The sequence below is a fragment of the Moschus berezovskii genome, chromosome Y (assembly GCF_049115385.1).
Source record: "Moschus berezovskii isolate FMDL1 chromosome Y, NW_MosBer_1.0, whole genome shotgun sequence".
In the NCBI taxonomy this organism is placed as follows: Eukaryota; Metazoa; Chordata; class Mammalia; order Artiodactyla; family Moschidae; genus Moschus; species Moschus berezovskii.
The window spans coordinates 70,471,024-70,759,381 of NC_142489.1; positions in this window are offsets into that span (position 1 = coordinate 70,471,024).

The following is a 288,358-nucleotide window of genomic DNA, read 5'->3' on the forward strand; positions in this document are numbered from 1 at the left end:
TGACATGTACTTTCTAGGTCCACACCGCTCAGATTCCTGGTTGATACAAGAGGGCACAGTCCCAAGTGGGCCCTGTGTTACATGCACTTCCCAGCCAATCAGGCAGTCAGGTGCTTGGCAAGGGCCATGACCACGATTGGCTATGTGCTTTGTGCTCTTCCCAAGTCCAAAATCTCGGGTGACTGGTTGGAGGCAAGGCACAGTCCCAGGTGGGCCGTGCATTTTATGCAGCTTTCTGGTCTCAGCCAATCAGTTTGCTGCCTGTGCCAGCGGCAGAGTCTCAAGTGTGCCATGTGTCTCCTCAAGCTAACTGACCCCAGGCTGTCATGTTCCTGGCCTATGTGAACTGTCCATGAAGTGAGGTATTCATCATTAACAACTCTCAGCCAGCTTAGAACTTGGTATGGGATGTCTCTGGGGCCAAGATTCTAGTAGCCTCTTTCCTTCTGCCTCTGGCAGTCGTACACATTTCTCTCTCAATCCGTGGAGGAAAGGGTCTTAAATGGACACTGACTTGGTCTCCTTTGGTATTTTCTAGTGCACAATCTTCTGTTCTGTGTGTATGCCATGGTTCAATGTGGCCTTAGAGCCTTCTCACAGGAAAGGTCCTTTCTAAAATTTCTGTCTCCAGTGTCCCCATGGTTTAGGTTTGTGTGTTATCTTAGCTTCGTCACATTGTCCTCAGGGCACTAAAGCCTGCTTTTAACCATAATGTGTTTGATACATCCCAGACCTGCCTTCAATGCCCCATGTATGACAGTGGACGAGAGCATCTGAATCATTCCTTGGCTAGTGATCGGATTTATTGGCATAATCTGTGTTTATGTTCTTCCTCTGTCTAGTTCTATTTCTTCCCCGAATGACACCTATGAGAGAGGGTTTCCTATTTTGTGCAAATTTCTCCTCCTTTAAGACTCCTTCTCCAAGGAGAGTCTCGATCCCTAAAAACATTTCCTCCCTTTCATCACTTATTTTTTCTTACCTAGTTTTAAGAGACTGGTTTTCCTTTATCAGTTTCTAGGGCCCATCAACATCGGTCACAAATGGATTTGTGTGGGAGAAAGTGGACTCAGGCTCCTATTCCTCTAACACAATGAGACCCCCACCGCAACCCTGGAAGGTCCATTTTATTAACTGAAATCTTGTTGTTGTTCAGTCACAAAGCCATGTCAGACTCTTTGTGACCCCTTGGACTGCAGCACACAGGGCCTCTCTGCCCCTCACCATCTCTCAGGGTCTGCCTGAGATCATGTCCATGAATGGGTGAAATGATACAGCCTTCTCTTCCTCTCTAACCCATTTGTCCTCCTTATTTCATTACTTCCTACGAATTAGGGTCTTTTCTAGTGAGTCAGTTCTTTGCTCAGGTGGTCAAAGCTTTGGAGACTCAGCTTCCGTGTCAGTGATTCTAATGCATCTTCAGAGATGATTTTCTTTATATTTGACTAGCTTGATCTCCTTGCAATCCAATGGACACTCACAAGTCATCCCAAGCAGAGCACTTTGGTGTTCTCACATCCATACATGTCTACTGGAAAGACCATTAGTGTTACTCAATGTGATTCCTTTGATCAAGTCAACTCTTCACTTTTTAACACACTTACTAAATTTGTGAGCACTTTTCTCCCAGGAAGCAACTGTCTTCAAATTTTATTGCTGCCATCACCATCACAGAAATATAGATCCACAAAGAGGAAATCTGTCACTGATTCTGCTTTTCCCACCTTTATTTCCCATGAAGCAGTGGGACCAGATACCATGATCTTACTTTGTGTAATACTGAGAATTCAAATGTACTGTTTGCCCTGTTTTCCTATCAAAATTGAGAATTATTTTATTCTTTTACCTTTGTTTTCCCCTCAGTGTTTTGGATAAGAAATTATTTTCTAAGAATATTCTAAGATGGTTGCTACTCATTATATATAATACTTCTGGTTTTTAGTTTCCTGTTGGAGCATTTGTGTCATGCTTTTTTGACAACCCTGTTAAATGTTGACAAAATGCACAGCCTATATTACATTTCTCTATTAACATAATATATTGAGCCTGTTCATGTTATCTAGTTAGGTTTTCTCTAATGTGGCAACTGCTAAAATAAAAGAAGGACAAGAAATAAGGATATAATGTGGAGGGTTGCATGAAACTGAACCCCTGTGGCATGAAGGGAGATAAATTTTGATAATCAATGATTTCTATTGAAATATTTGGTACCAGAAGTTGAAAGGGATGAAAGAAAAATGTACACACTGAATAATGGAGAAGCGATTTTAATGTACACATCATATAATTTGAATGTTCAGCAGTTCATTTGAGTTCAGATGCTCAGTCATCACCGACTCTTTCATCACCCATGAATCACAGCATATCAGGCCTCCCTGTCGATCACCAAGTTGCGGAGTTCACTCAAACACATGTCCATCGAGTCGGTGATGCCATCCAACCATCTCATTCTCTGTCGTCCCCTTTTCCTCCCACCCCCAATCCTTCCCTGCATCAGAGTCTTTTCCAGTGAGTCAACTCTTCTCATGAGGTGGCCAAAGAATTAGAGTTTCAGCTTTAGCATTAGTCCTTCCAAAGAAAACCCAGGATCAATCTCCTTTAGAATGAACTGGTTGGATCTCCTAGCAGTCCAAGGGAATCTCAAGAGTATTCTCCAGCACCAAAGTTCAAAAGCATCAATTCTTTCTTCACAGTCCAACTCTCACATCCATACATGACCATTGGAAAAACTATATCCTTGACTAGACGGACCTTGTTTGGTAAAGTAATATCTCTGCTCTTTAATATGTTATCTAGGTTGGTCGTAACTTTCCTCCCAAGGAGGAAGCGTCTTTTAATTTCATGGCTACAATCAGAATCCACAATGATTTTGGATCTGACACTGTTTCCTCTGTAACACGTTTTATTTCCCATGAAGTGATGGGACCAAAACCATGGTCTTTGTTTTCTGAATGTTGAGCTTCAAACCAACCTTTTCACTCTCCTCTTTTGCTTTTATTAAGAGGATTTTTAGTTCGTCTTCACTTTCTGCATTAAAGGTCGTGTAATCTGCATACCTGAGGTTATTGATATTTCTCCCGGTAATCTTGATTCCAGCTTGTGCTTCTTCCAGCCCATCGTTCCTCATGATGTAATCTGCATATAAGTTAAATAAGCAAGGTGACAATATATAACCTTGACGTACTCCTATTCCTATTTGGAACAATTCTGTATCTCTAAGTAAATGAGAGTTGTGGTTTTATGTGCTCAAGGTGTCCTCTTATGTATGAACCCCATCTCTTATACAAAGAATAGTGGAAGATAAGCTCGATTAAAGGATAGTCTTTCAGCAATAGGATCTATATTATTCAGCCAGAAAGTTATTAAGTAGTGTTGGGGTTCCCAAACAGTTCATTTAAGATCTTGGAAGTAAGCAAAGATTTTGACCACACAAATAAAGTTATCTAAAATTATATTTTGACATGTACACGTATATACATATACTTGCATATTTGTATGTATGGGTGTGTGTATAGAAAAATGTACAATGGCTTTTAATTCCTGTTAGACAAAGCAGCAATGGAAAAAAATTCAAACCCAAAAGCAGAATGATTCAAAAGTCTACTCGGTTATTGAATATACGTGTGGAAATACTTCCAAATATGTTTCTTTGGCTGCATCTAAAATATGAGGACTCCTTTATATCACTCCCCTCTTTCGTTTTAATAAATATCTACCAATTTTCAAATGTTTGTCCAGGTTTAATGACAAAAATAAACACTTATGGAAATATACATATATACATCATAGATATACAAATATCTATATAAAATAGACAGATATGTTTGCTTCACAGAAAATATTGATACCAAATTTAGATGTCAGAATTATTTCCAACTCCATGCTCCATCTCATCATGAAAGAGCCAAAGCTGTTGTTGACTCAAGCACTCCAAGAACTGGGGATCCTGATTAAAAATCGAACCTGGAACTGGGATTCTCAGTCACATATGATCACGCTCTAAATCCAACACTTTATTTCCTTTCTTGTTCTAATCAGTCCCTTCTTAAGATTGAAAAGTACGAAAACCGAGAGAGAGAAATAGGAGATTCTAGACTTCCTCGTGTTTCAAGAGTCATATTAATCAGAGAAAATAGAAAAGACAGAAACAAAGGAAAATAATCAAGCGATATAGAATAATATTATTTTAGCCATTAAGCAAAGTCAAAGATCTTTAGTTCATCCTCAAGGGGCATAATTAACATTCTGAGCAATATCCTGTGAACAGTTTTAGAAATACTAAAAATCACTGCAGATGCTGATTGCAGCCATGAAATTAAAAGACGCTTACTCTTTGGAAGGAATGTTATGACCAACTTAGATAGTATATTAAAAAGCAGAGACATTATTTTGCCAACCAAGATCTGTTTAGTCAAGGCTATGGTTTTTCCCGTGGTAATGTACAGATGTGAGAGTTTGACTGTGAAGAAAGCTGATCGCCAAAGCCAACTCTGGGGACATGAGTTTGAGTAAACTCCGGGAGTTGGTGATGGACAGGGAGGCCTGGAGTGCTGTGATTCATGGGGTCGTGAAGAGTCGGAATCGACTGAGTGACTGAACTGAACTGAACTGAACTGAAAGCCCCAACCAGGCTGAAATGTAAGTACCTAGACCACAGAGCAGTTGGAACCAGATGGGCAATGATGTTGACTCCCAATATCCTCAGTAACAGGCCACTAGTAGAATGTCCCCAAACTATATCACACACCCCATGCCCAACCTCACTGTGTCATTAAAATCATTCCCCTGAAAATATTCGGGGAGTGTGGGTCTTTGAAGGACCAGCTGCTAGGTTCTACAATAAACTATTGCACAGAAGTGAGTAATCAAAGTTTAGTTGGATTCAGTTCAGTTCAGTTCAGTCGCTCAGTGAAGTCCGACTCTTTGTGACCCCATTTATCACAGCATGCCAGTCTTCCCTGTTCATCAGTAATTCCCGGAGTTCACTCAGACCTGCCTCCATCGAGTCGGTGATGCCATCCAGCCATCTCATTCTCTGTCGTCCCCTTCTCCTCCTGCCCTCAATCCCTCCCAGCATCAGAGTCTTTTCAGTGAGTCAACTCGTCGCATGAGGTGGCCAAAGAACTGGAGCTTCAGATTGAGCATCAGTCCTTCCAATGAACATACAGGACTGATCTCCTTTAGAATGGACTGGTTGGATCTCCTTGCAGTCCAAGGGACTCTCAAGAGTCTTCTCCACCACCACAGTTCAACAGCCTCCGTTCTTCGGCGATCAGTTTTCTTCACAGTCCAACTCTCAAATCCATATATAGCCACTGGAAAAGCCATACCCTTGACTAGATGGACTTTTTTTGGCAAGGTAATATCTCTTTTCTTTAATATGCTATCTAGGTTGGTCATAAGTTTTCTCCCAAGAAGTAAACATCTTTTAATTTCAAAGCTACAATCAGCATCTGCAGTGATAAAGTCTGACACTGTTTCCCCATCTATTTCCCAAGAAGTGATGGGACCAGATCCCATGATCTTAGTTTTCTGAATGTTGGCTTCAAGCCAACTTATTCACTGTCCTCTTTCACTTTCATCAAGAGGCTTTTTAGTTACTCTTCACTTTCTGCAGTAGGAATGATGTCATCTGCATATGTGAGGTTATTGATATTTCTCGTGGTAATCTTGATTCCAACCTGTGCTTCTTCCAGCCCAGCATTCCTCATGATGTACTCTGCATAGGAGTTAAATAAGCAGGGTGACAATATACAACCTTGAAGTACTACTTTTCCTATTTGGAAGCTGCCTGTTGTTCTATATACAGTTTTAACTGTATTTTTCCTGACTTGAATACAGGTTTGTCAAGAGGCAGGACATTTGGTATTTCCATTTGGTATTTCTGGTATTTCCATCTCTTTCCGAATTTCCCAGATTTTATTGTGATCCACACAGTCAAAGGCTTTGGCATAGTCAATGAAGCAGAAATACATGCTTCTCTGCAACTCTCTTGCTTTTTCCATGATCCAGAGGATGTTGGCAATTTGACCTCTGGTTCCTCTGCCTTTTCTAAAACCAGTTTGAACATCTGGAAGTTCACGGTTCACATATTGCTGAAGCTTGGCTTGGAGAATTTTGAGCATGACTTTACTAGCCTATGAGATGAGTGCAGTTGTGCGGTCATTTAAGCATTCTTTGGCATTGCCTTTCTTGGGATTGGGATGAAGACTGACCTTTTCCAACCATGTGGCCACTGCTGAGTTTTCCAAATTTGCTGGTGTATTGAGTGCAGAACTTTCACAACATCATCTTTCAGGGTTTGAAATAGCTCATCTGGAATTCTGTCACCTCCACTAGCTTTGTTCATATTGATGCTTTCTAAGGCCCACTTGACTTCATATTCACTTGACTTCACATTCCAAGATGTCTGGCTTGAAGTCATTTATCACACCATCATGATTATCTTGGTTGTGAAGATCTGTTTTGTACAGTTCTTCAGTGTATTCTTGCCACCTCTTCTTAATATCTGCTGCTTCTCTTAGGTCCCTACAATTTCTGTCCTTTATTGAGACCATCTTTGCATGAAATGATCCCTTGGTATCTCTAATATTTTTGAAAAGATCTCTTGTCTTTCCCATTCTGTTGTTTTCATCGATTTCTTTGCATTGATTGCTGAGGAAGGCTTTCTTATTTCTCCTTGTTATTCTTTGGAACTCTGCATTCAGATGCTTATACCTTTTTATTTCTCCTTTGCTTTTCGCTTCTTTTCTTTTCACAGCTATTTGTAAGGCCTCCCCAGACAGCCATTTTGCTTTTTAGCATTTCTTTTCAATGGGGATGGTCTTGGTCCCTGTTTCCTGTACAATGTCATGAACCTCTGTCCATAGTTCATCAGCCACTCTATCTATCAGATCTAGTCCTTTAAATCTATTTCTCCTTTCCACAGTATAATCTTAAGGGATTTGATTTAAGTCATACCTGAGCCACAGTCAGCTCTGGTCTTGTATTTGCTAACTTTATAGTATTTCTCCACTTTGGCTGCAAAGAATACAGTCAATCTGATTTTGGTGTTGACCATCTGGTGATGTCCATGTGTTGAGTTTTCTTTTCTGTTGCTGAAAGAACTTGCTTGCTATGACCAGTGTGTTCTTATGCAAAACTCTATTAGCCTTTGTCCTGTTTCATTCTGTGCTCCCAGGCCAGATTTCCCAGTTACGCCAGGTGTTTCTAATTCCTATTTTTGCATTCCAGTCCCCTAAAATGAAAAGGACATCTTTTTTAAGTGTTAGTTCTAAAAGGTCTTGTAGGTCTTCACAGAACCATTCAACTTCGGCTTTTTAAGTGTTACTGGTTGGGGCATAGGCTTGAATTACTATAATATTGAATGATTTGCGTTGGAAATGAACAGAGATCATTCTGTTCGTTTGGAGATTGCATCCAAATTCAACATTTCGGAATCTTCTGTTGACCATGATGACTACTCCATTTCTTCTAAGGGATTCCTGCCCACAGTAGTAGATATAACTTTCATCTGAGTTAAATTTACCCATTCCAGTCCATTTTAGTTCACTGATTCCTAGAATGTCTACGTTCAACCTTGCCATCTCTTGTTTGACCACTTCCAATTTGTCTTGATTCATGGACCTATCGTTCCAGGTTCCTATGCAATATTGTTCTTTGCATCATCAGACCTTGCTTACATCACCAGTCACATCCACAGCTGGGCATTGCTTTTGCTTTTGCTCCACCCCTTCATTTTTTTTTTCTGCAGTTATTTCACCACTGATTGCCAGTAGCATACTGGGAACCTACCGACCTGGGGAGCTCCTCTTTCAGTATCCTATTATTATGACTTTTCGTACTCTTCTTGTGGTTCTCTATGAAAGTATACTGAAGTGACTTTCCATTCCCTTATCCAGTGGACCATATTCTGTCAGACCTCTCCACCATGACCCGCCCATCGTGGGTGGCCCTACACAGCATGGCTTAGATTCATTCAGTTAGAGATCAGTTAGAGAAAGCTGTGGTCCATGTGATCAGATCGATTAGCTTTCTATGATCACGATTTCTGTGTGTCTGCCTTCTGATGCCCTCTCGCAATTCCTACCATCATATTTGGGTTACTCTTACCTTGGTTTTGGGGTATCTCTTCACGGCTGTTCCAGCAAAGAAGAGCCACTGAACCTTACCTTGGACGGGGGTTATCTCCTCACGGCTGCCCCACCTGATCTTGAATGTGGAGTTGATCCTCACGGCCCTCCTGTGCCTGCACAGCCAGCGCCACTTGGATGTGGGATAGCTCCTTTCGGCTGCTGCCCCTGGCCTTGGGCATAGGGTAGCTCCTCTTGGCCGCTGCCAAGAATCACTTTTATTTCAGAAACCAAATGGATTTACTGATTTGATTTATACATATAAAAATTCTTTAGGAATGAGATTTGCAGGCTCATGGTTTTTGTTGCTATTTGTGTAAGGAGCCTGTATTTTAAGTTGATGCTGAAGTATAAACACTGGTTGAACATTGCCCATCAATTTCTAGGAGACCAGTGACGTGATGTCACAGCTACCCTTCACTTGCTAGGAGACCAGTGACTTTGTGATGTCACAGCTACTCTTCCATTGCTAGGAGACCAGTGCATTTTGGAACCACTGTGATGGTCTAGGGAGTTTCCCCCTTAGGCCAGCCAAGCAGCATTTGAATTTGTTGTGTGTAATATCAGAAAAATGAGAAAAGTATCTGAAGAAAGATTTTTCTGAGATGGCACATATTTCTTCAGAAATTCAAGGTGTGCCTCCTAACGATGAATCCACTGGTTCAGAAACCTCCATCAGACCTTTGTATGATTATACACTTTCTGGGGACTTGGTTTTGCGATCTCTTATTGAAGAATATGCTTTTCAGGCTTTGACTGAGGAAGTTCTGATGAAAAGGCCATGTTACACATTTTCTGTCTCTGAAACAGGTGAGCTGAATGATTTTCTTCCACTCACTTTTCCACAAAAATTGTGGAATATAGTGGAAAATGATCAATTTCAATCTATTTGGTGGGATGAGAGAGGCACTTGTATAGTGATCAATGAAGAACTCTTCAAGAAAGAAGTCTTGGAAAGAAAGGCGCCTTTCAGAATATTTGAAACCAATAATATGAAAAGTCTAGTTCGACAGCTGAACCTTTATGGTTTTAGTAAAAAGCAACAACCTATTCAAAGATCTGCTTCACTATCTGACTTTCTGGAAGAAGAAAACAACATCTCTCTTTTGAGCAAGGTATCCCAAAATTTTCATTTATTAGCAATATGTAAGATTAAATCATGTGACCAAGAAAGCATGTTACCATATGTAGCTAAAACAGAATTCAAAACTGATATACCAATTTGTTGAAAAAGCTTTATTGTTTGAAGTTGAGACAGCTGGGGGATACAATATTTGATATTTAACAAACTTTCCAATCAACTTGAAGTAAGATACGAGTCTTGAAGCTACTTATGGTATTTGCTATATATATACAACATATTTTTAGTTGAGGAGCACATTTGTTTCTAACATGTTAGCTGTTAAAACTACTATGGAGGGGTTTAATTTGATGGAATTTAATTGGTATCATTCAAGGAATTATTTTTTCTTTTCTAATTTTATTTATTTTAATTGGAGGCTAATTACATTATTGTATTGGTTTTGCCATACATTTACATGAATCTGCCCCAGGTGTACATGTGTTCCCCATCTTGAACCCACTCCCACCTCCCTCCCTCCTCCCTCCCCATCTCATCCCTCTGCTTCAACCCAGTACACCATCCCCAGGCATCCTGTATCATGCATCGAACCTGGAATTGTAATTCGTTGCACATATGATAATATACGTTTCAATGCCATTCTCACAAATCATCCCATCCCTCTCCTACAGAGTCCAAAAGACTGTTCTATACATTTGTGTCTCTCTTGCTGTCTCATATATAGGGTTATTGTTATCACCTTTCTAAATTCCATATATATGCGTTAGTATACTGTATTGGTGTTTTTCTTTCTGCCTTAATTCACTCTGTATAATAGGCTCCCGTTTCATCCACCTCATTGGAACTGATTCAGATGTATTTTTAATGGCTGAGTAATACTCCATTTTGCATGTGCACCACAGCTTTCTTATCCATTCGTCTGCAAACGGACATGTAGGTTACCTCCATGTCCTGGCTATTATAAACTGTGCTACGATAAACACCTTGGTGTGTATGCCCTGGAGTGTGATTGCTGGGTCCTATGGCAGCTCTATTTCCAATTTTTGAAGGAATCTCCACACTGTTCTTCATAGTGGTTGTGCTGTTTGCATTCCCACCAACAGTATAGGAGGGTTCCCTTTTCTCCACACCCCCTCCAGTATTTATTGCTTGTAGACTTTGGGACTGGCGCAAAATGGTACCTCATTGTGGTTATGATTTGCATTTCTCTGATTATGAGTGATGTTGAGCATCTTTTCTTGTGTTTGTTAGCCATCTGTATGAAGGAATAAACTTTTATAGTTTAGCTTTTATGGCAGTTTTACCTTGGTTTATAAAGAAACTAAATAATTTTATCCTTTGGCTTATTTACAGATCTACTATAATCCAAATTTCAAAAGAAGGTATCCTTAACTTTTAGTAAGAATAAAAAGAAGAGTTGGGATTAACAATGTGTCTGCAATATATTCATTAGTTCGAGATTGCAAGAAGAAGCGTGTTAAAACAAGTGTCAACATAGATGATCGTAACTCTGATTTTCTTCCTGAAACTAGTGGAGAGAGTACATTTTCAGCCTCCACCAGTTTAAGTGTGCCTTTCATACAAAAGCCTCACATCAGCCAGACAGTCGCTAATACAAGAGCTCTAGCTCTGTGTGACTTACCTTCCCCATCATCAATATCAGTTAGCCAAACAGAACAGATTGTGGGAGATCAACCTGCTGTTTTGAATCAGTTGAGCATTTTTCAGTGGCACTCACATAGCAGCTACACTCAGGTAAATGGCCACGTTGAGGACTTGCCTATGACAACTACATCGAATTCTCAGAACCACATGCTATCTCCATTACAGAGCAGTTATTCTAGACTGATGGTGGAGCCTTCTAAGTTTCCAGATAGATATAGTGATATGTCAGCCCATGACAGTCCTTTCCGTGACCTTCAAAAGAGAGGCAACTCATGGCCTTCAGTGCCAAAGATCACTTATACATCTGCCTCCTCTCTTTCAAGTCAACTCATCAAGAATCATCGTTTTGTGAAAACCATGCTAATTAAAACGGACCTATCAAATAAATGTCAGATTATGGAGCCTAATGAAGATTGAAATTTTTGTTGGGAGATGTCAACAAATACCTACAATTCTTGCATTTGAACAATAAAGTTGCATGTTCATCTTCATAGTTTCATTTTATTTTTCAAACAATGAAGAGAAAAATGAGGCTTAGTTTAATGTCTGGATATTTTACTGTACTGTTTTATAAACTCTTCAGGACAAGAAAACATTCATTATGCATCCTAGGTCAATGACACTGGATCAAATATTTGTAAGCAAGAAAATGAGAACAAAGGGAAAAGAGGTAATGGATGTAACGTGATTTCTGAAATCATCCCTGCTGAAATGAACGGGTGTCTACATGAGGAGTGTATGGGTGAAGGAAGAAATACAAATAAAATCAAGGAAATGGAAATGCACAGTATGCACCGTAGTGCATTCACAGTTACATTATATTCTATTAGATACTGGTAGAGTGTTAAAAGGGTAGAAGGAAGGTTATCTTCAGTATAGAAATTCATTATGTACTTGAAAATATAAAATCATGATCATCAAAATCATGATCACCACTGTACTGACACTGTGATACCAAAGAAAACATGACATAACCAGTGACTGGCAAATGGTCAGCACAAGATATGTATTTTACAAGTGATAATGTATAGGGACATTTTTGTTCTGCTGTCCTTAAGTGAAAGCCAAAGTGAAGTAGCTCAGTCGTGTCCGACGCTTTGCGACCCCTGTGGACTGTAGCCTACCATGCTCATCCATCCATGGGATTCTCCAGGCAAAGATAATGGAGTGGGTTGCCATTTCCTTCTTCAGGGCTCTTACTGACCCAGGGATTAAACCCGGGTCTCCCACATTGCAGGCAGACGCTTTACTGTCTGAGCCACCAGGGAAGATGCTGTCCTTGAGGCACACCTTTATTTCCTGAAACCAAGATTCCACCCTATATTTCCTAATGCATGTTTAGATGTTGGTTATCGGTTCACACAGAGACATAATACATTCCTGGTGGTGATTGCAGCACATCAGTGTGATGAACAAGTTCTGTGAAGACATGGTATCTTTTTTCCTTAATAATTTCATTATCTTTCTCTTATACTGTGCTTCCGGAGCTACAATCTCTCAACCTAATTTCAGTCATGCTAAGCCCCTTCTCACAATTTTGTCTCAACTCTTTCTTGGGGTTGGAAGGAACTGCCATTCAGGTCTTCCATGTGTTTTGGGTCTACTCTCTTTATGTATCTTTCACATCAGCTAAAATTAGAGCCTGCAAATGATACATTTTTAGTACTTACTAAGTTATCAGTAAAGAAATGTCATAACCAATCAAATGCTATATACATTACTCAACATATTCCTATAACCGTCAGTTTTATCATAATTGGCCTTTCCTCTTTACTGATAACTTTTTCCAAGTTGATAAATATTTATTATATTTACACAAATGTTAAATGTGGGAATTCAAACTATAAAATGACTGCTGCTATCATGAAGTTTACAGTCTATAAGAACCCCTTCTAAGCATGTAGTTTCAGGACCCAGTACCTTAAAATTCAATAGTAGTTGTGGAGACATGAATAAAAAAAAAAGAATCATTAATTTTAATAATCTAGAAAAGTCATGGAGTAAGCAGGGATCAATATCAATGGTTGACCCCTAATATATTTCACAACGAAATACTCTGAACAAAGTGTCTGCTTGTTGGACTATCCAGATATCATGAACACTACCTAGAAATCTTTGTAATCTCAAATTTGGGTTCATTCCTTTAGATGTTGGTGGCAACATCAAGTCAGATCCCTGTTTTGGGATGGTTACCCACATAGGACAACATCAAGTTAAGTTGACCACTTTCATTCTTGCAGCTAATGAACAGCGAAATCTGTGGAATATCTGTGTAAATGAATGGTCAACAAACACACTTTTTCTTTCACTGAAAAATTACATTCAAGAGGTGAGCATTTTGAAGCAATGGTAAGTGTTATTGAAATTGGTTTCCTTAGTTATGATTTCAAGCCCAAAGTTCAATGCTCTTGTTTTAGATTTCAGTTTTTTTATGAAACTAAAAGACACTTACTCCTTGGAAGGAAAGTTATGATGAACCTAGATAGCATATACAAAGCAGAGACATTACTTTGCCAACCAAGGTCTGGCTAGTCAAGGCTATGGTTTTTCCAGTGGTCATGTATGGATGTGAGAGTTGGACTGTGATGAAAGCTGATAGCCGAAGACTTGAAGCTTTTGAACTGTGGTGTTGGAGAAGACTCTTGAGAGTCCCGTGGACTGCAAAGAGATCCAACCAGTTCATCCTAAGGGAGATCATTTCTGAGTGTTCATTGGAATGACTGGTGCTGAAGTTGAAACTCCAATACTTTGGCCATCTCATGTGAAGAGTTGACTCACTGGAAAAGACTCTAATGCTAGGAGGGATTTGGGGCAGGAGGAGAAGGGGAAGACAGAGAATGAGATGGCTGCATGGCATCACCGACTTGATGGAGATGAGTTTGAGTGAACTTCAGGTGTTGGTGATGGACAGGGAGGCCTGGTATGCTGTGATTTATGGGGTCGCCAAGGGGCAGACAGGAGTGAGCAACTGAATTGACATACTGACTGACGATGTAGTCCAATTTGCATCCTTTGAGCAATATCACCTTAAAGGTGATTCCATTTGCTATTTCATTGCCATGTACTGATTATTCGTTCTCAGTCCCTTTTACTTCTTTTCATGTTCTGCTTTGAGTGTCAGGTCCTTCTCATAAAGAACAGGAATAATCCACTTAGTACTCTGTGATAACTTAGAAAAGACATGGACAAGGACATTCAATATATCATGTTGAAAAGCTACAGTACTAACCTGTACTAACAGCATTAACCTGTACTTCAATTGTCATACCAAGGGAAACCTGGTAAGATGGTCCATTCCCTTTGTTATCAATTCCCATATGGCTTTGAAATATCAGTACCTGTCATTCTCCAGAGCTTATAGAGAAAATAGCTCAATACCTTAGGGAAGCATTGTACATGAATTCAATTTTCTTTCCTTTATGTATTTACTTTATAATTCGTGCCTAAAATTGCAAAACTGAAAACAAAAATTAAGTGAGGTAAATACAGAAGACTGGGGCAAAAAGTAGAAAAATTTGATGGGACAAGATCAGGGGATGAAATCGGATACTTAAAATATAACAAGCAAATGTGTCACTGAAGGGCCTAAAGAGATCAATATGACTTCAATATTGTTACACTACAACTTTATTTTCATCAAATCACAGAATAGTTTTCCATGCAAATATTCTAAGATCCCATGGGATGTAGATCAATGTTCTATCTTTTGAAACATTCTGATTTAAAATGTCACTAGAGTGAAATCATTTAACTACAAAATAACTTCCAACATTAGGCCTAGAAACAGATATCAGAGAACTCTGTGAATTTCATAGGTGTCCCTCAGTGAGTATTTTGGTTTTCTTTTCCTTTCATAATTGTGTTTTGTGCATGTAAGAATGTGACTCTCCTTGTGTGTGTGTGTGTATGTGTGTGTATCAGATTAAGAATGTGATTGTGAGTGTACGTCTGGGTTCTCTTTTGGACTTTCATGTTAGAGATTTTGGCTGAAGAAACGGCTAATTCAATAGTATAAAGAGGTACAAATCAAAATGTCCATTCAAAGGTCTGTTTTAGTATTTCAAAGTACAAGACAAATGGATGAGTCTCAGAGATTGAAAGCATTTCGATAATAACCAAGCTACTCCACCCTAACATACTTAAAATCTATGGCACTGTCACAATCAGCCCACCAAAGTTGAGAGGGGCCTTAGAAGTCTGTGATGTCTGACAATAACAAAAACACCCACCTACTAATTTGGCAATACCAGAGAAGCTAAGTAGGTGAGTGGAGTTTCAACCACGCCTTCCTGTAATAGGATAATACGTTCCTATAGGAGGTGGCACACTCTCCATTATGAATAACATTCTTAGGGATCAAAGAAACTAATGATGAAATCTGTAATTCTGTTCCCACATGGTAGAAGTGGCCTTCCTCTTTCACAAGTGTATCAGTTAAAATAGACAATTAAATAGAAGGAAGTGATAACATGGCCCACATACTTCGTAGATAAAATCTTCAATATCCAAGCCCTACCACACTGATAAGATAGTGACTATACATGAATTCTGGTTTCAGCTCTGTGTGGCAAACATCATATAATGGCACTGAAACATGTATATGATCATATGTGCAACGAATCTCCAGTCCATATTCGATGCATGATACAGGATGCTCAGGGCTGGTGTACTGGGATAAACCAGAGGATTTGGTTGGGAAGGCAGGTGGGAGTGGGGTTCAAGATGCGGAACACATGTGCACCCGGGGCAGATTCATGTCAATGTATGCCAAAACCAATACAATAATGCAAAGTAATTAGCCTCCAATTAAAATAAATAAATAAATAAAAAGAATGTATGAATATTTGAGATGCATTGATAGTGAAAATCGATTAATCAAAAATCTTGAGATCTGATTCAAAGAGGAAAACTGTGTACTCCCTGTCTTCTGTTTCATGGGACTTCAGATACATTCACACAGTTCCACAATTCTCAACCCTCATCTGAAGACAAAAACTGTGACACTAAAAGAGGAATGGTCTATGTACAGAGAAGGCAAGTAGCAAAGTTTAAATGAATCCAGTCTCCTACCTACATCCTTGCTTAGTAATGTAACCCCTTGTAAGCTTTCCTAAGGGTAACTAGAATACACAAGTCAGAGATGCTTCTCCCAGGATTACAGAGTTTGATTGAGGACATATAAGTTTGCTTAACTCTCACCTCATCCTTAAGATCAAACATCAGCCTGTTAACACATCAGAAGATGGGCAGTTCTAGAAGACACTTACAGACAATACCTGCTTCTGCCTAAGACCAAGCTTGTAGATCCAAGTGGCTGATGCGGTAAGGTTTCTGTCTCAGGATACCACATGACTCCGCAGGAGTTCTCCTTTTCTGGGAAGCTCTCCAAAAACATTGTGAGAAGTACAATGTGAGGGAGGAAAGGAAGTAAACTGACAAGAGCTTTGTTCTTTCTAATTGTCCTGAATATCACTTATCATCCCAGGTACAATGACAGGCTTACCATTCTATCTGAACTATCTCTGAGCACTGCCAAGACTAATTTTTTGATGTAGTTCAGTCACTCACTCTTGTCTAATTCTTTGTGACTACATGTACAGAAAGAACCCGGGGATTGCCTGCCCTTCAAATCTCCCAGAGCTTTCTCTAATCCTTGACCTTTGAGGCAGTGATGCTTTGCGGCCATCTTGGCCTCTGCCCTTCCCTACTTCTCCTGTGACCAATCTTTCCCAGCATCGGTTTCTTCCCAGTGATTTTGCTCTAGGCCTCATGTGGCCGATATATTGGCTCTTCACGTTCAGCATCAGTCCTTCTGAGACAGTCAGAGATGGTTTCCTTCAAGCTTTTCCAGTTTGAACTCCACACTCACCACGGAACTCTCACACATCTTCTCCAGGCGTTGTTGCAAAGCGTCAATATTATGGCACTCAGTTCTTGTGGTTCTGCTCATTCCTCAACTCGTTCCTCCTGAAAATCAATGATGACTAGTCAGGTCTTTCTCAGTAAGCTTTCAGCTTTTTAACATGGTGTCTAGATTGGTCACAGCTTTTCATCAAAGTGCAAGTTGCTTTAAATTTCATGGCTGCAGTCAATTCGGCAGTGACATCGGGGGTCAAGAAAGAGAAACCTGTCACTAATCCAATTGTATACCATCGATATATCTCAAAATGATGGGACCAAATTCCATGAGCTTATTTTTTGTGAGTGTTTGTTTTTATATTGAGTTTTAATCCAGCTTTTCCACTCTCCCCTTTCACCTTCATCAGAAGGCTCTTTACTTCCTGGTATTTTTCAGCCATTTGTGTGTTGTCATCTTATAACTCAGGTTATTCATTCTTCTCACAGTAATTTTGTTTCCAGCTTCAGATTCTTTCAGCAAGTTACTATCCATGATGCACTCTGCACAGAATTCAAATGAGCTGGGTGACCATATATAGCCTTGATGTATTTCCTTGCCTATTATGTACCAGTTCATTGTTCCTTGTCCAATTCCAACTGTTGTGTCTTCACCTGCATGCATGTTTCCCAGGAAACAGGTAAGGTGGTCCCGTATTCTTATCCCTTTGAGAATGTTCCACAATTTGTTGTGACCCACGCAGTCAAAGGGCTTCCCTGGTGGCTCAGATGCTAAAGCATCTGCCTGCAATGGGGCAGACACAGTTTTGATCACTGCGTCTAGAAGATGCCCAGCAAAAGGAGATGGTAGGCTACTGTCCAGTGGGTCACAAAGAGTCAAACACACCTAAATGACCTCATTTTCACACGCAGTCTATGCCAGTAACAGAGACAATAAAGAAAATGTAGATAACTTTATGAAATCCCCTTGCTTTCACTATGATCCAAACTCCAATTAAGATTTTCCTTAAGATTAAATGACTAACTACACCTCCCAGTTTTGCTTTGTTTTGTTCTGCACTTTTTTTCTCTGTTTCTCTCTTTTAAGCTATTATCTACCAATTGTCACATTCCTGGGCCCTTGCCATCTTCCTATACAAGAATTAAATTATGCCCATGCCACTCTCTGACCTTTGACACCCATTTAAAACAGTTAAGTTTCCAGAGCTGAAATAAGGAATCTGTGCTCTGGGAAAATGTCAGGACAGCTTGACAAATAGCTAGATATTTTCAGGGACTGACTTTTTGAGCCCAATTCCTGTACCAATTCTCATCCTGAAAAGATCTATAGTTTCTTGGTGAAGTGAAGTCACTCAGTCATGTCTGACTCTTTGCTACCCCGTTGAGTATAGCCCACCAGGCTCCTCTGTCCATGTGATTTTCCAGGCAAGAATACTGGAGTGGGTTGCCATTTCCTTCTCCAGGGGATCTTCCCAACCCAGGGATCGAACCCAGGTCTCCCTCATTGCAGGCAGATGCTTTCACCTCTGAGCCATTAATCAGATGAAAATTCCTCATTAGCAGAAATTTCAAGAAAAATAAAAGAGTTTATTTGCGTGTTCAAAATCAATGATATAACAATTACGTAACTATGTATGTAACCGCCCATCAAACTGATTAATTCATGTCAGCTAAAGTTTGTTGTTTCACCGGCATGCATAAAGGAATTACAGAGCTTGCCTAGAAATAAGATCAGAATTTCTGATTTCGCAGAAAATAAGAGGACATTGAGTGCAACTCTCTTTACGGAGGCATGACAAATAATATTTCTATCAAGACAACACTTCCTCCAGAGCATCAAATGGATATTAGCAGAAGATCTTGCTCAACAGTGAGGTATATATGGAAAGTAGACATAACTGAGAAGAATGGAGGGAAGATGGGAGGAGGACGAGAGGAATAGAACCAAGCCTGTTTCTTGTGGTGGGAGATGGAGAATCAGGGAATAGATTGAGGATTCAAGCAAGCGACCTCACTAAACTTAAATTAATTTTGACTAAAAGGAAGCAAGGTGAAGAAGCTGATGAAATATAGTTTGCCTCTAGTGAAAATCAAACAGAGAATGTGTGGTGTGGTCCTGCATGCCCTAAATGGCAGGCCAGGTCAACTAGTGTACAAGGGTGTGGAAGATCAAGCATGGGGTTAGAAAGGCAACTTGTGAGGGAACTGATTGACTATGTGGAGATGGAATTATGCAACTGGGATGACAAATTGTGTAGAAAGGAATGCCTTTGAAAAATCCCAAACTGAAAAAGTGGGACCTTAGTACTCAGTCACAGAGAGGATGTGCTGAAAGCATTGAATTTCCCCCTCATGCCACATGCTGAGACCTACTACAGACAATAGAAAAAGACCAACTGGAACTATCACACATGCTTCTGCCACCACAGGCTAGAAAACTATCCCATGAGGGCTATAATTTTTCTGCCCATGGTCGCTGGCTCCTCTGCAAAACTGACACCACCAGGGTTCCTACAGTCCCAGCAGCTTTACCTCTTTATCCTGTGCTCACCAAGGCAGGCCCAAGTGTTCCACAAGGGCCTTGGAGACAGCATTCTCTGGTGACCACACGGAGAGGTTGTTATCAAACTACATCTGAGACTCAGGATCAGGGAAATGAAGGAAAAGGATTGAAAACTTTCCCACCAGCTGAGCAAGCCACAGATTAAATACATGCAATCAACTCTGCAGATGCTTTCTCTATGGGATAAAAAAGGACAATAGATTTCCAACGAATGAAAATATGCAGGCTGTTGCAGCTCTCAGAACAAAGGAGTAATCCCAGTTTAGAGTCTGACCTGTCCTTACTGAAGATCCAGAGTTAAGTTCTGCCCACATTTGGTGAGTTTTCTAGAAAGGTGAATTTGTGCTGTGGCACATGTTCAGGACCAAAACCCAGGGACCCTAGGTAACATTCATTGTACTTCCGATGTTTTGCTATGATGCGTGGTGGTTCACTCTCTGTCTCACTTAAAAGCTTTCTAATTATTCTTGCTTATTTGGTGTTTTAAGATTTTTTATATTGGTATGTATCTATTGTGCATTTTCTTTTCCTGATTTCTGTGCCTTTTGTTGATGTTGTTTGTTGTTTCTTGTCATTTTTGTTTTAATAAACATATATATCCTTATTAACTGTGATTTTCTCTTATTCTGTGGGAAAGCTCTTATCATTTTGTCAGAGTTTTTTTCCTATATTCTTCATATGGCACTCTGCTCTGGTGTTGTTTTATGTCTTACAAGATATTTGCTTAGTTCTCTTGATTCTGTGTTCTTCCCTATTGTCATTACTGCTTCTATTATTTTACTTGTGGTTTGATTTTGATTTCTTACCATTTGTCTGTCTTCCTTTGTTCCCCTGTCTAATCTTTTACTATGTGATCTTGGTTCTCTGACTGGAAGTTGGGCCTGATCACCTAGGGCTTCAACAATGTATCATGGACCAACAGATAATTCCCAGTTCTAATGAATATTAATTGGTGAGAGTCTCTATGAAGGCCTCCATCTGAAACGAAGAACCATTCCACCCAAAAGCCTATACTACCCAGAGATGCTGCCTCACACCACACACAATGTAAGACAGAAACACAAGCCAAATCATTCCCAGATGGACTGTCTAAAGTACACTAAACCTATACACACCTGAAAAAGACTCCTCTGACACGGTCCCACAATGAGAGAGAGAAGCATCAGCTATGGCTACAAGAATGTAGTTGCCAGTCCCTCCCCCTCCATGGACACACAAACCACTGGACCAAACTTATACATGCACGATATAGACTGGAAGCAAGTACTACCATCCTATACCCCGGGTAGGAAAGACTAGTTACATAATAATCTAAGCAAATATGAAGACAATAAAGCATTTTGCAGGCAAAGAAACAAGGTAAAAATACATATGTCATAATTAAAGAGGAAATAGAAATTGTCACTGAAAAAAAATTGAGAGGAACGATAGGAAAGATGATCAAACCTCTCCGAAAATAAATGGAGATCATGCAAGACACATTTACGAAGGTCATGGAACAGCTAAATAACAAGAAATGGATGATAGCACAATAACTGCCATATGTGTATTCTAGGTTGTTCCATGCCTTTGTACAGCAGAAGCCAGAACAACATTGGGAAACAATTATCTTTCAATTTTTAAATGAAGTAGTACAAATTTAAAGAACAAGCAGACCTGACAATTCAGTTGATACTGAAGTAGATTTCACCCAAAACCCTCAGAGTGCAGTTTCTTCGCAAGGTCAAAAGAAATATTTCTGAATAAATAAAAAGCTGGATCACTAATCAGGACTTGGTAAATTTAAAATAATCAAAATTGTATCAGACTTTTTTTTTTTTTTTAACCACAGCGTTATGATTTATATGTCATTCATGGGTGGGAGAGAAAAAACAAACAAAGCATAAATAACAAAGAAAAGAAAAAACTGAAAACCATGAATACATTGAGGTTCATGTATGCACCTCTTCATGGCCAAGAAATCATTGAAGAGTCAGAGAGAAAATATATATATATGTGTGTGTGTGTGTGTGTGTGTGTGTGTGTGTGCATGTGTGTATCAGTTCAGCTCAGTCGCTGAGTCGTACACAACTCATTGAGACCTCATGAATCAGAGCATGCCAGGCCTCCCTGTCCATCACCAACTCGCTGAGTTCACTCAAACTCACCTCCATTGAGTCAGTGATGTTATCAAGACATCTCATTCTCTTCCTTCCCCTTCTCCTCCTGTCCCCAATTCCCAGCATCAGAGTCTTTTTCAGTGAGTCAACTCTTTGCATGTGTTGGCCAAATTATTGGAGTTTTAGCTTCAGCATCTGTCCTTCCAATGAACAACCAGGACTGATTTCCTTTAGAATGGACTGGTTGGAACTACATGCAGTCCAAGGGATTCTCAAGAGTCTTCTCCAACACCACAATTCAAAAGCATCAATTCTTTGGCGATCAACTTTCTTCACAGTCCAACTCTCACATCTGTACATGACCACTGGAAAAACCATAACCTTGACTAGACGGACCTTTGTTGGCAAAGAAATGTCTCTCCTTCTATTATGCTATCTAGGTTGGTCATAACTTTCCTTCCAAGGAGTAAACATCTTTTAATTTCATAGCTGCAGTCAGCATTCGCAGCGATTTTGGAGCCCCCCAAAATAAAGTCTGACACTGTTTCCACTGTTTCCCCGTCTATTTCCCATGAAGTACATATTCATACAAACTAATGACAAGGAAATTGTGATTGCATAAAACACATGAAACAGGATAAAACACTAATTAAACTTACAACTAAAGCAATTAGACAGAAGAATAAATACAAAACCAAAAATTGGTTTTGGGAAAAAAAAAAAAAACAGAGAAGCGTGGGGGGAAAAAAAGATGAAAATAGTAGCAAAGATCAATAATACAAAAAGGGGGCTCTTGGAGAGAATAAAGAAAATACATAAAACATGAGCCAAAGCCATCAACAAAAAAGGGAGAACACTCAAATCAATAAAGTCATACATGAGAAAGGACACATTATAACCAACAGCACAGAAATACCAAAAGATCATGATAGATTACTACAAAGAACTTTAAGCCAATAAAATGTAGAATCTGGAAACCGCAGATTACTTCTTATGAACGCAGCTAAGAGGAACCAGCAAATTTGAACACAACATTACAACCACTAATATTGACACTGCTATGAAAAATTTGCCAGCTAACAACATTCAAGGTCCAGATGATGTTAGATGGTGTTTTATAAACCTTTAAGTTAAATGTTAACATACGGGCTTCTTAAACATTTTCAAAATACTACAACGGTAGGAAACCCCACAAACTCATCCTACGAGTACAGCATCACCTGATAGCAAAGACAAAGTTAACACAGAAAAGGAAAATTATAGACCAGTATCACATAAACAAACATAGAGGCAAACATCCTGAACAAAATCATCCCAAGAAAATTCCATCAACACTTTAAAATTATCGAACAGTTTAACATTGAGGTTTTTCCCCGGATATGCAGACATTCTCCGGTAACTGTGTATTAATCCATGAGATGCATTATAACAAATTTCAGGATTAAAACCATATGATCACCTCAGTTCAGTTCAGTTTCTCAGTCTGTCTGACTCTTTGTGATCCCATGAATCACAGCACGCCAGGCCTCCCTGTCCATCACCAATTCCCGAAGTACACTCCACTCATGTCCATTGAGTCAGTGATGCCATCCAGCCATCTTATTCTCTGTCGTCCCCTTCTCCTACTGCCCCCAATCCCTCCGAGCATCAGAGTATTTTCCAGTGAGTCAACGCTTTGTATGAGGTCGTCAAAATACCGGAGTTTCAACTTTACCATGAGTCCTTCCAATGAACACCCAGGACTGATCTCCTTACTGATTGCATCACCTTGCAGTCCAAGGGATTCTCAAGAGTCTTCTTCAACACTACAATTCAAAAGCATCGATTCTTTGGCGATCAGCTTTCTTCACAGTCTACCTCTCGCATCTGTACATGACAACTGGAAAAACCATACCCTTAACTAGAAGGACCTTTGTTGGTAAAGTAGTCTCTACTCTTTTAAAATGCTACCTACTCTGGTGGTAACTTACCTTCCAAGGAGTAAACATCTTCAAATTTCATGGCTGCGATCAGCATCTTCAGTGATTCTGGAGCCCCCAAAAGCTCTCACACTGTTTCCACTGTTTCCCCACCTATTTGCTATGAAGTGATGGGACCAGATGCCATAATTTTAGTTTTCTGAATGTTGAGCTTTAAGTCAACTTTTTCCCTCTCTTCTTACACTTTCCTCAAGAGGTGTTTTAGTTCCCCTTCACTTTCTGCCATAAGGGTGGTGTCATCTGCATATCTGCGGTTATTGGTATTTCTCCCAGCAATCCTGATTCCCGCTTCTGGTTCTTCATCCCAGCATTCCTCATGATGTACTCTGCATATAACTTAAATAATCAGCGTGACAATATTCAGCCTTGACGTACTCCTTTTCCTATTTGGAATCAGTCTGTCCCATATCCAGTTGTGTTGCTTCCTTACCTGCATATAGGTTTCTCAAGAGTCAGGTCAGGTGGTCTGTTATTCCCATCCTTTTCAGAATTTTCTAGCATTTATTGGGATCCACATAGTCAAAGACTTTGACATAATCAATAAAGCAGAAATCGATGTTTTTCTAGAACTCTCTTACTTTTTCCATGATCCAGCGGATGTTGGCAATTTGATCTCTGGTTCCCCTGAATTTTCTAAAACCAGCTTGAACATCTGGAAGTTCACCATTCATGCATGCTGAAGCCTGGCTTGTGAATTTTGAGCATGATATTGTTCGCGTGTGAGATGAGTGCAATTGTGCGGTATTTTGAGCATTCCTTGGTATTGGCTTTGTTTGGGTTTGGAATGAAAACTGATCATTTCCAGTCCTGTATCCACTTCTGAGTTTTCCAAATTTGCTGGCCTATTGAGTGCAGCACTTTCACAGCATCATCTTTCAGGATTTGAATTAGCTTAACTGGAATTCCATCACCTCCACTAGCTTTGTTCATAGTGATGCTTTCCAAGTCCCACTTGACTTCACCTTCCAAGAAATCTGGCTCTAGGTGATTGATCACACCATCGTGATTAACTTGATCTTTTTTGTACAGATCTTCTGCGTATTTTTGCCACCTTTTTTTTAATGATCACCTCAATAGAAAAAAAATGAAACTTTAATAAAATCCAACAAGCATGTGTGATAAAAAATTTTTCAGAAACTGAGCGTAGCAAACATTACCTCAACATAGTAAAGGCATACAAATCCAGACAACTGTGAGGTATCATACACTATTGTGCACGGTGATCATCATAAAAATCGACAGTAGGGTCCTTCCTTGATGGTCCAGTGGCTAAGACACCATGATTCCAAATCAGGGGTTCCATGTTTGATCCCTGGTCATGGAACTAGACTCCATATGCAGAATTTAAGGCCTGGTGTAACCAAATAATGAAGCAAATGTGTGTGTGTGTGTGTGATGTGTATATTTATATATACATATAAAATACAATTTAAAAATATAATACAAATATAATTAAAATACAAAAATAAAATTAAAATAATATACAAATGTATAATATAAATATAATATGAAAATATAAATTAACAAACATTTTATATATATACACTGGAGAAGGGAATGGCAAACCACTTCAGTATACTTGCCTTGAGAACCCCAAGAATAAAATAAAATTAAAATAATATACAAATTTATAAATATAATATGCAAATATTTATATTATAAATTAGCAAACATTTTATATATATATATATACACACACACACACGCATACACATAAACCTTAAAACAATGAATATAGGAGATGATGTAAAAGAAAGGCAACACTCTACAGTGTTTTTCAGATCAGTTCATTTCAGTTCAGTCGCTCAGTTGTGTCCGACTCTTTGTGACCCCATGAATCACAGCACACCACTCCTCCCTGTCCATTACCAACTCCCACCAAGATAGAGCAGAGTATAAATATTCTTTAGAAAATTATTAATAAAACTACCATGTGTCCAAAATCCCACTGTTTGACATACACACAGAAGAAGCCACCATTGGAAAAAGAAAAAAAAAATGTGTATCCCAGTATCCACTGCAATACCATTTACATTAAACAAGTTATGTAACAATCTAGGTGTCCATCTACGGATGAATGGATAAAGAAGTTATGGCACATCCTTAAGTTGGAACATTTCTCATCTATATAGAGGAAAATCGTGGATTAGTTCTAGAGATATGGATGTATCTACAGCCTATCATATAGAGTGAAGTAATTTAGAAACAGAAAGTCCAATATTGTAAATTAACGCATATATGTGGAATCTAGAAATCTGGTTCTGAAAAATCTATCTGAAGAGTGGGAAAAGAAATGCATAGTTTAAGAACAGACTTGGACACAGAAGTGTAAATGGAGTGTGGCACAATTTGAGCAGGATGCCCTGACATATGTACAATACCAAGTATGAAGTAGTTAGCTGGTGAGAAGCTCCTCCTCAGGGCTCTGGGGTTCCCTAAAGGAGTGGATTGTGGGGTAGCAGGGCAGGCTCAAGAACAGGTGGGAGGGCTGCTCAAAAGGGAGGCTCATGTATATATACTGATAGCCGATTTACATTGTGGTAGAGCAGAAAGTAACAAACATTGTAAAGCTATTATTCTCCAATTTCAAATTGTTTATTAAATTGAAAAATGAGTCAGTCCTTGGCCATCTTGGGCAAGTGGCAAGAAATGCATCACAGTGAACATGTCAAGTAAAATATGTACCAGGGCATTTGTCAAGTAAAATCTGCACCAAGGACTGCTTTAGTATGTGCAGACAAACCATAAAGCAAAAACTTAAAATTCTGAGCTAAAATAGAATAAATTCAGACTCTAGACATAAATATTCCTCACTTCATTTGATTGCCATTTTTTTCTTTTATGTTTTTTAATATTTTAAAAATTTATTTAATTGGAGGCTAATTACTTTACATTATTGTATTGATTTCGCCATATATTGACATGAATCTGCCCCAGGTGCACATGTGTTCCCCATCTTGAAACCACCCCCCCCACCTCTCTTCCCATGACATCCCTCTGGTTCAACACAGTACACCAGCCCCGAGTGTCCTGCATCATGCATCGAACGTAGACTGGCGATTTGTTTCACATATTATAATATACATGTTTCAATGCCATTCTCCGAAATCATCCCACCCTCACCCCCTCCCACAGAGGTTCTGGGTTGGATGCACATCTCTGGCCTGAGTCACTCAGGTTCAGGTACTTGGGTATTGCACAAAGGTGCACACTTGATTGGGCCTGAGTTTTGTGCCCTTCCCTGATCTGAGCAGTTCAGGTGACCAGGTGTTTGGCTATCACAGTCGCTGAGACTTATGACCTCTGTGGTCCCTGCTGCTGGGTCTTCTGGGTGTACAACCAGTGCACCTTTTCAGGCATATGTCAACCAGCCAGAAAACCAAGAAGTCCTGGCCAGTAAAGAAACCTGCCTGCAGTTTGGAATCGGACGCTTTTCTGGGGACACGATTGCCCCCTTCTGGCTCTGACTGCCCTCCCCTGCCTGTCTCAGTGGGGGATAGGTTTTCGCAGCTAGTTAGTTCTTCTCGGTCCTTTGTTCTGTGAGTGGGTCTGGTGGAGTCTTAGGTTTGGGCTTTTCGCCTTTTCCTAGGGTAGCTATCCCACAGTCTGCTTTTCTATCTCCAGTTAGCTCTCAGATTGCCCTGAGGCATTCAGGCCGGGTCCTCAATGCAGCCTGCACATCCTTGCCCAGCCCCGACTTGCTATTGGTGGATGCAGGCTTCTGTGTTGCTTCTCTGCTAGGAGTTTCCATTGGGAGAGTAATCTGTGGGTTTTGATTGTTTCTTTCTTTTTCCTCCCGGTTATGTTGCCCTCTGAGTTTCCAAGGCTCTCCACAGACTTACAAGTGAGAGTGCTTCCTGGTGTTCAGAAACGTCTCTTTTTTTTATGCCTCCCTTCCCGGGACGGAGCTCCCAAAACTACCTCTTTTGTCTCTCTTTTTATCTTTTGTTTTTTCCCAACTCTTTAGAAGACAATGGGCTGCTTTTCTGGGTGCCTGATGTCCTCTGCCAGCATTCAGTTGTTTTGTGGAATTTGCTCAGTGTTCAAATGTTCTTTTGATGAATGTATTCAGGAGAAAGTGGTCTCCCCATCCTATTCCTCCACCATCTTCTTCCCTCCCTCCATTTCGCTAGCTGCGAAAACCTTTCCCCCACCGAGACAGGCAGGGGAGGGCAGTCAGAGCCAGAAGGGGGCAATCGTGTCCCCAGAAAAGTGTCTGATTCCAAACTGCAGGCAGGTTTCATTGCTGGCCAGGACTTCTTGGGTTTCTGGCTGGTTGACATACGCCTGAGAAGGTGCACTGGTTATTTTTTCTAAAAGTAAAGGATTATCAGTTGATGTCACCAATTTATAGAAACATGAATTCCTTCAAATTTTAGTACCTAATAGTAAGCCTCTGATATTCAGGACTATCCTAAGTAGGAAATTAGACATGTAGTTTGAAAGTTGAGGTGCTCTACAAGGATCAGTTATTTTAAATTCCTGGAATTTGTTCTACTGATTGGGAAAAATGCACAGCCAAAAACTTGAGAATTGTGTTTTCTTCAGCCAGACTTAATCCTGAGGGGGGCTCAGGATTGGGAACATATTTAATCCCATGGCCTATTCATATCAATGAAGGGCAAAATCCACTACAATACTTTAATTATACTACAACTAAAACAAATTTAAAAAATGTTGTATAATAATATTGAATGCCATTTGTCTCAAAACATTTTTGCTTAAAAGACTTATTTGTCTACTATTAGTATAGCCACGAGGGTTCCTTCATTGTTTATTGCTTGGATGTAATTTTACTTGCACACTAATTCTTTTACTTATTTTTATTTATTATTATTATTTTTTATTGGTCACTAATTCCAATATTGTATTGGTTTTGCAGTACATTGACATGAATCCACCCCCGCTGTGCATGAGTTCCCCTTCTTGAACTCCCCCTCCCTCATCTCTCCTCCCATTATACTCCCTCCGGCTCAATACCGTGCACCAGCCAAAAACGCCCTACATCATGCTTCAAACCTGAACTGGTGATTCACTTCACATATGATAATATACATGATTCAATGTCATTCTCCCAAATCATCCCTCTCCCACAGAGTCCAAAGGACTGTTTTATACCTGTGTCTCCTTTGCTGTCTTGTGAATGGAATGACAGAGAATGAGATGGCTGGATGGATTCACCGACTCGATGGACATGAGTTTGAGTGAGTTCCGGGAGTTGGTGATGGACAGGGAGGTCTGACGTGTTGTGATTCATGGGGTCACAAAGAGTTGGACATGACTGAGCGACTGAACTGAACTAAAGTGAACTGATACAGGCTTATCGTTACCATATTTCAAAATTTCATATATATGTATGAATACACTGTATTGGTGTTTTTCTTTCTGGCTTACTTCACTCTGTATAATAGGCTCCATTTTCATCCACCTCATTAGAACTGATTCAATTGTATTCTTTTTAATGGCTGAGTAATACTCCGTTGTGTATATGTACCAAGGCTGTCTTATCTATTGGTCTGCAGATGGACATCTAGGTTAATTCCATGACTTGGCTATTATAAACTGTGCTGCAATGAACATTGGAATACATGTGTCTCTTTCAGTTCTGGTTTCTCAGTGTGTGTGCCCAGGAGTGCGACTGCTGGATCGTATGGCAGTTCTAATTCCAGTTTTTAAAGGAATCTCCACAATGTTCTCTATAGTGGCTATACTAGTTTGCTTTCCTACCAACAGTGTAACAGGATTCCCTTTTCTCCAAACCCTTTCCAGCATTTATTGCTTGTAGACTTTTGGATAGCAGCCATTCTGACTGGTGTGCAATGGTACTTCGCTGTGATTTTGATTTGTATTTCTCTGATTATGAGGGATGTTGAGCATTTTTTCACTTGCTTCTTAGCCATCTGTATGTCTTCTTTGGATAAATGTCTGTTTAGTTCCTTGGCCCATTTTTTGATTGTGTCTTTTATTTTATTTTATTTTCTGGAATTGAGCTACAGGAGCCGATTGTATATTTTGGAGATTAATTTTTTTTCAGTTGTTTCAGTGGCTATTATTTTCTCTCATTCTGAAGGCTGTCTTTACATCTTGTTAATGGTTTCCTTTGTTGTGAAGAAGCTTTTAATTTTAATTAGGTCCCATTTGTTTATTTTGCTTTTAGTTCCAAAATTCTGGGAGGTGAGTCATGGAGGATCCTGCTGTGATTTATGTCGGAGAGTGTTTTGCCTATGTTCTCCTCTAGGGTTTTATAGTTTCTGGTCTTAAATTTAGTTCTGTAAACCATTTTGTGTTTATTTTTGTGTATGGTGTTAGGAAGTGTTCCAGATTCATTCTTTTACAAGTGCCTGACCAGTTTTTCCAGCACCATTTGTTAAAGAGACTTTCTTTTCTCCATTTTATATTCTTGCCTCCTTTATCAAAGATAAGGTGTCCATAGGTCATGGGTTAATCTCTGGGCTTTCTATTTTGTTCCATTGATCTATATTTCTGTGTTTATGCCAGTACCATACTGTCTTGATGACTGTGGCTTTGTAGTAGAACCTGAAGTCCAGCAGGCTGATTCCCTCGGTTCCGTTCTATTTCAGGATTGCTTTGGCTTTTGAAGGTTTTTTTGTATTTCCATACAAATTGTGAGATTATTTGTTCTAGTTCTGTGAAAAATACAGTTAGTAGCTTGATAGGGATTGCATTGAATGTATAAATTACTTTAAACAGTATGCACATTTTCACAATATTTAACTTCTAATTCACGAACGCAGTATATTTCTCCATCTATTACTGTCCTATTTTGTTTCTTTCACCAGTGTCTTACAGTTTTCTATATGAGTCTTCTGTATCTTTAGGTGGATATGCAGGTCAGGAAGCAACAGTTAGACCTGTACATGGAACAACAGACTGGTTCCAAATAGGAAAATGAGTAAGTTAATGCTGTATATTGTCACCCTGCTTATTTAACTTATACGTAGAGGACATCATGAGGAACGCTAGGCTGGAAGAAGCACAAGCTGGAATCAAGATTGCTGGGAGAAATATCAATAACCTCAGATATGCAGATGACACCACCCTTATGGCAGAAAGTGAAGAGGAACTCAAAGGCCTTTTGATGAAAGTGAAAGAGGAGAGTGAAAAGGTTGGCTTCAATCTCAACATTCAGAAAACGAATATCATAGCATGTGGTCCCATCACTTCATGGGAAATAGATGGGGAAACAGTGGAAACAGTGTCAGACTTCATTTTTTGGGGGGGTCCAAAATCCCTGCAGATGCTGAGTGCAGCCAGGAAATTAAAAGACGCTTACTCCTTAGAAGAAAAGTTATGACCAGCCTAGATAGCATATTAAAAAGCAGAGACATTACTTTGCCAACCAAGGTCCGTCCAGCCAAGGCTATGGTTTTTCCCATTGTCATGTATGGATGTGAGATTTGGACTGTGATAAAGCTGATCGTCGAAGAATTAATGCTTTTGAACTGTGGTGTTGGAGAAGATTCTTGAGAGCCCCTTGGAATGCAAGGAGATCCAACCAGTCCATTCTAAAGGAGAACAATCCTGGGTGTTCATTGGAAGGACTTATGCTAAAGCTGAAACTGCAATACTTTGACCACCACACGCGACGAGTTGACTCACTGGAAAACATTCTGATGCTGGGAGGGATTGGGGGTAGGAGGAGATGGGGACGACAGAGAATGAGATGGCTGAATGGCATCACCAGCTCGATGGACATGAGTTTGAGTGAACTCTGGGCATTGGTAATGGACAGGGAGGTCTGGCGTGCTGTGGTTCATGGGGTTGCAAAGAGTCAGACACGACTGAGCGACTGAACTGAAGTGATCCCAAACTATTTTATTCTTTTTGTTGCAACAATGTATGGAATAGTTTCCTTAATTTATCTTTCTATTATCTCATTATTAGTGTATAGGAATGCAAGGGATCTCTGTGTGTTGATTTTAAAATCTGCAACTTTACTTTATTCATTGATTAGCCCTAGTAGTTTTCTGGTAGAGTCTTTAGGGATTTCTGTGTGGAGGGTCATGTTATTGGCAAACTGTGTGGGATTTACATCTTCTTTTCCAGTTTGGATTTCTTTCTTTTTTCTTTTTTTTTCTTTTTCTGCTCTGACTGCTGTGGCCAAAACTTCCTGAACTATGTTGAATAGTAGTGGTGAGAGTGGGCACCCTTTTCTTGTTCCTGACTTTAGGGGAAATGCTTTCAGTTTTTCACCATTGAGGATAATGTTTCTTGTGTGTTTGTCATATATAGCTTTAATTATCTTAAGATATGTCCCTTCTATTCCCACCTTCTGGAGGGATTTTATCATAAAGGGGTGTTGAATTTTGTCCAAGGGTTTCTCTGAATCTTTTGAGATAATCATTTTTTTTCCTTCTTGTTAATGTGCTGTATTACATTGGTTGATTTGCAAATATTGAAGAATTCTTGCATTCCTGGGATAAAGCCCACTTGGTCATGATGTATGATCTTCTTAATGTGTTGTTCGATTCAGATTGCTAGATTTTGTTAAGGAATTTTTCATCTATGTTCATCAGTGATATTGGCCTATAGTTTTCTGTTTCTGTGGGATCTTTGCCAGGTTTTGTGATTATGGTGATGGTGGGCTCTAGATGATTTTGGAAGTTTACCTTCATCAGCAATTTTCTGGGAGAGTTTGAGTAGAATAGGTGTTAACTCTTCTCTAAATTTTTGGTAGAATTCAGTTGTGAAGCCGTCTGGCCCTGGGCTTATTTTGCTGGAAGATTTCTAATTACAGCTTCTATTTCCATGCTTGTGATGGGTCTATTAAGATTTTCTATGTCTTCCTGGTTCAGTTTTCGAAGGTTGTACTTTTTTAAGAATTTGTTCATTTCTTCCAAGTTGTCCATTTTATTGCCATATAATTGGTGATAGTAGTGTCTTATGATCCTTTGTATTTCTGTGTTCTCTGTTGTGATCTCTCCCATTTCCTTTCTAATTTAAATGATTTGGTTTTATTTTCCCGTTGTTTTCTGATGACTCTGGCTAGTGGTTTGTCAATTTTATTTACCATCTCAAAGAGCCAACTTTTGGCTTGTTGATTTTTACTATGGTCTCTTTAGTTTCTTTTGCATTTATTTCTGCCCTAATTTTAATGTTTGTTTCCTTGTACTAAGCCTGGGGTTCTTCATTTCTTCCATTTCTATTTGCTTTAGGTGTAGAGTTAGGTTATTTAGTTGACTTTTTTCTTATTTATTGAGGTATGCCTGTAGTGCTATGAACCTCTGCCTAGCACCGCTTTTACAATGTTCCATAAGTTTTGGGTTGCTGTGTTTTCATTTTCATTCATTTCTATGCACATTTTGATTTCTTCTATGATTTGTTGGTTATTTAGCAGTGTGTTTTTCAGCCTCCATATGTTGGCATTTTTAATAGTTTTTCCCCTGTAATTGAGATCAAATCTTACTGCATTGTGGTCAGAAAAGATGCTTGGGATGATTTCAGTTGTTTTTTTTTTTTTTTAATTTACCAAGTCTAGAAATATGGAGCAGGATGTGATCTATCCTGGAAAATGTTCCATGTGTGCTTGAGAAAAAGGTGAAATTCATTGTTTTGGGGTGAAATGTCCTATAGATATCAATTAGTTCTAACTGGTCTATTGTATCATTTAAAGTTTGTCTTTCCTTGTTAATTTTCTGTTTAGTTGATCTATCCATAGGTGTGAGTGGGCTATTAAAGTCTTCTACTATTATTGCATTGTTGTTAATTTCCCCTTTCATATTTGCTAGTAATTGTCTTACATATTGTGGTGCTCCTATGTTGGGTGCATATATTTATAATTGCTATATCTTCTTCTTGGATTGATCCTTTCATCACTATGTAATGTCCTTGTTTGTCTCTTTGCACAGCCTTTGTTTTAAAGTCTATTTTTATCCGATATGAGTATTGCTACTCCTGCTTTCTTTAGGTCTCTATTTGCGTGGAATATCTTTTATAGCATTTCACTTTCAGTCTGTATGTGTCCCTTGATTTGAGGTGGGTCTCTTGCAGACAACATATATAGAGGTCTTGCTTTTGTATCCATTCAGCCAGCCTTTGTCTTTTGGTTGGGACATTCAACCCATTTACATTTAAGATAATTATTGATAAGTGTGATCCCGTTGCCATTTTCTTTATGTTTGGGGTTGGAGTTTATATACCGTTTCTGTGTTTCCTGTCTAGAGATGATCCTTTAGCATTTGTTGGAGAGCTGGCTTGGTGATGATGAATTATCTCAGTTTTTCCTTGTCTGTAAAGCTTTTGATTTCTCCTTCGTATTTGAATGAAATCCTTGATGGGTATAGCAACCTTGGCTGTAGGATATTTTATATCATCACTTTAAGTATGTCTTGCCATTCCCTCCTGGCCTGAAAAGTTTCTGTGGAAAGATAAGCTGTTAATTTTATGGGAAACCCTTGTGTGTTATTTGTTGGTTTTCCCTTGTGCTTTTTATATTTGTTCTTTGTGTTTGATCTTTGTTAGTTTACTGTTTGTCTTGGAGTATTTCGCCTTGGGTTTACCGTGTTAGGGACTCTCTGTGTTTCTTGGAATTGTGTGATTATTTCCTTCCCCATTTAAGGAAGTTTTCAACTATTATCTCCTCAAGTCTTCTCTCATGGCCTTTCTTTTTGTCTTTTCTTCTGGGACTTCTACAATTCCAATATTGGGGCATTTAACATTGTCCCAGAGGTCTCAGAGATGGTCCTCATTTATTTTCAATCATTTTTCTTTTTTCCTCTCTGAATCATTTATTTCCAAAATTCTATCTTCTAGGTCACTTATCAACTGTTTTCTGCCTCCATTATTCTACTGTTGGTTCTCTCCAGAGTGTATCTGATCTCATCTATTGCATTATTCATTGTATATTGACTATTTTCTATTTCTTCAAGATCCTTATTAAACCTTTCTTGCATCTTCTCGATCCTTGTCTCCAGGTTATTTACCTGTAACTCCAGATTGTTTTAAAGATTTTAAATCATTTTCACTATCAATATTAGAAATTCTTTATCAAGTAGATTCCCTATATCTTACTCTTTTTTTTTTTTTTTGGTGCGCATTTACCCTGTTCCTTTACTTTTTGGATATTTATCTGCCTCTTCGTCTGGCTTATATTGCTCTGTTAGTGGTGCCATTACCTTCTTCTGGCAGTGTGTGGATTTTTCTTTACTGTGTAGTTTCATCTCTGTGTGTGGCCTTGGAAGTGTAGCATTTCAAGATTGCCTGGTTCGGGAAACTTGTGTCGGCGTTCTGCGGGGTGGAGCTGGATTTCTTCTCTCTTTAGTGCAATGAACTGTCCAGTAATGAATTATGAGATGTCATTGGGGTTGGAGTGGCTTTGGGCCACCTTTATATTGAAGATCATGTCTATTCTCCTGTGTTGCTGGAGAATTAGCTTGGTATGTCTTTCTCCGGAACTTGTTGACCCTTGGGTGGTGCCTGGTTTCAGTGAAAGTATGGAGGCATTTAATGAGCTTTTGTCAAGTAATGTTACCTAGAACAGCAGTTCTCTGGTGTTCTCAGGATTTGGACTTAAGCCACTGCCTCTGGTTTTCAGTCTTATTCTTGCACTAGGCTCAAGACTTCTCCATCTGTCTCTTCCAATTCAGTTCCTTCTGTTTAATCTTCTTCTGTTTGATGGTTTCTTCGGTGTCTATTTCCTGTCCTGACACAAGGGCAGTGGTAGACACTTTTTTAAGCTCACCTGTTTGGTAGTACTGTGGGGAGGGAGGTAAGCTGCAGACAAATATCAGTGGCATCAGTGGGGAGTGCTTGCAGTATCTTGGATACACTGGGTTTGCCCCCGCTCACAGCGTGTGTGCTGTCCCAGTTTACACTGCACAGGCTTTAGGTTGCTCTGCTGGGAAGCGTCCGAGGCCGGCACTGGGTTGGATGTACATCCCTGGTCTAAGCCGCTCAGGTTCTGGTTCTCAGATACTCCACAAAGGTGCAGATTTGGTTGGGCCTACGTTTTTTGCCCTTGCCCAGTCCTAGCAGCTCAGGTGACCAGGTGTTTGGCCAGCACAGTCTCTGTGACTTATTGCGTCCCCCGTCACTGTTGCTTGGTTTTCTGGGCGTACAATCAGTGCACCTTCTCAGGTGGATATCAACCGGCCAGAACCCAAGAAGTCTTGGTTAGCAAATAAGCCTGCTTACAGCTTGATATTGGATGCCTCTCTGGGGCCGAGATTGCCCGCTTTCAGCTCTGGCTGCCCTTTCCGGCCTGTCTGAGCATGGGATGGTGGATGGGCTGACCTCAGCTGGGTAGCTCTGTTCAGTCCTTTTTTCTATGTGTAGGTCTGGCATTGTCTTAGCTTGGGGCGTTTCGCCTTTCACGGGGTAGCTATCCCAATTGTCTGCTTAGCTATCTTAAGTTAGCTCCTTCATATTTCCCTCAGTGCTTTCAGGACCGGTCCTTACTCTAAGGGATGCAGCCCGCCCCTACCTTCCAGCCCCTGCTTGCTAGTTGGGGGTGTGGGCAGCTGTGCTGCTTCTCCCCTGGAGTTACTGCTGAGCATATAGTCTGTAGATTTTAATTATTTATTTATTTTTCCTTCACGTTATGTTGACCTCTGAGGTTCCAAGGATTGCAGATTCACCAGTGAGTATTTCCAGGTGTTTGGAAACTTCTCTGTTTCTTAAGCCTCCCTTCCCTTGATGTACCTCCATCCCTCCCTCTTTTGCCTCTCTTTCTATCTTTTATGTTATTTCTTACCTCCTTTCCAAGACAATGGACTGTTTTTCTGGGTGCCTGATGTCCTCTACCGGCATTCAGAAGTTGCTTTGTGGGATTTACTCAGCGTTCAAATGTGCTTTGGATGAATTTGTGGCGGAGAAAGTTGTCTCCCTATCATATTCCTCCTTCATCTTCCTGTTTCCTCCCTCACACTAATACTTAAAATTTATTAAATTCTAAGCTTTGTTTCTTTCAGAATCTACAGTTCCCATATTTTAAAAAAAATCATTAAACAATCTTCTATTATACCACCTTAGTTGTTATTTGTTACTACTTTCTTTAAGTATATTTAGAGTGATTTGTAGAAGTAATTCTAGAGATATTGAATGCCATTGTTCAGTCAACAGGTTGTCTTCAACTCTTTTTTGACACCATGGACTGTTGCACAACAGGCCTCTCTATCTTTCATTATCTTCCAGAGTTTGTTCAAATGCATACCCATTGTATTTCTGATATGGTCCAACCATCTCATCCTCTATTACTCCCTTCTTCAAATGTCATCAATCTTGAAGAACATCATAGACTTTTCCAGTGAAGGGACACTTTGCATCAGCTGGCCAAAACTGAAGTTTCAACTTCATCATTAGGCCTTCGAATGAATACTTAGGGTTGATTTCTTTTAGGATGAATTGATTTAATCTCCTTGCAGTCCAAGGGACCCCTAAGAGTCTATTTCTTGGGGATTCAATATCATTGCAGATGGTGGTTGCAGCCATGAAATTAAAAGACGCTTTCTCCTTGGAAGGAAAGTTACAACCAACCTAGATATAATATTAAAAAGTAGGGACATTCCTTCGCCAATAAAGGTCCATCTAGGCAAGGCTGTTGTTTACTCAGTGGTCATGTATGAATGTGAGAGTCGGACTCTAAGAAAGGCTGAGAGCAGAAAAATTTATGCTTTTGAACTGTGGTGTTGGAGAAGACTCTTGAGCGTGCCTTGGACCGCAAGAAGATCCAACCAATCCATCCTAAAGGAGATGAGGCCTGGGTGTGCATTGGAATGCCTCAAGGTGAAGCTGAAACTCCAATAGTTTAGACTGCTGATGCTAAGAGCTGACTCATTGAAAAAGACCCTGATGCTGGGTAAGGTTGAGGGCAGGAGGAGAAGGCGATGGTAGAGGATGAGATATGTGGATGGCATTGCCTATCAATGGACATGACTTGAGGTGGTCTCTGGGAGTTAGTGTTGGACAGAGAGGCCTGGCGTGCTGCGGTTAGTGGGGTCGAAAAAAGTTGGACACGACTGAGCGACTGAACTGAACTGAAGTATCTTCTGCAGCAGCACAGTTGAAAGCCATAGATTGTCCTTCTCTCAGCCTTCTTTATATCCCAGCTACCATACCTGCACATGACTACTGGATAAACGACAGGGGTTTGTGAAGTGGAGGCCTTTGTAACCAAGGTGAATGTCTCTTCTAAATACAATGTTTATGTTTGCATAGAGTTTTCTCCAAGAAGAAATTGTCTTTTACTTAGATGACAGCCCTTCACCAAAGTGGAAAGAATGTGGTCCACTGGAGAAGGGAATGGCAAACCACTTCAGTATTCTTGCTTTGAGAACCCCATGAAAAACATGAAAATAAACAGAAAGGACACTGAAAGATGTACCATCGGTAGCTCCCCAATATGCTTCTAGAGGTCAGTGGATAAATAACTCCAGAAATAATGAAGCAATCGAGTCAAAGCAAAATCAACAATCAGTTGTGAACGGGACTGGTGATGGAAGCAGGGTTTGATGCTGTAAAGAGCAATATTGCAAAAGAACCTGGAATGTTAGGTCCATGAATCAAGGCAAATTGGAAGTGGTCAAACAGGAGATGGCAAGAGTGAACACTGACATCCTAGGAATCAGTGAACTAAGAAGGACTGGAATGGGAGAATTTAACTCACATGACCATTATATCTGTTACTGTGGGCAGGAATTCTTTTGAAGACATGGAGTAGCCATCATAGTCAACAAAAGAGTCCAAAATGCAGTACTTGGGAGCAATCTCAAAAACGACAGAATGAACTCTGTTCTTTTCCAAGGCAAACGATTCAATATCATGGTAATCAAAATCTATGCTCTGATCAGTAACACTGAAGAAGCTGAAGTTGAAAGTTCTGTGAAGACCTTCAAGACCTTCTAAAACTAACAAAAAAGAAGATGTCCTTTTCAGTATATGGGAAAGCAGAACTAGGAAGTCAAGAAACACCTAGAGTACCAGGCAAATTGGCTGTGGACTACAGAATGAAACAAGTCAAAGGCTAATAGAGTTCTGCCAAGAGAACGCATGGGTCAAGCAAACACCCTCTTCCAACAACACAAGAGAAGACTCTACACATGGACATCACCAGATGGTCGACACTGAAATCAGATTGATTATATTCTTTGAGCCAAAATAAAGAAGCTCTATACAGTCAGCAAAAACAAGACAGGAAGCTGACTGTGGTTCAGATCCTGAACTCCTTATTGCCAAATTCAGACAGAAGTTGAAGAAACTGGAGGAAACCACTAGACCATTCAAGTATGACCTAAATCATATCCCTTATGACACTACACTGGAAGTGCAAATTCGATTTAAGGGACTAGATTTGATTGACAGAGTGCCTGATGAGCTATGGATGAAGGTACCTGACAGTGTACAGGAGACAGGGATCATGACCATCCCCAGGTAAAGAAATGCAAATAAATAAATAAATAAATGGCTCTCTGAGGAGAGAGTTATTTATTTATAAATAACTTTGAAAACAAGGGAAACAAAAAGCAAAAGAGAAAAGGAAAGATATATTCATTTGAATTCAAATTTCTAAAGAAAAGCAAGGAGAGAAAAGAAAGCCTTCCTCAGTGATCAGTGCGAAAAAAGAAGGGAAACAATAGAATGGGAAAGACGGGAGATCTCTTCAGGAACATTGGAGATCCCAAGAGAACATCTCATGCAAAGAAGGGCTCGATAAAGCACAGAAACGTTAGGGAAATAACTGAAGCAGAAACTATTAAGAAGTGGTAGTAAGAATACACAGATCTGCACAAAAAAGATCTTCACAACCCACATAATCACAATGGAGTGATCACTCATCTAGAGCCATACATCTTGGAATGTGAAGTCAAGTGGGTCTTAGGAAGCATCACTACGGACTAAGCTAGTGTAGGTGTTGGAATTTCAGTTGAGCTTCTTCAAATCCTGAAAGATGGTGCTTTGAAAGTGCTGCACTCAATATGACAGCTAATTTGGAAAATTCAGCAGTGGCCACAAAACTGGAAAAGGGCAATATGTTTTCAATCCCAAAGAAAGGCAATGCCGTAGAATGTGCAAACTACCACACAATTTTGCTCATCTCACACACTAGTAATAGTAAAATAATGCTCTATATTCTCCAAGCCAAGCTTCAGCAGTACGTGAACTGTGAACTTCCAGATTTTCAACCTGGTTGTAAAAACAACAGAGGAACCAGAGATCAAATTGCCAACATCTGATGGATCATCGAAAAAGGAAGAGAGCTCCAGAAAAACATCTATGTCTTCTTTACTGACTATGCCAAGCCCCTGACTGCGTGGATCACTATAAAATGTGGAAAATTGGAAAGAGATGGGAATACCGGACCACCTGACCTGTCTCTTGAGAAACCTATATGCAGGTCACGAAGCAACAGAACTGGACATGGAACAACAGACTGGTTCCAAATAGGGAAAGGAGTACGGCAAGGATGTATAGTATCACTCTCCTAATTTAACTTATATGCAGAGGACATCATGAGAAATATTGGGCTGGAGTAAGCACAAGTTGGAATCAAGTTTTCTGGGTGAAATATCAATAACCTCAGATATGCCGATGATACCTCCCTTTCAGCAGAAAGTGAAAAATAACTAAAGAACCGCATGATGACATTGAAAGAGGATAGGGAAAAATTTGCTTAAATCTCAACATTCAGAAAACTAAGATCATGGTATCCAGTCCCATTGCTTCATGGCAAATAGGTGGGGAAACAGTGGAAACCGTTGCTCACTGTTTCTTAGGCTCCAAGATTGCTGCAGATGGTGATTGCCGCCATAAAATTGAAAGACGCTTACTCCCTGGAAGGAAAGTTATGACCAGCCTAGTTAGCATATCAAAAAGCAGAGGCATTACTTTGCCAACAAAGGTCCATATAGTAAAGGCTATGGTTTCTCCAGTGGGCATGTATGCATATGAGAGTTTACTATAAAGAATCTGAGTACTGAAGACTGTGGTGTAGGTGAAGACTCTTGAGACTCCCTTGGACTGCAGGGAGATACAAAATGTCCATCCTAATGGAGATCAGTCCTGGGTGTTCATTGGAGTGATTGATGTTGAAGATGAAATTGCAATACTTTGGCCACCTGATGCGATTAAGTGACTCATTGGGAAATTTCCTGAGGTTGTGAAATATTGAGGGCAGGAAGAGAAAGTGATGACAGAGGATGAGATAATTGAATAGCATCACCAACTCAATGGACATGAGTTTGCATAAACTCAAGGAGTTGGTAATGGACAAGGAGGCCTGGTGTGCTGTGGTTAATGGATCGCAAAGAGTCGGATATGACTGAGTGATTGAAGTGAGCATTACATATAATTTAAATAAGCAGAGTGACAATATGCAGCCTTATCATAATCCTTTCCTTAATTGGAAACAGTCTGTTGTTTTCCATCCGGTTCTCACTGGTGCTTCTTGATCTGCATACAGATTTCCTAAGAGGCAGGTCGGCCGATCTGCTGTTGCTATCACTTTCAGAATTTTCCACCGTTTGTTGTGATCCACACAGTCAAAATCTTTGTTATAAACAATGAAGTAGAATAATACGTTTATTTTTTTGTTTGTTCCTGGAACTGTCTTGTTATTTTCATGATCCCACAGATTTCGGATATTTGATTTGTGGTTCCTCTTACCGAGAACATAAATACTGGACATACTGATTTATACAAGGAGCCCTGAGGGAAAATGAGTGCCACCTGCTCATGGTCATATTTCCCACCAACACGAAGGTGACATAAGATCTTCAGCATCATTAACGTTTCTATGAAGTTCTGGGAAATGAGTTCTTTAAAAACAAACAAGCAAACAGGCAAGAAAACAAAGGTGAAACCCTTGAAAACTGACTGGGTCATATACAGAGATTTCTGTCCCACTTCTCTGAGCTCTACTTTGTCTATCTACCTATTTCTCCAACTTTAGCTGTTAAAAGGAGATAAAGAAGGGAAATTCTGTTATTTGTTTAACAAAAAGTGAGCTTCACTGAATTATAAGGTAAGCCAGGTTTCGAGGTTTATCTTTTCCTTTAATTTGTGTCTGCCTTGCTGTGATCATGAGAGTCCAAAATATTTTAACCATTTCTCATTCACGATGGTATCTTTGGAATTTCAAAAAGATTCGCTGGAGCAAAGTGCCTGTATAATTTATTTTGTGTTGAAAGAGATGCAAGAAAATCATGGATAATATTTTTATTCATTGTATACATCTAACAGTGGAGTAGGAAATGGCCACAGAAAGCAACTATCTTGTCTGGTAAATCCCATGAGCAGAGGAGCCTGGTGTTCTACATTCCATTTCTTTGCAGAGTTGGACAAGACTGAACATAGAAACAAACATGTAACTTAGAGTCAGATGCAATTGTGTTCTATATATTATCTCATAGGACTTTGTGTCACTCACACTGAAGTGCTTAACATTTTTCTAAATTATCTCTGTGACTTTATTCAAGTCCACTGGCTGTTTCTTTACCTTCAAAAAAAGAGAAAAAGAAGAAGAAAGAAATGAAAATATATCCTATGTAGAGAGTCTTATGCTTCTTTTTCTCCTTCCAAGATTTGAAACTTCTTTCCTAGTATATGAAATAAAGACACTGTTTTGACTTGATAGAAATTGGTCCACTGGGACATTTATTTCCAATTTGGGAATGATAAACTCTAATTTAAGTTTTCCCTTGTCTAGACCAGTAAGGAGCACAACGGAAAGATCTGGCACTGAGAGGAAATGATAATCTTGATACCCATATATATATCTTCCTTTCTAGAAACAGGCTGCTTTAGGCATTGAACAAGTCTGTCTTAGAACAAAAGAACCCCAAGAACTTTGCACCCCACATATGTGTGGCTTTCTGTGCTGTCTTTCCCATGCTGTCTCATCATTTTTAAAGTCATATGTGAAAGGGCTTATTAGTTCCATCGTATTACCCACTTCTTTCCATAGCAAGAGTGAGCATATTCCTCATATTCTTTCCCACGAGTTACATGACGTTACCAAGCATTTATCAGGAAGGCTGAGACTCCCTTTTCTGATGGCGTTCTCAGTATTAGTGAAGTTTTCCAGGCCTTTTTAACACATTTACCTGTTTCACACTTTAATGAGATTGATAAGAGGTCATGAGGTCATTATATTTTACTGTAATACAAGTGAACTACTTTCGTGGTTACTGAATTCTCATCAGAGCTTCCTCCACACTACTATATCAGTCAACCATCTCATGGACTCATCCTTCTGGGTTGTCCCACAGCAGCAGTTTTCCATGCCTTGCTTCATGTAATGAGCTTCAACTGGTTATCTGTTCTCCATATGATAATATACATGTTTCAGTGTTTCATGCTTCAATGCTATTCTTTCCTAGTATCCCACCCTCGCCATATCCCACATAGTCCCAAATTCTTTTCTTTATATAAGTGTCACTTTTATTGTCTCGCTTATAACATTGTTGTTACCTCTTTCTAAATTTCATATATAAGGTTTCATATACTGTTTTGGTGTTTCTCTTTCTGGCTTGCTTCCCTCTGTATAATAGGCTGCAGTTTCATCCATCTAATAGCACTGACTCAAACATGTCCCCTTTTTAATAGCTGAATATTCCATTGTGTATAGGACAGCTTCATCCTTAACCATTGACCTTCGAAGTGGACATCAAGGTTGTTTCAGTTTCCAAGCTATAGTAAATAGTGCTGCAATGAACATTGGAGTACATATGTTTCATTGAACTCTAGTTGTCTTGGTCTGTATGCCCAGAAGTGGGATCACTGGGTCATATGGTAATTCTATTTCAGTTTATTATTTTTTTTTTTTTGTAAGGAATCTCCACACTATCCTCCATAGTGCCCATACTAGTGTGCCTTCCCACCAACAACGTAAGAATGTTCCCTTTCTCCCCTCCCTTTTCAGCATTGCTGGATTGTAGAGTTTTTTGATGGTAATTTTTGATGGTAGTTTTTTGACCAGTGTGAAATGGTACCTCACTGTAGTATTGATTTGAGTTTCTCTGATAATGAGTGATGTGGAGCAGATTTTCAGGTGTTTGTTAGACATCTGTATGTCTCCTTCTGAGAAATCTCTTTAGATCTTTGTCCCACTTTTTGATTGGATTGCTTATTTTTCTGGTATTGAACTGAATGAGCAGCTTGTATATTTTGGAGACTAATTGGATGTCAGTTACTTTTTTTACTATTATTTTCTCCCATTTGGAAGGCTGCCATTTCACCTTGCTTACTGTTTCCTTCATTGTGTAAAACTTTCAAGTTTAATGATGTCCCATGTTTGTTTTTGTTTTTATTTCTGTCACTCAGGAGGGTCACAGAGAATCATACTGTGATTCGTATTAGAGTCTGTTCTGCCTATGTTTTCCTCTGAGAGTTGTATAGTTTCTAGACTTATGTTTATATGTTTAATCCATTTTAAGTGTATTGTGGTATAGGGTGGTAGAATGTTTTTTAGCACCAATCTTTTACAGTTGTTAACCATTTTCCCAAGCAGCGCTTTTTAAAGTGGTTGTCTCTCCTCCATTATATATTTTTGCTTCCTTTGTCAAAGATAAAGTGTCCATATGTGTGTGGATATATCTCTGGGCTTTCTATATTGTTCCATTGATCTGTATTTTTGTCTTGTGCATGTACCTTTCTTTCTTGTTGACTGTAGCTCTGTAATATAACCTGAAGTCAGGCAGGTTGATCCCACTATATCCATTCTTCTTTTTCAAGATTACTTTGGCTATTAGAGGTTGAAATTGTTTGTTCTTGTTCTGTGGAAACAACAACAACAACAGCAATAACACTGGTAGATAGCGGTGAACCTATTGTGTTTGGCTAGTGTACTCATTTTCACATATTGATTCTTCTGATCTAAGAATCTGACATATTTCTCTGTCTGTTTCTATTATCTTTATTTCTGCAGTGTTTTAGGTTTCGCTATATAAATACAGGTCTTTTGTTTCTTTAGGTAAATTTATTCCTAAGTACTTTATACTTCCCTTTTCAATGGAGAACGGGATTTTTTCCCATTAAAATTCTGAAGCATTATCAATTAATGGGTCAGAGAGTTCTTTAACAGTTTCCTTTCCCTGAGAAACTGGGTATGAACAGTAGGCTTCTTTTGAACTTGAAAGCTTATTTTCAAGTGATAGTGGTGTATGTCTTTTCAAGGTTTGCTGTAACAGCATGACATAAAGCAGGTAGCTTCAGTAAATGTTTTCTCATACTTCCAGGATCTAGCCAGTAATCAAAGGGTTACCAGATTTGCTTTTTCTGAGGCCTCTTTTGGATGGTGATACATCATCACATGGCTTTGTCTTCACATATAAATGTCTCTGTGTTTTTTGTGTCTGCTCTCCTTTCCTGATAAAAACCTTGTCCTGTATATCAAAATATCTACCTAAAAACCCTGTTGGCAAAAATGTTCAGAAAAAAAATTACACATTGCTCATAATTTTGACTCTGTACAAAGTACAGTAAGTTCAGTTCAGTCACTCAGTCATGTCCGACTTTCTTTGACCCCGTGAATCACAACATGCCAGGCCTCCCTGTCCATCACCAACTCCTGGAGTTCACTCAAACTCATGTCCATCGAGTCGGTGATGCCATCGGCTTCAAAATACACATTTTGAGAGGACAACATTATTCTACAATATTGATTTTCTTCTTTTCACTTGTTACTGCTCTATACTAATCTGTCTCTGAGTGTTCACCCCACTAATCAGATCTACCCAATTCAGAATGCAGATTCTTAAGAAAAAGGGGTTCTTTGGGACTAATGCAATTGGAAATAAGACTCAGAGTTTCTTGCCAATCTCCATATCCTCTCCATAAAGTCATTAGATAAAGAAAAAAATTAATTTTGTATAAGTATTAAACCAAACTGTGATGCATATATACAAACTACAAAATTGATGTAAAGTCAAAATACTATATATTATATATGTATACTAGCAAAATATAATATATGTATAATAGCAAATCAGGTCATTATAATATTTTCAAAGTTATAAGTATTCTTCAAATAGACCTGATTACATCTGTCACAGTAATTTGGTCCTTAATTAGCTTGATAATCGGGGTAGCCATCAGGTTTTGCTAATTTGTTTTTATTATTATCATTATTTTAAATTCATTTATTTTAATTGGAGGCTGATTAGTTTACAATATTGTATTGGTTTTGCCACACACTGACATGAATGCGCCTCGGGTGTACATGTTCCCCATCTTGACCCCACACCCACCTCGCTCCCCATGCCACCCCTCTGGTTCATCCCAGTGCACCAGCTAATTTGTTTTATACTAGAAAATGATAAACTTCTCATGTACACATGAGAGAAAGTGGTTTTGAAATGAGGCACTCTCTCATCCACCGAACTGAGACATAAGATGCTACTGCTAATAAATACCTATTATTAGACTAAATTATTTCCAAAGATTGGGGTTTAAATACTAGAGGTTTTCATTGCAGAGCAATGCAAGATGTGTGGCTTATGCCTTTAATTACAGCAAACTCCTCAGCTTTCAACACAGTTCAGTTAGAGGAAAGGTAAATGAGGGTTGTGAATAGGTGTTGCAAATATCTTGCTGTCAGATCCTTTTATTGAGGTAAGGTCACGGTTAGGTAATACTCTTTCTATAAACCTGTACTGAAGCAAGTATCAATTTGCTAAAAGGAAATATCCTAAAATGACTTTCATCATCCAACATCCTGCTTACGAGGAGGGTTTCCCTCTGAAGTCTGGTTATCCTGTCTGGGCCCAGGCTAGATCTCAACATCTGGTCTTGGGTCTCCCATCAGTGCCCAGGCACAGCTGAAGGGGAAGCTGTCTGTTCTCCGTGTCCTTCTCTTTCCAAGGTTCTCATACATTGTCCAGTCATTTTAATGAGGGAGTCAAGTGCCCGAAACACAGTTGGCCCTCGGTATTCTCATACTATCCGAGAGGGGGCTGGGTATCATAGACTGTTACCCCTACGGTTTGCCACAACCATTAGGTCATGGAGGTGAGCATCAGCCATGTTGGCTACTTCTTCGAACCCTGGTGAAGGCCAGTGAATGGCTCCATCAAGGGATCTGGGCCTCTGAAATACATAGCCTTTTGCCTGTCCTGAAGTTCTGCCTTTCACTACCCGGCCCTAGGGTAGAAGGCCTAGAAGGTCCTGAGCAATGGGAGCAATATATATTCTACTACACACCATTGAGAGTGTGACTGTGGTTGGAGTTGTATTTCCAACTTCACTAATAATCTTGAGCTAAGATCTGCAGATCTATGTCCGTCCTGTCTCTATTAGAACATCTTCCTTGAAGAAATATTTGACCTATGATACAAGTTGGTAACTTGAACAATCGTGCTCGATTTTGAATAAGCTCAGATAACAATTTTCAACTCACTTTTCCTGAATTCACATGTTTTAACTAAAACCATCAGGTGATTGAAGTTTCTGTTATCTTGTAACTGAAATATTTCACTTATCATCATGTTCTCAAGGACCAAAATATTGCAAATGGTGGAACAATTTATTTGTTCACTGCTTGAGGTACAGTTGACTTGTAATATTGTTTTAAGAAATTTTATTTTATAAAAATTATACAATCTTCTCTTATTTTTTGTAATATATCAAAACGAATGACACTTCTGTGTACATAAATCCCTGAATTTTTAGACTTCCTTCACATTTAGGTCATCAAAGAGCACCAAGTAGAATTCTTTTATTTTCTTTACTCCTTTTTCATAATTTAGTTTAAAAAATTAAGTGGACGATAATCATAATCGAATATTGGGATGGTTTTTGTAATATACACATACTAATGATCCATAATTTTATACAAGGAGAAGGTCAACTAGCATTAAAGAAAGACAGTGCCAAAGAATGTTCACACTACCACACAATTGCAATCATCTTACACACTAGCAAAATAATGATCAAAATTCTCCAGACCAGGCTTCAGCAGTACATAAACCATGAATTTCCAGGTGTTCAAGTTTGATTTCTGAAAGGCAGAGGAACCAGAAATCAAATTATCAACAGCTTTTGGATCAGCAACACAGGAAGAGAGTTTCAGAAGAAAAAATTCTACTTCTGCATCATTGACTACACCAAACCTTTGACTACGGGTCACAACAAACTATGGAAAATTCCTCAAGAGATGATAATACCAGACCACTTGACCTGCTTCCTGAAAAATCTGTATGCAGGTCAAGATGCAAGTTAGAACTGGAAATAGAAAGACAATCTGAATCCAAAGGGAAAGGATTAGGTCAAGGCTGTATACGGATATGCTGCTTATGTAAATTATATGCAGATTACATCATGAGAAATGCCAGGTTGCATGAACACACCCTGGAATCAAGATAGTCAGGTTAAATATCAGTAATTTCTTATCTGGAGATGGAACCAAGTTTATGACAGAAAGGGAAGATGAACTAAAGAGCCCCTTGATGAAAGTGAAAGTGGAGAGTGAAATAGATGACATAAAACTCAAAATTCAGACAACAATCATCATGGCAACCGCTCCCATCACTTCATGGCAAATAGAAGGGGAAACAATGGAAAGAATGAGAGTTTTTTTGTTTTTTTGTTTTTGGCCAGGGGTGGGGTTTGGGGAGTGGAGTGTATGCAAAATCACAGCAGATTGGGAATGCAGCTGTAATATTAAAAGATGCTTTCTCTTTGGAAGAAAAATATGACCAAACTAGACAGCATATCAAACATCAGAGAGATTACTTTCCAAAATATTTCTGTCTAGTCAAAGTTATGGTTTTGAAAGTAGTCATGTATGGATGGGAGATTTGGACTATAAAGAAAGCCAAGGAATTGATGCTTTTGAATTGTGATGATGGAGAAATGGCTTGAGAGTCTTTTGGATGGCAAGGAGGTCCAAGGAGTTCATCCTAAAAGAAATTAGTCCAGAACAATCATTTGAAGTCCTGATGTTGAAGCTGAGACCCGATATTTTGGCCACATGGTGTGAAGAACTGATTCATTTTTTAAAGACCTTGATGCTGGGAAAAGTTCAAGGTGGGAGAATAACAGTAGACAGAAGATGAGAAGATCGGAGAGCATCACCGATTTAATGAATATGAGTTTGAGTAAACTTGATGAGTTGGTGATGGACAGGGAGGACTGGCATGCTGCAGTGCATAGGGTCACAAAGATTTGTCAATGAATGAGCCATTGAACTGCACTGAACTGAGAATGGCTCTACCCATCAGAACAAGAACCAGTTTCCCTTAGTCAGTCGTTCCCATCAGGAATCTTCCACAAACTCTTGACCTTATCCATCAGAAGTAAGAGCGAATGAAAACCATAATCTCAGAAAGCTAGCCAAACTGATCACATGGGATACAGCCTTGTTTAACTCACTCAATGAAACTATGTGCCATGCTTGTAGGGCCACCCAAGATGGACGGGTCATGGTTATGGTTTCTGACAAATTGTGGTCCTTGGAGAAGGGAATGGAAAACCTCATCAGTATTCCTGCCTGAAGAACTCCATGAGCAGTATGTAAAGGCAAAATATAGCATACTGAAAGACAAACTCCAAGGTTGGTAGCTGCCCAATATGATATGGGAGATCAGTGCAGAAGAAACTCCAAAAAGAATGACACGATGGAGCCAAAGCCAAAACAGTACCCAGTTGCAGATGTTACTAGTGATGGAAGAACACCTGATGCTGTAAAGAGCAAGATTGCATAGGAACTTTAAAGGTTAGGTCCATGAATCAAGGAAAATAGGAAGGGGTCAGAACGGCGACATCAAGAGTGAACATTGACATTTTAGGGATCAGTGAACTAAAATGGACGGGAGTGGATGAATTTAACTCAGATGACCATTATGTCTACTACAGTGGGAAAGAATCCCTCAGGAGAAACGGAGTAGCCATTATAGTAAACAAAAGAGTCTGGAATGTAGTATTTGGTGGCAATCTGAAAACCGGCAGAATGATCTCTGTTTCTTTCCAAGGGAATTCATTCAATAGCACAGTAATCCAAGTCTGCCCTGACCAGTCATGCTGAAGTGGCTGAATTAGAACGATTCTATGAAGACCTACAAGACTTTCTAGAAGTAACAGACAAGAAAAATGACTTTTCCATCACAGGGAATGGAATGCAAAAGTAGGAAGTCAAGAGATACCAGGGGTAACAGGCAAATTTGGCCTTAGATTACAAAATGAAGTCTTCCAAATGTTAACAGAGATTTGCCAAGAGAACACACTGCTCATGGTAAGCACCCTCTTCTGGGAACATGAGAGAATACTACAAATGTACCTCATCATATGGTTAATACTGAAGTCAGATTGACTTTTTCTTCACAGCCAAAGATGCAGAAGATCTGTAGAGTCAGCAAAGCAAGACTGGGAGTGGACAGTGGCTCAGGACATGAATTCCTTATTGCCAAAGCAAGAGTTAAATTGAAGAAAGTAGGGAAATCCACTAGATCATTCAGCTATGTCCTACATGAAAGCTCTTATGATTACACGGTGAAAGTGACAAATAGACTCAAGAGATTAGATCTAATACAAAGAATGCCTGATGAACTATTGACAGAGGATTGTGATCTTGTACAATAGGCAGTGATCAAGACCCTCCTCAAGAAAAATACATAAAGGCAAAATGGTTTGCTGAAGATGCCTTATAAATAGATGAGAAAATAAGCTAAATCAAAGGAAAAAATTAAAGATAAAACAATCTGAATGTAAAGATCCAAGGAATCGGGAGGAGTGATAAGAAAGCCTTCTTCAGTGATGAATGGTAAGAAATAGAGGAAAATAATGGAATGGGAAAGACTAGAGACCTCTTCAAGAAACTTAGAGCTACCAAGGAAGCATTTCATGCAGAGATATTCAACATAAGGGATAGAAATTGCATGGACCTCAATGAAGCGGAAGATATTAAGAAGAGGTGTCAAGGTTACACAGAAAAACTATATTAACAGAATCTTCATGACCCAGATAACCTCGATGATGTGATCACTCACCTAGAGCCAGTCCTCTTGGAATGTGAAGTCAAGCCATCCTTATGAAACTTCACTATGAACAAAACTACTGGAACTGATGAAATTCCAGTTCAGCTATTTTATATCCTGAAAAAATGATCGTCTCTAAGTGCTGTACTCAGTATGCAAGGAATTTGGAAAACTAAGCAGTGGCCACAGGACAGGAAACATTCAGTTTTTATTCCATTCCAAAGAAAGGCAATTCCACAAACTGTTCCCACTGGTAAATAGATGGGGAAAGAGTGGAAACAGTGTCAGACTTTATTTTTTGGGCTCCAAAATCACAGTGGATGCTGATTGCAGCCATGAAATTAAAAGACGCTTACTCCTCGGAAGGAAAGTTATGACCAACATTTATAGTGTATTAAAAAGCACAGATATTACTTTGCCAACAAAGGTTCGTCTAGTCAAGGCTATGGTTTTTCCAGTGGTCATGTATGGATGTGAGAATTGGACTGTGAAGAAAGCTGATCTCCAAAGAATTGATGCTTTTGAACTGTGGTGTTGGAGAACACTCTTGTGAGTCCCGTGGACTGCAAGGTGATCCAACCAGTCCACTCTAAGGGAGAACAATACTGGGTGTTTACTGGAAGGACTGATGCTAAAGCTGAAACTGCAATACTTTGGCCACCTCATGCGACGACTTGACTCACTGGAAAAGACACGGATGATGGGAGGGATTGGGGTAGGAGGAGACGGGGACGACAGAGAATGAGATGGCTGAATGACATCACCGACTCGATGGACATGAGTTTGCATGAACTCCAGGAGTGGGTGATGGACAGAGAGTATTGGCGTCGTGTGATTCATGGGGTCGCAAATGTCGGACACGACTGAGCGACTGAACTGAACTGATACTTTTACACTGGAGAAGGAAATGGCAGCCCACTCCAATATTCTTGCCTGGAGAATCCCAGGGATGGCGGAGCCTGGTGGACTGCCTTCTATGGGGTCACACAGACTAGGACACGACTGAAACGACATAGCAGCAGCAGCATACTTTTACATGCAAATATAGTGATACCAGTATTATTCCATGATACTTGTATTTTTTTATTTCACTCTGTGAAAATCTGGGTTCTATTTTTCTTATGTGAAATGTGGAATTCTCTATTAGTCATGTATGAAAATCTGCATGGTGGTTTTCTGGTATGTAGTGTGGAATTCTGTGTAGTTCCCATATGGAAATCTTGGCACTGGTTCTCTGAAGATATGGAGAACCAGTATGGATTTGGAATGCTCTCTCTTTCACAAATGAAATTAGGGCCCCACTGTTTCTTCATCAAGTTTAGAGTTTGTTGTATTTCTCAAATATATATCAAAACAGAAATTTGTCCATGAAATGTGAAATGCTCCTTATTGACTCTATTCAATCTTAGGTGACAATTCTCCACTTTGGAAGTTGCACACCTCTATATTTCATATTGGAGTTCAGAATGGAGACTTCCCTTGGAGAAATAGGGAAATCTCTAAATTTGATACGAAGAACTGGTTTTTCAGCTACAGAAACACTTTTGTTCCCTGCTTGCTATGTTTCCCTGTGCCTCTGAACATTTGTGTATACATGCGGGGGTAGACATGGCTCTGTTTGTGTGTGTTTCTGTATGTGGCTGTGTGTCCAACTACAGCCGAAGTAGAAATGAAGATGAGAGATCACGAGACATGCAGCAAGCAGAAGGAGGCATGAGGTGGCCACAGAGTGGGGAAGACTGGCCCATGCATCTCTGAGGTGCTCCTGTTCAGCACAGGAATGAGGAAAGGACAGTCAGTGACAATTCAGGAAAGTGGGTCCACAAATCTGGGTTTACCTCAAGAGACATAAAGAAACTCACAGTTTGTGCCACGTTGATGTGTGTATTTCTACCAAGAAGCAGATGGGAAACTTTGAGAACTCACCCAGTGTAAATTCAATGGTGTGGGTATTTTAAAGCAAAACTTTTGGACCCTTTAGTCTATGGGAAGTGGGGTATCCTGTGGAAATGGTGGGCATGGCTATAACAGGATCCAAGACTTTAAAGAGGTCAAGGTCCTTCCGAAACGAACAGAGACTGGAAGGAGGAGGAACAGAAAGATAGCCTACTGCCCTGGAGAATTTTTACACATTAGAGGAAGGCCCTGGCCTACTGCTGTTTCAGACCCGTCCATCAGGCAGCATACTCCCTCTCTGATGTGGCCAATGATAGCATCATGTGAGACAAATGACATGATCATGTAGATTCCTTCATTGTGAAACCACAGGCATCCTCGGATACAGTGTGTGAGCATAAAATCCATTCAGATGCTCCTTGCATAACCGGCGGTGTAGAAAGGTGAAGAAAGTGCAGCTGTGGGGTATATGATTTTTCCCCTTTGTTAGTGTGTGCCTGTGAGGGAGAAAAGATGGCCAAGCAGAAGGGTTTTCACTTATCTTTTCCTGAGAGAGCTCCAAAATTGCAGCTTGCTACTGAATGTTGATGGACAAAAGAATGTCAAGTCCCACCAAAAAGATGTACACCATGTCCAGGGAGGACGAAGAAGTCCCAAGAAGACTGTAGGAGGGGTGAAATTGTGTTTAGAAGTAATACCTTCCAGCCACACTCAGAGAACGCACAGAAAACATTTGGTGCACCGATAAACAGAGACTGACAGACCCGGAGTCAGACCTGTCTTTCAGTGATTGCGTGTCTCCTGCAGAGGCATGGGTCAGCAGTGGCCTGACAGGGGAGAGGGTCTCTGGCTGCTACAGACCTGGGTCATGCAGTTTATGGCATATGCCCTCTTGGAGGAGTTTGCCATTTAATTCACAATAAAGCCAGCTAGCAGATATCAACAAATTGAAAAACAATTATTCTGAATGAAGTCTCGTACTGTTAAGGAAGTTCTAGGAGCACTGCACACTTCATCACCTGGGGGTCTGGCAAAGGGTTTGAGAACCCCAGAGGAAATTTGACTTTGGAGGTCAGTGGGATTTGATTACAGAACTTCCACAGAACTGAAGCAGACTGATGGAAGGCACAAACAAAATTTTGTGTGAACCAGGAGACAAAAATAAGGAGTAGTGTCCCCACAATAGACTGAGCCAGATTTGCCTGTGAGTGTCGAGGAGTCTCTGGCAGAGCCGTGGGCAGAGAGTGGGCTGCAGCAGGATGAGGGGCACTGAATGCAACAGTGCTTGCACAATCCCTTTTGAAGATCACAGTTACTTTCATTACTCATATCGGAGTTTATCCTCAATTTAAACAACAGGGCTGGAACACAACAACCCGCACCCCACCCCTCTGCCACAGCAAACAGAAAATCGGATTAAAGATTTACTGAACATGGCCCCACCTATATAAAAACGACTCAGGTTCAATCACAGTCTGTCCCTCCCATCAGAAAGCTTCTATAAGGCTTTTATGCTAATACATTAGAGGGCAGACAGAATGGAAACCACAATCACAGAAAACTAACCAAACTGATGAAGTGGATCACAGTTTTGTCTAATGTAATGAAACTATGAGTCACGCTATGTAGGACCATCCAGGATGGATGGGTCATGATGGAGGGTTCTGACAAAACGTGGGCCAGTGGAGAAGTGAACTGCAAATAGCTTCAGTATTTTGCCTTGAAACACCACGAACAGTATGAAAAGGCAAATAGATGGGACACTGAAAGATGTACTCCCCAGGTTGGGAGGTGCTAATGTGCTTCTGGAAATCAGTGGAGAAGTAACTCCAAAAAAAAAGAAGAGATGAAATCAGAGCAAAAATAACACCCAGCTGTGGTAGTGACTGGTGATGGAAAAAGCCTCACTCTGTAAAGAACAATAGTGCACAGGAACTTAGAAAGTTAGGTCCATGGCTCAAGTAAACTTGGAATTCGTCAAACAAGATATATCAATGATGAACATCAACCTTTCAGGAATCAGTGAATTAAAATTGACTGGAATGGGCAAATTTAATTGAGATGACCCTTTTATCTACTATGGTGAGCAAGAATTCCTAGAGAAGAAATGGTGTAGCACTCATAGTCAACAAAAGTGTGTGAAATGCAGTTCCTGGGTGCATTCTTAAGAACAGCAGAAAGATCTCTGCTGATTCTCAAGGCAAATTATGCAACAGCACAATAATACAAATATATGACCTGATCAGCAATGTTCAAGTAGAAATTGAGCTGAAGGTCAGTGAGAAGCTGAAGTTGAGTGATTCTATGTTTACCATCAGGATCTGCTAGAATTAACAGACACACACACATAAAGATATAATTTGCATCATAGGGGACTGGAATGCAAAAGGAGGACATCAAGAGATACCTAGATTCACAGACAATTTTGGCTTTTAGGTACAAAATGAACCAGGACAATGTCTAACACAGTTTTGCCAAGACAAAGCACTGTCATAGGAAACTTTTTCCAACAACAAATGAGACGACTCTACACATGCACACAGTTCAGTTCAGTTCAGTCGCTCAGTCGTGTCCGACTCTCCACGACCCCATGAATCACAGCTTGCCAGGCCTCCCTGTCCATCACCAAATCCTGGAGTTCACTCAAACTTATGTCCACAGAGTCAGTGATGTCATCCAGCCATCTCATTCTTGGTCGTCCCCTTCTTCTCCCGCCCCCAACCTTTCCCAGCATCAGAGTCTTTTAAGAAGATGGTTAATACCGAAATCAAACTGATTATACTCTTTACAGCTGAAGATGGAGAAGCTCGATGGAGCCATCCAAAACAAAACTTGGAGCTGACTGTGGCTCAGATCATCAGCTCATATTGAAACATTCAGACTTATTTCAACAAAAGTAGGAAAATCCCTAGATCATTCAGGTATGACCTAAGTAAAAGCCCCTTTGATTATCATTGGAAATCTAATAGAGTTCCTGGAGAACTAAGGGCAGACGTTCGTGATATTGTACACGGGCAGCAATGAAGACTATCCCCAAGACAAAGAAATGCACAAAGGCAAAACGGTTTTCTGAAGACACCTTACACTAGCTGAGAAGAAGAAAAAAAGAAAAAAGAGAGAGAGAAGTGGAAGTGAAACGAGAGTGGCAAAGATATACCTATTTGAATATAGAATTTTGAAGAATAGCTAGGGCAGATAAGAAAACCTTCGTCATTGATCAATGCCAAGAAATAGAGGTTAAAAATATAATCAAATAGACTAGAGGTCGCTTCAAGAAAATTAAAGATACCATGGGAAGATTTCATGCAAAGAAGTGCTCAATAAAGGTCAGAAATATTAGAGACCTAACAGAAGCAGGAACTATTAAAATGTGTCAAGAATACAGAGAACTCTACAAAGAAACTCTTCATGACCAGATAACCAAGATGGTGTCATCACTCAACTAGATCCATGTCACGATCTTCGTAGACCCGGACCTGGTAAATGGAGTTAACAGAAAAGGATGCAGGGGACAGAAGTCTCGAGTGAAACAAGGGTACTTTTTTTTTTTTTTTTTGCAGAAATACATGCTTATATGTCGTCAATAAAATCATTATTCTGCCACCAAAAATAATAAAATTCCACCAGTTGCAACAAAATAGTTAATCCTTTGAGACACTGAAGGGAATCCAAGCAGGTGTCCTCTCCCATGATCCCAGTCGTGAGAACTGCGTGCAGATCTGCTCATCCCTGTTTTGCAGGAACTGAGAATGAACAGAGAGTCCTTGAGAAATGGTACACAAGGGAAGAAAACATATTGGAACCCTTTAGTTGAATGTCCCCTGACTATTCTCCCTGTTTTATTTTTTCATAATTGGGGGTGACTGCATATGCTTCTGTGAAAAACGCACTGACCAATTGAGTTTGCCTGTTTAGTCTGAACATTTTAGTTGAAAGGCATCTGTATACTACAAATATAATCACCGTGATAATTATCAGCATTATGGCTCCAGATCCAATACGACATGTAATGCTTTGATGTCATCCTCAAGTGAGTAGCCCAGATAATTGATCAGCTAGCTGTTCAGCTAAGGTTTCCAAATTTTTGGAAGAGGATAGACTCTTAGAGGAGATTTCAAAGATTTTCTTTTGGAACAATTGTATATTTAAGGAAGCATTTTTATGGATATCTTGTAAATGAAATTTGGTTTGTTCGCAATTGTAAGCACTATTGTTGAACCAAACAGGAGTAACGCAAAACTGTGTAGAAATCCAATCACATTTTAATAATCTTTGCATTTTAAAATCTATTAATTGTTCTCTGACCAATTGGATGCCCATTTTTAATTCTTGTATTTTATCCTGAACGTCCTCATCCGGCTTAGGCTGGGTGGCCCACACAGTATCAGCATCTTTAGTACACATTTGAATAAAGTTTTGGGTTTGAACTGAGGTTTGTAAAGCAATGCCTGCAACTCTGGCAGTGATGCAAATGGCTATTAGTCCCAAAATGCCAAGAATTAGCCACTCAATGAATCGCTTAGATCGTTGGAGTAATTTAGAGAGTAACCGGGAGGCAAGTCCTACCATGGGACTTTCTTCCCAGGGCCGTCGGAGATCTACTTGGCAACCACAGACTGTTCCGAGAATGAAGCATCAAAAGGGATTCATTTTTTTAGAGAGAAATAGAGGAATTTAGACAAGTATGCAACTTGCAATCTATACAAGTCACAGAACATACAGTCTCATTAAATTATGTGTTCCCTATGGCTATAACAAAAGGAAGGGGGATGCAAGCTTGTATAAAATATGAATGATTATAACGGAAGGAAGAGTTACTATGACAACGACTGGTCCCTGTGAGATATCAAGTCCATGTTCCAAGTATTTCAGTACGTACATCAAGTTTCCAGATGTCCCATTGTTCAGGTCCAATTCATTTATTGAGGATGATTCGAGAGCGAGGAGTTGCCATTTTACTGTCAAGCCAGGCAAAGAGTCCTATGACATGGAAGTTTTCCATTGAACTGTTGGTAATATTCCATTCTACTTGAGTAACATAATCACACAGTGTATTATTAAGATCATCTGAGCAATTAGATAGCCACATTCCATGGGTTCCCCAATCAACAATGGTGTAAATGGCCAGAAATATTAATTTCCATGATTTAGCTTGACATCTACCCCAGTAAAGAGGAATATATGTAGAGTCCTTATACATAAACCCCTTACATTTCAACTTTTGTCCTTTTCCGAAAGTTTTATATAGTATTCACATGGTTTTCATAAAAGGACAGAGCAGGAAGCAGTCCAAGCAATGAACAGAAATTCTTTTTTGGAGGCAGGATGAAAGCCCACTTTTGTTGACTAACATTAATACAGAATTCTGCTGGGACCATGCATAAAGGAAGGATTTCATAGCCTAGCGAAATGCTTATTAGTTTTCCATCTTCCTCCGGAAGAGAGGGCACCTCCAATCTCCAAGGAGAATGCATATGTACTGTGTCATTAGTGGATATGATTCGTTCTATATCTGTCCATTGTACAACTTGCAATAAAGGAGGCCTAGGTATATAAGTCTAATCAGTTCAGTTCAGTTCAGTCGCTCAGTTGTGGCCGACTCTCTGTGACACCGTAAACCACAGCACGCCAGGTCTCCCTGTCCATCACCAACTCCCGGAGTTCACTCAAACTCATGTCCACAGAGTCGGTGATGCCATCCAGCCATCTCATTCTCTGTCGTCCCCTTCTCCTCCCACCCCCAACCTTTCCCAGCATCAGAGTCTTTTCCAGTGAGTCAACTCGTCGCATGAGGTGGCCAAAGTATTGCAGTTTCAGCTTTAGCCTCAGTCCTTCCAGTGAACATCCAGGATTGATCTCCTTTAGAATGGACTGGTTTGATCTCCTTGTAGTCCAAGGGACTCACAAGAGTATTCTCTAACACCACAGTTCAAAAACATCGATTCTTTGGCCATCAGCTTTCTTCACAGTCCAGCACTCACATCCATTCATTACCACGGGAAAAACCATAGCCTTGACTAGACGGACCTTGGTTGACAAAGTAATGTCTCTGCTTTTTAATATACTATCTAGGTTGGTAATAACTTTCCTTCCAAGGAGTAAGCGTCTTTTAATTTCATGGCTGAAGTCAGCATCTGCAGTGATTTTGGAGCCCAAAAAAATAAAGTCTGACACTGTTTCCAAAGTTTTTCCATCTATTTCCCATGAAGTGATGGGACCAGATGCCATGATCTTTGTTTTCTGAATGTTGAGTTTCAAGCCAACATTTTCACTCTCCTCTTTCACTTTCATCAAGAGGCTTTTGAATTCCTCTTCACATTCTGCCATAAGCGTAGTGTCATCTGCATATTAGAGGTTATTGATATTTCTCCAAGCAATCTTGATTCCAGCTTGTGCTCTTCAGGCCAGCGTTCCTCATGATGTGCTCTGAATATAAGTTAAATAAGCAAGGTGACAATATACAACCTTGACGTACTCCTTTTCCTATTTGGAAACAGTCTGTTGTTCCATGTCCAGTTCTGACTGTTGCTTCCTGACCTGCATACAGGTTTCTCAAGAGGTAGGTCAGGTGGTCTGATATTCCCATCTCTTTCAGAATGTTCCACAGTTTATTGTGGTCCACACAGTCAAAGGCTTTGGCATAGTCAATGAAGCAGAGATAGATATTTTTCTGGAACTCTCATGCTTTCTCCATGATCCAACGGATGTTGGCAATTTGATCTCTGGTGCCTCTGCCTTTTCTAAACCCTGCTTGAACATCTTGGAGTTCATGGTTCACATATTGCTGAAGCCTGGCTTGGAGAATTTTGGGCATGACTTTACTAGCGTGTGAGATGAGTGCAACTGAGCGGTTGTTTGAGCATTCCTTGGCATTGCCTTTCTTTGGGATTGGAATGAAGACTAACCTTTTCCAGTCCTGTGGCCACTCCTGAGTTTTCCAAATTTGCTGGCATATTGAGTGCAGCACTTTCACAGCATCATCTTTCAAGATTTGAAATAGCTCAACTGGAATTCCATCACCTCCACTAGCTTTGTTTGTAGTGATGCTTCCTAAGGCCCACTTGACTTCACATTCCAAGATGTCTGGCTCTAGGTCAGTGATCAAGATTTCGTGACTGTCTTGGTCGTGAAGATCTTTTTTGTACAGTTCTTCTGTGTATTCTTGTCACCTCTTCTTAATATCTTCTGCTTCTGTTCGGTCCATAACATTTCTGTCCTTTATCGAGCCCATCTTTGCATGAAATGTTCCCTTGGAATCTAATTTTCTTGAAGAGGTCTGTTGTTTTTCCTATTCTGTTGTTTTCCTCTATTTCTTTGCATTGATCGCTGAGGAAGGCTTTCTTATCTCTCCTTGCTATTCTTTGGAACTCTGCATTCAGATGCTTATATCTTTGCTTTTCTCCTTTGCTTTTTGCTTCTCTTCTTTTCACAGCTTTTGTAAGGCTTCCTCACACAGCCATTTCGCTTTTTTGCATTTCTTTTCCATGAGGATGTTTTTGGTCCCTATATCCTGTACAATGTCACAAACCTCAGTCCAGAGTTCATCAGGCACTCTATCAATCTGATCTAGTCCCTTAAATCTATTTCTCAGTTCCACTGTATAATCATAAGGGATTTGGTTTAGGTTATATCTGAATGGTCTAGTGGTTTTCCCTATTTTCTTCATTTTAAGTCTGAATTTGGCAATAAGGAGTTCATGATCTAAGCCACAGTCAGCTCCTGGTCTTGTTTTTGCTAACCTTATAGACCTTCTCCATATTTCGCTGCAGAGAATTTAATCAATCTGATTTCGGTGTTGACCATCTGGTGATGTCCATGTGTAGAGTCTTCTCTTGTGTTGTCGGAAGAGGGTGTTTGCTATGACCAGTGCATTCTCTTGACAAAACTCTATTAGCCTTTGCCCTGCTTCATTCCGTGCTCCAAGGCCAAATTTGCCTGTTATTCCAGGTGTTTCCTGACTTCCTCCTTTTGCATTCCAGTCCCCTATGATGAAAAGGACAACTTTTTTGGGTGTTAGTTCTAAAAGTTCTTGTAGGTCTTCATAGAACTGTTCAACTTCGGGTTCTTCAGCGTTACTGCTTGGGGCATAGGCTTGGACTACTGTAATATTGAATGGTTTGCGTTGGAAACGAACAGAAATCATTCTGTCATTTTTAAGATTACATTCAAGAACTGCATTTCAGAATCTTTTGTTCACTATGATGGCTACTCCATTTCTTCTAAGGTATTGCTGCCCACAGTGGTAAATAAAATGGTCATCTGAGTTAAATTCATCCATTCCAGTCCTTTTTAGTTCACTGATTCCTAGATTGTTTATGTTCACTCTTGCCATCTCCTGTTTGACCACTTCCAGTTTGCCTTGGTTCATGGGCCTAACATTCCAGGTTCCTATGCAATACTGCTCTTTACAGCACTGGACCTTGCTTCTATCACCAGTCACATTCACAACTGGGTATTGGTTTTGCTTTTGCTCCACCCCTTCCTTCCTTCTAGAGTTATTTCTCCACTGATCTCAAGTAGCATACTGGGCACCTACCGACCAGGGGAATTGCTCATTCATTTTGCCATTTGATACTATTCATGGGGCCTAATAAATGTGATTAGTCAAGTCAGCCTCAGCGGGCAAAGCCAAAGCAAGCAAAGCAAGTGTAGCGACAGAAATATTCTCAGAATTCCAGGACATTTCCTTTTCAAAAGCCAGGTTTTCAGCCTGATTATTAAGAGTTTATATCTGTATCTGAGTAGGGAGATCATTAGGTCAATGACGTCAAGTTTGGCATTTCTTGGAAATTTTTAAGGCAGCCATGGCTTATACTGGAATGTCCTCCTTCCGGGGATTTCACATTTTCCTCTCTATCTTAACTCCTTTGGAGTGGATCTTCTGAAGCGGGAGCCAAATGACTTCGTTAGTCCCTCTGGGAAATACAATCATGCCCCTTTCCCGCTAATATTAATTTTCCACATCCGTTGTTTAGGCATCCGTCTTGATACAAAACAGGCAGAGGAAGAAAAGTGTCCTTCAGTTCCTAGAAATGGTTTTCTGCTTTTGTCACAATATCTCCTTGTGGTAAGTTTAAAAAATTTAAAACAAACAGCTGTATTAGTGATAGTTATACTATTAGAGAATACATTGCATTGGATTCTAGATAGCATATTAAAAAGCATAGACATTACTTTGCCAACCAAGGTCCGTCAAATCAAGGCTGTGTTTTTTTCAGTGGTCATGTATGGATGTGAGAGTTGGACTGTGAAGAAAGCTGATAGCTGAAGAATTGATGCTTTTGAACTGTGATGTTGGAGAAAAGGCTTGAGAGTCTTTTGGATGGCAAGGAGATCCAAGCAGTCCATCCTAAAAGAGACCAGTCCTGGGTGTTCATTGGAAGGACTGATGCTGAAGCTGAAACTACAATATTTGGCCACCTCATGAGAAGAGTTGATTCACTGGAAAAGACTCTGGTGCTGGGAGGGATTGTAGGCAGGAGGAGAAGGGGATGACAGAGAATGAGATGGCTGGATAGCATCATCAACTCAGTGGACATGGGTTTGAGTGAACCAGTGTACCCCTTTACAACATCGAAGGCAGATTCCTGGAGGCTTTTTAGTAGTTTTATTTTTTTCTGTGTGTTTTTTAGGACAATCAATTTTTTTTTTCAATAGCTCTTATCCCCACAAACAAAAAACCCTTCATTCCCCTTTTTAAAGGAAGTAGCCAATGGGTCAGGTAATGTTTGCATTTTCTGAGTTTCTGACCCTAAGTTACAACAAGAGCATTCTTAGTCTCACGAATGAGTGTGATGGTTCTCTGACATTCCTGATTTTCATTCTCCATATACAAACAGTTTTTCACATTGCATTTTGGCCTCCTTTCCGACAGCACCACAGGAGAGAGCAACTCCCAGTGTATCTAAAGAATAAAATAAAATTTCCAATAGAAGATGCCATAATGTATAGAAGTTCTTTAGCAAACGGAGAAGGAGGGCTGTACATAGTTACAGCCTTTTTCATTTGTTGTATGTGAGAAAAGTCAATGCCTTTGTATTGAGGCATTAGTTACCCTTGAGCATTACCATTTCTTATCACAGAATAGAGAAAAAGATCATCAGCCTCAGGGACTCGAGTTTTCAAATCCAGTAAATCAGAAAGCCTTTGTCGTAAAAGAGAATGAGTGGAGATTCTGTTTTCATAAATATGAGTGCGTTTTAGGAGCTTATCATTTTCATACACCTATCTATATATCTATATCTATATCATCTACATCTATATATCTATATCTATAGTTGGCTTTAGTGTCAAAGAGAGCATCAGAAGTATAAACATTAGATTCATCTTGTCCTCGAATCGGGGGAGCTTCGGTTTCGTGTCCATTACAAGAGGAGGAGGAGCGCTTGGGACAGCCAGAACAGGGATGTTGGGAAAGTTTTGAAAGATTGTATGTTGCTCTAATTGGGCTTTATGTAAAGTCTCATCATCTAATTTATATTCGTATAATGAGCACTAGCTTGTTGACGAATATGGAGGTTGCAGTTAGAATTGCCTTGAAATGAAACTGTCACGGCTTTAATGATGTTCCACAAGGGTCAGAAATTTGTTGGACTATTTACTCCCCATCTTGTGGCTCGTTCAACATTTCCTTTAACCCAGTTTCAAATTTCTAAATCCAAACTGCCTTCACCAGGGAACCACAGATTCTATTCAGTCAGTGTGTGGAGATGAGCCTTTATCTGCTGATGTGAAACCAAATGTTGTTGAACCTTAAATAAATGATGAAGTAAACTAGAAAGGTGGTGGGGATTTCCAGCCGTTTCTCTCATAATCCCGCACTTACCAAACTCCCCAGGACCTAACAGTCACTCCGTCTGCTTACCAAGAATGTTCACCATGTCCCTGTTCAGGCACCAGTTGTCACAGTCAGCATAGACTGGGATCTGGGGACTGGACTTGGTGATAAGGAAGCAGGGACCCAAGTGTTGAGTGAAACAAGGGTACTTTATTTGAAGAAACACGTGCATATATATCTTCAGTAAAATGATTACTCAGCCATTAAAAACAATGAAATTCCACCTGTTGAAACAAAATGGATAGTCCTTTCCATACAAAGTCACTGAAGAGAGTCACCGAAGGGAGTCACTGAAGCGAATCTAAGTAGGTGTCCTTTCCCATGATCTCAGTCCTGAGAATTGTGTGCAGCTCTGATCGTTCCTGTTTTGCAGGAACTGATTAGGAAGAGAGAGTCCTTGAGAAACAGCACACAAAGAAGACAACATATTGAATCCCATAAAATTGAATGCATCCTGACAGACCCAGACATCCTGGAATGCAAAATCAAGTTGGCCTTAGGAAACATCAGCAAGAAAAAGCTGTTGGAAGCAGTGAATATCCAGTTGAGTTATGTATAATTCTAACAGATGATGCTGTGAAAATGCTGCAATTTGCAGGCAAATTTGGAAAATTCAGCAGTGGTCAAAGAACTGGAAAAGATCAGTTCATTCCAATCCCAAAAAAGCCAATGCCAAGACTGTTTGAACTAATGCACAATAGCACTCATCTCACACAGTCAAAAAATAATGCATGAATTCTCCAAGGAAGGAGAATGAAGAATTTCCAGAGGTTCAGGTTGGATTAGGAAAGGCAGAGCAACCAGAGACTAAATTGCCAACACCCATTGTTTGACTGAAAAAGCAAGACAGTTCCAGAAAAACATCTATTTTGGCTTTAATGACTATGGCAAAGTCTTTGACTTGTGGAACAAACATGAAAAACTGGAACATTCTTCAAGAGATGGGAATCCTAGGCCATCTGACCTGCTTCCTGAGAAATTTGTATGCAGGTCAAGGAGCAACAGTACCATGGACTTGGAAAAATAAACTGGTTCCAGAGTTGGGGAAAGTGGTACCTCAAGGCTCTATATTGTCACCAGTTTATTCAAACGCAGAATACATCATGTGAAATGCCAGGCAGGATGAAGCACAAGCTGGAATCAAGTTTGCTGGGAGAATTGTCAATAATCCCAGATATGCAGATGATACCACTCTCATGGCAGAAAGTGAAGAGAAAGTAAAAAGCCTCTTGATGAAAGTGAAAGAGAAGATTTGAATAGGTGGTTTAAAACTGACCATTCAATAAATGAAGATCATGGCATCTGGTCCCACCACTTTATTGCAAATAGATGGGGAAACTGTGGAAACAGTGAAAGGCTTTGATTCCTTGGGCTCCAAAATCACTGTAGATGATGACTGCAGCACTGAAATTAAAAGACGCTTGCTCCTTGGAAGGAAATCTGTGACAAATATAGACATTATTGAAAATCCACAGAAAATATTTTGCTGACAAATGGCCATCTAGTCAAAGCTATGGTGTTTCCAGGAGTCGTGTATGACTGAATTTTGGACCATAAAGCTGAGCACTGGAAGAAGTGATATTTTTGAACTATAGTATTGAAGAAGACTCATTAGAGTCCTGCACTGCTTGGAGATTAAACCAGTCAATCCTAAAGGAAATTGGTCACGTGTATTCAATGCAAGGATGGATGCTGAAACTGAAAACTCAATATTTTGTACATTTTTGTGAACAACTGACACTGTAAAAGACCCTGATCCTGGACAAGATTGAAGACAGGAGAACTGGATGACAGAGAATCAGATGGTTGGACGGTATCATAATTTTCCAAAGAATAGCAACAGTGATATTGAATCATCACTTGATGGACATGTGTTTGAGCAAGCTCTGGGAGTTTTAGATGACCAGTGAAGACTGGCATGCTGTAGTTCATAGGGTCACAAAGTGTCAGATAAATGAGGGACGGAAGTGAAGTGAACTGAATTGTGGAGGGCTGTTTGCATGAAGTGACCCTGGGCCAGCGGGAGTATTGATGCCCATGGCAGCAGTTCAGGCTTAGGGACTAGGGAATAGCCGTTTGATGAAGACGTCCCATTGCTCATGCCCAAAATCCTGACATGAATTCTTTCCTTTCTTTTTGTATTATCCTTGGTTGTGGATAGCAAAGGAACAATGTGGGTCTGTCTGCACATGAGTGATGGTTCTCACAATCTCCTTGGAGTAGAATATCTGATATTGTCATGGTAATCTTTAAGGAGATATGCACTATGAGACATTCACAGGTACCCTTGATTTGAAGTGGGCAACCTTGGACGTTCCCAAATCCAACCTTTAGCTGCATTTGTGGTATGCCAACTTCTCAGGCTAGCAAGGATCCTGAACTATAGGCAGATCTACCACAGTCTGATGAGGGAAGCAGAAAGAGAGTGTTGACATTTAGCAAGTTAGTGAGTCCTGGCCTGGAATCAAGCCCTCTTGGAGCATTTGGGAGAGGAATGTTGCTTTTTGCACAATAGAGGCATGAGCTGTGGGTCCAGGGAAGGCAAGCTCCTCAGGGGGTAATCCGTGTGGGAGCTATGGGTATGAGTGGGCAGAAATAAAGTGTATTGGTGACAAAAAGGGAGGCCACTGGACCTTTTTGACCTCACATTCAGTGCCTTGTTTCAGCAGAGGTCCTTTGGATCTGCGTGCACATTCTTCATGATATTGTTTCAGACACAGGCATGTCACATTTTCTTTGCCCTTTTGGAAGTCGAGACATCAGATTGGTCTTTCCCAGCTACAGGGAGACAACCTTTAGGGGAAAAATGGAAACAGTTGCAAACAGCCTATTACACAGTTGGGAGGAGCAGGATCACCTTGATCAGAAGGTCTTGGGCCTGATTGGACACTGGACCTGCCTCAAGAGCCCAGCATCGACTAGGAATGGTTTTGAGAGGTGTAGGCTGAGATTGGTAGTTCCAAGTCAGTGCAGTCCCAATCCACTTGATATTTATTGTGTCATTCCTTGAAGGAAAGCACATGAATTGGAATCATGCCAAAATGATTGGCACTGTGAAACAGTCAATGTGATGAGAGAATACATGACATGAGCACCCATCAATCAGCTATTCACGACGAGCACTTCAAGCCCACCGAATGTCTTTCCAAGTCAGTCCTTTTCACGAGTAAATCCCCAAATTTGTAATCTTCCAGAATAAAGTGTAGAGATAGAACAGGACACTAACTTGAATGACAAGTTAGTAAAAGAAAACAACCAGAATTTATTCCAACAACACAAAAGAAGACTCTACACATGGACATCACCAGATGGTCCTAAATCAGATTGATTATATTCTTTGCAACCAAAGATGGAGAAGCTGTATACAGTTAGCGAAAACAAGACCAGGAGCTGACTGTGGCTCAGATCATGAACTCCTTATTGCGAAATTCAGACTTAAATTGAAGAAAGTAGGGAAAACCGCTAGACAATTCAGATATAACCTCAATCAAATCCCTTATGATTATACAGTGGAAGTGAGAAATAGATTTAAGGGACTAGATCTGTTTGATAGAGTGCCTGATGAACTCTGGACGGAGGTTCGTGACATTGTACAGGACACAGGGAACAAGACCATCCCCATGGAAAAGAAATGCAAAAGAGCGGAATGGCTGTCTGAGGAGGCATTACAAATAGCTGAGAAAAGACGAGAGGCGAAAAGCAAAGGAGAAAAGGAAAGATATAAGCATCTGAATGTAGAGTTCCTAAGAATAGCAATGAGAGATAAGAAAGACTTCCTCAGTGACCAATGCAAAGAAATAGAGGAAAACAACAGAATAGGAAAAACAAGAGACCACTTCAAGAAAATTAGAGATTCCAAGGGAATATTGCTTGCAAAGATGGGCTCGATAAAGGACAGAAATGGTATGGACCGAACAGAAGCAGAAGATATTAAGAAGAGGTGACAAGAATACACAGAAGAAATGTACAAAAAAGATCTTCATGACCAAGATAGTCATGATAACGTGATCACTGACCTAGAGCCAGACATCTTGGAATGTGAAGTCAAGTGGGCCTTAGAAAGCATCACTACAAACAAAGCTAGTGGAGGTGATGGAATTCCAGTTGAGCTACTTCAAGTCTTGAAAGATGATGCTGTGAAAGTGCTGCACTCAATATGCCAGCAAATTTGGAAAACAGCAGTGGCCACAGGACTGGAAGAAGTCAGTCTTCATTCCAATCCCAAAGAAAGGCAATGCCAAAGTGCTCAAACTACCACGCAATTGCACTCATCTCACAAGCTAGTAAAGTCAAGCTCAAAATTCTCCAAGCCAGGCTTCAGCAATATGTGAACCGAGAAATCCCAGATGTTCAAGCAGGGTTTAGAAAAGGCAGAGGCACCAAAGATCAAATTGCCAACATCCGCTGGATCATGGATAAAGCAAAAGATTTTCAGAAAAACATCTATTTCTGCTTCATTGACTATGCCAAAGCCTTTGACTGTGTGGACCACAATAAACTGTGGAACATTCTGAAAGAGATGGGAATCCCAGATCACCTGACCTGCCTCTTGAGAAACCTGTATTCAGGTCAGGAAGCAACAGTCAGAACTGTGCATGGAACAACAGACTGATTCCAAATAGGAAAAGGAGTACATCAAGGTTGTATATTGTCACCTTGCCTATTTAACTTATATGCAGAGTACATCATGAGGAACGCTGGGCTGGAAGAAGCACAAGCTGGAATCAAGATTGCCGGGAGAAATATCAATAACCTCAGATATGCAGATGACACTACCCTTATGGCAGAAAGTGAAGAGGAACTCAAAACCCTCTTGATGAAAGTGAAAGAGGAGAGTGAAAAGGTTGGCTTGAAGCTCAACATTCAGAAAACAAAGATCATGGCATCTGGTCCCATTATTTCATGGGAAATAGATGGAAAAACAGTGGAAACAGTGTCAGACTTTATTTTTTGGGGGCTCCAAAATCACAGCAGATGCTGATTGCAGCCATGAAATTAAAAGACGATTGCTCCTTGGAAGGAAAGTTATGACCAACCTAGATAGTATATTAAAAAGCAGAGACATTACTTTGCCAACCAAGGTCCGTTTAGTTAAGGCTATGGTTTTTCCAGTGGTCATGTATGAATGTGAGAGCTGGACTGTGAAGAAAGCTGATCGCCAAAGAACCAATGCTTTTGAACTGTGATGTTGGAGAAGACTCTTGAGAGTACCTTATACTGCAAGGAGATCCAACCAGTCCATTCTAAAGGAGATCAATCCTGGGTGTTCATTGGAGGGACTGATGCTAAAGCTGAAACTGCAATACTTTGCCACCTCATGCGACGAGTTGACTCACTGGAAAAGACTCTGATGCTGGGAAAGGTAGGGGGTGGGAGCAGAAGGGGACGACGGAGAATGAAATGGCTGGATGGCATCACTGACTCTGTGGACATGAGTTTGAGTATACTCCGGGAGATGGTAATGGACAGGGAGGCCTGGGGTGCTGTGATTCATGGGGTCGCGGAGAGTCGGACACGACTGAGCGACTGAACTGAACTGAACTGAACTGAACCAAAGTCCATTACCCTGGAAAACAAAGCTATGACAATTTGCATATTATCTTATGCAAATGTGAAAATTTCCTTTTAAAGTTGTATGTATATATGTGTGCATGCCCACCAGCAGAAATGTGCATATGAGGTGTCAGAACTGGCCTGACTGAGGGAAGGATAATGAATACCGAAAAAATGAACAAACTTGTGTAAACTACATTAACCGTGGGGCAGCCAAAGCACTGACGACAGGGAATCAAGCCCAGGGATATGATCGAGAAAGGATGCTCTAAGGGTAGACATGCTGCTGGACCCTGGATCACTAAGCAGAAAGGAGCAGCAGGCAGAAAACTTTCAGGGCCATACAGGGAGATGGAGATGAAAAGGAGCAAGAAACAGAATGGGTAAGATTACCATGCTCAGAGATGGGGTATGCACAGTCCTTACAAACAGTTTTCTGTCCTTCTCCAGTACAGCAGTATTCTTTCTCCCACAGGACCAGGCACATGAGCACATCTTGCCGTTTTTGTAAGGTTTTAGAGACTGACGGCACTATAGCATAAGCAGCTGCTACCTGTAGAGTATGCCGGTTTGAAATACCCTTCTTTAAGGTCTTGGCAGAACGCCTGAGTTATCAGGACTCTGAAAAGCATGGCTTAGGATGTTCCTCTAGCTACTCGCAGCCCCTCAGCCCTGGGATGACGGGGTAGGGTGGCATGTGTTCTCACCAGTAAGCAGGATGAGAACAGAACCACTTTGAAATGGCCTCTGTACAGGAAATGAACAGACTTCAATTCCTCTGACAATGATGAGTTAGGTCCCTTAGGCGGATCCTGACCATAGCATCTCTTATTTAGAGATGCTTTATCTGTAAATCTCTTTATATCGAGAGAATTTCATATCTAAAAATGGAGTTCTCTGTATTTCACATCACCTATCCAGTTGCCAAATTGACTACTAGAAATATGGAATTCCTATTTTTCACATAGGCAAATCAGTGTCAATATTCATATCTGAAATATTAATGCTCTACACTTGACGTATGAATATTGCTGAAGATTTTCCTTCATGACATATAGAATTATCTGTATTTCACAGCTGATATTCAGGATTTTTTTTTTTTTCCTACAAGGAATGTGGAGTTCTCTCTCTTGAACATGACCATCTGGTTGCGGATTTTCCTACATGAACAATGGCAGTCTCTGCGTTTCACTTCTTTACCAAAAGCTACCAGGGAACTTAACCAGTTGTAGGAAGACCTTCAGGGCTTTCTAGAATTAATAATGAAAAAAAAAAAAAAGATGTCCATTTCATCATACGGTTCTGGAACGTAAAAGCAGAAGGTAAAAGATACATGGAGTAACAGGCGTATTTGACTGTGGTGTTCAAAAAGAGGTAGAGCAAACAATAGCAATGTTTTAAATAGAAAGGGTAAAAATAGAAAGAGTGACAGTTTTCTAGGGCTCTAATATGACTGGGAACAGTGATTACAGCCATGAATATAAAAGACACCTTCTCCTGGGAAGAAATGTTCAGAGAAACCTAGACACAGGTACTGAAAAGAAGAGACATCTCTTTGCCAACAAAGGTCTACATAGTCAGGACGATGGTTTTACCAGTACACATGTACGGATGTGCTAGTATCACTAGAAAGAAGGCTGAGTGCCAAGGAATTGAGGCTTTGCAACTGTGGTGCTGAACATGGCTCTTGAGAGACCCTTGGACAGGAAGGAGACCAACCCCCTCAATTCTAAAAGAAACTAACCCCAAATATTCATTGGAAGGGCTGATGCTGATGCTGAAGTTCTAATCCTTTGGCCACCTGGTGTGAAGAAGTGATTCATGGGAAAAAAAAAAACATGAGGTTCTGCCTTGTCTTTAAAAAAAGAGAAAGAAAATCATTGGCTCGATGTGGGTAGATGGAGGGCAGGAGAAGATTGGGGCTACAGAGGGTGAAATGGTTGGACAGCATCACTTGACTCAATGAACATGAGTCTCAGCAAAGTGTTGGAGGCAGTAAAGGATAGGGAGGCCTGGAGTGATACAGTCCACAGTGTTGCAAATGGTTGGACATGACTGAGTGATTGAATGTCAACAACTTTATTTCACATATATCAATCAAGATGATATTTTTGAACCTGGAACGTGGAATTTCCTATATGTCCATAGAAAAATTAGATATTTCTACATGAAATAAGGAATTTTCTCTGTTTCATTAATGAAATCTGCATGCAGAACTTCCCTCTGAAACTATAAGTGTTTGAATATTTCATGCATCAAAATCAGAATAAAAATACACTGACAAAAAATATGGATAGAAAAAATGACATGAAATATTTTACATTTCAAATGTGAAAATCTAGGGGTACATTTTCTAATACCAGAACACCTGACCTGCCTCTTGAGAAACCTGTATGCAGGTCAGGAAGCAATTGTTAGAACTGGACATGGAACAACAGACTGGTTCCAAATAGGAAAAGGAGTATGTCAACATTCTATATTGTCACCCTTCTTATTTAACTTATATGCAGAGTACATCATGAGGAACGCTGGGTTGGAAGAAGCACAAGCTGGAATTAAGATTGCTGGGAGAAATATCAATAACCTCAGATATGCAGATGACACCACCCTTATGGCAGAGAGTGAAGAGGAACTCAAAAGCCTCTTGATGAAAGTGAAAGAGGAGAGTGAAAATGTTGGCTTGAAGCTCAACATTCAAAAAACGAAGATCATGGCATCTGGTCCCAACACTTCGTGGGAAATAGATGGGGAAACTTTGGAATCAGTGTCAGACTTTATTTTTGGGGGCTCCAGAATCGCTGTAGACGATGATTGCAGCCATGAAATTAAAAGACACTTACTTCTTGGAAGGAAATTTATGACCAACCTCGATAGCATATTAAAAAGCAGAGACATTACTTTGCCAACCAAAGTCCATCTAGTCAAGGCTATGGTTTTTCCAGTGGTCATGTATGGATGTGAGAGTTGGACTATGAAGAAAGCTGATCGCTGAAGAATTGATGCTTTTGAACTGTGGTGCTGGAGAAGACTCTTGAGAGTCCCTTGGATTGCAAGGAGATCCAACCAGTCCATTCTAAAGGAGATCAATCCTGGGTGTTCAAAGCTGAAACTCCAATACTTTGGCCACCTCATGGGAAGTGTTGACTCACTGGAAAAGACTCTGATGCTGGGAAATATTGGGGGCAGGAGGAGAAAGGGACGACAGAGTGTGAGATGGTTGGATGGTATCATCCACTCGATGGACAGGAGTTTTTGTGAACGCCGGGAGTTGGTGATGGACAGGGAGGCCTGGTGTGCTGTGATTCATGGGGTCACAAAGAGTCAGACACGACTGAGCAATTGAACTGAACTGATGGATGCACTATCGATTTTATGTTTCATATATTGAAATCTAGTATTACATGAAAGACGAAATTCTCAGTTTCACATATGAAATTCTACATGCAGATTTTATTACATGAAATATGAAATTCCATATTTCACAAAAATCTGGGGATATCTGTATATCATATGAAAGTATGCACACAGAACTTTTGGCATGAAATATGAAAATATTGACATGGAATTATCTTAATGTATTTCAGTTCAGTTAGGTTCAGTTCAGTCGCTCAGTCATGTCCGAGTCTTTGTGACACATGAATCACAGCAGGCCAGGCTTCCCTGTCCATCACCACCTCCCAGAGTTCAATCACAAAATGTAATTATAATGTAATTTTCATATTTCTCATTTGAAAATCTATGTGTGGCTTTCATTTATGAATACAGAATGCTGCAGATTTCATATTTGAAAAACGACATTCATTTTGCTACAAGAAATACAGAATCTTCCATATGATTTCAGAAAATATGATTTTCATGCTGAGCTATAAAATTTTCTATATTCCACCGTAAGTTCTTCCAACATGAAATATGGAATTCAGTATATTTCATCTTTGAAAATATGAGGATAGATTTGCTCATATGAATTCAGAGCCTCTGTTATTAATGTTTGAAAACGTGTGTCAGAATTTTCCCACATGAAACTTTAATTGTCTGTGATTCAGAAATTAAGATCTGGAACAAGCAATCAAATATAGGATCAACTTATTTCTTGTATCACTGTCTGGTCCCTGATTTCCCTATTGAAATTTACATTTCTCTGGATTGCTCTTATAAAAGTCCATATGAAAATTTCAAACATGAAATAAGTAATATTTATTTAATTTTATTTCACTTAATTTAATTAGAGCCTGATTACTTTATATTTAAAGAAATACATAAAGCACTAAAAAAAAAGTAATATGTAATCAACTATGTTTCACACCAGAAAATCTGGGTGCCATATTTGTACATGAAAATATGTACATAGCTTTAGTAACAGTTGGATTTCTAGCTGTTGGATTTCCCACATTCACTATGGAAATCTGTATATTTCACATACGAAAAAGTGGATGTCATTTTCCCTGCATGAAATATGGAATCATCCCTATTTCTCATTTGAAAATTTGAGCGAAAGATTTCTCACATGGAATAAGGAATCTCTGTAATTCATTCAGGAAAATATGGGTGCAGATAGTCTCATGTGCATTTTGGAATCCTCTAAATCTCACGTATAAAATCAAGGCACATATTTTCCTACATGAAATATGGTATTCTTTATATTTCATATTTCACTATTTAGGTGTAGCTATCTCTAGCTTATATATGGAATTCTCTATATCCCACAATTTAGATCTGCAAGCAGATTTACCTGCGTGCAATATGGAATACTCTATATTTCACATTTGAAAACTGTCCACACATTATCTACATGATATATAACATACTTTCTATATCACATACAAAAATATCTGCTTAAATTTTCCTAGATGAAGACTGACATTTATGTACATCACATATGAAAAACCATTTCCACATGAAATGTAGGATTCTGTACATTTCAGACACCAAAATCAGTGCAGGCATAGTCCTGCATAAAATATGGAATTCTTTATATTTCACATCTGAAAAAATTATGGTGACAATTTTACTTAATTAAATCTGAAACTGTATATGTTACATATGAAAAACTTGCTGCTGATTTTAGTATACAATACAGTGAATTTTCTGGCATTTCACATTATAAGCATTCGGATGCTACTTTTCTTACCCGAAACGTGGATTTCTCTATATATCATATATGAAAATCTGGGTGGTAATTTTCTTAGATGAAACATGCCATTAATTATATTTTACATATGAAAAACTTGGCTTTGTTTTTCTCTCTTTTTTATACATGTTTTATCATATTCTTTATTTTTAATTTTCATTTTTAATTTTAGTCAGTTCAGTTCAGTCGTTCAATCATGTCCCACCCTGCGACCCCATGAATCACAGCACACCAGGCCTCCCTGTCCATCTGCAATTCCCGGAATTCACACAAACTCACGTCCATCGAGTCGGTGATGCCATCCAGCCATCTCATTTTCTGTCGTCCCTGTCTCCTCCTTCCCCCAGTGCCTCCCAGTATCAGAGTCTTTTCCAGTGAGTCAACTCGTCGCATGAGGTGGCCAAAGTATTGCAGTTTCAGCTTTAGCCTCAGTCCTTCCAATGAACACCCAGGATTGATTTTCTTTAGAATGGACTTTTTGGATCTCCTTGCAGTCCAAGGGACTCTCGAGAGTCTTCTCCAGCACCACAGTTCCAAAGCATCAATTCTTCGACGATCAGCTTTCTTCACAGTCCAACTCTCACATTCATACATGACCACTAGTTCCTTTTATATTACTGTATTGATTTTGCCATACAATGGCATGAATCTGCCCTGGGGTCTACATGTGTTCCCCATCTTGAAACCTCTCCTACATCCCTCCCCAAGTCATCCCTCTCTGTCATCCCAGTGCACCACCCCCGAGCATCCTGTATCATGCTATTTTTCTTACCCAAAGTGTAGAGTTCCCTATATATCATATACGAAAATCTGGGTGGTGATTTTCTTAAATGAAATATGGAATTATCTATATTTCACATATGAAAACCTTGGCATTGGTTTTCTTAAGATACAGAGAATCGTTATGGAATTGAAATCATCTCTATTTTACAGAGAAAGTCTGGCCATCACTTTTTCTTCAAGAGATATGGAATTCTTGGTATTTCTCAAACAAATATCAAGAGAACCAATTTTCACCCTGAAATACGGAATTCTCTGAATTTCCTGTGTCAAAATCTTGGTTAATCCTCCTTCACGGAAGTAGGGCTTCTCTATATTTCACAGCTGAAGATCAGAAATTAGATTTTCCTGTAAGAAATATGGAAATCTCTATATTTCATAAGAACCACTGGGTCTTCAGCTACTGAAACACCTGCCTCCCCTATTTGCACTTTGACACTGTTTCTCATGAAAACAGCTTCCATGTAGGGTATGCTTGTGTTGATCAGAGATGGCATCTGGCTCACTGCAGCCAGAGTGCCCCTGAGGAAATGCCTTTAGACTCCATTTGATTGTTTCTTGAAGTGTTTGGAAGGTCAGCGTGTAGAAGTCAGACCCTTCCCACCAACATACTATGCATGGGTGATGACACAGGATCTGCCTGTGTGCCTCACCTTCCCTTCTGGTAGTGTTGGCAAGTAATCAATTGGTGGGGAGTGACTGAAGCCAGTGGGTCCGCTGTGCCAGCCAGTTGCTTTGATTCCAGGCCCACCTCTCTCACAAACCTGAAACATGGCCAGGGCCACAAGGAGAGGAAGACCAGAAGAAGTCTGGAATGTCCCTGGGAGCTTTAATCTTCTTACTTGTGAGACTGGTTTTCAGGCCGCATGGGCCATGCGAACTGCTGGCTCGGTGGGGCCATCAGGGACATTACAGGGAGCGGGGACAGGGGACACCAGGCAAGGAGGGCACCCTCTTCAGGTTGGAGATGGTGGAGGAAGGCAAAACTTTGCAGGAAGGAGAGATGGCAGGGTTCCGGCAAGACCTCCAACCGCTGGTGGAAGACATCATGGAGGAGGTGAAGCTGGTGTCGGTTGTGGAGGAACAGGAGCTGCTGTCCTTTCAAGAGTGTGAGGAGAACCCAGAGGAACAGGACCAGGAACACCCAAGACATGGAGCCCCGAGGAATTAGCCCACTCTGCCCTCACTTCGTGTGCTGGAAGCATTGGCTTTCCCACAGGTAGAGCTGAGCTGTGGGGGTGAAAATTACCCCAGGGCCTACTTTCCACTCAGGTCTAAGAACCTTCAGAGGAAAAGGGTCCCTTGCCTCTGAGAAGTGGCATCATCCAGGGTATTCCTGGCTCCTTTGGCAAAGTCATATCCTTACTACCGCTTCTTAGGGTCGGTTGTTCAGGAGGAGAGAAGGAGCAGCAGCAGGAGCAGGAATGTGTGTGAGGGCACAGGCAAACATAAGGGGTGGAGGGAAGTGGGGGCTGGGAGGAATGGTGTGCTCCAAAGTCAAGTGCCAGAAAAGCCAGGCCAGATCTCCACTTGTGTGTGTCTGATCCATGACTCTGGGTGACTCCTTTTGGCCTGCATCTGAATGGAAGTTGTCCCCTGGAGGTGGAACTCTGTGTGACCAGAGACAGTATGCCATAACATCATTCTCAAAGCCTTATTATTGTAATTGTAGATTATCTGGGAAAGCAGCAGAGACATTTGGAGTCCGATAACCCATCCTGGTCATTTAGAGCCCCTGTATTTGTTCCAGCTAGTGCAGTGTAAAAGTAGGACATTGTCCACTCACCTAAGGTGTAGCAGAAAGGAGCCACTCTTTTCCTCCCTAGTTAAGGCCACACCACTCCAGACATATCCGAATGCCGTATGGTGAAGACAGGGAGAAGCTGAGAGTCCTAGGGATCTCTTGCCAAACACACTAACTCACACACACATACACACACACGTGTGCACAAACACAGAAGATACACTTGCCTGCAGACAAGGCATGCTACAGGGACTGCAGATACTGATGTTTAAGCAGTGACATGCCACTACCCAGCACACACAGACCAGGCAGATCAGAAACCGTAAGACACAGACCCTCCCTCAGTGGATGTAGAGAAGGGACCTGGAAGACCATGGGGAACATAGAACTATGAGCATATTTGATGGTATGCCTGGGGATGGAGATGTCAGTGGCGCGGTCTAGCAAGCAGGAATGCCCACATCCTTTGACGATGCCTGTTCCACTGTATTTGCTTTTGTACTTGTACTTGCTCCTTGACCTAAGGCAGTTTATGAACCACCCCTAGATGTATATCATGATCAGTGACCAAGATAAAGACTTCCTTATGGACATGATTAATTTGAAGGTGAATGAGGAAGGCTGAAGACAGGTGGATGATGGTGCTGGGCAGGGAAGGTAGGGGAAGGGAAGTATCATATTATCTGTGCATGTGCAGTGTGAGTGTTTGGAGAAGAGAAGCAGAATGCTTTGATGCCTTCCTGGCATGCAAGCCGAGGACCCTAGAAGCTTGCACCTTTTCCCTCCTCCTGGTCCTGGCATATGCAGGAACTAGTCCATCCCCAGTCCAACTGCAACCAGATATTTTCCTTTTGTTACAGCCCTTACTTCTGGAATGCAGTCATCATGAAGGAGTACTACCATGACATCACTGGTATGATGTGGCTCCCAATCATTGTGGGTGGGTGGTGGAAAGAGTGGATGCTCCTCCTGTGTGATCCTTCCCTGTCCCACTTGTCCACTCCCAGGGTATAGGGTATATCATTTCACTGCAGTCCACTTTTTCTGGGATTATGGATGGGGAGCTCCTAGCCTCAGTCTGGACACCAGCAGCCTTTACTTCCTCAACTGGTTGTCAAACCACAACTGACCAGGATTGATCAGGATTGCAGAGGTGATGTACCTCTGGGCCTTCTGCAGAACTGGAGATGGATATTGGAGTTCTTGTCTACACATGAGAGGGTTTGGGACCTCTTCAGACGTGTTCTGACCTTTTTTATCTTACCAGCAGTGTATCTCCGATGACTGTTGGTCAATACCCTGCAGTACTACCCCTGGGAAGAAAGCCCTACCATAATGGTACCTGATAGGAAAACAGGTTTTGAGGGAAACAGGAGGTGGTCCCTGAAGTCCCCGACTTGTAGAGTCTGGGACACTCTCCTTTCCCAAATGGGGAAGCTAGGCTCATGCAGGTTGGCTGCTGAGCCTGGATTCGGATCATGAAGTTAGATAATGACAGTCTGAGTTGGGGGTCTTGGGGACTTCCTGTGTCCAAATCTCACTCAAAGCATCTGTAGGTATAATATGTGAATCCTAGGTGATCCTGATGCAGGCAGGGTGAATTAAGCACCTTTGTCAGAATCAGTATTCCCCAGGTCCTGTCAACCTATTGCCTCCTGCCGCTCATTGAGTTTGAGATTACCTTGGCTCTTCTCTCCTGCCCCTTCTCCTGGGAAAGCCTAGCTGTCAGAAGCGGTTCCTCTCTGTTGTATCATTAAATTTTGTTTTGTTCTGTTTTAATCATTTGACTTAAGTGGAGGCTAATTGTTTTACAATATTGTAGTGCTTATTGCCACACATTCACGTAAATCTGCCGTGGGTGCACATGTGTCCCACATCCTGAATCCCCTCCCACCTTCCTCCCCAATCCACCCACAAGCGTTGTCCCAGTGCACCGGTGCAGGGAACTCTGTCTCATGAATCAAACAGACTGGAAAGCTGTTTCATATATGGTAATATACATGTTTCAGTGTGATCCTGTCCCTCAGAACCCAAAAGTCTGTCTTTAACTTTGAGTTCCTTTTGCTGTCTCACACATAGGGTCATTGTTATCACCTTTCTAAATTCCATTTATAGGCATTACTATACTGTCATGAAAAGCAGAGACATTACTTTGCCAACCAAGATCCGTCTAGTCAAGGCTATGGTTTTTCCTGTGGTCATGTATGGATGTGAGAGTTGGACTATGAAGAAAGCTGATCGCCTAAGAATTGATGCTTTTGAACTGTGCTGCTGGAGAAGCCTCTTGAGACTCCCTTGGACTGCAAGGAAATCCAACCAGTCCATTCTAAAAGAGATCAATCCTGGGTGTTCATTGGAAGGACTTATGCTAAAGCTGAAACTCCAATACTTTGGCTACCTCACGTGACAAGTTGACTCACTGGAAAAGAGTCTGATGCTGGGAGGGATTGGGGGTAGGAAGAGACGGGGACAACAGAGAATGAGATGGCTGGATGGCATCACCGACTCGATGGACATGGGTCTGAGTGAACTCCGGGAGTTGGTGATGGACAGGGAGGCCTGGCGTGCTGTGGTTCATGGGGTCGCAAAGAGTCGGACACGACTAAGGGACTGGATTGAACTGAACTGAACTGAACTGATACTGTAGTGGTGTTTTTCATTCTGACTTACTTCACTGTATAATAGGTTCTTGTTTCATCCACCTCATTAGACCTGATTCAAATGTTTTTAACTGCTGAATAATATTCCATTGGGTATATGTACCATGTTTCCTTACCCATTCATGTACCGATGGACATCTAGGTTGGTTCCATATCCTAACTATTGTAAACAGTGCTGCATTGAACATTGGTTTGAACATGTCTCTTTCAATTCTGATTTCCTCGGTGTGTATTATGCCCAGAGGTGGGATTGCTGAGTCGTATGGCAGGTTTATTTCCAGGGTTTTAAGGAATCACAACACCATTCTCCATACTGGTTGTACTAGTTTGCATTCCCTCCAACAGTGTAAGAGGGTTCCCCTTTCTCCGTACCCTCTCCAGCATTTATCGTTTGAAGACTTTTTGATAGCAGGCATTGTGACTGGTGTGAGATGGTACCTCATTGTGGTTTAGATTTGCATTTCTCTGGTAATGAGGTATACTGAGTAACTTTTCATGTGTTTTTTAGCTGTCTGTAATGTCTTCTTTGGAGAAGAATCTGTTTAGCTCTTTGGCCCACTTTTTGAATGTGTCGTTTATTTTTCGAGAATTGAGCCGAATGTGTTGCATGTATATATTTTTTTATTTTTTTTTAGTTTTTAATGAATTTTATTTGATTTATAGTGTTTTATTAGCTTCAGGTATACAGCAAAGTGATTCAGTATTTTGGTAGATTATATTTCATTATAGATTGTTTCAAGATAATGGGTATAATTCACCATGCTTCACAGTGTATGCTTTTTTTTTTTTCTTTGCTTTTTTTATTTTACAATATTATATTGGTTGGTTTTGCCATATATTGACATGAATTCACCCCGGGTTTATATAAGTTCCCCCTCCTGAACCCCCCTCCCACCTCTCTCCTCCCTTTATCCTCCCTCTCGGTCATCCCCGCACGCCAGCCCCGAGCATCCTATACCATGCATTGACCCTGAACTAGTGATTCGTTTCACATATGATAACATACGAGTTTCAATGCCTTTCTCCCAAATCATCCCACCCTCACCCTCTCCCACAGAGTCCCAAGGACAATTCTATACATCTGTGTCTCTTTTGCTGTCTCATATACAGGGTTATCATTTACATCTTTCTAAATTCCATATATATGTATTAGTATACTGTATTGGTGTTTTTCTTTCTGGCTTACTTCACTCTGTATAATAGGATCCAGTTTCATCCACCTCATTAGAACTGATTCAAATGTATTCTTTTTAATGGCTGAATAATACTCCATTGTGTATATGTACCAAAGCTTTCTTATCCATTCGTCTGCAGATGGATATCTAGGTTGCTTCCATGTCCTGGCTATTATAAACAGTGCTGCAATGAACATTACAGTACATGTGTCTCTTTCAATTCTTGTTTCCTCGGTGTGTATGCCCAGGAGTTACATTGCTGGATCATATGGCAGTTCTATTTCCAGTTTTTTGAGGAATCTCCAAACTGTTCTCCATAGTGGCTGTACTAGTTTGCATTCCCTCCAACAGTGTAAGAGGGTTCCTTTCTCTCCACATCCTCTCCAGCATTTATTGCATGTGGACTTTTGGATAGCAGCCATTCTGACTGGTGTGAAATGGTATCTCATTGTGGTTTTGATGTGCATTTCTCTGATTATGAGGGATGTTGAGGATTTTTTCATGTGTTTGTTTGCCATTTTATGTCTTCTTGGAGAAATGTCTGTTTAGTTCTTTGGCCCATTTTTTGATTGGGTCATTTATTTTTTCTGGAATTGAGCTGCAGGAGCTGCTTGTGTATTTTGGAGATTAACCCTTTATCAGTTGCTTCATTTGCTTTTATTTTCTCCCATTCTGAAGGCTATCTTTTCACCTTATTTATAGTTTCCTTTGATGTGCAGAAGATTTTGATTTTAATTATGTCCCATTTGATTATTTTTGCTTTAATTTCCAATATTCTGGAGGTGGGTCATGGAGGATCCTGTTGTGATTTATGTCGGAGAGTGTTTTGCCTATGTTCTCCTCTAGGAGTTTTATAGTTTCTGGTCTTACATTTATCTCTCTAATCCATTTTGAGTTTATTTCAGTTTATGGTGTTAGGAAGTGTTCTAGTTTCATTCTTTTGCAAGTGGCTGACCACTTTTCCCAGCACCACTTGTTAAAGAGACTGTCTTTTCTCCATTTTATGTTCTTGTCTCCTTTGTCAAAGATAAGGTGTCCATAGGTGCGTGGATTTATCTCTCGGCTTTCTATTTTGTTCCATTGATCTATATTTCTGTCTTTATGCCAGTACCATCCTGTCTTGATGACTGTGGCTTTTTAGTAGAGCCTGAAGTCCGGCAGGTTGATTCCCCCAGTTCCATTTTTCTTCCTCAAGATTGCTTTGGCTATTTGAGGTTTCTTGTATTTCCATACAAATTGTGAGATTATTTGTTCTAGTTCTGTGAAAAATGTCGTTGGTAGCTTGATAGGGATTGCATTGATTGTATAAATTACTTTGGGTAGTATACTCATTTTTACAATATTTATTCTTCCAATCCATGAACATGGTATATTTCTCCATCTATTCGTGTCCTCTTTGATTACTTTCAGTAGTGTTTTATAGTTTTTTTTTATGTACAAGTCTTTTGTTTCCTTAGGTAGATATATTCCTAAGTATTTAATTATTTTCGTTGCAACAGTAAATGGAATAGTTTCCTTAATTTCTCTTTCTATTTTCTCATTATTAGTGAATAGGAATTCAAGGGATTTCTGTGTGTTGATTTTATATCCTGCAACGTTACTGTAGTCATTGATTAGCTCTAGTAGTTTTCTGGTAGAGTCTCTAGGGTTTTCTGTGTAGAGGATCATGTCATCAGCGAACAGTGAAGGTTTTACTTCTTCTTTTCCAGTTTGTATTCCTTTTATGTCTTTTTCTGCTCTGATTGCTGTGGCCAAAAATTCCAGAACAATGTTGAATAGTAGTGGTGAGAGTGGGCACGCTTGTCTTGTTCCTGACTTTAGGGGAAATGCTTTCAGTTTCTCACCATTGAGGATAATGTTTTGTGTGGGTTTGTCATATATAGCTTTTATTATGTTGAGGTATGTCCCTTCTATTCCCACTTTCTGGAGGGTTTTTATCATAAATGGATGTTGAATTTTGTCGAAGGCTTTCTCTGCATCTATTGAGATAATTATATGATTTTTATTTTTCAGTTTGTTAATGTGGTGTATTATGTTGATTGATTTGCGTATTTTGAAGAATCCTTGCATTCCTGGGATAAAGCCCACTTGGTCATGATGTATGATCTTCTTAATGTGTTGTTGGATTCTGATTGCTAGAATTTTGTTAAGGATTTTTGCTTCTATGTTCATCAGTGATATTGGCCTGTAGTCTTTTTTGTGTGTGTGTGTGGGGGGGGGGGGTCTTTACCATGTTTTGGGATTAGGGTGATGGTGGCCTCATAGAATGAGTTTGGAAGTTTCCCTTCCTCAGCAATATTCTGGAAGAGTTTGAGTAGAATAGGTGTTAGCTCTTCTCTAAATTTTTGGTAGAATTCAGCTGTGAAGCCATCTGGACCTGGGCTTTTGTTTGCTGGAAGATTCCTGATTACAGCCTCTAGTTCTGTGCTGGTGATGGGTCTGTTCAGATTTTCTATTTCTTCCTGGTTCAGTTTTGGAAAGTTGTACTTTTCTAGGAATTTGTCCATTTATTCCAGGTTATTCATTTTATTGCCATATAATTGCTGATAGTATTCTCTAATAATCTTTTGTATTTCTGTGTTGTCAGTTGTGATCTCTCCATTTTCATTTCTAATTTTATTGATTTGGTTCTTCTCCATTTTTTTCTTGATGAGTCTGGCTAATGGTTTGTCAATATTATTTACCTACTCAAAGAACCAGCTTTTGGCTTTGTTGATTTTTGCTATGGTCTCTTTTCTTTCTTTTGCATTTATCTCTGCCCTAATTTTTACGATTTCTTTCCTTCTACTGAGCCTGGGGTTCTTCATTTCTTCCTTTTTTAGTTGCTTTAGATGTAGAGTTAGGTTATTTAGTTGATTTTTTTCTTGTTTCTTGAGGTGTGCCTATATTGCTATGAACTTCCCCCTTAGCACTGCTTTTAAAGTGTCGCAGAGGTTTTGGGTTGTTGTGTTTTCATTTTAATTCATTTCTATGCATATTTTGATTTTTCTTTTGATTTCTTCTTTGATTTATTCATTTATTCAGCAGCGTGTTGTTCAGCCTCCATATGTTGGCATTTTTAATAGTTTTTTTCCTGTAATTGAGATCTAATCTTACTGCATGTGGTCAGAAAAGATGCTTGGAATGACTTCAATTTTTTTGAATTTACCAAGGCTAGATTTATGGGCCAGGATGTGATCTGCCCTGGAAAAGGTTCCATGTGCGTTCTAGAAAAAGGTGAAATTCATTGTTTTGGGATGAAATGTTCTATAGATATCTATTAGGTCCAAGTGGTCTATTGTATCATTTAAAGTTTGTGTTTCCTTGTTGATTTTCTGTTTAGTTGATCTATCCATAGATGTAAGTGGGGTATTAAAGTGTCCCACTATTATTGCATTGTTGTTAATTTCCCCTTGCATACTTGTTAGTAATTGTCTTACATATTGCGGTGCTCCTATGTTGGGTGCATAAATATTTATAATTGTTATATCTTCATCTTGGATTGATCCTTTGATCATTATGTAGTTTCCTTTTTTGTCTCTTTCAACAGCCTTTGTTTTAAAGTCTATTTTACCTGATATGAGTATTGCTACTCCTGCTTTCTTTTGGTCTCTGTTTGCATGGAATATCTTTTTTCTGCCCTTCACTTTCAGTCTGTATGTGTCCCTCGTTTTGAGGTGGGTCTCTTGAAGACAACATATAAGGGGGTTTTGTTTTTGTATCCATTCAGCCAGCCTTTGTCTTTTGGCTGGGGCATTCAACCCATTTACGTTGAAGGTAATTATTGATAAGTACGATCGCGTAACCATTTTCTTTATTGCTTTGGATTCGAGTTTATGCACCCTTTCTGTGTTTCCTGTCTAGAAAAGATCCTTTAGCATTTGTTGGAGAGCTGGTTTGGTGATGCTGAATTCTCTCAGCTTTTGCTTGTCTGTAAAGCTTTTGATTTCTCCTTCATATTTGAATGAGATCCTTGCTGGGTACAGTAGTCTGGGCTGTAGGTTATTTTCTTTCATCACTTTAAGTATGTCTTGCCATTCCCTCCTGGCCTGAAGAGTTTCTGTTGAAAGATCGGCTGTTTTCCTTATGGGAATCCCCTTGTGTATTATTTGCTGTTTTTCCCTTGCTGCTTTTAATATTTGTTCTTTGTGTTTGATATTTGTTAATTTGATTAATATGTGCCTTGGAACATTTCGCCTTGGATTTATCCTGTTGGGGACTCTCTGGGTTTCTTGGACTTGGGTGATTATTTCTTTATCTATTTTAGGGAATTTTTCAACTATTATCTCCTCAAGTATTCTTTCATTGTCTTTCTTTTTGTCTTCTTCTTCTGGGATTCCTAAGATTCGAATGTTGGAGCATTTAACATTGTCCCAGAGGTCTCTAATATTGTTCTCATTTCTTTTAATTTGTTTTTCTTTTTTCCTCTCTGTTTCATTTATTTCTACAATTCTATCTTCTTGCTCGCTTACCCTGTCTTCTGCCTTTGTTATTCTACTGTTTGTTCCCTCCAAAGTGTTTCTGATCTCATCTATTGCATTATTCCTTGTATATTGACTCTTTTTTATTTCCTCTAAGTCCTTATTAAACCTTTCTTGCATCTTCTCAATCCTTTTCTCCAGGTTATGTATCTGTAACTCCATTTTGCTTTCAAGATTTTGAATCATTTTCACCACCAAAATTCGAAATTCTTTATCAGGTAGATTCCCTATGTGTTCCTCTTTTGTTTGTGTTGGTGGGCATTTATCTTATTCCTTTACTTGCTGGGTATTTCTCTGCCTCTTTATCTTGCTAATAATGCTTTGTGTGGCCTTTTCCTCTTCTGGCCGTTTGTAGAGTTCTTTTTATTATGTAGCTTCCTCTCTGTGTGTGGGGTTGGACAGGTGACTTGTAAAGGTTCCCTGGTTATGGAAGCTTGTGTCAGTGTTCTGGTGGGTGGAGCTGGATTTGTTCTCTCTGGAGTGCAATGAAGTGTCCAGTAATGAGATATGAGATGTCAGTGGGTTTGGAGTGACTTTGGGCAGCCTGTATATTGAAGCTCAGGGTTAGTTTCCTGTGTTACTGGAGATTTTTCATGGTATGTCTTGCTCTGGAACTTGTTGATCTTGGGTGGTGCTTGGTTTTAGTGTAGGTATGGGGACGTTTGATGAGCTCCTATCGATTGATGTTCCCTGGAGTTAGGAGTTCTCTGGTGTTCTCAGGATTCGGGCTTAAGCCTCTTGCCTCTGCTTTTTGGTCTTATTCTTGGAGTACTCTCTAGACGTCTCTGTCTGTCATTTCCAAGGTGGTTCCCTCTGTTTTAGTTTCTGTTTGCTTGTCTCTTCAGTGTCTAATTTCCACCCTGATACTAGGGAGCGGGTGGACACTTTTGAAGGCTCAGTTGTTCAGTCCTGTTCTGGGAAGGAAGGATCACTGCAGACGAATATCTCTGGTGTCTGTCGGGAGTGCTTTCAGCGTCTTGGCCACACTGGGTTTGCCCCCGCTCACAGCACGTATGCTGTCCCAGTCTACACTGCACAGTCTCTAGGTTGCTCTGACAGGAACTGTCCGAGGCTGGTGCCGTGTTGTATGCACTTCCCAGGTCTGAGCGGCTCATGTTCAGGTTCTCAGGTACTCCACAAAGGCACAGACTTGGTTGGGCCTGTGTTTTGTGCCTTCCCTGGTCCGAGCAGCTCAGGGGCCAGGTGTTTGGCGAGCGCGGTCTCTGCGACTTATCGCCTCCCCTGTCCCCACCACTCAGTTTTCTGGGTGTACAACCGGCGCACCTTCTCGGGGGATATCGACCGGCCCGGAACCAAGAAGTCCTGATTAGCAACAAGCCTGTCTGCAGTTTGTATCAGATGCCTTTCTGGGGCCGCGGTTGCCCGCTCCGGCTCTGACTGCGCTCCCTGGGCCAGCCGCAACCGGCTCACTCTGCTCAGTCCTTTATTCTGTGAGCGCGGCTGGCCGAGTCTTAGGTTAGAGCTTTCCACCTTTTCGTGGGGAAGCTATCCCACAGTCTGCTTTGCTCTCCCCAGTTCTCTCAAATTGTTCTCGCGGGATTCAAGCCAAGTCCTCTCTCTAAGCAGTTCAGCCAGCTCCTCCCTGCCCAGCCCCTGCTTGCTAATGGCGTATGCAGGCGTCTGTGCTGCTTCTCTGTTGGGAGTTACCGTTTGGCGGGTAATCTGTGGGTTTTAAAAAAATCTTAAAAGAAAAAAGAGGGTTATGTGTCCCTCTGAGCTTCTAAGACTCGTCACAGATTAGCCAGTGAGAGTGTTTCCTGGTGTTTGGAAACTTCTCTCTTTTTAAAGCCTCCCTTCCCGGGATGAAGCTCCATCCTTACTTCTTTTGTCTCGCTTTTTATCTTTTATGTTTTTCCCTACCTCCTTTTGAAGACAATGGGCTGCTTTTCTGGGTGCCTGAGGTCCTCTGCCAGTATTAAGAGGTTGTTTTGTGGACTTTACTCCGCGTTCAAATGTTCTTTTGATGAATTTGTAGGGGAGAGAGTGGTCTCACCATCTTATTCCTCTGCCATCTTCTGCATGTATATTTTTAAAGTTAATTCTTTGTCAGTGGTTCAGTTTCCTATATTTTCTCCCATTCTGAAGCCTGTCTTTTCACGTTGCTTATAGGTTTCTTCATTGTGCAAAAGCTTTTAAATTTACTTCATTCCTATTTATTTTTCTTTTATTTATATTATTTGGGAGGTTGTTGATAGACTATCCTGCTGTGATTAATATCAGAAAGTGTTTTGCCTTTGTGTTCCTCTAGCAGTTTTGGAGTTTCTCGTCTTACATGTAGATCCTTAATACATTCTGAGTTTATTTATTTATTTTTTAATTTATTTTATTGGAGGCAAATTACCTTACATTAATATATTGGTTGATTTCACCATACCTTGACACGAATCCGCCCCTGATGTACATGTGCTCCCTTTCTTGAACCCCCCTCCCACCTCCCTCTTCCCCATATCCTCCCTCCAGGTCATCCCCGTGCACCAGCCCCAAGCATACTGTATCATGCTTCAAACCTGGACTGGTGACTCATTTCACATATGATAATACACATACTACAATGCCGTTCTCCCCAATCATCCCATCTTCACCCTCTCCCACAGAGTCCCAAAGACAGTTCTATACATCTGTGTCTCTTTTGCTGTCTCGTATACAGGGTTATCATTTGCATCTTTCTAAATTCCATATATATGCGTTAGTATACTGTATTGATATTTTTCTTTCTGGCTTACTTCACTCTGTATAATAGGCTCCAGTTTCATCCACCTTATTAAAACTGATTCAAATGCATTCTTTTGAATGGCTGAAAAATACTCCATTGTGTATATGTACTAAAGCTTTCTTATCCATTCATCTGCAGATGGACATCTAGGTTGCTTCCATGTCCTGACTATTATAAACAGTGCTGCAATGAACATTGGAGTACATGTGTCTCTTTCAATTCTTGTTTCCTCTGTGTGTATGCCCAGGAGTGAGATTGCTGGATCATATAGCAGTTCTATGTACAGTCTTTTGATGAATCTCGCCACCTTTCTCCATAGTGGCTGTACTAGTTTGCATCCCCACCAACAGTGTAAGAGGGTTCCCTTTTCTCCACACCCTCTCCAGCAAATATTGATTGTAGACTTTTGCATAGCAACCAATCTAACTGGTGTGAAATGGTATCTCATTATGGTTTTGATGTGCATTTCTCTGATTATAAGGGATTTTGAGCATTTCTTCATGTGTTTGTTAGCGATCTTTATGTCTTCTTTGGAGAAATGTCTGTTTAGTTCTCTGGCCCATTTCTTGATTGGGTCATTTATTTTTCTGGAATGGAGCTGCAGGAGCTGCTTGTATATTTTGGAGATTAATCCTTTATCACTTGCTTCATTTTGATTATTTTCTCCCATTCTGAAGGCTGTCTTTTCACCTTGCTTATAGTTTCCTTTGCTGTGCAGAAGCTTTTGAATTTAATTAGGTCCTATTTGTTTATTTTTGCTTTTATCTCCAATATTCTGGGAGGTGGGTCTTGGAGGATCCTGCTGTGATTTATGTCGGAGAGTGTTTTGCCTACGTTCTCCTCTAGGAGTTTTATAGTTTTTGGTCTTACATTTAGCTCTCTAATCCATTTTGAGTTTATTTCAGTTTATGGTGTTAGGAAGTGTTCTAGTTTCATTCTTTACAAGTGGCTGACCAGTTTTCCCAGCACCACTTGTTAAAGAGACTGTCTTTTCTCCATTTTATATTCTTGCTTCCTTTGTCAAAGATAAGGTGTCCATAGGTGCGTGGATTTATCTCTGGGCTTTCTATTTTGTTCCATTGATCTATATTTCTGTCTTTATGCCAGTACCATCCTGTCTTGATGACTGTGGCTTTTTAGTAGAGCCTGAAATGCAGAAGGTTAATTCCTCCAGTTCCAATCTTCTTCCAGATTGCTTTGGCTATTCGAGTTTTTTTGTATTTCCATACAAATTGTGAGATTATTTGTTCTAGTTCTATGAAAAATATCGTTGGTAGCTTGATAGGGATTGCATTGAATGTATAAATTCCTTTGGTTAGTATACTCATTTTCAAAATATTTATTTTTCCAATCCACGAACACGGGTATATTTCTCTATTAATGTCCTCTTTGATTACTTTCAGTAGTGTTTTATAGTTTTCTATGTACCAGTCTTTTGTTTCCTTAGGTAGATATATTCCTAAGTATTTAATTGTTTTCGTTGCAACAGTGAATGTAATAGTTTCCTTAATTTCTCTTTCTATTTTCTCATTATTGGTGTATAGGAATGCAAGGGATTTCTGTGTGTTGATTTTATACCATGCACCTTTACTGTATTCATTGATTAGCTCTAGTAGTTTTCTGGTAGAGTCTTTAGGGTTTTCTGTGTAGTGAATCATGTCGTCAACGAATAGTGAAAATTTTCTTCTTCTTTTCCAATTTGTATTCTTTTTATGTCTTTTTCTGCTCTGATTGCTTTGGCCAAAACTTCCAGAACTATGTTGAGCAGTAATGGTGAGAGTGGGAACCCTGTCTTGTTCCTGACTTTAGGAGAAATGCTTTCAGTTTTTCACCTTTGAGGATAATGTTTGCTGTGGGTTTGTCATATATAGCTTTTATTATGTTGAGATATGTCCCTTCTATTCCCACTTTCTGCAGGGTTTTTATCATAAATGAATATTGTATTTTGTCAAAGGCTTTCTATGCATCTATTGAAATAATCATTTGTTTTTTAATTTTTTCAGTTTGTTAATGTGGTGTATTACGTTGATTGATTTTCGGATATTGAAGAATCCTTGCATTCCTGGGATAAAACACACTTAGTCATGATGTATGATCTTCTTAATATGTTGTTGTATTCTGATTGCTAGAATTTTGTTAAGGATGTTTGCATCTATGTTCATCAGTGATATTGGCCTGTAGTTTCCTTTTTTGTGGGATCTTTACCAGTTTTTATAATTAGGGTGATGGTGGCCTCATAGAATGAGTTTGGAAGTTTCCCTTCCTCAACAATATTCTGGAAGAGTTTGAGAAGAATGGGTGTTAGCTCTTCTCTAATTTTTTGGTAGAATTCAGCTGTGAAGACGTCTGGACCTGGGCTTTTATTTGCTGAAAGTTTTCTGATTACTTCCTCTAGTTCCGTGCTTGTGATGATTCTATTCAGATTTTCTATTTCTTCCTGGTTCAGTTTTGGCAAGGTATACATTTCTAGGAATTTTTCCATTTCTTCCAAGTTATTCATTTTATTGCCATATAATTGCTGATAGTATTCTCTAATAATCTTTTGTATTTCTGTGTTGTCGGTTGTGATCTCTTCATTTTCATTTCTAATTTTATTGATTTGGTTCTTCTCCCTTCGTTTCTTGATGAGTCTGGCTAGTGGTTTGTCAATTTTAATTACCTTCTCAAAGAACCAGCTTTTGGCTTTGTTGACTTTTGCTATGGTCTCTTTTCTTTCTTTTGCATTTATCTCTGCCCTAATTTTTACTATTTCTTTCCTTCTATTAACGCTGGAGTTCTTAAATTCTTCCTTTTCTAGTTTCTTTAGATGTAGAGTTAGATTATTTAGTTGGCTATCTTCTTGTTTCTTGAGGTGTGCCTGTATTTCTATGAACTTCCCACTGAACACTGCTTTTAAAGTGTCCCAGAGGTTTTGGGTTGCTGTGTTTTCATTTTCATTCATTTCTATGCATATTTTGATTTCTCTTTTGATTTCTTCTTTGATTTGTTCATTATTCAGCAGTATGTTGTTCAGCATCCATATGTTGGCATTTTTAATAGTTTTTCTACTGTATTTGAGATCTAATCTTACTGCATTGTGGTCAGAAAAGATGCTTGGAATGATTTCAATTTTTTTTTTTTTTTGAATTTACCCAGGCTAGAATTATGGCCCGGGATGTGATCTATCTTGGAAACGGTTCCATGTGTGCTTGAGAAAGAGGTGAAATTCATTGTTTGGGGGTGAAATGTCCTATAGAGATCTATTAGGACTAACTGGTCTATTGTATCATTTAAAGTTTGTGTTTTCTTGTTAATTTTATGTTTAGTTGATCTATTCATAGATGTAAGTGGGGTATTAAAGTGTCCCACTATTATTGTGTTATTGTTAATTTCCCCTTTCATACTTGTTAGTAATTGTCTTACATATTGTGGTGCTCCTATGTTGGGTGCATAAATATTTTTAATTGTTCTATCTTCTTCTTGGATTGACCCTTTGATCCATATGTATTTTCCTTCTTTGTCTCTTTTCACAGCCTTTGTTTTAAAATCTATTTTATCTGATATGAGTATTACTACTCCTGCTTTCTTTTGGTCTCTATTTGCGTGGAATGTCTTTTTTCAGCCGTTCATTTTCAGTCTGTATGTGTCCCTTGTTTTGAGGTGGGTCTCTTGTAGACAACATATATGGGGGTCTTGTCTTTGTATCCATTCAGCCAGCCTTTGTCTTTTGGTTGGGGTATTCAACCGATTTACGTTTAAGGTGATTATTGATAAGTATGATCCCGTTGCCATTTTCTTTAATGTTTTGGGTTCAATTTTATATACCCTTTCTGTGTTTCCTGTCTAGAGAAGATTCTTTAGTATTTGTATGAGAGCTGGTTTGGTGATGCTGAATTATCTCAGCTTTTGCTTCTCTGTAAAGTTTTTTATTTGTCCTTCACATTTGAATGAGATTCTTGCTGGGTATAGTAATCTGGGCTGTAGGTTAGTTTCTTTCATCACTGTAAGTATGTCTTGCCATTCCTTCCTGGCCTGAAGAGTTTCTGCTAAAAGATCAGATGTTATCCTTATAGGGCTACCCTTGTGTGTTATTTGTTTTTTTTTTCCCTTTCTGGTTTTAATATTTGTTCTTTGTGTTTGATCTTTGTTAATTTAATTAATATGTGCCTTGGAGTATTTCGCCTTGGGTTTATCCTATTAGGGACTCTGTGTGTTTCTTGAACTTGGGTGATTATTTCCTTCCCCATTTTAGAGAAAATTTCCACTATTTTCTCCTCAAGTATTCTCTCATGGTCTTTCTTTTTGTATTCTTCTTCTGGGACTCCTATGATACGAATGTTGGGGCGTTTAATATTGTCCCATATGTCTCTAATATTTCCTCATTCATTTTTTTTCTTTTTCCGTCTCTGTTTCATGTATTTCTACAATTCTATCTTCTAGCTCGCTTATCCTGTCTTCTGCCTCCATCATTCTACTGTTTATTCCGTCCAGAGTGTTTCTGATCTCATCTATTGCATTATTCATTGTGTATTGACTCTTTTTTATTTCCTCTAATTCCTTATTAAGCATTTCTTGCATCTTATTAATCCTTTTCTCCACTTTATTTATCTGTAACTTCGTTTTGCTTTCCAGATTTTGAATCATTTTCAAAATTAAAATTAGAATTTCTTTATCGGGTAGGTGCCCTATATCTTCCTCTTTTGTTTGTGATGGTGGTCATTTATTATCTTCCTTTACTTGTTGGGTATTTCTCTGCCTCTTCATCTTACTTATACTGCTGTGTTTGGGGTGGCCTTTCCGTCTTTTGGCAGTTTGTGGTGTTCTCTTTATTATGTATTTACCTCGTTGTGTGTTGGGTTGGATGGGTGACTTGTTAAGGTCCCTGGTTAAGGAAGCTTGTGTCGATATTCTGGTGGGTGGAGCTGGATTTCTTCTCTCTGGAGTGCAATGAAGTGTCCAGTAATGATTTTGAGATGTCAGTGGGTTTGGAGTGGCTTTGGGCAGACTTTATATTGAAGCTCAGTGCTATTCTCCTGTGTTGCTGGATAGTTTGTGTAGTATGTCTTTCACTGAAACTTGTTGACCCTTGGGTGGTGCCTGGTTTCAGTGTATGTATGGAGGCATTTGATGAGTACCTATCAATTAATGTTCTCTGGAACAGGAGCTCTCTGGTGTTCTCAGGATTTGGACTTAAGCCTCTGCCTCTGGTTTTCAGTCTTATTTTTGTAGTAGGCTCAAGGCTTCTCCCTCTGTTACTTCCAACGCAGTTCCTTCTGTTGAAAAAGCTCTCCTTTATGGTCTCCACCGTGTCTAATTCCCATCCTGACACCAGGATGCAGTGGTGGACCCTTTTGTTTTTTCTGGCTCACCTGTTCAATCCTGTTTTGGGAGGGAGGAACGCAGCTAACAAATATCCCTGGCGTCTGTTGGGAGTGCTTGCAGTGTCTCGGCTACACTGGGAATGCTTCTGCTCGAGGCGTGTGTGCTTTCCCTGTTTATGCTGCTTAGGTTCTAGGTTGCTCTGCTGGGAGCTCTCTGCCGCTGGCGCTGGGTTGCATGCACTTCCCAGGTCTGAGCGGCTCAGGTTCAGGTCCTCGGGCACTTGACAAAGGCACAGACTTGGCTGGGCCTGCCTTTTGTGTCTTCCCCGGTCTGAGCAGCTCAGGTGACCTGGCGTTTGGCAAGCACGGTTGCTGCAACTTATCACCTTCCCGGTCCCTGCCACTTGGTTTTCTGGGAGTACCACCGGCGCAGTTTCTCAGGCGGATATCGACCGGCCCGAACCCAAGAAGTCCTGGCCAGCAAGGAAGCCTGCCTGCAGCTTGGTAGGGGAAGCCTCTCTGGGGCTGCGGCTGCCCCGCCCCAGTGCTGGTTGCCCTCCCCGACTGTGTCAGCGGGGGCTGGGGGCTGGGCCGCCCGCTGCCAGCTTGCTTTGCTCAGCTCCCCGTTCTGTGGGCAGGGCTGGCAGAGTCCTGGGTTGGGGCTTTTCGAAGGCTTTTCCTAGCCTTTTCACCTTTTAGCTGCAGCTTCTGCTTTGGTATCTTAAGTTCGCGCCCTCAGTTTGCCCTAGGTTGTTCAAGCCGGGTTCTCCCTCTAAGCACCGCCGCCTGCACCTCCCTGCCCAGCACCCCCTGCTAGTAGGGGGCGCGGGTGTCTGCGCCGCTTCTCCGCTGAGAGTTTCCTCTGGGCACTTAGTCTGTGAGTTTTAATTATTTATGTCTTTTGTCTCCCAGTTATGCGGCGGCCCTCTGAGGTTCCACTCGCCAGTATTTCCGGATGTTTGGAAACTTCTCTTTTTTTTTTTTTTTTTTTTAAGCCTTCCTTCCCAGGACGGAGCTCCATCCCTCCCTCTTTTGCCTCCACCATTTCACCTCTATCTCCTTCCTGCTTCTCTTCTCCATATAACTCTGTGAGCCTCTCTAAGGGTTCCAGACTGTGGAGAGCACATAGGGAATGGTTTACTGGCTCGATTGCTCTCTCCCCTTTTGACTCCCCCTCTCCGCCTTCTGGTCACTTCTATCTCCATCCTCCCTCTTCTCTTCTCCATGTAATTCTGCAAACCTCTCTGGGTGTCACTCAATGTGGAAAGTCTTTTCATCATTAACCTAGAAGTTTTATCATTGGTGCTGTATGGATGTAGAAGTGTTGAGGCTACTGTGAGAATAAGACTCTAAACCAGAAGCAGGAGGCTTAAGCCCAAAACCTGAGAACACCAGAGAACTCCTGACTTCAGGGAATATTAACTGGTAAGACATCATCCGAAAGCCTCCATACCTACACTGAAAGCAAGGATCACCCAAGAGTCAACAAGTTCCAGACAAAGACATACCACACAAATTATCCAGCAACACAGGAACATAGTGCTGAGCTTCAATAGACAGGCTTCCCAAAGTCACACCAATCCCATAGATATCTCAAATCTCACTACTGGACACTTCATTTCAATCCAGAGAGAAGAAACACAGTTCTACTCATAAGAACCCAGAGACAAGCTCCACGAATCAGTAAGTTAACAACGGTCAAACGCAAAGAACAGATATTAAAACCTCCATGGGAAAAACAACAAATAGCATATGAGGGGACTCCCATAAGAATAACAACTGATCTTTCAGTAGAAACTCTTTAGGTGAGAAGGGAATGACAGGACATATTTAAAGTGATGAAAGAGAAAACCTACAACCCAAACTACTGTACTCAGGTAGGATCACATTCAAATATGAAGGAGAAATCAAAAGCATTACGGACAAGTAAAAGCTAAGAGAATTCAGCACCACCAAACAAGCTCTTCAACAAATGCTAGAGGATCTTCCTTAGACAGGAAACACAGAAAGAGTATATACATTCGAACCCCAAACTACAAAGCAAATGACAATGGGATACTAATATCAATAATTACCTTAAATGTAAATGGGTTGAATTTCACAAACAAAAGACAATGGCTGGAAGAATGGATACAAAAGCAATACCACCTTATATGCTCTCTACAAGAGACCAACTTCAAAACGAGGGACACAAAAAAGTGATCAAAAGTGAAGGGCTGGAAAAACATATTACACGAAAATAGAGACCAAAAATATAAAAAAAGCAGGAGTAGCAATACTCATATCAGATGAAATAGACTTTAAAATAAAGGCTGTTAACAGAGACAAAGAAGGACACTACATGATGATCAAAGGATCATCCCAAGGAGAAGATATAACAATGATAAATATATATGGACCCAACATGGTGCACTGCAATAATGTAAGGCAAATGCTAACAAGTATGAAAGGGGAAATTAACAATAAAACAATAGATCAACTAAACAGAAATTAACAAGGAAACACAAACTTTAAATGACACAATAGAGCAGTTAGACCTGGTTGATATCTATAGGGCATTTCACTCCAAAACAATCAATTTCACCTTTCTCTCAAGTGCACATGGCATCTTCTCCAGGACAGATCATGTCCTGGGCCATAAATCTAGCCTTGGTAAATTCAAAAACAATTAAAACCATTCCAGTCATCATTTCTGACCTCAATGCAGTAAGATTAGATCTCAATTACAGGGGATAAAAAGCTATTAAAATTGCCAAAATATGGAGGCTTTTGAATAACCAAAAATCACAGAGGAAATAAAAAAAAGAAAAATATGCATAGAAAGGAGTGAAAAATGAAAGCACAACAACCCAAAACCTATAGGACACTGTAAAAGCTGTGCTAAGGGATGGTTCGTAACACTGCAGGCTTACCTCAAGAAACAATAGAAAAGTCAACTGAATAATCTAACTCCACTCCTAAAACAACTAGAAAAGGAATAAATGAACAACCCCAGGGTTAATAGACGGAAAGAAACTTTAAAATTTAGGGCAGAAATAAATACAAAAGAAAGAAAAGAGAACATAGACATGAAAAAGCAGGAAAAGTTGTTTGTTTGAGAAGATAAATAAAACTGATAAACCATTAGCCAAGCTCATCAAGAAACATACGGGAAGAATGAAATCAACAAAATTAGAAACGAAAATGGAAAAATCACAAAAGACAACACAGAAATACAAAGAGACTATGAGCAACTATATACCAATAAAATGGACAACTTGTAAGAAATGGATAAATTCTTAGAAAAGTCTAACTTTCCAAACATGAACCAGGAATAAATAGAAAATCTTACCAGATCCACCACAAGCAAGGAAATTGAAACTGTAATCAAAAATCTTCCAGCAAACAAAAGCCAAGGACAGGCGGATTCACAGATGAATTCTCACACCTATCTTACTCACACTCTTCCAGAAAATTGAAGAGGAAGGTAAATTTCCAAACTCATTCTATAAGGCCACAATCATCCTAATAACAAAACCAGACAAAATGAATAGTGAAGTCACTTATTCGTATCTGACTCTTTACAATCCCATTGACTGTAGACCACCAGACTCCTCCATCCGTGGGAATGTCCAAGCAACAGTACAGGCATGGCTTAACCATTTCCTTCTCCAAAACCAGACAAAGATGCAACACACAAAAAAGAAAACTACAGGCCAATATAACTGATGAACATTGATGCATCTATCCTTAACAAAATTCTCGCAAGAAGAATCAAACAACATATTAAGAAGTTCATACATCATGACCAAGTGGGATTTATTCCAGGAATGCAAGGATTCTTTAATATTTGCAAATCAGTCAATGTAACACAACACATGAACACATTGAAAGATAAAAACCATATGATTATCTCCATAGATGCAGAAAAAGCCTTTGGCAAAATTCAACATCCATTTATGATAAAAACCCTCCAGAAAGCAGGGATAGAAGGAACATATCTCACCATAATAAAAGCTATATATGGCAAACCCACGGTAAACATCAATGGTGAAAAATTGAAAGCTTTTTCCTTAAGTCAGGAACAAGGCAAGGGTGACTCACCACTACTATTCAACAATGTTTGTTTTTAAAGATTTGGCCACAACAATCAGAGTAGAAAAAGAAATACAAGGAATGCAGATTGGGAAACAAGAAGTAAAACACTCACTCTTTGCAGATGACATGAACCTTTATATAGAAAACCCTAAAGACTTTCCCAGAAAATCACAATTGTTAATCAATGAATATAGTAAAATTGTAGGATATCAAATTAACATACAGATGCTAAAGCTTAAATTGCAATACTTTGGACACCTCATGCGATGAGTTGACTCACTGGAAAAGACTCTGATGATGGGAAAGGTTGGGGTCTGGAGGAGAAGGGGATGACAGAGAATGAGATGGCTGGATGGTATCAGCGACTCTGTGGACATGAGTTTGAGTGAACTCCGGGAGTTGGTGATGGACAGGGAGGCCTGGTGAGCTGTGATTCACGGGGTCGCGGAGAGTCGGACACGACTGAGCGACTGAACTGAACTGAACTGAATCCCTTTCATTCCTATACACTAATAATTAGAAAACACAAAGAAAAATTAAGGAAACAATTCCATTCACCATTGCAACAAAAAGAAAAAAAAATCAACTTAGGAATACACCTACCTAAAGAAACAAAGTCCCATTACTTCATGTGAAATAGATGGGAAAACAGTGGAAACAGTGTCACACTTTATTTTTTTGGGCTCCAAAGTCACTGAGGATGCTGATTGTAGCCATGAAATTAAAAGACACTTACTCCTTGGAAGAAAAGTTATGACCAACCAAGCTAGTATATTAAAAAGCAGTGACATTACTTTGCCAACGAAGGTCCGTCTAATCAAGGCTATGGTTTCCCCAGTTATCATGTATGGATGTGAGAGTTGGACTGTGAAGAAAGCTGATCGCCGAAGGATTGATGCTTTAGAACTGTGGTGCTGGAGAAGACTCTTGAGAGTACCTTGGACTTCAAGGACATCCAAGCAGTCTATTCTAAAGAAGATTGATCCTGGGTGTTCATTGGAACGACTGATGCTAAAGCTGAAACTCCAGTACTTTGGCCACCTCATTTGATGAGTTGACTTACTGGAAAAAGACTCTAATGCTGGGATGGATTGGGGGCGGGTGGAGAAGCGGATGACAGAGCATGAGATGGCTAGATGGCATCTCTGACTCGACAGACATGAGTTTGAGTTAACTCCGGGAGTTGGTGATGGACAGGGAGGCCTGGTCTGCTGTGATTCATGGGGTCGGAAAGAGTTGACAGGACTGAGTGACTGAAATGAACTGAACTGAAAGCAACAAAACAACTATATATAGAAAACTATAAAACACTGATAAAGTGTTTTTTAGTTCCCCATCTTCCAAACAGTACTTTGTCAATTCAGTTTCACCAAAGAAGATCAGGCATGAGGTTCAAACCTGCTGTAGGCTTTTTTTTTTTTTTTAACACATTTTATTTATTTATTTTATTTATTTTAATTGGAGGCTAATAACAGTATTGTTTTGGTTTTGCCATAGTTTGACATGAATCCACCCTGGGTGTTCATGTGTTCCCTATCTTGAACCCCGCTTCCACCTCCCTCCCCATATCATTCCTCTGGGTCATCCCAGTGCACCAGGCCCAAGCAGCCTGGATCATGCATCAAACCTGGACTGGCGATTGATTTCACATATGACAATGTACATGTTTCAGTGCCATTCTCCCAAATCATGCCACCTTCTCCCTCTCCCACAGAGTCCAAAAGACTGTTCTATACTACCGTGTCTCTTTTGCTGTCTTGCATACCGGGTTATTGTTACTATCTTTCTAAATTCCTTATATATGTGTTAGTACACTGTATTTGTGTTTTTCTTTCTGGCTTACTTTACTCTATATAATAGGCTCCAGTTTCTTCCACTTCATTACGACTGATTCACATGTATTCTTTTTAATGGTTGAGTAATGCTCCATTGTGTACCACAGCTTCCTTATCCATAGATCTGCTGTTGGAAATCTAGGTTGCTTCCTTGTCCTGGCTATTATAAACAGTTCTGCAATGAACATTGTGGTACATATGTCTCTTTCAATTCTGGATTCCTTCGTCTGTATGCAGAGCCCTGGGATTGCTGGGTGGTATGGCAGTTCTATTTCCAGGTTTTTAAAGAATCTCCACAGTGACTGTACTAGTTTGCATTCCCACCAACCGTGTAAGAGAGTTCCCCTTTGTCCAAACCTTCTCCAGCATTTAATGTTTGCAGACTTTTGGATAGCAACCATTCTAACTGGTGTGAAATGGTACCTCATTGTTGATTTGATTTACATTTCTTTGATTAAGAGTGATGTTGAGCATATTTTCATGTGTTTGTTAGCCATCTGCATTTTTTTTTTTTTTTGAGAAATGTCTGTTTAGTTGTTTGGCCCATTTTTTGATTAGGTTTTTTATATTTCTGGAATTGAGCTGCAGGAGCTGCTTGTATATTTGTGAGATTAATTGTCACTTGCTTCATTTGCTATAATTTCCTCCTATTGTGAAGGCTGTCTGTGAATCTCTGCTGTGCAGAAGCTTTTGTTTTTAATTAGGTCCCATTTGTTTATTTCTGCTTTTATTTCCATTATTCTGGGAGGTCGGTCATTGAGGATCCTGCTGTGATTCATGTCAGAGAGTGTTTTGCCTATGTTCTCCTCTAGGAGTTTTATAGTTTCTGGTCTTACATTTAGATCTTTAATCCATTTGAAGTTTATATTTTTTGTATGGTAGTAGGGAGTGTGCTAGTTTCATTCTTTGACAAGGTGTTGACCAGTTTTCCCTGCACCACTTGTTAAAGGGATTGTCTTCTCCATTTAATATTCTTGCCTTCTGTGTCAAAGATAAGGTGTCCATTGATGCAGGGCTTTATCTCTGAGCTTTCTATTTTGTTCTATTGATCTATATTTCTTTTTTTTTTTAAGAGAGAGAAAAATATTTTATTCGTACTAATCTGTCAGTAGCTAAATTTTCACTAGTCACTATAAAACAGGATATCAACAAATCAAACATGCTTGGTATATTTCACCAATTTGATTTTTTATTGATATATAGTTGATTTACAGTATTCTCTTCAATTCTTTGTCATCTGGAATTTATGGATAAAAATAGTGGTTGGAGATATTTCTTTGGCTTTGAACAAAATGACACAGTGAAATTGAGGACTTCTTACTTCGTAGTTTGCTATTCATGAGATACGTCAGTACCATACTGTCTTGATGACTGTGGCTTTGTAGTAGACCCTGAAGTCTGGCAGGTTGATTCCCCAAGTTCCATTCTTCTTTCTCAAGATTGCTTTAACTATTTGAGGTTTTTTGTATTTCCATTAAAATTGTGAAATTATTTGCACTAGCTCTGTGAAAATACCATCGGTAGCTTGGTAGGGATTGCATTGAATCTATAAATGATTTTGGGTAGTATACTCATTTTCACAATATTTATTCTTCCGGTCCATGAACACGATATATTTTTCCATCTATCAGTGTTCTATTTGATTTCTTTCACCAGTGTTTTAAAGTCTTCTATATATAGGTCTTTTGTTTCTTTAGGTAGATATATTCCTAAGTATTTTATTCTTTTATTTGCAACAGTGAATGGAAATGTTACCTTAATTTCTCTATTTTCCCTTTATTGATGTATAGGAATGCAAGGGATTTCTGTTTGTTGATTTTATATCCTGCAACTTTACTCTATTCATTGATTAGCTCTAATAATTTTCTGGTAGAATCTTTAGGGTTTTCTGTATAAAGGATCACGTCATCTGCAAACAATGAGAGTTTTACTTCTCTTTTTCCAGTTTGGATTCGTTTTATACCTTATTCTGCTCTGATTACTGTGGTCAAAACTTGCAAAACGATGGTGAATATTAGTGGTGATAGTGGGCACCCATGTCTTATTCCTGACTTTAGGGGAAATGCTTTCAATTATTCATTATTGAGGATAATGTTTGCTATGTGTTTGTCATCTATAGCTTTTATTATGTTGAAGTATGTTCCTGCTATTCCCGCCTTCTGGAGGGTTTTTATCATAAATTGATTGAATTTACTCAAAGGCTTTCTCTGCATCTCTTGAGATAATCATATAGTTTTTATTTTTCATTTTGTTAATGTGGTGTATTATATTGATTGATTGTTGGATATTGAAGAATCCTTGCATCCCTGGGATTAAGCCCAACTGGTCATGATGTATGCTCTCTTTAATGTGTTTTTGGATTCTGATTGCTAGAAATATATTTAGGATTTTTGCATCTATGTTCAACAGTGATATTGGCCTGTAGTTTTCTGTTTTTGTGATATCTTTGTCAGGTTTTGTTAATAGGGTGATGTTGGCCTCATAGAATGAGTTGAAAATTTACCTTCTGCAATTTTCTGGAAGAGTTTGAGTAGGATAGTTGTTAGCTCTTCTCTAAAATTTGGAGAATTCAGCTGTGAAGCCATCTGGATCTGGGCTTTTGTTTGCTGGAAGATTTCTGATTCCTGTTTCAATTTCCGTGCCTGTGATGGGTCTGTTAAGATTTTCTATTTCTTCCTGTTTCAGTTTTGGAAAGTTGTACTTTTCTAAAAATTTATTCATTTCTTCCAGGTTGTCCATATTATTGGCATATTATTGCTGGTAGTAGTCTCTTGTGATCCTTTGTCTTTCTGTGTTGTCTGTTATGATCTCTCCATTTTCATTTCTAATTTTATTGATTTGGTGTCTCTCCCTTTACTTCATGATGAGTCTGGCTAGTGGTTTATCAATTTTATTTACCCTCTCAAAGAATCAGATTTTGGCTTTGTTGAGTTTTGCTATGGACTCTTGTTTCTTTTGTATTTACTTCTGGTCTAATTTTAAAGATTTATTTCCTTCTATGAACCCTGGGTTTCTTTATTTCTTCTTTTAATAGTTGCTTTAGGTGTAGAGTTAGGTTATGCAGCTCACATTTCTCTTGTTTCTTGCGGTATTCCTGTATTGCTATGAAACTTCCCCTTAGCACTGCCTTTATAGTGTTCCACAGGTTTGGGGTTTTTGTGTTTTCATTTGTATTCCTTTCTAAGCAATTTTTGATTTCTTTTTTTTTTTTATTTCTTCAATGATTTGTTGGCTATTCAGCACTGTGTTGTGCAGCCTCCATATGTTGGAATTTTAATAGTTTTTCTCCTGTAATTCAGATCTAATCTTTCTACATTGTGGTCAGAAAAGATGCTGGGAAATATTATTATTTTTATTTTTAATTTACCCTGGTAAAGTTTCATGTGCACTTGAGAAATGGGTGAAATTCATTGTTTTGGTGTGAAATATCCTATAGATATCAACTAGGTCTAACTGATCTATTGTATCATTTAACGTTTGTGTTTCCTTGTTAATTTTCTATTAATTGATCTATCCATAAGTGTGAGTGGGGTATTCAAGTCTCCCACTATTATTATGTTTTTGTTAACTTCCCCTTTCATATTTGTTAGTATTTGCCTTACGTATTGTGGTGCTCCTTTGTTGGGTGCATATTTATTTATAATTATTATATCTTCTTCTTGGATTGATCCTTTGCTCATCATGTAGTGCCTTCTTTGTCTCTTTTCACAGCCTGTGTTTTAAAGTCTGTTTTATCTGATATGAATATTGGTACTCCTCCTTTCTTTTTGTCTCTATTTGCGTAAAGTATCTTTTTCCAGCACTTCATTTTCAGTCGGTATGTGTCCCTCGTTTCGAGGTGGGTCCCTTGTAGACAACATATATAGGGGTCTTCTTTTTGTATCCATTCAACCAGGATTTGTCTTTTGGTTGCGGTATTCAGTCCATTTACATTTAAGGTAATTATTGATAAGTATGATCCCATTGCCATTTACTTTTCTGTTTTGGGTTCGAGTTTATACACCCTTCCTGTGTTTCGTATCTAGAGAAGGTACTTTAGCTTGAGAGTTGATGTGGTGATGCTGAATTCTCTCAGGTTTCCTTTTCTGTAAAGCTTTTGATTTCTCCTTCATATTTGAAAGAGATCCTTGCTGGGTTCAGTCATCTGGGCTGTAGGTTATTTTCTTTCAACACTTCAAGTGCGTCCTGCCATTCCCTCCTGGCCTGAAGAGTTTCTATGGAAAGATCAGCTGTTATCCTTATGGGAAATCCCTTGAGTGTTATTTGTTGCTTTTCCCTTGCTGCTTTTAATATTTGTTCTCTGCGTTGATCTTTGTTAATTAGATTAATGTATGTCTTGGCATTTTTCGCCTTGGGTTTATCAAGTTTGGTCCTCTCTGGGTTTCTTGAACTTGGGTGGTTATTTCTTTCCCCATTTTAGGGAAGTTTTCAACTATTGTCTCCTCAAGTATCTCCTCATGGTCTTTCTTTTTGTCTTCTTCTTCTGAGAGTCATATGATTCGAATTTTCGGGCATTTAACATTGTCCCAGAGGTCTCTGAGATTGTCCTCATTTCTTTTAATTCGCTTTTCTTTATTCCTCTGTTTCATTTATTTCTACCACTCTATCTTCTATCTCACTTTTCCTATCTTCTGCCTTCGTTATTCTATTGTGGTTCCCTCCAGAGTTTTTTTTTTTTTTTTAATCTCATCTATCGCACTATTCATTGTGTATTGACTCTTCTTATTTTTTCTAGATCCTTGTTAAACCTTTCTTCCATCTTCTCGATTCTTGTCTCCAGGTTTTTTTATCTGTAACTCCAATTTGTTTTCAAGATTTTGGATCATTTTCACTATCATTATTGGTAATTATTTATCAGGTAGATTCCCTATCTCTCCCTCTTTTATTTGGGTTGGTGAGCATTTATATTGTTCCTTTACTTGCTGGGCATTTCTCTGCCTCTTCATGGTGCTTATATTGCTGTGTTTGGGGTAGCTTTTCTGTCTTCTGGTAGTTTGTGGATTTCTCTTTATTGTGGAGTTTCCTTGCTGTGGGTGGCATTGGACAGGTGGCTTGTCAAGATTCCCTGGTTAGCAACGCTTACGTTGGTGTTCTGGTGGGTGAAGCTCTATTTCTTCTCTCTGGAGTGCAATGAAGTGTCCAGTAATGTTTTATTAGATGTTGATGGGTTTGGAGTCACTTTGAGCAACCTGTATATTGAACTCAGGGCTATTTTCCTGTGTTGCTGGAGAATTTTTGTGGTATCTCTTGCTCTGGTACTTGTTGACCCTTGGGTAGTGATTGGTTTCAGTGTAGGTATGGAGGCGTTCGATGAGCTCCTATGGATTAATATTCCCTGAAGTCAGGAGTTCTCTGCTGATCTCAGGATTTGGACTTAAGCCTCCTGCCTCTAGTTTTCAGTCTTATTCTTGCAGTAGCCTCAAGACTTCTCCATCCATCACTTCCAAGGCAGTTCGCTCTGTTTTAGCTTCTTCAGTTTGCTGGTCTCTTCAATGTCTAATTTCCGACATGACACAAGGGGGCGGTGGTGGACACCTTTTTGGCTCACTTGTTCAGTCATGCTGTGGGGAGGGAGGAACACTGCAAAAAAATATCACTGACGTCTGTGGGGAGTGCTTGCAGTGTCTCAGCCACACTGTGTTTGTCCCCGCTCACAGTGTATGTGCTTTCCCTGTTTATACTGCTTAGGCTCTAGGTTGCTCTGCCAGGAAGAGTCTGAAGACTTCCCTGGGTTGTATGCATTTCCCAGGTCTAAGCCCCTCAGGGTCAGGTACTCAGGCACTCCTCAAAGGCTCAGACTTGGTTGGGCCTGCGTTTTGTGCCCTTCTCTGAGCAGCTCAGGTGACCAGATATTTGGCGAGCGTGGTCACTGTGACTTATCTCCTCCCCAGTCCTGCCCCTGTGTTTTCTGAGTGTAAAACCAGCGTACCTTCTCAGGTGGATGTCGACTGGCCTGAATCCCAGGAAGTCTTGGTTAGCAGTGAAGCCTGCCTGCAGTTTGGTATCAGATGCCTCTCTGAGGGCGCGATTGCCCCCTTCTGGCTCTGGCTGCCCTACCCTGCCTGTCTTGGCAGGGATAGACCATCCACAGCTGGCTAGCTCTGCTCAGTCCTTTGTTCAGTGAGCATGTCTAGCAGTGTCTTAAGTTAGGGCTTTTCGCCTTTTCACGGGGTAGGTATCCCACAGTCTGCTTTGGTATTTCAAGTTTGTTCCCTGAGATTGCCTTCGGGACATTCAGGCCCAATCTTTACTCTAAGCAATGCAGCCTGTTCCCCCCTGCCCAGCCCCTGTTTTCTAGTGGGGATGCAGGCGTCTGCACTGCTTTTCCACTGGGAGTTACAATTGGAAACATAATCTGTGGGTTTAAATTATTTATTTATTTTTTCTCTCAGTTATGTTGCCCTCTGAGCTTCCAAGACTTGCCACAGACTTGCCAGTGAGTGTTTCCTGGTGTATGGAAACTTCTCTCTCTCTTTTTTTTTTTAAGCCTACCTTCCCCGGACAGATCTCCATCCCTACCTCTTTTGACTCTCTTTTTATATTTTATTTTACTTCCTACTTCCTTTTGAAGACAATGAGCTGCTTTTCTGGGTGCCTGATGTCTCTGCCAGCATTCAGAAGTTGTTTTGTGGAATTTACTCAGCGTCCAAATGTTCTTTTGATGAATTGCGGGGGAGGGGTGAGTGGTCTCCCATCCTATTCCTCTGCCATCTTCCTCCCTCTGCTGTTTTAACACATTTTAAAGGAGTGGTTCCGGAATGTCAAACTCCCATCTGTAAAAGAGAAAAAAGCAGCATCCACGGTCATGGCTCCTTTCACCAGGAGGTGTCCCTTCCTACTCTAGAAGTGGGTGGAGACAGAATTTTCCAACAAAGCTTTCCTTCCCTGTTCGGATTTAGTCTGTTCCTCACCAACAAAGGCGTGTTACTGGTCCCTCCCGGTTATACCACTGAGGCACGGTGGAGATGCACCAGTGGTAGACCTGATGGCATCCCAGACTGTTTTCTAGTTACTTATCACCAAGACCTTTGTTTGATTTTCACTTTAGTCAGATACCACCCAGAGTGTAACAGAGTAGCTTTCTCAGAATGTTTCTCAAACTAGGATTACTTGGGGAGGCATCCATCTAATGTGTACCTGTACACATTCCTGAGTAGTGGTGACCACAGTAGAAACAGTGAGTCATAAAGGAATGATCAAGAACCAAGATGTCCCATCTGAGTTTCACCACGCTAGTATGTTTGAAATCAAAAGAGGTGTTAGAGGGTTGGCCAGCAAGGAAAAAGTGAATTTTCTCCTCCAGTTACTAGGGCCAACACTTTCAGTTCATTTCCACAGATTCTACAAAACAACTATCTATATAATAGAAACTGAAGCCACTGAGGAGCTTTGTCTGGTTGGTTAAGAGCTAGCACTACCAAAGGAAGAAGTCCATTGCTCTTCCAATTCACATAGATCTATCAATCAGAGGCACAGCATGATAAAGCGTCATTTCCAGGTCCCTAGCCCCTGAGGCAGGCAGCGAAGTGGGTTGGTGCTGAAGATAGAGTTCCAAATCATTTCCAAACGTGTTCCTGTAACATTTGGCCCCTAACAAGGCTAGATGTTTACAAACATGGAGGCTAAGTAAAAGTACACAGCAACAACATGGCTCTCAAGTCCCTTGAAAGTGGATAATCTGACAGATTAGGTTAGTAGTTATACATCCTGATGCGATTATGAAATAGTCAAAGAGATCATGAAAAGGTGACCTAGAAAGGAAAGTTCAGTCTACACACTTCACCAATTTCTAGCCACTCCCTTCACAGGGATGTTGTATGCCTCTTGGTATTGGCAGTTTGGTATAAACCCCTGAGAAGGCACCCCTTTTTGGGACTACTTTCAGTCATTATGAGGCAATGAGAAACCATAGAGCAGGGCTCAAGGTTCATTTCTGCAAGTTGTCATTCATTCACACAATCACACTGAAGAGTTAGTAAAGTAAAGCAGAAAACATGTATATTGTGAAAGCAGAGAGGCTAGAGCTCTGGAATGTTATTACCTTATCCTGAAGATCCAGTCTGAGATGATAGATTATGGTGAAAGTTAAGCCACCTAAAAATGCCTAGAATTAAGGGTTGAGTTTAGGGAAGTTGCTGGTGCTGCTGCTGCTGCTGCGTCACTTCAGTCGTGTCCGACTCTGTGTGACCCCATAGACAGAAGCCCACCAGGGTCCCCCATCCCTGGGATTCTCCAGGCAAGAACACTGGAGTGGGTTGCCATTTCCTTCTCCAATGTGTGAAAGTGAAAAGTGAAAGTGAAGTCGCTTAGTCGTGTCCGACCCTTAGTGACCCCATGGACTGCAGCCTGCCAGGCTCCTCCATCCATGGGATTTTCTAGGCAAGAGTACTGGAGTGGCTTGCCATTGCCTTCTCCGTTAGGGAAGTTACTGGATACAAAATTACAGTAACTTAGGGAAGTTACTGGATACAAAATCAACCTAAAGAAATATCTTGCCTTCTTACACACTAACAGCAAAAGGACAAAAATTTAAATTTAGGAAGCAGTCCCATTCACTACAGCAACAAATGGAATGAAATTCCTGGGAATATGTCTACCTAGGTAGGGATAATACTGGTGTGCAGCAAAGAATAAGGCAGAAATGAAATGAATCAAAATAACACAAAGAAATGTAGAGATATACTGTTCTCTTGCAGTGGAATAATAAATATTGGGGAATGCCTACACTACAAAAAGAGATTGAAGGTTCAATGTAATTCCTATGCAATTACTAATAGAACCTTTCACAAAAGTAGGGAAAAAAACAGTTTACACTCCTCAGCAGACAAATCCATAAATAAGTTTGATTTCAGCTTTGGTCAAAACACGTCATGTTTTCTACAGCCATTCGTAATTTTCCTCTGCTCTTCCCTAGTAGCATACTGAACACATTCTGAACTGCAGGACTCAACTTTCAGTGTCATTTGTGTGGGTTTTTTTTTTTTTTTTTGCCTTTTTACACACCCATGAGGGAATCAGGGCAAGTGACTGGAGTGGTTTGCCATGCCATTCATCAGCGGATAACTGGAATCACTCTTTCAGTTCAGTTCAGTTCAGTTCAGTCGCTCAGTCGTGTCCGACTCTCCGCGACCCCATGAATCACAGCACGCCAGGCCTCCTGTCCATCACCAACTCCCGGAGTTCACTCAAACTCATGTCCACAGAGTCGGTGATGCCATCCAGCCATCTCATTCTCAGTCGTCCCCTTCTCCTCCCACCCCCAACCTTTCCCAACATCAGAGTCTTTTCCAGTGAGTCAACTCGTTGCATGAGGTGGCCAAATTATTGCAGTAAAAGATAACCTCAAGATGGATGAAAGACACAAATATAATCCCAGCCAGTTTAAATCTATAACATCAGAAGAAAGTATAAGTAACCTCTTTGACATAAATTATATCAACATATCTTTATTTTTTATCTTTGACCTACCTCCTATTTTAATGAAAATAAAACAAAAATCAACCAAACAAGTGCAACCTAATTAAACTTAAATGGCTTGCACAGCAAAACGACAAATAAGACAGAAAATGATTCACACTATGGGAGAAAATATTTTGCAATGAAGGAAATTACAAGAGGTTAAATTCCAAAATATGAAGAAGCTGATGTTGCCCAATAACAGAAAAACAAACAACCAAATTGAAAAAAAATTGGACAGAAGACGAAATACACATTTCTGTCAAGAAGATATAGAGATGGCAAATATGGATGAGGAGATGCTCAAAATCACTGTTAGAGACAAGAAAATTAAAACTTCAATGAGATATCAACTCTCATTGGCCCTAATGGTAAGTATCTAAGTATCTACCAAAAAAAATAAATCCTACACAGGGTGTGAAGAAAAGAGAATCCTTCTCTCCTCCTGCTTGGTATATACATTGAAGGAGTCACTATGGAGAACAATATGGAGGGTCCTTTAAAAAATAAAAATGCAACTACCTTATGATTCACAATCCCACTACTGGTCATATACCTGAAAAAAATATAAATTCCAAAAGTTACATATCCCCAAATTGATGGTGGCAATAATTACAATAGCTAGCACCTGGAAAAAACAAGTGTCCACCTACGGAGAAATATATAAAGACAATCTGGCACATAATCACCGAAGAATTGATGATTTTGAACTGTGGTGCTAGAGAAGACTCTTGAGAGTCCCTTGGACTTCAAGGAGATCCAACCAGTCCATTCTGAATATGATCAATCCTGGGTGTTCATTGAAAGGACTGATGCTAAAGCTGAAACTCTGATACTTTGGCCACCTCATGCGACGAGTTGACTCACTGGAAAAGAGTCTGATGCTAGGAGGTATTGGGGAGTGGGAGGAGATGGGAACGACAGAGAATGAGATGGATGGATTTCATCACCGACTCGATGGACATGAGTTTGAGTGAACTCTGGGAGTTGGTGATGGACAGGGAGGCCTGGCGTTCTGTGATTCATGGAGTCGGAAAGAGTAGGACACGACTGAGTGACTGAACTGAATTGAACTCATATATTAGACTATCACTCAGTCTTTTATTTTTTATTTTATTCATTTATTTTTATTGGAGGCAAATCACTGGAAAAGACTCTGATGCTGGGAAAGGTTGGGGGCGGGAGAAGAAGGGGACGACCGAGAATGAGATGGATGGATGGCATCACCGACTCTGTGGACATGAGTTTGAGTGAACTTCGGGTGTTGGTGATGGATAGGGAGGCCTGGCATGCTGTGATTCATGGGGTCGCGGAGAGTCGGACACGACTGAGCGACTGAACTGAACTGAATTACTTTACAATATTGGTTTTGCAATACATTGACATGAATCGGTCCCTGGTGTACATGTGTTCCCTTTTTTGAACCCCCCCTCCTTCCTCTTCTTATCCTCCCTCTGGATCATCCCCATGCACCAGTCCTGAGCATCCTGTATCATGTGTCGAACCTGGACTGTGATTCGTTTCACATATGATAATATATATGTTTCAATGCCTTTCTCCCAAAACATCCCACCCTCACCCTCTACCACAGAGTTCAGTCTTAAAGAGGAAAGAAATCATGTCAATTGTAGAAATGTGTCTGGATTCAGAAAAGGTCATATCAGTTCGGTTCAGTTTAGTCTCTCAGTCGTGTCTGACTCTTTGCGACCCCAAGAACCACAGCACACCAGGCCTCCCTGTCCATCATCAACTCCCGGAATTTATGAAAACTCATCTCCATCGAGTCGGTGATGCCATCCAGCCATCTCATCATCTGTCATCCCCTTCTCCTCCTGCCTCCAACCTTCCTAGAATCAGGGTCTTTTCCAGTGATTCAACTCTTCACATGAGGTAGCCAAAGTACTGGAGTTTCAGCTTCAACATCAGTCCTTCCAATGAATACCCAGACTGATCTCATTTACGATGGACAGGCTGGATCTCCTGGCAGTCCAAGGCACTCTCAAGAGTCTTCTCAAACACCATAGTTCAAAAGTATCAGTTCTTCTGTGCTCAGCTTTCTTCACAGCCCAACTCTCACATGCATACATGACTAATGGAAAAACCATTGTCTTGACTAGATGGACATTTGTTGGCAAAGTAATGTCTCTGGTTTTTTAATGTGTTGTCTAAGTTGGTGATGGATTTCCTTCCAAGGAGTAAGTGTCTTTTAATTTCATGGCTACAGTCACCATCTGCAGTGATTTTGGAGCCCCCCACAAAATAAAGTCTGACACTGTTTCCACATTTCCCCCATCTATTTGCTATGAAGTGATGGGACCAGGTGTCATGATCTTAGTTTTCTGAATGTTGAGCTTTAAGCCAACATTTTCACTCTCTTTCATTTTCACCAAGAGGCTTTTGAGTTGCTCTTCAATTTCTGCCATAAGGCTGGTGTCATCTGCATACCTGAGGTTATTTATATTTCTCCCAGCAATTTTGATACCAGGTTGGGCTTCTTCTGGCCAGCGTTTCTCATGATGCACTCTGCATATAAGTTAAATAATCAGGGTGAGAATATACAGCCTTGATGTACTCCTTTTCTTATTGGGTACTAGTCTGTTCCATGTCCTGTTCTAACTGTTGCTTCCTGACCTGCATATAGGTTTCTCAAAAGGCAGGTCAGGCAGCCTGGTATTCCCATTTCTTTCAGAATTTTCAACAGTTTATAGTGATCCACATAGCCAAAGGCTTATGCAGAGTCAATAAAGCAGAAATAGACGTTTTTCTGTAACTCTCTTGCTTTCTCAATGATCCATCAGACGTTGGTAATTTGATCTCTGCTTCCTCTGTATATTCTAAAACTAACTTGGACATCTGGATGGTCACGGTTCGCAAATGGCTGAAGTCTGGCTTGGAGAATTTCATTACTAGCATGGGAGATGAGTGCAAATGTGTGGTAGCTTGAGAATTCTTTGGCATTGGAATGAAAACTGACTTTTTCCAGTCCTGTATCCATTGCAAAGTTGTCCATATTTTGTGACAGGTTGAGTGCAGCACTTTCACAGCATCATCTTTCAGGATTAGAAATAGCTCAATTGGAATTCCATCACTTCCACTAGCTTTGTTCGTCGGATGCTTTCTAAGGCCCACTTGACTTCACATTCCAGGATGTCTGACTCCAGGTCAGTGATCACACCATCGTGATTATCTTGGTTGTGAAGATATTTTTTGTGCAGTTTTCTGTGTATTCTTGCCACCTCTTCTTAATATCTTCTGCTTCTCTTAGGTCCATACCATTTCTGTCCTTTATTGCGTCCATCTTGCATGAAATGTTCCCTTGGTATCTCTAATTTTCTTGAAGAGATCGCTTGTCTTTCCCATTCTGTTGTTTTCCTCACATTGATGGCTGAGGAAAGCTTTCTCATCTCTCCTTGCTATTCTTTGAAACTCTGCATTCAAATGGGAATGTCTTTCCTTTTCTCCTTTGCTTCTCACTTCTCTTATTTTCACAGCTATTTGTGAAGCTTCCTCAGACAACCATTTTGCTTTTTTCATTTCTTTTCCATGGGGATGGTCTTGATCCCTGTCTCCTATACAACGTCACTAACCTCTGTCCATATTTCATCCTGCAGTCTATCTGTTAGATCTAGCCCCTTAAATCTATTTCTCATTTCTACTGTATAATCATAAAGAACTAAATTGCAAAAAGGAAAACAAATATTACAGATTAACACATATATGGACTCTAAGAAACTGATAGAGATGATCTTATTTGAGAAGCAGTGATAGGGACACATATATAGAGAAGAAATATAAGGATGCAGGGAGGAAACGGTTTGTGGTGGAAGCTACTGGGAGACCGTAACTGACACACATGTGCTTATGATGCCTATATGCAACACAGGGAACTCTACTTAACGCACTGTGGTGACCTAAATTGGGAGGAAGTCTAAAATTGAAGGTTTATATATATGGTTATTGTTCCATCACTAAGGCATTTCTGAGTCTTTTCTACCCCACAGAATGCAATATGCAAGCATTGTGGTTTAGAGTAGAAATTAGTAAAGTATTCTTAATCAGTTATACTCCAATAAAATTAACTGTTCAATGTATATTAATGATTTTACTAAAATAGTATAAGTCTTGGTGGATCTCACGTCAATTTGGAAGTCAAAATAAGAAATCTAAATGTCAGTATCTTATTGAAAATTTCAATTGTCATCCAAATATATAATACACTTATTAAGAAAATTGTAAAATAAAGCTGAATGTGTTGTACATATATTAGTGTATATGTGCATGTTAAAAGACTAAAAGTTTTTTTTTTTTTTTTCCCCCAAAGAAAATCTACTTTAAAAGTGGTGGCAACAGAACTACTATCAGTAACCTGGATATAATCGAAACAGGTTACCTTTGGGTCTATTTGTTATGTTTTAATTTTTTATGTACTTAATTCTATTCAAAATCTTTCATACGTGTATTCTATATCTCACAAAATATGTTACTGGATACTTGTGAAAATCTGGACACAAACTTTTGTGCAATAATATAGTATTCTCTCTAATTTACATTTGAGAACGTGGCACAGATATTCCCAAATGAAATATGGAAAGCTCAATATTAGACATTTGAAACTCTACGCATAGATTTTCCTACGAGAAATAGGGACCTTTGTATATTTCACAGAGAAAAAAGGACTGCATAATTTTCTGTTGAAACCTTTGTTTCTCTATATACTCACATTGAAAATCAGAATGAATATTTTCTGAAATATAATATGAAATTTTATACATTTTATATATGGTAACCTGAAAAAAGAAATTCAAACATGAAATATGAAGTTTCTATATTTCATATATGGATACTAGAATGTTGATTTAAATACATGATATATAGAATTCTCTAGTGCCATATATTGAATTCTGGTCCTACCTATTCTGAAATGTGTGTTTCATCTTTAATTTCATATATCATGTTGAAAACCTGTGCTCAAAATATATGCATGTAATGTAGAAAAATAAGTATCGTATATTCATTTATCAAATGAAAATAATCAAATTTTATGGAGAGAAATCTGTCCCGAGATTTTCATATGTGAAATTCAGAGATTTCCCAATTTCATAAGGGAAAATCCAAATCCAGATTTTGATATGTAAAGTAAAGAATTCAGTATTATGGGTAGGAAAATCTTTGACAAACTTACACATGTGAAATCAAGAGAAATTAATATTGTGTGTACAAATTCTGCACACAGAATTTTACAGGAGAAATACAGATTTCCATATATTATGTATGTGTATATATTCATTTCCATATGTTATGTGTAAAATAATAAGCTCTTGGAGTTTCATATGCTAAATTCATAGCTAAATACAGAGAATGGCATTTTGTTTCTAGAAATCTGTGCACATATTTTCCCTATTGAAAATATAGTATTTCATATTTTATTAAAAATATACACTGTCACATTGCCATTTAAAATATAAAATTCAACATTTCATCTGAGAGTATTTATGCCCAGATGTTCACATGTGAAATATAGGAAAGTCAATATTTCATATTGTGAAATATATAAAATTCCAAGTTTATGTGGGAAAATCTGTACCTACATTCTTATGTGAAATATAGAGATTTCAGACAGAAAATTCTCCTCAGTACAAATATTCATTGAGATATAGAGAATCCCGTATTTCATCCAGGAAAACCAGGATTTATATTTTTATGTGTCATATATAGAGAATTCCATATGTCATTTAGGATCATCTGCACTCTAACCTGCTAATGTTAAACATAGATTGTTCCATATTTTAGACAGAAAAATAGACAGCAATATTTTTCCTGTGTGAAATATAGCGGATTCCACATTTCATGTAGAAAATCTGCACTCAAATGTTCAGATATGAAATACAGCAAATTCTACTGTTTCATTTTGGAACATCCGCATCCATTTCCAAATACAACATACAGAGGCTTTCATGTACTTCACATAGAAACACCATTGTTCAGATTTTCTTATACAATATATAAAGGATTTCATATTTCATGTTTGGAAATCCAAAAATTTATCACATATAAAATTCTAGAATTTTCATATTTCACATATGAAAAGCTTTCTGTAGATTTTCATATACATTCAGGAAAGTTACAAATATTGTATATGTAAATAGCCAGCCAGATTTGAATACACAAACCCGAAATATCCATATTTAGTCTTTTAAGAACTGAACACAAATTCTCAATAAGACAAATAGAAATTTTCGTAATACGTCTCAGTAAAGTCTTCGCGGATTTTCACATGTATGATCACTTGAAATGTATTATAAGTAGGAATATTTGCACCCATACATCCCTCTATGAAATATAGAGAAACCCAAGTTTCTCTGAGAAAATCTGCATTCAACTTTTCAAATATGAAATGCAGAGAATTTTGTATTCTCACACTTATACATGTGTAATATTGAGAAATCCATATTTCACATGGAAAATATCACCTAGCCGTTCATGTATGAACTATAGATAATTCCACATTTTCTGTTGGAAAATCTGCAGCTAGATATTCATATGTGAAATACAGAGCATTCCATACTTCAATATGGAAATTCTGGGTCTACATTTTCAATGTTAAATACATTGGATTCACACTTTCATTTGAGAAAATGTGTGATTAGGTTTTCATATGTGATATGTAGATTAATAGGGACCCATACGACCATATATGCATGTATCATATCATAATTCCACGCCCTATATCAGAAAAATGAGCCCAAAATTTCCTATGTGATATGAAGGGAATTTTATGTTTCTGAACCAGATTTTTGATAGGTGAAACACAGGAGAGAATTCCATTTTTCATGTAAGCACCTGTAGATCTTAATATTCATAAGTACTATCTAGAGAAATACATAAGGGTAATTGCCACTCAGATTACATGCATAAATTATATCTAGAGAATTCCATATGGAAAAATTACCACCCAGAATTTGATATGCAAACCATAGAGAATTCCATATTTCATGTAGGAAAATCTGTGATAAGATGTTCATATGAGAAATATACCAAATCTATATTTTATGTAGGATATCTACTCCAAGTGTTGATATGTGAAATAAAGAGTACCATAAGTATCATATAGAAAAACCACCCCTCTGATGCTCATATGTGAAATAGAAAGAAAGGCGTACTTCACTTCGGAATATCTTCATCCTAAATTGATACATGAAGCCTAGAGAATACTGCATGAAAATAATCTGTGTCAAAAATTTCATATGTGAAAAAATATGATTCCATATTGGATATAAGAATATTTTCAAATATGAGTGTGTATTTCAAGTTAATCTTAAAAATCCATGTTTGGATTTTATTTGAGTAATATAGAGAAACCCACATTCACTTAAGAAAAAATATCTATCCCAGATTTTCCTATGTGAAATAATGAAATTTCCCAATTTCATGTAGGAGAATCAACATCCAGATTTTCATAGGTAAACTAAAGAATTCAGTAAGTCATGGAAGAAAATCTTTGATAAGATTTTCATATGTGAAATATAGAGAATTCAATTTTGAATGTACAAAATTCTGCACAGAGAATTTTAAAGGAGACATAGAGATTCCATATGTCATGTTCGATAATAAGTTCTTGGATTATCATAAGTTAAACACAAATAATTCTGTACTGCATGTGGAAACTCTGCACAAACTTCCATGTGGAAAATATACAGTATTTTATATTGCAGCTAAATATCCTATTCAACATTTCTTCTGAGAAAATTCTGTCGAGATGCGCACAAGTGAAATGTAGGGAATTAAACATTTCATATATAGGTTAACTGGCTCCCATACAATCATCTATATAATAAGGAAAATTCCAAATTTCATATATGAAAAAAGGTGGGAAAATGTTCAGATGTTTAAGTATAGAGAAATTACTTTTTTATATAGGATCATCTCTACGATTTCATAATTGAAAATAGAAAATTCCATGTTTTATGGGAATCTTATGGACGGAGAATCCTGAAAATTACAATCCAAGGTCACAAAGAGTCTAACACGAATGCAGCAACTGAGCAGGAATAATTCATGTAGGTAAAGAGACTAGATTAGTATATTAAATTCAGAGAATTCCATATTTAATTAGGAAAATCTGTGTCCAGATATTCATGCATGAAATATATCCAATTCAGTCCATGATATAGGAAAACCTATAGCTTATAAGTGACCTATAGAGGGTTGCAAGTGTCATGCAGGGAAAATACACACCTGGATTTAGCCACTTGCACATTTCTTGTTGGAGAATTTACATCCATATTTGCTCATGTGAAATAGAATATGAAATTTTCTCTAAATGTATATACCAGAGTCCAGATTTTTGTACGATAAATTGCAGAATTCCATAATTCATGGGAGAGAATTGACATGCAGATTTTCATATGTAAAATGGTGACTTCAGTACTATATTTAGAATCTTTTAGAAGATTCATATATGCAGGCAATACACTCATTCAGGTGAAATTGACCCTGAAGTATGCAGAATTTCACGGGTTATGGAAGAATACCTGGGCCCAGACTTTCCTATGGGCAATACAGAGAATTCTCTATTTCATGTAGGAAAATCAGTGATCATAGCTTACATTTGAAATATAGAGTATTCTGTTTATATGTGGGAAAATAGACACCCATATGGGAAAGAAAGAAAATTCCATTCTTCATGTGGAGTAATCAGTGCTTTGATTTTTCTATGTAAGAATAGAAAATTCCAAAATTCCTCATGGAAAATCAGTGCCCAAGGTTTAATATGTGAAGCATACAAAATTCCATATTTCATGAAGGATATTGATGATTAAATTTTCATGTTTCCTAAAGTTATTTATTGTGATATATTGCATAAAATATACACTTAATAGTGGAAATATGTCCTTAGATGTTTAGATATGAAATATAGACAATCCCATATTTTTTGGATGATTACCTGGGCACAGATTTTCACATGTGGAAGAGAAAATTTCTTTGCAATCATAGAACTTTTGCCTAGAGTTTTGTCTAGAGTTTTATACACTAAATACAGGAAATTCCATATTTTATGCATTAAATTCTATCCATACATTCACACATGAAATATTTTAAATTCAGTAATTCATTTAAAAAACCTCCACACACGTTTTCATATACAAAATCTGGAAAGTGACATTTTTCATGTAAGAAAATCTCTGGTTTTCATACTTATATAATATTGAGAATTCCATACTTCATGTAGAAAAATCTACCATCTGATAAACCTATGTAAAATAAGGAGGATCCCATAACTCACGGAGAAATTTTGGTGTGTAGAAGGCAATGGCAAGCCACTCCAGTACTCTTGCCTAGAAAATCGCATGGACAGAGGAGCGTGGTGGGCTGCAGTCCATGGGGTCGCTACTAGTCCGACACGACTGAGCGACTTCACTTTCACTTTTCACTTTCACACATTGGAGAAGGCAACGGCAACCCACTCCAGTGTTCTTGCCTGGAGAATCCCAGGGACGGCGGAGCCTGGTGGGCTTCCATCTATGGGGTCACACAGAGTCGGACACGACTGAGGTGACTTAGCAGCAGCAGCAGCAGAATTGATATGTGAAGCAAAGTTAATTGCATAGTAAATTCAAGAGGAAAACCTGGACCCATATTTTCATGCATGAAATATAGATAGGAAATATTTAACATGAAAATAAGTCAAGATTTCATATGTAAAACAGATCATTCCATATGTTATACAGAAAATCTGGGTATGTTTTAAATTTATGAAATATAAAAAATTCCCAATTACATGGAGGAAAGTCTGTACCTTAATTCCTATGTGAAATATAGAGAATTCATATGTAAAATTGTCCTGTGAAAATGTTTTCATACAGATAATAAAAATACCACATTTTATCTAAGAAAAACAGTGCTTAGGTTTTTCTATGTGAAATATAGAGAATTTCAAATGTCATTTAGGATGATCTGCACCCTAATCTGCTAATAGCAAATAGACAGTGTTCAATATTTTAGATAGATACTGATATTTTCACATGTGAAATTTAAAGGATTCCACGTTTCATGTAGAAAACAGCACCCAGCTGTTCAGAAATGAAATATGCAAATCTCAAATTTCATTTTGGAACATCTGCATGTCAAACTCCAAATGTAACATAAAGAGGCTTTCATGTCTTCACATAAGAAATACTTTGCCCAGATTTTCATATATAAAATGTACAAACTCCTTGGTTCATGTTTGGAAGTCTGAAGCTATTTTAACATATATAATGTTAGAATTTTTATATTTCATATACTAAAAACTGTAAGTAGATTTCATATAAATTCAGTAAAATGACAAATATTTTATATGGAAATCTTTTATATTTTATATGGAATCCAAGTTTGTATATAAAAAATAGGGAAATTTGCATATTTTACTCTATATATCATGCTAAAAAACCTGTGCCCACGTTTACATATATTGAATGTAGGGAATTTCATGTTTCATACAGGAGAAGGTGTGTGCAGATTTTCGTAGGTAAAACATAGAGAACCCTATTGTAAGATAATTTGTTTATAGGATTCCTGTGTTAAGCACAGAGAATTCCATATTTCTTACAGGGAAATCAGAGTCCAGGCTTTCATATGAAGAGTAAAAAACTTTTCATGTTTCATGTTAGAGAAGATAAGCCCAAATTTTTTATGTGAAATACACAGCATCCTATATTTCAGGTAGATGGTTGCCATCTGGATTTTCATAAAAGAAAAGGAGAAAATTCCATTTTTCCTGTAAAAACTGGAGCACATATATTCATATATGATATACAGAAAATCTGAAATTTCATGTAAGAAATTTGTGTCCAGAGTTTCAAATGTGAAATAGAGTTTATTCTGTTTCATATGAGAAAATATGCACTCAGTTTTCCATATTAACAATATAGGAAATTCTGTATTTCATGCTTGAAAGACTAAGTGATTTCTTTATATTTAAAATATCAAATACTCCTATTTTACACATGACAATTTGGGTTTAGGACTGCATATAAATTTTTTACTTTCCAAATATATTTATGAAAATGTACCCACATTTTCCTATGAATTATAACGCAATCCATATTTCATCTATCAAAACTGTATCCTAATTTTCATATGTGAAATATACACCTCATATTTCATGTAAGAAAATCTTATGTGTAATATACAACTTTCAAAAGTCATGTCAAAAAGCTTTATTCAGATGTCCATATATGAAACACAGATAATTCCATATATTAAATTGAAAAATTATACTCATTTGCCCATATGTAAAATATACACAATTATATATTTTATGTAGTAAATTCTATCTGCAGAATTTCATATATATAATATAGATTAATCCATATTTCACCACACCTAGGATGAATATATTAATTATATGTAATGTCATTTTTCATGTCAGAAAATCAAGTCAGTTCCCATATGCTAATTACAGAGGACACAAGGTTCCCTGTTGGAACATCTATGCCCAAAATTTCATATGTGAAATGTGGAGAATCGTATAATGCTGTAGAATAATCAGCGCAAGTATTAGATATGTGTTCATAAAGAACTCCGTATTTCATAGAAGAGAACCAGCACATTGATTAACATACAAAAATTTGGAGAAATAAATGACTCATGTATAAACATGCACACACAGAATCGTACATGAACTAATAGAGAGAGTTCTAATTATCACTTAGGAAAAGGTGTGTTCAGCTTTTCATGTGCAAAATAGATGTCAAAACCTATTTCAGGGGGAAAATCTAAAGTTTTCATACATGATTTTTCCATCTTCATGTAGGAAAATCAGTGCAGAGTTCATTAAACATTTAAAAATTTCCGATTATCTTGTGAAATATATCCACCCAGATTTTAAAATATAAAATTGGAAAATTCCATGTTTCACTTCAAGTTTTAATGTTTCAAATCACCGTCAATATTTTTACACAGGGACTACGAGGAATTCTTTATTTTCATTTAGGAAAACATGCGTGCAGGTCTTCATGTCAGCAAGAAAGAGAAATCTATGTTTCATATAGAAATATCCTGGGGTTGATTTCCATTTTATGTGAAACACAAAAACTTCCAAAATGTATTCACAAAAATCAAGACCAATATAGTTTCATATGGGAAATTCAGAGATTTTATTTTTCATGTAGAAAATTCCATATTTTAAGAAAAAATATTAGGACTTGATTTTAACATATAATATCCTATATCTCATGTGTGAAAAGCTACACCTACATTTTCACATGTGAAATACAGAGATTTCACGTTAATTGTAAGAATATCTTCCCCCAGTTTTCAAATGTGAAGCATACAAAATTCAATATTTCATGCAAGCAACATCCCCACTTTTTATTTTGTCCCAGTTCTTTTTTATTTCTTTTTTTCACTCCCTCTTCAATCAAGTCAAGCACCTCTTCCACTTCTGCTAATTATCCTGGAAGGTTCCTAACCTGGGGATTTGCTCCTGAGGAGGACAGCCTTGCAAAGAAGTGGGCAGGTTTGGAAGTGCTCACTATGGAGAGCTGAGAAGTGAACAACAGTGGTCTGTATTCTCACATCACTTTGGACAGATTCACAGTGCTATTCACGTTGGCATGATTCTATCCTCTGTCCTTTTTTTCCAGAAACCACAGACAAATAGCATAGGGCATTGTGCTCAGCTGACTTGGAAAAAACCCATCTCTGCCTGCACCTCTCAATATTATTTGTCAACGCCATGCTCTCATCACATATAACTCATGTGCATTTGAGATATCACACAAATTTGGGGCCAGGTGGGTGACAATAAAGTCAAACAAACATAACTGATTCTAAACATGATAACGAGTAAAATTAAGATACCTGAGATATGGAGAGGGTGAGGTGGATAGAAAATGAAGCAGTTGAGAATAAGTAATGGTATCAATCACAGAGGAGAGAATTTGTTGCTCTTCCAGGAAATCATGTCCAACTTTGTGACCCCATGGACTAGAGCCTGTCAGGCTTCCTTTCACTATCTCCCAGAATTTGTTCAGATTCATGTCTATAAAGTGGTGAAGTTATCTAACTGTCTCAACATCTGCTGCCCACCTCTCCTTTGACCTTCAATATTTTCCACTATCTGAGCTTTTTCTAATGAGTCAGTTCTTTGCATTAGGTGGACAAAGGAAGAAAGAACACTAAAAGACAACTAACTTTTAAGAGGAAAGATCTTGAAACAGTTTAGGATAGAGATGTAGTAAAAGTTTTTGACGAAATGGAAGACCTATTCAAAATAAACCCTGTATATAACTTGTGGGAACAGACGGAACCATCTGCAAGCTAATAAAGGCCACATATGGATAAACTCACTGTAAACATGATTCTCAATGGTGAAAACCTGTAAATGTGACCTCTAATTCATGAATAAGACAAAAATACCCACTATCACTACTGGTATTCAGCATAGACTTTGGACTCCTCATTATATCAATCAGATTAGAAGAAATACAATTTCAAACAAACGGGAAAAGGAGTAAAACTGCCACTGTTTACACGTGCTATGCTATTATGCCTGGAGATCCAAAGATGCCACCTGAAAATTACTAGAGCTGATCAATAAGTTTAGGGGAGTTGCTAGATATAATATTATTATGCAGAAATCCCTTGTATTCCTACACACTCACAACAAAATATCAAAAATAGAAATGAAGGAAACAATCCCATTCACCATGGAAACAAGTAGAGTAAAATTACTGGTAATAAACCTACCGAGGCAGGGGAAAGACTGGTGTGCAGAAAATAATAAAGCATGGAAGAAACAAAGCAAAGCTGACACAAAGAGAAGGAGAGATATACCATTCACATGCACTGGAAGAAACAATATTGTGAAAATGGCTACACTATAAAAAGCAGTTTACAGTTTCAATGCAGTTGCTATCAAGATACCAATGGCTTTTTTAACAGAACTAATACAAAATATTTTTGCAACTAGCATGGAAATGCGAAAGACCTTGAATAGCCATGCAAGCTTGAGAAAGAAAACAGAGCTTAAGGAATCAAGTTTCCTGACATAAGTCAATACTACAAAGCTACAGTAATCAGTACAGCATGGAATGGGCTCAAAGCAGAAATATAAGCCATTGGGATGGATAGAAACCCTGATAATCGCTTGCCCAAGTGGTCATCTAATCTCTGACAAATGAGACAACAATATACAATGGAGAATACATAATCTCTTTTATAAGTGATGTTGGAAAATCTGGACAGCTAAAAGTAAAAGAATGAAATTAGGACACTGGCTTGTTGTGACACCATGGAGTGTGGCATGCCAGGCTTCCCTGTCCCACACCATCTCCTGAAGGTTACCCAAGTTCATGTCCATTGCATCACTGATGCAACCCAATCATCTCATCCTTCATGCTGTCTTCTCCTTTTGCCTTCAGTCTTTCCCAGCATCAGGGTCTTTTCCAATGAGTTGTCTCTTCACATAAGGTGGGCAAATTATTAGAGCATCAACTTCAGTAGTAATCCTTCCAATGGGTATTTCAGGGTGATTTTTTAAGATTGACTGATTTCTTCTCTTTGCTGTCCAAGAGACTCTCAAGAGTCTTCTCCAGAACCCTGGTTGAAAAGCATCAGTTCTTCAGTTGTTCTGCCTCCTTTATGGTCCCTCACACAACAGTATACGACTACGGGAAAGACCATAGCTTTGACTGTAACAGACCTTTGCCAGCAAGGTGATTTCTTTCATTGTAACACTGTATCTAATTCTGTCTTACATTTTTCTGTAAAGAAGCATTTATTTTCTAATTTCATGGCTGCAGACACAATCTGCCTTGATGTCAGAGCCCACGAAGGGGAAATCTGCCATTGTTTTTTCCTTTTACCCCTTCTCTTTGCAATGAAGTGACGGGACCAGAGGTTGTGATCTGAGTTTTTATACCATTGAGTTTTAGGCCTGCTCTGGCGGGACAAATGGTAAAGTGTCTGCTTACAAGGCGGGGGAGCAGAGTTAGACCATGGGTTAGGAAAATTCCCTGGAGAAGAAAATGACAACCCAATCCAATACTCTTGCCTTGCAAATTCCATGGAAAGAAGAGCCTGTTAGGCTATAATCCATGGGACTGTTAGGCTATAATCTCAAAGAGTGAGAGACGACTAAATTACTTCACTTTCACTTTGCACTCTTCAAAAGCTTTTGCTTAATTCAATCTGTACAATAGGGGGTTTTAAGATGGGGAACACATGTACACCTAGGGCAGATTCATGTCAATTTGCAAAACAAATACAATAATATAAATAATTAGCCTCCAATTAAAATAAATAAATTTAAACAAAGAAAATAATGAAATGAGTAATAAAGTAAACTACCCTGTCACCACTGCCAAAAAAAAAAAAAAGCTGTTGTACTCCTTCACCTTCATTAAAAGGTTCTTTAGTTCATCATCTTTTTCTATCATTCAGAGAAGGCAATGGCAAGCCACTCCAGTACTCTTGCTTGGAGAATCCCATGGATGGAGGAGCCTGGCGGTCTGCAGTCCACAGGGTCCCTAAGGGTCGGATACGACTGAGCGACTTCACTTTCACTTTTCACTTTCACACATTGGAGAAGGAAATGGCAACCCACTCCAATGTTCTTGCCTGGAGAATCCCAGGGATGGGGGAGCCTGGTGGGCTTCCATCTATGGTGTCACACAAAGTCGGACACGACTGAAGTGACTTAGCAGTAGTAGCAGTAACAGCAGAGTGATAGTCACACACATATTTGAGGTTGGTGACATTGTCCCCAGCAATCTTGATTCAGCTTGTAAGTCATCCAGCCTGGCATTTCTCATGCTTTGCTATGCATATAAGTTAAATGAATGAGGTGACAATCAACAGCCTTATCATACTCCTTTCTCAACCCCGAGCTAGTCAGTCATTGCATACTTGACCCTATTGCTTCTGGACCTGCCTACAGGTCAAGTATGAAGGAGACAGATAAAATGTTCTGCTATTCCCATCTCTTTAAGGGTTTTCCGCAACTTATATGTTGCCCAGACTATGATTTTACAGTGGTCAATGAAAAACAGGCAGAGATTTTCTGGAATTCATTTGGTATTTCTGTGATCCAGTAATCGGTGATCATTTGATCTGTGGTTCCTCTGATGTTTCTAATCCCAGCTCAAACTTCTGGAAGTTCTCAGTTCATGTAATGCTGAAGACTAGCTTGAAGGAATTTGTGCATAACTTTACTAGCATGGGAGATGTGTGAAATTGAGTGGTGGTTTGAACTTTATTTAGTACTGTCCTTCTTGGAAATTTGGATAAGGATTAACCTTTTCCAGTCGCCTGATCACTGCTATGTTTTCCACATTTGCACCATTTTGATTGCAGCACTTTGAGAGCATTTAAGATTTCAACAGTTCTGCTGGAAATCCATCACCTCCACTAGTTCTATGGTCAGAAATGCTTCATAACACTTGACTTTACATTCCAGAATGAGTGTCTGTGGGTGAATGCTCACACCTTGTGGTTATCTGGGTTATTACGGTTTTTTTTTTTTTCTAAAGTTTTTCTGTGTATTCTTTCTATCCTGCCTTGATCTCTTCTGCTTCTTTAGTCCTTTACTGTTTCTGTCCTTTATTGTGTCCATCTTTGGAGGAAATGATCTTTTGATCTTTTCAATTTTCTTGAATACATCACTGGTATTTCCCTATCTGCTTGCTTTCTTCTATTTATCTCCATTATTTATTGAAGATACCCTCTTGTCTCTTGAATTTCTCTAGAATTCTGCATTTAATTGGGCTATCTTTATATTTTTCAGTTGTTTTCTGCTTCTCATCTTTCCACAGCTACATATAAACCCTCCTCAGAAAATCACTTTGTCTTCGAGCTTTTCTTTTTTTTTTTAGGATGGTTTTGTTCACTGCTCCCTGTACAACATTTTGAAGCTCCTTCTGTAGTTCTTGGGGAACTGTTTACTGGATTTAAGCCCTTAAAACTGGCTGTGATTTCCGCTGCATTTTCCAGAGGCAATTTGATTTTTGTTGTACCTGGCTAGCCTAGTGGTTCCAACCCAATCAACTCTTTCTTTATTTTAAACCTGAACTTTTTCATGAGAAGCTGATGATCTCAGCCACAATCAACTCCAGGTCTTGTTTATACTAACTCTATACAGCTTCTCCATCTTGATTGCTGCCTAGAATAACCAAAATGATAATCCTTACAGACCTTTTGGTGAGATTCATGTGTAAAGTCGGTTCTTGTGACGTAGTTAAAGAATGTTTGCTCTGACCAGTACATTCTCTGGGTGCAATTCTATTTTCTTTGCCCTACTTCATTTTGTACTCCAAGGTCAAAGTTGCTCCAGTTTGGTCCAGGTATTTATTGACTTCATTCGTTTGCATTGTATTCCCCTATGGTGATGGGGACATCTTTCATTCGGTCTTAGTTCTAGGAGTTCTTGCAGTCTTCAAAGAACTGATCAATTTCAATTTCTTTGGGTCAGCTTTTGGGACCTAGACTTGGATTACAGTGATGTTGAATGTTTTGCCTTGGAAACGAACTGAGATCATTCTGTCGCTTTTGAGGCTGCTCCCAAATACTGCATTTAAGACTCTTTGGTTGATTATGATTACTACTCCTTTACTCCTATGAGACTCTTGCCCACTGTAATAGACAAAATAGTCATCTGAATTAAATTCACCCATTCCTCTCCATTTTAGTTCCATGAATCCTAGCTGATGTTTACTCTTGCTTTCTCCCATTTGACCCCATCCAATTTACCTTGATTCATGGGCCTATCATTCCGTGTTCTTATGCATTATTGTTCCTTGAACATCAGATTTTACTTTCATCATCAGACATATCCATAACTGAGCTCATTTCCTCTTTCATCTCACCACTTTATGTTTCCTACAGCCATTGGAAATCGCCCTCTACTCTTCCCCAGTAGCATTTTGGACAGCTTCTGCACCGGGAGAGACACTTTTTAGGGTAATATGTTTTTGCCTTTTTATAGAGTTAATTCATCGATGTATTGGGGTGTTTTGCCATTCACTTCTTCAGTGGATCACCTTTAGTCACTCCTTAACATCATACAAGAAGATAAACTCAAACTGGATTAAATACCTAAATATAAGGTCAGTCGTTCTAAATCTATATTATTAGAGGAAATTATAGGTAGAACACATTTTGACATAAAATGGAGAATGATATATTTTTTTTCTTTTTAAATCTAGCTCCTAAAGCAATGAAGATAAAGTTAAGAATAACCAAGTAGGACTTAATTAAACTTAATAACTTTCACACAGCAACACCATAAGCAAGACAGAAAACAATTTTCATTGTGGGAGAAAACATTTGCAAATGAAGGAAATGAAAACAGATTAAACTCCAAAATAAGCAAATAGAACACATGGCTGAATAGCAGAGAAACTAACAATCTCATTGGAAAAAAATGGACTGAGAGGAAATAGACGTTACTCCCAAGAAGACTAGCAGGTTTTCAATATCATAAGAGAAGATGCTCAACATCACTATTAGAAAAAGGGAAACAAAACCTTCAATGAGGTCGCACCTAACACTGGCCTGAGTGACCCTTATCAACAACAACAACAGCAACTAAAATCTACAAATAAATAAATTCTGCAGAGGGTGTGGAGGAAAGGTAACCGTCCCAAGTGGCTTGAACGGAAAGAATCCACCAGTAATGTAGGAGACTTGGATTCAATCCCGTGGTTAGGAAAATTCCCCTGGAGAAGGGAATTGCCCTGAATATTTTAATTCAGATTCTGAATTCAGGAACTCAGATTCCTCAGAAGAAGCATTCTGGACTAGAGAATTCCAGTCTGTCACAAAGATTTGTACATGGCATCGTGACATTCACTTTCATTTTCTTTCCAGTCCTGCTGGAAGGAATATACATTGATACAGCCACTATGTATGCAGATCAGCATGAAGAGCCTTTAAAAATCTAGGAATGAAGAAACTATATGATCTAGCAATTCCAGTGCTGGGATTATTGGGATTTACCTAAATAACATCATAATTACAAAAGATGCATAACAACAGTATTGATGGCTCCAGGATTTACAACAGCAGAACTCTGAAGCAACAGAAATGTCCATTTACAAAGGAATGAATAAAGATAATTTGGTATATATATAAAATAGAACATTACACAATCAAAAAAGGAATGAAATCGGGTCATTTGTAGAGAGGTGGACGGATTGAAAAAGAGTCCTATATAATAAAATAAAATAGAAAAAGGAAAACAAATATCTCTTATTAACATATATACAAACTGTTAATACATTATATATAACATATTTTATCACATATATTATAAATAACATAACTTTATATAATATAGACTGTTTATCTAACATAAAATTTTAATATATTGTATAATATATACAAATATATATATTTATATTTTATAGCCTATATATTATATGTAACATAACTTTATATATTTATAAACTTTATATATATATACTGTATCAGTTCACTTCAGGCACTCAGTCATGTCCGACTCTTTGCGACACCGTGAACCACAGCACACCAGGCCTCCTTGTCCATCACCAGCTCCCGGAGTTCAACCAAACCCATGTGCATTGAGTTAGTGATACCATCCAACCATCTTATACTCTGTCATCCCCTTCTCCTCCTGCCCTCAATCTTTCCCAGCATCAGAGTCTTTTCAAATGAGTTGGTTCTTCTCATCAGGTGGCCAAAGTATTGGAGTTTCAGCTTCAACATCAGTCCTTCCAGTGAACACCCAGGACTGATCTCCTTTAGGAAAGGCTGGTTGGATCTCCTTGCAGTCCAAGGGACTCTCAAGTGTTTTCTCCAACACCGCAGTTCAAAAGCATCAGTTCTTCTACACTCAACTTTCTTTATAGTCCAACTCTCACATCCATACATGATCACTGGAAAAACCATAGCCTTGACTAACGGACTTTTTTTTAGCAAAGTAATGTCTCTGCTTTTTAATATGCTGTCTAGGTTAGTCATATCATCCTTCCGAGGAGTAAGTGTCTTTTAATTTCACGGCTGCAATCACAATCCGCAGTGATTTTGGAGCCTAGAAAATTAAAATCAGCCACTATTTCCACTGTTTTCCCATCTATTTGCCTTGAAGTGATGGAACTGGATTCAGTGATCTTAGTTTTCTGAATGTTGAGCTTTAAGCTTTAAGTTGGCATAAAGAGCTGTTATGACTTTTTCACTTTCATTAAGAGGCTCTTTACTTCTTCAATTTCTGCCATAAGACTGGTGTCATCTGCATATGTGAGGTTACTGATATTTCTCCTTCAATCTTGATTCTAGCTTGTACTTCCTCCAGCCCACGGTTTCTCATGATGTACTCTGCATATAAAGTAAACAGACTGTATAGATGATCTTATAAGAGAAGCAAAAGTAGGGACACATTTATAGAGAAGAAACTTATGCATATCAAGGATAAACTGAATGCTGGTGGAAGGAAGTGGGAGATTGCAACGGACAGCTGTACACTATTGATGCATATATATATACAGCACAGGGAACATCACTGTGGTGATGTGAATCAGAAAGAAGTCTCAAAATGAGAGGATAGATGTATAATTGTTCAATCACTTAATGGTGTCCGAGTCTTTGGAACCATTGGATTGCAGCATGCTATAATTTTGCTCTAGAGTGGAAACTAAGAAAAGAGTCTTAAGCAATTATGCTCCAATAAAAATTTAAATTTCAAAGTACATTCAACTAAAAAAAGGCATATCTCTTACTGCTTCTCATGTTACTTACGAATTCAAAAGAAGAACTCGAAACATATATACCTGAATGACAAATTGACTATAAAGCCCTGAAAACTGAATTTTATTTGATAATGCACTTATCATGAAAATAGTATGAATAAAAATAAATGTGAAGTACAGAAATTACTGTATATGTGTATGTCAAAATGTTGAAAGATTTTCCGAAAAGAAAAAATACCTTTTAAATAGGTGGCAACAGAACTATTATCAGTCACCTTGATTTAGTTATTCAATTGATTCCTTAAAATGTATGTTTTATTTGTCACACACAGTCTTTTACTAACCTGTTATGGATGAATATTAAACGTCTTTTCCCCATTCATTTAAAAAATATGAGTTTTTCATTGACAAGAAAAGTATATTTCCACAATGTTTAAACAGTTATATATATATATATATATATATATATATATATATATATATATATATAATGTTGAATTATGTTGTCATGATTGCTACAGGTTCTTGAAAATTAGTTTTTTTAATTGGACTGTAAAGAATGCTGAGTGCCAATGAGTCAATGCTTTTGAACTGTTTTTGTTGGAGAAGACTCTTGAGAGTCCCTTGGACTTCAAGAAGATCCAACCAGTCTATCCTAAAGGAGATCAGTCTTGAATGTTCATTGAAAGGACTGATGTTGAAGCTGAAATTCCAATACTTTGGCACCTGATGTGAAGAACTGACTCATTTGAGAAGACCCTGATGCTGGGAAAGATGGATAGCAGGAGGAGAATGGGATGTCAGAGGATGAGATGATTGTATGACATCACCTACCAAATATATGGGATCTTCTGAATTTCATAGAAGAAATTCCAAGTGCAAATTCTCTACATAAATTGTAATTCTCTCTATGTCATAATTAGATATGTGGCCAAAAATTTCCTATATGAAATAATGGGACTGTATACTTCACATATGAAAACATGTATGTAGTTTCCCTGAAGGAATGTGGAATTCTCTGTATTTCACAGATGAAAATTTTGGCACATACTTTTCAAAACGAAATTTCTGTATATTTCACAAGCAAATCTGTGTACCTATTTTCCTATATGAAATATGGAATTGTATGTATTTCATATAAAATATAATGTGGGCTTTTCTACATGAAATTTTTAATTTTGCATATTTGACATATGAACATCTGACCATAGATTTCATTACACCAAATACCGTATTCTATTTCATGTATACAAACCAGAACACTCACATTTCTACATTTATATGGAATTCTCTATATATCATATATGAAAATCTTGGCACTGATTTAACTCAGTGAAATATGTAATTACCTGTATTTCATATAGGTAAATCTGGGTTAGGATTTCCATGCAGATATTGAAATCTCTATTTCACAATGAAAATCTGGGCAAAGATACTCCTTCATGAAATATGGAATTCTCCGTTATTGACATGTGAAAATCTAGGCACTGAGCTTTTTCCCCTGAAATATGATTTTTTAAAATATTTCACAATGAATATCTGGATGTAGAATTAACCCCTTGAAAATTAGATTAGCCATATTGTACATATGAAAAATATGGTCGATTTTCCCACATGGAATATATATTCTCTAGATTTCATATATGAAGATTTTGGTGTAGATTATCCTACACGAAATAAAGAATTCTCCACATTTCACATATGAACATCTAGTTGCCAATTTTATGTGAAAGTTGGAATTCTCTGTATTTCATATTTGAAAATCTGAACCGACAGTTTTCCTAGAGGGAATGTGGAAGTCACTATTTTTCACATGTACATCTGAATGTAGATTTTCCTACATGAAAAAAAGGAAGTCTCTGTATTTCAATTCTTTCCCATCTAAGCGACTAGGAAAATTAAAGAGTTCTGTGAAGACCTACGAGACCTGCTGGCATTATCACCAAGAAAAGATATCCTTTTCATCACAGGGGAGCAGAATGAAAAAGCAGGAAGTCAAGTGACACCTGGAGTAACAGGCAAGTTTGGCACTGGAGTACAAAATGAGGCAGGACGAGGCTAACAGTTTTGGCAAATAGAAATGGTAAAAGTGGAAACAGTGACAGACAATTTTCTTGGGCTCCAAAATCACTGGGGACAGGGACTACAGTCATGAAAATAAAAGACCCTTGCTCCTGGGAAGAAAAGCTATGACAAACCTGGAGGCAATGGATTGAAAAGAAGAGATATCACTAGATGACCTTTGTCCACACAGTGAAAGCAGGAGTTGCGTGTGGCTGTGACATTTCAGCTATAAAGAAGGGTGAATGCCAAAGAAATGAGTCTTTGGAACTGTGGTGCTGAAGATGACTCTTCAGTGTCCACTGGACAGAATGGAGATCAATCCAAGATACTAACCTGAATATTCATTCGAATGGATGATGTTGAAGCTCCAATATTTTGGGCACCTGATGTGAAGAGCTGACTCATTGGAAAAGCCACTGATGCTTGGAAAGATTGAGGATGGAAGAAGAGGGTGATGGAGGATAAGATGGTTGGATGGCACAACTGACTCAGTGAATGAGTTTGAGCACACTGTGGGTCACAGTGAAGGACAGGGAAGCCTGGAGATCTCAGTCCATGGTGTCACAAATAGTTGTGATTGACATCCAGGAGTAGATGCCTCTACCTAATATTTGGAATTCCCTATATTTCACATATTTTAATCTGCAAGCAGATTTTCTTCTTCAGCATGCCACATATGGAGAAAATTGATGCCCTGATATTCAAACGTGAAAGAGAGATAACTGCATAACTAACGCAGGAAAATCTGCACCCAGACATTCAAATGTGGAGTATAAATAATGACAAGTTTAAGTCATAAAATATATGCCCAGATTTAGACATCGAAAATGATGAGAATTTCATCTTTCATGGAGGAAAATCAATGCCCATATTTTCTCGTATTAATTATAGAGTCTCACATTTTATGTAGGAAAACCTGCACCCAAATAGTCATATGGAGAGTTCCATATTACATGCATGAAAACTGGCATCCAGATTCCCATACGTGAAATATAAAGATTTCCATTTTTTCTGTGGAAAAATCAAAATCACGAAATTCAAATATTAAGAGAGAATTAAAAATCATATAGAAATATTGACAGTCCATGTTTCAGATATGAAATATATATTATTCCATATCTCATGTAGGGAAGTCTTCAACCAGATTTTCATTATTGAAGCATAGAGAATTCCAAATAACTTTAGAACAATCTGTGACCAAATGTTCATATACGAAAAATAGTAGATTCTATATTTGGGAATTTAGGCCAGATTATACTTTCTGAATCATAGAAAATTCATACTTTATGTGTGAAAAATCTGTCCACAAATTTTCCTATGTGATATATTGACATTCATATTTCACATAAGAAAATCTGTTCCCAATTGTGAAAGAGACAGATTTTTATATTGCATGTTGGAAAGCATCCATTCAAATTTTCTTCACTAAAATAAAAATTTTATGTCTCAAGCAGGACAGATTTTCATATGTAAAATATAAAATTCCATTATTTCTTAAGGAAAATTAATGCCAATTTGTTGAAATGTTACATGTAGGGAATTCCACACATCATGAAGAAAAATCAACAGAGATTTTCAAATGAGAAATACGAAAAATTACACATTTCATGTTAGAAAATGTAGACCGTATTTTGATATGTGAAATAGAGAAATTTTTCTCTGTCATGGTAGAAAATTTGCATCCAGAATTTCAAAAGTGAAATATAAAGAATTCCACATTTCATACAGAAAGACCTGTATCCATATTTAATATGTGAAATATAGATTTATATAGATATGAAATATATATTTTATATTTCTGTATTTTCACTGGGAAAATCTGTCCCCAGATATTCATAAGTGAATGACAGAGAATTTCATATTCCATGTCTTAAAGTCTACACATACATTTTCATACGTAAAACTGAGAATCTCATATTTCAAGTGGGAATATCTGGTGTCATATTTCAATACATGAAATATAGAAATTTCCATATTGCACCATAATCATATGTGAGATATTGATAATTGATATCTCCTAGAAGAAAATTTTCTCTCAGACTTTTATGTTTGCGATGTACAATATTTCATATTGCATGCCAAAATTTTTATAGAGATTGCATAATTCTCATAGGAAATTCATAGGAAAATTTAAGCCCAGATATTCATATGTGAAATGTAGAATTCCATATTTCATATCAGAATATGTATGCCTAGAATTCAATATAGGACACACAAAAAATATAATCCACGTACTTAAATCTTCATTCATATGTTCATATGCAAAATATAGAGATCTCATTTTTCATGTATGAATATCTCACTTCAGAATATCATAAGTAAAATGAACATCGTTCTGTGTTTCATGATTCAAACTACTCATTCAGATTTTCATAGGCAAATAAGGGTAATTAATATTTAAATGGAAAAATATGCCCAGGTTTTCACTGTGAAATATGGAGAGATTCATGTTTCCTTTATAAAAATGTATGTCTAGGCTTTCAAATGTTAAGTACTGAGCAGTCCATATTTTTTATGGGAAAATCTGTACTCAAGTTTCCAAATGTAAAATGAAGAGTATGCCATATTCATGCAATAAATTTTTTGTCCAGATTTTCATACACGGAATAATAAAGAGCATTTGCCTCTTGGAGGAAGCTGCCATCTGACCCATCACAAAGCCACCGAGCAGATGACCCACAAGCTTCAAAACGATTATACCAAAGAAATTCTCGCACTGTTACTAAAGTTCTAAGACCCACAGAAGATTTACAAACCTGGGTATCTATAAAATGGACAGAAAACCTCCAGGGAATTTGACTCTGCAGGCCAGTGGGATTTATTGGCAAAACTTCCACAGGACTGGGGAAACAGACTCTTGGAGGGCACAAACAAAACCTTGTGTGCACCAGGAGCCAGAAGAAAGGAGCAGTGTTTCCACAAATGACTGAGTTGAACTTCCCTGGGAGAGTCCAGGAGTCTAATGGAAGCATGTGTCAACACTTTGGCCTCAGACCCAACCACCTGTAGGGAACACAGCCTCCCCCATCAACAGAAAATTGGATTAAATATTACTGAGTGTGGCTCCACCAATCAGAATAAGACCCAGATTCCCCCAGTCATTGTCTCCCATCAGGAAGCTTCCATAACTCTCTTTTCCCTATCCATAAGAGGGCAGACAGAATGAAAGCCACAAACAGAGAAAACTAAACAAACTGATCACATGGACTACAGCCTTGTCTAACTCAATGAAACTATGAGCCATGCTGTGTAGGGCTGCCCAAGATGGATGGGTCATGGTGGAGAGTTCAGACAAAACGTGGTCCACTGAAGAAGGCAATGGCAAACCACTTCAGTATTCTTACCTTGGGAACCCCATGAACAGTATGAAAAGGCAAACAGACATGACACTGAGAGATGAACTCCCCACGTCAGTACGTGACCAATATGCTACTGCAGAAGAGTGGAGAAGTAACTCCAGAAATAAGGAAGAGTCAGGGCAAAAGTGAAAACAGTGCCCAGTTGTGGATGTGACTGATTATGGACGCAATGTCCGATATCATAAATAACAGTATTGCATAGGAACTGGAATGTTATGTCCATGATTAAGGTAAATTGGATGTGATCAAATAGGAGATGGCAAGAGTGAACATTGACATTTTAGGAATTAGTGAACTGAAGTGGAATATAATGGGTGAATTTAATTCAGATGATCGTTACATCTACTACTGTGGGCAAGAATCCCTTAGAAGAAATGGAGTATCCCTTACAGCCAACTAAAGAGTCCAAAATGCAGTTCTTGGGTTCAGTCTCAAAAACGACAATGATCTTGGTTCATCTCCAAGGCAAACCATTCAATATCACAGTAAGCCAAATCTAAGCACCAACCACTAATTCCAAAGAGGTTGAAGTTGAACGGTTCTATGAGGACCCACAAGACCTTCTAGAACTATTACCCCCAAAACACTTGTCCTTTATATCATAGGGGACTGGGATGCAAAAATAGGATGTCAAGCCGACAATACTACAAAGCTACAGTCATCAAGACAGTATGGTACTGGCCCAAAGGCAGAAATATAGATCAACAGAACAAAATAGAAAACCCAGAGATGAATCCACACACCTATCGACAACTGATCTTGGACAAATGAGGCCAAAATATGCAAGGAGAACAGACATTCTCTTGAGCAAGTGGTGCTGTCAAAACTGGGCAACTATGTGTATAAGAATGAAACTAGGAAACTTTCTAAGACCATACAAAAAAATAAACTCAAAATAGATTAAATATCTAAATTTAAGACCAGAAACTAAATCGCCTGAGGAAAACATAGGCAGAACACTCTCTTACATAAATCACAGCAAGATCCTCTATGACCCACCTCCAACAGTAATGGAAATAAAAGCAATAATAAACAATCAGTACCTAATTAAACTTTAAAGCCTTTGTACAACAATGGAAGCTATAAGCAAGTTGAAAAGGCAGCCTTCAGAATGGGAGAAAATAATAAACAGCTGACAAAGAATCAATCTCCAAAATATACAAGCAGTTCATGCAGCTCATTGCCAGAAAAGTAAATGACCCAATCCAAAAAATGGGCCAAAGATCTAAACAGACATTTCTCCAAAGGAGACATACACATGGGTAACAAACACATGAAAAGATGCTCCATGTCACTCATTATTGGAGAAATGTGAATCAAAACCACAAAGAGCTACAATCTCATGCCAGTTAGAATAGCTGCCATCGAAAAGTGCAAGGAAAATGCACTGGTCATAGAAAACACCATCTTCCAACAACCCAAGAGAAGACACGACACATGGACATCAGAAGATGGTCAGCACCAAAATCATTCTGGTTATGTTCTTTGCAGCCAAAGATGGAGAAGCTCTATAGAGTAAGCTGAAAAAAGACCAAGAGCTTACTGTGGCTCTATGATGACCTCCATATTGCAAAGTTTCCATTTCAATTAAAGAAAGTAGGGGAAACCCATAGGCCATTCAGGTATGACTTAAGTCAAATCCCTCATGATTATACAGTAGAAGAGAAATTAGATTCAAGGGATCAGCTCTGACAAGCACAATGCTGAAAAACAATGGTTGGGGGTACCTAAACTTGTACAGGAGGCCATGATCAAAACCACCCACCAAAATGAAGTACTGAAAGGCAAAAGGGTTGTCTGAGGAGACCTTACAAATAGTTGATAAAAGAAGAGAAGCTAAAGGCAAAGGAGTAAAGGAATAAGATGCACCCATCTGCATGCAGAGTTCCAAAAAATAGCAAGGAGATATAAGAAAATAACATTAAATGAACAATGCTCGCAACCCCCCACACACACACAAAAAAAAAAAAAAAGAGGGAAAAGATAGAAAGGTAAAGACTAGAGATCTCTTGAAAAAAATTAGATATACAAGGGAATATTTCATGCAAAGAAGGGCACAATAAAGGACTGAAGTAGTATGGACTTTTCTGAAGCATTAGCTATTAAAAAGAAGTGGTAAAAACAGAAGAACTATATAAAACCGAAGAATTATAGAACAGAAGAACTACATAAAAGAGATGTTCAGTTTACTTCAGTTCAGTCACTCAGTCCTGTCCGACTCTTTGTGACTCCATGAACCACAGCAGGCCAGGCCTCCCTGTCCATCACCAACTCCCGGGGTTCACTGAAACTCATGCTCACACAGTTGGTGATGCCATCCAGCCATCTCATCCTTTGTCGTCCCCGTCTCCTGTCGTCCATCTACTCACATCAGAGTCAATAATTATTAATTTTTTTAGTGACAAGGCATCAGTAAAGTTCAGTCGTGTACGACTCTCCGTGACCCCATGAATCACAGCACGCCATGCCTCCCCGTCCATCACCAACTCCAGGAGTTCATTCAAACTCATATCTTCAGTGTTGGCAATGCCATCCAGCCATCTCCTTCTCCGTCGTCCCCTTCTCCTCCCGCCCCCAACCCTTCAAAGCATCAGTCTTTTCCAGTGAGTCAACTCGTTGCATGAGGTGGCCAAAGTATTGCAGTTTCAGCTTTAGCATCAGTCCTTCCAATGAACACCCAGGATCGATCTCCCTTAGAATGGACTGGTTGGATCTCCTTGCGGTACAAGGGACTCTCAAGAGTCTTCTCCAACACCACAGTTCAAAAGCATCAATTCTTCGGCTATCAGCTTTCTTCACAGTCCAACTCTCACATCCATACATGACCACGGGAAAAACCATAGCGTTGACTAGACGGACCTTGGTTGGCAAAGTAATGTCTCTGCTTTTAATATACTATCAAGTTTGGTTATAACTTTCCTTCCAAGGAGTAAACGTCTTTTAAATTCATGGTTGCAATCAGCATCTACAGTGATTTTGGAGCCCCCCCAAAATAAAGTCTGACACTGTTTCCACTGTTTTTCCATCTATTTCCCATGAAGTGATGGACCAGATGCCATGATTTTTGTTTTCTGAATGTTGAGCTTCAAGCCAACATTTTCAATCTCCTCTTTCAATTTCATCAAGAGGCTTTTGAGTTCCTCTTCAATTTCTGCCATAAGGGTTGTGTCATCTACATATCAGAGGTTATTGATATTTCTCCCAGAAATCTTGATTCCACCTTGTGCTTCTTCCAGCCCAGAGTTCCTCATGATGTACTCTGCATATAAGTTAAATGAGCAAGGTGACAATATACAGCCTTGACGTACTCCTTTTCCCATTTGAACCCAGTCTGTTTTTCCATGTACAATTCTGACTGTTGCTTCCTTATCTGCATACAGGTTTCTCAAGAGGCAGGTCAAGTGGTCTGGTATTCCCGTCTCTTTCAGAATGTTCCAGTTTATTATGATCCACACAGTCAAAGGCTTTAGCATAGTCAATGAAGCAGAAATAGATGATTTTCTGGAACTCTCTTGCTTTCTCCATGACTCAGCAGATGTTGGCCATTTGATCTCTGGTGTCTCTGCCTTTTCTAAAACCTTCTTGAACATCGGGGAGTTCAAGGTTCACATATTGCTGACGCCTGGCTTGGAGAATATTGAGCATGACTTTACTATCGTATGAGATGAGTGCAATTGTGTGGTAGTTTGAGCATTTTTGGCATTGCCTTTCTTTGGGATTGAAATGAAGACTGACCTTTTCCAGTCCTGTGGCCACTGCTGAGTTTTCCCAAATTGCTGGCATGTTAAGTGCAGCAATTTCACAGAATCATCTTTCAAGATTTGAAATAGCTCAACTGGAATTCCATCACCTCCACTAGCTTTGTTGCTAGTGATGCTTTCTAAGGCCCACTTGACTTCACATTCCAAGATGTATGGCTGTAGGTCACTGATCACATTATCGTGACTATCTTGGTCGTGAATATCTTTTTTGTACAGTTCTTCTGTGTATTCTTGCCACCTCTTCTTAATATCGTCTGTTTCTGTTTGGTCCATAACATATTTGTCCTTTATCGAGCCCATCTTTGCATGAAATTTTCCCTTGGAATTTCTAATTTTCTTGAAGATATCTCTTGTTTTTCCTATTCTGTTGTTTTCCTCTATTTGTTTGCATTGATCACTGAGGAAGGCTTTCTTATCTCTCCTTGCTAACCTTTGGAACTCTGCATTCAGATGCTTATATCTTTCCTTTTCTCCTTTGCTCTTCACTTCTTTTCACAGCTATTTGTAAGGCCTCCTCCGACTGCCATTTTGCTTTTTGCGTTTATTTTCCATGGGGATGGTCTTGGTCCCAATCTCCTGTACAATGCCACGAACCTCCATCCAGAGTTCATCACGCACTCTGTCTATCAGATCTAGTCCCTTAAATATATTTCTCACTTCCACTGTATAATCATAAGGGATTTGATTTAGGTCATATCTGAATGGTCTAGTGGTTTTCCCTACTTTCTTCAATTTAAGTCTGAATTTGGCAATAAGGAGTTCATGATCTGAGCCACAGTCTGCTCCTAGTCTTGTTTTTGCTAACTGTATACCGCCTCTCCATCTTTGGCTGCAAAGAATATAATCAATCTGATTTCAGTGTTGACCATCTGGTGATGTCCATGTGTAGAGTCTTCTCTTGTGTTGTTGGAAGAGGGTGTTGGCTATGACCAGTGCGTTCTCTTGAGAAAACTCTATTAGCCTTTGCCTTGCTTCATTCCGTGCTTCAAGGCCAAATTTGCCTGTTACTCCAGGTGTTTCTTGACTTCCTCCTTTGGCATTCCAGTCCCCTATGATGAAATGGACACCTTTTTTGGGTGTTAGTTCTAAAAGGCCTTGTAGGTCTCCACAAAACCGTGCAACTTCGGCTTCTTCAGTGTTACTGGTTGGGGCATAGGCCTGGATTACTGTAATATTGAATGGTTTGCCTTGGAAATGAACAGAAGTCATTCTGTCGTTTTTAAGATTGCGTCCAAGTACTGCATTTTAGGACTGTTTTGTTGACCATGATGGCTCCTACATTTCATCTAAGGGATTCCTGCCCACAGTAGTAAATATAATGGTCATCTGAGTTAAATTCACCCATTCCAGTCCATTTTAATTCACTGATTCCTAGAATGTCTGTGTTCACTCTTGCCATCTCCTGTTTGACCACTTCCAATTTGCCTTGAGTCATGGACCTATCATTCCAGGTTCTTATGCAATATTGCTCTATAGAGCAATGGGCCTTTCTTCTATCACTGGTCACATCCACAACTGGGTATTGGTTTTGCTTTTGCTCTATCCCTTCATTCCTTCTAGAGTTATTCCTCCACTGATCTCCAGTAGCATCCTGTACACCTACCGACCTGGGGAATTTCTCATTTGGTATCCTATCATTTTGCCCTTTGATACTGTTCATGGGGTTTTCAAGGCAAGTGTACTGAAATGGTTTGCTATTCCCTTCTCCAGTGGAGCACATTCGGCTGTGGTCCATGTGATCAGATCGACTAGTTTCCTATGATCATCATTTCAGTGTGTTTGCCCTCTGATACCCCTCTCAATACCTACCATCTTATTTGGGTTTCTCTTACCTTGGGCATGGGATGTCTCTTCACAGCTGCTCCAAATAAGCGCATCCACTGCACCTTATCTTGGATGAGGGTTATCTCCTCATGGCCGCCCCTCCTGACCTTGAAGGTGAAGTAGCTCCTCTCAGCCGTCCTGCGCCCGCACAGCCATGGCCTATTGGACGTGTGGTAACTCCTCTCGACCACTGGCCCTGGCCTCAGACCTGGGGTACCTCCTCACAGCCGCACCTCTTTGCGTGGTCATTTGCACCAGGGCCGGCGTCTCTCGTGTCTGTGCCACTGGGGCCGGCGTCTCTCTAATGACCCAGATAAACACGATGGTGTTATCACTCACCTAGAGCCAGACATCCTGGAATGTGATGTCAAATCGGCTTTAGGAAGCATCACTATGAACAAAGCTAGTGGAGGTGATGGAATTCTAACTGAGCTCTTTCAAGTCCTAAAAGATGATGCTGTGAAAGTGCTGCACTCAATATGCCTGCAAATGTGGAAAACTCGGCAGTGGCCACAGGACTAGACAAGATCAGTTGTCATTCCAATCCCCAAGAAAGTTACTGCCAAAGAATATTCAAACTATTGCACAATTGTGCTCATCTCGCATGCTAGTAAAATCATGCACAAAATTCTCCAAGTGAGGTTTCAACAAAACTGAACCAAGAATTTCCAGATATTCATGCTGAATATAGAAAAAGGAAGAGGAACCAGAGATCGAGTTGCCAACATACACTGAATCATAGAAAAAGCAAGAGAGTGCAGAATAATATCTATTTCTGCTTTATTGACTATGCCCAGGAGTATGCCAAGGCTGCATATTGTCACCCTGATTATTTAACTTATATGCAGAGTACATCATGAGAAATTCTGGGCTGGAAGAAGCACAAACTGGAATCAAGTTTGCCTGGATATCAACAACCTCAGATATGCACATGACAACACCTTTATGACAGAAAGTGAAGAAGAACTAAAGACCCCCTTGGTGACCGTGAAAGAGGAGAGTGAAAAACAAGGGTTTAAGCTCAACATTCAGAAAGTTGAGATCATGACATATGGATCCATCACTTCATGGGAAATAGATGGTGAAATAGTGGAAACAATTACAGGATTTATTTTTTGGGCTCCAAATCACTGCATAAGTTGATTGCAGCCATGAAATTAAAAGACATTTACTCCTTGGAAGGAAATTTATGAACAATCTAGATAGCATATTAAAAAGCAGAAATATTACTTTGCAACAAAGGTCTATTAAGTCAAGGCTATGGTTTTTCCCATGGTCATATATGGATGTGAGAGTTGGACTGTGAAGAAATCTGAGTGCCGAATGATTCATGCTTTTGAACTGTGGTGTTGGAGAAGACTCTTGAGAGTGCCTTGGACTGCAAGGAGGTCCAACCAGTCCATCATAAAAGGAGATCAGTCATGGGTGTTCATTAGGTGGACTGATGGACTAAAGCTGCAACTCCAATACTTTGGCCATCTCATGTGAAGTTTTTACTCATTGTAAATGACCCTGATGTTGGCAGGGATTGGGGTCAGAGGGAGAAGGGGACGACAGAGGATGAGATGGCTGGATGGCATCATTGACTCAATGGACATGAGTTTGAGCGTACTCTGAGGGTTTGTGATGGACAGGGGTGCCGGGCGTGCTGCAATTCATGGGGTTACAAAGAGTTGAATACGACCGAGCCACTGAACTGAACTGAACTGAAGCCATTGACAATGTAGGTCACAAGAAAATGCTGGAAAATTCTCCAAAGATGCGAACACCAGACCACCTTCCCTGACTCATGAGAAGGCTGTATGCAGGTCAAGAAGCAACAGTAGAACCAGACATGGAACAATGGGCTGGTTTTAAATTGGACAGACATATGTCAAAGCTATATATTGTCACCATGTTTACTTAGTTCAGAGTACATCATGCAAAATGCCAGAGCACAAGCTAGAGCCAAGATTTCTGGGAGAAATATCAATAACCTTAGCTATCCTTAGGGCAGAAAGTGAAGCAGAAAGAAAGAGCCTCTTGATGGAAGTGAAAAGGGAGAGTTAAAAAGCTGGTTTAACTCAACATTCAGATATCGAAGATCATGCCTTTTGTTTTCCTTCCTTCAAGGCAAATTGATTGGGGAACAATGGAAATCCGAGAGACTTTATTTTTTTAGTCTCCAAAATCACCACAGATGGTGACTGCAGCCATGAAATTCAAAGATGCTTGCTCCTCGGAAGAAAAGCTTGAGGAACCTAGACATATTCAAAAGCAGAGCCATCATTTTGTCAACAAAAGGCCGTCTAGTCAAAGCTGTGGTATTTTCCAGGAGTCATGTATGGATAAGAGAATTGAACTCTCATAAAATAATCTCACAAAGAATATTGAGTGTTGAAGAATTGATGCCTTTAACTGTGGTGCTGGGGAAGTGTCTTGAGAGTCCCTTGTACTGTAAGGAGATCTAACCAGTCCATTCTAAAGGAAATCAGTCCTGAAAATTCATTGGAAGGACTGATGCTGAAGCTCAAATAATTTGGCTAATGATGTGAAGAATTGACTCATTGGGAAAGACCCTGATGCTGGGAAATATTGAAGATGGGAGAAGGGGATGACAGAGGATGATTTGGGCGGATAGCATCACCGACTCGATGGACATGAGTTGAGCAAGCTCTGGAAGTTACTGATGGACAGGGTAGCCTGGAGTACTGCAGTCTATGGGATCACAAAGAGTTTTACAGGACTGAGCAACTAAATTGAACTGATAAGGGGAAAGAATATTGAAAGGTTGTTGCGGAATGACACAAGACACCGGGATCTTGGCCTCCGGAGGAGAAGAATTCAATCCGGGGCCAGAGACTAGGCTTGATTGCTCAGAGCTTTTGTGTAATAAAGTTTTATTAAAGGTTAAAGGAGATAGAGAAAGCTTTCTGACATAGAAATCAGAAGTGGGCAGAAAGAGTTCCCCTCTGCTAGTCTTCAGCTGGATGTTATATAGTCACTAGCGGAGAAGGCAATGACAAGCCACTCCAGTACTCTTGCCTAGAAAATCCCATGAACGGAGGAGCCTGGAAGGCTGCAGTCCGTGGGGTCGCTAAGTGTTGGACAGGACTGAGAGACTTACTTTCAGTTTTCACTTTCACACATTGGAGAAGGAAATGGGAACCCACTCCAGTGTTCTTGCCTGGAGAATCCCAGGGATGGAGGAGCCTGGTGGGCTTCCGTTTATGGGGTCACATAGAGTCAGACACGACTGAAGTGACTCAGCAGCAGCAGCAGCAGCTGTCTCTTAATGAAAGAAAGGAATGCCGTAAGGCTTAGAATGGCACCACGCCCCTCAAATATAAGATGCATTTGGGATAATTTTGACACCAGATGATTCATCCTGGGCCATAAAATGATTAGCTTGAATCTTGTAGAAGGGCAGATTACCATACAAAGAGTTTCATTTTGCATAGATTAAGGGAACAATATCTGAGTATAACATAGAGGTTTATCAAGTAGGTCCTGAGCCATTTGGCGGAACCGACTTGAAGATAGAGTCTGGGGTAAATGCTTAGTACATTAACATTTTTTAAGACCAACATTTCCATAAGAAAAATACATTGGTTAACTCAAGATTTGAGAATAGTTAACTTCAGGTGAAACCAGGTGTCATTATGGCAACAGAGTATTTTAAGAGAAACTTTTCTTTAAATTTGTATAGAGAAGAAAAAAAATCTAGTTTGTTTCCTCCTGCTGCTTGAGAGAGATAAAAATGTCTGACACTTGGTTATTTCCTCCGTTTGGAGACCCCTGGCCTTCCTGCCTGTTACTCTCTCAATATGAAGAGGAATAGATATCTATATCTGCACCAGACCAGCTGGAATGTAAGGGATGTTGATAACATCTCGTTCTGATTCTCAAGATTTCAGTCAGCTGAAGCTTGGAGTCTGCCACAGCGCAAGACCCTTAATGAACATACCTGCAAATTAAATTGTTAGTCACTCACTCATGTCTGACTCTTTGCAACTTCATGGACCACCAGGTTCCTCTGTCCATGGAACTCTCCAGGCAAGAATGCTAGAGTGGATTGCCATGCCCTCTTCTGGGGATTTTCCATAGGTAAGCCTGTAGTGTTATGAACCTTCCCTTAGCACAGCTTTTAAAGTGTCCTATAGGTTTTGGGTTGTTGTGTTTTCATTATTCACTCTTTTCTATGTATATTTTTCTCTTTTTATATCCTCTATGATTTTTGGTTATTGAAAAGCCTCCATATGTTGGCATTTTAATCTTTTTTTTTTTTCCTTCCTGTAATTGAGATCTAATCTACGGCACTGTGGTCAAAAAGGATGATTGGAATGATTTCAATTATTATTATTATTATTTTTAATTTACCAAGGCTAGTTTTATGGCCCAGGATATGATCTATCCTGGAGAAGTATCCATGTGCAATTGAAAAAAAAGTGAAATTGATTGTTTTAGAGTGAAATGTCCTATAGATATCAACTAGGTCTACTGGTCCATTGTGTCATTTAAAATTTGTGTTTCCTTGTTAATTTTCTGTTTATTTGATCTATCCATAGGCTTAAGTGGGTTATTAAAGTGTCCCACTATTATTGTGATATTGTCAATTTCCCCTTTCATACTTGTTAGCATTTGCCTTACATATTGCAATTTCTTAGGTTTCTGCTGCTAAGTCGCTTCAGTCGTGTCCAACTCTGTGCGACCCCATGGACCGCAGCCCACCAGGCTCCACTGTCCCTGATATTCTCCAGGCAAGAACACTGGAGTGGGTTGCCATTTCCTTCTCCATGTCCTATGTTGGGTCCATCTATATTTATAATTTTTATATCTTCTTCTTGGAGTGATCCTTTGATCATTACGTACTGCCCTTCTTTGTCTCTCTTCACAGACTTTATTTAAAAGTCTATTTCTTCTGATAAAAGTATCTCTATTAGTGTTTTTTTTTTTTTTTAATCTCCATTTGTGTAAGATGATTTTTCCAGACCTTCACTTTTGGTCACTTTTATGTGCCCCTCATTTTGAGATGGCTCTCTTGTAGACAGCATATATCGTGGTATTGTTTTGTATCCATTCAGCCAGTCATTGTCTTTTGTTTGGGATATTCAACCCATTTACATTTAAGTTAATTATTGATAAGTAGTATCCCATTGCCAATTACATTGTTCTTTAGGATTTGAATTTATATACTCTTTCTGTGTTTCCTGTCTAAGGAAGATACTTTAGCACTTGTTGAAGAGCTTGTTTGGTGGTGCTGAATTCTCTTAGCTTTTACTTGTCTGAAAAGCTTTTGATTTCTCCTTCATATTTGAATGTGATCCTTCCTGGATACAGGAATCTGGGTTATATATTTTCTCTTTCATCTCTTTAAATGTGTCCTGCCATTCCCTTCTGACGTTAACAGATTCTATTGAAAGATCAGCTGTTGTTCTTACGGGAATCCCCTTGTGTGTTATTTGTTGTTTTTCCCTTGGAGCTTTTAAAATCTGTTCTTTGCATTTGATCTTTGTTAATTTACTGAGTCGTGGAGCTTTTGTCGGTGTTATTATGGGTGGAACTGGGTTTCTTCTCTCTGGATTGCAATGAAGTGTCCAGTAGTGAGTTTTGAGATGTCTATGGGATTGGTATGACTTTGGGAAGCCTGTGTATTGAAGCTCAGCACTATGTTCCTGTGTTGCTGGAGAATTTGTGTGGTATGTCTTTCTCTGGAACTTGTTGGCTCTTGGGTGATCCTTGCATTCAGTGCAGGTAGAAGCTGACTGTGGCTCAGATCATGAAATACTCATTGCCAAATTCAGACTTACATTGGAGAAAGCAGGGAAAAACAGTAGACCATTCAGACATGACCTAAATCAAATCCCTTATGATTATACAGTGGAAATGAGAAAGAGATTTAAGGGACTAGATCTGATAGAGTGCCTGATGAACTCTGGACGGAGGTTCGTGACATTATACATGATGTTGGGACCAAGATCATCCCCATGGAAAAGAAATTCATAAAAGCAAAATGCCTGTCGCAGGAGGCCTTACAAATAGCTGTGAAAAGAAGAGAAGCGAAAGCAAAGGAGAAAAGGAAAGATATAAGCATCTGAATGCAGAGTTCCAAAGAATAACAAGGAGAGATAAGAAAACCTTCCTCAGTGATCAGTGCAAAGAAATAGAGGAAAACAACAGAATAGGAAAAACAAGAGATCTCCTCAAGAAAATTAGAAATTCCAGGGAAACATTTCATACAAAGATGGGTTCGATAAAGGACAGAAATGGTTTAGACTTAACAGAAACAGACGATATTAAGAAGAGGTGGCAAGAATACACAGAAGAACTGTACAGAAAATATCTTCACGACCAAGATAGTCACGAAAACGTAATAACTGACCTAGAGCCAGACATCTTGGAATGTGAAGTCAAGGGGGCTGTAGAAAGCATCACTATGAATAAAGCTAGTGGAGGTGATGGAATTCCAGTTGACCTATTTCTAATCTTGAAAGATGATGCTGTGAAAGTGCTGCACTCAATAAGCCAACAAATTTGGAAAACTTAGCAGTGGCCACAGGACTGGAAGAGGTCACTCTTCATTCCAATCCCAAAGACAGGCAATGCCAAAGAATGCTCAAACTACTACACAATTGCACTCATCTTACACGCTAGTAAAGTGATGGTCAAAGTTCTCCAAGCCAGGCATCAGCAATATGTGAACCGTGAAATCCCAGATGTTCAATCAGGTTTCAGAAAAGGCAGAGGCATCAGAGATCAAATGGCCACCATCTGCTGAGTCATGGAGAAAGCAAGAGAGTTCCAGAAAAACATCTATTTCTGCTTCATTGATTATGCCAAAGCCTGGGACTGTGTGGATCACAATAAACTGTGGAAATTTCAGAAAGAGATGGGAATACCAGACCACCTGACCTGACTCTTGAGAAACCTGTATGCAGGTCAGGAAGCAAAAGTCAGACCTGGACATGGAACAACAGACTGGTTCCAAATAGGAAAAGTAGTATGTCAAGGCTGTATATTGTCACCTTGCTTATTTAACTTATATGCAGAGTACATCCTGAGGAACTCTGGGCTGGAAGAAGCACAAGCTGGAATCAAGATTGCTGGGAGAAATATCAATAACCTCCGATATGAAGATGACACCAACCTTATGGCAGAAAGTGAAGAGGAACTCAAAAGCCTCTTGATCAAAGTGAAAGAGGAGAGTGAAACTGTTGGTTGGAGCTCAACATTCGGTAAAGAATGATCATGGCATCTGGTCCCATCAGTTCATGAGAAATAGATGGAAAAACAGTGGAAACAGTGTCAGAGTTTATTTTGGTGTGCTCCAAAATCACTGCAAATGGTGAATACAGCCATGAAATTAAAAGACGCTTACTCCTTGGAAGGAAAGTTATGACCAACCTAGATAATATATTAAAAAGCAGAGATATTACTTTGCCAACCAATGTCTGTCTAGTCAAGGCTTTGGTTTTCCCGTGGTCATGTATGAATGTGACATTTGGTCTGTGAAGAAAGCTGATCGCCGAAGAATTAATGCTTTTGAGATTCCCTTTTACTGCATGGAGATCCAACCAGTCCATTCTAACGGAGATGAATCGTGGGTTTTCATTGGAAGAACTTATGCTAAAGCTGAAACTGCAATACTTTGACCACCTCATGCAACGTGTTGACTCACTGGAAAATACTCTGACGCTTGGGGGCAGGAGAAGAAGGGGACGACAGAGAATGAGATGGCTGGATGGCATCACCGACTGGATGGACATGAGTTTGAGTGGACTCCGGGATTTGGTTATACAGAGGGAAGCCTTGTATGCTGTGATTCATGGGGTCGGAGAGAGTCGGACACGACTGAGCTACTGAATTGATGGAGGCTTTGGATGATATCTTTTCAGTTAATGTTCCCTGAAGTCAGGAGTTCTGTGGTGTTCTCAGGATTTGGGCTTAAGCCTCTTGCTTCTGGTTTAGAGTCTTCTTCTCACAGTAGCCTCAAGACTTCTACATCCATACAGCACAAATGATAAAACTTCTAGGTTAATGATGAAAAGACTCTCCACAGTGAAGGACACCCAGAGCGGTTTGCAGAATTACATGGAGAAGAGAAGAGGGAGGAGGGAGATAAAAGGTGACCAGAAGGCGTAGAGGGGGAATCACAAGGGGAGAGAGAAATCGAGCCAGTAAACCATTCTCTATGTGCTCTCCACAGTCTGGAACCCTCAGAGAGGCTCACAGAGTTATACAGAGAAGAGAAGAGGGAGGAAGGAGATAACGTGAAATGGAGGAGAAAAAGAGGAATCAAAAGGAGAGAGATAGATCAAGGTAGTACTATCTTCTGCACAGCCCAGAACACACAGAGAAATTCGCAGATGTGGGTAGAGAAATGAAGGTTGAGGGAGGAAATAGAGGCGACCTGGTATAGAAAAAGAAGCGTCCAACGTGAGAGAGTAATAAAGCTAGTATTCACACTCCAAGATAAAAATGGGTACTTAAGAGTAGAATTGTAAAGGTAAAAATTGATAACAAATACCAAAAATCAAAGATTAAAAATCTAAAGTAGAAGTTGGACTTTCAAAAATACAACATTAAAATAAAACTATATACATATATATATATATATATATATATATATATAATTTTGGGGATCATGTTTTTGTTTAAATATTGTAGTTTTGATGGTCTAACCTCTACTTTTTTGGTGCTGCCACACTCAATATGCCAGCAAATTTGGAAAACTCAGCAGTGGCCACAGGACTGGAAGAGGTCAGTCTTCATTCCGATCCCAAAGAAAGGCAATGCCAAAGAATGCTCAAACTACCGCACAATTGCACTCATCTCACACGCTAGTAAAGTCATGCTCTAAATTCTCCAAGCCAGGCGTCAGCAATATGTGAACCGTGAACTCCCAGATGTTCAAGCAGGTTTTAAAAAAGGCAGAGGCACCAGAGATCAAATTGCCAACATCCGCTGGATCATGGATAAAGCAAAAGAGTTTCAGAAAAACATCTATTTCTGCTTCATTGACTATGCCAAAACCTTTGACTGTGTGGATCACAATCAACTGTGGAAAATTCTTAAAGAAATGGGAATACCAGACCACCTGAACTGCTTCTTGAGAAACCTCTATGCAGGTCAGGAAGCAACAGTCAGAACTGGTCATGGAACAACCGATTGGTTCCAAATAGGAAAAGGAGTACGTCAAGGCTGTATATTGTCACCTTGCTTATTTAACTTATATGCAGAGTACATCATGAGGAACGCAGGGTTGGAAGAAGCACAAACTGGAATCAAGATTGCTGGGAGAAATATCAATAATCTCAGATATGCAGATGACACTACCCTTATGGCAGAAAGTTAAGAGGAACTCAAAAGCCTCTTGATGAAAGTGAAAGAGGAGAGTGAAAAGGTTGGCTTGAAGCTCAACATTCAGAAAACAAAGATCATGGCATCTGGTCCCATCACTTCATGGGAGATAGATGGAAAAACAGTGGAAACAGTGTCAGACTTTATTTTTTGGGGCTCCAAAATCACTGCAGATGCTGATTGCAGCCATGAAATTAAAAGACGCTTACTCCTTGGAAGGAAAGTTTTGACCAACCTTGATAATATATTAAAAAGCAGAGACATTACTTTGCCAACCAAGGTCCATCTAGTCAAGGCTATGGTTTTTCCTGTGGTCATGTATGGATGTGAGAGTTGGACTGTGAAGAAAGCTGATGGCCGAAGAATTGATGCTTTTGAATTGTGGTGTTGGAGAAGACTTTTGAGAGTCCCTTATACCGCAAGGAGATCCAACCAGTCCATTCTAAAGGAGATCAATCTTGGGTGTTCATTGGAAGGACTGATGCTAAAGCTATAATTGCAGTACTTTGGCCACCTCATGCAACGAGTTGACTAACTGGAACAGACTCTGATGCTGGGAAAGTTTCTGGTCAGGAGGAGAAGGGGACGACCGAGAATGAGATGGTTGGATGGCATCACCGACTCTGTGGACATGAGTTTGAGTGAACTCCGGGAGTTGGTGATGGATAGGGAGGCCTGGCGTGCTGTGATTCATGGGGTCGCGGAGAGTCGGACATGACTGAGTGACTGAACTGAACTGAATGTAATAGTATGTTATAAGAATGAAAATTAAAGGCAGTTTAGAGGTCTTAAAAAATAAAAGTTAAAAAAAAATATTGTAGTAAAAATAAATCCTGGAATTTTTCTGGAGATGTTTCAGACAGTGTGGGCTCAATTCAGTTTCAGATAATTCTTGGTTCCAGCTTAGGTGATCTAAGGCCCCTCCAGTGTAGTTGCTGTTTTCTACAGCGTTTATTCTGTTTCACCTGTCACTTCAAAGTGGTTCCTTCTGTTTGTTTGGTTTCTTCCGTTCGCTGGTCTCTTCAGTGTCTAATTTCCACCCTAAAATAAGGGCGAGAATTGATCTCTTATTTAGGCTCACTTTTTCAATCGTGTTGTGAAGAGGGAGGAACATTGCAAACAAATATCACTGGTGTGTGAGGAGTTCTCACAGTGTCTTGGACACCCTGGGTTTGCTCCTGCTTTTGGTGTGTGTGCTTTCCCAGTCTACACTGTTCAGGCTCCAGATTACTCTGCATGGAGCAGGCCCCCAGTTGTGTGCACGTTCCTGATCTAGGTTCACGTTCTCAGGTACTCCACAAAGACTTAGACTCAGTTGGGCTTTTTTTTTTTGTACCCTTCCCAGGTCAGAACAGCTCAGGCAACCAGGTGCTTGGCGACTGTGCATTCCCTGGGCAGTCAGTTCGTCCTATCACTTCCCGTGTCCCAGCAGCTTGGTTTACTGGGTGATAGCGTGCACCATCTCTGGTGTACCATGCATTTCCACTGGGGAGCTGAACTCTAGATGCCACCCTCCTGATGGATGTCAACTGTCCAGAATCCCAGGAAGTCTTGGTTAGCAACTGGAATCCTGTTTGATAGGGGATGCTGTCTCTGGGCCGAGTTTGCCCCTTTCTTGCTCTGGCTTCCACCCGCCTGACTCCTGAAGTTGATGGGCTGTCCACTTCCGGCTAACTCTCTATTGGTATTCGCTCAGTCCTTTGTTCTGTGAGCTGGCCCGGCCATACCTTAGGTTAGGGTTTTTTGCAAGATAGTTCTCCCTCTCTTCACACACGACCCCCCACCCCTACCCCGGCCCTGGCTATCACACAGTTGAGGTTGTTTTCTCATGATAGCTCCCTCAGATTGCCCTCAGGGCATTCAAACCTGGTCCTTACCCTAAGCAATGTATCCCGCTTCTCCCTGTTCAGCCTCCTCTTCCTGGTGGTAGATGCGAGTGACTTGGGTACTTCTCTACTGGGAGTCGTCGTTAGGCACATAATCTGTGGGTTTTGTGTATTTATGTATGTATGTATGTGTTTTTCCTCCCAGGTACGTTGCGCTCTGAGAATCCAAAACTCCACACAGACCTGCCGCAGAGAGGGTGTCCTGGTGTTTGGAAACTTCTCCTCTTTAAGACTCCCTTCCTGGGATGGATCTCCATCACTAACTCTTTTTTCTCTCCTTTTATCTTTTATATTCTATCCTACTTCCTTTGAAGAAAACTGGCCACATTTCTGGGTGTCTTTTTTCCTCTGCCAGTGTAAAGAATTCGTTTTGTGGAATTTGTTGAGCTTGCAAATGTTCTTTCAATGTATTTCTGGGGGAGAAAATGGTCTCCCCGTCCTATTCCTCTGCCATCTTAGGACTGAACCCCCCAACCCCCTACTGATTTTAAACTATGCTAAGTTGGCTGACATAGAATAGGGAGACAAGGAAATTCTGGTACATGCCTAGATAGACTACGGAGTCTCTCCATAATTTTACTGACTTCCACATTAATATTACAGAGGGGGAAATAATTCTAAAAAAAAGATTTCTCATTCATTTGGCTCCATATTTCTGCCATAATTTACGAAAACAGGTATTTGGACCAAATTTAACCTTAGAAAGTTATGACCAATCTAGATAGCATATTAAAAAGTGGAGACATTACTATGCCAAACAAGGTACATCCAGTCAAGGCTATGGTTTTTCCAGTGGTCATGTATGGATGTGAGAGTTGGACTGTGAAGAAAGCTGATCACCGAAGAACTGATACTTTTGAACTGTGGTTCTGGAGAAGACTCTTGAGAGTCCCTTTGACTGCAAGGAGAGCCAATCAGTCCAATCTAAAGGAGATCGATCCTGGGTGTTCATTGGAAGGACTGATGCTAAAGCTGAAACTCCAATACTTTGGCCAAGTCTTGTGGAGTGTTGACTCACTGGTAAAGACTCTGGTGCTGTGAGGGATGGGGGACAGGAGGAGAAGGGGACGACAGAGAATGAGATGGCTGGATGGCATCACCAATTCGATGGACATGAGATTGAGTGAACTCAAGGGGTTGGTGATGGACAGGGAGGCCTTGCGTGCTGTGATTCATGGGGTCACAAAGAGTCAGAAACAACTGAGCGACTGAACTGAACTGAAAACTTGAAAAAGTGTTGCAAATGTTTCAGATGCTATATTATTGTAAAGAATATTAGGTGGAAAATAGGGGGGGAAATCCAGCAAAAGACTGAAGCCCCAACAATGTCTGTTACAACTGCTCTGAAACAGCCTGAGAAAAATAAGCAGAAGAACACAGTTGAAAAGGAATGGGCTTGCTATTACTGTGGAAAGGAGGGGAATCTCCATATGGGTTCCCCTCAGGCGTCTAAGACACCTCTGGCTCCCTGTCTTGTCTGCAAAAGACCACACTAGAGAGAGACTAACCTCTGAGGTATAGGCCCCAGTTATCAGATTCTCCAGAGAATTGGGACCACACACTAGCCCACATCTTAATAATATCTGAGGACACCAGGTATTAAGCACTGTGCGGGGGCTAATATGTTGATTCTTTTTGCAAACCGTGGCAAATTTCTCTGTGCTCACTGAAGCCTCTGGTCCACTTTCCTCCTATGCACTATTATATTGGAGCTGTCAGGATGAGCCAAACACTATTATATCAGTTCAGTTCAGTTCAGTTCAGTCGCTCAGTCGTGTCCGACTCTCCGAGACCCCATGAATCACAGCACGCCAGGCCTCCCTGTCCATCACAAACTCCCGGAGTACACTCAAACTCATGTCCACAGAATCGGTGATGCCATCCAACCATCTCATTCTTCGTCATCCCCTTCTCCTACCGTCCCCAACCTTTCCCAGCATCAGAGTCTTTTCCAGTGAGTCAATTCATCGCATGAGGTGGCCAAAGTATTGCAGTTTCAGCTTTAGCATCAGTCCCTCCAATGAACATCCAGGATTGATCTCCTTTAGAATGGACTGGTTGGATCTCATTAAGCTGCAGCTAGGATTCTGTGTTAATTCAGCATGGGTTCCTAATGATGCCAGAGCCTCTCTTATCCCTTTGGGGGAGGAATATGCTGAACAAGTCCAGGCCTCTGTTTTCATGAATACAGAACCCTTTCTTTTAATATGAACAATAATGTAAATGTTAGGGTGTGGGCTGATGGGAAAAGTATGGGTCGAGAGCAAATGTTTTTCCTCTTGTTATCAACCTCAAAGACACTGTGTATACCGTGCTCAAAGACCTATTTTCATGTCAAGAGCAGTATCCATTACAGCCTGAGTTTAAGGAATGGACAAAATCTTACTGTACTGACTTCTCATGATTCAAGTGGTATCTTAACCTCTACAATTCAGAGCAACAGTGGCTCCATTTTTAAAACTATTGTAACTGAAGGAGTGTCAAAAGTTATATGAATGGAATATCACTTAACCAACTCCAGTCTTCAGGAAAAGTAGAAAAAGAGAAATGATGTCATTAAGAGGCATCAGCATCTAACTCAGGAAACACAAAACCATTAGTTGAAAATTTACCCATACCTTTAACGAAGGTTCAGACAGCCCCCTCCGCCAAAAAAAAAAAAAAAAAAGGATTATCTCAATGACAGACTATTTTTAAGCACATATATTTGCATATATCCTAAGGTTTAGAATTAACTATGAGATTCAGGTTTCAACTTTTCAAACTCCCCATCAGTTGAAGGGGGCTTCCCATGGTGGGATTCTCCACTTCAAGCAAAGGCCTTTTTTTCAGCTCTGTGAATGCCTTCAATAACAACAATCATATGTGACACTTCTTGATCTGATGATATCTAAAAATCCTACAATGGACTCATGTAACTATGGACATAATGTAACTCTTAATTTTGAATGGGTTTTAATTTGGTTTAATGACTATTTTATCTTTCATCTCTAACTTTAAAACAGGGTTTGTTTCTAACTGTGTGAAAGTTTTTAAGTTACAAATGTACAGGCTCCTACAATTGCCGCAGCCTCTCCCATCTATTACTTGAACCAGAGACTGTCAATATGATGGTTAGAAGAGATGCTGATAAATTTAAGGTTGAAGCTCCATCACATCAGGAAGTAGTTATGGAATTAAAATGACACCGCTTTTCCTTGGCAAATTAATTCTCCTAAAAAGAAAAGAGGATAATAAGAGAGTCAGTTCATAGGCAGTATGATAAGTCCAGAGGCCTTGAGGAGGATAAAGAGTTTGAGGTTCTTGAAGAAGAAATAGAGGCCTGGAATTCTCTAGGAGTTGGAAAACACAAGCTTTTTATTATTATTATTCCTTAGAAACGATTATATAACAACAGTGTATCCTGCTTGAGAACAGTTTCTCCTTCTTGAAAACATTCTGACTAAGCTTAATATTAGAACGCATACTATGGGAGTGGGTCTGGTAAAATCTAATCCTGTTACCTTAAAATGTAAATTATGGAAGTGGTCTGGTAAACTTTTTTACAACCTTGCGTCATTCTGTGGATTTATTTTTATGACGAAATGAAATAGTATATAGCTATCTTGCTTAGACTAGTCAGGGGGCATTCTCTGTCCCCTTTCTGATGTCTATGTCAGAAGCTTTCTCTGTCCCATTTCATTCTTGGATAAAATTCTGCTACACAAAAGTTCATGAGTGATCAAGTGTGGTCCCTGTACCCAAAATAAAACCTGTTTCTTCAGAGATCAGGAATCTGACATTGTTCACAGTAAACTAGTAATTATCAATCTTCCTGTTGTTCCATTAACTTTTTTTTGTTCAGTCACACTGAACTTTGAGTCTGTGTTCTGTTCTTCTTGGTGTCACTGCCTGTGCATCTGCCATTCTTCTGCTTCCCTTAATTTTTATCTTTGTGTTAATGACCTTTGAGATATGATTTTAAATTACTCATGAAGTTTTCTAATCTGAATTGTTAAAAGATTACTATTTTAGTTGAGCTGTTCAATTTTCTTTGATAGACTGTGGTCTCCGATTGGAATAAACAGTCATATTCCATGTCTGTTTTTCCTTTTGCTTTTACTCACCTGCTTCAGGAGTAGAGGTCTTTAATTAGAAAAAATAAATAAAAAACATCTGAATAAGGACTTATGGGATCAATAAGAAACACTTATTAAACATACTCATCTTAAGAAATTCTGGATGGAAGCAAGATTGTTAAGATCCTAACCCTCTGAAAAAATAGTATATCATTTACAAATTAAAATCACCAACATTGGGTGTCCTTCCCAAGATCAGCTAAAAAAATGTCATCATCTTCTAAGGAAAGCATATTTTACAATGACTTATGTGGGCAAGGAACCTAAAAGAGGAAAATAGAGAGATTTCAGAGGTCTGTATCAGGGATAGTAAATGGCAGAAAGAGCAAAATTTCTCATTAAGAGAAACTGACGCTAGACTATGAATGTTTTTCCCTTTACTATTTTGGTGAATGGTATGTATTTTCTATACTGTGGTTGGAACATTTTCCATAAGAATCCCTTAAATCAGTGCCCATGATAGCTGTTCATGGGACTTAGTGGTGAGGATTTTCAGGAGACATGGAATGAGAGAAGCAAGATAGAGCAGTGGAAAAGCAAGTATAATCCCAACTGGAAACCAAATTATACTACACTTTATCTCACTTTCTATTCAGTCATTTGTTTCCATGTTATCCCTGTCAAAATTTTACCAATGGAAATGGGATTTTCACCTCTTAGATGAGGAGACTTTCATTTAACCAAAGGCAGTTTTCCGGAATAGGGAGTCTTTTACAGGTATTAGTGGCTAGGATTTGTAAAGTTGAAGGTTGCCTAATTTTTAAATAAACCTTTGTGGTATAATATTAAGGAGGAATAATCTGGTACAGTTTTCCCAGCAAGCCACATTGGGTGAGTTCTCTTTTTCTTTCTTTTTCTTTTTTGCCATTGGTCTTCCTGTTTATTGCATGCCTGAGTCAGAGTCTACCTCTGACTTCTGGACCACTAGGCTTTTCCAGTAAACCACCATACCAAAGTACTAACAGAGTGGGAAAGTGTTAGAGGCTTAGACATGTCTGATTTTTGCGACCCCAAGGACTGTACCACCCCTCACCGCCCCCCACCCCAGGTTCCTCTGTCCCCGGAAATTCCCAGGCAGGAACACTGTTGTGTGTAGCTATTTCCTTCTTCAGGTGATCTTCCTGACCAGGAATTGAACCAGGGTCTCCAACATTGCAAGCAGATATTTTTTGTGTCTGAACTGTACAGGTCAATGACAATGAGGACTCCACTGACTAACCACCATACTCAAAGTTCAAGATCCTTGGCGCAATTCTGTTGAATGGTTCTTTGATGACGGCTTCTACTAATCCAGGCTGTAAGATCAACCTTCTCTAAACTGCATACCCTGTTACAATGGGAGGTGCACAAAGCTAGATATTTATGAGCTGGAAGGCTTCTAAGGAGCAAAAGAGTCAAATGTTTGTCATTGAAAATATCCAAACATGAAAGAGTTTAGAAGTTAAAGGGAGATGTCTTGATTAAGAAGATGGCAGGAAAAACATAAATTAGAAATCAGAATTTTGCAGGCCCACATTCATTCCATAAATTAACTCGAATAGTTTAAATTTTGTCTGTTGTATACAATGTCATCTGAGGAAGAAAAGGTTAAAGCTCAGAGGTGAACAACTGCTAAACTGATCCACTATCTTATGTATATAGATGAAGAAACAACAATATAAAGATGTTGCTTGTCAAAGTCTAGCAAGCTTTTAGTATGAGGTTTCCTCAGACAATGTTGACCTGAATCAGTCCAGTTCAGTTCAGTTCAGTCGCTCAGTCGTGTCCGACTCTCTGCGACCCCATGAATCACAGCACGCCAGGCCTCCCTGTCCATCACCAACTCCCGGAGTACACTCAAACTCATGTCCACAGAGTCGGTGATGCCATCCAGCCATCTCATTCTCTGTCGTCCCCTTCTCATCCCGCCCCCAACCTTTCCCATCATCAGAGTCTTTTCCAGTGAGTCAACTCGTTGCATGAGGTGACCAAATTATTGCAGCTTCAGCTTTAGCATCAGTCCCTCCAATGAACATCCAGGATTGATCTCCTCTAGAATGGACTGGTTGGATCTCCTTGCAGTATAAGGGACTCTCAAGAGTCTTCTCCAACACCACAGTTCAAAAGCATCTATTCTTCAGTGATCAGCTGAATAAATTGCAGCAAATTCTGAAGCTATTGTTAGGATTACATTTCCATAAGAATGGATAACGAAGTACAAGAAGCAAACTGACATTATTTCTAAACAATTATTATCATTGACATCATTATCCCTAATTCTTCTGTATTCTCCTCAGCATCAGTATCAGTAGCTGTAGTATATCTGTAACGAATCACATTCAGATTAGGAATCACATTCAGATTAGGCATGACATTCAGATTGGTTTTTGTTTTTGTTTACTTTTTCATTCAGTTAAGTCACTGAGCCATGTCTGACTCTTTGTGACCCCATGGACTGCAGCATGCCAAACTTCCCTACCACACCAACAATGGTCGGATCCTGTTCAGGCTGATAGCCACAGAGTCAGTGATCTCATCCAACCATCTCATCTTTTGTCATACCGTTTTGTCATATCCTCCTGCCTTCAATTTATTTCCAGCATCATAGTATTTTGTAAAGAGTCATTTCTTCACATCAAGTGGCCAAATATGAAGTTTCAACTTCAGCTTCAAGTCCTTCCAATGAATATTCAGGACTTTTTTTTTTTTTTTAATGATTGACTAGTAGGATCTCCTTTTGTTCAAGGGACTCTCAAGAGTATTTTCTAACAGAACAGTTCAAAAATATCAATTGTTCTGTGCTCAGTTTTCGTTATAATCCGACTCTTATATCCATACGTGACTACTGGAAAAGCCATATCTTTAAGCAGATGGATGTTTATCAGCAAAAAAATGTCTCTGCTTTTTAATATGCTATTTAGGTTGGTCATAACTTTTCTTCCAAGGAGGAAGTGTCTTAATTTCATAGCTACAGTAAGTGTCTGTCGTGATTTTGTAGCCCAAGGAAGTAAAGTCTGTCACTGTTTCCATTTTTTCCCCATCTATTTGCCATGAAGTGATGGTACTGGATGCTATGATCTTCACTTCTTGCAAGTGGAGTTTTAAACCGGCTTTTTCACTCTGCTCTTTCACTTTCATCAAGAGGCTCTATAGATCCTCCTCAGTTTCTGCCATAACTTAGGTATCATCTGAGTATCTGAGGACTGATAATTCTTCAGGTATTCTTTATTCCATCTTGTGCTTTATTTAGCCTGGCATTTTGCATGATGTACTGTGCATGTATGTTAAATAAGCAAAGTGACACTATTCTTTGACATATCCCTTTTGCAGGTTTTGATCAGTCTGTTGTTCCACGTCTGGTTCTAAGTATTATTTCTTGACCTACATACAGACTTCTCAGGAGGCAAGGAAGGGGATCTGGCATTACCATTTCTTGAAGAATTTTCCACAGTTTTTTTTTTTTTTTTTTCATCTACACAGTCAATGGCTTTGATGTCATCAGGAAAGCAGAAGTAGATTTTTTTTTTTTTTTTGGAATTATCTTGCTTTTGCTATGACCCAGAAGATGCTGGCAATTTATCCCTGGTTCCTCTGCCTTTTCTAAATTCAGATTGAACATCTGAAAGTTTACATTATTTTAAGGCACTAAATGTCTAGTGTATATTTCTTTGATGAATATGTCATAGATGAGCAGTATCGAATATATTTTTCAGGCTTCTCACCCTACCTGTGGCTATTCATCAGAAAGAAACAATCTATATATGTCAGGAATATATAAGTGCTATGAATGAGTGCATAAAATTGTTATTCACATTATTTTAAGTCTTTGTCTTAATAGAAGAGATAGTGAAAAATGATTGTAATGAATATGTGTAATATATATTAATACGTTTAGTGTAGACACACTATAGGTGGTGATATATTTGGGGAAGCTTATAAATGTTTCAGGAAGCATTTGAAGATGAAATTACACCTGAAGAAGGCATTAAAAACATCAGCATTTGGTAGGAGAAATTGTGAAAGAAGTGAAGGGCAATTCAGGCAAAATGAAGGACCTGATAAGGCACAGAAGAGGGGAAGAATAAAACATGGAGCTTAAGGGAACCTGAATGATTGGTCATGTGTGGACATGTGCAGTGAGCAGCGATGTCAGACATGATTAGAAACATCTTATCATTTAGGTGTTAAACTCATCCGAAATGCTTAAGTGGAGGAGGATTATTTTCTGATGTCTCTTCTGTGCAGTTAAGATGTTAAGAAGCGCATTTTCCAGGACCCTATCTGCTTTAGTCGTGGAACGTTGTATTTTCAGCTTACCTGGAATTAGTAGTACGAATAGAGGAGACTGCTGCTTGACCAAGTCCATATTCCAGCACATACATTAGCTCTAGCTTCATGGCACCAAACGAGTGGTATTTTCTCCTCCCTGAACATTTGTTGGAGGGATAGCATAAAACATGGAATAGGTGATAGGACCTAGTGGGGGACATGTTGAAGACATCTTTGAAATCTAGCACCAGCAGCCATAGTTCTGCATAGTTCTAGCAGCATGCTACAATATGGATTTATTGTCCTCAGCTTTACATTCATTGAATGTGACACCAACAAGCCCCTTCATGACTACCTCATGATCACTTATGCTTCTATGTACACCCATCCCCGCTTTAAGCCAGCACAAACTTGTACTTCATACTTAAGTGATAGAAACAGAGACTAAAACTGTGCCTAGATCTTATTATCTTCTTGAACACCATGTCCAGGAGGAATAAGTGATTAAAGTTCTTAATCTGCAACTGGTTCTGCATGCCTATGGTTTTTTTGCCCATTTGGAACATGTCATTACCTGATCTCTAGACTCTGCTACAACAAAGATTAACACTGGATACATTGCCTTATACCTGGAGCCCTGAGGGATAGTCAGGTACACTATCTCATTGGCCCTCTACTGCCATCACCAAGGCAACACAAGATCTGCAGCATTATTAGAGTTAGCAGGAAGTTCTTGGAGATGAGTTCTAGAAAAAAAAAAAAAAGAAAATGTAGCAAAGTTACTGATTCAGATGCACAGATTTAGGACCCACTTCTCAGCACTCTACTCCTTCTTTTTACCTTTTTCTCCTGCTTGACGTGTAGAAGCAGTAAAGGATGGAATTTATTCTATTTTGGGGCTTAGAGAAAAAATAAAGGAGTCAAGGAATTTTTAAGTAATCCAGATTGTTAAACATTTCCCTTTTTTGTTTAATTTGTCTCTTCTATGCCTTGATTCATCCCAGTGCACAAGTTTGTAAACCTGCCCTTTTCACAAGTGCAACTTTGGAATTACAGAGAGACTCTCTGGAGCAGAGAGCTTATACAGCTTGCTTTACCTTGAAAAAGATGCTTTAAAATACTTGGGTAATGTTTTTCTTCAGCTTTATACATCTAACTTAACGTAGTAGAGAATGACAACCCACTCCAGGTTTCATGCTTGTAAGATCCCATTGACAGAATTGTATCCCAGGTGGGCTACACTCATTGGTTTTCAAGGAGTTGGATAGGAGAGAGACACACACTTACACATCTAACTGATGTTCAGATACAAATTTTCTTTCTTTTTCACAGGTCTTCATATGTTTCACACTGAAGGACCAAGCATTTTTCTCTATATTATTTCTGTGAATGTTCTATAGACTATTGGCTGCTTCTTAAAAACAAAACAAAGAAAAACTTCCTCCCATGTGGCAAGAAGTTTGCTTCCTTTTCTCCACTGATGTTTTGGAATTTCTTTCTTATTACCAGAAATATGGATTTCTATCTTTCTTTGGCTATATGGGATCTGGTAAACTGGGATATGGCTTTGTTGATTTGGGAATAATAACCTCTAACAAATTTTCCCTTTTCTAGAGCAATGGAAATCTCTGGAACTGAGAGGAAATGTCAACATTGAAACCCACATATACCTCTTCCTTATCTAGGACCAGGCTTCTTAGCTGCAGACATGAACAGGTCTGTCATATCACTAGAGAGCCACTAGAACTATTTTCCCAAGTGTATGTGGCTGTTTTTTGTCTTTAGCATGCTGTCATGCCTACTTTTATGTCACAATTTAAAGAGGTTTTAGACTCAACTTTTTTCCACAATTCATTCCATACAAAAAGGTGAATCTCTATAATATTCTTTTCCTCTGAGCCTCTAGACCTTGCCAGAGAATGTATCAGGAAGGCTGAGAGTCCCGTTTCTGAAGGAGTTCTCAAGTATTAGTGAGAACTAATGCTTTTAGCATTAGTTTTAGCATAATTCCCTTCTTCATACATTAATAAGTTCTATAAGATACATTAAGCGTGGTCACAATTGTCTTAATCAGTAGCATATAAGAAGTACTGATGGAGGTATCTGGAGGCTCAGGACAAGATGGATATGACATGAAAAAATGAAAGGATGGTCCTTCCATTCCTATATTTCCTGGTGTCAGAAGCATAGGGATAGACTGATTACTAGGCTAAAACAAATGGAGGTGGCTAACAAGGTCATAAGTAATCCTGTCATGAGACTAAGGAAGAAGTTGAAATGTGTCATTTAGATTTGAAATCCAGCAGGTTCTTAATATGTAGGCAAGATATATTAGGAAGGGAGGGATAATGAGAATCAGATGTTATCAATAGGAACTTACTGATATCTATGGCAAGTGACAGTGGTCTTGTATGGGTGTGAGAGCTGGACTACAAGAAAACCTAATCACTGAAGAATTGATGCTTTTGAATTGTGGGGTTACAGAAGACTTGAGAGTCACTTGGACATCAAGGATATCCAAATTGTGCATCCCAAAGGAAATCATTCCTGAATATTCATTGGAAGGACTGATGTTGAAGCTGAAATTCCAATCCTTTGGGCACGTAATGTGAAGAAATGACTCACCGGAGAAGACCCTGCTACTGGGAAAGATGGAATGCAGAAGGGGATGAGGACAACATAGGATGAGATGGTTAGATGGCAACATGGACTCAATGGACATTAGTTTTAGAAATCTCTGGGAGTTGCTGGTGGGCAGGCAGCAAAGCCTGGCATGTTGTAATCCATGGGGTTACAAAGAGTCACACACGACTTGGAGACTGAACTGTACTAGATTGATGACAAATGATTTGTTTACAAGTTTTGCTGATTTCTCTCCAGAGTTTCCCTCACACTACTATGTCAGTCAACCAACTCATGGCTGATTTTCCCATGGCTTTTCTTTATTTGCAACACTCTTCAGAAGTTGGTTTGTCTATTCTTTTGCATTTTATCTTCCTTTCCATTTATTTGTGTGTGTCTCGTATGGCAGGAGGAGTTACTAAAAAATAGGTTATATTTAGTGGCAGGAAGTCATTCAGCAACATTGGTACAGTTTAAAAAATTAGTAAAAAATCTAATAAAAATATGGGACTTCCAAGTGTGTACTCTCTTCATTTTGTATCAGTAGAGAAGTATTCAAAGAGAAAAAAAAAAAGCAAATCCAAGGTATGTTGTTATATGATTTCATAACTGAAATATTATGAGGAAACCCCAATAAGCCTCTCATCCTTATCCATCAGGTGACAGACAAAACAGAAGCCACAATTGCAGAAAACTTACCAAAGTGATCACTTGGACAGAGTCCTGTCTAACTCAATGAAGCTATGAATCATACTGTGTATAACCACCCAAGATATTCAGGTCATGGTGGGAATTCTCATGAAACATAGTCTACTGGAGAAAAGAATGTCAAACCACTTCAGTATTCTTGTCTTGAGAAGAATCCCAGGAACAGAATGAAAAGGTGAAAAGAAAGACACCCAAGACTGCCAGGTGCCCAATATGATGGACTGATGGATGGAGGTTCATAACACTGCACAGGAAGTGGTGAACAAAATCACCCCCAGGAGAAGATACGCAAAGAGGCAAGATGGTTGTCTGAGGAGGACTTTCAATTTTCTTACTTTCTACAGAAGAAGAGAAGGGAAAGGTGATAGACAAAATGAAAAGATATGTCCGTCTGAATGCACAGTTACAAAGAATAGCAGGGAGAGCTGAGAAAACCTTCCTAAGTGATAAATGTAAAAAGGCATATGAAAACAATGGCCGAGAAGGGCTATAGATTTCTCCCTCAAAATTAGACATACCAAGGGAATATCCCATGCAAAGATAGGCAGAATAAGACAAAAGTGTATGGAGCTAAAGGAAGCAGAAGATATTAAGAAGAGGTGACAAGGATTCACAGAAGAATTTCAGAAAAAAGATCTTACAGTAACCACAGTGGTGTGATCACTCACTTAAAACTAGCAATCCTGGAATGCGAAGTCAAGAAGGCCTTACGAAGCATCACTGCATACAAAGCTATTGGAGATGATGAAATTCCAGCTAAACTATTTCAAATCCCAAATAATGAGACTGTGAAAGTGCTGTACATGATATGCTAGCAAATTAGGAAAAAAAAAAAAATTAGCATTGGCCACAGGACAAGAAAACGTCAGTTTCATTCCTGTTTCAAAGAAAGGTCATAGTAAAAAAATATTGAAATTGTCACACAGCAGCACTCATCTCACACTCTATCAAAGTAATGCTCAAATTCTCCAGCTAGTCTTCAAGAGTAAGTGCATTGATAAATTCCAGATGTTCAAGCTAAATTTAGAAAAAGCAGAAGAACCCGAAAACAAATTGGCAACCCCCACTGGATCATAGAAAAGAGAATTCCCAAAAAACAAATCTACTTCACTGACTATGCTAGGGCTTTTGATAATGCACATCACGACTAACTGGAAAACTCTTAAGGAAACAGAAATACCAGACTACTTTACCTGCCTTGTGATAAATCTGTATACAGGTCAAACAGTAACAGTTAGAATGAGACAAGGTGCATTACATCGTTTACAAATTGCAAGAAAACAGATGACCGAGGCTATATGTAGTCACCCTAATTATTTAAATTATATGCAGAGTACATCATATGGAATGCTGAACTGGATGAAGCACAATATGGAATCAAGAGTGCTAGGAGAAATAACAATAATCTCGAATACTCAGATAGCACTACCCTTCAGGCAGAAAATGAAAAGTAACAAAAGAACTTATTTTGGAGCTAAAAATCCTGTCTTAAAATCCAACATTCAATAAATGAAGATCATGGAATGCAGTCCCATTCAGTTCAGTTCAGTTCAGTCGCTAGTCGTGTCCGACTCTCCGCGACCCCATGAATTACAGCACACCAGGTCTCCCTGTCCATCACTGCAAATAGATGGGGGAACAATGGAAACAGTGAGAGACTTAGTTTTCTTGGGCTCCAAAACCACTGCAGATGGGGACTGTAGTCATGATTTAAAATATCCTTGTTCCTTTGAATAAGAGTTTTGATAAGGCTAGAAATCATATTAGAAAACAGATACAGTACTTTACCAACAAATGTCTATCTAGTCTAAGCTATAGTTTTTCCTGTAGTCATGTATGAATGTATGTGAGTGTTGGACCATAAAGAAAGCTGAGTGCCGAACTGATGCTTTTGAACTTCAGTGTTGGAGAAGTCTCTTGAGAGTCCCTTGGACTGCAAGATCAAGCCAGTCAATCCGAATGGAGACCAACCATGAATATTCATTGGACGGGCTGATACTGAAGCTCTAGCTGACTCAAAGTTCGAATTCATTGAAAAAGACCTTGATGCTTGGAATGTATTGAAGACCGGAGGAAAAGGGGATGGCAGATTAGGAGAAGGTTGGATGGTGGCACCGACTCAATAAACGAATTTGAAGAACTCCAGGGCTTGGTGACGACCAGGGAAGCCTGGCCTGTTGCAGTCCATGGGGTTCACAAAGATTTGATATGATAGATCCACTGAAGACAACTCAATTGAAATATTTGTGAAAGAGCATGCTATCAAAACGTGAACCATGGCTCCAGATCTATTAACTATGCTATATGTTGGAAGAACTCCAATAGAGAATTCTCCCACAAGACCACCACCTCCCTGCCCAAATACTATCTCCTGAATTTCTAAGTGCTAACACTGCACTTGGTCTAGAATAGCATTCTGAGATCTGCAGGCAGGTTTGGTGTTGCTCCCACCAACTCAAACAGTCAGATCCAAGCTCTGAAATCTCCGTTTCATTCTCCTCTCCATCTTCCTCCATCTAATCACCAACCTGTAGCACCATCTGTCGCTTGCCTTGGAAATGTTCTTTGTTCTTACAGTCTTAATCATTTTCCGAGAGGGCATGTAGATTGTCTATATATTAACTGTCTGAGGATTGAATGAAAATATTTGAGAAATGGAAATTTGAGCCTGCAGACAGGCCTGAACTGAAACTTCTTGACTAGGTTCCATAGAGGGAAGCTGCAATACCTTATGGCCAAGTTGAATGTTATTAGTAATTTGAGTCCTATTGACTGTATCAGTTGGGAGATGACCATTTTCTCTCTGAAACTAGCATTAAAGGTTTCTATATTACTACACTTTGGTTGCACATCAGCTAAAAGGTGTCCTGTACCTGGTACTGTTCCCTGCAAAAATTATTACTTATGTATGCATTGGGCATGATGTGCTGGAGTACAGACTCTGTCTTTTGGACTTGACTAAGACAGAAGGTAATATATATATAACTTTATTTCCCTCTAGTTGGTGAAAGTGAAAGTGAAGTCACTGAGTCGTGTATGACTCTTCGCGACCCCATGGACTGTAGCCTACCAGGCTCCTCCGTCCATGTGATTTGCCAGGCAAGAATACTGGAGTGGGTTGCCATTTACTTCTCCAAGAGATCTTTCCTATCCAGGGACTGAACCCGGGTCTCCCACATTGTAGGCAGATGCTTAACCATCTGAGCCACTAGGGATGTGGCCTCTAGTTGATAGTGGACTTCAAATCTACCCTCTCTATTGATACTGAGGATATGTGTCTGGCATTGGCTGCAAGTGTTAATGGCGAGCTTGCCTGGAGCTGTGGTATTGCTGCTCATAAGAGCCCTTCGTGTGTCTGAGGACCATTTAACATCTCCATGGGTTGGAACCCTTCACTTTGGATTGGGTTGTATTCCTGTATTTTTAAGATATGTAGTCTACAGGCTAAAATGATGGTCTCTTGGGTGTCTCAGGAATCGAGAGGGTTGGTGATAAAAATGGCAGGCATAAACCACAAATTCTGCCATAGAGATGCTGACACAAACATTCCTGGCTAACTGTCTGGTGGAAAGGCCCAGGTGACCCCAACAGTTTGGGAAGATTTGTTGTCCTCTAGGCTGCCCCATGGCTACTGCAGCTTAGTGTCTTGGTTTGGGAATGTTTAGGTCTGTATGATTACCACAACATCACATCTTTGTGATTTTCCCAAGGCATTAGGAAGCAATGCCTTGGTGACTACCACTTTTCTCCTAGGGAATTAAACATGATGTATGGGAAAGATAAGTGGAGAGGGTTGTATATTTTCAATGTCAGCCTGCTTTCCCTGTGCTTATTTTCTACCACTCCCTGTAAATTATGATCATGCTAATATGTGCTAGGTCATTTTTAACCATGAAGTAGGAATAAGTTCTAACCCAGCTGAATCTCTAAGAAAGAATGATAACTCTTAGGGAGCACTAGGACGTTGTGAGGGTAATCAATTGATGGATAAGAGAGTTTTTTTGCCAGTTTCCAATCCCTGAAAACTTGTGTAAGAAATGGAGGATTCTTTGGGAATTGACAGATGCTTTTCAAGAGAAGCACATATATTGGTTTGCTAGAAGACTCTTGAGAGTCCCTTATACTGCAAGGAGATCCAACCAGTCCATTCTAAAGGAGATCAATCCTGGATGTTCATTGGAGGGACTGATGCTAAAGCTGAAACTGCAACACTTTGGCCACCTCATGCGACGAGTTGACTCACTGGAAAAGACTCTGATGCTGGGAAAGGTTGGGGGCGGGAGGAGAAGGGGACGACAGAGAATGAGATGGTTGGATGGCATCACCGACTCTGTGGACATGAGTTTGAGTGAACTCCAGGAGTTGGTGATGGACAAGGAGGCCTGGCGTGCTGTTATTCATGGGGTCGCGGAGAGTCGGACATGACTGAGCGACTGAACTGAACTGAACTGAAATCTGCCATAACAAAGTGTCCTATACCAGGGAGCGTCAATAAATCTATTTCAAACTTCTGAGGTTCAAGGCAGTAATTAAAGTCAGCTGATTTGTTTTCATCTGAGACCTCTTTTGGATTTTTACCGGCCATTTTCTGGTTTTGTCTTCACATAGTAATGTTTCTGTTTGTCTCTGACTGATCTGCTTTTCTTATAAAGTGCCGATCATATAAACTCAACTAGCAATCTAGAGGTCCTATTTACAAATAGGGTCAGAAAGAACTATAATTTACTCACAGTTTCACTAACTATAAAGTACAGAGAGTTAGAGCTTCAACATACAAATTTCGAGAGAAAACAACGTATTGTATAATATTGAGTTTCTTCTTTCCATTTTGTACTGCTGTATATGCATCTGTTTACCATGTTCACAAAAGTAGACAAGACTCCTGAACCCAAGAGTAACTGGTTAAGAGAAATGGGTTGTGCATGGATTATACAGATGAAAGCAAATTTCACTTTTTGTTTGTTTGCTTGTTTGTTGTTAACCAATCTAGAAGTCCTCACCACAAAGACATATGGGAAGGAAAACTTTTCTGTTTGTGAATGAATACTAAGCCATAAGATGATGCTCATGATAAGTAAACTACTAAAAAACTGTAAAGACAAAAAGATATACTCTATATGTTTATGCTAGCAAATCAGTTCATTACAGAATTTTAAAAACTAATAGATTGCAGCCAGAAAATTAAAAGACTCTTACTCCTAGGAAGGGAAGTGATGGCCAACCTAGATAGCATATTAAAAAGCAGAGACATTACTTTGCCAAACAACGTCTGTCTAGTCAAGGCTATGGTTTTTCCAGTGGTCATGTATGGATATGAGAGTTAGACTGTGAAGAAAGTTGACACCGAAGAATTGATGCGTTTGAAATGTGGTGCTGGAGTAGACTCGTGAGAGTCCCTTGGACTGCAAGGAGATCCAACCAGTCCATTCTAAATATCCAATCCTGGGTATTCTTTGGAAAGACTGATGTTAAAGCTGAAACTCCAATACTTTGGCCAACTCATGCGACGAGTTGACTCAGTTGAAAAGTCTCTGATGCTAGAAGGGATTGCGGGTGGTAACAGAAGGGGACGACAGAGAATGAGATGGCTGGATGGCATCACCGACTCAATGGACATGAGTTTGAGTAAACTCTGGGAGTTGGTGATGGACAGGAAGGCCTGGCGTGCTGTGATTCATGGGGTCGCAAAGAGTCGGACACGACTGAGCGACTGAACTGAACTGAACTGAAGTAAGATTTAATGACAACATTTTTTCAGTTTGTTTAAATTCACCTGGTAATTGGGGTTACCATCAGCCTTTCCAAGCTCGTTTTCTATAGAAGAATACACATTCTCATACTTTCATGAGAGAATGTGGTATTGGATGTGGTTTCAGATAGTCAGCAACCTTCTAAAGACTTGAGAGATTAGGTGCTACTGTTACCAAATAGCCATGTGCCCAACATAGTTAGGCTAAGCAATATCAGAACATAGGTGTTTAAAACCAAGGTGTTTTTATTGCAGGGCTTTTTTTGTTTTGAGAAATTGGGTGGGTTATACCTTTGAAAAACGCTAACAGGCTTGGCGTGAATCACAGGCCCCCCGTGATTCATGGGGTCGCAAAGATTCGGACACGACTGAGCGACTGAACTGAAATGAACTGAACCTGTCCCCACAGCTTTCAGCAAAGCCCACTTATAGGGAAGTTGAGGGAAGGGTGTGATTAGCTGTTGCAACCATCTTCCTGTAGACCCTCTGTTCTTGAGGTAAGGTCAGTGTCAGGTAACAGTGTTCCTGTAAACTTCCACAGAAATAAATATAATTTCCTACCCTGAAAGGAAAGGGGCCCGCGTTTGACTTTCACCTTCCAAGGTCCTGGTAAGGAGGAGGGTGTCCCTGTGCATGCTGGCTCTCCTGTCTGGGAAAAATGCATCCAGCACCCATTCTTGGTCCTGCCACAAGTGCCCACTCCCAGCTGAGGAGATATCTCTCAGTTTTCTCTGCCTTCCTTTTACCAAGATCCTCATACTATACCCACGCATCTTCAATAAGGAAAACATGTGCCCAGTATGCAGTTGGCCTTCAGTCTTCTCAGTTTATCCAAATGGGGCACCGGATCCCACAGACAGTGACCCACGCAAATTGCCACGACCATAGGTCATGAATGTGGGGATAGGACACATTGGCTATTACTTTGAAACTCAGGACACGTCCATGAGTGGCTCTAGCAAGTGCTCTGAGCCTCTGCAAGACACAGTTTGTTTTGAAACTCTGCTGCTCGCTACTCAGCCTAAGGCCAGAGAACATGGAGGGTTGCAATACATCTTTCACTACACTCTGCTGAGAAGTTTTCTGTTGGTGGAGTTGGACTTCAAACTTCACTTATGTTCCTGTCCTAAGGGCTGCCATTCCATGTCCATCCTGCCTCTATTACAGTCTTCTGTGTTGAGATTATTCAACCTGTGACTAAAAGTTGGTAACCTGGATCAACATGGTTCATTTCCACTAGCTCAGAAACCACATTCCACTCTCTGTTTCTATAACTCAGGTACTTTAACAACGTAGTGGGATTATCAAAAATTTGCTTCTGCTAACTTAAGTACTTTACCTAGCATAATGTCCTCAATGACATATATAGTGCAGAAAGGCAACCGTTTATTTACTCTTTGTTGGAGGTATAGTTGATGCAGTATTTTTCACCAGTTTTTATTGAACTATAGTCACATTAAAATTTTGTTGGCTGTAAGTGAAAGTGAATCAGTTTCATCTGTACATATTCACTTTTTAATATTTTTCCATTTGCTGCTGCTGCTGCTAAGTCACTTCAGTCGTGTGCGACTCTGTGCGACCCCATAGATGGCAGCCCAACAGGCTCCCCCATCCCTGGGTTTCTCCAGGCAAGAACACTGGAGTGAAGTGCCATTTCCATCTCTAGTGCATAAAAGTGAAAAGTGAAAGTTAAGTCCCTCAGTGGTGTCCGACTCTTATCCACCCTATGGACTGCAGCATACCAGGCTCCTCCATCCATGGGGTTTTCCAAGCAAGAGAACTGGAGTGGGATGCCATTGCCTTCTCCGATTTTCCATTTAGGTCATGATAAATCAATGAATACAGTCCTTTCTTCTTTTGCATTTTTTAAACTATATTTTCTAATTATATCAGAAGTATAAATGTTATATAATATTGTGATGATTTCTGTCATTTATCAACATTAATTTATCACAGGTATCAATGTGTCCTTTCCATCATCAAGCCCATCCCACATCCTTCTCTACCTTATTCTTCTGGGTTGTTCCAGAGCACTAACTTTGGATGATCTACTTCAAGCATCAGAAAACCTAAATGATGATTTTCCTGCATTATGTATGTAATATTCTATGTTTCACATGAGAAAATATGGGTGTAGCTTTTTCTATGTGAAATAAGAAATCTGTTTCATGTTTGAAAATCTACTTACATATGTCTTTAATCATACATTAAATCTTGTATGTTTCACATGTGGATAAGTACACACAAATTTTTCCTTCCTCAATATGGAATTCTAGATATTTCATATGTGAAAATGGTGCCTACATTTTACTGGTTGAATTGTGAAATTGTATACATCCAATATCAACATGGCAATCAAGTTTTACTGACAAAAAAGTGTAATAAAGATATGGGAAGGCCAAATGGGTTTGGAATTAGCTCTATTTCAAAAATGAAATTCTGGCCACCAATGTTTCTTCATGAAATATGAAATTCTTCTTCGTAGTATTCATTTATACCAAAACAACAATTTTTTCCCCATGAAATACGAACATATTTGTATTTCTCATAGAAGTCTGGACAATTTCCCCCTATCAAATTCTCTATATGTCCCATATAAAAATCTAGGAACTAATCATTCTTCATGGAAGTTGGAATTCTCTACATTTACATCTGAAGATCAGAATGGAGAAGAGTTTCCAAGAAAATAAGGAAATCTCTCAATTTATATGACCCACTGGTATTTCAACTAATGAAACACCTGTGTTCCCTCTTTACATCAGTGTCCCTATGCCTGGAGCTGACAGATTTTGGGCCAGGTTTTCCAGGATGGTTTGGTTAGGGGGTACGTGTGGGGACCAGACAGAGAGCCAAGGGAAGTGCTATTCTCCTTCCTCAGAGATTGACTGCATTCCTGACACTATTGTAGCCCAAGGCACAAGTTTTTGGATGGACTCTGCAACAGCTGACAGAAGGCGAGGTCATTGTGTGCGCCACCCAACCCCACTCTCTGCCCAGGACTTGCAGTTTGAATCCAAGGTGAGGACCTCTGACCCTCAGGGCTACCTTCTCTCACCAGAGTGTACTCCTCGGTACAGGCAGTCACACACTGCCCCAGAGGCAATTTCAGGCTTGAGGAGGGTTACAGCATCAGGTTCCTAATCCTTGATTTGATTGTTACTGGCCCTGTTGTCCCACTCACTGCTCAGTCTCTTCTCCATTGTTGCCCACTGAACCAGTTTCTGAGGACTCACCACAACTTTGTCTTGAGCCAGTTTTGGCAACGGGGTCACTGTTGCCAGATTGCCCATTATTACAAGGGCATTGTTCCTGTGAGAAAAGGCCTGTCGATTCCGTTTCATTGGTTCATGATAGGGTGTGGAGGTCAGGGTGTAGAAGTGAGTCCCCTCTCACCAACAAATTATGCATGTGTGATGTCACAAGACCCTTGGACAAACATGTTTCACATTCCCTGCTCATAGGTTGTAGGCAAGAAACCAATTAGTGGGGAGTGGCTGAGCTTAGGGGAACCTGCTGTGCTTTGGTGTCCAGTTCCTTTGCAGTTCTGGGACAATACCAGTGCCACATAGAGAGTGAGACCAGAGGAAGGTGGGAGCACCCCTGGACCAACCTGAATCTGCTTAGTTGTGAGTGTGAGTCTGCAAGGTACATGGGACTCTGGACCCGCTGGTATGGTGGATCCATCTGGGAATGTTTCACGGACAAGGTGGCACACCGGGTGAGGAGGCCACTCTTATCAGTGGCGAGTCAGTGGAGGAAACCATGTTCCTGAACGAGGGAGAGGTGTCAGAAATTGGGTAAGAGTTCCAGCTGCTGGTTGAAGACCTTGCTTTGAGGAAGTTCGAGTGATGGCAGAGGAGGAGCAGGAGCAGGAGTCCTTCCAGGAGTATGAGCAGGACCTGGAGGAGTAGGGCCAGGAACATCCAAGGAGAAGCGTCTAGAGTGACCAGCCCCCACTGGAATTTACAGAAGGTGTTGGTGTCTCTGCAGGTGGAGCTGAGCTCGGAGAATGAGAAAGACCCCAAAGCCCATCTATGGCTCCAGAGGAAGGGCGATAAGAGAAGGCATCCATTTAATCAGAGAAGTGCCATCATCCAGGGCATCGCTGGCTTCTGAGCCAATGTCGTATATTTCCTGCCACTTCTTGGGGGTGAGTTGTCAGGAGAAGGAGAAAGAACAGGAGCAGGAGAGGGCCAGGGGTGATGGCACAGGCTAGGAGACAGGGGCCAAGTGAATTTGGGGCTCCGGGAATTACGATCACCAAAGGCACAGTGCCAGAACAGCCTGGGAATCACTATACCTGTATGTCTGAGCGAATGACTATAGAAGACTGCTTTTGACTCACGTTTGAATAGAAGCCATACAATTTGGCAGGAAATGTATGTCATCAGTGACCAGAGACTGTGTACCAGAGTAGTGTTTTCAGAGAGTTATTTTTGAAATTCTGGGTTATCCAGAAAGTAGCCAGGTGTTGCAAGGTCAGTTTGTTCTGTTAAAATACCTGGCAATTCCAGAATGAGGTGACTGTTAAGGAGCATCTCATTAGCATCAGTTGTAAGAGACAGTTCCCTGGATGTCAAGGGTAGGAGCAGAGAGGCGTGGGTTTAATTTGGCAAGTGATTTTGGTCCATCTTTCATACTCCTTTTCCTACAGGATACCGCGGAATTCATTCCATTACAACTCAGCGGTACCCAGGATTTGAAAAGTTGCTTATGAGCTACAGTGAAAGGTACTTGGATTCGTGTCCTGGGGAAGACAGGAATTCAATCTGTGGCCACTTAGGATTCTTCATCATGCAGATCATTTGTGTAATAAGGTTTTATTTTGTGTAATAAGATTAAAAAAGAGTTAGACATAGACATTAGAAGGGGGAAGAAAGAGTGACCCTTTGCCTCTCTTTAGTCAAAGTTTACATAGGTACTAGCAGGACGCTAATTAGAGAAAGAAAATGTCTCAAAAATCAGAGATCCTCACCCATAACATACATTTTGAGATAACACTGACGCAATCTGTTTTGTTCTGCGCCATAAAATGGTTTAGCTTTCCCAGCAAGCACATCATCTAATTACCATAACTTGGGAAGGGTTGGGGGCAGGAGGAGAAGGGGACGACCTAGAATGAGATGGCTGGATGGCATCACCGACTCTGCGGACATGAGTTTGAGTGAACTCCGGGAGTTGGTGATGGACAGGGAGGCCTGGCGTGCTGTGAATCATGGGGTCGCGGAGAGTCGGACACGACTGAGCGACTGAACTGAACTGAACTGAACTGAAGCAAAAATTTATGTTAGACAAACATTCTGCTTTGTCAAGTAGGTTATGAATCTTAGGCAGAACGGTATTGAAAAAGACAGAGCAAAGGGAAAGTGTATGGTTCATTAACATAGCTTAAGGAAATCATTTCCTTATGAAAAAGGCATTGGTTGGATTAAGACCTGAGAAATTTAAATTCAGTTCTAATCAAGTGTCCTCAAGGCAGCACAGAATTTTAAATGAAACCTACTTTTAAATCTGTATACAGAAGGGGAAACAATGTAAAATTTATAGTTTGCTTCCTCCTGCCACTTAAGAGAGATAAAAAAATGTCTGATACTTGTGGCCTATTTCTCCCATTTGAAGACCACTGGTCTTCTTGCCAGTTACCCTCTAAGGATTGATGATAATACAAACAGCCACTGTCATTGCTAGAGCACCTGAAATCTCTTAGAATGGTTCTCAGGCAAAAATTGAAGGATCTAGCAGGAGTGCAGTTGTGGGATCAACCTGAGCCTCCAAAAATTGGCAATTGATATGGAGAAATTGCCAGCGAACAGGGCGACTCAGCATCTCACGAGCTCTGTGTGGACTTTGCTTGTTTACTGGAAGATCACCTTTAAGAATCTATGTCCAAAACCATTTCAGTACTAATTGTAGGAGAAGGCTGTGAGGAAGCCAAATGAGGAGACTGGAGGCTTGGCCATGACTTTTTTGTTTACAGGAATGTGGGTCATTTATTAACCTTATGGAGAAACTGATCCTCCATGGACCACAGAGTGACACAGGACAAAAGGGAATCAGGATGAGTCAGAAGTGTGAAGAACTATGCACTAGGGAAGACTGAGATAGACGAAGCAACTTAACCGACCAAACTCACTACTCAGATTGCAAAACGACTCGGTTTCACTGAGCCTCTCTGCTGTCATTCAATTGCCAATAACCCCACCCAGAGTCTCGACTTAAATTTGGGTTCACCTACTATTCCTCTTAAAAGTCCCTTTTCACAAAAGTTAGTGTATCAATTTTTACAAACACATGACCCACATTCCACCGTTGGTTTCTCTTTTTTGATCGCATTTAAACTGTAATTTCCTTTGCATCTCTCTGACATCCCCAGTCCTTCTGAGATTACTGTCCTTTGTGCAATACTACGGTGAATAAACTTTTTATTGATTTATTTCGTGCAATTGGAGGGTAATTACTTTACAATATTGTAACGCGAGAGACGCCGGCCCCGGCGGCGCAGACGCGACGCGAGAGACGCCGGCCCCGGCGGCGCAGACGCGACGCGAGAGACGCCGGCCCCGGCGGCGCAGACGTGACGCGAGAGACGCCGGCCCGGGCGCAACGAACCACGCAAAGAGGCACGGCCGTGAGGAGCTACCCCACGCCTGAGGCCAGGGCCGGCGGCCGAGAGGAGCTACCCCACGTCCAACAGGCGGTGGCTGCGCGGGCGCAGGAGGGCCGAGAGGAGCTACTCCGCGTTCAAGGTCAGGAGGGGCGGCCTTGAGGAGATACCCCTCGTCCAAGGTAAGGTACAGCGGCTGCACTTTGCTGGAGCGGCTGTGAAGAGATCTTCCACGACCGAGGTAAGAGAAACCCAAATAAGACGGTAGGTATTGCTAGGGGGCACCAGAGGGCAGACAAACTGAAATCATAATCACAGGAAACTAGCTGATCTAATCACATGGACCACAGCCGAATGTGGTCCCCTGGAGAAGGGAATGGCAAACCACTTCAGTATACTTGCCTTGTGAACCCCATGAACAGTAACAAAGGGCAAAATGATAGGATACTGAATGAGGAATTCCCCAGGTCGGTAGGTGCCCAGTATGCTACTGGAGCTCAGTGGAGAAATAACTATAGAAGGAATAAAGGGATGGAGCAAAAGCAAAACCAATACCCAGTTGTGGACGTGACCAATGATAGAAACAAGGTCCGGTGCTGTAAAGAGCAATATTGCATAGGAACCTGGAATGTTAGGTCCATGAATCAAGGCAAATTGGAAGTGGTCAAACAGGAGATGGCAAGAGTGAACGTCGACATTCTAGGAATCAGTGAATTAAAATGGACTGGAATGGGTGAATTTAACTCGGATGACCATTATATCTACTACTGTGGGCAGGAATCCCTTAGAAGAAATGGAGTAGCCATCATGGTCAACAAAAGAGTCCGAAATGCAGTACTTGGATGCAATCTTAAAAATGACAGGATGATTTCTGTTCGTTTCCAAGGCAAACCATTCAATATTACAGTAATCCAGGCCTATGCCCCAACCAGTAATGCTGAAGAAGCCGAAGTTAATCGGTTCTATGAAGATCTACAAGACCTTTTAGAACTAACACCCAAAAAAGATGTCCTTTTCATTCTAGGGGACTGGAATGCAAAAGTAGGAAGTCAAGAAACACCTGGAGTAACTGGCAAATTTGGCCTTGGAAAACGGAATGAAGCATGGCAAAGGCTAATAGAGTTTTGTCAAGAGAATGCACTGGTCATAGCAAACACCCTCTTCCAACAACACAAGAGAAGACTCTACACATGGACATCACCAGATGGTCAACACCGAAATCAGATTGATTATATTCTTTGCAACCAAAGATGGAGAAGCTGTATACAGTTAGCGAAAACAAGACCAGGAGCTGACTGTGGCTCAGATCATGAACTCCTTATTGCGAAGTTCAGACTTAAATTGAAGAAAGTCGGGAAAACCACTAGACCATTCAGATATGACCTCAATCAAATCCCTTATGATTATGCAGTGGAAGTGAGAAATAGATTTAAGGGACTAGATCTGATTGATCGAGTGCCTGATGAACTCTGGACGGAGGTTCGTGACATTGTACAGGAGACAGGGACCAAGACCATCCCCATGGAAAAGAAATGCAAAAGAGCGAAATGGCTGTCTGAGGAGGCCTTACAAATAGCTGTAAAAAGAAGAGAGGCGAAAAGCAAAGGAGAAAAGGAAAGATATAAGCATCTGAATGCAGAGTTCCAAAGAATAGCAAGGAGAGATAAGAAAGCCTTCCTCAGTGATCAATGCAAAGAAATAGAGGAAAACAACAGAATAGGAAAAACAAGAGACCTCTTCAAGAAAATTAGAGATTCCAAGGGAACTTTTCATGCAAAGATGGGCTCGATAAAGGACAGAAATGGTATGGACCTAACAGAAGCAGAAGATATTAAGAAGAGGTGGCAGGAATACACAGAAGAACTGTACAAAAAAGATCTTCACGACCAAGATAGTCACGATAATGTGATCACTGACCTAGAGCCAGACATCTTGGAATGTGAAGTCAAGTGGGCCTTAGAAAGCATCACTAGGAACAAAGCTAGTGGAGGTGATGGAATTCCAGTTGAGCTATTTCAAGTCTTGAAAGATGATGCTGTGAAAGTGCTGCACTCAATATGCCAGCAGATTTGGAAAACTCAGCAGTGGCCACAGGACTGGAAGAGGTCAGTCTTCATTCCAATCCCAAAGAAAGGGAATGCCAAAGAATGCTCAAACTACCGCACAATTGCACTCATCTCACACGCTAGTAAAGTCATGCTCAAAATTCTCCAAGCCAGGCTTCAGCAGTATGTAAACCGTGAACTCCCAGATGTTCAAGCAGGTTTTAGAAAAGGCAGAGGCACCAGAGATCAAATTGCCAACATCCGCTGGATCATGGAGAAAGCAAGAGAGTTTCAGAAAAACATCTATTTCTGCTTCATTGACTATGCCAAAGCCTTTGACTGTGTGGATCACAATAAACTGTGGAACATTCTGAAAGAGATGGGAATCCCAGACCACCTGACCTGCCTCTTGAGAAACCTGTATGCAGGTCAGGAAGCAACTGTTAGAACCAGTCATGGAACAACAGACTGGTTCCAAATAGGAAAAGGTGTACGTCAAGGTTGTATATTGTCACCTTGCTTATTTAACTTATATGCAGAGTACATCATGAGGAACCCTGGGCTGGAAGAAGCACAAGCTGGAATCAAGATTGCTGGGAGAAATATCAATAACCTCAGATATGCAGATGACACTACCCTTATGGCAGAAAGTGAAGAGGAACTCAAAAGCCTCTTGATGAAAGTGAAAGAGGAGAGTGAAAAGGTTGGCTTGAAGCTGAACATTCAGAAAACAAAGATCATGGCATCTGGTCCCATCACTTCATGGGAAATAGATGGAAAAACAGTGGAAACAGTGTCAGACTTTGTTTTTTTGGGCTCCAAAATCACTGCAGATGCTGATTGCAGCCATGAAATTAAAAGACGCTTGCTCCTTGGAAGGAAAGTTATGACCAACCTTGATAGTATATTAAAAAGCAGAGACATTACTTTGCCGACCAAGGTCCGTCTAGTCAAGGCAATGGTTTTTCCCGTGGTCATGTATGGATGTGAGAGTTGGACTGTGAAGAAAGCTGATCGCCGAAGAATCGATGCTTTTGAACTGTGGTGTTGGAGAAGACTCTTGAGAGTCCCTTATACTGCAAGGAGATCCAACCAGTCCATTCTAAAGGAGATCAATCCTGGATGTTCATTGGAGGGACTGATGCTAAAGCTGAAACTCCAATACTTTGGCCACCTCATGAGACGAGTTGACTCACTGGAAAAGACTCTGATGCTGGGAAGGGTTGGGGGCGGGAGGAGAAGGGGACGACGGAGAATGAGATGGCTGGATGGCATCACCGATTCTGTGGACATGAGTTTGAGTGAACTCCGGGAGTTGGTGATGGACAGGGAGGCCTGGCGTGCTGTGATTCATGGGGTCGCGGAGAGTCGGACATGACTGAGCGACTGAACTGAACTGAACTGAACTGAACTGAATGGTTTATTGCCATCTATCAAGATTTATCAGCCCTAGGCATACTGGTGTTCCGCACACACACAATTCCTGAATCCCTTCCTAACTTCTTGCCCACTCTCTCTCTCTGGGTTATCCCAGAGCACAATGTTGGGTCTCCAACTTCCTGTGTCAGACTCACACTGGTCATTTATTTCACATTTATATGGTAATGTCTGTATTTCTGCGCTAGTGTCGCAAATCTTTTCCCACTTTCGCTTTATCCGTCTCAGTTCAGAAGTCTATCCTTTAGGTCCGACTCTTAGGATGCCTTGTATATAGGATTGTCAGTAACATCTTTTTAAATTCCAAATACATACATTGATGTTCAGTATTCTTCTTTCTCTTTCTAACTTTACTCTGTAAATGAGGCTCCATGTTCATCCACCTAGTTAGAAGTGAATCAAATGCATTCACTATTATAGCTGAGTGCAATAGACGAGCTGAGTATTAGACCACATTTTCCTTATCCATTTATCTACTATTATCTCTACACTTTGCTACATGAAGATTTGAAATTCTGTAGAAAATCAGTGTGTCCTTTCTCCTATATTAAATACGATATACTCAGTATTTCCAAGATCTAACTCTGAGTACAGACTTTATCACATACTCATATATAATATAAAATCATTTCTAAGTCACTACTGAGAAACTGGGTGCAGTTTTTCCCACATGAAATATGGAACCTCTGAGGTTCATTCGTGAAAATGGGTGCAGATAATCTTATCAGAATTTTGGAATCATCTAAATTTCACATATAAATTTAAGACACAACTTTTCTTTTTTTTTAATAAGATGTTTTATTTTATTTGCTTTTCCAAATTTATTTATTTTAATTGGAGGCTAATTTCTTTATATTATTGCACTGGTTTTACCATACATTGCATGAATCTGCCCTTGGTGTACCTGTGTTCCCCATCTGAACCCCCCTCCCAACTGCCTCCCCATCCCATCCCTCTGGTTCATCCCAGTACACCAGCCCAGAGCATCCTGTATCATGCATCGATCCTGGACTGGCAATTCATTTCCATATGATAATATACATGGTTTAATGTCATTCTCCGAAATCATCCCACCCTCGCCCTCTCCCACAGAGTCCAAAGACTTCTATACATCTGTGTATTTTTTGCTGTCTTGTATACAGGGTTATCATTATCATCTTTGTAAATTCCATATATATGTGTCGGTATACTGTATTGGTTATTTCCATTCTGGCTTATTTCACTCTGTATAATAGGCTCCAGTTTCATCCACCTCCTTCATGAAATAAGGTATGCTTTATATGTCATATATTTCCATCTAGGTGTTGATGTATTTAACTGAAATATGGGGTTCTCTGTATGTCATATACTTCATTCTGCAAGCAGAGTTTCCTACATGCAATATGGAATTCTCTATATTTCATATATTCACTTTAATTAACCTGACAAGGAGATTTTTGACGTGGAAATTTTGGAATTTTGTTCCTTTCCAATATGAAAACAAAACTACAGAGTGTGCAATAAGACATACACTTTGAGTGCAGATTTGTCCATGAAATATGGAACATTCTATGTTTCAATATGGAAATCTTACATCAGATATACTTATATGAAGTAGAGAAACCTTGTATTCGAGAAAAGAAATCTGGACACCAACTTTTCACCTCTTGCAGTGCCAGATGCTCTATTTCCCATATAAATAGCTGGGTGTTGATATTCCTTCCTGAAATGTGGAATTATCTGTACTTCCCTTATTAAAATATGAGCCCAGGTGTAATTTCTGAATTGGGAATGGTTCATAGTCTACATTTGAAAATATGTGTGCTGTTATTCATAAATATGTAATGTAAAACAATACTTTATATATAACAGTTGAAATTTTAGGCATGGATTTTCCTGCATGAAATATGGAATTCAATACAGTGGAAGGAAATACTGAATTTTTTATATTGCATTTATGAATTTCTTTGTGTGCTCTTTCCCGGATGGCCAGTGTAAACTCAGGACAGTGGGTCCACAAATCGGGAATTACATCAAGAAAAATAAAGAAGTTCACAATTTCTGTTGTGTTATTTTGTGTGTTTATACTGGGAAGCAGATGTGAAGGTTTTGAGGAGTCACTAACAGTTAATCAAGTGATATGAGGCTCTCAAAGTCCTCCCTGTGGATGCCAAGGGACCTAATCTCTGATGAAACCCAGGATTGGTCAGAAGCGGAAGACCTGCCTAGAACAGAAAAATTCCATGCACGGGGAATCTGCCACTTCTGGTTCAAATCTGTGGGCCCATTGGGTGCTGTCGCATCCATTTTATCTGGGCTTTGAGAAAAAGAGTTGCAGATCTGGAGGCATGGGTACAAAATATACTTACTGGATAATGAGTGTTGGCTGCAGTCCTACAAATCGGTTCCTGATTTACGGGTGATGGCCCTGTTGTTCTGATGAGCACAAACTGATGCTTGGCCTGTCCTTGCAGCTGTCTTAATCAGAATTGTTATTAGCACCAGGGACAGACTCTTCAGAAAAATGGGTTGTGTGCTACACACTTCCCATCCAAAACACTGAGTGAATTTTGGGGTGAGGTTTTTGGGATGTCTAAGTGCTCATGCTAGTCCTAGCGAGCAGGCTGTGTTTTCCAGGAATAAGCTAATTTTCAGGAGTCCAAGATGAATGTCCATTCTAAAAGAGATCAGTCCTGGGTGTTCATTGGAAGGACTGATACTGAAGCTGAAACTCCAAAACGTCGGCCACCTCATGTGAAGTGTTGACTCAACGGAAAAGACTCTGATGCTGGGAGGGATTGGCGGCAGGAGGAGAAGGGGACGACAGAGAATAAGATGGCTGGATGGCATCCCCGACTCGATAGACATGAGTTTGAGTGAACTCCCGAGTTGGTGACGGACAGGGAGGCCTGGAGTTCTGTGATACATGGGGTCGCAAAGAGTCGGACATGACTGAGTGACTGAACTGACCTGAAGATGGATCTCAGGGCCTTCAGGTAGAACAGCACCTCCTTTGGGGAAGAGTTTGATATGCACAGACTAGGGGTTTTGGCCTTCATACATTCTGGGTGAGCAGAACGTGACTCGTTACAAGTCGCAAATTAAATTCAGATGATGTCGGATGATGCTAGACTGGGTTTTGTCTTCCAGCCCTGTCACCTCTATCACCTAGAGGCTCCTTGACCCAAAGTAGTTTGTAAACCATTCCCAGATGACAGCCTTGATTAGATACCGTGAAGAAGACATGCTTTACTGCTACATGATGAACTTGAATATCAGACTGGAGACAATGTCATGCGAAAGGATGGTGAGTGTGAAGGGGTGGGTACACATTTTGCCCCTGAAAAGAGGAAAGGACAGCTTTCATGTAATGAGGTTTCACACCCCGCCTACCTTGAGTTTGTCCTGGCAAGTGGAGGAACTCAGGCAACCCACGGATTGATGTAACAGGACACTGTTCTTTCGCAAGCAGCCATGGCAGTGAACTGATTGTTAAGGAGTAGCCAGCATCACTGGTATAAGGCAGCACCCTGGATATGGAGAGTGGGGACTAAACGGGATAGTTTAGCCTTGGTAGATGATTTAAGTCCTTCCCCCATACCCTTTCTGTCCTGGAGCATCCTGAATCAGCAAGTCATTCCCCTCCAATTCAGTGGCACGAGAGACTTGAACATAAAACACAGTCCTACAGGCACCACAATTATAGCAACAGCATGAACTTTTTCAGGTTGTTCTGTGACCAAAATTTAGCAGGATCTAGCAGGATTGTAGACGTTGGCTCTCTCTGTGCCTGCACAGAATTGGCAGTTCACGTAGGAGTGCTCGGTGAGCTCAGGGTCTGACCAACCTTCTGTTGACTTTACTGGTTTCCCTGGCATATCATCATTGAGGTTCTCGAGCCCAAAACTCTCAGTGCTAGTTCTGACTACTAGGACTAATACTAGGGAGAAGGCAACACCGTGAAAGATAACTGACAGGAGGCCAAGTGAGGAGACTGTGGGATGGGCACTGACAGGCATGTTTCCAGGAATCTGGGTCATGTATTTCCCTTGTGGAGAAACTGAGCATCTGTGTAACACAGCGTGACACCAGTGCATGAGGGCAGCTGGATGAGATAGCATGTGCATACACCTACTGAATAACAGGTTCCCACTAGGGAATCTTGGGGTAGATGAAGCAGCCTGACCTACAAAAGTCACTTCTCATATTTACAGATGACTCAGCTGCACTGTGCCTCTGAACTCTCATTCCATAACCAAGACCCCAACTACAGGTGCTTCCTCATTTTGGGCTCAAATACTATCACTCTTCCGAAGAAATCAGTGAGTCTCCTTTGTACAGAGCTGTGCCTCACTATCCATCATTCGTTTCTCTTTTCATCATCGCACTTACTTTGGATGTGCTTTGGCATCTCTCTCTCCTCCCACAATCGTTCCGAGGTTCCTGGCCATTGTGCAATAGTATGGTGAATAATATTTTCATTCATTTATTCATTGTAATGAATGGTAGCTACGTTAAAATATTGTGAGGGTTTTTGCATTAATAAAATGAATCAGCCCAAGCTATATATGTGTTCCTCACACACACCCCTTCCTTAATCCCCTCCCACCTTCCTCCCCATTCACTCCCTCTTGGTTGTCCCAGAGCACGAATTTGTGTGTCCTGCTTCCTCTACCAATTTCCCGCTGATCATTTATTTTACATATACATGGCAATATATAAGTTTCAGTGCTATTCTCTCAAATCATCCTACCCTCACCTTATCCCACTCAGTCCACAAGTCTGTTTTTTATGTCCGTGTCTTATTCGATGTTCACTATGTAGGATTGTCAGTTCCCATAAAATTTCAAATACACGCATCGACCATGAACTGGTGATTCTTTTCACATATGGCAACAAACATGTTTTAATGCCATTCTCCCAAATCATCCCACCCTCACCCTCTCTCACAGAGTCCCAAAGACTGTTCTATACATCTGTGTCTCTTATACAGGGTTATCATTTGCATCTTTCTGAATTCCATATATATGCGTTAGTATACTGTATTGTTGTTTTCCTTTCTGGCTTACTTCACTCTGTATAATAGTCTCCAGTTTCATCCACCTCATTAGAACTGATTCAAATGCATTCTTTTTAATGGCTCAGTAATATTACATTGTGTATATATACCACAGCTTTCTTATCCATTCATCTGCAGATGGACATCTAGATTGTTTCCATGTCCTGGCTGTTATAAACAGTGCTGCAATGAATATTGGAGTACATGTGTCTCTTTCAATTCTTGTTTCCTCGGTGTGTATGCCCAGGAGTGCGATGGCTGGATCATAATTCTGAACTGACTATTCCACATGAAATCAATAATTGTAATAATGTGACTCTGGGTATGGGAAAAAGCATCAAGGGGAAATATTTTCCTGGACAAGGAGGCTAGTAAAACAGTGGTCCAGAGACTTTTGCTACTTGCAAGACCTGGTCCAATTTTTGCACACTCAGTGGCCCATCACTTCCCTAGACCTGGAAATGAGCCTTCCCAGCACTGCGGGACACAATGGCCATGAAATGGTGTCACATGGTCAGATATGTGGCTATGAAGTGACTCTGCTGACTGGAAGTTGGCCCTTGCCAGCTGCCACTACAAAGATTACATCATGACCATTGCAAGCTGCTGACCTTCAACACTCCCTGAAAGAAGTTCAGGGTGAAAATCAGGAATGGGGCACTCTGTGCTCTGAAAAAAAGAAAAAAAACTGGCAGAACAGGCCTTCATATAGTTAGATCTTTTCAGGAAAAGGTTTTATGAGTTTCAATTCTTGCATCTTCTCATATCTAGAAAAACACTGACGTCATTAATGGTGAAATCTGCTTTGGCTATTAATTTTTTTTTTTACAATTAAAAATCAAAATAGAGTAGCTATGTTTCAGACATCTTGGGAAATAACTAATTCCAAGATATCCTGAAAAATGATATTATGGGTGTGATTTCAGATTAGACTCTGTGACCTAATGTGGAACTTAATGCTCCTGTAATGATTTTTTGGTTCTGTACTTTGCTTGCTGCTTGTAAAACCAAAGTTACTCCATTTTAAGACAAGGTTGTTTTTAAGTAAATTTTCCTAAAATTGTTTTTGAAAAAAGAAAAAAAAAGATGGAAAACCTTGAAAAAAAATAAATTTCAAATACATGGATTGATATTCAGTATTGATTTTTCTCTTTCTGAATTTATATAAGAGTTTCCATGTCCATAAACCTCGTTCAAAGGAGTAAAATGCATTCCCTTATACAGCTGAGTAATACTGCTTTGTTGTGCATCAGTTCAGTTCAGTTCAGGTCAGTTCAGGCACTCAGTCGTGTCCGAATCTTTACGACCCCATGAATCACAGCATACCAGGCCTCCCTGTCCATCACCAACTCTGGAGTTCACTCAAACTCATGTCCATCGAATCGGTGATGCAACCCAGCCATCTCTTTCTCTGTCATCCCCATCTCCTCCCACCCCCAATCCTTCCTAACATCAGACTCTCTTATAGGCACGATAAATTCTTTTCCCATTCATCTGCCTCTGTGTGCAGGTTTTACTGCATGAAATTTTGAAATTCAGTTGAAAATCAGGTCATCCATTTTCCTACATTAAATATGAAACTCTCAGTCCTTCCAAGATCTAATGCTGAGCCCAGATTTTATCACACATAATGTCATTATCTTTATTTCGCTGATAAAAATCTGTGTTCAGATTTTCCGATGATGAAATGTGAAACCTCTGTAATTCATTCATGAAGCTAAGTGCAGATTATCTCCCCTGATTTTTGCCATTATCTAAATTTCACATATAAAAATCAAGGCACTTGTTTTCTTGCATGAAATACTGTATGTTTTATGGGCCATATTTCTCCATCTAGGTGTCGAAGTTTCTAAAGGAAATATGGAAGGCTGCGTATCTCACATACTTAAATCTACAAGAAGAGTTTCCTACATGCAATATGGAATTCTCTCTATTGCATATATATTCTTTTTAATTCACCTGATGAGGAATTTGTGATATGGAAAATTGAGGTTTTCTTCATTTCTCATATGGAAACAAGGCTATAGATTATGTAAGAGTATATATGAAGTGTACATATTTCGGATATGAAAATTTGGTTACAGATATTCACCGTGATATGTGAATTTCCCATATTTCTAATATGGAAATCTTACCTCAGATATTCTTGTAGGAAATTCAGAATCCTTACATCCCATATAAGAAATCTGAATACTGATTTTTCTCCCTATGACAGGACAGATGCGATGTGTAACATATGCATAGCTAGGTGTAGACTTTCTTCTCTTGAGTGCTCTGTGGAATTCTCTGTATTTTCCTTATTAAAATATGAGCCCAGGTTTAATTTCTGACATAGGGAATGTTTTATATTCTAATTTGAAAATATGAGTGCTGTAATTTCTACATTTTATATGTCATGAGATGGAGTACCCTATATGTGTCATTTGAAAAGCTTGGCACAGATTTCCCTGCAGCCAATATGGAAATCAGTGTACAGGGAATGGAATTTTGAGTTCTTTATATTACATAAAGGAATTTCTCTGTGCACACTTTCCTACACGATATATGGAATCCCCTGTTTGTCTCCTCTGAAAATATGGACATGCATTCGTCCTCCATTCAATATTAAATTATCTATCAGTTCTTTTCAGTTCATTCACTCAGTCCTGTCTGACTGTTTGAGAACCCATGGGCTGCAGCAGGCCAGACCTCCATGTCCGTCACCAATTTCCATAGTTCATGCAAACTCATATGCGTTGAGTCTGTGATGCTGTGCAACCATCTCATCTTCTGTCATTCCCTTTTCCTCCCGCCTTCAATCATTCCTAGCCTCAGGGACCTTTCTAGTTAGTCAGTTTTTTGCATCAGATGGCCAAATTATTTAGTTTCCGCTTCAGCCTGAGTCCTTCCAATGTATATTCAGAATTGATTTCCTTTAGAATGTGCCACTTGGATCTGCTTGCTTTCCCAGGGACTCTCAAGAATCTTCTCCAACAGAACAGTTCAAAAGCATCCAATCTTCCACGTTCAGCTTTCTTTCAAGAACAACATTCACATCCCTACATGACTACCGGGGAAACCATAACTTTTACTAGATGGACATTTGCTGCAAAGTAATGTCCCTGTTTTTAACACGTGTCTAAGTTGTTCATAACTTTTCCGACAAGAAGCCAGCATCTTTGAACTTCCTGGCTGTAGCCACCATTTGCAGTGATTTTTGTCGTGAATTCCACAAGCTCCACAAAAGGAATACAATTCTAAGTCAGGATCTTTTTTGCCCCAATAGAGCTTTCGCTTGTGAAAGACCGTGTGTTTCAGCTCACAGTAGGCCCTTTAGGGGGTGCAAGGATTGTGGTTTAAAAGCCCCACACCAGTGGGTGACTCCTCAAAATCTCAACACCTTCCTCCCAGTACAAGCACACACAACTCACAGCAAACATTCTGAGTGTGTTTATGTCTCTTAAGGTCATTCCAGATTTGTGGAACCACTGTCCTGAGTTATCATCAGCCATTCTTTCCAATTTCAAGTCCTGAACTGGGGCACTGTGGAAATATATTAACCAGTCTCCTGCTGTCTGTGGATGCCTTGTGCCTCCTCTTTGGGTTGCCCCAAATCTCATCTACTGCTGTCTTCTTGTCGGCATCTTCAGTGGGCTGGATACACACATACACACACACACACAGAGGTACAGGTGTTCCAGTAGTGAAAATGTCTCTAGGCACTGTATCCTGCCCTTTTGGTATCCTTTACCATTTCTTCCCACAACCCTTCAGTATTGACCTGAACCAGCCTAAAGCCATTACAACCTTTGCCTGTGCAGTGGTGGTGAAAGGTCACATGGTGAGTGGAAATTGAGAGAAGACGCCAACATCAGCCAAGATGTAATGGTACACCTTAATACCAAAACCAGACAAGGATCCCACAAAAAAAGAAATCTACAGGCCAATATCAGTGATGAACACAGATGCAAAAGTCTTCAACAAATTTCTAGCAAACAGAATCCAACTGCATTTTAAAAGATTACATATCATGACCAAGGGGGCTTTAAAGCATTGATGCAAGGATTTTTCAGTATTTACATATCAACCAATGGATTACACCAGGTTAATACATTGAGATGTGAAAACAAAACAAAACAAAAAAGCATACGATTTTCTCAATAAATCCAGAGAAAGCCTTTGACCAAATTCAACATCAATTTATGATGAAATCCTCCAGAAAGCATGCATAGAACGCACATACCTGAATATAATAAAAGCCATATATGATAAAATCACAGCAAACAGTATCCTCAATGGTGAATAATTGAAGGCATTTCTCAAAGTCAGGAATAAGACGTGTGCCCACTCTCACCACTATTATTCAACATAATTGTTTAAGTTTTAGCCACAGCAATCAGAGAAGAAAAATATATAAAAAGAATGATTGAGAAAGAGCAAATAAGCCTCTCCCTGTTTATAAAGAACATGATCCTTTATATAAAATAAATAAATAAAGACACCAGCAGAAAATTACTAGAGCTAATCAATGAATATAGTATCATGGCAGGATATAATAATAGCATACAGAAATCACTTGCATTCCTATATATTAACAACGAGAAAACAGAAAGAAATTAAGGTAGCAATTCCATTCACCATTGCAGAGAATAGATTAATATACTCAGGAATATATCTACCTAAAGAAACAAAGATCTCTACATAGAGAACTATAAAACACTGAAAAAAATAAAAGATAACACAAGTAGATGGAGAAATATACCATTTTCATGGATTCAAAGCACCAGTATAATAAAAATGAGTATAATACCCAAAGCAATCTATGGATTCACGCAATCCCTATCAAGTTACCAATGGTATTTTTTTTTTAAATAATTGGAAAAATAGCTTCACAATTTGTATGGGGAAACAAACAAACAGTAAACCTTGACTAGCCAAAGCAAACTTGAGAAAGAAGAATGGACCTGGAGAAATCTACCTGTCTGACTTCAGACTATACCACAAAGCTACAGTCATCATGACAGTATGCTACTGGACAAAGACAAAAATATAGATCAATAGAATAAAGCAGAAAGCCAAGACATAAATTGAGACAACTATGGACGCTTTGATAAAGGTAGCAAGCATATACAATCAAGAAACGACAATCTCTTTACCAAATGGTGCTGGGAAAACTGGTCAACCACTTGTAAAAGAGTGAAATTTGAACACTTTCTAACACCACACTAAAAAATAAACTCAGAATGGATTAGGGATCTAAATATAAGTTGAGAAACTCAAAAACTCCTAGAGGAAATCAAAGGCAAAATACTTTCTGACATAAATCACAGCAGGATAGTCTATGAACAACTTATTTTATTCATGTTTGTTAAGGAAACTTTTTTTGGTTCCTTATCATTCCCTTACATTCATTTCTATATACTACATTACAAGTTTGAGAATTATTTTGACTTCTACCATTTTTCCAGTATTTATAGTAGTTTATATAGATAGAGATAGCATATTAAAAATCAGAGACATTACTTTGCCAAACAATGTCTGTCTAGTCAAGGCTATGGTTTTTCCAGGGGTCATGTATGGATGTGAGAGTTAGACTGTGATGAAAGCTGATCGCCAAATAAATGATTCTTTTGAACTGTGGTGCTGGAGAAGACTCTTGAGAGTCCTTTGGACTGCAAGGAGATCCAACCAGTCCATTCTAAAGGAAATCAGTCCTGGGTGTTCACTGGAAGGACTGATGCTAAAGCTGAAAGTCCAATACTTTGGCCACCTCATGAGAAGATATGACTCACTGGAAAAGACTCTGATTTTGGGAGGGATTGGGGGCAGGATGAAAAGGGGACGACAGAGAATGAGATGGCTGGATTGCATCACCGACTCGATAGACATGAGTTTGTGTGAACTCCGGGAATTGGTGTTGGACAGGGAGGCCTGGCATGCTGTGATCTATGGGGTCACAGACAATCGGATAGTACTGAGCGACTGAACTGAACTGACAGTAGTTTGAATTCTATTCTAGGTTCTTAATCTTTGACTTTTGAAACTTTTTATTAATCAATGTTTATACCTTAAGGAATTCTATGTTTAGAATCTATTTTCACTTATGGATTTATTTCCTGAGTTGATTGCATGCTGGCCTTTTTACTCTCCCTTTTCTTCTCCTAGAAACCTCTATCTCCCACCTCACTTTGCTCTGCTCCAAAGAACTCTGTGAATCCTTTTGATTGTTTTTGGCTATAGAAAATTACTTCACCATAAACCTTGGATTATCTCCTGTCTGAGGATGCAGAATTCTTGATGCTTCTGTAACTCAGGGACCAAAACCCAGAGACCACGAGGTCAATTCCCAATCTTTAGATCATTGTTGAACTCCTGACACCAAGGAACACTAAAAGAGAAGCACATTTAAAAGTTTCCATGCCTACATGGAAATCAAGCCCCGAGTTGAAGTCAGCAATTTCAGTGCAAGTCAATCCGCACCTATTCTCCAGCAAAGCAGAAACACAAAAATAAATAATATAAAAGTGATACCTGAAGGCATACCAAAGCCACAGACCCTGCAAAGCACCTTGCAGGATAATTCATTGCACTTCATAGAGAAGTGACCTAGCGCTTCCTGACAGACCACAGGCAGAAGATCCGCCAAATATTAAACCTTGGAAACTTACTGGTCCAATCTAACACACAAAATCAGCTTCCACAGTAAATTGGATCCATAACCCTCCAGCCTGAAGAAAGGGGACCCAAACTGCAACAATCTAAACAAAATGAAAAAGGAGAGAATTATGCAACTGCTAAAGGTACATGATAAAAACACACCAAAACAAACAAAAGAAGAGGGAATAGGAAGTCTTCCTGAAAAATAATTCAGAATGATGAGAGTAAAGATGTCTAACATCTTGAAAGCTAAATAGAGTTGCTAGTAAATACCTGGAGGCTCTATTGAGAAGAAATAAGCATGTTTACCATGGATCTAGAAGAAGTAAAGAAGAATCAATTGATAGTAATCAATGCAATTACTGAGATTAACAACACTTGTTAATCTGGAATGAACCAACAGTAGAATAACTGAGACAGAGAAACAACTAATTAGGTGGAGGAAGAAAGGAGAAGGCAATCGCACCCCACTCCAGTACTCTTGCCAGGAAAATCCCATGGACAGAGGAGCCTGGTATGTTACAGTCCATGGGGTCACGAAGAGTCGGACACGACTGAACGAATTCACTTTCACTTTTCACTTTCATGCATTGGAGGAGGAAATGGCAACCCACTCCAGTTTTCTTGCCTGGAGAATCCCAGGGACGGAGGAGCCTGGTAGGCTGCAGTCTATGGGGTCGCACAGAGTTGGAAACGACTGAAGCGACTTAGCAGCAGTAGCAGCAGAAAGGAGGAAATAAAACACATTGGGGTGTGTAAGAGGAAAAAAAACATGAAAACACTGCAAATTTAAATACAAAAAACAAATATTAAAAGCAGCAAGAGGAAAGATATAAATATCATACAAGTGGATCCCCATAAAGATAGCAGCTGCTCTTTCAATAGAAACTCTTCAGGCCAGTAGAGGATGGTAGAACATTCTCAAAATGATGAATGAGCCAAACCTAACACCAACAAGGATCTCATTCAGATATGAAGGAGAAACCAAATGGTTTAAGCAAAACGTTGAGTATTCATTAACATGAAACCGCCAAACTCTTAATGATGCTGTTAAACTGGGACACTGAGTTCATATGTCATCAGATTTAGAAAACTCATCAGTGGCCATGAGGGTGGAAAAGGTCAGTTTTCATTCCAACAACAAAGAATGGTAATGCCAAAGAATGTTCAAATAAGCATGCACTGTTGCTTCTTTCACATGCTAGCTGTGTAAAACTCAAAATTCTTCAAAAGAACATAAACCAAGAACTTCCAGATGTGAAAGCTAGACTTTGAAACAATCGACGAACCAGAGAACAATTAGGAAACATTCATTGGATCCTAGAGGAAACAAGATAATTTCAGAAAATTGTTTACTTCTGTTTCACTGACTCCACTAAAGACATTGACTGTGTGTATCAAAGCAAACTGTGAATAGTTTGAAAGAGACTGGAGTCACAAACCTTCTTACTGTCACTTGAGAAATGTGTATGCAGCACAAGATGCAAGTGTTGGAACAAGGCATGGAACAATTGACCATTTTAAACCTGGGAAAGGTGAGTAAGAAGACTGCGCATTATCACTCTGCTTATGTGAGATATATGCAGACTATACTATTCAAAATGTCAGGATGGATGAATAATAAACTGGAATCAAGGTTTCTGGGATAAACTTCAACTCTCTTAGATATGCAGATGGGAACACTGTAAAAAGAGAAAGTGAAAAGGAACTAAAGAGTGTCTTGATGAGGATGAGTGTGGAGAGTAGAAACCTTGCTGAGAACTCAGCATTCAAAAGACCAACACAGGGTGCCTGGTTCCATCACTACTTGGAATAAAGAAGGTGGAACCATGGAATCAGTGGCAGACTTAATTTTCTTGGGCTCCAAAATCACGGTGAATGGTGACTGCAGGCATGAAATTAACAGACATTTGCTTCCTGGAGGAAAAGCTATGACAATCCTAGATCTTGTGTTAAAAAGAATTGACATGAGCTTATTAAAAAAAACCTCCTCAGTCACAAACCTCTGCATAGATGTGAGAATTGTAATCTAAAGAAGGCAGAGAGCTGAAGAACTGATGTCTTCAAAATGAGATGCTGAAGAAAACTCTTAGGGGTCCCTTGGACTGCAAGGAGATCAAATCAATCAATCCTTAAGGAAACCAAACCTGAATATACTTTTGAGGCACTAATGCTGAAGCTGAAACTCGAGGATTTTGCCAATCTGATGAAAAGAGCCAACCTTGGAAAATAACAAGATACTGGGAAAGATTGAGGACAGGAGGAGAAGGGGGTGACATAAGGTGAGAACGTTGGATGGCATCACCAGTTCAATGGACATGTGTGAGAGCAAACTATGGGAAACAGTGAAAGAGAGGGAGGCCTGGTGTGCTGAAGTCCAGGGAGTGACAAAAGAGTTGAACATGAATGAATGACTGAACAATATCAATCAAAATATCTCAAAATATTTCTTAAAATCACTCTAAATGTTATATAGTAAAATAAATAACAACAACAAAACCCACACTTTAAGGTGGTAAACTAGAAGATGGGAAAATGGATTTTTTTTTCTTAATATGGCAAAGATAGACTATCAAAGAGACAAATCTTACAATTGAATAGATTCCCAACATTATTTTGTAAGGAACATTTTATGCAAACAATAAGTAATAGAGTGTCATAGTTACTGTACTAATAGTAGACAAAACTGACTTTAAATAAAAAATGGTATGAAACAAAAGGCATTAAGTATATTCAGTTTAGTCATACAGTCGTATCTGATTCTGCCGCTCCATGGATTGCAGCATCCTAGGCCTCCCTGTTCTAACTGTTGCTTCCTGACCTGCATACAGGTTTCTCAAGAGGCAGGTCAGGAGGTCTGGGATTCCCATCTCTTTCAGAATGTTCCACAGTTTATTGTGATAGACACAGTCAAAGGTTTTGGCATAGTCAATGAAGCAGAAATAGATGTTTTTCTGAAACTCTCTTGCTTTCTCCATGATCCAGCGGATGTTGGCAATTTGTGGAACAACAGACTGGTTCCAAATAGGAAAAGGTGTACGTCAAGGTTGTATATTGTCACCTTGCTTATTTAACTTATATGTAGAGTACATCATGACGAACGCTGGGCTGTAAGAAGCACAAGCTGGAATCAAGATTGCTGGGAGAAATATCAATAACCTCAGATATGCAGATGACACCAACCTTATGGCAGAAAGTTAAGAGGAACTCAAAACCGCTTGATGAAAGTGAAAGAGGAGAATGAAAAGGTTGACTTGAAGCTCAACATTCAGAAAACAAAGATCATGGCATGTGGTTCCATCACTTCATGGGAAATAGATGGAAAAACAGTGGAAACAGTGTCAGACTTTATTTTTTTGGGCTCCAAAATCACTGCAGATGCTGATTGCAGCCATGAAATTAAAAGACGCTTGCTCCTTGGAAGAAAAGTTATGACCAACCTTGATAGTATATTAAAAAGCAGAGACATTACTTTGCCAACCAAGGTCCGTCTAGTCAAGGCCATGGTTTTTCCCGTGGTCATGTATGGATGTGAGAGTTGGACTGTGAAGAAGGCTGATCGCCGAAGAATCGATGCTTTTGAACTGTGGTGTTGGAGAAGACTCTTGAGAGTCCCATATACTGCAAGGAGATCCAACCAGTCCGTTCTAAAGGAGATCAATCCTGGATGTTCATTGAAGGGACTGATGCTAAAGCTGAAACTGCAATACTTTGGCCACCTCATGCGACGAGTTGACTCACTGGAAAAGACTCTGATGCTGGGAAAGGTTGGGGGAGGGAGGAGAAGGGGACAACGGAGAATAAGGTGGCTGGATGGCATCACCGACTCTGTGGACATGAGTTTGAGTGACCTCCGGGAGTTGGTGATGGACAGGGAGGCCTGACGTGCTGTGATTCATGGGGTCGCGGAGAGTCGGACACGACTGAGCGAATGATCTGATCTGATCTGATCTGAGGCCTACCTGTCCAAAACCAACACACGGTGTTTTCTCAAACTCCTGTCCATTAAGTTGGCAATGCCATCCAACCATACATCCTCTGTTGCCCATTTCTCCTCTTGCTTTCAAACTTTCCCAACAACCAATTTTTCCAAATGAGTCAGTTCTTCACATCAGGTGGCCAAATATTGGAGTCACAGCTTCAGGATCAGTCATTCCAATGATTATATTAATTATATATTTTCTATTTATTTTTGGGGATATTGCAACTTTTTAAAATTTTTTTATCAGAGGCTAATTCTTTTACATTAATACATTGGTTGGTTTTGCCATACATTAACATGAATCCCCCCTGGGTGTACATGTGTTCCCCTTCTTGAACCACCCTCCCATCTCCCTCCTGCCCATGTGCTCCCTCCCGGTCATCCCCGTGCACCAGCCCCGAGCATCCTGTATCATGCGTCGAACCTGGACTGGTGATTCGTTTAACACATGAAAATATACGTGCTTCAATACCATTCTCCCAAATCATCCCACCTTCACCCTCTCCCATAGAGTCCCATAGACTGTTCTATACACCTATGTCTCTGTTGCTCTCTTGTATACATGGTTAAGGTTACCATCTTTCTAAATTCCATATATATGAGTTAGTACACTGTATTGATGTTTTTCTTTCTGACTTATTTCACTCTGCATAATAGGCTCCAGTTTCATCCACCTTATTATAAATGATTCAAATGCATTCTTTTTGATGGCTGAAGAATACTCCATTGTGTACATATACCAAAGCTTTCTTATCCGTTCTTCTGCAGATGGACATCTAGGTGGCTTCCATGTCCTCGCTATTATAAACAGTGCTTCATTGAACATTGGAGTACATGTGTTTTTTTCAATTCTGGTCTCCTCAGTGTGTACGCCCAGGAGTGCAATTGCTGGATCATATGGCAGTTCTATTTCCAGTTTTTAATGGAATCTCCACACTGTTCTCCATAGTGTCTGTACTGGTTTGCATTCCCACCAACAGTGTAAGATGATTCCCTTTTCTCCAAACCCTCTCCAGCATTTATTGCATGTAGACTTTTGGATAGCAGCTATTCTGACTGGTGTGAAATGGTATCTCATTGTGGTTTTGATTTGCATTTTTCTGATTATGAGTGATGTTTAGCATTTTTTTTACGTGTTTGTTAGCCATCTGTATGTCTTCTTTGGAGAAATGTCTGTTTAGTTTGTTGGCCCATTTTTTTATTGGGTCATTTATTTTTCTGGAATTGAGCTGCAGGAGCTGCTTGTATATTTTAGAGATTAATTCTTTGTCAGTTGTTTCATTTGCTATTATTTTCTCCCATTCTGAAGGCTGTTTTTTCACCTTTCTTATAGTTTCCTTTGCTCTGCAGAATCTTTTGATTTTAATTAGGTCCAATTTATTTATTTTTGTTTTTATTTCCAATATTCTGGGAGATGCGTCTTGGAGGATCCTGCTGTGATTTATGTCGGAGAGTGTTTTGCCTATGTTCTCCTCTAGGAGATTTATAGTTTTTGTTCTTACATTTAGATCTCTAATCCATTTTGAGTTTATTTCGGTGTATGGTGTGAGGAAGTATTCTAGTTTCATTCTTTTACAAGTGGCTGACCAGTTTTCCCAGCACCACTTATTAAAGAGACTGCCTTTCTCCATTTTATATTCTTGCCTGCTTTGTCAAAGACAAGGTATCCATAGGTGTGTGGATTTATATCTGGGCTTTCTATTTTTTCCATTGATCTATATTTCTGTCTTTCTGCCAGTACCATACTGTCTTGATGACTGTGGCTTTGCAGTAGAGCCTGAAGTCCAGCAGGTTAATTCCCCCAGTTCCATTCTTCTTCCTCAAGATACTTTGGCTATTTGAGGGTTTTTTTTTTTTTATTTCCATACAAATTGTGAGATTATTTGTTCTAGTTCTGTGAAAAATATTGTTGGTAGCTTGATAGGGATTGCATTGAATGTATAAATTACTTTGGGTAGTATACTCATTTTCACAATATTTAATCTTCCAATCCACGAACACTGTATATTCACAGTATCATCTTTGATTACTTTCAAAGTGTTTTACAGTTTTCTACCTACAAGTCTTTTGTTTATTTAGGTAGATATATTCCTACGTATTTAATTCTTTTCACTGCAACAGTGAATGGAATAGTTTCCTTAATTTCTCTTTCTATTTTCTCATTATTAGTGTACAGGAATGCAAGAGATTTCTGTGTGTTGATTTTATGTCCTGAAAATTTTCTGTATTCATTGATTATCTCTAGTAGTTTTGTGGTAGAGTCTTTAGGGTATTCTGTGTAGAGAATCATGTCATCAGTGAACAGTGAAAGCTTTACTTCTTCTTTTCCAATTTGTATTCCTTTGATGTCGTTTTCTGCTGGGATTGCTGTGGCCAAAACTTCCAGAACTAAGCTGAATAGTAGTGGTGAGAGTGGACACCCTTGTCTTGTTCCTGACTTTATGAGAAATGCTTTCAGTTTTTCACTATTGAGGATAAGGTTTGCTGTGGGTTTGTCATATATAGCTTTTATTATGTTGATGTATGTCCCTTCTATTCCCACTTCCTGGAGGGTTTTTTTCATAAATGGATGTTGAATTTTGTCAAAGGCTTTGTCTCCGTCTATTGAGATAGTAATATGATTTTTAAATTTTTTTAAAATTTTTATTTACTTATTTATTTTATTTTTTTCAAAAACAATTTTAGGAAACTGTACTTAAAAACAACCTTACCTTAAAATGAAGTAACTTTGGTTTTACGAACAGCAAGCAAAGTATAGAACCAAAAGTGCATTACAGGAGCATTAATTTCTACATTAGGTCACAGAGTCTAATCTGAAATCACACCCATAACATCATTTTTCATGATATCAGGGAAATAGTTATTTCCCAGGATGTCTGAACCATAGCTACTCTATTTTTACTTTTAATTGTAAAAAATAAATAAATAAAAAATAATAGCCAAAGCAGATTTCACCATTAATCACGTTTTTTCTTAGGTATGAGAAGATGAAAGAATTAGAACTCATAAAACCTTTTTCTGAAAAGGTCTAACTATCTGAAGGCCTGTTCTGCCAGTTTTTTTCTTGTTGTTGCTATTGTTGTTTTTGTTTTTCAGAGCACAGAGTGCCTCATTCCTGATTTTCACCCTGAACATCTTTCTTGAAGGTCATAAGCTTGCAATGGTCAGGATGTAATCTTTGTAGAGGCAGCTGGCAAGGACCAACTTCCAGTCAGCAGGGTCCCTTCATAACCACATATCTGACCATGTGACACCATTTCATGGCCATTGTGTCCCACGGTGCTGGGAAGGCTCATTTCCAGGTCTAGGGAAGTGATGGGCCACTCAGTGTGCTAAAATTGGATCAGGCCTTGCAAGTAGCAAAAGCCTTTGAACCACTGTCTAACTAGCCTCCTGGTCCAGGAAAATATTTCCTCTTTTTGCTATTTCCCATACCCAGAGTCATATTATTACAATTATTGATCTCATATGGAACTGTCAGTTCAGCATTATATCACAGGCTCAGTGAAACAAGTGATATAGAAAATAATACAGCCATCAGTTCAGTTCAGTTCAGTCGCTCAGTCGTGTCCGACTCTCCGCGACCCCATGAATCACAGCACGCCAGGCATCTCTGTCCATCACCAACACCCGGGGTTCACTCAAACTCATGTCCACAGAGTCGGTGATGCCATCCAGCCATCTCATTCTCCGTCGTCCCCTTCTCCTCCCGCCCCCAACATTTCCCAGCATCAGAGTCTTTTCCACTGAGTCAACCCGTCGCATTAGGTGGCCAAAATATTGCAGTTTCAGCTTTAGCATCAGTCCCTCCAAAGATCATCCAGGACTGATCTCCTTTAGAATGGACTGGATGGATCTCCTTGCAGTATAAGGGACTCTCAAGAGTCTTCTCCAACACCACAGGTCAAAAGCAACTATTCTTCGGCGATCAGCCTTCTTCATAGTCCAACTCTAACATCCATACATTACCACGGGAAAAATCATTGCCTTGACTAGACGGACCTTGCTTGGCAAAGTAATGTCTCTGCTTTATACTATCAAGGTTTGTCATAACTTTCCTTCCAAGGAGTAAGAGTCTTTTAATTTCATGGCTGCAATCAACATCTGCACTGATTTTGGATCCCAAAAAAATAAAGTCTGACACTGTTTCCACTGTTTTTCCATCTATCTCCCATGAAGTGATGGGACCGGATGCCATGATCTTTGTTTTCTGAATGTTGAGCTTCAAGCCAACCTTTTCACTCTCCTCTTTCACTTTCATCAAGAGGTTTTGAGTTCCTCTTAACTTTCTGCCATAAGGTTGGTGTCATCTGCATATCTGAGGTTATTGATATTTCTCCCAGCAATCTTGATTCCAGCTTGTGCTTCTTCCAGCCCAGCGTTCCTCATGATGTATTCTGCATATAAGTTAAATAAGCAAGGTGATAATATACAACCTTGACGTACACCTTTTCCTATTTGGAACCAGTCTGTTGTTCCATGTCCAGTTCTAACAGTTGCTTCCTGACCTGCATACAGGTTTCTCAAGAGGCAGGTCAGTCTGGTGTTAATCTCGTGGTTGTACATTGTGGAGCATCCAACCTTTATCTGAAGATTGGTTACTGAGATAAGCCTTGGAAACTACCCTAGAGTGTCCTTTTAATAACTTAATTAAATGTTTTAGCAGTATGATGTAACAAAGAACTGTCCCAGCATTGAGTCTTTGTAAACATTAGACATTAACAAAACTAGAAACTTAATTTAACAATTTACAAACTTATTATTCCATGATCTTTCATTATGGAGGCCCTGTAGCCAGGGAGGCTTTAACCCATCAAATAAAAAATGAGGTTTGTCAGGGAGCTGGGAAAAGCCAAGCAGCCATCTTGGTTTTCCCATAGCCCTGACTCTGATTTCCAGCTATTATTTTTAATTTTCCAATTTCGAAGCAGACTGTTGCAATGGTTTAAGAACATTAGGATGGCATAAGTATAACAGAGTTTTTGTATAAGCAGAATGAGCTTTTACATGTCTACAAACCCGACATTTCATTTAATTTCTAAAACTAACATAGGATCAGACTTATGGTAGAAAAGCATTTGATTTATATGCAGAGGGCTAAGAAGTCAAGAAAACATTATAAATAATCATGCGAATCAGGTCCAGTATCTTGGGCAAGCTGTCTACCTCTGATGTCGTCGTCTTTGCATCCTGGTGTAGTGTAGTTTCTTCTGAAAAGAGTTTTTCCATCCAGGTTGGAGACAGTCCTTTAAATTATGTCCTTTTTTTTTTTTTTTTTTAAGTCATGGTTGCAGGTCACGAGGCATCTGATCTTCATCCAAAGACAGATCACTGAGATAAGCTTCACAAACAAACTTAGGGTGTTCTTTAAGAATTCAATTAAATTTTACATTAATATCATATAACAGCAAGGAACTGTCCAAGAAATGAGTCTTACTACCTCCATTGGTAGACCGCCATTAACAAACTGGGATTTAAGATTTATTGAAAAATCCTATTCTCCCTAAAATCACCCTCATTTTACCAACTATAACCAAGTTAAGACTTGTTTAAAAAAATAGATCTGTTCTCAATAAACAAGACCTGATTTTTTAATATAACCATAGACCTTTTTTTTTTTTTTTCTTTTTTTTTGCTGAGACTTTTATGGAGTCTCAAACTTAACTTATTTATTTTTTATTGTTTTTAATGGGAGGCTAATTATTTTACAATATTATATTGGTTGGTTTTGCCATACATTGACATGAATCCGACCAGGGTGTACATGAGTTCCCCCTACTGAACCCCCCTCCCACCTCCCTCCACCCTTTATCCTCCCTCTTGGTCATCCCCGCACACCAGCCCTGAGCATCCTGTAACATGCATTGACCCTGAACTGGTGATTCGTTTCACATATGACAACATACATATTTCAATGTGATTCTCCCAAATCACCCCACTCTCACCCTCTCCCACAGAGTCCCAAAGACTCTTCTACACATCTGTGTCTCTATTGCTGTCTCGTATACAGGGTTATCATTTGCATCTTTCTAAATTCCATATATATGCGTTCGTATACTGTATTGGTGTTTTTCTTTCTGGCTTACTTTACTCTGTATAATAGTCTCCAGTTTCATCCACCTCATTAGAACTGATTCAAATGCATTCTTTTTAATGGCTGAGTAATACTCTATTGTGTATATATACAGCTTATCCACAGCTTTCTTATCCATTCGTCTGCAGATGGACATCTAGATTGTTAGTACACTGTATTGGTGTTTTTCTTTCTGGCTTACTTCACTCTGTATAATGGGCTCCAGTTTCATCCACCTAATTAGAACTGATTCAAATGCATTCTTTTTAATGGCTGAGTAATACTCCATTGTGTATATGTACAGCTTATCCACAGCTTTCTTATCCATTCATCTGCAGATTGACATCAAGGTTGTTTCCATGTCCTGGCTATTATAAACACTATTGCAATGAACATTGGAGTACATGTATCTCTTTCAATTCTGGTTTCATCACTGTGCATGCCCAGGAGTGCGATTGCTGGATCATATGGCATATTTACAGTTTTTTGAGGAATCTCCACACTGTTCTCCATAGTGGCTGTACTAGTTTGCAATCCCTCCAACAGTGTAAGAGGGATCCGTTCTCGCCACACACCCTACAGCATTTATTGCATGTAAACTTTTGGATAGCAGCCATTCTGACTGGTGTGAAGTGATATCTCATTGTGGTTTTGATTTGTATTTCTGTGATTATGAGGGAGCTTGAGCATTTTTTCATGTGTTTGTTAGCCATCTGTATGTCTTCTATGATTTGTTCATTATCCAGCAGTGCGTTGTTCAGTCTCCATAAGTTGGCATTTTTAATACTTTTTCTCCTGTAATTGAGATCTAATCTTACTGCATTTTGGTCAGAAAAGATGCTTGGCATGATTTCAATTTTTTTGAATTTACCCAGGCTAGATTTATGGCCCACGTTGTGATCTATCCTGGAAAATGTTCCATGTGCGCTTGAGAAAAAGGTGAAATTCATTGTTTTGGGGTGAAATGTCCTATAGAAATCTATTAGGACTAACTGGTTTATTGTATCATTTAAAGTTTGTGTTTCCTTGTTAATTTTCTGTTTAGTTGATCTATCCATAGGTGTGAGTGGGGCAATAAAGTATCTCACTATTATTGCATTGTTGTTAATTTCCCCTTGCATACTTGTTAGTAATTGTCTTACATATTGTGGTGGCCCTAAGTTGGGTGCATAAATATTTATAATTGTTATATCTTCTTGGATTGATCCTTTGATCACTATGTAGTTTCCTTCTTTGTCTCTTTTCACAGCCTTTGTTTTAGTCTATTTTATCTGATATGAGTATTGCTACTCCTGCTTTCTTTTGGTTTCTATTTGTGTGGAATATCTTTTTCCAGCCCTCACTTTCAGTTTGTATGTGTCCCTCGTTTTGAGGTGGGTCTCTTGCAGACAACATATATGGGGGTCTTGCTTTTGTATCCATTTAACCAGCCTTTGTCTTTTGGTTGGGGCACTCAACCCATTTACGTTTAAAGTAATTATTGATAAGTATGATCCCATTGCCATTTTCTTTATGGTTATGGGTTCCAGTTTATACACCATTTCTGTGTTTACTATCTAGAGAAGATCCTTTAACGTTTGATGGAGAGCTGTTTTTGTGATGCTGAATTCTCTCATCTTTTGCTTCTCTGTAAAGCTTTTGATTTTTCCTTCATATTTGAATGAGATCCTTGCTGGGTGCAGTAATCTGGGCTGTAGGTTATTTTCTTTCATCACTTTAAGTATGTTTTGCCATTCCCTCCTTGCCTGAAGAGATTCTGTTAAAAGTTCTGCTGTTATCCTTATGGGAATCCCCTTGTGTGTTATTTGTTGCTTTTCCCTTGCTACGTTTAATATTTGTTCTTTGTGTCTGATCTTTGTTAATTTGATTAATATATGTCTTGGAGTATTTCGCCTTGGGCTTATGCTGTTAGGGACTCTTTGGGTTTCTTGGACTTGGGTGATTCTTTCCTTCCCCATTTAAGGGAAATTTTCAACTATTATCTCCTCAAGTATTCTCTCATGGTCTTTCATTTTGTCTTCTTCTGCTGGGACTACTATGATTCGAATGATGGGGCGTTTCACATTGTCCCAGGGTTATCTAATATTGTCCTCATTTCTTTTAATTCGTTTTTCATTTTCTGTCAATTCATTTCTACAATTATATCTTCTAGCTCGCTTATCCTGTCATCTGCCTTCGTTATTCTACTGTTTGTTCCCTGGAGAGTGTTTCTGACCTCGTCTATTGCATTATTCATTGTATATTGACTCCTTTTTATTTAAACATTTCTTGCATCTTCTCAATCCTTTTCTCCAGGTTATTTATCTGTAACTCCATTTTGCTTTCCAGATTTTGAATCATTTTCACAATTAAAATTCGAAATTCTTTATTATGTAGGTTCCCTATATCTTCCTCTTTTGTTTGTATTGGTGGATATTTATCCTGTTCCTTTACTTGCTGGGTATTTCTATGCCTCTTCATCTTGCTTATATTGCTGTGCCTGGGGTGGCCTTTCCATCCTCTGGCAGTTTGTGGAGTTCCCTTTATTATATAGTTACCTCATTTTGTGTGGGGTTGGATGGGTGACTTGTCAAGGTTCCCTGGTTTGGGAATCTTGTGTCGGTGTTCTGGTCAGTGGAGCTGGATTTCTCTCTGAAGTGCAATAAAGTGTGCAGTAATGAGTTTGAGCGGAGAAGGCAATGGCAAGCCACTCCAGTACTCTTGCCTAGAAAATCGCATGGACAGAGGAGCCTGGTGGTCTGCAGTCCATGGGGTGGCTACTAGTCGGACACGACAGAGCGACTGCATTTTCACTTTTCACTTTCACACATTGGAGAAGGAAATGGCAACCCACTCCAGTGTTCTTGCCTGGAGAATCCCAGGGATGGCGGAGCCTGGTTGGAGGCAATCTATGGGGTTGCACAGAGTAGGACATGAATGAAGTAACTTAGCAGCTGCAGCAGTAATGAGTTTGAGATGTCAGTGTGTTTGGAGTGGCTTTGGGCAGCCTGTATATTGAAGCTCAGGGCTGTTCTCTTGTGTTGTTTGAGAATTTGCGTGGTATGTCTTTCACTGAAACTTGTTGACCCTTGGGTGGTGCCTGGTTTCAGTGTATTTATGGAGGCATTTGATGGGCACCTATCAATTAATGTTCCCTGGAACAGGAGATCTCTGGTGTTTTCAGGAGTTGGACTTAAGCCTCTGTCTCTGGTTTTCAGTCTTATTCTTGCAGTAGGCTCAAGACTTCTCCCTCTGTTACTTGCAAGGCAGTTCCTTCTGTTAAAGCTCTTCTGTTTGCTTGTCTCTTCAGTGTCTAATTCCCTTCCTGACACCTTGGGACAGTGGTGGACACTTATTTTCCAGCTCATCTGTTCAGTCCTGCTGTGGGGAGGGAGGAAACCTGCTAAAAAATATCACTGGCGTCTGTGAGGAGTGCTCGCAGTGTCACAGCTACACTGGGATTGCTCCTGCTTGTGGCATGTGTGTTTTCCCTGTCTATGCTGCTCAGGCTCTAGGTTACTCTGCCAGAAGCTGTCCATGGCTGGCGCTGGGTTGCATGCACTTCCCATGTCTGAGTGGCTCAGGTTCAGGTCCTTGGGTACTCCACAAAGGCACAGACTTGGTTGGGCCTGCATTTTGTACCTTCCCCGGTCTGAGCATCTCAGGTGACCAGGCTTTTGGTGAGCACTGTCACCGTGATTTATTGCCTCCCCTGTCCCTGCCTCTCGGTTTTCTGGGTGTACAACCGGAACACCTGCTCAGGTGGATATCGACCGACACCAACCCAAGAAGTCTTGGTTAGCAATGAAGCCTGCCTGCAGCTTGATATGGGAAGCCTATCTGGGGCTGCCGCTGACTCTTCCGGTGCTGGCCGCCCTCCCTGCCAGACCCGGCGGGGGATGGGGGATGTTCCGACAGCAGCCTGCTTGCTCTGCTCAGTCCTTTGTTCTGTGAGTGGGGCTGGTGGAGTCTTAGGTTAGGGCTTTTTGCCTTTTCACAGGCTTTTCATCTTTTACCTGCACAGTCTACTTAGCTATCTCCTGTTAGCGCCCTCAGATTGCCCTCATGGCGTTCAGGCCCTGTCCTCTCTCTAAGCATTGCTGCCATGCCTCCCTGCCCAGCCCCCGCCTGCTAGTGGTTGCGGGCGTCTGCGCCTCCTCTCCATTGAGAATTTCCTCTGGGAACTTAGTCTGTGGGTTTTAATTATTTATTTCTTTTTCTCCTGGTTATGTGGCCTCTGAGGTTCCAGAGCTCACCACAGACTCGTCCGTGAGTTTTTCCAGGTGTTTGGAAAATTCTCTCTCTCTCTCTCTTTTTTTCTCTTTAGGCCTCCCTTCCTAGAACAGAGCTCCTTCCCTCCCTCTTTGTCTCTCTTTTTATCTTTTATACTATTTCCCATCTCCTTTCAAAGACTATGGGCTGTTTTTCTGGGTGCCTGGTGTCCTCTGCCGGTATTCAGAAGTTGTTTTGTGGGATTTACTCAGCATTCAAATATTCTTTTGCTAATTTTTTGGGGAAGAAAGTGTTCGCCCCATCTTCTACTCCTTCTAATTTTATATTTTCATATTGTCTTATATTAATGATATATTGGTATATCACATACACACACACTCATAATTTCACATCATCAAAGAGTTACAGTTACCTAATATTTGAATCCTTTATGCTAACATGAAGTGTAAAACAAGCAAAACATGAGCAAGGATTATAGTCCAAGAATAAACATCCAGCAATAAATATCCAAATCATTCAAGAAAAAGATAAGACCCCTAAGGAAAGGGAAAACCTAAACGACAATACAAACCAGTGGACTCAACACAGATGTGCAGAGCATTCCATTCCAAAAGAACAGAAAAATACACATCTATCTCAACTGCACATGGAATAATCTCCAGAACATTACTGATAATTGGGTTTATATTAAGCCATAGAATTTCCATTAATTATGTAAATCATACCAAATATGGTATCTGGCATCCAACCATGTAAGTTGAAATCAACAATGGGAGGATAATTTGAGAAATGTAATGTGCGAAAAATTAAACAACACATTCTGAAGGGCTCGATGAGGCAAAGAAAAACACACAAGGGAAATAAGAACATATTCTGAGGTGATTCAAAATGAAACACAAGGTAGCAGGTCATCAGAATGGAAACCCACATTTATTTAAGCTTACATAAAATGAAAGCTCTGCCATCCTGGGAAGAAGGTAATGCCTTCTTCAGAAACCGAAAACAAAAATCTTCATTCACAGCAAAGAAAAAGAGGAAATCAGCAAATATTGGTATGGGTATAAGATAATATAGATAGTAAAACAATAGAGAAAATTGAACAAAAATCAAAATTAGTTAAAAGAATATTAGATAAACTAAACAAAGAAAAAGAGAAGATTTAAGTACTGAAATGAGTAAGAATAAGATGTCATTTCTAGTAAACACACTAAATAAGAGGAATTTTAGGTATTTAGGACAGGTATTTCTGTCAACAAAAGTCTCAAGCTATGTAAAGAAGTCAAATTGCTAGAATAACAAAGAGACTAAAACAGTTTTAAAAACTGGAAAGAAATGAACAGATTCATTAAAAAAAGAGGTAGAATTGGTTACCACACTGTTTGTAAATAAGCCCAGAGAACTGGACATTTTTAATGCTGTACTATACTGATTGTTACTGAGCATATCATTCGTTGTAAATGAAAGGAGCAGGTGTACAATACATGTACACACACACACACATATATATTATATTATACTATTATATCACATATAAATATATTAATAATATATAATATATACTATTATACATTATTAGCATAATTGTTTACATATATTATAGTGTATATTGTATTGTAATATGTGTATATATATATATATATTTAAGCAACATTTAAAGTGATATTTCATGTGTTAAGTCACTACACTCCTGTCTGACACTGCATCACACAGACTGTCGCCCATCATGTATTCTCAATCCACTGAATTCTCAAGGTGAGGAAATAGGACTTGGTTTTCACCCTTAGTTTTAGGAGATCGTCCCAACACTTGGATCGAACCTGCATCTCTTATGACTTCTGCGTTAGAAGGCAGGATACTTACTACTAGTGCAACCTAGGCAGCCATATATATATAGCTAAACATATACATGCATATGTATATGTGGAAAGTTTACGTAAGTTATCTTGCTGTATATAGGTAGCAGTATATATTCTAATGGAGACCAATCCTGGGTGTTCATTGGAAGGACTGATGCTAAAGCTGAAACTGCAATACTTTGGCCACCTCATGCGACCAGCTGACTCACTGGAAAAGAGTCTGATGCTAGGAGGGATTGGGGGTGGGAGGAGAGGGGGACGACAGAGAATGAGATGGCTGGATGGCATCACTGACTCGATGGACATGAGTTTGAGGGAACTCTGGCAGTTGATGATGGACAAGGAGACCTGGCGTGCTGTGATTCATGGTGTCGAAAAGAGTCGGACACGACTGAGCGAATGAACAGAACTGAACTGATGCATTTTGCAGGAGGTATACAATTTCAGGTATGTCCTTGTGATTAAGGACTTGTATCAAGAGAGTTGTATTGTGAAGAAAGCTGATCGCTGAAGAATTGATGCTTTTGAACTGTGGTGTTGGAGAAGACTCTTGAGAGTCCCTTGGACTGCTAGGAGATCAAACCAGTCCATTCTAAAGGAGATCAATCCTGGGTGTTCATTGGAAGGACTGATGCTAAAGCTGAAACTCTAATATTTTGGTCACCTCATGAGACGAGTTGACTCACTGGAAAAGACTCTGAGGCTGGGAGAGATTGGGGGCAGGAGAAAACGGGGGCGACAGAGAATGAGATGGCTGGATGGCCTTACCAACTCGATGGACATGAGTTTGAGTGAACTCTGGGAGTTGGTGATGAACACGGAGGCCTGGCATGCTGTGATTCATGGGGTGGCAAAGAGTCGGACACGAGTGAGCAACTGAATTGAACTGAACTGTACTGAACTGATCAAGTCCTTAGTTACTGCAGCTGCCACAAGTGTTGCCTGAAGGACTGATTCCAGACAGAAAGAATAGATACTAGCCCTAGTTAAGGTGCTTATCAAAGGAATTATTTCAAGGAGCCCAGATTTTTGCATATTCCCAGAAGTAAAAAATATCTCAATCCATTCACTTGTGGTGTCCAGTGTTTCTTCATTAACCATAATATTTGGACATTCTCCATACCTGATCATTGTACCAAAACTTTTGTAAAACCTGGCTCCATCTATCCTTGTTCAGAGCAGTCTTTTGGCAATACTTGAGAAGTTACTCCTCATGATAAAATCCTTCTTAGGATGAAAGTCCTGCTGAAGAAAATATAATTCTCCACTTTTAGGCTATGCATTTTTCCCAGTCAGTAGCACGCATTCTCGAAGCACATACAAGCCACTCCAGTATCCGTGCCTAGAAGATCCCATGGATGGAGAAGCCTGGTAGGCTGCAGCCCGTGGGGTCGCTAAGGGTCAGATACGACTGAGCGACTTCCCTTTCACTTTTCACTTTCACACATTGGAGAGGGAAATGACAACCCACTCCAGTGTTCTTGCCTGGAGAATCCCAGGGACAGAGGACCCTGGTGGGCTTCTGTCTATGGGGTCACACAGAGTTGGACATGATTGAAGTGACTTAGCAGCAGCAGAAGCACACATCCTAGTATTGCGATATAAGGGATTATTGTGCAGTACCTCAGTTTTAACCTATGCTTACTAATTCCTACTTACCATAGTTCTGAAAGTCAAAGGCCTGCTATTACTTATTAAAACTTCAGGGGATTCATGGATTCATAAAATGGTGACATCATTTTATGAAAACATATCACGTCTGTTTGCTTTATTTTAGGAACCCCTTCTTTATGTTTATGACAAATTAGAGAAGTGAAGGGGCACTTAAGTGTAGAGTCTGAACTTATTCTGGCTAACTTAGTTCTGCATTTTAAGTGTGTTTGTTTATTTTTGCTAAGTCTATACATACTAAAGCAGTCTACATATTTTACTTGACAGGCCCTGGATACTTTATTTGTCACTTTCACAAGTTGGCCAAGGACTGATTTCCTTTCTTCAATTGAAACAAAATGATTAAAACTTGGAACATAACTTAAAATGTTGTGTTAATTCCTGCGGCTCAGCGAAATAAATCAGTTATTAGTAAATATAGCTGAGCCTCCCTTTTGAGCGGTCCTCCCATCTCCCTCTTGTACCTCCTCTCCTACCCCACAACCCACTCCACTAGAACTCTCCATAGCACTAGTTATCTACTCCGTACTTGGTATTTTACATATGTCTGTGCAATTTGTCAATGCATTCCATTCTCTCCTTCCCACACTGTGTCCACCAGTCTGTTTTCTATGACTGCATCTCTTCCTACCCTTCAAATGGGTTCTTCAGTACCTATTTTCTAAATTCCACTTATATATATTAATATGCAATATTGGTCTTTCCGTTTTTTAATTCCTTTACTGTGTAATAAGCTCTAGATTCATCTGCAACCCTGCAAATAATCCAACTTTCTCCCTTTTTATGGGTGAGTAATTTTCCATCCTATATATGGACTAAAGCTTCTTTATCCATTCTTCGTTTGATGGACACTGAGGTTGCTTCCCTTTATTGGCTACTCTAAATGGTTTTACAACGGTTACTGGCATACACATGTATTTTTTGTTTAAGGTTTCCTTTTAGTGTATGGCAAACAGTGGGATTATTGGGTTATAGGCAGGGGGTTTCTCTTTTCTCCACACCTTCTCCTTCATATATTAGTATGCAATCATATAAATATATATATATATGTATATACACGTATATATTTACTTCTTTATTTGGTTGCAACAAACTTCAATCGCTGCATGTGGAATCTAATTCCAGGACCAGGGATCAAACCTGGGACCTCTGCACTGGGATCATGGTGTCTTAGCCCCTGGACCAGCAGGGCTGTTATAGATTTTTTTTTTTTTTTTAATGATGGCCATTTGGAATGGTCAAGGTGATACCTCATAGTTTTGATTTTTGTGGTTTTGTTAATTGCTATGTTCAATTGTTGGAGAGTTTCTATCACAAATGATTATTGGAATATATGAAAGATTTTTCAGCATCTATTGAGGTGATCATATGGTTTCAATCCTTCAGTAGGGGATTGGAATGCAAAAGTAGGAAGTCAAGATACATTTGGAGTAACAGATACATTTGACCTTGGAGTACAGAATGAAACAGGGCAATGGCCAATAGAGTTTGGCCTAGAGAATGCATTGGTCATAGCAAACAGGCAAACAGCTTCTTCCAGCATCACAAGAGAAGACTCTACACACAGACAGTCAGCACTGAAATCAGATTGATTATATTCTTTGCAGCCAAAGATGGAGAAGGTCTATACAGTCAGCATAAACAAGACCAGGAGCTGACTGTGGCTCAGATCTTAAAATCCTTATTGACAAATTCAGACTTAAATTGAAGAAAGTAGGGAAAACCTCTCAGCCATTCAGGTATGACCTAAATCACCTCCGTTATGTTTATACAGTGGAATTGAGAAATAGACTTAAGGGACTAGATCTGATAGAATGTCGGATGAACCATCCCCATGGAAAAGAAATGCAAAGAAAGCAAAATGGTTGTCTGATGAGGCCTTACAAATAGCTGTGAAAAAAAGAGAAGCGAAAAGCAAAAGAGAAAATGAAAGCTATAAGCATCTGAATACACAGTTCCGAAGAATAAGCAAGGAGATATAAGAAAGCCTTCCTCATCGACCAATGCAAAGAAAGAGAGGAAAGCAATAGAATGGGAAAGACTAGAAATCTCTTCAAGCAAATTAGAGAACCCATGGGAAGATTTCATACAAAGATGGGGTTAATAAAGGACAGAAATGGTATAGTACTAACAGAAGCAGAAGATATTTTGAAGAGGTGGCAAGAATACACAAAACTGTACGAAAAAAGTCTTTATGACCCAGATAATTATGATGGTGTGATTACTCACCTAGAGCCAGACATCCTGGAATGTGAAGTCAAGTGGGTCTTAGAAAGGATCACTATGAACAAAGCTAGCTGAGGTGATGAATTCCAGTTGAGCTCTTGCAAATAATGCAATTTGATGTTTTAAAAGTGCTGTACTCCATATGCCAGGAAACTTGGAAAACTCAGCAGTGTCCACAGGACTGGAAAAAGTCAGTTTTCATTCCAATCCCAAAGAAAGACAATGACAAAGAATGCTCAAACAACCTCACAATTGCACGAAACTCCCACGCTAGTAAAGTAATCCTCAAAATTCTCCAAGCCAGGCTTCAACAAAATGTGAACTGTGAACTTCCAGATGCGCAAGCTGGTTACAAAAAGGCAGAGGAACGAGAGATCAAATTTCCAACATCCGCTGGATCATCAAAGGAGCAAGGGAGTTCCAGAAAAATATCTGTTTCTGCTTTATTGACTATGCCAAAGCCTTTGACTGTGTGGATCAAAATATACTGTGGAACATTCTGAAAGAGACGGGAATACCAGATCTGTCTCTTGAAAAACCTATATGCAAGTCAAGAAGAAACAGTCAGAACTGGACATGGGAGAATAGACTGGTTCCAAATAGGAAAAGGAGTATGTCAAGGCTGTATATTGTCACCCTGCTTATTTAACTTATATGATGAGCACGTATAAGAAATGCAGGGCTGGAAGAAGCACAAGCTAGAATCAAGATTGCCAGGAGAAATATCAATAATCTCAGATATGCAGATGGCAGCACCCTTATGGCAGAATGTGAAGAAGAACTAAAAAGCCTCTTGATGCAAGTGAAAGAGGAGAGTGAAAATGTTGGCTTAAAACTCAACATTCAGAAAGATAATATCACGGTATCTGGTCCCATCACTCCGTGGGAAATAGATGGGGAAACAGTGGAAACTGTGTCAGGCTTTATTTTTTGGGGCTCCATAATCACTGAAGATTGTGATTGCAGCCATGAAATTAAATACGCTTACTTCTTGGAAGGAAAATTTTGACCAACGTAGATATCATATTAAAAAGCAGAGACATTACTTTGCCAACCAAGGTCCTTCTAGTCAAGGCTATGCTTTTTCCCGTGGTCATGTATGGTTGTGAGAGTTGGACTGTGAAGAAAACTGATCGCCGAAGAATTGATGCTTTTGAACTGTGGTGTTGGAGACACCTCTTGAGAGTTCCTTGGACTGCAAGGAGATCCATCCAGTCCATTCTAAAGGAGACCAGTTCTGGGTGTTCATTGAAAAGGACTCATGCTGAAGCTGAAACTCCAATACTTTGGCCACCTGCTGGGAAGAGCTGACTCTTAGAAAAAGAACCTGATACTGTGAGGGGTTGGGGTCCAGGGGATAAGGGGAGACAGAGAATGAGATGGCTGGATGGCATCATCAACTCCATGGACATGAGTTGGGTGAACTCCGAGCATTGTGATGAACAGGAAAGCCTAGCGTGCTCTCATTCACAGCGTCGCAACGAGTCGGATATGACTGAGAGACTGAAGTGAACTGAACTGACCCATTGATATTCAGCTTCTGAAGATGTTTCTGTATCTGTCATATACCCTCCACTTAGTAATGGTGTTCAGTCTTTTTAAGGTATTGGTGGATTTTTTTGCTCGTATTTTGCTAAGGATATTTGCCTCTGTTCATCTATGTGATATAGGTCTAACTTTCCTTTTCTCTGTTATGTTGGTGTTGGCATTGGAGTGATGGTGACCTTGTAGGAGAGTTTGTGGGGTTTTCTTCCACTCTAGAATTTTAGAAGTGTTTCAGAAGTCCATGTGTTAGCAGTTTTCTGACTGGTTTTTAAAATTCCCATGTGAAGCCATCTGCCTTAATTTTATCAATTGGAAAACTTTAATCACAGTTTCAATATTAGTGCTCACCATTGTTGGGTTAATATTCTCTGTTTCTTCTTCGTTGAATTTCAGAGGATTTATCCATGGATTCAAGATCCTGAATTTTATTGACATACAGTTGTTTGCTGTAGTCTCTTATGATTCTTTGTTATTTCTGTGGTATCCGTTATAATGTCATCCTTTGTCATGTCAAATTTGATTGATTTAAGTGTTTGTCCCTTTTTTCTTGATAAGTCTGGACCATGATTTATCTATTTTGTCTATCCTCTCCAAGAGACCCCTTTTAAAGATATTGATTTTGGCTATTTTCTTTCATCATGTATTTTCTTTAATTTCTGCTCTGAGTTTTTTTTTTATCACTTTTTTCCCTTGTATTCACTTTGGGGAATTTTGTCTGCTTTTTCTTCTTTCTCTAAATGCTTTAGATTTAATATTATGTTAATTACTTGAGATGTGTAGTATTTATCAACTTCACTCTCTTACTGCTTTAGCATGTTCCACAACGTTCAAATAATCATGCTTTTAATATTATTTTCTTTTAAATATTTTTTTTAAATTTTCTTTCTGTTTTAATCAAGGATCTCTTGGCCATGTAGAGGTGTATTTGTTAGCCTACATGGATTCGTGATTTTTACAGTCTCTGCCCCCATATCTGGTATGTAAAACATAGCATTGTGGGTTTAAAAAAAAAATGATACAATTACCATTACCTTAAAATTACTGAGGCTTGATTTGAGAGTCAGTTAGTGATATATCCTGGAGATATTTCGTTTTCGCTTTAGAAAAATGCATATTTTTCTCTGTTTGGTTGAAATATCCTATATGTATCATTTAACTTTGTCAGGTATCTTTTGCCATTGAACAGTTGTATTTCTTTTTAAACTTCATTTTTTTTTAATTGGAGGATAATTGCTTCCTAAAATTGTGTTGGCTTTAGCAGTACAACAGTGTGTGTTAGCCTATAGGAGACCAATGTCCATTTTTATTAATGTCCATTGTTAATTATTTTTTTTTTACTTATTTATTTTTCTAGGCCCTTCAAAAATGTTTCTCGTCTTTTCTCCATTCTATCTCAGGAATGCTTTTCTCACCTTTACTATCGTTACTTCCAAGTGTTTTGTAGGGAGCCTGCCCGTTTTTTCTTTCATTGTGTTTTGAATTTTTACCACATTCCTTTGCCCACAACATATTTATCTGTCTTCATATTTCCCTACTTTCTGTGTTAATGGTCATTTCTTCTCAAACTGCTGGGTTATAGTTATTGCTCCTCGTCTCCACTCCAAGTCGATAAAGTTGGTTGAGTGACTACTTTGGACTTTGGAGTGGGAGAGACTGGCAACTATGTTCTTGAGTCTGCAGCTGAGACTTCTCTCACTAATGGTGGGACCATGTCTGTTCATGTCATTTGTATGTGTCTATGGGATTAGTCTGACATTAGCCAGTGTATCTGCTGATGATTTGGTTTGTGTTTCTGTCTTGCTTGTTGTGTGGTGTGAGGCATCAGCCCTGGGTTGCGCAGGTCGTTGGTTGGAGTACATCTTAGATCAAGAAGGAGGCCTTCATGGAGACTGTCACCAGTTAATATTCACTGTAGACAGGAATTCCCTGGTGTCCCATGATACTGTTTTCCGTGCTGACACCTGAGAAGATCAGGCCCAACTATGCTCAGAGAACCACGATACCATAGGAACAGATTGAGGAGATTTAAAAAAGTAACACAGGTAAATGGCAAAAAGAAAAAAAATAAAATAAAAGGAGCACAAGCAATAAACACAACAGAGAAGACAACAGATTCATAAAAGGAACCAATCGAAAAAATCTCAAGCCAAAAAAACAACACCAGAGCAGAGTGTCAACTGAAGAATAAAGAAAGCAAATCTGACAAGATCAGATACAGCCCCCACAGAATCACAGAAAATCACAATTAATGTAGAAATGCATACCTTTTAAAAAGGAAGCGATGCAACAGCAACTAAAGGCATGGAAAATAAGTAGCCAAAGTAAAAGTTGAAGCAGCTATACAAGAAATAAAAAATATGGTTGAAATAATCTTAAAAGGCCAAAGCAATGTGTAATAGCAAAGAAGGCTACAACTGGGCAAAATAGTGCACCAACAACACAACAATGCAATGCATCAAAAGAATAATGCATATTTCCTCGCGTCTCATCTGTCAGTGTCCTAGTCCCCAAGATGAGTCAGAGGACAACTATACCTCTTTAGGAAGCTGTCCAACGATGGAGGAAACTGGACTCTGGATCTCTCCAAGGACAGCTCATACTTAAAACTGCTATAATTACTGTGCGTTCTTACAGCTGCCTGAGCCTGGTCATTTTCTTTTGCTTGAGCTCTTATCATCTTTTGATCTATTCTGTAGATACAGGGTCTATGTGATTAATAGTGTGTATTTAATCTGTGGCATGCTCAACCGGTTGGAAGATATCCAATTCTCTTCCTTAATGTCTCTGTCCCTGGGTCTAAGATGTAATTTTCATCTTTCCTTCACCTGTGGTCACCAAAGGAGTCTTCCCTGAGACACTTGTGGAGCACTGGGGTCTGCCTTGGTGAGCACAGGAGTGGTACAGCTGCTTGGAATGCTGGAACCCTGGTGGTGCCAATTATGAATAGGAGCCAGCAGCCATGGGCATAAGAGATATGGAATGAGTGGTACTTCTGGCTGGTCTTTCTCTATTGCCTTGCAGTCGGTGTTAACAGGTGGGAAGAGCAGGGGCTACAAAATGTCTCTACCCCCTGAGTGTGATCAGCAGTAAAGTCCTGCCTCTTTGGCAGCTTGGGAATACTCAGAACGCATTCCCTGCTACAAATCTACTCGTACCTGCTCCATTAGGCCATCTCCACATAGTCAAGAGCAGTCCTCTCCCAGGATGGCTCTCTAAATCCAGTGTTCCAGCTGCCAGACCCCATGCACACTGGTTGAGCTGCATTGTAGTCTGGGCCGTATAGGGCCATGACACACATTGTCTGTGTGACTCTTGCTCTATACAATTTATATTTCATTAGCTGTCCCGCCTTGTTTCCTTTCAGCCCAAGTAATGTACACTTTAGTGAAGCATCTTGCCTTGTTCTGAAAATCTCTTCCCTGCTTCTCCATCTCCCACCCCAAGGTGCAGGTTTTGTCTTGCTTCCTCTTACCTTCCTTCTTCCATCTTATTTCCTCTCCACCCCAGTATATCTGAAACCCTCAAGGGACATTCTGGTGACCCGGGTCTTCTGCTAGTATTTATTGGATGCTCTAGGAGAACTGTTGTCAGTGTAGAAGTAGTATTTGTTATCCATTCTTTGAGAGAGTTGCATTTCACGTCCACCTAAATTTCTGTCTTCTTGAAACTTCTGTTTTTCCTGGCAAGCTCTATTATTCTTTTATCCTTGAAAGCAAAACATGAAACATTAGTTAACATGAATTACTCTGTTTGGTGGGAGGTTGCATACATACACACATAACTGGTACTACTTTGACTTCCAAATGCAATCAAGTACATTTTGTTGTTGTTACTGCTTTTCTTTCGCCCTTGGAAATTTCTCTTAATGAAGAATTTTCATCAGCATGAAGAAATTCAGAACTTTCCACGTAAACTATAATAGCATAATGGAGCTCAAAAAGTCAGCAATTGAATATATCTAGCTTTTTTTTTTTTAACATTCCTGACATTTTCCCACAGCACAGATGTCTAATTTTGGATCTCAAAGCTTAACTCCATTCATTGGGTGTCAAAGGTCAGAGACTGCCATGACCATAACTTAAATCTTGTAGAATAAGAAGGCAAACACAGGAAATTACCAGTTCCTACTTGAATACTTGCAAAAGAGAGAAAACCACAATAGCAATAATGACCAAAATATAAAATTAAAATACAAAACAAAATGTGTAGTTAGTGATTTAATCATGAGAGGTACACATTAATTGATATTTGGATCATAGAAAAAGAAAGGGGATACCATACAATCATCTATATCTGCTTAATTGTCTCTGTGCATGACTAGGACACTGTGAATCACACACAAACCAAAACAAAGGGAAAATAATTGTGGAAAATTCCTAGCTATAAGAATACCAGAACTTCTTACCTGTCTCTTGGGAAATGTGCGTGCTAGTAAAGGTGCAACAGTTAGAACTGAAGATGGGACAATAAACTGGTTCAAAATCGGGAAAGGACTATGTCAAAGCTATGTATTGTTACCCTACTTATTTAACTTCTCTTTCTGAGAACATCATGAAAAATAAAATCCTAGATGAAGCTCAAGCTGGAAACAAAATTTATGTTGGAGATATGAATAACCTTAGTTATCCCAGTGTCAACACTCAAATGACAGAAGAACAATAGGAACCAAGGAGTCTCTTGATGAAGGTATTTTCTGTTTCAAGCATAGACATCTGAAACGAGATAGTCCTACATAAAAGATGAAATTCTAAGTTTCACATAAGAAAATCTAGATGCAGGTTACAGTAGGTGAAATACAGAATTCTCTATTATTCACATATACTAATCTGGGGACAGTTTTTCCAATTTGAATCATGGAATTCTCTATACATCACACATGAAAGTATGTACACAGAATTTTCTGCATAAAATCTGGAATTTTTCACGTTAGAGCCATGAAAATCTGGATGCAGATTCTTTAAAGGAGATATGAAAATGTCCATTTCACATATCAAAACATGGTCACAGGTTTTCTAACATGAAATATTAGATTATTTTCATATTTCTCATTTGAAAATCTTTGTGTTGTCTTTCCTTCATGAAATACTGAATACTGTCTACTTAATATGTGAAAAAATTGCACTAATTTTCCTACTAGACATATAGAATTTGCCCACAGATTTTCATGCTTGAATTATGAAATTTTCTGTATTTCCATCAAGAAATTTTGAATGAAGGTCTTCTGATAGGAGATTTGGAAATCTGTGTATTTCATATTTGAAAATCTGGGGAGAAAGGTTCTCATATGAAATCTCAATTATTGACGTATGAAAACTTTCCCCAGATTTGTAAACTTAAAATGGAGAATTTTCAATGATTCAGAAATTAAGACCTGTGCTGAACAGTCAATCATTGAACAGATATATTTCATGTATTTCCCTATTACCATATAGAGTTCTCTGTATTTCTTAGATGAAAGCCTGGGTGAATATTTCCCTACATGAAACAGGGAATTAATATATTTTACACATGTAAAATCAAAGCCCTTATGATTATACAGTGGAAGTGGTAAACAGAATCAGGGGATTATAACTGATCGAGTGCCTGAAGACCTATGGGTGGAGATTTCTGACACTGTACAAATGATCAAGACCAGTGATCAAGACCATCCCCATGAAAAAGAAATTCAAAAAGCAAAGTGACGTGGCCTTATAAAGAGCTGAGAAGAGGAGGCAAACTAAACGAAAAGGAGAAAAGGAAAACTATACACATTTGAATGCAGAGTCCCAAAGAATAGCAAAGAGAGATAAAACTTTCCTCGGTTACCAATGCCAATAAATAGAGGAAATAAAGAGAATGGGAAAGACTTCAGATCCCTCCTATAAAATCTGAGACACCAAGGGAAAATTGCATTCAAAAAGGAGCACATTAAAGGACAGAAATGGTACAGATATAACAGAAGCAGAAGCTATTTAGAAGAGGTGGCAAGAATACACAGATGAATGATACACAAAAGTTCTTCATGACCCAGTTAAACACAATGCTGTGATCACTCACCTAGAGTCAGACATCATGGAATGTGAAGTCAAGTGGGATTTAGGAAGCATAACTACAAGCAAAGCTCGTGGAGGTGATGGAATTCAGTTGAGCTATTTCAAATTCTAAAAGATGATACTAGGAATGTGCTGCCATCTATATGCTAGCAAATTTGGAAGACTCAGCTGTGGCCAGAGTACTGGAAAATGTCAGTTTCATTCCAACTGCAAAAAAGGCAATCCAGAGAATGTTCATGCTACGGCTTAGTTGCACACATTTCACAGGCTCGCAAAGTACTGCTCAAAATTCCCCAAACAGGCTTCAACAGAATGTGAACCATGAGCTTCCACATGTTCAAGATGGATTTAGAAAGGACAGACGAGCCCGAGATCAAACTGCCAACACCTGTTGGGGAATGAAAAAAGCAAGAGAACACCAGGAAAGCATCTACTCCTATTTGACAATGTCAAAGACTTTGATTGGGTAGATCATAGCAAAATGAGAAATTCGACAAAAGATGGGACTACTAGACCATGTTATATGCCTCCTGAGTAAACTGTATGGAGGTCTAGAAGCAACAGTTAGAACAGGACATGGAAGAACAGACTGGTTAGGAGTTGGGGAAGGAGCACGTCAAAGCTGTATATTGTCACCCACTTTATTGAACTTACATGTAGAATTAATCATACAAAAGGCCACGTTGGATGAAACAGTGTTTGCAATCAAGGTTGCTGGAGAAATATCAATAACCTCAGATATGCAGATGACACGATTCACATGGCAGAACTTCAAAAGAACTAAAGAGTCTCTTGAGGAAAGTGAAAGAGAATGAAAAAGATGACTTAAAACACAGCATCCAAAATGAGAATCATGGCATCTGGTCTCATTACTTCATGTCATAAAGATGGGGAAACAATGGAAACAGTGAGAAACTTTATTGGTTGAGGGGGCTCCAAAATCACTGCAGATGGTGACTCTGGTTATGAAATCAAAATACACTTTCTCCTTAAAAGAAAAGTTATGACCAGGCTAGACAGCATATTATAAAACAGACAAAGTTCCGTCTAGTCAAAGCTACGTACAGAGTCAAGTAGAAGTGAGAATTGGACTAAAAAGAAAGTTGACCTCCAAAGAATCAATGCTATTGAAATGTGGTGTTGGAGAAAACTCTTAAGAGTCCCTTTGACTGCAAGGAGATCAAAGCAGTCAATTCTAAGGGAAATCAGTCCTGAATATTGATTGGAAGGCCTGATGCTGATACTGAAACTTGAATATGTTGGCCACCTGATGGGAAGGATTGACTCACTGGAAAAGACCCTGATGCAGAGAAAGATTGAAAGCTGGAGGAGAGAGCGAAGACAGAAGATGAAATGCTCAGATGGAATCACTGACTCGATGGGCATGGGTTTGAGCAGCTCTATGAGTTTCTGATGAACGGGGAAGCTTGGCAGGCTACAATCCATGGGGTCTGAAAGAGTAGGACAGGACTGAGTGACTTAACAGAATTCACCGTACTTACTTAGGTTCTCAGGGAAAGGAAAGTGGTAAAGAACACTCTTACCCATCAACTGATAATCCTCAAAGATTCCTAGTGCTCCCTAAGTGTTTTCACTGTTTCCTCAGAGATTCAGCTGGGATGAACATTCTATTAAATGGGTAAGATCTCCTAGGAAACAATGGAAGGGGCATAATTTAGAGAAAGGGATAGAAGAAAGGAAGCAATCAGGAAGCAGCATGACCTGGTCAACAACATACAGAACTCTCCTTTAATCCTTCCCACTGATTTCCTTCTAAATCCTGAAGATAAGACCTGACCAATCCTGAGGACTGGTCGTTGCAAAGGGCAGTGACCAAGGCATTGCTGCCTATTGCTTTAGTGATGACACAAAGCAAGCACATCATGGTAATCACACCTCCGTTAACCTCCCCTAACCAAGACAGTAGGCTGCAGTAGCCTTTAGGGAGATTAGAGGATCACAAGGTCTCCCACGATGTGTTGGAGCCACCTGGGCCTTTCCCACAGACAGTTTTCCAGGTGAGATGAAGTCCCTTTTTAAAAGTTTTCATCTATGGCGCCCAATCTTACTGCCAGTCCTCTGGATTTTTGAGAACCCCAAAAGACCACGATTCTAGTTTGCAAAGTGCACAACTGATAAAAATAAACAAATAAATACCAGTCCAAACTGAAGGGCCTATGGATAATCACATGCTCCTCAGCTCTATGAAGGGCCATTAGAACAGCAAAACCACAGCTCCAGGCAAGTTCATTGTTAACACCTGCAGCCCTTCAAGGGACATGCCCCAGTATTGATACAGAGTCCTCTACCAACTTGAGAAATTGGGCTAACAAGACCTCTGAACCTCCCGTCTTAGCCAAGCCTAAAGGACAGAATGTGTGCACATCAGGGCAAGGTATGTTCAACTGGGAATATTGGGAGGGAACAGTATCAGGTATAGAAGACTATAGAGAAGGCGTGCAACCAAATGAAATCATACAGAAATCCTTTGTACAGTTTCACAGAGAAAATGTTCATCTCCCAGATGACCCAGTTGATAGGATTCAAGTCACTAATAACATTCAACGTAGCCATATGTCAGTGCAGATTCCCACTATGTAACTTCAGAAGCTTCTGTACAGGCCTGTCTGCAGCATCTGATTGCCATTCGTAAATTATGTTCATTCAATCAGCAGAGAGTTTGAAATATAGACAATGGGTAGTCACCCCTGGACGATGAAGAAGACTGTAAGAACAAAGAATCTTTCCAGGGCAAGGGACAAAAGACACCACTGGTTGGTGATAAGATGGGGGAAGTTGGAGAGGAGAACTAAGGGCAGATTTCAGAGTTAGAATCTGGCCTTTTGGGTGGTGGCAGACGCGCCAGACTTGGCTTCAGGTCTTGGGGAGATATTTCCAAAGGTAATAAATTAATGTGGTCTCTGTCCTCAACGAGCTTTTACAATCTTAAATCCTCAGCCTATGATACTATACCAAGTACAGTGCCATAGCTTAGAAATGCAGGAGATAGTAATTTAGGGGAGGTTCTGGGAGACTTGCGGGGGATGTGGTCTATCAGACATGTTCTAACACTTAGCATAATTAATAGGTTTTGAGCCAGGACTCATTTTTATGCATATAGACTGTTTTCTTAGGCATATTTCAATTTTGAGATCATATACCCTCACATCAGGGATTTCACTTTCTTGATTAGTACTTCTCGACTCATAGAAATGGAAGATAGCAATAGCTTGGAAGTCACATCTTTGTATTAGGACTTTTCTATCAATTTTCCAACTCTACCAATTGTGCTGGGTAACTTCCTGCCACTTCTAAACATGGCCAACTTTAAAGTACCTCCTCCTCCCGTACCCGAGACACTGCAATAAGTGTAAAAACAGACAACCTACAAAAGAACATTTACAGCTCATGATTATTTGCTAATTTTCTTTTCAGTTGAAGTGTCCATAGGTGTGAGTGGTATATAAAAGCCCCCATTATAATTGTGTTACTGTTAATTTCCCCTTTTCTACTTGCTTGCATTTACCTTACATATTGAGGGTCTCCTAAATAGCACAATTGTCTAGTTACACCTAATTGCTACATATAGGCATTACACTCATTAGTAATGGACACACCTTTCCTCAAGTGCACATGGAACAGCCTCCTGGAAAGATCAAATCCCAGTCCATAAACCTACCGTTGCTAAATTCAAACAAAAAAAAAAAAAAAGAAGAAGAAAGAAATAAAGAAAGAAAAGTGAAAGAATTTCGAACATCTATTCCAATCACAATGAAGTAAGAATAGGTGTCAAACACATAAGAAAAATTAAATAAATCTTCAAACATATGGAGGCTAAATAACAGACATCTGAATAAGCAACAGATCACAGAAAAAGTCAAAAGGAAATCAAATTTAAATTCAATCAAAGGAAAATTAAAACACATTTACACCTGGGGCAGATTCATGTTAAGGTATGGCAAAACCAATACAATAATGTAAACTAATTAGCCTCCATAAAATAAATAAAATTACAAAAAGGAAATTAAAACACGACAACCCAAAACTTTGGGTTTCAGTAACAAGCAGTGTTAAGAAGGAGTTTCATAGCATATAAATCTGCCTCAAGGAAGAAGATGAACATCAAAGAAAGAGGTTACCTTTACACCTAAAGCAAACACAAAAAGAAGAAAAGAACCCCCAAGTTAGTAGAATGAATAGAATCATAAAAATCGGAACAGAAATAAGTGAAAAAGAAACAATAGTGACTATGGCAAAACTCAATAAAATGAAAATCTGGTTCTTTGAGAATATAAATCAAAGACAAAGCATTAGGCAGAGTGATGAAGGAAAAAATAAAAAAAAAAGGGGGGGTGCTGGGGTGGTGGAGAAGAATCCACATAATAAAATTACAGATGAAAATAGAGCAATCACAACAGAAAACACAGACATACCAAAGGTATGAATCTTAGAAAAGAATAACTGTCCATAAATGGACGAGCAAGTAGAAAATCTTATAGATGAATCAGAATCACGGAAAGAAAACCTGTAATCAAGAATCTTTCAACGATCAAAAGACCAGGACCAGATGGCTTCACAGGTGAATCCTCCTTTTTTTTTTTTTTTTTGGAATTTACCAAAAAATGGTTTATGGAAGAACAAAGCCTTAACCAACTCAAACTCTTCCAGAAAATTGCAGAGGCTGATAAGCTCCTCAACTCATTCTCCAAGGCCACTATCACCCTAATACCGAAACCAGACAAAGATGCAACAAAGAAAGAAAACTACAGGCTAATGTCACTAAACATATTGGTAAACATAGGTGCAGAAATTTTCCTGCAACTTCTAGCAAACAGAATCCAAAAACATATCAAAAAGGTCATACATCATTACCTTAGAAGCACATGGGCATCACCCCAGGGATGCAAGGATTCCTTAATATTTGCAAATAAATCTGATACACCATATTAAACTGAAAGATTAAAAACAATATGATTATGTCAATAGATGCAGAGAAAGTCTTTCACAAAATTCAACACCTCCTTATGATAACTCTCCAGAAAGCAAATGTAAGAGGAAAATATATCAACACAATAAAAGCCATATATGAGAAACCCACGACAAACAGTATCTTCAATGGTGAAAAATTGAAAGGATTTCCTATAAAATCAGGAGCAAGCCAAGGGTGCTCACTCTCACCACAACTATTCAACATTGATTTGGAAGTCCTAGACACAACAGTCAGAGAAGAAAATGAAATAAAAAGGTTGGTTAAAAAAAAAAAAACTAACTCTCTCTATTTGCAGACGACATGATCCTCTACATAGAAAGCCCTAAAGACACCACAAGAACATTACTAGAGCTAATTGATGAATATTAAAATGTTGCAGGTTATAAATTATTACCCAGAAGCCGCTTGCATTGCTATACATGAACAATGAGAAAATAGAAAGAGAATAAATCCTCTTCAGCATTGCAGTGAAAAGAATAGCATATTTAGCCGTAAATTTACATAAAGAAACAGACTTATATGCATATATAGAAAACTATAAAACAATGATGAAAGAAAGATGAGACAGATAGAGAATTATACCAGGTTGATGGACTTGAAGAAATAATATAGTGAAAATCAGTACACAAACCAAAGCTATCTATAGGTTCAATGCAACTCTTACCAAGTAAGCAATAGTATTCTTCACAAAACTAGAACAAATATTTTCACAGTATTTATACTTTCACAGTAAATATACAAACACAGGGAAACCTCTAAAAGCAGAAGCAACCCTGAGAAAGAAGAATGAAATGGAGTAATCAACCTCCCTGACTTCAGACTATACTAAAAAATTACAGTTATCAAGACAGTAGCACAGAGACAGAGATCTAGATCAGTGGAACAAAATAGAAAGCCTAGACATAAATCCACACATACATGGGCAACTTAATTTTGACAAAAGAGGTAATAATATACAATGGAGAAATGATAATCTCTTTAACAAGTGGTGCTGAGGGAAAAAGCATCAACCAGTTGTAAAAGAATGAAACCATAACCCTTCCTAACAACATATGCAAAACTAAACTCAAAATGGATTAAAGATCTAAATATAAGACTAGAAACTATAAAACTCTTAGAGGAAAATGTAGGCAGGACACACTTTGATGTAAATCACAGCAAGATGCTCTCTGACCCACCTCCCAGAGAAACGGAAATAAAGCTCAAACAAACATATGTGACCTAATTGAAGTTAAAAGCTTTTGTACAATGAAGGAACCTAAAAGAAATGTGAAAAGGCACCCTTTGAAACGGAGAAAATAACAGTAAATTAAGCCAAGCTCCTGAGAAGTGTTGGAGATAAAGAAAGACCATGTAAAAGTAGACCATTAGACGACTGATTGACATAATAGTGTGGAAGACGCTCTGATGAGAAATTAGCAATCCTTGTACATATATTATTTGTTGTAGATATCAAGAAATCCATTTTCTCCCACTGAGGTCTCATCAAGTCTCTCTCCTCATCAAATACACTGCTTACAGGTGATGAACCAGCTTACTCTGATCTTTAAACTGCAAATTATAACTTCTTCCTTACTTGACTGACAGGATAACTTATGACTTCATTTGATATCCGCTCTTTTACTATAGCGAACAGTAGGAGACTATAAGCAATGAGAAAAGGCACCCTATGAAACAGAGAAAATAACAGGAAACGAAGTCACTGACAAATAATTAATCCTTACAATACAAAAGCAGCTCATGAAGCTCAATGCCTAAATAACAAATGACTGAAAAAAGAAATGGGTCAATAAAGCAGAAATCAGACTTTGTTTTTTTGGGCTCCAAAATCACTGCAGATGCTGATTGCAGCCATGAAATTAAAAGACGCTTGCTCCTTGGAAGGAAAGTTATGACCAACCTTGATAGTATAGTAAAAAGCAGAGACATTACTTTGCCAACCAAGTTCCGTCTAGTCAAGGCAATGGTTTTTCCCGTGGTCATGTATGGATGTGAGAGATGGACTGTGAAGAAGGCTGATCGCGGAAGAATCAATGCTTTTGAACTGTGGTGCTGGAGAAGACTCTTGAGAGTCCCTTATAATGCAAGGAGATCCAACCAGTCCATTCTAGAGGAGATCAATCCTGGATGTTCATTGGAGGGACTGATGCTAAAGCTGAAACTGCAATACTTTGGCCACCTCATGCGACGAGTTGACTCACTGGAAAAGACTCTGGTGTTGGGAAAGGTTGGGGGCGGGAGGAGAAGGGGACGACAGAGAATGAGATGGCTGGATGGCATCACCGACTCTGTGGACATGAGTTTGAGTGTACTCCGGGAGTTGGTGATGGATAGGGAGGCCTGGCATGCTGTGATTCATGGGGTCGCGGAGAGTCGGACACGACTGAGCGACTGAACTGAACTGAACTGAACATGTTTTATGGAACTATCTTGTTTTTTCCATGAAACAGGGGGCATTGGCAATTTGATCTCTGGTTCCTCTGCCTTTTCTAAAACCAGCTTGAACATCTGGGACTTCACACTTCACGTATTGCTGAAGAGTGGCTTGGAGTATTTTGAGCATGATTTTACTAGCATGTGAGATGAGTGCAATTGCGCGGTTGTTTGAGCATTCTTTGCCATTGCCTTTCTTTGGGACTGGAATGAAAACGGACCTTTGCCAGTCCTGTGGCCACTGCTGAGTTTTCCAAATTTGCTGGCATATTGAGGGCAGCACTGTCACAGCATCATTTTTCAGGATTTGAAACAGCTCAACTGGAATTCCATCACCTCCACTAGCTTTGTTCCTAGTGATGCTTTCTAAGGCCCATTTGACTTCACAGTCCAAGATGTCTGAATCTAGATGAGTGATCACACCATCATGATTATCTTGGTCGGGAAGATTTTTTTTTGGACAGTTCTGTGTTCTTGCCACTTCTCCATTTCTCCTGCTTCTATTAAGAACCCATACCATACAATTTCTGTTCTTTATCGAGTCCATCTTTGCATAAAATGTTCCCTTGGTATCTCTAATTTTCTTGAAGATATCTCTTGACTTTCCTATTCTATTGTTTTTCTCTATTTCTTTGCATTGGTCGCTGAGCAAGGCTTTCTTATCTCTCTTTGCTATTCTTTGGAACTCTGCATTCAGATGCTTATATGTTTCCTTTTCTCCTTTGCTCTTCACTTCTCCTCTTTTCACAGCTATTTGTAAGGCCTCACCAGACAGTGATTTAGCTTTTCTGCATTTCTTTTCAGCGGGGATGATCTTGATCCCTCTCTTCTGTACAATGTCACAAACTTCCGTCTATAGTTCGTCAGGCTCTCTAGCAATCAGATCTAGTCCCTTAAATCTATTTCTCACTTCGTCTGTATAATATTAAGGGATTTGATTTAGGTCATATATGAATGGTCTAGTGGTTTTCCCTATTTTCTTCAATTTAAGTCTGAATTTGGCAATAAGGCATTCATGATCTGAGCCACAGTCAGCTCCTGGTCTTGTTTTTGCTAACTGTATAGAGCTTCTCCATATTTTGCTACAAAGAATATAATCAGTCTGATTTCAGTGTTCACCATCTGGTGATGTCCAGGTGTAGAGTCTTCTCTTATGTTGTTGAAAGAGGGTTTTTGCTATGACCAGTGCGTTCTCTTGGCAATACTGCACGACAGCCCATGCAGAAGTGATGCCTGCTGTGCGATGGTCCACGCAGAAGCATGACCAAGAGGAACTACCCCTCGCCCGAGCTCTGGGTTGTGGCTGAGAGGAGCAACCCCATATCCAAGTGGTGGCGACTGCACAGGCGCAGGAGGGCCGAGATGAGCTATTCCATGTTCAAGGTCAGGAGGTGCGGTAGTTAAGAGTAAGGAGCAGTGCTGTGTTTTGCTGGAGCGACCGTAAAGAGATACCCCACACCCAAGGTAAGAGAAACCCAAGTAAGATGGTAGGTAACGCGAGAGGGCATCAGCAGGCAGACACACTGAAAATATAATCACAGAAAACCTGTCGATATGATCACAGAGACTACAGCCTTGTCTAACTCAGTGTGGTTCACTGCAGAAGGGAATGGCAAACCACTTCAGTATACTTGCCTTGAAAACCCCATAAACAGTATGAAAAGGCACAATGATAGGATACTGAATGAGGAATTCCCCAGGTTGGTAGGTGCCCAATATGCTACTCGAGATCAGTGGAGAAATGAATCCAGAAAGACTGAAGGGATGAAGTCAAAGGAAAAACAAAGCCGTCTTGTGAATATGACTAGTGATAGAAGCAAGATTCAGTGCTGTAAAGTGTAATGTTGCTTAGGTACCTGGAATGTTAGGTCCATGAATCATGGCAAATTGGAATTGGTCAAACAGAAGATGGCAAGTGTGAACATCGACATTTTGGGAATCAGTGAACTCAAATGGACTGGAATGGATGAATTTAACTCAGATGACCATTATATCTACTACTGTGGGTTAGGAATCCCTTAAAAGAAATGAAGTAGCTATCATGGTCAACAAAAGTGTCTGAAACACAATACTTGGATGCAATCTCATAAACGACAGAATGATCTCTGTTTCCAAGGCAAACCATTCAATATTAGAGTAATCCAAGCCTATGCCCCAACCAGTAACAGTGAAGAAGCCAAAGTTGAACGGTTCTATGAAGACCTACAAGACCTTTTAGAACACCCAAAAAAAAGATGTCCTTTTCATTAGAGGTGACTGGAATGCAAAAGTAGGAAGTCAAGAAACACCTGGAGTAACAGGCAAATCTGTCATTCAGGTACACTTAAACTCCTTGCTTTATTATTTTCCTATTCAGGGTCTTGTCAATGTTTTTTTTGCCAGAGGTGTCCTTCCCTTCTTTCCGAATGTCTCCTACTGAAACCTCGTCATTACTTGAAGGCCGAGATCAGACTCATTTTAATCTTCAAAAGCTCCCAGAAACACCAAGAAACTTCCACAAATATATCAGTATCTGTAGTCTGTCCAAAGTCTATGCATTAATATGAATTCTTCATATTCAATACCACCATTTTTGACTCTATCTTCTCTTTAGACTAAGGTTTAAATAGTATAAATTGTGCTTTAGCACATCTATATATATAGCTTATAAATTCCTAACATATTTAAACACAGAAACTTTCTGATGAATAGCCATAGATAGGGCCTTGCCATTGTCTTCTCCACAAGCATGACAGATAACTTTAATATTGCTCATCGTTTAGACATTCATCAAAGAGACTCACAGCTAGAATTTTATATCTCTAGAATAATATATAAAAGAAATTTATCTGTCAAAACTGAACATGATCAGAAACAGTTCCACTAGAGCTACTGCTGCTAAGTCACTTTAGTCGTGTCTGACTCTGTTTGACCCCATGGATGGTAAACTACCAGGCAACTCTATCCCAGGGATTTTCCAGGCAAGAACACTGAAGTGGGTTACCATTTCCTTTTCCAATGTATGAAAGTGAAGAGCGAAATGGAACTCTCTCAATCATGTCGATTCTTCACGGGTCGACAGACTACCAGGCACCTCTGTCGATGGGATTTTCCAGGCAAGAGTACTGCAGTGGGTTGTCATTGCCTTCTCCTACTGCTGATGAGAACAATACAATGGAAATATGGAAAATGATGATACTGATAATAGTGCCTTGCACAGAGTATCAGGTTGCTTGGTGTAGTCCCTTGTCCAACCTTAGGGAAATGTGAGAATAACAGTAGCTTGAGAATGTACTACAATTTCATCAAGTGGAGAGTTCCTGAGGAAACATCGTACTAATAACTTTCTGGACTTGAACAAGCAACTCCCCTTATATGTCTATGTCTTCTAAATACTTAAGATATTTTCAGATTAGCAGCCGCCAAACTCTAAATTTTAACAATTTCTTCCTCAGATTATCTTGCATAGAGTAGATAAAATGTAAACTGTTTGAGGTGGAACTATGGAATGAATGTGGGCCTGCAAAGCTCTGTCTTCTACTTTTTATTTTTCTCATAATCTTCATAATCAAACCATTTTCTTGGAAATGTAAAGCTCTTTCATATTTAGGTATTTTCAATACCAACCACTTGGTTATTTTGCTCCTTAGCAGGCTTTCTTCCCATATGTAGTGGTCCAAAGATCAGAGGTAGACTCTATTTCAGGGGTATGATAAGTAAAAAAACAAATTTTTAAAGATAGATTAAGCGTGGCAAGCTGGGGAGACTGTGTCCAGACTATCTGTCTTTTACAGTGCCCCCACCCAGGTCTCTTTAATGAGGCACCCTTCAAGCTCAACAAGCCCTGGCCGCTAATCTCTTTAAAAAGCTCCCTAGTCTGAAAATAATTTCCTATGGTCACATGAAAGCCTCCTCGTGTGAGAGGAGAAGATCCCATTTCCATGGGTAAAACTTAAACAGTGAGTGACTTGGAAACAAATGGCTTAAATCAAAGTGAGAAAAACTTTTGAAAAATTTATATACAAAGTGGTGCAAATTGTTCTACACTTAATATTAGATTCTGTACTCCTTCTGATATATCTTTGTTCCCTCTTTCCATTTCTCCTTGAAATCCTCAGCAATAAGTCACTTGAAGAGCAATTATGGACCCTGATTTAAGGGATACTGATGAAAACATTCCCACTACAGAAGAGCAAATACCATTCACCAGGAAAAGGAAAGTGAAAAATATTTTTACTCTAACCACAATTTCTCTAAAGTAGAAATGCCCCTGTCTGTTATTTAGCACTCCTGATGTAGAATTCTGAATTTCGTTTTGTTTGTTTGCTTTTATATGTTCTAATCCTTTTTAATTTGCAGTTTTCTTTTTTCTTTTTTTTTACTTTTAAGTAGTGTATTGGTTTGCCAGGTATTGACATGAATCTCCTATGGGTGTACATGTGTTCCCCATCCTTAAACTCCCTCCTACCTCCCTTCCCATCCCATCCCTCTGGGTCATCCCAGTGCACCAGCCCTAAGCATCCAGTATCATGCATCGAACATGGACTGGAAATTTCTTTCACATGTGACAATTTACATGTTTCAATGTCATTCTCCCATATCATCTCTCCCTCATCATCTCCCACAGTGTCCTAAGACTGTTCTTTACATCTGTGTCTCTTTTGCTGTCTCACATACAGGGTTACCATTACCATTTTTCTAAAGTCCACAAATATGCATTAGTATATGCTATTGGTGTTTTTCTTTCTGGCTTACTTCACTCTCTAAGTAAGGCTCTGGTTTCACCAACTCTTTAGAACTGATTTTAATGGCTGAGTAATATTCTACTACTGGAACCACAGACTGGTTCCAAATACGAAAAAGAGTACATCAAAGCTATATATTGTCAGTCTGCTTATTTTAGTTATTCAGAGTACATCATGAGAAACGATGGTCGGAAAGCAGAGTCTGGGATCACGATTCCCGATAGAAATATCAATAACCTCATATATGCAGATGACATTACGCTTATGGCAGAAAGTGAAGAGGAACTAAAAAGCCTCTGGATGCAAGTGAAAGAGGAGAGTGAAAAAGTTGGCTTGAACTCAACATTCAAATAACTAAGATCATGGCATCTGGTCCCATCACTTCATGGGAAATAGATGGGGAAACAGTGTCAGATTTTTTATTTTTGGTCTCCAAAATCACTGTAGATGGCGATTGCAGAATGAAATTAAGACACTTACTCCTTGAAAGGAAAGTGATGATCATCCTAGACAGCATATAAAAAAACAGAGACATTAATTTGCCAACACATGTCTGTCCAGTCAAAGCTCTGGTTTTATCAGTGGTCAGGTATGGATGTGAGAGTTGAATTTGAAGAAAGCTGAACACCAAGGAATTGATGCTTTTGAACTGTGTTGTTGGAGAAGATTCTTGAGAGTCCGTTGGACTGCAAGGAGATCCAACCAGTCCATCCTAAAGGAGATCAGTTCTGGGTGTTCATTAAAAGGACTGATGCTGAATCTGGGTCAATATTTTGGGTACGTCCTGTGAAGTGTTGGCTCATTGCAAAACACCCTGATGCTAGGAGAGATTGTGGGTAGGAGGAGAAGGGGATGACAGAGGATGAGATCGCTGGATGGTATCACCGACTCGATGGAAATGAGTTTGTGTAAACTCTGGGAGTTGGTGATGGAAGGGATGCCTGGCATGCTGACACTCATGGAGTGCAAGAATCGGACACTACTGAGCGACTGAACTGACCTGAAGTGAATATTCCAGTGTGTATATTCATCACAGCTTTCTTATCCATTCGTCTTCAATGAATGGACATCCAGGTTGCTTGCATACCCTGTCTATGATAAACAGTGATGTAATGGAAATTGTCATACACCTGTCTCTTTCAATTCTGGTTTCCTCGGTGTGTATGCCAGGCAGTGTAATCTGGGTCATATGGCAGTCCTATTGCAATTTTATCTTTTAAGGAATCTCCACATTGTTCTCCATAGTTGCTGTGCAAGCTTACATTCCACCAACAGTGTAAGAGGCTTCCCTTTTCTCTGCAACCTCTCCAGAATTTATTGCTTGTAGACTTTTGGCTAGAAGTCAATTTGACTGGTATGGAATGGTACCTTATTGCGGTTTTGATTTGCATCTGTGATAATGAGCATCGTCATATGTTTGTTAGCCATCTGTTTGTCTTCTTTGGAGAAAAGTCAGCTCAGTTCTTTGGCCCAATTTCTGATTGGGTAGTTTATTTTTCTGGAATTGAGCTGCAGGGGTTGCTTGTATATGTTTCAGATTAATTCTTTGTCCATTGTTTCATCTGACATTTGCCTTAATCAACATTTAAAAATATGCTTTTCAAAGAAGCTGATGAAATTTTTTGGCTGATCTAGGGATGAATAGATAAAGTTGGCAGTTTTAACTTGCAAACAATATACTCCATTCTTGGAGATAATTTTCTTTTCAAATCTAGAATTTTTTAAGATTTATATGTTTAAGTTTTGTTTCTTATTTGTTTCATTATTTAGGCTGTATTTTTCAAACAGAACCCTCTAATCCTGAACAGCGGTGAGTAAATCATAAACAGAAATAATCATATGATTTGATTGTTTATTTCAACTGGAGAACATATCATATCAAAGAACATCAAACAGGTCAATATGGAATAGTCATCACATAAGAATGTACAAAATAAAGAAAAAAAATCTTCATTAGTAATTTAAAAGAATGTCTCATATACACTAACAGCAAAGAAAATTCAAGGGAAATAGATAATTGGCATATGCACACAGTGTGAGACCGAGATGAACAGAACAGAATGAAACATCAGTGTGTCAGGAAAATATCAGGATGCTGATGGTTAGGAAACCACTGAAACATGTGGAGTTTAAAATCACACAAATTTTGGGCCAAGTGGGTAACAATAGCAAAATGTAGGGTGAGGTGGGATAGAAAATGAAGTAGTTAAAAAAAAAAAAAGCTACTCCTGTCATGAACAGAAGGAGACCATTTGTTGTTATTCAGTCATTAAGTCAGCTCTGGCTCTTTGCCAACCCATGGACTTTAGCCTGACAGGCTTCCCTTCACTATCTACCACAATTTGTTCAGATTTCCGTCCATAGAATCAGTGATGCTATCTAACCATCCCATCATTGGCTACCCATTTTTCCTTTACTTTCAATCATTCCCAGCATCAGGACATTGTCTAATGGGTCAGCTCTTTGTATCATGTAGCCCAAGGAGGAAAAACAAGCAAACGGAAAGATACCTAAGTATTCCAAGGAGAGTTGTTGAATCTGTTTAGGATATAGATTAAGAAAAAGCTTTTGACAAAATTTAACGCCTAGTTATGATTAAACCTGTAGAGGAAGAGGGAATAGAGGGAATCTTATTTAACCCAATAAAGGCCATTTATGGATAAACTCACCAAAAACAGTGTTCTCTATAGTAAAATTCTGAAACCATGACCCCTAATTAATGAATAAGAGAAAGATGCTTCCTATTCACCATGGTTACTCAACACCGTCTTGGGACACCTAACTACTGCAATCAGAGAATAGGAAGAAGAAGGAAAAAAAGTTTCAAATGAAAAGGAAAATAAGAGGTAAAACTGTCATTGTTTGCATATGATATGATACTATGCACAGAGAATCCTACCATACAACCAGATAATTACTAGCAGTACTCCATGAATTCAGGGAAGTGTCTGGCTATAAAATTAACACATTGCAATCTCTGGTATGCCTATAAACTAACACCAAAAACAAATTAAGAAAGGAATCCCAGTCACCACTGCAAGAAGAATAAAATTCCCGAAAGTAAACCAGGGAAAAGATTTGTGTGCTGAATTGAATAAGACATGGAGGAAATAAATCAAGGGTGACAAAATAAATGGATAAATATAACATTCTCTTTGACTTGGAGAAACAATACTGTGAAAATGGCTGTGCGACAAAAAGCAGTTTACATATTCAAAGCAATTGCTTTGAAATTGCCAATGACATTTTTCACAGAACTAGATAATTTTTTTTTTTTTACAACTTGTTGGGAAATATAAAAGACCTTGAATAGCCATGCTATCATGAGAAAAATAAACAGACCTGGAGGAATCAGGTTTCCTGCTTTCAGTCTGTAATACAAAGTTGTAGTAATCCACACAGCTTGAAACTTGCAAAAAAAAAAAAAAAATAGGAATACAGACCAATGGAACAGATAGAAGACCCTGAAATAATCTCTTGTCCAAATGCTTCCCTAATCTATGACAAAGGAGGCAACAATATACAATGGAGAGAATATATTATCCTTTATAAGTGCTGCTGGAAAATCTTGAGAGATAAAGATGAAAGTGCGATTAGGACGCTCCCTTTTGTTGTTTAGTGGCAAAGTCATATCTGACTCCTTGTGATGTCATGGACTGCATCAGGGAGGCCTCAATAGGCACCACCATCTCCCGGAGCTTGCCCAAGTTCATATCTATTGCATTGGCAGTGATGCCATCCAACACACTCATTCTTGTCACACCCTTCTCCTTCTACCTTCAGTACTTCTCATTATCAGGTTCGTTTCCAATGAGTTGTCTCTTTGCATCAGATAGACAAAGTATTATAGCTTCAGCTTCACTAGCAGTTCATCCAATGTGTATTTTGTGCTGATTTCCTTAACGATTGACTAATTTGATCTCCTTGCTGTCCGAGGAACTCTCAAGAATCTTCTCCAATACCACAATTCAAAAGCATCAATTCTTCAGCATGTATTCTGCCACTTTTGTGGTACTGCTCAATCAACTCTATGTGAATACCGTAAAGACCATAGACTTGACTATACCAAAGTTTGTGAGCGAACTGGTATCTTTTCTTTTTCACACATGTCTCGATTTCTCACAGCTTTTCTGACAAGAAATATTTGTTTTCTAATTTGATGGCCAAAGTCACCATCTGGAGTGATTTTAGAGCCCAAAAAGATAAAATACGTCACTGACTTCCATTTTTCCCCTTCTATTTGCCATGGAATGATAGGACCGGGTGCCATGATCTTAGCTTTCAGAATGTTTAGCTTTGAGCCAATTTTTTCACTCTCCTCTTTCACTTTCATCAACAGGCTCTTTTACTTCTTCTTCACTTTCTGTCAAAAGGGTGGTGTCATGTACACATCTGAGGTTAGTGAAATATGTTCCAGCATTCTTGCTTCCATCTTGTGCTTCCTCTAGCCCAGCATTTCACATGATGTACTCTGCCTATAAGTTAAATAAGTAGGGTGACAACATACAGCCTTGATGTACCCCGTTTCCTATTTGGAAGCAGACTGTTGTTCATGTCCATTCTAACATGTTGCTTCCTGACCCTCATACAGATTTCTCAAGGGGCAGATCAGGTGGCCTCGTATTCCCATTCCCTTTGGAATTTTCCATAGTTTACTGTGATCCACACAGTCAGAAGCTTTGGTATAGCCAATAAAGAAGAAATAGATGTTTCTATGGAAGTCTCTTTCTTTTTTGATGAACGAGCAGATATTAGCAATTTGATGTCTGGTTCCTCTACCTCTTCTAAAACCAGCTTGAACATCTAGAAGTTCATGGTTTACATATTGCTTAAGCTTGGCTCAGAGAATTTTGAACATTGCTTTACTAGCATGTGAGATGAGTGCATTTTTGTGGTAGTTTCCGCATTCTTTGGCACTGCCTTTCTTTGGAATTGAAATGAATGTTGACGATTTCCATTCCTGTCGCCACTGCTGAGTTTCCAAATTTGCTGAGAGTGATCAACGAAATTTAGTACTTCTATGACTTCTAAAATCCAACAAGTGGTGACTATTTCAACTCTTATTCCTCTGATGTGTCTGACCCAGCTTGAACATCTGGAGTTCCTCAGTTCATGGAATGATGAAGAGAAGCTTAGTGTATTTTGAGCATAACTTTACCTGCTTGGAAGACAATTGAAGTTGTGCAGTGGTTTTTATCGTTCGTTAGTACTGTCTTTCTTGCGGACTGGTGTAAGAATTTCCTTTTTCTAGTCCTATGACCACTGCCAAGTTTTCCACATTTGCTGACATATTGAATGTCACACTTTCATAGCATCAATATTTGGAATTTTATGCAGCACTGACAGAATTCCATCACCTACATTAGCTTTGTTGACAGCAGTGCTTTGTAAGGCCCACTTGACTTCACACTCAAGAATGGCTGGCTCTGTGGGATTCATCACAGTATCCTGGTTATCTGGGACAGTAAGATCTTTTTGTCCTAAAGTTCGTTGCATGCTTTCCATCTTGTCTTGATCTCTTTTCCTTCTTTTAGGCCTTTCAACTTTCTGTCCTTTACTGAGCCTACCTGTGGATGAAATTTTGCATTTATATATTCAGATTTTTTAAGAGATTTTTTTACTCTTTCCCCTTCTTTTGATTTCTTCTATATCTTTGCATTGTGTACTTCAGGAGTGCTTTACATCTCCTTTCTCTTCTCTGGAAATCTGAACTTTGTTTGGGTACCTTTGCCTTTTCCACTTGCTTTCTGCTGCTCTTCTTTCCTCAGCTATTTGTACATCCTCCTCCATGCTTTTCTTTTTCTTTGGCATTGTTTCACTCACTGTTTGCTGTACAATATTTTGGACCTCCTTCCCTAGTTTTTGAGGTGCTCTGTTTACTAGATATAAACCCTGGAATCTATTTGCCACCTGCACTGCATATTCATAGAGGATTTGATTTTCTAGTCCCTGGCTGGCCTAGTAGTTGTGCACCTGACATTCTGAAGTTGGCAGATTGTTACTGATGATCTGATCCATAGTGGGGTCCAGATTTTCTTTTTCCCCTGACCTTATACACTTCTCCCTGTGATTATATAGTCAGGTTGATACCATTAGGAACCATTTGGTGATGTCCATGTGTAAACCCATCTCTTGTGTGGTTGTCAAAGGATCTTTGCTTTGACCAGTACATTCTCTTGACAGAGTTTGATTAGTCTTTGTTCTGCTTCATCTTGTATTCCAAGGCCAAACTTGCCTGTTATTCCAGATATCTCTTGACTTTGTCCTTTTGCATTCCAATCCCTTATGATGATAAGGACATCTTTCACTTGCTATAAGGAGGTGTTCTTGGTCTTCACAGAACTGAAGAATCTGAACTTCTTCAGGATCAGAATTCAGGGCAGAGACAAGCATTACTGTGATTTTGAATGGTTTGCCTTGGAAACGAACTAAGATCATTCTGTCATTTTTGAGGTTGCACCCAAGTAGTGCGTAGTGAAGTGACTCTAAAATTATATCAGACTGGGAAAGTAGAATCATAGGACAAATTAGAACATTGTCTTAGAGTATAAAAACTTGATTATTGCCTAAAAAATACCCAACGTGGAATCTGGGGAGAATAGAAGAATTTCTATGTGAGGAAGAAGACTCAGGGTGTGAGAGTTTAGCAAGATGAGGACAAAGAGCTTCTTTTTTATCCATTTCTGGAATCACTTTTAGGAGTATCTCTTTAAGAAGCTTGTTATGGCATTCAATAAGCAAAGTCCTTTGCATTGAAAATATGAAAGAATTTTTTGCTGAGGTGTCCACTGTTGAGTTTTCTGAGAGTTGAAGTGGTTTCACTGACCAGAGTCAGTGATAACTATTGATTCCAAGGAACCAAGAATAAATTACTTAAGAGAAGCAATTACCTGTCTTGAGTAGGAATCCTGTGTGAGTATTAGTGATTGTGGCAGCAGTGTGTCTGAGTCCCCAGGAGAAGGGAGCAGTGAGCAGGTGAAATCAATTTACGGAGGGGGAGTAGGGGGGTGGGCATTAGCCACAGTATAGGAATCTGTGAATGTGCATATATTTTTGAGAACCCATTTCGTTGTGGCATCCCTAAGGACTAGGTGAACAGATGCAATTTCAGCCAATTGGGTGAGACTGGAGTACTATTCTTAACGAGAGAAGCCTGAGGGCAGGAAGAATGGAGCAAACCTCCAGCGACATTGCATTGTTTCTAATGAGGGTGTTGCTACTCATAAATGACACTAATACTTTTCATTCTAAAGTTGCTGGCCACAGATGGCTCCACAAATGCAAGAAGAGTGGGTAGTGTGGATACTGGCATCACTGCCTGAAAGGTCTCATTTAAGGGTCTGTGCATGGATGAAAACACATCCTGTGGAAATTTGGAAAGGCTTTTAAAATCAGATGAGTTTTGTGGTTCAGTCATCAAATAATGTCCTTGGGGTGATTCTTTGATACTCCCCCCTATAGATAGCAGCATTATTTGGCATTGACTCTCTTTGGGATTGGAATGAAAACTGACTTTTTACATTCCTGTGGCCATGGCTGGGTTTTCCATATCTGCTGGCATACTGAATGTAGAACTTTCACAGCATCATCTTTCAGGATTTGAAATAGTTCAACTGGAATTCCATCGCATCCACTAGCTTTGATCATAGTGATTCTTACAGAGACCCACCTGACTTCAATTTCCAAGATCTTTTTTGTACAGTTCTTCTGTATATTCTTGCCACCTCTTCTTATTATCTTCTGCTTCTGATGGGTCTCTACCATTTCTGTCTTTTATTTAGCCCATCTTTGCATGAAATTTTTCCTTGGATTCTCTAATTTACTTGAAGATATCTCTAGTCTTTCCCATTCTATTATTTACCTCTCTTTCTTTGCATTGATCACTGAGGAAGGCTGTCTTATCTCTCCGAGAAATTCTTTGCAACTCTGCTTTCAAATGGGTATACATTTCCTTTTCACCTTTGCTTTTTACTTCCCGTCTTTTCACAACTATTTGTAAACGCTCCCCACATGCATTTAACTTTTTTGAATTTCTTTATCTTGGGGATGGTCTTGATCTCTGTCCTGTACAATGTCACGAACCTACATTCATAGTTCATCAGGCTCTCTGCCTTCCAGAACTAGTCTATTAAATCTTGGCTTGGGTATCAGGATTCTACAAAGGATGGTTTTGATTTATTCTCCCGCTGCACCTGGCCCCACAAGGTTAGGGTGACAAAATAAACAGGGATGTTACCTAACCTGGAGGAGGAAATGAAAAATGCCATGGCTAGTAGAAGGAAAGAAATTATAAAAATTAGGAGAGAAGCAAATTCAAAAGAAACAAATGAGAACATAGCAGAAATCAACAAATATAAAAGCTGGTTCAATGAGACGAAAAATAAAATTGAAAAAAAAAAAAACATTATCCATAGTCATCAAGAAACAAAGGAAGAAAAATCAATCAACAAAATTAGAAATGAAACTGGAGAAACTACAGCAAACAATACAGAAATACAAAGGATCATAAGAGACTACTATCAGTAACTATATGCCAATAAAATGTACAACTGTGAAGAAATGAACAAACTCTTAGTGCAGTATAACTTTCCAAAACTGAAGCAGGAGGAAATAGAAACACTTAACAGACATGTCACAAGCATGGAAATAGAAACTGTAGTCATAATTCTTCCATCAAACAAAAGCCCAAAACCAGGTGGCTTCACAGCTGAATTCTTAAAAAAAAAAAAAAAAATTGACAAGCGCTAACACTTATTTTTTATTTTTTTTATTTTTATTTATTTTTTTAACACTTATTTTTTATTAGCTATGCCAACGCCTTTGACTCTGTGGATCACAACAAACTGAGGAAAATTCTGAAAGAGATGGGAATACCAGACCACCTGACCTGCCTCTTGAGAAATTGGTATGCAGGTCAGGAAGCAACAGTTAGAAGTGGACATGGAAAAACAGACTGGTTCCAAATAGGAAAAGGAGTACGTCAAGGTTGTATATTGTCACCTTGATTATTGACGTTATATGCAGAGTACATCCTGAGGAAAGCTAATCTGGAAGAAGCACAATCTGGAATCAAGATTGCCGGGAGAAATATCAGCAACCTCAGATATGCAGATGACACCACACTTATGGCAGAAAGTAAAGAGGAACTCAAAAGCCTCTTGATGAAAGTGAAAGAGGAGAGTGAAAAAGTTGACTTGAACCTCAACATTCAGAAAACGAAGATCATGGCATCTGGTTCCATTACTTCATGGGAAACAGTTGGGGAAACAGTGGAAACAGTGTTGGACTTCATTTTTTGGGCTCCAAAATTACTGCGGATGCTGATTGCGGCCATAAAATTAAAAGATGTTTACTCCTTGGGAGCAAAGTTATGACGTACCTAGATAGCATATTAAAAAGCAGGGAGAGTACTTTGCCATCCAAGGTCTGTCTAGTCAAGGCTATGTTTTTTCCAGTGATCATGTATGGATGTGAGAATTAGACTGTGAAGAAAGCTGATCGCTGAAGAATTGATGCTTTTGAACTGTGGGGTTGGAGAAGACTCTTTAGAGTCCCTTGGACTGTAAGGAGATCCAACTAGTCCATTCTAAAGGAGATCAGTCCTGGGTGTGCTTTGGAAGGACTGATCCTAAAGCTGAAACTCCAGTACTTTGGCCACCTCATGCAGAGTTGACTCACTGGAAAAGACTCTGATGCTGGAAGGGATTGGGGGCCAAGGAAAAGGGGATGACAAAGAATGAGATTGCTGAATGGCATCACCCACTTAATGGAGGTGAGTTTGAGTGAACTCTGAGAGTTGGTGATGGACAGGGAGGCCTGGCGTGTTGTGATTCATTGGGTCACAAAGAGTCGAACACGACTGAGCGAATGAACTGAACTGAACTGAACACTTATTCTACTCAAATTCTTCAGCAAATTTGCAGAGTTAGTGAAATTTCCAAACTCATTCTATGAGGCCACTGTCACCCTGACCCAAAATCAGACAAATATGCCACAAGAAAAAAAAATTACACTCCAATAATACTGATGGACGTAGATGCAAAAATCCTTAACAAAATCCTAACAAACAGAATCCAAGAGCATTTTAAAAAGATCATACATCATGAACAAGTGGTCTTTATCTCAGGGATCCAAGGATTCTTTAATATCTTCAAGTCAATCAACGTAATACACCACGTTAACAAATTGAATGATAAAACGCATATGATTATCTCAATAGATATAGAAAAAGTCTTGACAAAATTCAACATTCATGTATGACAAAAAAAAAAAAATAAGGAATAGAAGGAACATACCTCAACATAATAAAAGCTGTATATGACAAACAAACAGCAAAGATGATCCTCAATGGTGAAAAATTGAAAGCAGTCCCCCTAAAGTCAGGAAGAAGACAAGAATGCCCACTCTCACCGCTACTATTAAACACAGATTTTGAAGGTTTTACCAGGCAATCAGAGAGGAAAAGGAAATAAATGGAATCTCTATTGGAAAAGAAGAATTAAAACTGTGAGTCTTCGCCGATATCATGATCCTCTACATAGAAAACACTAAGGATTCCACCAGAAAATGACTAGCTCTGATAGTCCCTTGGACAGCAAGGAGATCCAACCATCCATTCTAAAGGAGATCAATCCTGGGTGTTCATTGGAAGGACTGATGCTAAAGCTGAAATTCCAATACTTTGGCCAACGCATGCGACCAGTTGACTCAAGGGAAAAGACTCTGATTCTGGGAAGAATTGGGAAGGACAGAGAATGAGATGGATGGACGGCATCACCGACTCGATGGACATGAGTTTGAGTGAACTCCGGGAGTTGGTGTTGGACAGGGAGTCCTGGAGTACTGTGATTCATGGGGACCCAAGGAGTCAGACACGAGTGAGCAACTGAACTGAACTGAACTAAACTGAAGCAATAAAAATAGTAAAGTTGCAGGATGTAAAATTAACACCCAGAAATTCCCTGCATACCTATTTACTAACAATTAGAAAACAGGAAGACAAATTTAGGAAACATTCTCATTCACCATTGAAATAAAAAGAATAAAATACTTAGAAATAAATCTACCTAAAGAAACAAAAGATATATATATATATATATATATGTATATATAAAACTAAAGAAAAAAAAAATACACTGATGAAAGAAACCAAAGAGGACATAAACAGATGGAGAAATATATCATTTTTATGGATTGGAAGTATGAAAATAGTGAAAATGAGTATATTACCTAAAGCAATCTATAGATTCAATGCAATCCCTATCAAGCTACCAAAGGTATTTTTCATAGAACTATAAACAAATAATGTCACAATTTGTATGGAAATACCAAAAACCTCGAATAACCAAGGCAATCTTGAGAAGGAAGAATGGACCTGGAGTAATGAACCTGCTTGACTTCAGGCTATACTACAAAGCTGTAATCATCAAGACATTATGGTACTAGCAGAAAGATGAAATATAGATCATTGGAACAAATAGAAAGCCCAGGAATGAAGCCACACACCTATGGACAACTTATCTTTGAAAAGGGAGGCAAGTATCTACAACGGAAAAAAATTAAAAAGTCTCTTAAACAAGTGGCGCTAGGAAATCTGATCATCCAAGTGTAAAAGAATGACACCAGCAAAGAGGTAACACCTCATGCTGGTCAGAATGGATACTACCTAAAAGTCTACACAAAAGAAATTCCGGAGTGGTGTGGAGAAAGGAGAACTCTCCTACACTGTTGATGGAACAGCAAACTAGTATAGGCACTATGGAGAACATTGTGGAGATTAGGTAAAAAATTGGGAACAGTACTACTATATGACCTAGCAATCCCACTGCCTGACATACACACCAAGGAAACCAGAACTGAAAGAGACACGTGTACCCCAATGGTCATCACAGCACTGTTTATAATTGCCAGGACATGGAACCAACCTAGATGTCCACTGGCAGAAGAATGGATGAGAAATTTTTGGTACATATAGACAAAGGAATATTATTCAGTCATTAAAAAGATTTAATTTGAATCAGTTCTAATGAGGTAGATGAAATTGAAGCCTATTACACAAACAGAAGTAAATCAGAACAAAAAACACCACTATGGTACACTAATGCATATAACGATATTTCAAAATACGATATCAATGACACTATAGGCGAGACGGCGATAGAGACACAAATGTATAGAACAGTCTTTAGGACTCTGTGGGAGAAGGTGAGAGTGGGTTTATTTGAGAGGATAGCATTGAAACATGTATATGATCATATGTGAAACAGATCACCAGTCCGGGTTCGATACATGAGACAAGGTGTTCAGGGCTGGTGCACTGGGATGACCTGGAGGTTTGGGATGGGAGTGGGGTGGAAGGAATGTTCACATGAAGAACATTGTAAACACATGGCTGATTCATGTCAATGTATGAAAAACCCACTCAATATTACAATTAGCCCCCAATTAAATAAATATTTTTTTTAAAATGTACCAAAAAAAAAAAAAAGCCTCTTGGTCTTCTCCAGTAATCCAGTGGCTTAAGAATTTGCCTGTCAATGGAGGGGACATGGGTTTGATCCTTGGTCTGAGGAGACAACACATACTAGCAAAGTAGATAAACCTGTGTGACCCCAATTGCTAAACCTGAGAGCCCTAGACCTTGTGCGCGGGAAGTGAAGACACTGCCATGAGAAGCTAGCTCATTGCAATGAAGAGTAGTCCCCAACTGCTGCAACTTGAGAAACTTTCTGCACCGCAATGAAGACTCGGTGGAGCCGTAAATAAATAAATAAGTACTAAAAATTATGAATAAATGAAATCTAGATACATAAATTTCTTCCATGTAATATGAATTTTTTGTATTTATTGATTGTCCAGTTGTTGATTTACCACTTGAAATATGGAATTCCTGTATTTCGAATATGAAAATCAAGGGCAATATTTTCAAACAAAATATAAGTTGTCTATATTTCGTATATAAACATCTTGGTGTATATTTTCCTATATGATTCTCTAAATTTCCCATATGAAAATCTAGTTGTCAGTTCTATTTGAAAGTTGGAATTCTCTATAATTCACATTTGAAATGCAGGATGGTTATATTTCCTACTACGAATGTGGAATTCCCTAAGTTTGTATGAAAATCTGGGTGTAGATTTTTGTAAATGAAGAATGCAAGTTTCTTTTTTTCAATTCTTTATCATCAAAGCTACCAGGAAACTTTAATAGATTTAGGAAAACCTCCAAGATTTTATAAAATTAACACCAAAAAGGGATGTCCCTTTCATCCAAGCTAACTGTGACGTAAAAGCAGGAAGTTAAGCGATACGTGGAGTAACAGGCAAGTTTGGACTTGGGGTACAAAGTGACGCAGAACAAAGGCTAAAGGCAGAATTTTGAAAATAGAAAGGTTTAAAATGAAAACAGCAATAGACAGTGAATAGGCTCCAAAATCACTGGGGACAGATTACAGCCATGTAAATATAAGACTCTTCCTCCTAGGAAGAAAAGCTATGAAAACCTAAACACAATGTACTGAGAAGCAGAGACATCACTTTGTCAATAAAGGTGCATATAGGCAAAGCTAGGTTCCTTCCCAGTGGATATGTATGTTTGCCTCTCATGTGTGGCCCTACACAGCATGTCTTAGTTTCACTGAGTGAGACAAGGTGGTGGTCCATGTGATGGATTTGTTAGGTTCCTGTGATGGTGGTTTCAGTCTTTTTGCCTTCAAATGCCCTCTGTCAGCACCTACCATCTTCCTGGGGTTTCTTTTCCTTTGGATGGGGAGTATCTCTTCACTGCTCCTACAGCAAAACACAACCTCTGCTCCTTACATTGGGTGTGGGATATCTCCTCTTGACTGCTGGCTGCTCCGGTGCCACACAGCCACAAGTTGCTGCTCCAACTAATTTGGAAAACTCCGAAATGGCCAAGGAATGGAAAAGGTCAGTTTTCATTCCAATCGCAACGAAAGACAATGTCAAAGAATACTCAAACTACTAAACAAAGATCTTCATCTCATGCGCTGGTAAAATAATGCTCAAAATTCTTCAAGGCAGGCTTCAACAATATGTGAACTCTGAACTTCCAGATATTCAAGCTGGTTTTGGAAAAGGGCAAAGGAATCAGAGAACAAATTGTAAACATCCGCTGGATCTCTGAAAATACAAGAGAGTTCCAGAAAACATCTATTTTTGCTTTATTGACTATGCCAAAGCCTTTGACTCTCTGGATCACAGTAAACTGTGGAAAATTCTTCAAGAGACGGTAATATCTCGATTCAACAAACATGAGTCTGTGCAAAGTGTTGGAGACACGGAAGGTCAGGGAACCCTGGAGTACTGCTGTCCACGGTGTTGCAGAGTTGGATATGACACATCAACTGAAAAATACCGACAACTCGGTTTCACATTTGTCAATAAGGGGGAGATTTTCGAACCTGAAATATGGAATTCTGTATATGCCTTTAGAAAAATTACATGCTTCTTTATGAATGATGGACGTCTCTCTATTTCATTTATGAAAGTCTGGTTGGATATTTTACTTCTTAAACTATGAGGGATTCAATTACTCAGGCACCCAAATTTTAATGAAAATATGTTTACATATAATATGGAGTATTTCCATTTCAAATGTGGAAATCAGAGTATGCATGTCCTTATGTGATATATTTCACATATGATTATGGGCACACTGTCGAATTTTCTGTTTCTTGTGTTGAAGTTTGACATCAGACAGTCCTTCAGCAAAGAGGAAATTCTCAGTTTCACATATGAAAATCTAGGTGCAGATTTTAAGACACGAATTATGAAAGTCTCTATAATTCATATTTGAAAATCTGCGGGACAAGTTTCCAACATGAGAATTATTGGTGTATCACATATGAAGATATTGTTGAATGAAATATCCAATTTTTAATATTACAGTTATGAAATTCTGAATGCAGAGTTCTATTCAGGGAATATGAAAGTCTCCATTTCACGTCTTAAAGTACCGTCACCGATTTTCAACTTGAGTAGTGGAATTTTTTATATTTCTCGTTTGAAAATCTGTGTGCTAACATTCCTTCAAGAAATAGGCAATACTGCGTGTTTAACATCAGGCATCTATTTCCCTACAATAAATATGGGATTTTATGTATCATATAGAAAAATCGCTTGAGCTATGAATTTCTTTTTATTTCAGCAAAGAGAAATATGGAATTTCTTCTGTGAAATATGGAATACTGTATATTTTGCATTTGAAAAACTTGGGACAAGAATCAAATATGGAATATGAATTCTCAGTTATTCACATAAGAAAATTTGTGTCAGATTTTCATACATAATTTTTGCAATATTCCATGATTCGTTTAGATCGGTGCCAAACAGTCAATGTACATGCATCTATGTTTCCTGTAAGAAAATGTGGCCACATAATTCCCTACTTAAATTTAGTATTCTCTATATTAAATTTTGAAAGGCTGGGTGAAGATATCCCTACATGATATATGAAAAAAATCTATATTTACTTTTGAAAATCTGGGTGCCAATATTTCTACATGAAACAGGTAAATCACTGGAGTAAAATTTGGATTTCTAGGTTGTGATGTTCCCACATGAAATATAAGATCTGCATATTTCACATACGGAAATCTGGATGCCATTTTTTCTTCCGTGAAACATGGAGTTCACCTATGAATTTCTGAATGCAGATTTTACTACATGATGCTCTGAAATTCTGTAAATATGTCATTAGAAAATCTGTGTCCGTTTCCCACATTAAATATGAAATTCTCAGTATTTCCAAGACCTAAACCTGAGCACAGTTTTTGTTACATGAAATATGTAATTGTTTTTATTTCCCTTTTAAAAATCTGGTTTTACACTTTCCAGCATGATAGAATATGTGGAACTCATGCATAAAAGATGGGTATTAGAAAATCTTACATAAATTATGGAATGTACGTTATTTCATGTATAAAAATCAAGGCACATATTTTCTTGCATGAAGTACAGTATTCTCAAGTGAAAGCTAAGGTTTAATAGAAAATAAAATTATGTAAAATAATTATCCCTAAGTTAAAAATAAATAAACTAAGAAAACTGCCCAAAGTAAGGTATTCTGTATACTTTATATTTAATCATCTAGATGTAGATGTTTCTAACTGAAGTAGGGAATACTGTATAGCTCACATATTTAAATTTGTAAGCAGAGTCTCCGATATGCGGTAATGAATTCTCTATATTTGACGTATGAAAAACTGCTGAGGAATTTTGGACATGGAATGTGGGATTTTTTGTTCATTCACACGTGAAAACCAGGATACATATTGTCTTAGAAGCGATGAACTGTACTTATTTCAGATATGAAAATTTAGTGTAGTAATTTTACATGGAATTTGCATCTACTTAAAGCTGTTGTTTATCCAGAAATTATGTATGGATGTGAGTTGGACTGTAAAGAAAGCTGAGCAGGAAAATTAATGCTTTTGAACTGTGGTGTTGGAGAAGTCTCTTGAGAGTCTCTTGGATGGCTAGGAGAAATTCAACCAGACTATCCTAAAGGATATCAGTCCTGAACATTCCTTGCAAGGACTGGGGCTAAAGGTGAAACTCCAATACTTTGGTCAGCTGATGTGAAGAACTGACTCATTGGAAAAGACCCTGATGCTGGGAAAGGTACAATGTGGGAGGAGGAGGGGCAACAGAATATAACTGGAGAGCATACCGAATCACTGGACATGAGTTTGAATAAACTCAGTGAGTTAGTGAAGGATAAGGAGGCCTGACGTGCAGCAGTTTATGGGGATGCAAAGATTTGAACATGACTGAGCCACAAAACTGAACTCAACTGAACATGGACCTGTCCATCTGAATAAGAACCAGTTTTCCCCTCAGTTAGTCTCTCCCATCAGGAAGCTTCCACAAGCCTATTATCTTTATCTATCAGAAGGAAGACAGAATGAAATTCATAACCACAGAAAACTGACCAAACTGATCACCTGGTCCATAGCCTTGTTTAACTCAATGAAATTATGAGCCAGGCATGTAGGGCCACCCAAGATGGATGGGTCATAATGGAGGGTTCTGACAAAATATGGCCCTTGGAGAAGGGGATGCAAAACCGCTTCAGTATTTCGGCCTTGAGAAACCCATGAGTAGCATGTAATCCAAAATATAGCATACAGAAAGAGGAACTCCCAAAGTTGGTCTTTGACAAATATGCTATGACAGATCAGTGGAGAGGAAACGACAGAAAGAATGAAGGCATGGAGCCAGAGTAAAAACAGAACCCAGTTGCAGATGTGACTGGTGATGAAATGAATTCTGATGCTGTAAAGAGTAATATTGCATAGGAACCTGGAAGGTTAGGTCCACAGCTTTGTGAAGACCTACAAGAACTTCTAGAACTAACACTCATAAAAGATATCTTTTCATCACAGGGGAATGGAATGCAAAATTAGGAAATCCAGAGATACCTGGTGTAACAGACAAATTTGACTTTGTAGGACAAAATGAAGCCAGTCAAAAGAAACAGAGCTTTGCCAAGGGAACACACTGCTCACAGAAAGCACTCATTTCCAGCAACACAAGTCAAGACTCTATACATGGACATAACCGGATGGTCATAACTGAAACAAGACTGATACTTTTCTTTGCAGCCAAAGATGGAGAAACTATATACAGTCAGCAAAAATAAGACTGGGCTCTATTGTGGCTCAGGTCATGAACTCCTTATTGCCAAATTCAGATTTAAATTTAAAACAGTAGGGAAACCACTGGAATATTCAGGTAGGACCTAAATCATATCCCTTATGATTAAACAGGGAAAGTGACAAATAGATCCAAGGGATTAGATCTGATAGAGTTCCTGAATACCTACAGACAGAGGTTTGTGAAATTGTACAAAAGGCAGTGATCAAGACCATCCTCAAGAAAAAGAAATGCAAGAAGGCAAAATGGGTGTCTGGATATACCTTACAAATTGCTGAGAAACGAACAGAAGCTAAAACAAAGGAGAAAAGGACAGATATATTATTGTGTGCAGAGTTCCAAAGAAGAGGAAGGAGAGATAAGAAAGTCTACCTCAGTGAAAATGCAAAGAAATAGAGGGGAAAATTGGAATGGAAAAGACGAGATCTCTTCAAGATAATTAAAGATAACAAAGGAACATTTCATGCCAACATGGTCAAAATAAAGAACAGATATGGTATGGACCTAATAGAAGCAGAATATTTCAAAAAGAGGTGTCAAGAATACACAGAAAAACTATACAAACAGGATCTTCAATACCCAGATAACCTCGATGGTGAGATCATTCACCTAGACTCAGACATCTTGGACTATGTAGTCAAGTAAGATTGCAGCCATGAAATTACAAGACCCTTACTCCTTGGAAGGAAAGTTATGACCAAGCTTAATAGTATATTAAAAAGCAGAGACATTACTTTGCCAACAAAGGTCTGTCTAGTCAAAGCTATGGTTTTTCCCGTGGTTATGAATGGATGTGGGAGTTGGACTGTGAAGAAAGTTGATCGCCGAAGAATTAATGCTTTTGAACTGTGCTGCTGGAGAAGACTCTTGAGAGTCCCTTGTACTGCAAGAAGATCCAACCAGTCCATTCTAAGGGAGATCAATCCTGGGTGTTCATTGGAAGGACTGATGATAAAGCTGAAACTGCAATACTTTGGCCATCTCATGGGACAAGTTCGCTCACTCGAAAAGACTCTGATGCTATGAATGGGCTGGAGGAGAAGGGGGCGACAGAGAATGAGATGGTTGGATGGCATTGCTGATGCTTTGGACATGAGTTTGAGTGAACTCCGGGAGTTGGTGATGGACAGGGAGGCCTGGAGTGCTGTGATTCATGGGATCGCAGAGAATCAGACACAACTGAACGACTGAAGTGAACTGAACTGAACTGAATCCTTATGAAGCATCATATGGAGAAAACTATTGGAGTTGATGGAATTCCAGTTAAGTTATTTCACAGGCTAAAAGATGATTCTGTGAAAGTGCTACTCTCAACATGCCAGCAAATTTGAAAAACTCAGCAATTGCCCCAAGACTGGAAAAGTTCAGTTTTCAGTCCAATCCCAAAGAATGTTCACATTACCACACATTTGCCCTCATGTCAAATGCTGGAAAAGTAATGCTCAAAATTCTCCCTTCCAGATTCAACAGTACATGAACAATGAAATTCCACATGTTCAAGCTGGATTTAGACAAGGGTAGGGAAAGAAAGACCAAATTGCCAACATGCATGGGAATAATCAGAAAAGCAAGAGATCTCCAAAAATAAGAAAAACCGAAACCTCTACTTCTGCTTCATTGTTATGCCAAAGCCTGTGACTGTGGGGATCACAACTAATTGCTAACCAATAATGATAATAATAAAATGGTGGGAAAACCAGACCACCTGACCTACCTCTTGAGAAATCTATATCCAGTAAAAGAAGAAACAGGATATGGGGCGACAGGTTGCTTCCATATCAGGAAAAGATTGTTCCAAGGCTGCATATTGCCAACCTGCTTAATTAACATCTATATAGTGTAAAACTTGCGAAATGCCAATCTGGATGATTCACAAGCTTGAATTAATATTGCTGGAAGAAATACAAATAACCTCTAAGAAGTAGATTCACTTCAGTTCAGTTCAGTCGCTCAGTCATGTCCGACTCTCCACGACCCCATGTATCACAGCATGCCAGGCATCCCTGTCCATCACCAACTCCTGGAGTTCACTCAAACTCATGTACAGAGAGTCGGTGGTGCCATCCAGCCATTTCATTCTCTGTCGTCCCCGTCTCCTCCATCCCCCAACCTTTTCCAGAATCAGCGTCTTTTCCAGTGAGTCAACTCGTCGCATGAGGTGGCCAAAGTATTGCAGTTTCAGCTTTAGCATCAGTCCTTCCAATGACCACCAAGTATTGATCTCCTTTAGAATGGACTGGTTGGATCTCCTTGTGGTACAAGGGACTCTCAAGAGACTTCTCCAACACCACAGTTCAAAAGCATCAATTCTTCGGCGATCAGCTTTCTTCACAGTCGAACTCATATCCATACATGACCACGGGAAACACTATAGCCTTGACTCGACGGATCTTAGTTGGCAAAGTAATATCTCTGCTTTTTAATAAACTATCAAGGTTGGTCATAACTTTCCCTCCAAGGAGTAAGCGTCTTTTAATTTCATGGCTGCAATCAGCATCTGCAGTGATTTTGGAGCCCAAAAAAATAAAGTCTGACACTGCTTCCACCGTTTTCCCATCTATTTCCCATGAAGTGATGGGACCAGATGCCATGATCTTTGTTTTCTGAATGTTGAACTTCAAGCCAAACTTTTCACTCTCCTCTTTCATTTTCATCAAGAGGCTCTTGTGTTCCTCTTCACTTTCTGCCATAAGGGTGGTGTCATCTGCATATCTGAGGTTATTGATATTTCTCCCAGCAATCTTGATTCCAGCTTGTGCTTCTTCCAGCCCAGCATTCCTCATGATTTACTCTGCACATAAGTTAAATAAGCAGGGTGATAATATACAGCCTTGATGTACTTCTTTTCAAATTGGAACCAGTCTGTTGTTCCATGTACATTTCTGACTGTTGCTTCCTGACCTGCATACAGGATTCTCAAGAGGCAGTTCAGGTGGTCTGGTATTCCCATCTCTTTCAGAATTTTCCACAGTTTATTGTGATCCACACAGTCAAAGGCTTTGGTATAGTCAATGAAGCAGAAATAGATGTTTTTCTGGAATTCTCTTGCTTTCTCCATGATCCAGCGGCTGTTGGCAATCTGATCTCTGGTGCCTCTGCCTTTTCTAAAACCTGCTTGAACATCTGGGAGTTCACGGTTCACATATTGCTGAAGCCTGGCTTGGAGAATTTTGAGCATGATTGTACTAGCGTGTGAGATGAGTGCAATTGTACAGTCGTTTGAGCATTCTTTGGCATTGCCTTTCTTTGGGATTGGAATGAAGCCTGAACTTCTCCAGTCCTGTGGGCAATGCTGAGTTTTCCAAATCTGTTGGCTTATTGAGTGCAGCACTTTCACAACATCATCTTTCAAGATTTGAAATAGCTCAACTGGAATTCCATCACCTCCACTAGCTTTGTTCGTAGTGATGCTTTCTACGGCCCATTTGACTTCACATTGCAAGATGTCTGGCTCTAGGTCAGTGATCAAATTATCGTGACTATCTTGGTCGTGAAGATATTTTTTGTTCAGTTCTTCTGTGTATTCTTGGCACCTCTTCTTAATATCTTCTGCTTCTGTTAGGTTCATACCATTTCTGTCCTTTATCGAGCCCATCTTTGCATGAAATGTTCCCTTGGAATCTCTAATTTTCTTGAAAAGATCCCTTGTTTTTCCTATTCTGTTGTTTTCCTCTATTTCTTTGAATTGATCACTGAGGAAGGCTTTCTTTTCTCTCCTTGCTATTCTTTGGAACTCTGCATTCAGATGCTTATATCTTTCCTTTGCTCCTTTGCTTTTCGCTTCTCTTCCTTTCACAGCTATTTGTGAGGCCTCATCCGACAGGCATTTTGCTTTTTTACATTTCTTTTCCATGAGGATGGTCTTGGTCCTTGTCTCCTGCACAGTGTCACGAACCTCCGTCCAGATTTCATCAGGCACTCTATCTATCAGATCTAGTCCCTTAAATCTATTTCTCACTTCTACTGTATAATCATAACGGATTTGATTTTGGTCATATCTGAATGGTCTAGAGCTTTTCCCTACTTTCTTCAATTTCTGTCTGAATTTGGCAATAAGGAGTTCATGATCAGAGCCACAGTCAGCTACTGGTCTTGTTTTTGCTAAATGTATAGAGTTAGCCAGCTTTGGCTGCAAAGATTATAATCAATCTGATTTAGGTGTTGACCATCTGGTGATGTCCATTTATAGAGTCTTCTCTTGTTTTGTTGGAAGAGGGTGTTTGCTAAAACCAGTGCGTTCTCTTGACAAAATCTATTAGCCTTTGCCCTGCTTCATTCCTTGTTCCAAGGCCAAATTTGCCTGTTACTCCAGGTGTTTCTTGACTTCCTACTTTTCCATTCCAGTCCCCTATAATGAAAAGCACATCTTTTTTGGGTGTTAGTTCTAAAAGGTCTTGTAGGTCTTCATAGAACTGTTCAACTTCGGTTTCTTCAGCGTTACTGGTTGGGGCATAGGCACGGATTACTATAATATTGAATGGTTTGCCTTGGAATCGAACAGAAATCATTCTGTCATTTTTAAGATTGCATCCAAGTACTTCATTTCAGACTCTTTTGTTGACCATGATAGCTACTTCATTTCTTCTAAGGGATTCCTGCCCACAGTAGTAGATTTAATGTTCATCTGAGTTAAATTCACCCATTCCAGTCCATTTTAATTCACTGATTCCTAGAATGTCTATGTTCACTCTTTCCATCTTCTGTTTGACCACTTCCAATTTGCCTTGATTCACGGACCTAACATTCCAGGTTCCTATGCAATATTGCTCTTACAGCATCGGACCTTGCTTCTATCACTGGTCATATCCACAACTGGGTGTTGGTTTTGCTTTTGCTCCATTCCTTCATTCCTGCTAGAGTTACTTCTCCACTGATCTCCAGTAGCATAGTTTGCACCTACAGACCTGGGGATTTCCTCATTCAGTATATCCTCTTATTTTGCCCTTTGATATTGTTCATGGGGTTCTCAAGGCAAGTATACTGAAGTGGTTTGCCATTTCCTTCTCCAGTGGACCACATTCGGCTATGGTCCATGTGATCAGATTGACTAGTTTCTGTGATTATGATTTCAGTGTGTCTGCCCTCTAATGCCTCCTCGCAATACCTACCTGGCGGCGCAGACCTGAGAGATGCCGGCCCCGGAGCAACCGACCATGCAAAGAGACACGGCCTTGAGGAGCTACCCCGCGCCTGAGGCCAGGACCGGTGGCCGAGAGGAGCTAACTCACGTCCAATAGGTGGTGGCTGCGCGGGCACAGGAGGGCAGAGAGGAGCTACTCCACTTTCAGGGTCAGGAGGGGCGGCCTTGAGGGGATACCCCTTGTCCAAGGTAAGGTGCAGCAGCTGCACTTTCTTGGAGCAGCAGAATATGGGGAAATGGGAACCAGCTCCCCCAACAGGTCTCTTACACTGAAAACTTCTGGGACGTGGCTTGCCATTCAATTCCTGTCCCGACCGCCTCCTGCTTGGGCCTCCTCTCCCGGAGGGTGGCCGTGTCCCTGGACGGCAGAGCTGTGGGAAGAGATAGAAGCAGCTAGAGGCCAGGTATCCACCTGGTTCCCTTCCTGCTGCGTCTTAAACGATGGGCACAAATACGAAGTGGGCTCACCAGGTGGAGAATCAAATGCGGCCAGGGAGCAGTTTTGAAAGTGCAGCCGGAATAAGGTCACTAGCCTACTAGGGGCAGGCATGGTGCGGAGGCGGGTTTCGGGGAGCACTCTGTCCTCAGGTCCTGTGGTCACTGCTCCTCGCTGGCCCTTAGACGTGGGGCCACTCCTTGAGCATGGCCTTCCCCGGGCCGGGCAGGGGAAGGCGACTGGGGTCCCTGTTCTCCAGCCTCGGCCCACCCTGGGCTTGGTGCCGGGGGCACCTCGCCGCGGCGGCGAACCTATCCTGCCGGGCCTCGCGCTCACCAACCACCCGCATGTCTGGATCCAGCGTGCCCCGCCCCGCGCGCAGCCGGCAGCCGAAACCACCGCCCTGCCGGGCCCTCTGGAAGCCGGGCCGCGCGCTTACACCACAAATAAGATGCATTTTTATGTGTATAAAATGTAATTTTTAGGTTCACTTAGAATATATTTTATTTAATTAGTTAAAACTCTGTTGGCACACTGTTGAATGCAGAACCTCCTTTTTAAGAGAACTGCCATATTATATCGACGTTTCATATTCTTGGTCTCAGCTTTCACGTCTCCACAGTATACCAAATAGTGGATGCTGTCCAAGAGTGCCCTGTTTACCTAGACATCTGCATTGCCGCCAGGGGTGGGGACGATTCCAGAAGCCTGTCTCCCCCGGCAAGCTTCTGAGCTTGTACTCATATTGAATGTAAGGAGTGAAATGAAATCAAAACCGTATTTTTATACAGTTTTGAAGTTTCTACTTTGAACCGACCACCTCCTGGCCTCACAGAGAGTTTACAGAGTGCAAATCTGTCTTTACTTGGCTTGGTCATTGCAGTATTTTTGCACGTGTGGGGCCCGCTTTTTTTGTTCTGTAGTTTCAAATATATATGTAAACTGAACAATCTGTAAACTTTTTATAGAATAAATACTCAGCTGTGAAAACGGGCTGAATGAAACTAAGATTTTTTAACTCTTTCAAAAAAGAAAAAAGAATAAGTGTGTGGCCCCATGGGGAGAGGGATATATAAGGTTGCTCAGGGCCTCTTGAGCAGCACCTAGTGTACTGCAAGTATCACATGCATGACCTCAAACGGTGCCGCAGCAAGATGCAGAAGTAGGGCAGTTTCAGCAGAAGTAACCAGACCTCTCCAAACCATGCCCAGAAGCAGATCTCCAGATGCAGCAAGAGCAGCTTTTCAAGGCTGCCTCCAGAGCACTAGTTGTTGGCAAGGGGCATGAGGCCAAGAGTATCCCACTGTTTGCTGCCAGCCTGATGTTCCGAAGATCCCCTCTCAGGGCCTGGACCCCAAAACAACATGGACCCGGCCTGGCAGGCATCAAGATGCTCATGCCCAAGTGCCCCATCAAGAGCAGGAGTGGGGTGGACGGCTTCCAGGATGAAAGCCCTGAGAAGCCAGACACTGTGAATCAGGGAGGGGAGAACTCCCCAGCCCTGGAGGCATCGTTCCAGAATCTGGTCAGGGCCCTCCTGGGTCCAGGGGCTGAGCAGGCACAGATAGGACACCAGCCCCTGATACACCGGCTTGTGCCACAGGTGTCCGGCCCTTGAATTCGGGCATGACTATGGGGCTGACGGTGAACAGGAAAGGCAACTCCCTATTCATGGACACGCTGACGGCCATCGGGACCACTACCCTGCAGACGTTTGTTTAGGGGCGTCACAGCCGGCAAAAGGAAGTTCATCAAGGACAGACGAGACCAGCCCTTTGACAAGAGGCTGTGCTTCAGCGTGAAGCAGACTGAGAGCCCCTACAGGTACCGAGATATCATGGTCTGGAAGCAGGAGAGCTTCACCCACATCGTGCTGTCCATATTGTCACCGTGCTTATTTAAATTGTATGTAATTATCACTTCAGTCGTTCAGTCGTGTCCTACTATTTGTGACCCCATGAACTGCAGAACGCCAGACCTGCTTGTCCGTTATCAACCCCTTGAGCATACCCAAACTCATGTCCATTGAATCGTTGATACTCTCCAACCACCTCATTCTCTGTCATCCCTTTCTCTTCCTACCCTCAATCTTTCACAGCGTGAGGATCTTTTCCATTGAATCAGTTGTTTGCATCGGGTGACCAAAGCATTGGAGTTTCAACTTCAACATCAGTCATTCCAATGAACATCCAGGACTGATCTCCTTTAGGATTGGCTGGTTGGATATCCTTGCAGTTCAATGGACACTCAAGAGTCTTCTCCAACACCACGGTTCAAAAGCATCAATTCTTGGCACTCAGTTTTCTTTATAGTCCGAATAACACATCTATACGTGACTACTGGAAAAACGATAGCTTAACTAAACAGAGTTTATTGGCAAATCAGGTCTCTGCTTTTTATTTATGCTGTCTAGGTTGATCATAGCTTTCCTTTCAAAGAGTAAGCATTTTTCATTTCATGGCTACAATCACCATCTGCAGTGATTTTGGAGCCTCCCACTGGGGGAAAAAAAAAAATATTGGCAGCCACTCTTTCCCCACCTATTTGCCAGAAGTGATGGGACTGGAGGCCATAATCTGAGTTGATAAAAGTTGAAATGTAAGCCAACGTTTTCATTCTCCTCATTATGTTAATCAAGAAACTCTTTAGTTGTTCTTCAGTTTCTGTCATAATTGTGGTGTCACCTGCATATCTGGGTTGTTGATATTTCTCCCAGCAATCTTGATTCCAGTTTGTGCTTCCCAGCCCAGCGTTTCTCATGATGTACTCTGCATAAAAGTTCAATAAGGAGGGTGAAAGTACAGCCTTGACATACTCATTTTCCTATTTGGAACCAAGATGTTTTTCCATGTCCAGTACTATCTATTGATTCCTGACCTGCAAACAAGTTTCTCAAGGGACAAGTTAGGTGGTCTGGTATTCTGATCTTTCAGAATTTTCCATAATTTATTGAGATCCACACAGTCAAAGGTTTTTGCATAGGAAATAAAGAAGAAAGAGATGTTTTTCTGGAACTCTCTTGCTTTTTCGATGATCCAGCAAATGTTAGCTGTTCTATCTCTGGTTCCTCTGCCTTTTCTAAAACCACCTTGAACTTCTGGAAGTACACGGTTCACCCATTTTTGAATCCTGGCTTGAAGAATATTGAACATTATTTTCTAGCGTGTGAGATGAGTGGAATTGCGCGGTAGTTTGGAGCATTCTTTGGCATTGCCTTTCTTTGGGATTGGAATGAAAGCTGATCATTTCCAGTCCTGTATTCACTGCTGAGTTTTCCCAGTTTGCTGACATGTTGAGTGCAACATTTTCACAGCATCATCTCTTAGGATTTGAAATACCTGAACTGAAATTCTGTCACTTCCACTGGCTTTGTTCATAGTGATATTTCCTAAAGCCCACTTGAATTCCCATTCCAGGATGTCTGGCCATAGGTGAGCATAAGTGATCACATCATTGTGAATTTTGAGTGAACTCTGGGAGTTGGTGATGGACAGGGAGGCCTGGAGTGCTGTGATTCATGGGGTCGCGGAGAGTCAGACACGACTGAGCGACTGAACTGAACTGAACTGAACTGAAAGATCTTTTCTGAACAGTTCTGAGTATTTGTTGCAGCTCTTCTTAATAGTTTCTGCTTCATTACGTCCATACCATTTTGGTTCTTTATTGAGCCCTTCTTTGCATGTAATAGTCCCTTGGTATCTCAAATTTACTTAAAGGGGCTCTCGTCTTTCTCATTCTATTTTTCCTATCTATTTCTTTACATTGATCACTCAGGAAGGCTTTCTCAACTCTCCTTGCTATTCTTTGCACCTCAGCAAACAAATGGATAAATCTTTCCATATCTCCTTTGCCTTTGGCTTCTGTTTTTTTTCACAGAATATTGTAAGGTTTTCTCAGACAGCTGTTTTGCTTTTTTGCTTTTCCTTTTCTTGGGGATGGTCTTGGTTCCTCTCACCTGTAGAATATCACAAACCTCCATCCATAGTTCATATGTAGTGTACAACATGCTAAATGCCAGACTTTAAGAAGCACAGGCATGAATAAAGATTGCTGCAAGAAATATCAACAGCCTCAAGTGAAATCACTCTTATGGCAAAAATTAAGTAGATATAAAGAACCTCTTGATGAAAAAAGAGGAGACTGAAATTTTTGAATTAATATTCAACATTCAGAAAACTAAGATCATGACATATGGTCCCATCCCTGCTTAAAAAATGGTGGAGAAACAATGGAAATACTGATAGACTTTATTTTGGGGGGCTCCAAAATAATTGAAGATTGTGACTGCAGCCATAAAATTAAAAGCACTTGGTACTTGGATTAATAGCTATGAACTACCTAGACAGCCAGCCTATTGAAAAGCAGAGACATTGCTTTGCCAGCGAAGGTCCACCTGGTCAAAGCGATGGTTTCTCCTGCAGTAATGCACGGATGTGAAATTTAGACTGTAAAGACAGCTGAGCATGGAAGAATTGATGCCTTTAAAATGATGCATTGGTGAAGACTCTTGAGAGTCTCTTGGACTGCCAGAAGGCTAAAGGAAATCAGTCCTGAATATACATTTGAAGCACCGATGCTGAAGCACAAACTCCAATAATCCGGACCCCTGATGCAAAGAACTGACTCATTGGAAAAGACCCTGATCCTGGGAAACATTGAAGGCAATGAGAAGAGAATGACAGAAGATGAGGTGGTTAGATGGCGTCACCGACTCAATGGACATGAGATTGAGTAATCTCTGGGAGTTGGTGATTGACAGGGAAACAAGACAAGCTGCAGTTCATGGGGTCACAAAAGTTGAACACGACTAAGAGTCTGGAATGAATTGAACTTAAATGGAGAATTACCTACATTTTTACGTGCAAATATGGTGATGCTTGTTTTATTCCATGATATACTGCATTTTTTTTCTTCATTTTAAGAAAATCTGCAAGCTGTTTTTTTTTTTTTTTCTTTTTCTGTTTGTTTTGTTTTTAATGTGAAATGTAGACTAGTCTACACCACATACATGAATGTGGGTGGTGGTCCTTTACCATTAAGTGTGAAGTTCTGGAAATTTCACACATGAAAATCTTAGCACTGCTTTTTGAAGACATGGAAAACCAGTATGAAATTGGAACTGTCTCTACTGCACAAGTGAAAATATGGGCACCACTGTTTCTTCATGAAGTAGAGAGTTAGTTGTATTTCTGAAAACATATCCCAAAACAAAGAATGGATTCCATGAAGTGGGAAATGGCTTGTATTTACTGTATCAAAACATGGGGGGAAGACTCCGTCATGGAATTTGGACTTCTGTACACTTCGTATTTGAGTTCAGAATGGGTATTTTCCTTTAAGAAATAAGGAAATCTCTATATTTCATATGAAGCACTGGTTCTTCAGTTTCAGAAACACCTATGTGCCCTGGTTGCCTATGTTTCAATGTACCTTGCACATTTGTGTGTGTCTAGCCACGTAGGCTTGTTTCCCATGTTTGTGTGTTTTTCTGTGTGGATGTTCATCCAATCACAGCTGACACAGAGATGAAAATCAGAGACCACACGATATGGAGCAAGCGGAAAGAGGCACCAGGCATCCACAGACTGGGAGAGATTGGTCCATGCATCTCTGAGGTGGTCCTGCCTGCACAAGACAGGACTGAGGAAAGGATGACCAGTTACAACTCAGTACTGTGCACTCACAAATCTGAGTTTACATCAAGAGACATGAAGAATCTCATAGTTTCTGCTGTGGTCATATGTGTTTGTAGCAGGAAGAGGATGTGGAACACTTAAAGATTCATCCAGTATAATTCCAGTGGTGTGGGGCTTTGAAAACAGAGCCTGTGGACCCTTCAGTGTGGGGGAAGAGGGCTGGCCTGTGGAAATGGTGGACACGGTTGTAACTGGAAATAAGAGTATGAAGAGGTGAAGGTCCTTCAGAAAAGAGTAGAAACTGAAAGGAGGAGAAACAGAAAGAAAACCTGCTGCACTGCAAAAAAATTTCCAAATTAGAGGAAGGCTCTGGGAGAGTGCTGCCTCGGATCAGCCAATCACGTAGCACACTCTCTGTTTATGAGTGATCAATAGCATCATGTGAGACGAATGACATGAAAAGGTAAAATCTTTCATTGTGAAACCACACACATCCAAGAAAACACAGGGTGACCTTGGCCCTGTCCAGGTACTTCCTGCCTATCTGAAAGCTCAGAAAGGTGAAGAAAGTGCAGATGTGGGATGGAGGCATTTCCCCCTTGGTAGTGTGTGCCCGTGAGGGAGCGAAGATGGGAAAGTAGAACAGTGTGAAACAAAGTTTCCCTGTGAGAAGTCCAAGATTACAGTTTGTTTCTGAAGGACCTTTGACAGGAGAATGTTGGGTCCCACCAAAAAGAGCAACAACAACAGCAGATATCCAAGGGCAAAGGAAAACTAACAAGAATGTAGAAGCAGTGAATTTGCATTTAGAATCAATAAATACCAGCGATGCCTCAAGTGCTCAATAAAACTTTTTGTGCACCTATACCCAGAGACCACACAGAGACAGAGTCAGAACTGCATTTGAGTGATTGAGTGTCTCCTGAAGAGGCATGGGTCAGCAATGCCCTCACAGGGAAGAGAGGCTCTGGCTGCTACAGACCTGGTCATGCAGTTTGTGACATAAACTCTCTCAGAAGAGGTCACCTTACAAGCTAACATAAAGCCGCCTAACACACAATGCACAAGTTGAAGGATGATTATTCCAAAGAAAGTTTTGTACATTTAAGGAAGTTCTAGGACTCCTACAGTTTTCTCAACCTGGGGATCTGTCAAAGGGACTGAGAACCCCAGGGAATTTGACTTCGGAGGCCAGTGGGATTTGAATATACAACTTCCACAGGAGTGAAACAGACTGTTGGAGGGCGCACACAAAACCTGGCGTGCACGAGGAATCAAGAATAAGGAGCAGTGTCCCCAAAAGAGACTGAGCCAGACTTGCTTGTTAGTGTCCAGGAGTCTCCAGCAGAGTGTGGGATGCATAGTCACGGGAACTGAATATAAGAGTGCTTGCTCAAATCCTTTTGAAGGAGGTCCCAAATACTTTCGTTTCCCATATGATAGTTTGGGCTCAGTTCAAACAACGAGACCTGAACACAGCCACACTCATCAAGAGATAATTGGATTAAAGATTCACTGAATATGGCCCCACATATCAGAGCAGGACCAAGGCTCACTCAGTCTGTTTCTCCCATAAGGATGTTTTCATAAGCCTCTTATCTTTATCCATCAGAGGGCAGAGAGAATGAAAAGCACAATCACAGAAAGCTAACCAAACTGTTCAAATGGATCACAGCCCTGTCTACCTCAATGAAACTATGAAATATGCCAGGTAGGGCCACCCAGGATGGATTGGACATGGTGGAGAACTCTGGCAAAATGTGGTCAACTGGAGAAGGGAATGGGAAACTACTTAAGTATCCTTGCTTAGAATACCCAATGAACGATATGAAAAGCCAAAAAGATAGGACACTGAAAGATGAACTCTCCAGGTTGGTAGGTGTATTATCTACTTCTGGAACTCAGTGAGGAAGTAACTCCAGAGAAAATAGAGATGAAACCAAAGGAGAAACAACACCGAGCTGTGGATGTGAGTGGTGATAAAAGTAAAGTTTGATGCTCTAAAGAATGATATTTCATAGGAAGCTACAAAGTTAGGTCCATGATGAAGGTAAAATTTAAGTGGTCAAACAGGAGAGGACAAGTGTGAAGATCAAAGTTTCAGCAATCCATTTGTTCATGAATGGAATGGACAAATTTAATTTAAATGACCATTTTATCTTCTAAAGTGGGCAAGAATCCCTAGAGAAGTAATGGAAGAAGCTACCCTCATCAATAAAAAGAGTGTGAATTGCAGTACATGATTGCAATATAAAAATGAAATATCTCTGCTTATTTTCAAGGCTAACCATTCAGTAGTACTGTAATCCAAGTCTAGGTCATGACCAGGAATGCTAAAGTGGAAGCTGAGCTGAAGGTCAGGGTGAAGCTGAGGTTGAGTAGGTCTGTGATTACCAGTAGGACATTCTAGGACTTACACCCACAAAATAAGATGCTATTTTCAACATATAGGACTGGAATGGAAAAGTAGGAAATTAAGAACTACCTAAAGTAAGAGACATGTTTGGCCTTCGGGTACAAAATAAACCAGGGCAAAACCTAACAGTTTTGCCAAGACAAGTTACTGTCATTGGATACACCCTCTTCCAACAACACGAGACATGACTCCACATATGCACATCATCAGATGATCAATACCGAAATCAAACTGATAATATACTATGAAGTTGTGGATAGTGAATCTCTTTCTGTTCAGTTCAGTTCAGTTCAGTAGCTGAGTCGTGCCCAACTCTTTGTCACCCCATGAACCGAACCACAAGAGGCCTCCTGTCAATCACCATCTCCTAGAGTTACTCAAACTCATATCCATTGCGTGGGTGATGACATCCAACCATCTCATCCTCTATCATCCCCTTCTCCTCCTGCCCCCAATCCCTCCCAGCATCAGGGTATTGTCTATCGAGTCAACTCTTCACATGAGTTGGCCAAAGTATTAGAGTTTCAGCTCTAGCATCAGCCCTTTCAAAGATCACAAAACACTGATCTCCTTTAGAATTATTCCTTTAGGACTGGTTGGATTTCCTCACAGTCCAAGGGACTCTCCAGAGTCTTCTCCAAAACCACAGTTCCAAAGCATCAGTTTTTTGGCACTCAAAATTCTTCACCATCTAACTCTCACATCCATACATGACCACTGGAAAAACAATAGCCTTGACTAGATGGACCTTTGTTGGCAAAGTGATGTCTTTGCTTTTTAATATAATATCTAGGTTAGTCATCACTTTCCTTCTGAGAAGTAAATGTCTTTTACTTTCATGCCCATAATCACCATTTTCAGTGATTTTGGAGCCCGCCAAAGTAAATCCTGACACTGTTTCCCCATCCAGATCCATGAAGTGATGGGTCCAGATGCCATGATCTTAGTTCTCTGAAAGTTGAACTTTAAGCCAACTTTTTCACTCTCCTCTTTCACTTTCATCAAGAGGCTTTTCAGTTCCTCTTCACCCTCTGCCATTTGGGAGTTGTCATCTGTATACCTCAGGTTATTGATATTTATCCCAGCAATCTTGATTCCAGCTTCTTCTTCCAGCCCAGCGTTTCTCATTATGTACTCTGAATATAAGGTAAAAAAGCAGGGTGAAAATACACAGCTCTGACACACTCCTTTCCTTATTTGGAACCAGTCTGTTTTTCCATGTCCAGTTCTAACTGTTGATTCCTGACCTGTATATAGCTTTCTCAAGAGGTAGGTCAGGTGGTCTGCAATTCCCATCTCTTTCAGAATTTCCCACAATTTATTGTGATCCACACAGTCAAAGGCTTTGGCATAGATAGTCAATAATGCAGAAATAGATTTGTTTTCTGGAATGCTCTTGCTTTTTTGATGCTTGAGAGGATGTTGGCAATGTGATCTCTGGTTCCTCTGTCTTTTCTTAAAGAAGCTTGAACATAAGGAAGTTCGCAATTCATGTATTGCTGAAGTCTATACAGGCAGTCAATACAATACTGGGAGTTGATTGTGGCTCAGATCAGCAACACACGTTGAAAAAAATCATTCTTATATTGAAGAAAGTAGGGAAAACCCCTTGATCATTCAAGTATAATCTAAATAAAATATCTTTTGATTGTAATTGCAAATGCAAATTGATTCAAGGAATTAGATCTGAGAGAGAAGTTTGTGCAGAAGTTTGTGATATTGTACAAAATGAAGCAATGAAGAATATCCCCAGAAGAGAGAAATGTAAAAGGAAAAATGGTTACCTGAAGAAGCCTTAAAAGCAGCTGAGGAAAAGGAAACAAAAAGAGAGAGAAAGAGAGAGAGAGAGAAGTGGAAGGAAAACAAGCACAGGAAAGTTACACCCACCTAAATGCAGAGATTTGAAGAATAGTTATGGTTTATAAGAAAATCTTTCTCATTGATCTATGTGAAGAAATAGAGGAAAACAATAGAATAAGAAAGGCTAGAGATCTCCTCAAGAAAATTAAATATAGCAGGGGAACATTTTATGCAATAAAGGGCACAATAAAGGACACACATATTAGGGAAGAAAGACAAGCAGAAATATAAGAAAAGGTGGCAAAAATACACAGAAGAACTACACAAAGAAAATGTCCAATGCTGAAAAGCACAATGGTATCATCACTTACCTAGACCCAGGCATCCTAGAATGCATAGTCAAGAAGGCTTTAGGAAGCATTAGTGAGAACAAATCTGGTGGAGGTGATGTCTATCCAGTTGAGATATTTCAAATCCTAAAATATGATGCTGTGAAAGTACTGCACTCAATATGAAGGCAAATTTGGAGAACTCAGCAGTGGCCACAGGGCTGAAAATGATCACTTTTCATCGCATTCCCAAAGAAAGACAATGTCAGAGTCTTTGTACTAACACACAATTGCACTCGTTTCACATAAAGCAAAAAGTAATGCACGGAATTCTCCAAGGAAGTTTTCAACAGTATTTAAAAGAAGAATTTCTAGAGGTTCAAGCTGCATTTACAAAAGGCAGAAGAACCAGAGATCAAATTTTCCATAGTCACTGTATGCTCAAAAAAGCAAACAATTTCCAGAAAAACATCCCCTGCTTTATTGACTATGTCAAAACATGGCTTGTGGAACACAAAAAGTGTGGAAAATTCTTCAAGAGATGGGAATATCATATCACCTGACCTGTCTCCTGAGAAACTTCTATGAAGATAATGAAATAACAGTTATCATGGAAGGGGAACAATGGACTGGTTCCAAAGTTGGGGAAAGTAGACACTCAACGCTGTATATTGTCACCCTGTTTAGTTTTGTAGAATGCATCATGTGAAATGACAAGCTGCATGAACAAGTTAGGATCCATTTTGCTAGGGGAAATAGCAACAAACACAGATATATGACGACACCACCATTACGACAGAAAGTGAAGAGAAACTAAGAAATCTCTTGATGAAAGTGAAATTGGAGAGTGAAAATTTTGGTTTCAACCTGCACGTTCAATGACTGAAGTTCATGGCATCTGGTCCCAATTCTTCACGGCAAAGAGATGGGGAAACAGTGGAAACCATGACAGGCTTTCCTATTTTGGACTTCAGAATCACTGTAGATGGTGACTGCGGCCAAAAAAGCTATGACATAAATAGACAGCATATTAAAAAGCAGAGATATTACTTTGCTGAAAAAGGTCCATCTAGTCAAAGCTATGGATTTCCCAGCAGTCAGCTATGGATGTGAGATTTGAACCTTAAAGCTGACTACCAAAGAACTGATATTTTGATCAATCCTATTGGAATAGACAATTGAGATTTGCACTGCATGTAGAAGAAACAAGTGAATCCTAAGAGAAATTGGTAATGAGTATTCGGACAGATGCTGAAGCTGAAACTTCAGTATTTTGGCCACTTGATGTGAAGAACAGACACTGTAAAACACTCTGATACTTGGAAAGACTGATGACAGAATGAGATTTGGACGACAAAAAATGAGAAGGTTGGATGGCATTACCGTTTTTCAAAGAATAGCAAGAGAGATATTGCATCACCACTTGATGGAGATGTATTTGAGCAAGCTCTGAGAGCTATAGATGAACAGGTAAGCCTGGCATGCTTCAGTTGATGGGGCCACAAAGTGTAGGATGAATGAGGGACAGAAATAAGTTGAACTGAATGGTGGCGGGCTGTTTGCATCAAGAGATCCTAGGACAGTGGAACACTTTGATGCTCATGAAAGCAGTTCAGAGCCTTCAGGTTTTCAGGCTTAGGGAGAAGGGAATAGCAGTCGTCACAAAGATGTTCCACTTCTTGGACAAAAAGCCTGACATAAATTCCTTTCTTTCTCTGGGATCTCTTCCTTGGCTGTGGATGGCAGAGAGGGAAAATGTCTCTCTGCACTTGAGGGATGGTTCTGAAAGTCTCACTGGAGGACAATCTCTGATTTTGTTACGGTAATCCTGAGTGAAATGTGCACCATGAGACTCACAAGGAGACTGGAATTTAAGCGGGCATCTGGTTGTCCCCCAGCCAAAACTTTAGCTGAATTCATGGTTCATTAACTCCATAAGCTAAAAGCCGGGCAGGGATCCTGAGCTATAAGAAGATCTACCACAGCCTCATGAGGGCAACAGAAAGAGAGCCTTGGCATTTAGCAAGTTAGGGAGCCCTGGCCTGGAATCATGCCCTCTTGAGAGAGGAATGCCACTTTCTGCACAATGAAGCCATGAGTTGTGGGCCCAGGGCAGACAGGCTCCCCAGGGTGTGATCTGTGTGGGGATTCTGTGTATGTGTGGGTAGAAGAAAACTATGGTGTTGCCAAAAATGGAAGCCACCTGACCTTTTGGGCTTCACGTTCAGTGACTTGTTTCAGCAGAGGTCCTTTGGATCCCTCTGTACCTTCTTCATGATATTGCTTCAGACACAGTCCTGTCACATTCTCTTTGGCCTTTTGAAATATCCAACTTGGCCTTTCCCTGCTACCGGGAGATAACCACAGGGGGAGGGGGAGTGAAAATATCTCCAAACAGGCTCTTACACAATTAGCAGGCACAGGGGCACCTCTCTCAGAAGTTTTGGGCCTGAGTGGGTACTGGGTCTGCCATAAGTGCATGACATTGACAAACAATGATTTTGAGAGACCTTGCTGAAATGGGGTGCTTCAAGTCAGTGCAGTCCGAAGCCCCATGTTATTCTGGTGTGGTTGCTGGAAGGAAAGTGCATGGAATTTAATCATGCCAGTATTACTGGCACTGTGAACCAGTCAATACGATGGAGGAATACAGAATAGCACCACTCATTCAACTGTTCACCACAAGCACTTCCAGCCCACTCAACTCTGAGCAGGTCAATCCTCCTCATGACATGTCCCAACATTTCGTAACCTTCCAGAATAAACAGTATAGGTAGGAGAGGACACTAACTTGATTCACAAGTAAATGGAAGAAAACTACCAGAGAAAATGAGAGGTCCTTACCCAAGTCCATTATCCTGGACAATAAAGGTATAGTTCTGCATCCGTGAAAAATTTCTTTTAGTGTTGGGTGTATCTGTGTCTGTATCTGCACTCACTGGCCCAAATCTGCATGCAAACTGCCAGAACTGGCCTGGCTGGCAGTTTGAAGGCAGGGAATCAAGCCCAAGGATGTCAGAGTGGAGGCAAGAGAGCACTCAGGGCCATTGAGGGAGATGCAAAGCAGCCAAGAAACAGAATGATCCAGATTACAAAGCAAAGAGATGGGGTATGCAGAGCCCCTACAAAGAGCTTTCTGTCTTTCTCAAATGAAGCAGTACTCTTTCAGCCACAGGACCAGGCACATCTTTCTTTTATGTAAGGATTGGGACCCTGATGGCTCTGTAGCATAAGCTGATGCTGCCTGCTGAGTAGAATTGCCCAAGAAAGGCAATGCCAAAGAAGCTCAGACTACCACTCGGCTACACTCAACTGACACATGAATAAAGTAATGTTGAAAATTCTCCAACCAGACTTCAACAATACATGAATCATGGACTTCCAGATATTCAAGCCGGCTTTAGAAAAGGCAGAGGGACTTGAGATCAGATTACCAACATCCTCTGGCTCATCACAAAAGCAAGAGAGTTCCAGAAAAACATCTATTTCTGCTTTATTGACTATGCCAAAGCCTTTGAGTGTGTGGATCACAATAAATTGTGGAAAATTCTGAACGACATGGGAATACCAGACCACCTGACCTACCTCCTGAATATCTGCCGACAGATCAGGAAGCATCAGTGAAAACTGGACATGGAACAACAGACTGGTTACAAATAGGAAAAGGCTGTATATTGTCACCCTGTTCATTTAACTTATATGCGAATACATCATGAGAAACACTGGGCTGGATGAAGAACAAGCTGGAGACAAGATTGCCGAGAGAAATATCAATAACCTCAGATATGAAGATCATACTTATTGCTGAAACTGAAAAAGAACTAAAGAGCCTCTTGATGAAAGTGAAAGAGGAGAGTGAAAATTCTGGCTTAAAGTTCATCATTCAGAAAACGAAGATCATGGCCTCTTGTCCCATCACTTCATGACAAATAAATGGGGAAAGAAGCGAAAAAGCAGCTGCCTTTAATTGTTTGGGCTCCAAAATCACTGCAGATGGTGACTGCAGCCATGAAATTAAAACACATTTCTTCCTTTGAAGGAAACATGACCAATGTAGACAGCATAGTAAAAAGCAGAGACATTATTTGTCAACAAAGGTCCATCTAATGAAGGCTATGGTTTCTCCACTAGTCAGGTATGATTGTGAGATTTGTAATATAAAGAAAGCTGAGCACTGAAACGTTGATGCTTTCCAACTGTGGTGTTGAAGAAAGCCCTTGAGAATCTCTTGGACTTCAAGAAGATCCAACCAATCCATCCCAAAAGAGAGCAGTCCTAAGTATTCTTTGTAAAGACTGATGTTGAAGCTGAAACTCCAGTAATTTGGCCACCTTATGCAAAGAACTGACTCAGTGGAGAAGACACTGATGCTGGGAAAGACTGAAGGCAGGAGGAGAAAGGGATGACAGAGGATGAGATGGTTTGATGGCATCACAGACTCAATGGAGATCAGTTTGAGCCCACTCCTGTAGTTGATGCTATACAGGGAGGTATGGCATACTGAAGGCCATGGGCTCATGAATAGTAGGACACGACTGAGGGCCTGAACTGAACTGAACCTGCAGAATTTGCCAGTTTCCAACATCACTCAAATCTTCACAAAATTTTTAAACATCAGTGCTTTTCAGTGAATGGCTTAGGATGATCCTTCTGCTGCTCCCATCCGCACAGGGCTGAGGTGATAGGGTTAGCTGGCACGTGTTCTCATGTGGAAGCAGGAAGAAAACAGAACACTTTGAAAGGGCCTCTGTACAGTAAATGAGCTGACTTCAATGTCGCTGCACTGATGAGTCATGTCCCATAGCGGGATGCTGACCTTGATAAACCTTAATTAGATATTCTTCACCTGTAATTCTCTTTAGAGAGAATTCCATCTCTAAATATGGAATTCTCTGTAGGTCGCATATTGACGTACGGGCAAAATGTTTCTACGTGAAGCGCAGAAGTCAGTGTTTCAAATACAAATGTATGCATGTAAATTCCCTGTATGAAATATGGAATTCTCTATATTGCATACGTGAATTTCTCAACCCTCAATTTCAACAATGAAAATGGAAATCTCACTTGGTCTTAGCCAAAAGTGTGCACAGTTTCGTTTTCAATTGTTTGTGAATCCATTTGGTGAAGGATAACCCATGTGTTTACCAAAACTTGGAAGGAATGGCTGATGCAATATGCAGTGGGAGAGTGCATTTCCATCTCTTTTTAAGCTGCATATTACAGCGTGAATCTTCCCCTCTCTGCATTGCCTACAGCTGTGCACTAATTAAGGCATCCCACAGAAAGGTAGATTTCATCCTGTCTCCTGTATAGTGCCTAAAGTCATAGAAATGACGTTACCAAGAATGTTCCCAAAGTTTAGAGCACACTAAACAAGACTAATGATTCTAATGGTGGGAATGACACACACACACACACACACACACACAATAATTTCCTAATTAAGTAAAAAATCTTACTGGTTGTAGTTCAAACAAGAACCCTCCAAAATCAGGCAGCATATGTTACTGCAAATTAACATCTGGATAACTAATATACTTTTACACCTGTTCATTAAACTAATTACTGAACGCTGCTGAATATCACCAGAACACTATGCTTAACAACGTGTGTAGCTAATATTGTATATCTTCAATTGGATCTCAATACCTAATCATTTAATAGATACTTTAGGAAGAACAAATAAAGTTGGCTTGGAAGATTTAGGGAGGGTTTCCCTCATTTGAAATAATCATTTAAATGTCAGAATTGAAGTATAGTTCTTACTTCATCCCTGTACTTGACAAACGTTGTGCTGGGAGCCCTTCTGGCTAAACTTTAACCTCTGTGAATACCTTACTCAATCTCTAGTTAATCCCTTTACCCGCAAATCAGCTCAGACTTTGTAAGTAGGGACTGATCAAGTACCTACAGGCCATTGCATACACCCAGAGGGTCTCCTGTTCTATCAAATTTTCTAATTCATGTCACAAATCAGTAAGTCCAGCAAGAAACCCCGAGAGCTAAGTGTGTCAAACAGGACCACTGGGAAAACATCACTGTAGGAATTACAAGGCTAAAACCCAGTGCTGCTAGGCGAATAGGGCATTTTTTTATTGAGAATAGAGTTTGGACATTCATCATATCCAGTCTTTTCTTTCTTAATGTGGTCCATTTCAGACTGGTACAAGTACTGCATACAATTCAGTTTAATGCAGAAGGCAATTATCTATTTTGAACAAGAGGGAACAAAATAACACCCCATGAGATGTGGAAACAGGTCCTCAGCTTGACAATGTAGGCTTTTTAAGTCTGGGTTTTAAGTATACTGAGCATGTCTAGATGAAGGTCAGCATTCTAGATCCCATCAAGGACTTATTCAAATGACAGAAACTTGGAAACTCTCTTATAATAATTTAAAAGAAACTTTCAAAAGAGAGTTCTTTCTTCTAAAAAAGAAACTTCTAATCCCCTAGATATTTCTACATAATTGACCAATAATTGTCTCCAATTTAGCACATCTCTTGCCTGACTCCAAAACCTACTTCAGTCTTTTAGTCAAAAAATGGCAACTCAGTTCCAATTGTTAAAAAAAAAAGGCACAGTCATCATTGACTTTCTTCTTTCACAGGCCACATTTCAGTCTTTGGCAAATCTAGCATTTGAACACTTCTCATCTTCTTCACTTATACTGGAGGGTTTCAAGCCTTCATTACTGCTAACCTTCTTTATTTATTGTTTTTCTGTCATTAAGTCATGTCTGACTCTTCGTGACCCCATGGACTGCAGTACATCAGGCTTCCCTGTCCATCACCAACTCCCAGAGCTTGCTCAAAATCATGTCCATCCAATCGGTGATACCATCCCACCTTCTTACCCTCTGTGAAGCCCTTCTCCTCCTGCCTTCCATCTTTCCCAGCATCGGGACCTTTTCCAATGAGTTGACTCTTTGCTTCAGGTGGTCAAAGTATTGGAGCTTCAGATTCAGCATCAGTCCTTCCAATGAAATTTCTGGACTGATTTCCTTTAGGATTGGCTGGTTTGATCTCCTTGCAATCCAAGGAACTCTCAAGTGTCTACTATACCAGCAGAATGAGAAAGCATCAGTTCTGTCACTGTATCCTGTCAATTCATTTTATATCACCATTCTGTACTCCTTAATGATTCTCTGTATCATTTTGAGTAAAAATAAAAGTCTTTGCAGTTAAAAAAAAAAAAAAAGAAGAAATGAAAAAAATAATGAAAATCTCTTTACTTCATGTGAAAATCTGTATGCATATTTTTTACATGAAAATGGGAAATTAATGTATTTCACCTATACATAACTGGATGCTAAATTTCCTACATGACATCTGGAATTTTGTGTATTTCGCTTATTAAATGCTAGCCATCGATTTTAGTACACAAAATAAGGATTTTGATTGTTTCACATATGTAAATCTGGGCACTGATTTTTTTCATTTAAGTATGGAATTCTCTGTATTTCACACATTAAAACCATATCGCATGAAAAAATGAATTTCCTATATTCTATTCAGGAAAATATAGGCCCAAATTATCAATTGTCTGTATTTCACAAATGAAAATCTGGCTCTGATTTTCCTACATGAAATATGGATTTCTGTATTTTCTGTATTTGAAACTCTAGGTATGGTGCTTTTTTCCATGAAGTATGAAATCATTTTTTTTTCACATCACCTATACAGGTGCCAAATTTCCTACTAGAAATATGGAATTACTTATTTAACATAGGCAAATCAATGCCTATATTCCTATTTGAAATATCAATTGTCTACAATTTACATATGAATATTTGGTGAAGATTTTTTTCCTACATTACATATAGAATTTTCTACCTTTCACATGAAAATCAGGATAGTTGTTTTTCCTACAAGGAATGAGGAGTTTCTTTTCTTAAGCAAGAACATAGGGGTGCAGATTTTCCTGCATGAAAAATGGAAATCTCTGCTTTTCAATTCTTTACCATCTATGCTAATTGGGAACTTGAATGGTTTTAGGAAGACTTGTAAGCTCTTTCTAAAATTAAAGCTGAGAAAAGATGTCCATTTCATCATAGGGTTCTGGCATGTAAAAACAGAGAATCAAATGATACCTGGTGCAATGGGCATGTTTGACCTTGGTGTATGAAATGAGGTGGGACAAAGACTAGCAATGTTTTGGCAAATAGAAAGGGTAAAAATGAAAATAGTGACAGACAGGTTTCTTTGTTTCCACAATCTCTGGGGACAGTGATCACATCCCTGAGAATAAAAGACCCCTTCTCCTGGGAAGAAAATCTATGATAAGCCTAGACATAGACACAATATACTGAAAAACGGAGATATCTCTTTGGCAATAAATGTCCCTTTAGTCAGGGCTACAGTTTTAGCAGAAGACATGTAGGGATGTGCTAGCTTCACTATAAAGAAGGCTGAGTTACAAAGCATTGAGGCTTTGCAGCTGAGTGCTAAAGATGGCTCTTGAGAGACCCTTGTCTAGCAAGGAGTTCAACCCCACCAATCCTAAAGGAAAGTAACCCTACACGTCCATTGGAAAGACTGATGTTGAAACTGAAATTCCAATATTTTGGCTACCCTGGTGTGAAGAAATAATACATGGGAAAACATTGAGGTTCTGCCTTGCCACTGAAATCAAAAAAAATATTATCGGCTCTGATATGGGTAGATGGTGGACCGGAGGATAATGGGGGGACAGGGGGTGAGATCGTTGGACAGCATTACTTTAGTCGATGAACATGTGTCTCACCAAAGTGTTGGAGACAGTAAAGGATAGGGAGGTCGGGAGTGCTACCATCCACGGTGTTGCAAAGTGTTGGACCTGACTTAGTGACAGAATATCATCAACAAATGTATTTCACATATATCAATCGGGATGAGATTGTCGAACTTGAAACATGGAAATCCTTTTTTGTCCATAGGAAAATTAGATATTCCTGCATGAAATATGGAATTTTCTCTACTTCATAAATGGATGTCTTTGTACAGAACTTTCCTTGTAAACTATGACAGTTTCAATATTTCATGCACCAAAATCTGAATTAAAATATCTTTTTTTTGGTAATTAATTTATTTTTTATTGGAGGCAAATTATTTTACAATATTATATTGGTTGGTTTTGCCATACATTGACATAAATTCGCCCCGGGTTTACATAAGTTCCCCCTCCTGAACCCCCCTCCCACCTCCCTCCTCCCTTTATCCTCCCTCTGGGTCATCCCCATATGCCAGCCCCGAGCATCCTATAACATGCATTGACCCTGAACTAGTGATTCGTTTCACATATGACAACATACGTGTTTCAATGCCATTCTCCCAAATTATCCCACCCTCACCCTCTCCCACAGAGTCCCAAAGACTGTTCTATACATCTATGTCTCTTTTGCTGTCTCGTGTACAGGGTTATCATTTGCATCTTTCTAAATTCCATAGATATGCGTTAGTATACTGTATTGGTGTTTTTCTTTCTGGCTTACTTCACTCTGTATAAAAGGCTCCAGTTTCATCCACCTCATTAGAACTGATTCAAATGTATTCTTTTTAATGGCTGAATAATACTCCATTGTGTATATGTACCAAAGCTTTCTTATCCATTCGTCTGCAGATGGACATCTAGGTTGCTTCCATGTCCTGGCTTTTATAAACAGTGCTGCAATGAACACTGGAGTACATGTGTCTCTTTCAATTCTGGGTTCCTCGGTGTGTATGCCCAGGAGTGCGATTGCTGGATCATATGGCAGTTCTATTTCCAGTTTTTTGAGGAACCTCCACACTGTTCTCCATAGTGGCTGTACTAGTTTGCATTCCCACCAACAGTGTAAGAGGGTTCCTTTCTCTCCACATCCTCTCCAGCATTTATTGCATGTAGACTTTTGGATAGCAGCCATTCTGACTGGTGTGAAATGGTATCTCATTGTGGTTTTGATTTGCATCTCTCTGATTATGAGGGATGTTGAGCATTTTTTCATGTTGTTGTTAGGCATCTTTATGTCTTCTTTGGAGAAATGTCTGTTTAGTTCTTTGGCCCATTTTTTTGATTGGGTCACTTATTTTTCTGGAATTGAGCTGCAGGAGCTGCTTGTATATTTTGGAGATTGATCCTTTATCAGTTGCTTCATTTGCTATTATTTTCTCCCATTCTGAAGGCTGTCTTTTCACCTTACTTATAGCTTCCTTTGCTGTGCAGAAGCTTTTGATTTTAATTATGTCCGATTTGTTTATTTTTGCTTTTATTTCCAATATTCTGGGAGGTCAGTCATGGAGGATACTGCTGTGATTTATGTCGTAGAGTGTTTTGCCTACGTTCTCCTCTAGGAGTTTTATAGTTTCTGGTCTTACATTTAGCTCTCTAATCCATTTTGAGTTTATTTTTGTGTATGGTGTTAGGAAGTGTTCTAGTTTCATTCTTTTACAAGTGGCTGACCAGTTTTCCCAGCAACACTTGTTAAAGAGACAGTCTTTTTTCAATTTTTTTATTCTTGCCTCCTTTGTCGAAGATAAGGTGTCCATAGGTGCGTGCGTTTATCTCTGGGCTTTCTATTTTGTTCCATTGATCTATATTTCTGTCTTTATGCCAGTACCGTACTGTCTTGATGACTGGGGCTTTGTAGTAGAGCCTGAAGTCTGGCAGGTTAATTCCCCCAGTTCCATTCTTCTTCCTCAAGATTGCTTTGGCTATTCGATGTTTTTTGTATTTCCATACAAATTGTGAGATTATTTGTTCTAGTTCAGTGAAAAATATCGTTGGTAACTTGATAGGGATTGTATTGAATGTATAAATTACTTTGGGTAGTATACACATTTTTACAATATTTATTCTTCCAATCCATGAACATACTATATTTCTCCATCTGTTAGTGTCCTCTTTGATTGCTTTCGGTAGTGTTTTATAGTTTTCTATGTACAATTCTTTTGTTTCCTTAGGTAGATATATTCCTAAGTATTTAATTCTTTTCGTTACAACAGTGAATTGGAATAGTTTCCTTAATTTCTCTTTCTATTTTCTCATTATTAGTGTATAGGAATGCAAGGCATTTCTGTGTATTGATTTTATATCCTGCAACGTTACTGTAATCATTGATTAGCTCTAGTAGTTTTCTGGTAGAATCTCTAGGGTTTTCTGTGTAGAGGATCATGTAATCAGTGAACAGTGAAAGTTTTACTTCTTTTCCTATTTGTATTCCTTTTATGTCTTTTTCTGCTCTGATTGCTGTGGCCAAAACTTCCAGAACTATGTTGAATAGTAGTGCGGAGAGTGGGCAACCTTGTCTTGTTCCTGACTTTAGGGGAAATGCTTTCAGTTTTTCACCATTAAGGATAATGTTTGCTGTGGGTTTGTCATATATAGCTTTTATTATGTTGAGGTATGTCCCTTCTATTCCCACTTCCTGGAGAGTTTTTATCATAAATGTTGAATTTTGTCGAAGGCTTTCTCTGCATCTATTGAGATAATCATATGATTTTTATTTTTCAGTTTGTTAATGTGGTGTATTACGTTGATTGATTTGCGGATATTGAAGAATCCTTGCATTCCTGGGATAAAGCCCATTTGGTCACGATGTATGATCTTCTTAATATGTTGCTGGATTCTGATTGTTAGAATTTTGTTAAGGATTTTTTGCATCTATGTTCATCAGTGATATTGGCCTGTAGTTTTCTTTTTTTGTGGGGTCTTTACCAGGTTTTGGGATTAGGGTGATAGTGGCCTCATAGAATGAGTTTGGAAGTTTCCCTTCCTCAGCAAATTTCTGGAAGAGTTTGAGTAGAATAGGTGTTAGCTCTTCTCTAAATTTTTGGTAGAATTCGGCTGTGAAGCCGTCTGGACCTGGGCTTTTGTTTGCTGGAAGACTCCTGATTACAGCCTCTAGTTCCGTGCTGGTGATGGGTCTGTTCAGATTTTCTATTTCTTCCTGGTTCAGTTTTGGAAAGTTGAACTTTTCTAGGAATTTGTCCATTTCTTCCAGGTTATTCATTTTATTGCCATATAATTGCTGATAGTATTCTCTAATAATCCCTTGTATTTCTGTGTTGTCAGTTGTGATCTCTCCATTTTCATTTCTAATTTTATTGGTTTGGTTCTTCCCCCTTTGTTTCTTGATAAGTCTGGCTAGTGGCCTGTCAATTTTATTTACCTCCTCAAAGAACCAGCTTTTGGTTTGTTGATTTTTGCTATGGTCTCTTTTGTTTCTTTTGCATTTATCTCTGCCTTAATTTTTACGATTTCTTTCCTTCTACTGACCCTGGGGTTCTTCATTTCTTCCTTTACTAGTTGCTTTAGATGTAGAGTTAGGTTATTTAGTTGACTCTTTTCTTCTTTCTTCATGTGTGCCTGTATTGCTATGAACTTCCCCCTTAGCACTGCTTTTACAGTGTTCCAGAGGTTTTGGTTTGTTGTGTTTTCATTTTCATTCATTTCTATGTACATTTTGATTTCTCTTTTGATTTCTTCTATGATTTGTTCAATATTCAGCAGCGTGTTGTTCAGCCTCCATATGTTGGCATTTTTAATATTTTTTCTCCTGTAATTGAGATCTAAACTTACTGCATTGTGGTCAGAAAAGATGCATGGAATGATTTCAACTTTTTTTTGAATTTACCAAGGCTATATTTATGGCCCAGGATGTGATCTATCCTGGAAAAGGTTCCGTGTGCGCTTGAGAAAAAGGTGAAATTCATTGTTTTGGGGTGAAATGTGTTATAGATATCTATTAGGTCTAACTGGTCAATTGTATCATTTAAAGTTTGCGTTTCCTTGTTAATTTTCTGTTTAGTTGATCTATCCATAGATGTAAGTGGGGTATTAAAATCTCCCACTATTATTACATTGTTGTTAATTTCCCCTTTCATACTTGTTAGTAATTGTCTTACATTTTGCGGTGCTCCTATGTTGGGTGCATAAATATTTATAATTGTTATATATTCATCTTGGATTGATCCTATGATCATTATGTAGTTTCCTTCTTTGTCGCTTTTCACAGACTTTGTTTTAAAGTCTATTTTACCTGATATGAGCATTGCTACTCCTGCTTTCTTTTGGTCTCTATTTGCATCGAATTTCTTTTTCCAGCCCTTCACTTTCAGTCTGTATGTGTCCCTCGTTTTGGGGTGGGTCTCTTGCAGGCAACATATATGGGGGTCTTGTTTTTGTATCCATTCAGCCAGCCTTTGTCTTTTGGTTGGGGCATTCAACCCATTTATGTTTAAGGTAATTATTGATAAGTACGATCCCGTAGTCATTTTCTTTATTGCTTTGGGTTCGAGTTTATACAACCTTTCTGTGTTTCCTGTCTAGAAAAGATCCTTTAGCATTTTTTGGAGAGCTGGTTTGGTAATGATGAATTCTCTCAGCTTTTGCTTGTCTGTAAAGTTTTTTATTTCTCCTTCATATTTGAATGAGATCCTTGCTTGGTACAGTAGTCTGGGCTGTAGGTTATTTTCTTTCATCACTTTAAGTATGTCTTGCCATTCCCTCCTGGCCTGAAGAGTTTCTGTTGAAGGATCGGCTGTTATCCTTATGAGAATCCACTTGTGTGTTTGCTGTTTTTCCCTTGCTACTTTTAATATTTGTTCTCTGTGTTTGATATCTGTTAATTTGATTAATATGTGTCTTGGAGTATTTCGCCCTGAGTTTATCCTGTTGGGGACTCTGGGTTTCTTGGACTTGGGTGATTATTTCTTTCCCTATTTTAGGGAAGTTTTCAACTATTATCTCCACAAGTATTCTTTCTTGGTTTTTCTTTTTGTCTTCTTCTTCTGGGATTCCTATGATTCGAATGTTGGAGCATTTAACATTGTCCCAGAGGTCTCTAATATTGTTCTCATTTCTTTTAATTTGTTTTTCTTTTTTCCTCAATGTTTCATTTATTTCTACAATTCTATCTTCTAGCTCGCTTATCCTGTCTTCTGCCTCTGTTATTCTACTGTTTGTTTCCTCCAGAGTGTTTCTGATCTCATCTATTGCATTATTCCTTGTATATTGACTCTTTCTTATTTCCTCTATGTCCTTATTAAACCTTTCTTGCATCTTCTCAATCCTTTTCTCCAGGTTATGTATCTGTAACTCCATTTTGCTTTCAAGATTTTGAATCATTTTCACCACCAAAATTCGAAATTCTTTATCAGGTAGATTCCCTATGTGTTCCTCTTTTGTTTGTGTTGGTGGGCATTTATCTTGTTCCTTTACTTGCTGGGTATTTCTCTGCCTCTTCATCTTGCTTATAATGCTTTGCTTGGGGTGGCCTTTCCCTCTTCTGGCCGTCTGTGGAGTTCTCTTTATTATGTAGTTTCCTCGCTGTTTGTGGGGTTGGACAGGTGACTTGTAAAGGTTCCCTGGTTAAGGAAGCTTGTGTCAGTGTTCTGGTGGGTGGAGCTGGATTTGTTCTCTCTGGAGTGCAATGAAGTGTCCAGTAATGAGTTATGAGATGTCAGTGGGTTTGGAGTGACTTTGGGCAGCCTGTATATTGAAGCTCAGGGCTAGTTTCCTGTGTTACTGGAGAATTTGCGTGGTACGTCTTGCTCTGGAACTTGTTGATCCTTCGGTGGTGCTTGGTTTTAGTGTAGGTATGGAGACGTTTGATGAGCTCCTATCGATTAATGTTCCCTGGAGTCAGGAGTTCTCTGGTGTTCTCAGGATTCGGGCTTAAGCCTCTTGCCTCTGGTTTTTGGTCTTATTCTTGGAGTAGCATCTAGACATCTCTATCTGTCATTTCCAAGGTGGTTCCCTCTGTTTTAGCTTCTGTTTGCTGGTCTCTTCTGTGTCTAATTTCCGCCCTGATACTAGGGGGTGGGTGGACACTTTTGAAGGCTCAGTTGTTCAGTCCTGTTCTGGGAAGGGAGGAAAGCTGCAGACGAATATCTCTGGTGTCTGTGGGGAGTGCTTGCAGCGTCTCGGCCACACTGGGTTTGCCCCCACTCACAGCACATATGCTGTCCCAGTCTACACTACACAGGGTCTAGGTTGCTCTGCCAGAAACTGCCCAAGGCCGGCACCGGGTTGTACGCACTTCCCAGGTCTGAGCGGCTCATGTTCAGGTTCTCAGATACTCCACAAAGGCGCAGACTTGGTTGGGCCTGCGTTTTGTGCCTTCCCTGGTCCAAGCAGCTCAGGGGACCAGGTGTTTGGCGAGCGCGGTCTCTGCGACTTATCGCCTCCCAAATCCCCGCCACTCAGTTTTCTGGGTGTACAACCAGAGCACCTTCTCAGGGGGATATCGACTGGCCCAAGCACAAGAAGTCCTGATTAGCAACAAGCCTGTCCGCAGTTTGTATCAGATGCCTTTCTGGAGCCTCGGCTCTGGCTGCGCTCCCTGCCTGTCTTGGCGGGGCATGGGGGATGGGCCAGCTGCAGCCAGCTCACTCTGCTCAGTCTTTTATTCTGTGCGCGGGGCTGGCCGAGTCTTAGGTTAGAGCTTTCAACCTTTTCGTGGGGAAGCTATCCCACAGTTCTCTCAAATTGTTCTCGCAGCATTCAAGCCCAGTCCTCTCTCTAAGCAGTTTAGCCGGCTCCTCCCTGCCCAGCCCCCGCTTGCTAATGGCGTATGCATGCGTCTGCGCTGCTTCTCTGTTGGGAGTTACCATTTGGCGGGTAATCTGTGTGTTTCAAAAAAAATCGTAAAAGAAAAAAGATGGTTATATGGCCCTCTGAGCTTCCAAGGCTCGCCATAGATTCGCCAGTGAGAGTGTTTCCTGGTGTTTGGAAACTTCTCTCTTTTTAAAGCCTCCCTTCCCGGGACGGAGCTCCGATCTTACTTCTTTTGTCTCTCTTTTTATCTTTATGTTTTTTCCTACCTCCTTTCGAAGACAATGGGCTGCTTTTCTGGGTGTCCAAAGTCCTCTGCCAGCATTCAGAAGTTGTTTTGTGGACTTTACTCCGCGTTCAAATGTTCTTTTGATGAATTTGTGGGGGAGAGAATGGTCTCGCCGTCCTATTCCTCCGCCATCTTGTTCCTTCTCTCTGAATTAAAATATCTTGACATGGAACATGGCCTTGAAAAATGACATGAAATATTTTACATTTCAAATACGAAAATCTAGGGATACATTTCTTATGTGAAACAACATATGATTATGGATTCATTGCTGTATTTTCTGTTTCATAAATTGAAATCACACCAGATAGTCCTGCATGAAAGATAAAATTCTCAGTTTCACATCAGAACCACTACCTGCAGATTTTAGGGCATGAACAATGCAACTCTCTATAATTCACATATGAAAATCTGGGGACAGATTTTTCAATTAAATGTAGGGAATTTTCTGTATATCAAATGAAAGTATAGACATAGAGTTTTCTGCATGATATAGGAAAATCTTGATGTAATTTTCAGATTTCTCATTTGAAAATCTGTGTGCTGCTTTCCTTCATGAATTACAGATTGCTGTGTATTTCATATTTGAAAAATGGCATCAATTTTGCTACAAAAAGATGGAATCTTCTATTTCACATGAGACAATGTGATTTTCATGTTTGAGCAATAAAATTCTTTATATTTCACAGAAAGAATCTTCCGAAAAGATATATGGAATCTGGTATATTTCACACTTTGAAATCTGAGGACAGATTTGCTCATACGAATTTCAACTGCTACTGCTACTGCTAAGTCACTTCAGTCGTGTCCGACTCTGTGTGACCTCATAGATGGAAGCCCACCAGGGTCCCCTGTCCCTGGGATTCTCCAGGCAAGAGCACTGGAGTGGGTTGCCATTTTCTTCTCCAATGTGTGAAAGTGAAAAGTGAAAGTGAAGTCGCTCAGTTGTGTCCGACCCCTAGCGACCCCACGGACTGCAGCCCACCAGGCTCCTCCATTCATGGGATTTTCGAGTCAAGAGTACTGGAGTGGCTTGCCATTGCTATTATTCACACTGGAAAACCTGTGTCAGATATTTCACACATAAAATATGGAATTGTCCATGATTCAGAAGAGCTGACTCATTTGAAAAGAACCTGATGTTGGGAAAGATTGAAGGCAGGAGAAGGGGATGACAGAGAATGAGATGGTTATATGGCATCATGGCTTAAATGGATATAAGTTTACTTAAACTCTGAGAGTTGGTGATGGACAGGGAGGCCTGGCGTACTGTGGTCCTTGGGGTCGCTAAAAGTCAGAAACGACTGAGCACCTGAACTGAACTGATGATTCAGAATTTAAGATCTTGGATGAGCAGACAAATAAAGAATCGACTTATTTCTTGTCTGACTGTCTGATACCTGATTTCCCTATTTAAATATATAATTCTATGTATTTCATTGATGAAAGTCCACGTGAAGTTTTCCCAAATTGAAATACGGAATAAACTCTATGTGTCACATGAAAGTTTGGGTGCAAATATTTCTACGGGGAAATGTGTACATCTCTATAGTAACATGTGAATTTCTAGATTTTGGATTCCCCACATGACCTATGGAAATCTGTATATTTCACGTGTAAAAATTTCATGAAATATGGAACCTCAGCAATTAATTCATGAAAATATCGGTGCAGATGGTCTCATGTGAATTTTGGAATCCTCTAAATTTCACATATAAAACCAAGTAACTTACTTTCTGACATGAAATATGGTAGTCTTTAAATTTTTTATTTCACCATTTAGGTGTAGCTATTTCTAGCTGATACATGAAATTCTCTGTACATCAATATTTAGATCTGCTAGCAGATATACCTCCACGCAATATGGAATTCTCTATATTTCACATATAAAAATGATGAGGACGTTTTGAGATGAAATAAGGATTTTTGTTCATTTCACATAAAAAATCAGGGTGCAGATTTTCTGGCAAGACATATGATCTGTATATAGCTCAGATGTTGGTAATTTGATCTTGGTCCCTCTGCCTTTTCTCAAAGCAGCTTGAAAAGACAGAGGAACAAGAGATCAAATTGCCAACATCTGCTGGATCATTGGAAGAGCAAGAGTGTTCCAGAAAGAGATCTATTTCTGCTTTATTGACTATGCCAAAGCCTTTCACTGTGTGGATCACAGTTTATTCTGTGGAAAATTCTGAAAGAAATGGGAATCCTAGACCACCTGACCTGTTTTTCAGAAACCTCTATGCAGTTCAGGAAGTAACAGTTAGAAGTGGACATGGAACAGAGTAGTTTCAAATAGAAAAAAGAGTACTTCAAGGTTGTAAATTGTCACCCTGCTTATAAAACTTACATGCAGAGTACATCATGAGAAACACTGAGCAGGAAGAAGCACAAGCTGGATTCAAATTGCCAGAAATATCAATAACCTGAGATATGCTGATGATACCACCCTTATCATCTGAAGAGGGACTAAAAAGCCACTTGATGAAAGTGAAATAGGAGAGTGAAATAGTTGTCTTAAGATCACCATTCAGAGAATTAAGATTATGGCTTCTGGTCCCATCACTTCATGGGAAATAAATGGGGAAACAGGGGAAAGAGTGTCAGATTTATTTTGATGGGGCTCTAAAATCACGACAGATGGAGACTGCAGCCATGAAATTAAAAGACGCTTACTGCTTGGAGGGAGAGTTATGACCAACCTAGATAGCATATTAAAAAGCAGAGACATGACATTGCCAACAGAAGTCTGTCTAGTCAAGGCTATGGTTTTTCCAGTGGTCACGAATGGATGAGAGATTTGGACTGTGAAAAAAGCTGAGTGCTGAAGAATTGATGCTTTTGAACTGTGGTTTTAGAGAAGACTCTTGAGAGTCCCTTCGACTGCAAGGAGATCCAACCAGCCCATCCTAAAGTAGATCAGTCTTGGGTATTCATTGGAAGGACTAATGTTGAAGCTGAAACTCCAGAATGTTGCCACTTCATGTGAACAGTTGACTCATTGGAAAAGACCCTGATGCTGGCAGACATTGATGCCAGGAGGAGAAAGGGCTGACAGAGGATGAGATGGCTGGACAGCATCACTGACTCAATCGACAAGAGTTTGTGTAAACTCCGGGAGCTGGTGATTCACAGGAACGCCTGGCATGTTTCACGGGGTCACAAAGAGTTGTACATGACTGAGTGACTGATCTGAACTGAACTGATAGTTGATTTGCAAAGGATACCTTTGAACTGGATGCCTTAGTAAAATTCAGATTTTCTTTTGCCTACAGCCATCATGGGAATGTATTTCAACATATCAATATGACCAGTTAAATATTTCGTAAAGCTGAAATTCCTGTGAATGAAGAACTATTGCTCTTAAAAGTAAATCATAAAGGAGATTTAAAAGAGCACACAGATTGCCATTCATCCATAACAGATTGGTAAAAGATGTTGTGTGTAAATACAATGGACATCTCAAAGAAGCAATGCAATTGAATTAAATACAACAAATTAAAAACAATAGAATATATAAAATGTACAAAAACATAGCATGGGTCAACCAGACAGAGTTGATTGTTGATGGTTCTGTTCCGCCTCTTTTATGGTAACTTTTCTTTTGGGGAAATTTTTTCTATCATTAGACGTGCACATATGTAGCAAAATATAACGTACACTCATTTTAATTTTTATTGATGTTTTCTTAATAAATGTGTTATGAATTTAGATGTAGCTTTCTGAGGTTTGCATTGCTTTTGTCATTAAGGTGTACACATTTTCAGTTCTACCTTTGACTTCCAAGATAATGTGAGATTCATTAAAAATATTGATGCTTAAGAAAGGTTATTATATCTTTAATACTGAAATTTTTTTGGAATATACTTGCTTTACATTATTTTGTTAGTTTCTCCCCTAAAGCAAAATTAGGGAATGCTGCAGTTCTTCAAGTCATAAGCAACGAAACAAGATAGTGATTACAGAGCAACCACATATCTATCTCCATGTTTTGACTTCTTTCTAAATGTGTTCACCCCAGTGCATTAAATAGACTTCCCTGTGCTGTACATATAGATCAAAAGTATATATGTTTCTGTTGTAATCTCCCAGTTGCTACCACCACCAGGTATTTCATCCTTGAGAAGTGTATATTTCTTCTCCATTGCTGTGTCCCTATCTATGCTTCTCATAGAGAATCATCTATTCCAGTTTTATTAAGATCCCACATGTTTGTGTTAATATATGATATTTCGTTTCCTCTTTTGACTTAGCTTCATAGTATCTAAAACTGTCCCTGCCCTTCTACATGTATGCAACTAACCTGATTTCATTCCATCTTAAGACTCTGGTATGTATATACCAACTCATTTTATCCATTCCTCTTTAGATGGATATTTCTGTTGCTGCCATGGCCTGCTATTGCAAATATTGTTGCTATCAATATTGAAGTTGTGCATCTTTTGGAATTATGATTTTCCTCATGAAAATTATTGACAATTATTGGAATTTCTTGATCACATGGTAACTTTATTCTTATTTCTAAGGGAACCCTGTTCTATTCTCCATTTTAATCGATCAATGTGCATTCCTAGCAACAGAACAGGATTGTTCTGTTTACTCCACACCATCTCCACAAATGTCTACAGGATTTGTTTTGTGCAGAATTATATATGTATATATACATATATATATGAGTATTCAGAAAAATGTGAGTTGATACCCCCATTGAAGATTTTATTTCCATTTCTCTCACAGTTAGTAATGCTGAGCATACTTTCCAATATTATTGGACATCTGTATGTCTTCTTAGAAGAAATGGCTATTTTATCATCTATTCATTTGTTCCAATTTTTTTTGTTTGTTTTGCTATTATTGAGCACATTAGATGCTTCCATATTTTGGAGATTCTTCTGTTGTCATTATCTTCAGTTGAAAATGTTTTTCCCATAATGAGATTTCATTGTTATCTTGTTTATTGGTTGTTTGTGCAAAATATTTAAGTTTAATTAGGTCTCTTTATTTAATTTTTTTTCAAATTTCCCAAGGAGGTAGGTCAAAAAGAAAAGTTGTTGCTGCATTTCATGTCACAATGTATTCTACCTATTCTTTCCTCAAGTATTATTTATTTACAGTTTCTGGCCTTATATGTAGGTCTTTAATCCGTCTTGAATTTGTATTTTCTATGCTGCTAAGGAGTGGCTGAACTGAACTGAACTGAAAGCAGTGACTAAATGTGATCCACTGGAGGAGTGAATGGCTAACCACCCCATTATACTTGCTATGGGACTTCCATGAACTATATAAAAAGGCAGCAAGGTATGACTCCAAAAGATGAGTCTCCTAGGATGGTAGGTGCCAAATATACTGCTTGGGAGGAGCAGAGGGTAATAACTAATGTTTCCAGAAAGCAATAAGTGGTTGCCCCAAAGTGGAAATAAGCCTCATTGTTTATGTGTCTGGAGATGAAAGTAAATGAAATGCTGAAAAGGAGATGAAAGTAAATGAAATGCTGAAAAGGAAAGTACTGCTGGGCAACCTGGAATGTTAGATCCATGAACAATTTAAATTGAATGGGGTATAATAAAAGATGGCAACAGCCAGCACATTGGAAAGACCCTGATTCTGGGAAAGATCGAAGGCAACAGGAGAAGGGAAAAACAAGGATGAGATGATTGGATGGCATCATCTATACAATGGATATGAACTCGGGCAAACTCCAAGAGGTGGTGAAGGACAGGAAGGACTGGCATGCTTCAGTTCATGGCATCCCGAAAGTCAGACACCACTCGGCCACAGAATAACCAGGTGCTGTTCTAACTGTATTCTTTTACTTTTAGCTGTCCAGATTTTCCAGCTTAACTTGTCAAATATAGTTTCTTCTTTCCACTGCATATTGCTGCCTCCTTTATCATAGATTAGGTGATCATTTGGGCAAGAGATTATCTTAGGGTTTACTATCTGTTCCATTGGCTTTAATCCAAGTATTGTGCCAATTGCATGCCATGTTTAAAACTATAGATTTTTATAGACTGAAGTGAGGAAACCTGAGTCCTGCAGCTCAGTTTTTCTATCTTCAGTTTGCCTGGTTAATCAGTCTTTGTGTTTCCATCAAGTTGTAAAGTTTTTCTTGTTGTTGTTGTTCTATTTCTGTGGAAAAGGTCATTGGTAATTTAATCGTGATGACATTGCATCTGTAAACTCTTCTTTATAGTGTAGCCATTTTCACATATTGATTTTTATAGTCCAAAGAATATTATATCTCTCATTCCATTTGTGTCATCTCTGATTTGTCTAATCCATACCTTATTCTTTTCGGGTTACTAGTCTTTTCTCTGGTTAGGTGGGCTGATTCCCAAGGATTTTATTTTTCTTGTTACAATGGTGAATCAGATTTTTTCCTTAATTTTTGGTTTTGGTTTTCTCTGGTCATTTATAGTCATGCAGGAGATTTCTGCCTGCTTATTTCTTTTCCCAACAACTTCCATAAAATCATTGTCTATTAATTTTCTGTTGCAATCTTAGGAGTCTCTGAAACAGAAACTTCTGTCAGCAAACAGTGCCGGTTTTACCTATTGTTTTTCAGTTTGCTGGTAATTTTTTTTTTTTCCTTGACTGATTGATGTAGCTAGGAGTCCCAAGATTAGTTGAATAACAGTGATGAGAGTTTCAAATTTTGTCTTTTTCACAACCTTAGGCAACATACTTTCAGGTTCCACCTCTAAGAAACATCATAGTGCTGGGTTTATTCATACATGGCCTTTATTAAATTGAAGATGATACTTTCTGTCCCCACTTCCTGTACAGCTTTTATCATAAATGAGTCCTTAATTTTGTCAAAAGCTTTTTCTGTATCTGTATTTTAGATGTGTTCAAGACCTCTCCTTGGAAACTTTTATTATCTTTCATTGGTCTTTTCTCCTCTGGCCACCTGATGCAAAGTGTTGTCTCATTAAAGAATGCTCTGATACTGGGAAAATTTGAAGGTAAAAAGAGAAGTGGGTAGCAGATGATGAGAGGGTTAGATAGCATCACAAACCCTATGGACATGACTCTGAACAAATTCTGGGAGATAGGGAATGTAAGACTGATGGGACACAGTCCATGGGGTGACAAAATGGTGGGCATGAATAACTGACTGAACAACAAGAGCAAAACATTCTTTCCTGTTATTGACAGTAGTAGTTATTAGTGACTACTTCATTTTCTATCTCACCATACCCTAAGTATATCTCAGTTGCATTAATTTCACCACATACCATGCAAAGATTCAGCCACATTTGCTGTCATTATTGTCCCACAAATGGTCCGAAATTTATGTGATTTCTCAACTACACATGATCCAGTGGTCTCCGAACCATTCTCCAGCATCCATTTATGTTCCTCAGAAACTCTCTACATTGCTATAGCCAGAGAAAATTGTCACTCACTAGCTAAGTCATGAGCTAGAAAGCAAGTTCTTGAGAATAAATACCCTTTCATGATTCTGTATTCTAACTTTGTCTCAGTCTTCACATTGTTCGTTTGTCCCATTTCTTCAATCACACTGAGGTTTCAGACTGTGTTCTGTTCTTCTCAGTCTCACTGTCTGTGCGGAGACGGTTCTTCTGTCTTATTTGATTTTCCTTTTATGAATAATGTCTGTGAGATCTTATTTTAAATTCCACTGAAACTTTTTTTTCACTTTACAGATCATTTTGAGATTTTAAAATTAGATTAACCTGATTGACGAGCTTTGATAGACTGTCCTCTCCAAAAGGAATACATTATGACAACCCACATCTATTTTATCTTGTGATTTACTCGCCTGTATTCAGGCATAAAGGATTGTATTTGAATACTACAATCTGAAACGGTGTGCAAATTAGTCACTGAGTCATGCCCAACTCTGCAACCTCATGGACTGCAGCCCATCAGGCTCATGCACTTTTCCAGGCAAAGATACTTGAGTGGATTGCATTTCCTTCTCCTGGAAAACATGAACAGTGTAACTAATAAGAAATCAAAATTTTAACTGATAAAATTTAATAAATTCTGAACTTGAAGAGTTAATTCCCTCAAAAGAAAAAAAAAGTATCTTGATTGCAAGCTAAAATCACCAACTTTAGTTGTCTGTCCCAAAATCAGGTAAAGAAAAAATCATCAGCTTCTCTGAAAAGCATATTTTTCAATTATTAATATGACTAAGGAATATTTAAAAAAAGCAAAAAGAAACCTCAGAGACCTATATCATAGATAGTAAATAGAGGCAAATAATGGCATTTCTCTTCAAGACAAATTGAGGCTAGAATATGAATCTTTCTCACTTTCTTTTTCTTGGTGAATGTTATTTGGCATTCCTAGTGGTAAATTTTTTTCTGCTACTGCTACTGCTAAGTCACTTCAGTCGTGTCCGACTCTGTGTGACCCCATAGACGGAAGCCCACGAGGCTCCCCTGTCCCTGGGATTCTCCAGGCAAGAACACTGGAGTGGGTTGCCATTTCCAAGTTCCCTTAAATCCAGGTCCATAGTTGTTTTTCAAGTGAATTATTGGTGAGGATTTTCAGGAGAACGGAATGAGGGAAGCAAGATACAGCAGAGTGAAACTAAATCCAATCTCAGTTGGAGGCAAAATTGCATTGGGTGTAGAATTTCTACATCAAATGTATCAGTTCAGTTCAGGTCAGTTCAGTCGCTCAGTTGTGTCTGGCTCTTTGCGACCCCATGAATTACAGCACGCCAGGCCTCCCGGTCCATCACCAACTCATCTGTAAATATGTATATTTTACATCGAACATACTAGTGCAGGTTTTCAATTTCATATTTGGAATTCTCGATTTATCAAATATGAAAAACCTGAATGAATATTTTCTAACAACACGTGAAACTTTGCATATTTGGACAAAGAATGGCTGGTGAATTTTTATCTGAAATACGAACTGTGAATTTCACATATAGCATTATAGGTTCAGTGTGGAGACCTGAAATAGAGTTGTGTGTGTGTGTGTGTTTTTCTTAAATAGGAGAACATGTGAATACATTCTCAAACATGTAATATGGAATGAACACTATTTCACATTTGAAAAGTTGAACACAACATTTAATTATATAAGTTTGGAATTTTCTCTGCATGATATATGAACAACTGAGCTGCAATTTTAACACGGAATATTGAAGTCTCTACATTTCAAATATGAATAACTGGGTATCAGATATTCTCCCTGAAATATGGAATACTGTATATTTCACATATGAAATTGTGAACATATCTTATCTTACATGTAATATGAAGACTTTTCAACGTGACACATGAAAAGCTGCACTCTGATTTTCCTACATGAAATATGGAAAACTCTATG